The 288,358-nt window shown below is 41.6% G+C and overlaps 3 protein-coding genes across 6 annotated transcripts in view; 2 read left to right on the top strand and 1 right to left on the bottom strand.

Moving 5' to 3' along the window:
- The window catches only part of LOC119652117 (fibrillin-2-like), a 15,750-nt gene extending 684 nt beyond the window's left edge, over positions 1-15,066 (top strand). The window contains exons 2-8 of the mRNA XM_038056058.1: positions 1-66; positions 125-316; positions 388-533; positions 693-821; positions 13,239-13,488; positions 13,682-14,215; positions 14,329-15,066. The exon at positions 1-66 is cut by the window's left edge and continues 459 nt beyond it. Coding sequence (XP_037911986.1) covers positions 1-66; positions 125-316; positions 388-533; positions 693-821; positions 13,239-13,488; positions 13,682-14,215; positions 14,329-14,644 — 1,633 coding nt within the window. The 3' untranslated portion in view covers positions 14,645-15,066. The remainder of the gene's footprint in view (positions 67-124; positions 317-387; positions 534-692; positions 822-13,238; positions 13,489-13,681; positions 14,216-14,328) is intronic.
- A 19,519-nt stretch (positions 15,067-34,585) lies between these two features.
- Positions 34,586-36,336, top strand: LOC119653052. The gene is made up of 4 exons (XM_038057525.1): positions 34,586-34,929; positions 35,109-35,891; positions 35,977-36,113; positions 36,179-36,336. Exons 1-4 carry the CDS (start codon positions 34,673-34,675, stop codon positions 36,238-36,240), a joined length of 1,239 nt encoding a protein of 412 aa, XP_037913453.1. The 5' UTR covers positions 34,586-34,672; the 3' UTR covers positions 36,241-36,336.
- A 12,034-nt stretch (positions 36,337-48,370) lies between these two features.
- LOC119651235 (leucine-rich repeat-containing G-protein coupled receptor 5) lies at positions 48,371-281,182 on the bottom strand. 4 transcript variants are annotated; one of them, XM_038054710.1, is made up of 16 exons: positions 280,475-281,182; positions 209,500-210,700; positions 138,066-138,137; positions 100,709-100,852; positions 100,355-100,498; positions 90,371-90,442; positions 90,202-90,273; positions 89,507-89,575; positions 62,355-62,498; positions 62,128-62,268; positions 61,860-61,925; positions 61,637-61,780; positions 61,500-61,571; positions 51,413-51,711; positions 49,731-51,353; positions 48,371-49,360 (listed from the first exon to the last, which is right to left on the bottom strand). In XM_038054710.1, the coding sequence occupies exons 2-16, from the start codon at positions 209,937-209,939 to the stop codon at positions 49,083-49,085; spliced, it is 3,780 nt and encodes a 1,259-aa protein (XP_037910638.1). In that variant the 5' UTR covers positions 209,940-210,700; positions 280,475-281,182; the 3' UTR covers positions 48,371-49,082. The 4 variants fall into 4 exon arrangements, with proteins under 4 accessions (XP_037910638.1, XP_037910639.1, XP_037910640.1 ...); XM_038054711.1 differs by having other exon boundaries at positions 48,371-49,342; XM_038054712.1 differs by having other exon boundaries at positions 48,371-49,339.
- Between the last annotated feature and the right edge of the window lie 7,176 nt (positions 281,183-288,358).

The following is a 288,358-nucleotide window of genomic DNA, read 5'->3' as shown; positions in this document are numbered from 1 at the left end:
TGGTATTTGTGCTTGTAATCCAGGTTATCGCCTCCAAGATGATGTTTGTCAAGCGAACTGTACCAGGTCTCTTTGAATACAAAAAAGTGTTTCAACTCAAATATTCAGATTTTCGTGTTTTTAGTTGTGAAAACGGTAAATGCGTTATCAACGAGGTTTGCAGCTGCGACCCGGGTTACACCTGGGACCTGAAAAGAAACAAATGCATTCCAGTATGTACTCGTTGCTTGAATGGATTTTGCATTGCACCTGGTGTCTGCAAATGTCATGAAGGATACGAAAGGATTGGTGAGTCATGCCAGCCGATTTGTGACGGGTAAGTGTCAGACATAATACCAATGTTTTCAACACAGAAATAATTTTGTAAATTCATCAAATGGTTTCTAGTGGATGTACAAACGGATACTGCGTGGCACCAAATACTTGCAACTGCAAAGGAGGATACGGAAGGAATATCTTTGGAAAATGTAAAAGGCTTAGATGCCACATAGCTGATGATACGAAAAGTATCTGTGGAATTAAGCACTTAGGATAAGATATGTTACTAGTAGAACGAATAGCAAGTTTCAGTTGAACGAAAAATTTTCAAGGTACTAACTGTTTTTTATGAGATGAATCCTTCAATAATGTAACTATGATTCAAAAGTAAAATGTTTTAAAAAATTGGGAATTGCTTCTGTTTTGCTTTTAAGGTTTTGTTGAAACAAACAAGAATTTCGGTGGAAATCCGATTATTATTAACAAAATTTCGAGTCCAATAATTACCCCCAAAGAGACAAAATGTCAGTACCACATCGAATTGAAGATCGGATATATTCAAGGTATAAACACTGTGAGCTATATATAAGTGTAGCAAAACAAAAAACCAATAAAATTGTTCATACCTGAAGCGCCAAGTGTGTACATGTATATTTTAATTGCAACAAGAATATGATCAAAATAGGTTAGAAAGTTTCAAAGAGTAGTAGGTAAATATCCTTTCAATTTAACACAACTCTATTATCTTCTTTACAGACGAATTGGGAGAATTTTTAAAATAATTGGTTGCTTAGTCTGAGTCTTACTCTCGCCTTTCTCTTAAGAACTGATAATGTAAATTTTTCGGTAGGACAAAATAAAACAAGTCGGAATACCGGAAGCTCGCGCTTCGGGTATAAAGGTTTTGTGTTCATCTTATGTGAGAAACTTCAACGCACATTTTTCTGTCCGTATATAGCTACAAATCCAACATAATCCTTCATATTTTTCCAAACTACGAGACATACGTACACATTACAGCCATAGATATCACGCTCACCCTAAACAAACAAACTGCCTATTACCGAATACTGTACACATATATGCACGTATATAAATTGATCGTACCCATATTTCCAATTTACTTCTTATATCTATTTGAATTAGGCACTACCCGCAAAGTTCATTAGCACGCATATATTATATACCTACATACACACATGTCTGGCTGACAAATAACTAAAAAACTAAAAGAAAATAATTCTCTGCGACCCAATTCATAAGAACTCATTTCGTTGTGGTATTGACGAATTGATATGTGATGATGACGTCATGCAGGTTGTAGAGTGCACGAAATTCACAAAAAATTGTAAAGTTTCACCCCCAATAACTTTGTTAATAATAGTTGGATTTTCTTCAAACTTGACCAAACTGTGCATTATATTCTTCGTTATACTCATGCCAAATTTTGTATTTCTGGGATGAACATAAGGGGGGGTGCCGGGTAAATTTCTAAAATGTGGAAATATACTATTATTAACTTTATTTGTTCAGATATCGGAACCGGATATATTTTGAGGCCTAGATCTCGTAGAAATGCACCACTGTGATTTTTTCCAGATTTTTCGGTTGGATAGGTTCTGAGAACGAGACCTGTTACACTTTTTGTGGGTCATATTTTCAACCCTTACTCCCCTATGTTTCATCTAATATCAAATATTGAACCAGATTCGGAAAGTACTAATTGAGACCTTTCATTTGATACCCTACTTGGCTACATTCTGTGAAAAAAAAATTTGCACCCTCCATTCACATGTACGGAGAGCCCCCCCTTAAACTTAACGCAAGATGGCGCCACTTACTGCATGTAAAGGGATCACCAGATTACATACTCTCACCAATTTTCGTGACAATCGGTCTAGCCGTTTCCGAATAAATCGGGTGTGACAGACAGACAGACAGACAGACAGACAGACAGACAGACAGACAGACAGACGGACAGACGGACAGACAGACACCGTCACCATTCTAATAAGGTTTTGTTTCACACAAAACCTTAACACCATTCTAATAAGGTTTTGTTTCACACAAAACCTTAAAAAGGGTGATCCAAACGTGATGATAATCTGTTATTTTCACACATGAATTTTTTCTTGCTTTGCCTCCAAATCATATACATAAAGAGAGTACGAAACACGACCCCAAGGAGCTACATTCATTTGAGACAAACGAAATAAGAACAGTTGTCAAAACCTCTGCTTAGTAGTTAGAGCGCTAGGCTGTCATAGCCGAAGGGGGCGGATCAAATCTTACAGGTGGCACAGGGATTTGTATTGTGGCTGGATATTGCATACTAGTCGACTTAGCTGTCAGTAAATACCTAACTCAAATCAGTGAAATAACCATGGACTAACGCCATGCTAACCACATCGCCACCCATAAAGTACAGTAGCCCTGTAGTGTACCGTTACGGTGTTAAATGAAGTTCTCTAACATGCTTCAAGGTTCTGATTGAATAGGATTTTCGCGCCAACGATTATTATCATCAACCCAGTCTGAATAAAAAATCACAACTACCAAAAACACATATATATATATATATATATATATATATATATATATATATATATATATATATATATATACCCTGGCGTACCAGGTTTATCCTCACCTGAGTTGCAAACGCAGAGCTGCATGCGACCAGGCGCGTGTCATGGGTTGCGGATAATGACATGACCCACCGGGTCAGCTACGAATATCGCAAGTTAATCTTGTAAATAAGTAGCCGCGGACAAGCAGAACGTTTCCCTTTGTGTTCGTCCTCCCTTACCGATTCTTCCCGTTCAGGGGGAGTAAACCTCCTTGACAAATCCGTAATCCGGGGTGAAGGGATCGCCGCGCCTATCGGATGAATTGCAGTGACGTTACACTGTATTTCAGCGGCTCCCCTCCAAATACCTTCCCTACCTTTGGAGGTAACCATGGGGCATTGCAACATTGGGGCTCTGTTGCAGGGCTGACTGGTTCCCCATTACTCGTGGGAATAAAATTGGGGACTTTGGTTTAAATTCTTTAAATGGGACCCCAGGGACACGAAGACAGTACCCAACACGGTTAAGGGTCGTTCACCAACATCAGAGCGGCTCTTCGCCCTTGGATGTTTTGGCGGTTATGCCGTCAACCACCAGGGACGGGAGACCTAGGCGTCGTATGGTTTGGACGAACCAGCTTAACGAATTTATCGTCCGCGCCTATTACCGTGTCACGGATTTGGAACGGAATCCATCAGGGTACAGACATCGACTACATGACGCGTTCATAACCCGATTTCCGGAGCTAAGTCATGTTCCGGAACAGAACGTCGTCAACCAGTACCGAGTGATCGTGAATAACAACCGAGTTGCCTTACCAACTAGGCAACAAATCTTCCAAGAGGTTTCACTTGAGCTCGGGCTGGAGTCATCAAATTACCGAACTAGTCAAAGGAGTAACACAAGTACTCCACCTGTAAGGCACTCCATGAATCCAGTAGTCAGGAGAAGCTTAGTAACTGGGGATGTCGACCCAATTTATAATGAGGCTTTGACCGCATTCCAGGTCGCATTCACAGAGTATGCTGAGATTCTCCCAGACGCTAGGCCAAGGATCCCAAAACTGAAGTTTACTTCGGCAACTACTAACATCATTGCTGCCGTTGACAGAATTTTGGCTGATCGTTTGGCTAGCGAGATTACTGCTACAGAGGTTCACAGCCTGATCTACGTTGCAGCTGCCACGGTTATTCGTCTCCATAACCAACATCTTAGAGCGAATAACAGAGGTATGCGCAGAAGGACTTTGCCGTTCTGGGTGTTTCGACTCAACAAAAGAGTCGAAAAGTTGAGAAAGGAGATTGGTCGTGTGACGCAAGCACTCCTTGGAAATCCATCACCAAGAGTGCACAGATGCGTTGCGAACATCATTGGAAACTACCATCTGTCCAATGATACGACAATCGAAGAAATCCTCGAGGTGCTGAAGCAGAAACTTGCGGTATGCTCCAATCGCATCCGTAGGTATCAGAAAAGCTTTCAGCGAAGGACAGACAACACCTTGTTCTTCCAGAACCAACGAGGATTCTACAAAAATCTCATCAACTCAGGTAGGGAAAGTAACCTCAATCTGGATCAGGCAGAAGACTTCTGGAGAAGTGTTTGGAGCGAATCCAGTCGTTGCAATTTAGAAGCAGCGTGGCTCCCACACCTTATGCGTTCATGCGAGGCCCTCCCCGAAATGACCATGCCTGACGTAACTGAAGTCGACGTTAAAACAGTCCTTGACAAGGCAGGTAACTGGAAGGCGCCAGGAGTTGACAAGATTCACAACTTCTGGCTGAAGCGGTTCAAGAGCACTCACAGGATATTGGCAAATCAATTTAATCAGATGATTGCCGATCCTGATTTAGTTCCACCGTTTTTCACCAAGGGGATAACTTTCCTCATCCCCAAGGAACAGGGTGTCTCTTGCCCTTCAAAATGTCGACCAATTACTTGTCTTCCTACCATCTACAAGGTCTTCACTTCAGTTCTGTGCGCGAACATCTCAAAACATCTTGATGTTCATAAATTGATAGCTGAGGAGCAAAAAGGATGCGCAAAAGGCTCCCGAGGCTGCAAAGAACAGCTTATAATCGATACGGTAGCTGTAAAGCAGGCTGTCCACCAAAAACGAAACATCTCGACAGCCTACATCGATTATAAATCAGCCTTTGACTCCATATCACATTCGTGGTTACTACAAGTGTTACGCTTGTATAAAATCAACCCGAATGTTGTTCTTCTACTGAGAACAGTAATGAAGAATTGGAGCACGAAGCTATCGGTATCTTCGCAAACATCAGGAGAGATACCAATCAGGCGTGGCATTTTCCAAGGCGACTCTCTAAGCCCACTGTGGTTTTGTTTGGCTTTGAATCCGCTATCCCATCTTTTGCATGAAAGCAAATACGGGTTCCAAGTCAAGCATGGCATATTGTCGAAATATACATTGAGCCATTTAATGTACATTGACGACATCAAATTGTATGCCAAAGACGAGAACCAACTTCGCTCCTTGCTGGACATCACCATCCAGTTCAGCAGGGATATCGGCATGCAGTTGGGTTTGGAGAAATGTCGCATAAAAACAATTGTTCGGGGAAAACACACCGACAATGAAGGATACAGCCAAAATAACATCCGAATTGAGGGCATGGATTCGGACGACGTCTACAAATACCTCGGCATATTGCAAGCAACAACACCTGCTGTAGCAATAATTAAATCTAAGTTGCTGGGGGAATTTGAGCGGCGTCTGGATCTTGTCCTTAAAACTGAGCTGTACGGGAAAAATAAAATCATGGCAATCAACACCTTTGCCATTCCCGTCCTTCTATACACTTTCGGTGTGATACAGTGGAGTAATACTGATTTAGAATCTGTCAATAGACGGGTAAGGGTAGTTCTTGCAAACAACAACATGCACAATAGAGCTGCCGAAAAATTGAGGATCACTATCCCACGTCATCAGGGAGGAAGGGGGGTACTTGATTTAAAAACGTTGCACTACAATCAAGTGCATTCTCTTCGTGAGTTTTTCTATGAGAAACAATCCTCTAGCCAAATACATCAGGCTACCGTCATTGCAGATAATAAATTATCTCCTTTGAACTTGAGAAGCAGAGAATGGGATCCCATGTCGAATGTTACTTCAGTCCAACAGAAGATCGACATGTGGAAAGAGAAACCCATTCACGGAGGTCATATAAAAAATTTGTTGTTGTCAGGCATTGACATTGAAGCCTCCAACAAATGGTTGACAAATGGTGTACTTTTCTATGAGACCGAAGCATTCCTAACTTCAATTCAGGATGCTTCGCTCCCAACAAAAAATTATAAACGGTACATTCTTCACGACTCCTCAATCACCAACTCCAGTTGTAGGTTATGCAACTGTGAAGAGGAGACCATCCAGCACATAACATCTGCGTGCAGGATGTTGAGCGGTACCGAGTACACCAATCGTCATAACTCCGTCTGCAAGATTCTCCATCAAAACCTTGCGTTGAAGTATAACTTAGTGGCAACCTACCATCCTTACTATAAGTATACTCCGTAGAGAATCTTGGAAAATGATCGGGTCAAACTACTGTGGGACCACACTATTGCCACCGACCACAGTGTTAATCATAACAGACCCGATCTAGTTCTGCTTCTGAAGGAAGAACGAGCGTGCTTTATAATCGATGTAGCCGTACCGTTGGACCGGAACACTGTTGAAAAACAGCACGAAAAAATCCGGAACTACGGCCCCTTGGCAGATGATATTAAGCAGACTTGGAGACTACAAAAGATCCAAGTAGTCCCAGTAATAATTTCAGCGACGGGATTAGTCCCGCAGAACTTACATAAAGCGCTGAAAACGCTCGATCTTAGGGCTGGACTATACATGGAGATGCAAAAAGCAGTTATCCTTGCAACCTGTGCTATAGTCCGAAGAGTCCTGTCCGGTAACAATCTGACCTAATGGATTTCAGTCTTGATCCGCACTGTCTTCAATATAAGATCCATGTCTCTGTAGTGTAGGACCTCCGCGTCATTGGCTGAAGTGTTTGCGACAATCGGGATGTAGCAATACATTTTCGCATGGTTGCACACACTTTGCGTTAAAACGCATCATCGCTGTGATGCGGGCCTTTGGATGTTGCCTTCAGCCCATCCTTAGGTTGGTCGCCCCTCGGTCCGGTTGGGCGGGAAGAGGGTCCGTGGGCTTTTTGAACTATATATATATATAGCGGGAGACATTGTGGAACCCTTCTCCTCCATATTCCACAGTTGTACGCTGGATCAAGAAGTTTAAGTGGGGCGAAACTTCTACGAAAAATCAACATAGCGAACGACACCCATCCACGCCCCTCTCTACATAGAACGTGAATGTAATCGAAAAGTGGCAATTAGGTATATAGCTGAGGTATAGGGACCTCATAAGGAAGCGTACAAAGAATCCTTGTGAACAAATTATACATGAGAAAAACTTTGCACGTTAGGTTACCTTACCAGCAAAAACATTTCGAAGGAGAATGTCGAAAAGTTTCAAGCGAGTCAGAAAAATTTTTTGTCACCTTTCATTACCATGGATAAAACCTGGATTCACCATTTTGGTCCTGAAACGAAAACTAGTGTATAACGGGCCTCAGCATCGACTCCGAAAAAATTCAAAGCATTCAAATCGGCATACACTTTCTGGGACGGTCAAGAAATAATTATGATAAATTTGTGGACCATTGCGGGCTCTTACTACGCATAACAAATAAAAAGAATACAAGAAGCGATTAAGGAAAAAGGGCCGGCAAACTTCGAGCTGGAATGGCGTTTTACCAAGATAACGCTCCCGCATATGGATAATCTCCATGGATACAACTCTCGCTATATAGAATCCTATAAAGTAAGGAAAGTACGGTCAACATATATTTTCACATATTTCTTTCAATTAAATAACATTGAGCTAATCATGAAATATCATATTACCTAGACGAATAATTCGGCGTCTTTTACACGAATGTAGACCTCCCGTTGAACATTCTCCGTGTATCCACTTTTATATCTCAGCCTAACCATGTGTACTGATAAATCATATATTAAGAGAAAGGTGCCATAACCCATTATATTTCACATACATTTTATTATAATATTATAGAAGATACCCAGAATAACTACGTTGCAGATGTTGCATACGGCATGCGGCAAAATAACTCCAACGAAGTTGAATGCATCCTGTTTTTCAGCACTAGTATAGTTTCCATCTTCATCAACGGCGCAACAACCGGTATCTGGTCTAGGCCTGCCTTAATAAGAAAAAAGCTGTCTGACGTCCTGACCTACGCCATCGCTCCATCTTGGGCAGGTTCTGCCTCATCTTCTGTTTCTACGATAGATATTGCCCTTATATACTTTCCGGGTGGGATCGTGCTCATCCATACGGATTAAGTGACCCGCCTACCATAACCTATTGGGCCGGATTTTATCCACAACCTGACGGTCATGGTATCGCTCATAGATTTCGTCCTTATGTAGGCTATGGAATCGTCCATCCTCATATAGGGGACCAAAAATTCTTCGGAGGATTCTTCTCTCGAACGCGGCCAAGAGTTCGCAATTATTCTTGCTAAGAACCCAAGTCTTCGAGGAATACATGAGGACTGGCAAGATCATAGTCTTGTACAGTAAGAGCTTTGACCCTATGGTGAGATGTTTCGAGCGTAACAGTTTTTGTAAGCTGAAATAGGCTCTGTTGGCTGACAACAACCGTGCGCGGATTTCATCATCGTAGCTGCTATCGGTTGTGATTTTCGACCCTAGATAGTAGTAGAAAGAAGTAGTAGAAAGTTGGAGTCTCCTATCTTTATTCTTCCTGTTTGAACAGTGCGGTTTGATGTCGTTAGATGATTGGTTTTCGGTGCTGACGTTGCCACCATATATTTTATCTTGCCTTCATTGATGTGCAGCGCAAGATCTCACGCCGCCTGCTCGATCTGGATGAAGGCAGTTTGTACGTCTCGGGTGGTTCTTCCCATGATGTCGATATCGTCAGCATAGGCCAGTAGTTGGGTGGACTTAAAGAGGATCGTACCCCTTGCATCTACCTCAGCATCACGGATCACTTTCTCGAGGGCCAGGTTAAAGAGGACGCATGATATGACGTCCCCTTGTCGTAGATCGTTGTTGATGTCGAATGGTCTCGAAAGTGATCCAGCTATTTTTATCTGGCCTCGCACACTGGTCTGGATCAGCCTAGTCAGTCTTATCAATTTCGTCGGGATACCGAAGCGTACTCGGTTTTACCGTGGCTATGCTATCATAGGAGGCTTTAAAGTCGATGAATAGATGGTGCAACTGATGTCCATATTCCAACAGTTTTTCCATCGCCTGCCGCACAGAGGAAATCTGATCTGTTGCTGATTTGCCTGGAGTGAAGCCTCTTTGGTATAGGCCAATGATACTCTGGGCGTATGGGGCTATCCGGCTTAGAAAGATAGCGGAGAATATCTTATAGATGGTACTCAGCAACGTGATACCTCTATAATTGCTGCACTGTGTGATATCTCCCTTTGTATGTATCAAACAGATAATGCCTCGTTGCCAATCGTCAGGCATTCATTCGCTGTCCCACACCTTGAGCATCAGTTGATGAACCACTTCATGTATCTGGTCGCCTCCATATTTAACCAATTCGGCTGTAATTCCATCGGCTCCTGGCGACTTATGACATTTTAGCCGATGAATTGGCCGAACTGTTTCTCCTATGCTTGGTGGTGGCAGAGTTTATCCGTCGTCTTCAGTAGGCGGGACCTCCAACTCGCCGATATTCTGGTTGTTCAGTAGCTCATCAAAGTACTCAACCCATCGCTCCAATATGTCCATTCTGTCGGAAATCGGATATCTCTCTTTGTCTCGGCAGGATGAAAATCGAGGTGTATAAGGCTTCATACTGCTGACTTGTTCTTAAAACTTCCGCGCCTCGTGTGGTTTCTCCCTGTACGTTTCAAGTTCACAGACTTGTTGGTTCTGCCAGGCATCCTTTTTTCGTCTGTGGAGTCGCTTCTCCGCTCGACGGAGTTCGTGATAAGTCTCCGCGCGTGCCCGCGTTCTTTGAGAATGCAACATTACTCGGTATGCGCCATTCTTCCGTTCCACTGCTAGCTTAATTCATCGTCAAACCAGCCGTTCTGACTCCTTTTGCGACTGGGGCCAAGTATGTTTGTGCCGTATCAAGGATAACGTTCTTCAGGTGATTGTGAAGATCATTTGTTGATGCTTCATCTCCAAGTCCTCTGTTGACTGCGGTTATTGAGGCATCCATTTCCCTCTTATAGGTGTCGCGGAGGGCTGTGTTGTGGATGGCTTCAGTGTTAACTCTCACCTGATTGTCAGAAGGGACTCCGGGTGGTGTTGTTGTTCGAGCTCGGAGCACCATGCCAAGAAGATGACGATCCGAGTCTATATTGGCATTCATCAAGGCTGAGAGTTGGCGCGTTCGATCAACACGTGGTCGTTCGTGTGACACTGCTAATTGAATAATCCGCAGTCCGTTATCATTTGTATTTTCATGTAAGCTATGGGAGCCACCGTATCCTTCCCTACTTGGCTGTTAAAATCCCCAAGTACGATTTTAATATCATATCTTGGACAAGCTTCGAGAGTTCGTTATATTGCCTCGTAGAAGTTATCCTTCTCCGACCATGCAGTCTCCTCTGTAGGGGCGTCAACGTTAATGAGGCTTATATTTCTAAACTTGCCTCGCGAGCGCAGAGTGCATAGCCGTTCACTTATGTTTTCAAAGCCGGTAACAGCAGGTTTCATTTTTTGGCTGACTAAGAGACCTACTCCGAGCACATGGTTTACTGGATGCCCACTGTAATATATGGTGCAGCGACTCTTCTCCTGGAAGAAGGTCGCTGTCCAATGCATTTCCTGTAACGCTATTACATCTGCCCTCTATTGGGACAGGGTATCAGCAGCCTACAGTAGAGAAAGCGCACGTTCCATAAGAAAATGCGCAAATCGTTATTCCTTTGTCGTTTCCGGGTTCATCGTTGTGTCATCCGTCCAGTCCGAGGCTTCTGTTGTGGCTTCGTAACAAGTTGTTTTCCGTGTAGGGTTGTCAGCCCTACTCAACCCCCAACCTGAAGGACCAGTTGGTACAATTTGTCCTGTTTTTAGGCGCGGGAGACTCGCCTTCACCCTTCTCCGTCTGCAGCTTTTCGTTCAGATAGAGCTCTCAGCGGTCACCACGTGGAGGTGGAGATAAAATTTGGTAAGAGAGCTGTTGGTGTTGGTTCAGCAGGAATTTCCAGGTTTTATGCTCCATCGTGTGTACCAATCCACGTTTCGCCCTGGGACCTATGCTACGTTTTGACCTTTGACAACAAATTTAAATTCTATTTGAACAACAACAATGACTGACTGGTTAATTCCATTGTGTTCTTGTGTAGACAACTTGCGAATGGTGGCCGATAACTTCTTTTTGCGGAATTCTTAAAATGCCTGCTTTGCTAATAATCCTGGAATCTTGAGGCATTCTGAGACGGCTGATAGGGGTTGCGGTTGTTGTACCAAACAATGGTTTCATGATGCTGATACTGAATAGTGCATTAACTGTTGAGATTAGGATCAAAGAGGCTATTGTAGAAGCGGTAGTTGTAAACGAGCGCCTGCAATTGGTTTTTTTGTTCTGCCAGAAAAATACCGCATGCGCTTGCGCTGAATTCAGTTAATTTCGTGGTCAGCAATTCTTGAGTTCAGTTTACTAAAAAAACTCGCCTATAACGGATGTTAGTTACAAAAGGATAAGGATTATGTGTTAAGCAAATTACTTATTGACTTTTGCAAAAATTATTAAGTTAAGTTATTAAGTTTGTAAAACTGGAGGACATGAATTCACTGCACTGACTTTCTCCGACTGTTTCTACACTGATTTCGAAAAAGAATTTTCGCTGTCAAAAATTGGTTTTCAATTTCAATCAACACGATTCCCAATTTCGTAGGTTTGATACGCAAGTTACTCCCTCTGGCATACTGGTATATGGAACAGCACCTGGAAAGTGACCACCAGTATAACTCAACGACTCGAATTGAACAGTGCAGATCTGCCTTAAACATTCCTTCCTTTCCTTTCTGTTCAATTATCAAAAGGCATTTCCGGTCATTATCTTTTTCCGAGAAATGGTGCAGAGATAGAAATGTTCTCTTTCAAATCATAGTTTATGAAAAGTAGTGAACAATAAAAGTAGGCCACGACAGTGCTTGTTCAATGGTGTTTTAGGAAGAGGTCGGCGGGTAAATTAAATCAGCTTGATGGACTTTTGAAAATTACAAAGAAAGTGCTGAGAATGCAACGTTATATAAAAAACCTCAGGATCAATTTTATGTGCTGAATTCTGTCCCAAAAATTTTGTGTGATGAACTAGAAACAGAAAATAAAGAGAAATTTATGAAAAAGTTAATTCATTATGACATTTCAAAAAACGAAACGAATTCAAAAATTCAACAAAAATATAGCCCGCCGTATAGTTAATCGTAACGGCTACTCTTTTTATTTGCTGAGATTTTAAAATCAAAGTGCAATTTTTCGTAAAATACTTTATCACCTTTAGCAAGTTCTGTCAAAAGGTTTTTCTTCAATTGGATTTCCCGCCATACAATAAACAATGCCTTGTTGTGATTGGCTCTTGTGTCCACCTCATTAAACGGAAACGTCACGTAACGTACAAGTCACAACCTTGGAAGGTTTTATGTCTTCCGATGCCAATCGAAATATGATGTAGGAGTCGCCATATGCTAAACTCTTAAAGCCGGCTTGCATTAAGTACAATTCGTTAAGTGACATCTCATTATGCACATCGTAAATGCTGCTTAATTCTCGGTCATTCTAACTATAGTGACTCATGTGTCCTCTTTCTGAACTGGGGTTTATAATTTCTAACAACTTAATACTTCAATGTCAAAGTAACTTTCTTTGTGTTCGACCGATAAGGTCAACATTTCTTAGAAATATATTATCAACTCTTCTGGAGTGAAATGTTCTGCAGTATTTTCATTTTATGGTAATAATCACACTAAAGTCAAGAAAAACTAATTGCTTAACTTTGTGCTATTTATTTTAATTTTTCATGAGGAAGCTTACTCATGGTGGCATAACTTACCACCGTTATCTTTGAAAATAGGCATACTTCTTAGAAGTAAGAGGAAGTTGATACCAGAGTTGCAGATAAAAATTGCTAAATTCGACGAAAATGGTTTGTTTGCTTGCCTAGATATGGCGCCCACATTCCGAATTCATCATCTAACAAATCGACTTCCACTTCCACATGAGATTTATCGCAATTATCACATTGGGGACTTGTGGCAGCAACAAAAACAAGTTCAAGTTCGACGCTTAAATCTTCAGTTTCCACAATATATTCGGCCGGGTCGGAGGTAGTTGCTAACTAGTCGCCAGCATGAGAGTGTTAATAACGTTAGTCGTCGCTGCTGTGTTCATGCCCGGAATTCTCACTCAATTGGGAGTGAAAACTCGTTATCCTGCTTCTGGGAACCTGGTCACAAATGTTACTCACGGTACGTCAGGAATATCCGGGGAGGCTGGACACTACGCCTACACCAGCAACGGAACGCTTTTGTTTATCAACAGAACATTAAGCTCCATTCCTTCTGGATTTTGTGTGAAAGAAGTTCCGTGAGTAGAAATATATTTATCTAGTGCTTATTACAGCTAAGTTGTCTAATCTGAGAATTAATCAAGCGCAAACCTTGGTGAATTTGCTATTCTATAACAAGGAAAGCAAAAAAATGACAAACACGTTTTGCTGAAAATTAACTGCGAAGTATAATTGAGACTTTGTTGTAGCGAAAACAATTCTATCTTACAGCACTGCATCACTGGTGAAGGATGCGTCTGTAGTTCCAGCCGGTAACGGATCAAATCCATCCCTGAGTCGTATTAAGGTATGTTGCGAAGGCTATGAACGGAATCCCCACAATTTCGCCAAATGTGACCCCGTGTGCAAGAATGAATGCGTCAATGGCTTGTGCGTAGCTCCCAACGTTTGCCGGTGCTTCCCGGACCATGTGCTGAACTTGGGCGGTTTCTGCATTCCGACTTGCCCCATTGGATGCGGTAATGGAGAATGTCAACCAGATCGCAGTTGTAAGTGTAAACCAGGCTACGTTCTGGAGCCAATGAGGAAGTTCTGTGTGCCAAAATGTGAACCTGGATGCCAGTTTGGAAACTGTACGGAGCCGAACACTTGTCAATGCATCAATGGATACGAACGAGCTGCAGATGGTTCCTGCAAACCAAAATGTGATAATTGTGAAAATGGAAAGTGCACGGCTCCCGGAGTTTGCACTTGCTTGCCCGGTTACACCAGACAAGCTGATAGGTGTTTGCCGGTCTGCGAAAGGTAAATAAATAATCTTTGCATTACTAACTGCAGTCCATTTTGGGCAATCATTGCAGTGCGCAGATACTTTAATAATTATAATTTGATATTTCTAAACGCAAATTAATTTCTAGGGGCTGCAAGAGTGGTCTTTGCATTGCACCAAATGTTTGCTCTTGTGAGCGTGGCTACACACTAGACAAGACGGGAACATCATGCACCCCGCACTGTAATCAACCTTGTTTGAATGGAGTCTGCAATGGACCAAATTCATGCAAATGTAATCCAGGATATGTACAGGATGAGTTCAATCCGTCACTGTGCAAACCACATTGTGCAGGCGGATGTCCGAATGGGGTTTGCTCAGGACCCAATTTCTGCATTTGTAACGCCGGCTTTGTCAAAGATCGTGGCATTAAAGGACGACAAGTTTGCGTGCCAAGCCATTAAGAAGAATATGAGTTTAAGAAGCTAACTTTTTATAAAAAATATTTTTCAACGACACATATAGTACAGAAAGTGATTAATTGTGAGTTAAATTTGTGAGATGTAAGTTGATGTCTGTCTAGAAATAAAAGGCCCCGTTCCTGTTTGAGTAAATTTCATACCTTAATTATCGCCCAAGGAATACAACTTTTCGCCAGATATGCCTTTATACTAAAATTATTTATTATATTTACGTTGTTCGCGCCCATAATCATGACCAGGGGTTCCCAACATATCATCAATATTTGTGTTTTGCTTGAGTTGATAACCCCTTAGTTTGGGCTAATTCAATTTACATATCAAGGGATATGTAATTTGAATTCAGGTAATTAATAACAATTTCAAAGCAAAACTGTTAATGATAAAAATAAACGAATTTCACGGGATTGCAGTAGTTTACTCTCACATTATCTGAGCAAAATTGGAAAATTCATCCTTCACGAGCATGAGCCAGAAACAAATCTTAGAAATGCTGCCTTAGTCAGTAGAACTCACCTAACTTAGTAGCTGGATTGGTTTTTGTAATGCACATCCAACATCAATTGTAATTGTTCGTTTTCATTGCTACTCCTTCAGATACAATGATGGTAGAGTAATTACTGTTAATGGGCAAGGATGAGTCTGAAATCACTATGGTTCCATTACTCGCGGCCACATAATTCTCGGCATCACCTCTTATTGATTCATCTTCGTCATACTCGGTTTCCTTCAACATTTGCCTCGAGCTGTCTCCATCCAGTGACAACGTCTTTTAACTTCTTACACCGAATTTCATCGTTGGCCTCGACTTTGTCTTCCCTTTTTTTCTCGGTTTTCTGACTGGCCTCTGCGTCAATTTTCGGCTTGGGTACTCTATTGGATATTGTAAAATCGTTTATACGTTATAGATGACCAACACAATAGAGTTTTTGTACTCATATCATGGACAAGACTTTCTGCTCATCGAAAATTTCATACAAATGCTTGTTGTACCTGATGCACCACTCCCCATGTGCCTGAATTTAGATCCATGCTTCATTGCCATAACTTAGCAATGTTTAACGTTAGAATAGTAAAAACCGAGTAATAAGCCATATTTTCCAGCTCTATACTTGCTTTACTTCGTCAATTTCATTTGGGTCTTTTAATGGCTTGCCCACTAGGCAATCTGTTTGTCCGTCTGTATGTTTTTTTATAGAGGAGGAAAGCATCAAAAATCAAAGTTTGAGACTTTAACCCTCCCTACTCACTACGCCCCACGGAACTATCTAGAGACATTGCATCGTGGGGCGGTTAAAGCCCTACCGACTTACTCCTACTGCCCGAATTGCTCCTGAATAAAGGTTATGATGCCACCAACTGCATTTCACACTTCTTAGGATTCGGACATTTGCACAATGATCCTCTCCACTTGTAAAGGTCTTGCCAAGCTATTTGCTTTCATTTGCAAATCTCAGACACACGAAGAGTATGGGCTTCGTATAAGTATATGTTTGGACATTCAGGCTTCGACTTGATCCATGATGTCCCACACAAAACCGTCCTTCAGTTTGCGAATGAGCACCAGCCTCAGTTTTCTGTTCTGCCAACTCTCATCCAGGTGATACCAACCAATTCTTGATCTGCCTAACCGATGTCGCACATGCCCAGACAATATCCTCCAGATGTTTCTCTACTACAACAATTGGGATGCCGTCTGCATAGCCGCTTGTTGCGAGAGTTTGATGCGTACTACATGGTCACACATCATGTTGCAGAATAATGAGCCCAGCCCGATTTTTGAGGTACTACGCCGGTTATCAAATATTCAACTGGGCCTACGTCGGTGACATAGAGGAGCTTTCCATCTACGAAATAATCCCTGATGATTAGCTGAATATATACATTCATCTGGCTAAAGGGTCTTACTATGTGCTGCCATTACGCTGAGTTGAAGGTGATGATGGCACAGTATTTGTTAGTACCGCGCTGCTACTTTATACCTGCAATGGCTTCCTGTGCCAGATGGACCACTGCGTTGATAGCATCTACCGTTGATCGATCAGCGCGACAATCGTATTGTAGTATATGCCTCCTGCTTCCGCTGCAATTGGGACCTTCATGTTGCACATAATGCGCTCCAACAACTTCCCATAATGTCCACCAAACAAAAATGGTGGTGGCTCACCAGAGTGGTATTTGGTAGCAGCACCAGCATTTGTCTTTTCCTCTGAGTCAGGAAGATGTCCTCTTCCAAGCAGACATTAAATGAACCCCCCCGGTCTTGCTTTTATTACTGCCTTCAAAGCCACGTTTGTTATTCCGTCCAGTCCAGGTGTTTTTTTAAGCTTCTATCTTTTCGCAGGCAATGATAAGCTCATCCTCTGTTATAATCGGAATATCGACCGCAATAGTGCATTTGTTTTGTTGTGGAAATGGAATCGTAACCATTACCGCTCTATAGGCTCCTCCCCAGGGGTTGATGTCCGCCTATTTCGCGGAGTTCTTAAAAGGAGTTCCGTTTGCTTCCACGGGTCGCCTTTCGCAATAGTTTTCTACCTCGCCTCTCCTTGGGTAATTTGCTGCTCACTATTTATGCGCTGGTAATTTCTTCCTGCTTGCATGCATACGGCACGCAATCCTCCAATTTTGCCATTCTACCACGGTTTCGGTAATCTGTGAACGTTATTTCTGCTCCTTGGCATAAAGATATCACAGTCGCAACCTGTTTTTTGCAATTTGCTCATATTTTCTCTCACTGTAGCTTTAAATATTTCAGCGAACATTTTCCCGCATTTTTCAACTCCACTATTTCGTCCGGCATGAATTTATGTTTCTCGTATGCCCCATTTTCCCGCTCTCCATTAAGGGGGCTTTACACGCAACGATAACTCGTAACAATTCATTGAACGATTTATCGCTCCAACAAATCGAAAGAGTAGAGCACTGTTTACACGCTACGCTAAATTGTAACGATTTCTTGTCAAGAGAAAGGTGAAGAATCGTTACGATTCCCAGAAATTGATGCCGGCCGGCATCAACCATCCACTCCAACTCCAATCCCAATAAATCGCTACAATCTCCCGTTTACACACAACGATAAATTGTAACAATGTGATCGTTACGATAAATTGCTACAATGTATCGTTGCGTGTAAAGCCCCCTTTACACTAAACAGTATAGCTCGATGGTCGCTATGAGTGTAGTGTTCATTAACGCACTGCTGCAACATCTTCCACTTTACGAAAGGCATAGCTAGTTCCGATATTAACAAGAATAATGTCCAGCGTAGAAAAAAAAAGTTAATTTTAGCTATTATGAACCAATTACCACACTTGAGATTCACCTAAATAGAGCTCATTTGCTCTATGCTTTTTGTACACTCCTAGACAGCGGACATTTTCCGCCTGACTCTACTCCATTACATTTAAAACACATAATAATAATAACAATCGTTGGCGCAACAATCCATATTGGATAGAACACTTAATTCAAGACCGTAACGGTATATTACAGGATAGCATGTAGGAGGCAATGTGACTGCGATTAATATCCTGATTTGACTCAGGTACTCATTCACAGCTGAGTCGACTGGTATCCAACGTTAAATCACGATACAAATCCCACTGCCACCAGTGAGATTTGAACCGCGACCTTCGGTATGACAGCCTTACACAACAGAAGGTATTATCTCTCAAATCCACCACACAACCCAACCAATTTGCCCGCTTTCAGCAAGTTGTTTACCCAAACAGCTGGCAAGCTGATGATTGCCATTTGCGTGCCACTATATGTTTTCCGCAGGTTATTTATTGCGTCTGGAAATTGAATTGGAATTGCTACATCTGTTCTCTCCATATGTCCTCCCCGTCGTGATCTCGTGGGTCAATTGTCTCACCCTAACCTTCTCACCTCAGGATCTACCAACAAAATTCTGGTAGTTGAACGGCCTTTCGTCCTCCGTCTTCAGAAGCTTCAGGTGCATTTCTCCCTTCTGCGTTCTTCTGATCCATGTGTCATTGTCTCCCAGGCCACTAAGTGTCGGATCTCCTTACGGCCTGCTGCAGAATCTCACCGTAAAAGAGATCATCTCTGCTTTCGATAAAAATTACGTCCGTGGGAGGCACTGCTTCACCCTTCCTGGGTCCTGTATAGCCTGGGCCACTCTCAGTACCTGGTCGTCTCACAGACCTGGGTGGAGAGCGTAGCATTTTTCCACTTCGCTTAAAGGGATCCAGGTTCGTTATGTCCCGCTTATCACTTCCTGCAGTATCTGCTCTGTAGGACCTCTGTGGTATTTCTTTTCTTTCACCGGCTTGTGTTCATGGCTTCCGCTACCCCTGCATAGGAGGTACTATTCATCCAGCCGTCGTTTCTCCCCTTTGAACTGCCCACCTGCCAAACAGTATACAGCCGCCGAAAATTCCGTAGGCTTTCACTGATAAATCCCCTGCACACCTCCTGAACCGCGAAAGTCGCGGTTCAACCGTCTGGGGATTGCGACAAAGTGGCGTAGTGGATTGTCAAACTTGCAGGAAATGGTAATTTCAACCGGGTGGCCGTATAGTCCATGTGGAAAGGAATTCGGGCGTCTAACTGACACTTGCAGGTGGGAATTCCGCTGCAAGGTGAAACAGACGGTTACTATACCAGCTTGTGTTAGTAACTGGGTATGTGCCGCAGTTAGTGTCAACTGGTCTTCACATACCAACGACTTTTTGTTTTCTGGTTTTCCCATAGCCATTATTTCCACGGTTGGGCGTTTTTCCCCACCTACGCGACCTATGCATAAACAAGCCCATGCACGCACACCTGCGCTGCGTACAATATCCTTCGATATTCTGTGAATCTTGTGGTCACCAATCTTTAGTTTTGGCATAACAGTTTGTGACCATTTTTGTGGAGAGGATGAGTGATGGATGCACTTTACCATACAGCTTTCCCCACCTTTCACAGGCTCCGACAGTGTGTTTTCCATGATCGGCGCTTTCTTTGATTTAAAACTTTTGATGGCAACATCCGCCTCTTCTATGGACTGGAGTATTTGCAAAGATGTAGTGTTCACGTCCCGAAAACTTATCCGATGTTGCTCAGAGCAGGGAAGTAGGGCGCCCATCTTATCTAATTAATCCCGCGGGTAAAGCTTCCATCCTTGTATGTACAGAGGTTAGTTTTTACCTGAAAACCGTAACGTGTTCTTACTACTTTAAATATTCCTCCGACATTTTTTTGCTATATTGTCTCATCAATATGTTTTTCTTCGTATATACAAGCAATCTGCTGGCTTTCTGTATTTGTCTTTTTTCTCTTTAGGAGGTCAAGGCGCAGCCCTAACGTTTTTGGATCAGCATGTAGCCTATTTGGTTAAAAGTCTGGGCATCCTGTGAATGCGAATATGAAGTCGATGTTCGATGTTCCGTGATTTCTCGTTAACGAGAATTACGCGACCATAACATAGAAGCTGCCTCTCTTTCGCAATTTTTCCACTGTGGGGGCAACCCCGTACCTATGCGGATATCCACAATTCGGATGTGATCAAGGCGTATCACGCAGTAGTCTAACGAAACATCTCCGCCTCCATTACCGCAAGGCGCCTTTCATTGTTCTTTATAGTCGGCCAACACTCAGAACCATAGAGGCAACTGGGCGGACACGTTAAAGGCGTTAAATTTTAAATTTGAGAAGTTCGTATCGACGTACCAACATTCATCATAAACAACGCCAGTTGTCCTCTCGTTAGGGAAATCCTTGCTAAAGTGTGTAGAGCAAACGGAGATTGTGACGAAAAACAAAAAAAAAAACAAGTCGGGAGACCGGAAACTGGACGCTTCAGGTACGAAAGGTTCTGTATGTTTCTTAGTACGTACCACGTAATATATCCCTATATTATGTGAGAGTAACCACCTTCGTGTGATTTTGACATTCATAGTCTTCAATTTTCAAAGAAGCAACAATTTTGACGTATTATTACTTTGTTAGTGATAGTGCGATTTCCACCAAGCTTGGTGAGATCATGCTCTACATTATAGCCTACATCACTGTAAAATTCCATGGTGCTAGGATGGACTGAAGGGGGTTTTCAGCCAATTACAAAAAAAAAATAGTAATATTCTATTATTAACTTTATTTGAACAGATATCGGTTTGGAAGGAATTTCGGAGCCCAGGCACCATATAGTGGCAGCCTCCTGATTTTTTCCAGATTTTTCGGTTTGGTAGTTTCTGAGAATGGCCCCCTTAAAGAAATGGTCACTTTCAACCGCCCCCCCCCCCACTCCCCACCTTTCCAACAACTGAGACCGGGTTTGAAAAGCACTAACCGAGACCTTGAATTTGATACCCCACGTGACTATATTTGATGAAAAAAAATGTTACACCCCTTTTTTGCATGTATGGGGACCCCCCCTTAAATTCGGCGTAACAGGATGTAACTCACTGCATGCGTGAGCGTTCACAGTTCTCCTTTTGTACCAAATTTGGCATCAGGGGCTATAACCATCTCCGAGAAAAATGCATGTGACGGGCAGACAGACAGACAGTAAACCGATTTGAATAAGGTGTTTTGTTTACACAAAACCTTAAAAAACGCTAATGGTTCCATTTACCTTGCAAAAAGCAAATCGCATTTACGTAATTGAACCGGAAAACACTTCGCAGGTGTTGAGCTGACAAGAGTTTCGCCTTCATCCCTTTCAATTTTCATTTAGCAACCGGATACGGGATTCCATCATCTTTGACGTAAGATAGCTGGGATCTTTCTTATATCGAAGTAGCTTGTGTATGTAGACTATAATCGGAGGAGGATCTGATGATAATTCGAATATCGGTTCCCTTTCCATTTCATTACGATTTAGGTTTTTAGGAACCTGAAGCTATGTTTCTGGAACAGAAGTGGTGTCAGTTGGTTTTGACTGCGAATCGGTTCTTGGAACATGATTTGCGTTGTCGTCATCAATTGAGTTATGCAGTCCTGTAAACCTATGATATTATCTATCTGGTGCTAATCCGTTGGTGCGTGCTTGATGAACAGTTCGATTTCACACTGCACCATGCTGAGAATAAATTTTCAGCTTTATATCCAGATAAACATCGCATTGTTTGGTTATATGGCTGAATCCATCATTGCTGCACCTCTTAGTGTTATTGTGATTTTTTTTTGCCAGGCAACGACTGGGCTTAAAGACCTTCGCGAGCAACCCTTCTAATACAGTTGGCAATTTACGATAGCTTCTTGTATATCCATTCTCAATTGATGCATTGTACCTTTTTGTTTACGAAAGATAGCAGAACGTTCGCCGAATGTGCCTTTATGGACATGTTTATGCGCCGGCCGGGTTGGTGGGAGCAAACGTCCAGGCGTGGATAAAAATTAACTATAGGAAAGATACCCTGATATGAAACCAAATATGAAGGACGAGGGAGTAAGCTTTTTTACAGTGCAGGACTTCGAAAACCTAATGCCGGCGGTTTTTGGTAGTGGGCAAGAAAACTCCCGGCTGAAGATATTGAGCGACCGCAGTGCCTCAGTAGTGGGAAACTTGGCTACTTTAGCATCTGATACTACAAGAGGCAATAGTGGATCGGAAATAAGGTCCATTCCGAATCGTTTTCAAAAGAGCTCGAAACTTGGAAAGTCACCACCGAAGGCAGTCGAGATTCGTCGTGGAACACAAAAAGAAATACGAATCGTCGTCAGATCGACATGAATGCTGCTGTTGTTAACGAGTAGAAGAGTAGAAAGCAACAAACTGGAGCAGCGTTTTTTTTACTGGCATTTGTCTTATATAAGGGCAGTAGCGGAGACACGCAAGTGACTTCTCCTCAACATAAAGTAGATAAGAACCCGGATTACAGGAATTTGGAATTTGCAGTTTGTGAATCCGAGGAATGAACAAAGCTGGGCAGCAAAACGTGGCAAAAGGAGGCAAAAAAAAACGATTCGTCACGAAATAATTATAATTTTCATGAAAGGAGATATGTTTTACGCCGATGTCTTTCGGAAAGTCAAAGCTGATCCGGAATTAACTAAACTGGGCAGTAGTGTGAGTCGGATCAAGCGTATGCAGGATGGGGATCTGATATTGAAGCAAAGCAAATCTAGCGAAAAGACAGTGGATAGATTTTGCGGTCAGGTGGAAAAGGTGCTACGTGAGCAAGCGGAAGTGAAAGTTCGAAGGTTAAAGATAATAATCAAGTACAGAGCCATTGATGAGGTGGCATCACGGGAGGATGTCTGCGTTGCACTCAGGGAACAAATCCAACCTTAACGGAATAGAAGGGAGTGCGTGGAGAATATCCACGATGACTGTCGTACAAAGTGAAAGAAGAAGTGGACAACTGGTACGTTGTAGGTGATGGCAGGTGACCGCATGTAAGAGGGAGCTGAATCGTAGGACTAAATTAGGTTGATACAAATCAACCTCAGCCACTGCGAAGCAGCTCAAGACCTGCTCTACCAAACCATTAGAGAGTCAAATGTGGAGGTGGTGCAGGATACGTTCTCACCGATCGTCGATCTCACTTACTTGGCCACACCCATAGTGACCACCGGGTCATCTTTGTCGACATAAGAAATGGAGGAGGCGGCAGTTAAATTCATAACAGAAGTATAAAGCGCGCTTAGTTAGCTGATTTACGGGAGTTTTTGAGGAATAGATAAGCCTAGCGGCTTTTGAACGGGATCACGACCTGAAACAAACGACACTTGAAACGGTGAGTCAACTATGTCAGCGGGTAACGTGATGGCTTTTTCGCCACAATAAAAAACCAAACTAGTGGTGGCACCAATTTTATTGCTGAGATGATCGTACTTGCAAGCGAGGAGGCTTTGCCAAAAGACAAGCCAGAGCATCGACAGATTGTGGGCACGACGATCTTCGAAGTAGCCCTAATGAGGCCATACGGGAAAGTATTGGAAATTGTGGCAAGCTGCTGTGGCTTGAAATAAATACAAAAATCCGTGAGGATGATTCCAGGGAAAAAATTACCCCAAGTGATGTGCACGCGACTCTTGATCAAAATAATTGCAACCCTTTTCCCACTATAGCAAAAAGGTGGACATCAACCAAAGGTTCAACAGGATGTCTTCTCGATATGCAGGTTAATCCGGGAGGAACTACGAGCGATTTGTGGATGAATTAGGGAGAACAAGGCCCGGGTTTGGACGGGATTCCAAATAGCCCTGCTAAAATCAGGCCTACATGGTTCGTAAGCACATTTAAACCGTGCATGTTGGAAGGAGTATTTCTCGCCTAGCGGAAAATGTAGGGCTTCGTTCTGCTACCGAAGCACTAAAAACCACCTGATGTACCCTCTTCATAACGCCCTATCTGTCCTTTAGACCCTAATGGGAAAAATGTTGAAGACGATGATATTTAACGGGCTGTTTCCAACCCTCGAGCTACCGCGTGGTCTATCGAAGCGCCAGCGTGGGTAGCAACGGTTGTGGATCTAACTCAGGAGACGCAGTGGTGTCGCTGGATGTTAGGAATGCCGTGAACTTCAGAAAAGCCACTAGGACGCAGCTGTGGAGGAAAAGGTCACTGGACACATACACTTATCCCGTGTACTGAGAGATGGGTCGAACGAAAACGGGCGAATTGAATTACCTGCTAGCACAGTTCCTTACGGCCCACGGTGGAAGGAAGTATGTGCATCCCTTCCGATTGAATATACCCGAGGACGCAGAGTAAAAAGAGAGGGAGGTTAAACAGCGCCTTCGACATAGTTGTTGGACCCCATGACTTACTCTGCGATACAGGCCGCTGATATATTACATATGTTTTTTGCAGGTACATGCGTTAAATTATCTAATCTCTATAGAAGGGTCAAAAATCGTACGAACGTATTCATATGTTTACAAATCGCGCATAGTTCGGAAGTAACCTCTCAATTAACGACAATAAACAACCGAATTGGGAATGTGATGTTCATCTCTAAATAGTTTATATTCTACACCGAACACGAGTTGGCGACTTCTGTTTACACAACAATGACATCACAATCTGGTTTTGCATCCACTTATATCATTTTCACCTTGATTGACTGAAACACAGCCGGAGACTTGTTGATGGATAGCTTTATTGAATGAGAAAATGCTGTCACCGGTAATTCGCGGAATAGTAACGTACAATTAGTCAGCATCAGGTGCGAAGAAGTTTTGGTGGTAATAAAGGTGGCTCCCATGAGATTTTAGGTAAAACTGGTACGCGAACCCCTTGAAGAGTTGTTCTAATTTGCATTTATGAAATGTTCGTTAATATTGTGCCACATGGCATGAAGTGCTTAGATGTTGACATTGCCATGTTATTTCGGTTGGAGCCATTGTTTATTGAGTAGGCTTTCTCTGAATTATGGGTTTCTATGAATTCTGCAAAGAACTAAATGATATCGAGAGGGTTGCACTTGCTTACATAAATTTCTAATTAATCTGATTATTTTTTGCTTCATAAGTACATTATGTACAAGCATTGAAAATTGTTTCCGCGCTGACCGAATTGGAATACACAAAGTTTCATGATATTAAGTAGTTTCCAAAGAAGCTTAGCAGACCCTAGTGACGGAGCGTGGGCGCGTATGATTGGAGAGAATAAAATTCATATAGGGAACCATATAAGAATGGTAGATATGAATGTCGCAACTGGTGAGAGGTGTAGTGCACTAGCGCTACAATGAATAATAAAAGGGCATGTTCTAATTAGAACTGATCGTAAATAAAATAAATAATAAATAAATAATGTTGCGCTGAATAAAGCAAGTTATTGAAAGCGCAAACTAAGGGCATGAGACCGCGTTAAGTGTAATCAGATAATTGTGAAACTGAAGTAATGAAAATTTGGAGCAATAATTAATGATTTCTCACCAGAAGAACAGATCTAATAATATTAATCTGTACTTACACCGTAACTATGATAATTAGTGTGTCCCAAGTGAAATAAAAGTTGATAGCCAAAGCTAACTGGTAATTAGTTGCTAAATTTGCTGAATTGATAACTAGATTACTAAGGTAGCAGTGACATGAATTAAATTGACTAAAAATGGGCTACTTTCTCTGGTCGCCTGGTAATTACCAGTATTCACCTCTTCTTCGTGTTCAGGCCTGGGTTAAATTTTTTAAATATCTTCTATATAAGCAAATATTATTTCCATTCAAATTTTCTATTGTACAATACAAATCACAGTTTTAGGCAATGCGAATCAAAGTTCATGGTAACAGAGCCATAGTGCAGGTAATACAGTCAATAGACACGGGAGATAGTTTCAACTTTCGCTGCTTCATGAGGGCCGATGCATATAACTGAAGAGAGTTATAACCACCTTATTGACAAGAAAAACAAGTAAATTTAGGAATATATTTATTTGAAACCCAAACCCAAACAAGACGGGAAACCGGAAGCTGGACGCTTCAGGTATGAAAGGTTTTGTGTATTTCTTTGATAAAGACATTTGAGTGTGCATTTGACCCATTAGTACGTGACACGTAATATATGCATATATTATGTGAGAATATCAACATTCAGTATTGAATTTGCAAAGAAGCGGCAAATTTGACCTATTATAACTTTGTTATTAACAATGAGATTTATACCAAACTTGGTGGGATCATGCTCTATATTATACCCTACATTGTTACAACTTAAGGGGGGTTGCAACTAATTACCAAAAATTATTGGTAATATAGTATGATTAACTTTATTTGAACAGATATCGGTATGGATGGTATTTCGGAGCTTAGCCACCATATAGTGGCAGCCTCTTCAGTTTTTCAGATTTTTCCGTTGTGTAGTTCCTGAGAATGTATCCGTTAAAGAAATGAACACGTTCGACCTCCCGCAATTCCCACCTTCCCAATAAATGTCAATACTAAGATCGGCTTCGGAAAATACTAATCGATACCTTAAATTTGATACCCCATACATTTGAAGTAAACAAATTTAATCACGTGTTCAACACCACGTCCGGTATTTGGCCCAACATTTCTGTGTTACAAATTTAATGGTAGCACTTATTTCGTAGTGGGGACGTAATATATGTTGCTGAAAATAATTTTTCAGAATGAACTAGTGATGTAAAGTGTGATGCTACCAGTAGATACATCATACCGTTTTGAGATCTTCGTCCCTGAACGGCCATCTTGCACGCTTTGCTTAATCAATAATTGGCAAGGTTTACGCAACCGGATATGTGCTCGATAACGACAGTAAACTACTTAATATAATTTAGATGATGAAATTAAAGTGGTGAGCACTCTTTCTTTCTATGGAAGACGACGGTTAGCGGCTTGTTATCCGTACAGATAATGGACTTCATTGGCTCAATCATATGACGATGACGGTGACGATGTTTTATCGTTAGGTCTGTAGCCAGTAGCTCCGGGTCGTACACTCCATATTTACGTACCACCGGACCTAGCTAGAAAGCGAATGGCTTCCAGCTGCAGTTAGTCCATTGTTATAGGACTGCTTTAACCGTGAAGTTGGGTGCACCGCAAAAGATATCCAAAGGTGCGTCTAGCTTCGAATGGCAAGCAGCGTAGTCTGCTCCACCGCATTTTTAGAAACTTCGAAAGCTGCGGTATATTCGTAGGTAGGTAGGTAGGTAGGTTGGTGAATTTCCTTTGATTTGGAGCTGAAGATTCTCGTTGACTGGTGCTTGCATTTGGGTTCCTCGCGTCGCGGATAGAGCTGGACTGAATTACTTTTGGCTATTAAGAGACGCGTTCCTTCCTTTGAGAGCAAGTATCTTTAGAAATTGGCTTTTTTGTTGACCAAATGTGAATTTGGATGCACTATCACACCATATTGTTTCAGCCTTCGAAACAGAGTTCTTAAGAGGCTGGCCTGTTTTTTAAATGACAATGAAACGGCTAATGTCACCGAGGCAGATTTGCATAGCAAAAGCCTAAACCCTTAAATCCCAGTCGATGAATCGACGGGATGTTTGCATTACATTCCATAAACCAAATGTTATAGACTCGGAAGGACCGAATGGTTTCGTGATGGTACTTTTCTGTACGATTTTTCCAGCTTCAATTCAATTCAATTCTGCCAGATTCGCACCAAAATATATATTTAATATAATGTTCGACTACTTCCGACAGCAGAAGTTATTTTATGATGTATGATATAATAGCAGGAATTCCGCGAGAGGGAATTGGTGCTCCTTAAAAAGTGGCGGAAACAGGACATTTGAAATTTACATCGGAGCGCATGATGTTAATTCTCAGCCATCGTTGAAATACTTGGAAATAACATTCAACTCAAAGCTAAGCTTTAAACCCCACTTAAGGTTTTTTTTTGTAGCCGGGTCGGTGAATGCGTTTACGCACAGAGTGTTGGACTCCCGCAACAGTACTCTGTCAGACTTCCAACTAAATACCTCCCTGTTATCAGAGAACTAGCCTGGAACCGTTTGACACATTACTTCCCCTTCACTATCGGGAGGGGAAGGAAGGAAGGCCTCCATAATAGCATCTACTGTGGATCTTCCTGCTCTCAACCCGAACACCCTTGGAGATAAGTCCCCGGCAGCGCGGATCGCTGCAGTGAGTCTACTCCTGATGAGCTTCTCGAGCACGTTTCCGGCAGTGTCAAGCATACACAGCAGTCGGTATGCAGACGGGAGGTCCGGGTCTCCTTTACCCTTACTGATCAGCGCGAGACTGGCCATTCTCCAGAGACAAGGAAAAATGCCCTCCATCAAGCAAGCGTTGAACGTTTTTCATAGTGAGAACGGCTTCTTCGAGCTCTCTCCTTGTGAAAGGGGCAATCCTCGACGCTTTCCGCGCTATTGACATCAACCCGTACAGAATGTCTGGAGAACAATGCCCGTACAATGCGGCCCATCTGGTCGGTATTTAGTATGTAGGGCCTCCGTAGACCCCTGATTTTCCGGATGACAAGCTAATAGCCAAGTCCTCACGTATCCTCATTCACCTCGTTGATAAGGTTCTGCCAGCCGCAAGCTTTGCTTTTATTTGTAATACTGCGGAGTTTCCTTTTTCCTGATTTATACTGTGCTCTATGGTAGATGCCTCCTCGTTGGCGTGCAAAAGATGTGCAAAACGGCGGAGCTTATGACACTCCCTCGGTAGGCCGGCAATTTCTGTCGTCCACTAGTACATAGAATGCTTGTCGCGGCTAGAGCCCCTCCGAGGCATGGAAGCCTCACACGTCGCCGTTAACGGGTTCATCGCTAAATTTACGACGGTGTCAGCTGCGACACTACCACCAGGGAGCGTCCTCCAGCGCAGCTCTACCTGCTCCAAGAGCTTCGACGAACTTCTTGATGTTCACCCTCGCGACATTCCACGGGTAAGGAGAGCATCGTTGGTGCTCGCCGGCAAGTAATGTCGCCACTTCGAACGCGATGTACCGGTGATCACTTGCGAGAAGTCTTCTAGGACTTGGCACCCGTCCACCAATGACGCCAGATATTCCGAGGCAAAGGTGATGTCAGGAATGCTTCCTTCACAGTCTGGGCGCCGAAACGTTGGCGTGGATCCCGTGTTTAAAACTACGAGTCCGGTTCTCGCCGCAATTTCCAGAATCCGTTTCTCTCTGGAGTTTGACTGAGGCATACCCCATTCAAGGGCCCTGACGAAATCATCGTCTACCAGGATTCGTCCTTTAGATTGCTCAAGTTGTACAAACTCATCTTGGCTGGTTTCTGTTTGTTACTTCCACATAAAAAGCCAGAAAATACCAATCAAGTCTAAACACCACAGCACCACGCGTCAACATTCGAAATAAATTTCGAATGCTGCGAATCCTGCCGCGCCACAGTCCTCGAAACGACGTCCACCAGAGCATCAAGCCGGTGCCGAAAGTCCGACATGGTCTCGTTCGGCGTTAGGTAAACGCTAAAAAACGTTATTCCTAAACACCGGATCCAGACAAACCCGTTCCCTCCGCCTTCGGCAAGAACACAAAGTCGGACGTCGTCCCGATCCCAGATGGTAGCCCAATAAGTCGAGATGCCATGAAGCCGGGTCCCTGTTTCGGTTTTGCTCGCTAATTAGGACTAGATTATCATTTACTTCAGCAGCGAACTGTGCTAGCAACTGGTGAGCGGTTGCACTCCAGTGCATGTTAATTTGTAAAATGTCGATCATGTTATTCGCACCCTAGCCCTATCCAATTCCGCCCTGAATATTGGACACCGTCCCAATCCCTGCAGAGAACGCAACTTACGCTTTCATTGCAGGTTTTCGCTTTATGACTTACTTGGCCGCATCTCCGGCATGCTGTTCTCCTGTCCGGTCCCTGGCAAGTTGCAGACGTGTGTCCATAGTCCAGACACCTGTAGCACTTGGTGGGGACTATACGCATTCATACCCTGCATACTATCCATCCAATTTTGATTCTCTCGCTGCTAAGGAGTTTCCTCGCATATTGCTTGGAGACTTCTTCCACCACGACGAATTTTTGGCCTCGAGCATTTACAGAAGTAATATCTGTCCGGGCATTGGTTGCCTCTCCTCCTCCACTTCGACCTTTACCGGATTTCTAGAGAGCACATAGGCTCTAGGCTGGAAACAAGGGCCTTCTCCCCCAATAATCCCTAAACCGCTTCTCAGAACGTTCTCTTGTTAGTCATCTTAAAGCTTACTGGGCAGAAACCAGCGACTATCAGCTCAATACTGGCAAGGATGTTTCCAAATATAGGCGGCACTTAACACAGCCGAGGATTACTTTTATCGCGAATCGTCAGCTCTGTCCTTTTATACGCGACAGCAGTGTGGCCGTCGGCGATAAAAATCGTAGAAAATTGCAGACAGCTTCAAGCTACCGAACAACATCTTACGAAACAGCATGCGTGATTGCGGGGACGATATTCTAACCAATGAGGCAGACCGCTTGTATGAGAATCAGGAAACGAACCTAAACAAGTAAAATGAGCGAATGAGGCCATTGGAAGCATGGAAAACAGGATAGGCATAGGCGGAGAATACCCAGTTGACACATAGGCTTATCCCAAACATAAGTATCTGGACTATGCGGAACCACGGTAAGATCAGTTACGATCTGACCCTGTTCTTAACCGGACACTGTGGGCACAGGAAGTACCTCTATAGGTTTGGCCTCGATGAATCGCCCGACGTATAAAGGTGCACCGAAGATGCAGGGTACGTTTTCTTCACCTACCAAAATTTAAAAGCTCAAGGAGCAACAAAGCTACAAAGGTACATAGTGAAAACAAACGCAGCATGGGATGCGGTAGTTGTAATAGTGAAACGGATCCACCGGCACTTAAAGGAAGCAGAAATGCGGTGGAGGCATAGATGAGAAGTTGCCGCAATTAGCCCGTCATAAAGCTTAAATAAGTGTCTTAGATTCCAAATGCGTATCCATGATGGATTTCCATCACCAGGACGGATCGTCGCAAGCCATAATGGCGGCTTTCAGCGTCCGGTGCCAACGTTCTAGCATCCCATTGGATTGCGGGTGGTATGCCGTAGTACGCTGGTATTTGAAACCCAGGAGTTTGTCTAACTCATAGAAAAGGGTGGTCAGTGACGACCACTGCAGGGACGCCAAAGCGAGGCATCCACTCTCGACAGAGGGCTTCGGCACAAGATTGCGCCATAATGTCCTTCAAAGGTATTGCCTCAGGCCACCGCGTAAACCTGTCGATAATTGTAAGGCAATACTTGTAACCGGGCCAGTCTCGCAAAGGTCCTACTATGTCGAGGTACCGCTTGGAAGTGTGGGGGAATGAGCTCACTTCTTTCCTTACATGCCTGGTGACTTTACACTTCTGGCATGTGATGCACTCTTTGGCCCAGGAGTTGACATTCTTGTTCATGGAGGGCCAGAAGTATTTCTCCGTGACTAGTCGATTTATCGTCCTGATGCCTGGATGCGCTAAGTCGTGAACCGCGTGGAACACTTCCTTGCGAAAGGTGGCCAGAATTTATGGCCGGGGCCCCTTTTCCGGAGCTTTGTAACATAGAAAGAAGTTCGAGCTGAAGATGGGCAACTCCCGAAATTTGTATTTGGGGTTGGATTTGAGGCTCTGAAGTACTGCGTCATCCTCCTGCGCCTTCGCAATAGCCGAGAAGTCGAGTACCGCTGGGATGTTAACCTCGGAGACACGTGACAAAGCGTCAGCAACTACGTTGTCCTTGCCGGACACGTGATAGACGTCTGACGTAAACTGCCTTGTAAAGCTCAGATGTCGAAGCCGACGGGGGACGCTTTGTCGGGCTTTTGTTTCAAAGCATACGTGAGAGTCTTATGGTCCGTGAACACTGTGAACAGCCTGCCTTCTAGGAAGAAGCGGAAGTATTTGGTGCTCAAGTACGCGACGAGCAACTCTCGATCGTAAGTGCTGTAGTTCCGTTGAGCGGGGTTTAACTGTCTGGAAAAGAAGCTCAACAGCTGCCAGACTTGGTTCACCATTTGGTGAAGAGCAGCACCTACTGCGATGTCAGAAGCATCAACAATAACGGCTAGAGGTGTATCTTGTAGAGGAAATGCTAAGAATGTAGCATCATCCAATTGTTGTCGTGATTTATCGAACGCGCGGAAAGCCTCTTCAGATCACACAATCTCTCGTGTGTCTTTTGTTTTGGGGCCAGACAAGTACGCGTTCAAAACGGACTGGCATTGAGCGGCCTTGGGCAGGAAACGGCGGTGAAAGTTTAGCATGCCCAAGAACCTCCGCAAATCCTTTAAAGTTTTCGGACGCGGGAAGCTTGAGATCGCTTGCACCTTCTCTGAGTTAGGCTGTATTCCTTCAGGGAAAATGAAGTGGCCGAGGAATCTCACCTGTGTCTGGAGGAACTTGCATTTTTCAACGTTTAGGACTAAATCGGCCTCAAGCAGACGTTGAAAAAGGCTCTCGAGATCGGCTAAGTGCTCAGACTCTGTGGAAGAAGCGACCAAAACATCATCCAAATATACGAAACAGAAGTCGAGGTTTCACAGGACCGAGTGGATGCACCTTTGAAAGGTTTGCGTCGCATTGCACATTCCGAAAGTCATCCGTGCCGTCTTTGAAATTTCTTCTGGAGTTACAGGGATTTGGTGATATGCCTCGGTTAAATCCAAGGTCGAAAAAATGCGGCAGTTTGCGAGATGATGCGGAAAGTCGTGGATAAGAGGAATGGGATATCGGGTCTGGAACAGTCTGCGCATTTAGCCTTCTGTAATCTCCACATGGGCTGTTTGGCTTAGGGACCATATGGAGTGGGGAAGACCAACAGCTGTCTGAAGGTCTGCAGATACCCTGTTGCATAAGTTGTTCAAATTCTTTCCGTGCAATAGCCAGCTTCTGGGGTGTTAGGGGACGCACCTTCGACAAGATAGGATAACCTGTAGTGTTAATGTGGTGCTGCACATTGTGTTTCACTGGTTTAGGGAGATTACATTCGGTAGTAATCTGGTTGAACTTTTGGAAAATGTGCCTGAACATGAGAGTCGGTAATGTCTTCTAAAAGTACGGAAAGATTGTTACTTGAGTGAGATGCCATTTGGCCCGAAAAATTAAGGTTGGTCGTCGGATCTATAAGAGACTTGCTTTGCAAGTCTACCAGCAACCCATAGTGACGCAAGAAGTCTGCGCCTAGTATGGGGAAGCTGACATCCGGCAGGATGAATCGCCACGAAAACGTCCCACGTAAGCCAAGGCTCACGTTCACTTGCCTATACTCGTATGTGTTAATTCGGGAGGAATTTGCTGCCACCAGTTTCAATGGTTGCGGAAAAAGCCGATGATGCCGGGGTACGGGAAGAACCGAAACCTCTGCACCAGTATAATAAATTTCGAATGTTGTTAACCCCGCTGCCCCACAAGTAAATAGTAATAAACGTACTTTGCGAACAATATCCAACGAAGCGTCCTGCGTGATAGCAAGGATAATCCCAATAGATATTCTGATCAGGGAAGGACACCGCCTTTATGATCGGGTGTAGACATGTCGTCGGAGAACCAACTGCCCGAAGGAAGGAAGGAAGCTATTGCTGACTGAGAGGAGAGTGGGAGCGCATTAGGTTCCACAGTATCATATGGGTTGTTTCGATATGGGTCGAGCTATCCCACGTTGGAGTAGGTTTCGATCTAGCATAGTTTTTACGCGTATATGGAGTTTGTCGAGCACACTACTACCGCATTGGGCATAATGAGAGAGTCCCGAATATTGCAGAGAGTATAGAAAATGTTCGGTTCGCATACCATCCACTGTTCATAGGACCGAATTGGAAGCCCCGATAACAGCCATTAGTAAGAAGCTAAGGCAGAGGGATGTCAGACGGAAGAAGGAACGAGAAAAATAAATATGAATGTGAGCACGAACACCAGATCAATTGAGATTCACCATATGGTAGCCTCGCGGGGAGAGTGAAGGGAGAAGAAGGTGGTTTTAGTGGCTAAATTTCCACATAACCGCCTGGGAGGAGCTAGGGATAGTTATTAAACGTCTCCACATCCCAGATAAAAGAAATATTCTACACAAAACCCATTTGGGATGCAATACCGAAATCACAGCAAGTCGAAGATACATAATTAAATTTAAAATGTCTCCCCCATGCATTGGACTAACAGAGCCATGATGCGAAAAACTTTCGTAGAAAAACAGTCACTAATGCAAGTAAGTAGTGAAAAGCTTATGCAAAGATTAGGTGCAGGAAATATCTTTCATGTGCTCCAAATGACTTAACCGGTACATAGAAAATGCAATGATGAGAACTGCTTTCCAGAATATTCAACTGAAAGCAAATTGCACACAGAAATTATTCAGATACGTACGCAAACGATAAGGCTTGAAATTTTCTTAGCAATGATATGAACCCGTACGAAAGTATACATGGGAACCAACCTTGGCCCGGTTGCTTTTGCGCACTTTGATCAAAAACGTTTGCTTCCAGCGTGCTTTGCGTCGTTTCTTATCATCCTTGCAAAGCGTAAACTTTCCGCCCGTTCAACTACTTCATATCATCTACCGCCGGATATGCAGAAACCTATTCTTCCCACAAACAGTGTTAGGTTTCATAGTGGTCAGTTCGCTATTGTGCTCTGCCATTGATAAGGGAAAATGAGGCTGCTCCCTATTTTTGCGGCTTGGACAATTGGCTATTTCGGCCTCGTCTATTGTTCTGGAATTTGTAGTGAAGTTGTGGAGGTTAAGGGCGTCAAAACGAAACAGCGAATCCGTAAATTTTGTTGTCCGGGGTATGAAAGAATTAAAAACACATGTCGTCCTACATGTGAACCGTATTGTATTAATTCAAAGTGCATAGCCCCGAATAAATGCAAATGCAACCGAGGGTACGAACCGGTCAATAGTTTCAGGTAATATGAAGTTCAGTGAAAAATAACTCTTCTCTCTTGCGATATGTGTACAGCCTATCCTAGTAGTCCTTAGATATTTTTAAGTGCAATAAAAAAATTCGGGTTTGTCAATCACTTCTTAAATTACTTAGGTAATTTCTGAAATTACAGATTACTTGGAAAATAAAATCACATTACAGGTGTAATCCGACATGTTACAACTGCACTTATGGGTTCTGCTTAGCCCCGGGAATGTGCGAGTGTTACCGAGGCTACGAATGGAACACTACAAGGAGAGAGTGTGTTCCAAGCTGTGATCCACCTTGCGTGAATGGATATTGTTCTGATCGAAATTTCTGCGTTTGCTATGACGGTTATCATATTTCAAAGGATAATCTTTTCATATGTGTAAAAAATGGTCCACACAGCACCACTACCACTTCCACCACAGCTGAAGCCTCAACCCCCGTAATTTTGGACAGCACAAGTTGGGTTGGAAGAATGAAAGTAAAATCTTCCTCATCGTATGAAGCTAGCAGCTCATCAGAAGATACTCAGGACATTTTGGAGACTTCATCGGACAAAGTTGAAGAAAGTTCCGCTGAAACATCAGCTGAAGATATCTTAGCTCTAAGATTTCAAACAACAACACGAATACCCGAGACTTCCGGCTTTGGTAGCAAAGATAGTAATGTTCTACATTTGACTTCATTTGGAATCGATTATGTATCAACTGGAAGGGATGTGGCCACTGAAGCACCTAAGTTCGAATTAACCACGGTAGAGGATGATACGCCACGGACTTCTGCAAATACGGAAACGTCTCCTCTGCCTATCCTAGTCTGGAAAAAGGATCAAGAAGGTCCCATCGCTGGAGATGACTCATATTTCACAAAACTGCACGATGAAAGATTGGACACTACGCGAAAACCACCACCTATACATGCTCATACTACTGAATTCTACGATAAAGATGTTCTAAGGTATATTGAAAAGTTTCAATTTGAGATATACGCTTGCATGTCCAGATGTACGCAACTATACTTTCTTGTTATCGTTTTTTTCTAGATCATATATAGCTCCAGGAACAGGATTCTACTTATTATACGTTCTTTTGTCAGTTTTTGTAGTAATCGCGATTCTATTCTTGGTCTATTTACTCTCTGAAAGGTATCACGGAAAAGAGTATAACATTGCACGCCTAGGTAAGATGTTGGTCTTTTCTGAAAGATATGCAGAAATATTTTCGCGACGAATCCTTTACTTTTAGAGAAACGGAAAGGTGTGGTGAAATATTCAGCTGAGCAAAGTGATGTGATCACAGCGTGGTGAAGACTGCAAAATGAATTTGTGATTATCCTCCTCCAAGTGCTGGAGTTTTCATTGAATTATGTACCATTGGAAATAAATAACAATAATTGTAGTAAAGATTCATTTATTTTCGCACGATGGGAGATGCACATATGTATAGCCGAAAAATTGAATGCAGTGCATTCGATAAAGAACCAACCGGAAATCAGGACCATGGCGCAGTAGGTATAATAGGTTTTGTGAATTTTTTATGTAATATTCTTACATACTACACAATTCGCGGTGTTCCTACAATCACTGAGTACATTCGAATGTCATCTATTAAAGCTTTTTCACTATTAGGTGCCCAACTAAGTTCCTGTACTTTTGGTCGTGTGAGCATGTCGGATTTTCTGCCAAATAATCGTCATTTACAGGAAATCATCTTCATTTTTCTTTCAAGTAAGGTGGCTTGATAACAATGCACTGAACTCCGAGTTCCCCGAAGGGCATTTCATTTGCGAAAAGGGCCGCGCGTGTAAGTCCACTGGCGGTCTAGATTTATTTGCCATTCAAAATTATCTTTTTGCTTTGCGATATGATTGTGTTGCCCTTCGTGTCTCTGCGCCTAACTTTTATTGTGTTTTGTATCTACGTTCTTTGTACTAGCCTATCATGACAACTTGTCCTTATTGCCAGATCGCCCCTTTCCTCCTTCCCTCCCTTTCTCATACTCAATTAGCCTTGTCGTCCTAACCTTCATATTGCTCTTCCACTGTCCTTCTTTATGAGTACTTTTTTCCGCCCTGAATTTTCACATCTGCAAAAACTTCTTGGTCCGCACTCTAGATCTCCTCTTTTCCAATCTCCCCGAGCCGTCGCCCATCCCCGTATGTTAAAATTGACATTCACAATCCACCGCTTGAGTTTGATAAGGAGCCGCTCCGCTCAGACGACAAAACTGCGCGTAATTTTGTCAAGTTCAACTACAGGAAAGCCAACTTTGACGGTCTCAACTCAACCCTAGCGTCAATCGACTGGTATTATATATTATCAACCTCTACGTGCGATCAATCTCTTAGCACCTTTTATAATATCCTTGCCCCTTCTTCTCCTATTTGTCTTCGTTCCTACCCAATTTGGTTGACATCGGAGGTCCTTACTAAAATCCACTGCTTTGCGGAAGAAATTTCGGACTTAACAGAATGACGCCGAGAAACTTTTTGAGCGTCGAAGCGTCTTGCCATTTCTCTCCTCACGCCTTCCTCATTGCAAATCTTGACACTAATGCCGCACCTGGTCCCGACAGGCTTCCAAACCCCTTCCTTGTTAACTGTGATCTTTCACTAGCTGTGAGATACCGTCCCATCTCTCTCCTCTCGTCTTGCTTCAAAATCCTTGAGAGATACGTTTACGACTGGCTGACTGCATATTTCTGTCAGCTTATAGTGAAAGAACAGCATGGTTTGGCAAGACACCGATTTATTGCTTCAACCCTTTTGGTCTTTACCAAATGCCTTAATTCACAACAGGAAGTACACGCTATTTACATCGATTTCAATGTCTTCGATACCGTTGACCACAATGTTCTCCTCTCCAAACTCTCTCTACTCAGATCCCTCACCTCCGCTCATCTCTTGGCTTCCCTTCTACCGCTCAAACCGTCCCTGGTGTTCGAGAATATTTCATACTTGGCCTCTTCCCAGTCGAACCTTGACTCTTTGATCCGTTATTGCTTGGTTAACAAGCTGGCTCTGAATGTCAGTAAATGTCACTGGATGTGTTATTCCTTTCAACCCTCCCCAGCATCTTTCTCTACTGTCTTGGCTGACAAATCCTTTCACTAATGATCTCCATTCAAGACCTGAGTGTAATCATCGATGACAAATTTCGTTTCAGTTCCCACTTCATTGACATGGTTAATCAATCTTTCAGAATGTGTGGTTTTATCCTACGTTCTTTCTCCGACTTTACCCCAATTCATCCTCCCTTTCCACTTTTCAATTTTTTTGTCAGAAACATTCTTGAATAATGCTGTGTAGTTTGGTCCCCCTTCCGCAAACCTGGTTGTCGCGCTCTTGAAGTTGTAGAACGTAAATTCACCCCGAAACGAAGCTTGTCCGGGGGGACTATCCGTCACGGCTCCGCACCCTCGGTCTCCCTTTCCTGCAGCAAAAGCGTATCTTCCAAGGGCATTTTTGAAGTGTGCGCGCATGAGCATATTTATGCGCAGGTCGGACAGGCGAGAGGAAAACTCCCATCCATGGACAGAACAGAAAAGCAGTAACTGCTTTCCTGGCACATAAACACACCCAGTTACTGACACGAACTGGAATAGTAACCATCAGTATTGCCTTGGAAGTGGACTTCCGATCCGTACATGTCACTGGGACGCCCATGTTCCTCCCTACATGGGTGATACGGCGACCTAGGTAGGGTTGTGACTGGTCGGTTGAAGTGAACGTTTCCGGCGGGTTTCGGAATCCAACACGCCAGTTTTTTGCAATCCCGAGAAAGGTGAACCGCGGTTTAGTGGAGGTAGCACACTCTAAACGACGGAAGACACCTGAGCTAGCCCAGCTGGCTCAGAAGGTGTGCAGGGGGAATTTTCATTGAAAGCCAACGGGACTTTCCGCGGCTATATACTATTTGATAGATGGGTAGCTCAAAAGGGAAGAGCTGGCGATTGCCATGAATCTGGGGCGAATACCCAAACAAAAATATGGATGAATGAAACGGAATACCATTAATATTGAAAGACAAAGAGGCTATTGACGCCATTCTTGTTGATTATGGGACCATCGGAACAAATATTGTAACAAGTGATAAGGAGGAGGTAACGAACTTGGATTCCTTTAAGCGAAGTGGTAAATTGCTACGCACGCCACCCAGGTCCACGAAGAAAGGTGTACGACCAGATATTGACAGTCTCTACCGGGAATTGATGCAATGCCAGCAAAAGTACTCAGGATGGAAAATTGCCTAAAGGAGAGCCTGAACACGCTCTACAAATCCGTCGGCCCGAAGAATAATGTTCTCCACTATATTAAGGTGGTTGTTCGAAACCTTAAAGTGTTAGGCGAGTCGGATTTGACGGACCAATGCACAGTACCAAAATGATGAAAGGATGTCCAAAATGGAAAGTTATAAAAGGCGTAAACAGAAGAAGGAATGGAGGATACTGGCGAAAAGCTTACAACACCAAAGAAAAGCCAAGGGTCCAAAAAGCCAGTAAAGGAGGGAGAGCAATGTTTGGGCTTCAAATCGGCTTCACACTAGATGGGAGCAAGTGTTTGGGCAACTGTGAAGCCAAGGAATCGATAAAATGAAGGAAGCTCCGTCGTGATGCAACTGTTATCGAAAGCAGAGGTGACCTCTCGTACGTTGAGGTTCTGCAGAAGATCAACGGAGATCCAACGCTAAGCAGCCTGGGAGACAATATAACAAGGATCAGAAGAACGCAGAAGGGAGGACTGCTCCTGGAGCTTCGGAAAAAACATGAAGAAAGGGTTACTGGAGGCTGGCAAAGTGAAGCCCGAATGGGTTGTCTGTAGGATTCGGAAGAAAATATCTTCTGCTATGTGTTTTAAATGTCTGGAGTACGGTTACATAGCCAGATTTTGTACAATCACGTACGATGTGGCGAAAAAGGACACCTAACGCGAAACTGTGAAAAAGCCCCTGACTGCATATTGTGTAAATATGCAGGTTTTGAAGAAAAGGCGATGCCGCAGGAAGCGGAAAATGCCCCCTGTGTAGGAGGGAACCAAAAGCAAAGAGCAAATGAGGTTTATTCAGACTCAACCTTTGTAAGGCCGCAGACGAACTTTTGAGCGGGGTAGTCCAAGAGCTCGTTTTGGACGTGGTGATTATTAGCGAACCATACAGAGGAAAAGATAACGCGGTGTGGCCACCAACAAAAGTGGAAAGTGCGCAGTTTGGACGACAGGACGATACTCCTTCGAAGAAGTAACTGTAATGCCTGTTCATGGATTCGTGGGAGCTAAAATTAACGGTGTTCATGTTAATAATTGCTACGCTCCGCCAAGCGTAACAAGCGTGTAGTATGAGCGAATATTACATAAAGTGACATTAGATGCAAGTGTGTCATTCCCCATTATCATTGCGGGAGACTTCAAATGGGGAAGCAAAGTTTCTAATAAGAAGGGGTTGATATTCCTGGAAGCTTTCGGAAGTACCTATACAGGTACATACCTATAGGTACATAACCTGGCGAATTTATAAACACTATACGTATAGCGCCTACCAAGTGAAACTGTTTAGTGTAATGAAGAGCAGGAAAATGGGGCACCCGAGAGACATAAAATCATACTGGACGAAGCAGTGGAGTTTAAAGATGTTTGACGCGGAAATATTCAATGGCAAATTATCAGAAACCTGGTCGAAGCCTGTGATCCCTCTATGCAAAGACGCAGAAATAACGTTCACAGATTACAGAAATGTTGGTGGAATGACGTCATCAGGCCCCTGCGTGTCGTATGCCTAAAGCATGAAGAAATTACCAGCGCACGAACGATTAGCAGGAAATTGCACAGAGAAAGGCGAGTTAGAAAACTAGTCGGAGATAGCTGCAAAAGGCGATCCGTGAAAGTAAACGGAACTCCTTTAAAGAACTCGGCGAGGAGGCTGACATCAACCCGTGGACGTGGCTAACTTGAAAAGAAGCAGGGCCGCACACATCAACTGCGCAGTTTTATTGCGAAGAATAGTGATCACCCTGTTTTCACAGCAAAGCAAGTGCACTATGGCGATCGAAAGGGAAGCCAAAAGGATATTCCGATTATAACAGAGAATGAGCTTACCATTATCTGCGCGAAGATAGGGCTGAAAAAATACCCGGAATAGACGGAATACCAAATTCGGCTTCGAATGCGGTGATAAAAGCGAGGAGTGGTTCATTTCCACTTTTAATACCTGTTTGGAAGAGGGCATTTTTCCGACTCAGTGGAAAAGGCAAATGCTGCTGATGCGACCAAAGAGTGGCAAACCACCTGGAGAGCCATCATCATATCGTCCCATTTGTTTTCTGGACACTATGGGAAAGTTACTGGAGCGCATTATTTGCAAACTGCTTTCAATTGTAGAGAAAGCAGGAGGCAAGTCCACACAAAAATAAGATTTTCGCGCTGACCGATCAACGGTGAATGCTAACAAACAATTCCAGAAGTTGACAAGGCGGAAAGTGCGGTCGTACTATCACCCTCGATGTGATAAATGCTTTTCAACTGAGTGCAATGACAGCATATAGTAAGATCCTTAAGCCAGTTGAATGTGCCGTGGATAGAAAGTTCCTCTATAATAGCGACGTAGGTCCACTTAATTACTTCGTAACCAAAGGAATGTCTTAACGATTGGTGCTGGGTTTACTACTTTGGAACGTGATGTATGACCATGTGTTGCGCATCACTCTCCCGCGCCAAGCTACCCTTATCGACTATACAGACGACATCGCAATTTTGGTAGACGAACAGCAGAAGGACGTTGACTGAACACCTGAGACATCGGTTAGGCTGTTCAAGGATTGGTTGGTATCATATGGATTAGATTGACGAAACACAAAACTGAGGCTGTACTGGTCAGCAGACGCAAACTGAAATAAATAATACGATTTCGCGTGGGACAGAACGTGACAGAGTCCAAGCTCTTTAGCGAATACCCCGGCGTTATGTTGGATCATCGATTGAATTTCACAGAACACTTGAACCACGAGGGCGAGAAATCTGGGAAAGTTGCAGCTGCGTTAACTTGTATGATGCCCAATATTGGAGGAAAAAACAGCGAGGAAAGTGTTGCTAGTATGTGTATCCATTTTGCTGTATACAGCACTGGTTTGGATAAAAGTTCTTAAAATTCAGGCGTACAGAGAAAGTTTTGTTCAATATATCGCCTGAGCGTGGTGAGAGTCACTAGCACATCCCGAACAACATCAGACAAAGCAGCTTTTGTAGTCGTGGGAATAGTGCCCATTGATAATTTAGCTAAGGAGATGCGAAAATTTTAAAACTGGAAAGCACGCAGTAACCTTAATGCCACAGATCGACAATGGGAAGAGAAAACGCATTATCAGAGTGTGGCAGGAACGTTGAAATAATCCCCACAAGGGGAGCTGGACATACAGGCTGATTCTAAATATTCAGCTGCGCAGCCATGACAGGGTATGGTGAATACGGTAGGTATTAACATCGTTTTGGAGATAGGTGGACGCAGCACATATTCTTCCTATGTGCGAGATTTGTAAATGAGAGGGAACAGCTTGAATTTCTCTTGACGATACCCTTAGAAGTGCAGATCATCATTCTGCAGATGCTTGAATCCCAAGAAGCGTAGAATCTAGTTCGTGGCATTATAAGCTGTAACAAGGAGGAGCGTCAAGGGTTAGAGCGCTTACGAAAAAGCGGCAGAGAGGGACCAATTTTCCCCGGAGGAGTAAGTCGGTAGGGCTTTAACCTGCCCCACGATGTAATGACCCTAGATAGTTCCAGTGAGAAGAGTTAAAGTCTCACATTGTGGCTTTCGATGCTTACCACACCTTTAGAAAAAATTAATAGACAGGCTGTAAAGCCTTTTGTTTGACACAAAACCTTAAAAATGGCCCTACGAGTTGGGGCTTAGAAGTACACTCAAAGTATTTCACGCGCTATCGAAAACAAATAATGATTGGATGGAATGTACGCACACTCCTTGGCAATGGTATTGAGGATCCCCAGAATGATCGTTTTCTCCAACTCAAGAGAGAATTCCAACGACATAACGTTGATATTCTGGGTTCAAGCGAAGTAAGATCTATCTATCTATCTATCTATGGAATCCTTGCGACAATATACTTTTGTACACTAGTAAACCGAATGGTAGCAGACGCGAACCCAGTGTCAGGCAGTTACTAACGGCTACCGTAAGGCGTGATCTCTTGACCTGGGGGCCGGTTTCTGATAAGATTCAGACTACAAGATGCCGGTACAAGTTAAGGAGTATCACAATCGTAAACTCCTATATACCAACGGAGACTTGATGCTTTCTATGAACAATTAAACGCAGTTCAGGAGAGGCTTCCTCCTTCCTTCTGGGGAATTGTTATTGCGCTGAACAGGGAAGGGGAGATTCCGTAGAAAGCAATGATTTCAGAAGTGTATCACAAATCGCTAAGGAAGTTGGAGGTGGTCGTAAACATTTCGATGGTCCTGTGGCGGACGTTTACAGTCAACTTCTCATCTACGATAACGAGCAGCGGAAGAGGTGGAAGGAGCACTTCCTTATGGTTCTTAACCATATAACATCTACTGAAATTCCGCCTATTATGGATGAAATGGCTAATCACCGTAACGAGAAGCACTGTTCTTCCAAACAGAAGAGAAATCATCTCGGCCATTAATGCACCCCAACAGAGGGAAGTCGCTGGGCTGAATGATCTCATAGCAAAGATATTGAACGTTGCATCTGCGTTTTTTGCAGATCTGCTACTTCCGCTCGTAAGAAATCTTGGGACCTTCCCTATGGAGTGGAATGATCGTCTAGATGCCAAAGAAGGGCACTTGCCTTGAGTGCGATAATTGGAGGGGTATCGGCATGTTCCTTGCCGTCTAGAAGATAATAAGCCAAATAACCCTGGGATCCTCCTGCATTGACTGCTTGCACTTCCTACAAATCATTTTGGAGTAGTGTTCGAAGTTTAGATCTTTGCTTCACCTGCTCTTCAGCGATTTCGAGAAAGCTTTCGATGGCATGAGCAGGGAGTGTATTTGGTGTACGCTTCACAGGCGGATCATTTCGGAGTAACTAACTGCTATTATCATAGAAATACCTATATGATTTTGCAAAATCCTACGTGCTGCAGCGAAAATGTCAGAAGATTTTGAGGTTCAAAGCGGCGTCATTCAGGGTTGTTCCTTGGCACCGATATTATTTCTTCTGGTCATCGGTGACATTCTTCATGACCATACCGTCTTTCATTAAACACCTCGACTATGCTGATAACGCTGTCTACTATCTCACCGGATCATGAACCTTGCCCCGGTGGTTCAAGATTTGGAAAGAGTCAAGCAGATTTGGACAAAAAAAACAAGATTCTCAGTCTGGTGTGTCATCCTACTCTCCCTATCTCTATAAGTAGGCAAAGCATTGTTGGATGTTTAGGGCAACGAGAAACTTAATTCAAAGGAGATCCCTAAACTTCCTGAAATATGGGGAACTAGAGCTGGAGGCCACTTTAGCGCAGGAAAGGACTGTTAAACAGATGTCTGATCTAGAAGAATGACCCTTTGTTTTAACTGAAGCTTAAATTATTGAGCCGTATGAATTAATTAAAACCAAGCACAACATGCAGCAAGTAATTAGCAATAAGGTGAGAGCACGAGAGGAGGGGAAGAAATCGAAGGAAATCCCTAAAACGTCTCTTTCGCCGGTAAGCCAGCAAGCACAGGGGACACTAAATGGTATGTCAGTAAATGCGCCGAGAAAAAAAGGGTGCGAGAAAATACAAAAAGACATGCCGCCAAGGAGCCCAATTACAGTTTTCATGCTACAAATTCCTAAGACCATGACTGCTGTCAGGAGAGCAAAGAGGCAGAGTTCAGCCGGCTCAGATCTTCAGAGCCAGCCCGTAGCATTCACAGAACTCTCCCACCCTGCAGCTAGAGATGTCTCTGAGGTCCTCAAAGAATGGTTGACCGTAGCCTGGCTCTAGCTAGAGCTGGGAAATCGCAAAGGAAGTGCCTGAGGTTTTTGCCCTATTCTTCGTAGCTTCGGTAAATTGCAAATTGTAGGGCATATCAAGTCTGGTGGCATGGTCCTTTATAGGCCAGTGTCAGAAGCGGAGCCCCGCCGCTATCAGCCTAGACTGTTCAGCGCGTTTTTGCGCTGGCCCACCAGCCTGGAGGATATCGTCTTTGAGTTATGTTACGCCTGGGGTTTGGATAATGCCCCAGCCATCGACGGGCTTCTAGTAAGTCTAATACTTCCACTTGGAATACACTGGTGAATCCTGGCAGACGGTATGACTCGGATACATTGTTGGTATTCGAGAAAATTCCCACAGACCATCTTTGATCGTGGTGTGAACCACACCCTTACGTAACTTGTTAACACTCTACTCTGCTCTGGTTGAAAAATAGACAACGCTATACTAGTAGTTCTTTCGGAATGCCCAAATTTCTTGAGGAACTTCGTCTAGTACCTTGTCTGTCCAGCAATTGCATTCACATAGTTTGACAGCGCTGCACGCTACAACATATTTAATGTGAAGGGCTTGGGGGAGGAGGCGCAGAAGTACATGGAGAGCATCACCTGGGCAGGAGAGTAGACCCGTTTCAGCGGCAGCAGAGCACCCTCAGCCGTCCCTCTATTCATAGCTCTGGTCAAATGGCTACCTCCGAGATCCGATTGGATTCTTTTGATTGTTAGCAGGGATATTATCCAATGCGTAATATGCCCCTCCAATCCAATACTGGTCAAGGCTTTCTAGATAGCGTTGGTGCTTACGTTGCTGGATGCTACCTCTAAATCTGTAGTGACCGCTCCAGTGTGCCAATTACCATGTGAAGAGCGGTTCCTACCGATTTGCCTATGAGGAAGGCGTGCTGGGACTTAGAGAGGCGTTCTCTCCATAAACGTCCATAAGATGGTCCAAGACGCGCTCTAAGGTCAACACGAAGAAGGCGAGGCTGATTCGTCGAAAGTCCTTCGAGGACTCGTGTCCATCTCCAAGACTTTAGTATGCATACAGCTCTGGTAAATCTCGCCTAGCCACGGCACAACCCTTTCTTGCTGCCGGAAAGCTATTCAACGGTAATTCCCAATTTGATATTTTGCACGGCTTGGGTGGGTTCATATCCTCCAAACAGGGCCCTGACTTGCAATCCTCCTTGCTGGCAGGGAATTGCGTCGAATCCAACTGCTTCAGAGTTTCACCAACAGATTCAGTCCAGGAACTTTTCGACTTTTTAAGAACGGATGGTCTTTGATAGCATTTTACTGAGCCTCGAAGATTCGCTGGTGCTTGGTTCTGTTCTGACAATAGCCCGATCAGGACCGTCTCTTGGCAGTCTTGATCACCGAATTGTACTCCTTCAGGCAGCCCTTATATGGCTATCAATGTTTGTAGTGCAGCAGATGGTGAAAGTCTCCCTAGTCAGCTTCCTCAAGCTGGACAGATCTTCATTCCATCATGATGACAGGGTCTTCTTGCTATTAAACAGAGCCTGAGACTTCAAAGGCGGTTTAGAATGCCTTTTCCAGAGTCCCGACCTTTGGCTCTAGTTCGTCTGTTGTGTCAATTGTACCAATTTGCGCACCGGAGAGTTTGTTCTCGATAATTTGATCAAACTTCCTCCAGTCGATTCTCCTGGTATCTCTGAAAGGGTTGGAAACCTCCGCGGTGAGATCTAGACTGAAAAGTATCCAGAAAGATCTCTGGTCAGACACTCTCCAGTTCTCCATCCTAAGAATCCTGTTGTCGGTTAGTAAGGTGATATCAAGGACCGTCAATCGTCACAGTTCTCCGAGTTGGGAAAATGAAAGGTTAGTGTACTGGTCCTGCTACACACCGATAGATTTGTATTAATTTTTAAATCAAAGAATGACTTACCTTTTTCGTTGATTTCCGAGCTGCTTCAAACCGTACGCCTTGCATTGGCGTCGCAGCCTATCAACTGGTTGGCCTTTTCTACTACGATGGTGATCGTCAAATGTTGCAGTTCTTCTGGCAGAAATTATCCATCGTGAGCCATGCAAGGCGCGAAAATATACATCTCCTCCTCGCGAGGATACAAAGCACAAGTCTGTCTGGTCTGCACCTCCGGCGCTAGCAGAATTGCCATCGTGACTCGTCCACTGGCTGTCGCTGCTTACCTGTTTGCAGAGCTTGCTCAGCTTCCGAGCGCTTGCACACTCTGTTCCGCTTGTGTTTTTGTTCGACCTTGAGATCGAGTGCGTTTGAGAGCGATGGGTTTCACCTTCTCCTCGTCTGCTATGCGTTTCCCGCTATATGCTTCAACAATCGCATGGTATTCAATCAGGTCCTTTTCATCCCCCTCGTCGATAGTACCACCCTTCGCAATCTTGCTCAGAATATGCAGTCTTCTGGTGCAGGCTCTTGACAGGCAATGGACCTCCGCTTCTTAGCCAGTTTCCGGTGACCGACATTCTTGTCAGTCCTTTCTTTTAAGGGCCTTCTTCAACGACGGTTATTGGTTAGGAGTACTATGGCTGGTATTCGCTACATGCAGCTCGACCGGAGTAGATTCCAAGCAGGAAACTACTAGTCCGTCTGTCAGTTTGCTCTGGAAGATTCCTGGGGTTGGTTTCAGCACAGCGATGCTAGGGTTGCCACCGACGGCTACTGTTTCCTATCTGGATGCCAGTAGCTCGTCCTCCGATGATGCGGCTGGCATCACCACCTCTTCTTCTTCTGTTGTTGGCTTTTTATTTTTTCTTTATTTGAGTCCACGTCTTGGCTCCCCGAAATGAATTTCCACCCCGGCTAGCCCGGGTAAGGTATTTGAAACTGAAGGTTCACTGGAGTTCCCATCTTGTCTCTTTCTTTCGCCAAAGAACCCGTTCTTTCCGTTAGAATGCATATTGCCACATCTGGAGGTGCAGCAACATTCATGTCCTCATTCTCAAAGAACTTTGCCTTCTTTCGCCGTCGCCTGGGCGTGTTGTCAGATTAACGATGTTTAACGTACCGTTAGCTTCCCTTTCTTCCAATTTTCCTTGTAGAGAGAGAGGAGAACGTCAAAAGTTAATCTGTATTCCCGCTTTTTAATGACTGAAGTTTCTTTCTTCTGTCAAATTTCAGTTTCCCCAGTGAGTGTAGGAGCTACTGCATACAGTACGCCATACGCATTAAGGGCAGGCTTCCAATTGAATTGGGCGGACAATGAGTCGATGAGGCCACATAATCGTGGGTAGGTTAGAGTCTTCGACTTCTTACCACTTGCGGTATCCAAATTAGTGTAGTGGTGCTGCTTCAAGCTGTCCCATTACATCAAGGTGATGTCCAAGGGGAAAGTTTGGGCTTTTTCTTACAATTTTTTTTTACCATGATGACTTTGATGGGTCTCAGTCGGATAAATAGTGGTGTTGGTTCACAATTGCTCAAAACAATGAGCACCACCCTGATGGGAAGAATCTTTAACATTAAAACAACTGAAACGCGTTCACAAATGATCAAGTTTTATTTCTTTATGAACTATTATAAATACACACAACTTTTACATGAAATTGCGCTTCACGTCGCTTCACTTTATTATCGCACATTGTCCATAAATACAATCTTAAAAACTATATATCGAACATTTTGTAATACAATACATACTTCCTTTACAATATATATCACGATCAGTTATTAATACTATATGCGTTCGTTATAAATGGTTCCGCCTAAACGTTTCTTATTAAAATTTTGTAAAATCCTTTGTTCAACTTCGACAATAGAAAGGCTGTAAGCTGGTTTTAGTTCTCAAGTTGCCATTTGCGGAGGAAACGTAGAAAAATATACTACTGAGATTCGTCAGGGGGTTGATTTGTTCCATTAGAATGAGATGAGAGAGCAAAGAGTTTGGAAGGATCTGGATTCTTTGACAAATGGTATGAGGCAGAATTCTGAGAGGTTAGATTTCGTTGGTAGGCGTAGTTAAATGATGCATAGTTAAATTCGTTTGCAGACTACTTTCGTTGGATTTATTGTTTTAAATGAATAAATAAACTGAGAAAAAACAAAGACCGCCTGCCCTTAATAAAGGAGAGATCCAGATCCCTTGAGCATATACATATGTATGACACATTGCACTATAACAATAAATACGAGCTATACAAAATATTTAAATAAGTTAAAAACTTAGCTACAGTAGAAGAAAACTGCCAGCATTTCATGGTGGCTTCTTCTTATCCTTTGGACTAGATAATACTGCCTTAGCTCCGCCACTTTGAAGTACTGTGTAGAACTGTGACGAAGCGGAGTTTTCGTGAGAATCCTCTTCCATCGCGACACTACTATCGGCGGCCGATGGTATTGTAGGGAGAAACCGAACCCCCAGCCTTGGTGGTGACGAGTCCTCTTCTTCCTGTACGGCCTGTTGTCGGACTAGTCGAGGCTTAGAGCCAGACGAATTGGATTTACAGGTACCTACTGAATGTAATTTGGTTTCTAGAGAGGATCGAAGGCAAAGGGCACAAAAAAAGCAGAAGAAAGCGAAAGCGATTAGTAAGCCACGCCACCGAATGTTTGGGAAAAAAAGTTTAATATTTGTCCGTAAGGTGATGTTTACACGATGATAGTGGATGAATGATCTACTTAGCCTATTGTGGTGAAAATTGCCATTAAGGAAGAACTTCACTTTGCCAAATGCCAGAGACAAAGTTAAATCACTTCCCTATGGTAACCGATGATGATGATGACATGATGATTCATGAAAAACAACCAAACTTATTAACTGAATAGTAAAATAAAAAATCAACCTTAGAGCTTCCTTTGATGCAATTAATTACCAACACCAAGTTCAAATAATTACACTTACCTATGATAGATGGTAGCGGAGTTGTACTGCCTGCGCTAGATCGTGACAGTCTGAAAGTCGAAGTACTGGCCGTAGTGGCCGAGGCCGACGAATCGTTCCTTGAACTAGACAAATTGGAATCCTGGGAAGTCTTGCGTGTAATAAGCCAAGCGGAATGACGTCTCCTTGAATCCATCAACCGCATTGGTATGGCACAATTATGAGGTGGTGGGGGTCCATTACGCCACGAACTTGATCGCGAGGAGCAGAAATTTTCGCTTGAGATAGAACTTGCTCTTGAATTTTTCTTATTTCTGCGCAACTCCGCAAACTGATAAGTGTAAAGGTCGGTTCGCTGTGCTCGCCTCTTTTGTTTAGATTTATCTTTATTGCATAGCAATCTATTCCATGTCCTCGTCCATAAACTGTCCCTCTCTGGCTGAGGACGTGCTTGGCGCGGCATATCATGCTGAAGCATCTTAACACAACGGCATCCTGGGGGCGCGGGAATCAGAGGTGGTAGCTCTCTTCGAGGGCGTTCACAACGGCCAATAGTTCGCGAGACTCTGGATTCTTCAATTGCTTTGCAAATCATCACACAGTCTTTTTTGAATTGCTTCGTCATGATTGCATATAGAAACGGGTTACAGCAGGAGTTCAACGGGAGAACAAATACCGTGAAAATCTTTGCTTGCTCTAAGGATACAAGCTGGACGCCAAAAGTGGCTGTCAGCGCAAAGAATGCAATTGGCGACCAGCAGAGAAAGTCAGTGAAAACCAATAATGCCATACGTTTTGCAATTCGCGAATCATTCGTATTCCATGCTTGTGAGCCTCGTATCGCCCAGTACATTTTCAAGTAACAACCCATCAAAGTTAAAAAAGCGCAGCCGTTTATGAACATTAGAGCTACCACGTATATTAGGCTTCCAATGCCTGTCGTGGTTTCGAATGGCAAACAAACTGCAAATTTCCGATAGTCGGAAATACCGAAGAGAGGCAAAGTCGCCATAGTTATCGCGAAAATCCACCCGAAAAGCATTATATACGAAGCCTGCCGCAGAGATAGCCGCTTGTTGAGATGAATAGCATGAGTGATGGCATAGTTTCGCTCCAGGGTGATAACAGCCAAGGTGTATACAGACAGCTCGGAGGATAATACTGCTAGAAAGCCAGCCAATTGACACACCACGCTCATCTGCCACGGGATAGCATACATTCTAAATTCTCCCAAGGTGGAAGCATCCACTATGGCCAACAATCCTAGGTAGACGCCCATGAAAAAATCCGCTGCTGCCAGGTTGCATACTAGAAATCTGGGCACGTCCATTTTCGATCGTGAGAAAATTAAAACAAAAACGACTGTTCCGTTTCCGAGCATGGCCAGGAGAAATACAACCCAAACTCCACATCGTAATGTCCACCAGTCAAAAAGGTCTCGACACGGTAAGAACGGCCCTGGAAGTGGCAAACACTGGATTGAACCTGGCGTTACTTCAGATCCCAGCGGTTTTATTGTGTTCATGTTGTCTTCCTCGAAGTACTCCTCCACATATGCTGGTAAATTGCCAGGATAAATGAAATCTTGTCCGAAGGAGTCCCATAGCTCGTTGATTTGTGGCCCAAACTTCTTGCTGATGTTATCTGAAATAATAATATTGTTTTCAATTTTAGGGCGGGCTTTTTGAAAACAAGTGTCTTACGTAGTTGAGGCCAAATATCTGTCAGGCTGTTGTTCCATAAACTCATGTCAAACTCGGAATCCGACGGAAAAAGGACAGCTTCCTGGAACAGCTGTGGTGTTTTCGAGGTTTGACTCGCAGCAACTAACGGAAGGAATGGACAGCAATGATATGCATAAGATAGGACTAGAGTCTGAATTCTTGGAAACACTTCCGGCGAAGGAAACTCCCTCAGTTTTGGGTTATTAAATGTTTTCAGGTGAAGTAAGCGATTCAGTCCATTGGTTGGCAAGTTGGGAAAAATGTTATTTCCTAAATTTCTAAAAGTAAATAAAAAAAGTAGTTTTTGTTACATGAAATGAATATTTGAATATGATTATATAGGCATATAAGGTTCCAAACTTAGAAAGTGAGCAAGGCATTTTCAAGTAAAGAAGCATTTCGTGGTGTCATTTTTGTATTAGTGGCCACCTGAGTTGTTTGGTGATGAGTTTCATGACGTTTAAAAGCCAAGTTGTAGCATTGATAGCGTGTTTGTAGCAACGAAGAAATGACTGTCCACAAAAGACCCTGCGCCTTATTCGTCGTATTCGAGGGGAATATAGTTAAGAAGAGAGTTGAGGCTCATTGTAAGATAATGCACTATTTCACCGATAACCGCTCGTGGCTAATTCTTTGCCCAAAAGTGGCAATATAACCATCAGCCCCCGACGATAAGTATTCACTTCCATCAGCGCGGCGAGAATGGATTCGATTTTGAAGTAGGTATTATCCAGCATGCTAAATACCTGAAAGACATCCTGGACAGTGCACAAACTAACACTGGGGGTCTGCGCCGCGATTAGTGGGAATTATATTAAATGCATTGCTAGAACTGGGAAGTCAACCCAGATAATTGTTCTTAGGAAGAGATACTTATGAGAAGAACACTAAAGAAAGGGAACACAGAATGATAGAATTCCGATTTTCCAAAACAAAATAGAACTCTCAGACGAGGTTTAAAAACCACATCAACTAAAAACTGGAATTAGTGCAATCAAGTCGGGAAACCGGCACTTCAGGCATGAAAGGTTTTATGTATTTCCAATAAAAAAATATTTGAGTGGACATTTGTGCCAATTTTACCTAGTTCGTAATGTATTTGCATATATGATGTCAGACTGTTCACTTTAATGTGATAGGGTAACGACAACTTTGACCTATTATAACTATGGTAGCAACAGCGCCATTTCCACCAAACTTGATAGGACCATTATCTATACTATAGCCCATGTCGCTGGAGTTTCATCATTCTAGGATGATTCAATTACTAGAAAAATATAGTAATGGGCTACTATTAGTCCGGATAGCTCAGCGATTAAAAAGCGGAAGGACATGGTTCAACTCTTACTGGTGGCTCTGGGATTTGTACAGTGGCTGGATCTCGGATACCAGTCGACTCAACTAAGAATGGGTCAAATCAGGGTAATAATCGCGAACGAGCCCAATGCCGACCACATTGCCTCCTACAGGGTACCGTAATCCTGCAGTGTATCGTTACTTTAACACCCATCAAGGATTATTTTTGTTATAGTATTATTGACTTTATTTGAGAAGATATCGGTATAAAGTGTATTTCGGAGCCCAACCACCGTGGCAACTTTTCGATTTTTTTCAGATTTTTGACTTCTGTAGTTTTTCTGAATGGGCCCGCGAAAGAAATAATCACTCTACAGCCCCCACACTCCCCCTCCCTTACTATTGTCAATCCTAGTACCGGTCTTAGAAAGTACCAATTAGCGCCTTTCATTTGATACCCCACAAGACTGTATTCAGTAAAAATCCTCGTTATTGCATGTATGCCCCCCCCCTAAAATCCAAGATAGAACGAAGTTACTCAGTGTACGTAGTGGCGTTCACAGGTTCCCACCAAATTTAATACTGATAAGAATAACTGCTTCCGATGGACAGACAGACAGTAAACAGATTTTAGTAAGGCTTGGCTTTACACAGAGACTTATATAGACCTACCCTATATGGTGTTTCATCAGACTTCAGAAGTGAATCCATCAAAAGAGGACTGATGAAAAACAGATCGACTGATGTGTTAGTATAACCAAGACAACAACAAGTCGGGAAACCGGAAGCTCAGCGCTTCAGGTATGAAAGGTTTTGTGTATTTCCTTTATAAAGAGATTTGAGTGTGCATTTGTCTCATTAGCATGTAGCACGTAAAATATGCATATATTATGTGAAAATTTCCACTTTCAAGCAATATTTACATTCTAAGTCTTGAATTTGCAGATTAGCGACAGTTTTGACCTAGTATAACTTTGTCAGTAATAGTGTGATTTTCACCAAATTTGGCAGGATCATGCTCTATGCTATAGCCTACATTGCTGCTGTTGTGATTCTAGAGTGAACTTAAGGGGGTTTTCCTGTCAATTACTAAAAATTCTAGTGATGTACTATTATTAACTTTATTTCAACAGGTATCGGTATGGAGGGTATTTTGGAGCCTAGGCACCATATAGTGGCAGCCTCCTGACTTTTTTCAGATTTTTCGGTTGGGTAGTTTCTGAGAATGGGTTCGTTAAAAAAATGACCACTTTCAACCCCCCGCACTCCCCACCTTTTCAGCAAATGTCAAAACTAAGACCGGCTTCGAAAAGTACTAACCGAGGCCTTTAATTTGATACACCACATGACTATATTTGATGAAAAAAAAATGTACACCCCCCTTTTGCATGTATGGGGACCCCCCCTTAAATTCGACGTAAAAGGATGTAACTCACTATATGTGTGAGCGTTCACAGTTCCCACCTTTCTACCAAATTTGATGCCAATCGCTATAACCGTCTCCGAGAAAACGAACAGACAGACAGACAGACAGTAAACCGATTTTAATAAGGTTTTGTGTTTACACACAATGGCAACTGCATTCCACTCAACCAATCATCAGTTTAACCGGACTGACCAATTTTATTTAAAAAGTTATCAGTTATTCCCTTAAAAGTACTCTGGATGATCAGTTTGCCATAATTTTGTTATTCTGACCGACGCCAGACTGATCGTGTGAGGTCATACAGGGTGCGGCAGCATAACTTCCTGTTTTCAAAACTCAATAAAAACTATTGTATGCATCGGAAAATATTTATTTATTTTTTATAATGTAGGTACATGTCTAAAGTTTTTATTTACATTTTTTTGAAGATCAAATCTGTTAGGTGACGTCCCCCATTCTCCATACATTGCGCAAAACCGATTTCTGGCGTTTGTCATGACTCTTGTTAGCATAGCAGGTGTTATGTTGGCAATTTCTTCTTGGATGTTGGTCTTCAAATCTTGTAGGGTTCTTGGACGGTTCACATAAACACGGGATTTCAAAAAATCCCATAGAAAAAAATCACAAGGGAACAGATCGGGAGAGCGTGCCGGCCATTCCAAATCGCCTCTAATTGAGATAAGGCGCTCTGGAAAGTGTTCCCTCAAAACAGCCATCGATACTCTTGAAGTGTGTGCTGTTGCACCGTCTTGTTGGAACCAAGTGTCCCCAAATCCAAATTTTCTAGCCGTGGGAAAAAAATTCTGTAGCATGTTTACATACCGGTCCGAATTTACTGTCACTGTAACCTCATTTTCCACAAAAAATCAGGGACCAATAATTCCAACTGAGGAAATTGCACACCACACTGTGACTTTGGGTGAATGCAAAGGCTTTTGATGGAATTCTCGAGGGTTGGTGTCAGCCCAGTAGCGCATGTTTTGTTTGTTAACCGATCCACACAAATGAAAATGGGCTTCATCACTAAAAAAACAATAGCACCCTCGGGAACGACATCAAGAAGAAGCTCACACACGTTCATCCGAGAATTGAAGTCACGTTCTGAAAGTTCCTACACTATCGCCATCTTATAGGGATGAAAATGCAGATCATCACGAAGAATTCTTCTCACAGAACGATCGGATAGTCCAAGGGCAGATGCGTGTTTGCGCGCAGAACGCCGTGGCAATCGCAACATTGACGCTCTCACTGCTTCAATGTTCTCAGGTGATCTAACGGGCCGAGGGACTCCAGTTCTTCCTTTTGTCGCACTTGCAGTTTGTCTGAATGTAGTGACCCATGTAACAATTGATTTGCGGTCTGGGACGGGAGCCAACGGGGCTAAATTAAAGCGATTCCGAAATGCACGCTGTGTTGCAATAACCGAACATCCGCTTGAAAAGTAAACCTCAACGGCAAAGGCACGGTCGCCACTATTCCAACGCATGATGGCGACTGAACACGGAACAAAACTTTACAGTATCCCCTCTTGAACGAGACCACTAGCGCTCCGCTATGACATCAACTAACTGAGTGGCGCGCATTTTAAAAAAGGAAGTTATGCGGTAGAATGACCGGAAAGCAATGGATGCTTTTCCTATTTTTATATTTCAGCAACTGTTAAAGTTTCCAGTGACATTCAATTGTCAAAATATTCAGAAAGTTTAGCCGTTTCATGATAAATAAAATATGATCGAAATTCCAGACCAGTTGTGAAAACGCAACGTAAATTTCGTCGTGCGGCCAGCACTCATTATGGCTTCATTGTGCAGGGAACTATGTAACTTGATACTCCTCGATTATTTTCTTTGGGCATACGTCAAGTCCTTTCCCTACGATAACAAGCCAACTGCTTTTGACGAGCTCGAGGCTGTTGCTAAAAGATTTATAAAAGAAAAGGAATATATAATCGGCACCGGTAAGAAATAAGGGCAATTACATCCCTCGTTAATAACTTGGAAAGGAAAAGAAGAATAGGGGTCACACATTCTGCGGCTTCGTCAAAACTGATAAAAACGATGAAAAGGCTAAACATCGACATGGTGCTATCGAGTAGGATTCATCAACTCAAAAATACACTGGGATCCCCCAAGGACCGCAGATTAAAACATGAATTCAGTGGGATGTACAAAGTGTCATGTCCAGACTGTGACAAGTAATACATAGGACAAACTAAAAAATTGGTTACGGTACGCTGGTGCGAGCACGAGGGAGAAGCGGAAACGGCCAGGAGAAAGGAAAAGAAGAGCACAACGCTGAAATCAGTGATAGCACGGCACATGATTGAAGAGAGACATGGGACATGGGAAGTCATCAAGAAATGTGGGAATAGGAGGAAGTTGGAAGCGCAAGAGAGCTTGATGTTCCTTTTGTTTGGTTTCACACAAAAACTTAAAATGGTCGTCAGACGGCTGCAGGTTCGGTGGAAGTACGAACATAATAATCTTCACCAACAGGCGGAGTCTTATCAGCAGAAAATGGAAACACCATATCAAGGCGGTTTGTAAAGAGCTCGGCTTCTTGTTCTTTCTTAAACTTAGTCGAATTAACGAAAAGTTATTGATTTGGCGAACTCGAGAATAATTTTTCACCTTTGAAATACGATGAAAGGAAATTTATTGTCCATCAGGGTAAGGGTATTGAAAGACGAGCTATTCGGCGAAGTTCTGACATTTATTCTCGTTATTATATCCACTAACGAGCATGACAATTAGACCATATTTTTGATCCGCATAAACCTTAAGGTACATATTTTGAGAATGATGGTGTCCTAAGTCCGCATCAACTTATTGATGGACCGCACCAAATGGGGAGCAACTTACTCCCTCTTTCCTGGTCCACGGACCCCTCGCTTAGGGCTTGCACCCAAACTTCGCTGGTCGCTGAATCGCTTGGAAGGAAGTTTGGAAAACTAACCTTTGGTGTCATCAAGGTGCGGCTGTCATGACAGTTAGTTGACAGTTCACGTTAACCGTGCTTCTGGAGCAATTAGTTTTTCATTACAATCTATTCAATTGATCAAGGCGGGTTTGGAAGCTATGGTACATTTTCTTTAAGTGGCATGTCTCAATAAATTACAGAACACCGTCGCCGAATTCCGAATTCGTCAACAAACCGCGCAGGCACATTATTTCAATTATAAATTAAAAAAAAAATTAGAAGAGAGGCTTCGATAGTACCGTCACGTAAATCCCGCTAACGAGAATTCACTTGCCAAGATTGGTGTGAACTTCGAACTTGGATGGGAAATAACCAAAACGCTGGCCGAAACAACAGTGGCTTGATACGCTTGATGGTGATTTGAAAACGTCCAGGCCTTTGACAGAGCAAAGTGGCGCAATCGATTAAAACAAGTCAACCCCGCTTCTGAACGGGACAAAAACTGAAGAAAAAGATTGCAACCGCGAGTGACAGGTCGCGCTAGTTATCCGCTCACTCGCTCGTTTCAGTTGTTCCTTGGGGTTAATGAAATGCCAAGTGTGCCGTGTGATTTACGTAGACCATTTACAATTGTCGTAACAGAACCTTGAGCTTGTAAAATTTCGCGGAAAAACGAGTTCCATACGTACATATGCATATATGTCGTCACCTTATTGTGATTAGCTGTTGAAGTTACATTACTTTAAGGAACAACGTCGTTAAAACCTTCCAAGGTTGTCTTACACTACGGTCATTACGTGGCATTTCATTATGCGTATCGTAGCCTCTGTTGGAGATAGAATTACAAACTTCATTGACACGTACGATTTCAAGACAATGTCCTCATCAAGAGGAAGTCATCGATAGAGAAAATGATAGTTAATTCATCTTTCATTGCAAATCGTGCTATTATGTTTCATCAGGTCGCAATCTTTACAAGAACTTAAAAATGCGGAAAGTTTGGAGAAGTTTATTTTGTTCATGTATTTAGTACTCATAAATTTCCTCCACAAGTGAATTCTGACATAATAATATGGCAGAGTCTGAAACCCCCGTACACTACACCTTGGCTTATAAAAATATTAGAATGAAATAAATTAATTGCTTGGACATGAAGTAGAAACAAAAATAAAGCTATTAAAATTGTTCATGCTCTTATGGGACCAAAATGCAGCATTACCTCCAAAGAGGTGAATACTGCAACGTTGGGTAAGAAACCAAATCACGACATATACCCTCTTCTTTCTTATTGAATGAGCCGAACTCCAACACCACCATCTGCTAGGCAGCAGAACAGAAGGAGGTAAAGGAGCTGATAGGCCGAGAACTTTCCTGAGTATAGGTGTTCTTGACTGGGATGTTATGTTGGAACTGTCGATCATAAGATCAGTGAATAGGACGGACCGCCCACGGAATCTTAATCTAAAGCGTAGAAGATGTGCAATATTTTTTCAAATAAATTTTAAGCATTGTCAAGTGATACCAATTAGATTTCAAATTAATACGAAATTTAAACTTCCAGCATGCTTACCCATAGCATGCGAAGGGAAGTGCTCAGCGTCTGCATGGTAACTTCAAAAGACCTTCAAGCTATCCTCTTTAACGAGTTTATGATAGTGACATAACAACAGTTAAGCTAATCATAAAGACCTAATAGTGAGGTAAGTAGATTCATCGTTGCTCCACTTCTTTCCTCTACGAAGAGTATGATGTTCCGCAGTAGAAAATATCATAAGAGCAATCCAAAATGCCAAAAGTAAAGGAATGAAAATGATAGCACGATGGCATATTAAAGTCTATCATATTTGCTTGGGGTTTTGACAACAGCACGAGGGTATCTAAGCTATCAGAGTATCGAAATATCGAACCGCAGTTCCTCACCTTAGACAATGAACATATTTTCTTCAATGTAGTCAGGCAATAGACCATCGTCACATGGCAATTCTCGTCAGTGAATGTGAAGTTAATGATTAAAAAAACGCTTAAAAGGTACTCAGGTTGAAGCCGCCCTTGCCCGCGGTAACTTGAAACCCTTTTGGTCCCACATTCGCAATTTTCATAATCGCACTCAATCATAATCTCTCAATCTATCAGTTTTACTGACTCTACTGTCAACTTCCCATAACAATCCTGCGACCTTCTCTGCATTTACTTCTCTTCTGTGTTTTCTCCCTCGATCATTCCACCCTCTAGGCCTCTTCAAACTGCAGACTGCTCCGAATCTCTGGTCATTCCTCTCCTTACGCCTTTCTTGGTTGAATTCTTCATTGGTAATCTTAACCCCAATGTCGGACCTGTCCCCCGATGGGCTTCCTAACTTCTTCCTTCTTAACTGTAGAAAACGCATTTCCCTTCTCCTGTGTATAATCTACAACAAAAGTCTAGAAGAATGCTACTTTCCCTATCTCTGAAAAGAGGCCCTTATCATCCCTATCCTCAATAGCAGAGACCCTTGTCTTGCTATGAACTACCGCCTCATCTCTCTTCTCACCTCTTGCTCCAAAATCCTGGAACGAGTGGTTGATCGCGCACTTCGGTCACTTCATTGTCAGAGAGCAGCATGGTTCTGTGAAACATAGATCTACGGCTTCAAATCTTCTGATCTTTACGGTAGTAGATGCATGCTTTTTACACTGACTTCTTCAAACCTTTGATACCGTTGACTATAATATTCTCCTCTCTAAACTCTCATTACTCTATTTCCCTCGCTCAATTATCTCCTGGCTTTCTCCTATCTCTCATACCGTTCCTGCAAAGTCTCTTTTTTTCAAGATGAGTAATCTTGCTCCGTTTCTCCTTCTTTTGGTGTTTCCCAAGGCTCTATACTTGTTCCCCTATTCTTCTTGTTTTTAATCGATGACCTCGCCTCCATCCTGACTTGCCCGTGTTTGCTTTACGCAGACTACTTTAAATTATTTGCCTCTGTTTTGTCTCCGCTGGACTGTGCTCTCTTGCAGTCCAACCTTGATAATTTGGTCCGTTCGTGTTCGGTCAACAAGCTTACACTGAATGCCAGCAAATGTCACTGGATGTGTTATTCTCTTAAACCCTTCCCAACATCGTTTTCCTATTCGCTTACTGAACAATCCCTTTCAGTACTGACTCCCCTCCTGGGTGTAATATTCGACAACAAACTCTGTTTCAATTCCCACTACGTTGACGTCATCAATAGAACTACCAAAATGTTTGGTTTACCTCAATTCAGCCCTCCTTAACACTCTTCAAGTCCCTTGTCAGAAGCATCCTTGAATATTGCTGTGCAGTCTGGCCCCTCTTCCGCATCCGTGACTATCGCGCTTTTAAAGTTGTACAACGCAAATTCACCTGGACCCTGTTTCACAAAAAGAACCTTCCACGGGTTGACTATCCGTCACGACTCTACACCCTCAATCTCCCTTCCCTGCAGCAACGCCGAATTTTCTTTGATATGTGATCTGATGGACTGCTCTGCCGGCGCGGATATTACTTTCCGCACCGCTTCTCACAACGCATGTAGTGCGGACATTTTTGAAGTACCCTTCGCGGAGCTCGAGATTTACTTTCACTCCCCGATCACGATGCTATGCCGGTCCTACAACGCCCTACAGCTTGGGTTCTTTGACTCTTTCTTTAGTTTTAGGCGTAAGGTAATCCATTTACTTGCTTCTCCCTTTGAGGACAATAAGTAATAAGGATTTTTTTTTCTATATATTCTCTCCATTAAATAAATAAATAAATAAACTAGAAAAGCCTTCGAAAAGTTATCTACTTAGCACGCTAAAGAAGGATGAACCACCATAATAGAACTCGAATTCGTCAAAATGACCAAGACGACAAGGGCAAATTCTACTCAAGTTCTGAAGTCTCACTTAGCTGCCGGCTCATGTAATACAAGGCACTGACCTGTCTTGGAGAGAATTAGTACGAACAAGTTCTTCATCCTTATAAGGATTTTGACTGGATTCCGAAAGCAACAAACAGTTGCAGCGGACCGACAAAAAAAATTCCCAAGTCAAGCAAATGTGTATAATAATCCCTTACTGAAATGAAGTACGCCCAAGTGGTAGAGGTAAGAATTGATCTTTTTAGTGTATGCTACTCTTTTGAGCAAATGAAGTGATATGGGAGGATGGCTACACAATTTGTGGTAATAAAGCTTGCTAGGCGGCATACGCTTATTTCCTGAATTGCTTATTAGCAAAGCAAAACAGTTGCACTTAGGCGCTTGTTAATCTTGATTTTTGCCTTCGCCCACAACTTGTCTCTTTTTTTCGGCCAGGTCACGTGGAATATTATTTTAAGTTAAGATGCCAACTCTAAAATCAACGCCTTGCTGTTCTCCATTTCACTTTAAAATTACATTTTTTTCTGTAGAAAGAAGTATTTGTTTGTTGAAAATGTACTTACAAGTCCTCTAATTGAGTGAATACTGTAAAAGCATTATCATGGATGAAATTGATCCGGTTCCCCTCCAAATCCCTGAATGAAGAAAAGTTGTTTATTGCTTCACTTTACTTATAGCAGACCACATCGGTGTTACTTACAGTACTTGGAGTTTCGGAATTCCCACGAACGCGTCATATGGAATGGTTTCAATCAAATTATACGACACAAGCAAATCGTGAAGCTGCCCTAATCCTTGGAACGGCTTTCCATGTAGCGAGTCAATTCGATTGTTCGAAAGATCTCTAGACAATAGGGGAACACTATAACTCTTGTCCTTGTTTATTTGGCAAACATCCTGAAAAGCATAAAATAAATACTTACAACAACCTTAGCTCCCGGCATGCATGCAGATCCGGAATCCTTTTCAGTCGATTTGTTTTGAGCTCCCTGAAATGAGTAAAACGTAAGTAATTGTCTCCTAATAAATGCTACTACATATAACGCAGCTCCTTCTTCTATGTAAACTAGATATTTTGTATTTCGAAATAGCATTTCTGGACGCAATTGCAATTATTTGCATTACAGTTCCCTCTGATGATTTCGTAAGTGAAATTGAAAACAAACGTAAAATAAAATGCGTCGTACTTACAAACTTCTCAATCTCGATGAATGCCGGCATAAACTCTCCGGGACATCCTCAATGCCAGCTCGATCCAAACGGATTACTTCCAAGGACATGCAACCATCCAATGTCGGGAACTCCTTAAGATTTCTAACATCTGAGAGGGTTCTTGAATAGAATAATGAGCAACTGCTCGAATTCTTGTTCTTTCCCGGTATTTTAGGGAATTGAAAATTTGAATAAAATATACCTACAGTTTGCGAAGACGCGTCATGTTCATCAGAGCATCCTGTTTGATACCTCCTGCTGCCAGCGGATTACCACGTAGTTCCAAAGAGACTAGATTTCGCGGCAGATCGGAGTAAGAGATGGTTTTGATGCGGTTATTAGAGGCGGAGCTGAAAGTAGTGAAATATTTTTTTTAGTAAGGTGGAAATTAGCAATGAAGGAGTCTAATTGATTTACCGAATTCAAAAGTATTTACTGGAAGGCAGAAAACTTAATTGAATTTTTCGGGGACTCCATTGGGAGGTGGAAAACTAATTTAAGATTTCTCTAGTTTGCGGGACTACACTAATGAAATAAATGTGTTTTGAGACAAAAATGTCAAGTATCAAGTGAGAGTATCATATTCTGATACAAAGCCAATGAGATAGATACAGCATTTTCATTATAAATAAAAGGTATAACAATTCAAAAGTATTACACGTCCAATAGCTGACTTAATAATTTCATATAGTTCTGAACCTAATATTTCCTAATGTTATCCTCATTTTTTTTCCTCCAAAATTTTGTAATTATTTATCATTTTCCGGGCTTAAATAAACAATTCTATTGATATAAATGTGACGATCTTATCCATATGTCAACAACTGAAAATGGAGCGGGGAGGTATGCCTTTGACTTATCTATTTTCTACACTCTCCACTTGACTAAACTGACTGAGCAGCAATTTCTTAATGGCTGTCAGAAACTTGTTTTTGTAAGCCATGGTCGACTCTTTCCAGACTGCTCAAAATTGCGTGCGTTCGTTACGCAAATTGCTCGCTCCATCCTACCCGGGTGCCACAAGACGTGTGCTCCTGTTCCTGGCTGCGCTTTCTTCTGGGAAGAAAGACTTTAGTTGGGCCAGGGAGTCTCTTCACTGTGTTCAAATGTTTTTCTTGTCCTTGAGCAGACGCAACAATCTGGTGGCCCGACTTAATTTTGAGTACACGGTCAATGTGAAGTGTCGGTTCTTTCGGCATACCGGAACAATAAATTATTATCGGAATCGTTACAACTCCCAGTAGAAAATTCTTTGCCGATCCGCACGTATGGCTATAAGTATGTAGACATAAGTCTAGGATTTGACAAGCGTTTTCCTGGCGCTTCATTATATCCGATATCAGCACTTCCATCTTAGGCGCAGAATTCCTGCGCTTCTATGGGTTGCTAGTTGCTCTGCACAACAGATCTCACACCTTCTCTTAAGTCATCAGGAAGAATCTCAACCTACACGCCAAAAACTCTTTCCATTGCTTTTCAAGACTTACGGCCCACGTATTCGTGCACTTCTTCAAAAATACCAGAACATCACTACTGAGTGTGGCCTTTCTGAGTCCATTAAGAAATGATGTTCAGTACCATATAAACACCACGAATCCCGTATTTGGAAAGAGTTTGAGGAATTTTTGGAGCAGCTGTTAATCTTCGCCACTTCACAGAGTCCCTAAGCCCGATACCCCATTTCACTCATCAACGATCTTGTGCACGCTACTGCGAACTGTCGCATTTTCACTTTTGCTTCTTTAATTTGGATGATGTTCTGGTCGCGTCTTCCTCTGACTTCCAGCATTTAGAGCACACCGAGGGCATTTGTCAACATCTCCTTACGGCTGGTCTAGTACGTAAAGAGATGCAAATTCTTACAATCGCAGGTAGGATTCCTCGGCTATCTGATTACCTCTGAAGGCATCCAACCAGACCTAGTTAAAGTGCAAGAGACTTCGAGCTTCCTGATTTCGAAAATGTAATAGTTAGGAATCTGAGAAGGTTCTTGGGCATGTTAACTTCCACCGTCCTGTCCTGCCGAAAATCGCCCTTCATCAATTGATCCTTATCGCTTATTTGCCTGGGCCGAAGACGAAGACTCCCGCCTGACCTCACAGTCTCCAGAGACTATCCAGGCATTTGAGACAATCAAGCAACAGCTGTGGAAACTACACTTCTGGCATTTGCTCAGAAAGATGCGCCCCTAGCTGCATTCATCGATGTTTTAGACACTGACAAAGTTGCCGCCCTTCACTAAAAAGTGAACGAAATCTGGCTACCATTGAGCTCCTTTTCCAGGCAGCTGAAACCCGCTTAAAGGAACTGCAGTACTTACGTCCGCGAGATGTTAACCGCATAACTCTAAGTGCTTCTCGTATTCCCTTGAAAGCAGGCCGTTCACAGTATTCACGGACCATAAGCCACTTTTGCTTCGAAACAGAAGTCCGACAAAGTGTTCATTCGCCCAATTTGGTATTTGAGCTTTCGCAAGCAGGACGTTTCCGACATTCAACACGTGTCTGGAAAGGATAGCGTAGTTGCTGATGCTTTATCACGTGTTGTAGAGATCAAAGCGACTGGTAACCGCGGAGGCGCAGCAGAAACAGTAGCTCGTCTGAGTCTCAGGATCAATTCCAAATATACATTCAAGGAGTTTCCTACTTTCGGTACAACTTCCAGTATCTACTGCGACACCTCGGAGAATGAACCAAGGCCATATATTCAGGCCGACTTCTCTAAGGAAGTACATATTTCACGCCATTCGCGATTTAGCATACCCAGGCATCTGGATAACAAATCGGGTAAGCACCACAAAATATTTCTGGTCGTCCATGAACAAAAAAATGAATTCTTGGGTCAAACAGTGCATTGAATGGCAGAAATAAAAGCCTGCAAAACATGTGAGGAAAGAGGTAGGCGTGGTCTTTTTCCCCAATAAATGTTTCCACACAACCGCGTACCACCAGCAGTTTATTGTGTTACTTGAAAGATGGCATTGCGTGCGTTCGTCACGCAAGTTGCCCGCTCCGTCACAATGTCTTATAGCTAATATAGAACAAGGTGTCTTTTTAGCTGGCGAACTGGAAGGCTGGGATAACATTAGTGATAACAAAGTGATGGCCGGGCATGGTTATGGCAGTCTGCTCCAAAATTTCAACGGTAATTGAAAAGTTGAAAATGTACTAGGAAGGAGGGGATTTTGATTCTTTCTGAGAAAGTATCTGATCTGTATCCATCTAAAGGTCATAATGAGGCGTTAATCACAGAATAGGTTATAAGGGAGGGCAGGAACGTAACAATGGATAAAGAGCATTTTTACTAGGATAATAGTTGCAATTTGCCGAGCCCGGTGGACTTTATGTTTTTATGTGATGCCATTCTTTTGGGTTTGTCGAAGTTAATTTGTCGTATAGAGATTGTGAGTCCGGTTCACTTGAGAGGATGTGGAAAAAATCTATTGATATTGGTTGAATGCATATGTATGCCATGGTGAGGATTAAGATCAAATAATCGCTGGATTGGCTTCGGCTTCGAAACCTCCTGATCAAGCATGGAGTAAACTTTTAAGAAACGATAATGGAAGACCTTTGGCTTTTGGGGGGAGATATGTAGTATGGTAAAGTTTTATGACGATTGGCACTCATATCAAGTGGTGGAGAAATATTTTTAAGCTCCCTGTATATTTTCAATTAAGCTGAATGTTGTACATACAATGTTGGAGCTGGTTTATATGCAGGTAAAAAATCCTTTCTCAGATAGAAGTATCAAGAGGAGAACCTCAGCTTACTGGAGGGGGTACTGCTGAAAAATCTACTCTTAAATAATGTCTACCGGAAGATTTCTGGTAATGAATATCTTGGAGGCTATCGTTTGGAAAGGAGGTAAGATTTCGGAAATATGGAATACGTATTGACACTGATTAGTGCCATACTTTCTGAAGAACTTCTATTTTTGGGATCGACAGTATCATTCAAGGCTGATTCTATGCGAGTAGTTTATAGTTCAGTCTGTTTTTCGGCGTTTATAATTTCAGATGTCGTCAACGGCAACCGATGACGGATAGTATGAATTGATGTGAGAGATATAGTCAGCTAACAGTGGAACGGACAGCTTCTGTTGTTTATGTATGAATCCACAAAAGATGTATTTCTTGAATTTAAGTCATTTAATAATACAAAGAAAGCTATGTTCCCTCCCACCATGTACGTTTCCCCAAATCTCTAAGACCCATTTCTATTATGCACTTTTTAGAATTTTTTCTTTTTCGCAATCTAATCTTTTTATATATTATTATTGGGATCTTGAATTATGATACACAATTTTTAATTAACGAATTTGATGATCGTTTGTATCTGTTTTTCTTTGCAGTAAAAGTAAATTCCTTTAAAAGCATATGGACAACTAATGGGAAGCCACTTGTAGCAATCTAGGACTAAAAAATCAAAAGTTTTCTTATTCTGCATCGTCCAACCACTAATTTCACCTTAATAAACATTAAAATGACGGAGTTTTAAACAAAAACTTGAACACTCGGGTCTATTTTTCATTGAAAAGCCAGAATAACTGGAAATTATGAACGAAAATACATAATCGTGGTTCGGACCTGAACTACTGATGTATAAAATAATGTGTAAACATTGCAGTCCGACCTGTTCAACAGCATCTTAGTTTTGTTTGAAACAAAACCTTATTAAAATCTGTCCTTCTGTCTGTCTATCTGTCACACCCGATTTATTCGGAAACAGTTGACCGATTTTCACGGAAATTGGTAAGAGTGTGTGATTTGCTGTTCCCTTTGTATACAGCAAGCGGCATCATTTTGTGTTAAGTTTAGGGGGCGGTCCCCATACATGTGAATGGAGGTTGCAAATTTTTTTTTTTATAAAATGTAGCTACGTGGGGCACGAAATGAAAGGTCTCAATTAGTACTTTCCAGAACTGGTTCAATATTTGATATTGGGTGAAATATAGGGGATTGAGAGCTCAAAATATGACTCAGCAAAAGAGAAAAAGTGAAACAGGTCTCGTTCTCAGAACCTAACCAACCGAAAAATCTGAAAAAAAATCACAGTGGTGCATCTCTACGAAATCTAGGCCTCAAAGTGCATTCGGTTCCGATATCTGCATAAATAAAGTTAATAATAGTATATTTCCACATTTTAGAAATTTACCCGGCAACCCCCTTTATGTTCATCTCAGAAGTACAAAATTTGGCATGGAATGGAATAAGGGATAACATAATGCACAATTTGGCCAAGTTTGAAAAAAATCCAACTATTATTAACAAAGTTATAGGGATGAAACTTTGCGCAAGCTTCCGGTATTCCAACTTGGTTTTTATAATAACTGGTCTGGTATGTCTTCGAGAAAAATGGGTTTAAAGTTTGCATTTTGCAGATACGTCAATATTGCGCGTATTCTTCTATTTGCTATAACTCAGTAAATATTTAGAATTGCGGCCTAAAATTTCTGCAGTATATTCGCAAAAATTCTGCTTTATACTGATGAAAGGGGTAAACTGCTCCCGAAATATATACTTACACTTAAAACTAAAAAATGTAGTTTGGAGGAAGCTACCCCTTGTCCATCAATTTTAGACTAAACTGAAAATAGGAGACAAAAATCTAATATTCTGCTTTAATTTCTCGAAACCGTCACATAAGAGAACCCCTTAAATATTTCTAGTCTTAACACAGCAATTTTCTAATATTATGAAATGTTGTTTTACTTTCGCATAGGATTCTTCATGTTCCATATTATTAAATGCATATTCATCGTTTGTTCCTGGCTAGGGCTAATGGGAAGTTCAAGGTCAGGTTAAACTAAAGGAAGCTTAGTGATGCCTGGACCAGGCGAGGAAGGTGGACCGGTGAACAGTTGGACTAAGGGAGTGTATTTAGAGCTGTTTACTCATGCCGAACAATAAAGAACAATTTTAACTAAATTACGGGCGCAGCAAATGCGTGATTGACTTGCATGAAGCCCTATTAAGCGAAACTTAAATCGATGTCGCGAGTGTATGGAAAGTCTACTTGGCAGTCTGAAATTGGGACGGGGAGGCGATGTTCGTCAATGAAAAATTCTTTCACAAAGTTGTACATCCATGAGTGCAGCTGTGGAAATGGTTTGCATTCCGTGAGTACATTTAGCCTGATTGCAATTATAATAAAAACACTAGCGAAGAAGTAAAAGCAAGTCTTAATTATTTCAAATAGCCAGATGGCCGCTAAAGATATCGAATCGACACAAAAATTTGTTATGTGTGTTTAGCATATTTTACAAAAGTGAGCTTAGCCCAGGCATCGATTGCTGTTCCGTTGATGGTGATGATGGTACCCTTTACATCCCCCACAATTTGCTCTTTTCTATTTATTGAGATGATTTTCTAAACTTTTTCCTGGTCAGAATTAAATAGCACATATTTACCTTTCTGAAGATATTATCAATTTAACGTCTCTCCGTAGAACATATTCTTAGTATTTATGGTAGACAGACCTGTTAATAATTCCCAGCCACAAAAGCAGCAATATCTCTCTTATCGAGAACCTTCGTCCCAACTATTTCCTCTATCCTTGCTTGTAAGCCTTTAAAAGGTGTCAATGATTGGCCATCCACTACTTCGTAGATCATCTTATAATAAAAGAGCAACATGAATTTTCTGATCAACGGGCAGCAGTAACGAACCAACTGCTTAACATCCCTAACTTTGTATGTAGTTCGAGTCGCAAAATGAAGTACATACGAGGGTCAGCCAAATATTTGTTTTTTAATGGTTTCCTAAGTACGAAATAATTTCAGAATATGTTTTTCTACATAGTCTTCTTGAACTGAAAGACATTTTTCCCAGCGCTTTGGAAGTTGCCTGATTCCGTCGTCTTAGGAAATTGAAGGTTAAGTCGGTAACCAATTGCGAACGACTCATTGAGATTGAGATTTCAATGGACCTCTAAAAACTTTCTTCAAGCGTATAGGGGTGAACCCAGGGCCATCACAGCGACTATACGATTGAGAAAAGCATCTTCTTCTTCAGCAAACCGGTCCGATAACCTCTGGTAAATTCCTCCTTTTATCAGGAAAAAGTGGCTGTGGAACCTACCGTTATGAGATCTTTGAGAATCAACTATTATGATGGAATGTACATTCTCGTGGCTTAGTCCAACCGAAAAAGTAATATTGTCGACTGTGAGGCGCGTCAAGAACTATATACTAATCCGTTACACGACAGAAGTAGGAACCATCTGCCCACTTATTGCTCTAATATAGACTGAAGAGCAATAATATTGTTAGTGGGTGCGGAAGTGGACTCAGATGGAGTTCGTGGAAAAAAATTTAGATCTCTCCGAACCTTTAACAACGCTTCATAATTCCCGTTTTTTGACTAAACTCCGAATAATGTTCTGATTCTTCGATTTGGTACGAATCTCCCTACTTTTCAAAGTTCTGTTGAAAACAAGCATCATACTGGGAACTTTGGTGGAAATCCTACTATTATTAACAAAATTATAACTGTCAAAGTTGCCTCTTTCGTGCCAAATTACTGTTCTCTGAGAGATAAAATGGTAGTGCCAAACAAAATTGAATGTCGGGTGTTTTCAAAGTGTATACACTACGAGCTATATAACTTCTTTTTTTTCAAGTGCGATCGGCTCGTCGCGATCAGTTTCGCCATTTGGCTCTATCAAATGCTGAACTGGATGCAATCGCGAGGCTTTTAAATCCCCACCCTGCGCATCAAGCCACCATTGTTTCGGCCGGCCATTTGGTCGCTTACCATCGACTCCCATGTTCAGAGGTGTTTAAATCGGTCAGTTATATATACTTTGTGTCCAAATATTTTGCCACAAAAGAAAATCTTTCATACCTGAAACACCCAGCTACCGATTTCCGACTTGTTCTAATTTGTTGTCTTTCATTACTGTGACTAGTGGAGTCAGCACAAATTCATTCGCTCCTTTTGAACCTTCATTACGCGAACAATACTGAACCACTCCATTGTCTTAAACTGCCTCGTCGTCTCACCATTAATTAACATATTTTTTTGTTTTGTTTGCGGCGATTCTTATGTGATTTTTCAAGCGGCACATGTTTTTAATAGCAGTAACATAGTTGGAGTCATCTTCAGTAGTAAAATGGATATTCAATCCCCTCAATTTAGAAGTCAATATTGGTAACAATTAGGTTTTTTCGAAATTGTCTCTATGTTAATAGACTGAATCAAGCACATTGTGACTATTGTAACATGTGGATAAGCTTTAAATTAGGAGTTATAATATGTTTATGAACATTATATGCCCTGAGTTTCGCACTATCTTCAACTGACTACGATGTCTCGATATTCTGTCGACAAATAAACTAGCACACTTTATATTAAACAATCTCATATGTATCTTCCAATTATCCGATTGTTGTGTTCATTATCGAATCTCATACATATCTAGTTGATATTTGCTTCTAACCTGCACAATTTCCCTTTATTCTTTACAGGAAACATCCATGCAGTTAACAGAGGACCTTCGCATGTATCTCTAAAAACGGCCAATAAAGTGCAATTCCATTCAAGGATAGCGCAAATAACCAACGGAAGGGGAAGTAAGTGCGTCTCCGTACTTATCTGGTATCTAAATGTGTTCCGGATATACTGCAGTCCTTGCAAACTATTGTGAAAATACAGGTGAGAGCTGTATCAACCACTTTTTAAATATTTACCTAACATGTTTTTTCACAATAGGTTTTCTAAATACGGAACGATAGGAAGACATGTGTGAAAATGCTTGGCATCGGTCATAATAACTGGACAGGATATGCAACATGTGATAATAATGCTGGAATTATGGATGCATGCCGAAGGGAAACTATCCCTGGCTGAACACATGCCGCAGGAATAAAGCAGAAACCAAAGGACCACAATGATCTTTGTACATACGAGACACCATTAATGCGTTTATCGATTTTCTTCTTGTCCTACTACCTTCCACTTGGATTGCATCCAAGAGTATCTTATGCAACAGCGAGAAAAGGATAAACTGGTCTGCAGCAACCATAACACAACGTAATGTCACATAACTAAGAGGCAATGACTGTAGCTATATCCTGATTGAGCTGAAGCTTAAATGGATAACGGGGGAGGCAGTAACCAGGCTACAGTGCAATGCCAGCATAACGGAGACAAAGTTGAGCATGGATTTCGAATTTAGATGCCATTCCGGAACGTTTCATATAATGTTAAAAGTGGGATGATATCATTTGATTATAAATTGCATCGCAGCAACTTGTGTCATCTGTAATGCGGATGAACGGCAGATTACTAAAGTGGAATAATGATGCGGTGGTTTGATCTGATTGAATCGCGGAAGAGGGGGAAAATTGGCGAAGATGGAATATAAAATGCTGCATTGAGTAGGAATAATGCATATAAAATTAAGTTTGTTATCCGCATGAATATAACATTTATGTGTGCATGTGCGGTAATGAGTTAAGTTGGCAATATTTGCAATGATCCAGAGATGAAAACACTTTTAAAATATAATTATGTGTCTGGAACCAGGACGGTCATGACTCGCCGTAGAGAGAAAATTCTGGCTCGGAGTGAAAACTGTTAAGGTTCCTCTATTATTCTTTCTCCTCATTCGAATTTCGGCTCCAGGCGCGGGGGGAATTCCTCTCTCCATCCCGCTCTCGCAAAACCGACAAACGATCTATATATGAAACATATGTTATATCTATTTCCTTGTTCAAAATTCTTCGGCATATGCTCACAAAGTTTTGTACAGATACCAACAGCGTAGCTACTCACCACTGGAAATGAAGGGTTAATTACTGATTTTCTGTGAAGCCGGGCGCTGGGTAGTTTAAATTTCCTCTTAAAGAGATAAAGCGTCGAGGGAACCTTTCTCTGAAAAAGTTCACTACAATCCTTGCTATGTGAGCTGTGGCTCCAACTTGAAAGAAGATATCTCGCAGTTTAAACTCAATCAATTCCGGCAAGAACAAACCTGGTTATGGTTATGTAACGGACGGCTCGGTTGTCTTCTTCAAAAAAATAAGAGCCGAAGATCTAATTTCTCGAGAGGGCAAACCATACTGCAAACCCTATCGGATTGCAGAGGCTTCCGGTTGAGCTCCCTGTGATTTACTGCACTCCAATAGCCCATGAGGTGGAAATGTGTCTCGTCCGAAAAGAAAATGACGGCGTTCCGCAGAAGCGCACTAAAAATGTTTTCAGAAGTTGTCTGGCTGCATTAGCACGTGAAATCAATTCGTGGACGACTGCCAGGATATACGGATGCATATGAAGATGCTTTTTAACTATTCGACGAATGGAAAGTCTCGAAATGCCAAGAAGGTTTGACTATCCCCATATTGACTGCCGGGAAAACTGCTCAATGACGCCTGACGATATCAAAGAGGCTTCACTCCAGGCAAATCAGTAACAGATCAGATTTTCTCTCTGCGGTAAGCGATGGAAAAACTGTTGGAATATGCACCATCTATTCATCGACTTTAAAGCCGACTATGATAGTATAGCCAGGGTAAAACTGTACACGGCAATGAGAGAATTCGGTATCCCGACGAAATTCATAAGACTGACTAGGCTGACCCTGACCAATGTGCGAGGCCAGATAAAAGCAGCAGGATCACTCTCAAGACCATTCGACATCAACAACGGTCTACGTCAAGGGGATGCCCTATCATGCGTCCTCTTTAACCTGGCCCTCGAGAAAGTGATCCGTGATGCTGAGATAAATGCAAGAGGTACGATCCTCTTTAATTCTACCCAATTACTGGCCTTTGCTGACAATATCGACACCATGTAGAGAACGACCCGAGACGTACAAACTGCCTTCATCCAGATCGAGCAAGCGGCGCGAGATCTTGGGCTGCACATCAATGAAGGCAAGACAAAGTATATGGAGGCAACGGCAGCACCAAACACCAACCAACCAACAACATCAAACCGCACTGGTCAAACAGGAAGAATAAGGATGAGAATCACAACCGATAAAAGCTACGATGATGAAATCCACGCACGATTGTTGTCAGCCAACAGAGCCTATTTCAGCTTACAAAAACTGTTTCGCTCGAAACGTCACACCATATTGTCAAAGCTCTTACTGTACAAGACTATGATCTTGCCAGTCCTCATGTATTCCTCGGAGACTTGAGTTCTTAGCAAAAAGAATTGCGAACTCTTGGCCGCGTTCGAGAGAAGAATCCTCCGAAGAATTTTGGGCCCCTACATGAGGACGGACGATTCCGTAGCCTACATAACGACGAAATCTATGAGCGATACCATGACCGTCCGGTTGTGGATAAAATCCGGCTCAATAGGTTACGGTGGGCGGGTCACTTTATCCGTATGGATGAGGATGATCCCATCCGGAAAGTCTATAAGGGCAATATCTATGGTAGAAAAAGAAGACGAGGCAGACCCTGCCTAAGATGAAACGATGGCGTAGGTCAGGACGCCAGACAGCTTTTAGGGATATCGAATTGGTGGACCTCGGCGCAAAACCGGGATGTCTGAGGTTCCTTATTAAGGCAGGCCTAGACCGGATACCGGTTATTGCGCCGTTGGTGATAATGAGTGCATATTGAAAACCGCTCATTTGATGCACATTAGCATAACAATATAAATCATTAACATATACATATAAATGCATACATATGTCTGCCATGAGTAATTGATATTGATATATAAGTGATTAAAAGACTAAAAGAAATATTTTCTTGCAACCCCCCATTCGTAAGAGCTTGCCTTGTTGTGGTTTTGACGAATTGATGTGTTATGATGACGTCATACACGCTTTAGAATGCATGAAATTCACACAAAAAAAGGGTTCACCTTTTATAACTTATGGTAGGATTTCCTTCAAACTTCTCAAAGTAATGCCTTGTGTTATTCCTTATAGCACTGCCAAGTATGAACTTAAGGCGGGCTTCCAGCTAAATTTACAAAATATGCTAATATACTATTATTAACTTTATTTGTGCGGACTTCGGAACGAGAGGTATTTTGAGGCATAGATTTCGTTTAGATGCACCACTGTGATTTTTTTCAAATTTTTCGATTGGATAGTTTCCGAGAACCAAACCTGTTACATTTTTTAAGGGTAAAATTTTGAGCCCTCACTTCCCTACATTTCATCTGCTATCAAAAATATCACTAGTTTCGGAAAGTACTAATTGAGCCATTTCATTTGATACCCCATATGGCCACATTCTGTGTAGAAAAATGTTGCGCACTCCTTTCATATGTATGGGGATCCACTATATTTAAAGGGATTCACAGACCATACGTTCTCATCAAATTTCGTGACAATCGGTCCAGCCATTTCCGAATAAATCTGGTGTAACAGATAGACAGATATTGAATGGATTCTTATAAGGTTTTGTTTCACATAAAACCTTAAAAACATTGTAGACCGTCGGGTTTTAAGTCACTCTTTTTCAAATAGTAAACAATGCCCTCAGGCAAACCTGTAAAAAATCCTGTCATGTCTTCCTGCACAACGTATCAACATCCATCTGATAAATTACGTGAATCTCCTCAATCGAATTACAAATTCTTTCCTTCGTAAGGAAATGCTATAAAACATATGTAATTACAACTCTTCTATGTACTTACATATATATGAACGAATCTGTTCACTCCTGTTTACCCGAAGAATACCACATACATACGAATGTACATACTTACATACCTATGCTAACAAATCCCTTTTAGCAAGAAAAGTATTTATCTTGGATACAAAACTGAGCTTTTTTCCCAGAAGCTTAAACGGCTGGAGACATTATAAAGGCACTTGTGTGTACACAGATATGTATCTACAATTCAGGATTTTAAATATTGACTGAATTCCATTTGATTTGATTGGTTTGGGGAAAGTCAATTTCGGAAAGTATTGGATCCAGAGTGTCTAGATGGAATTTAATTTGTTAGTCTACAAAATAAATATTGGAGACTATTGTGGAAATCCTTTGATAGCTTTCCATAATTTATCTAATTAAATCCCGTAAAATTTCATTTTGATACCTATCCATCCCTAGATAAAGCACTGATGTTTTAATGCATGCACTTCACCCCCTCCACTGCTTCACAAAACATAAACTACTCTTCTTAATCCCGAATGATACCATTCCAGAACCAAACAGTAGGCGTCCTTTGTCAGTTTTTCTTTTGCTTTCTAGTAAACTTGTCAATTAGCATTTAATTACCTGCACATCTAGTACATACTATTTACATTCGAATTGAGTTCCCTTGATAGTTAATGAGAATCGTTCAATTTCGATTGATAAAATCCACCACATGCGTAGAGCAGAAAATCTGGAATTTTTTTATTTGTAATCGAATGATTGCATTAGAATTATGGAGTACAATTGAATATGAATAGTTCGAATTTATGTTTGGAGTGATTATCTTCCAATCAATCATATGAAATATGCCTCGAGCTTCATCTTTACAACTGTCTATCTGGCTACCATCAAAAATTTTCGGGTAATGACCTTTATAATGAGGAGAACCGGACAAACTACGTCCTCCAATTTCGTTGGTAAATGACTTTCCCCACTTTCATTCCTAGAATTTCACCCTTGTAAACCTATGATATTTCGTTGTCAGTGACCTGTAGTCTTAGTTTTCCTACATGTATAGAGGCTACACTGAAGCTATCGAAAGGTTCCCTATTATCTCTGAGTAAAGAGTGCATAGCTTACTAATAATATCGGCCGAAATTTAACTTATTATTCATTCGGCATTTTCTCGGACACCACCCTGACGTGCTGAGAAAGCCTGTAGTAGTTCACTATTAGCCTATGTATGTCCAAAATATGAATGTAGAACCTGAGGATAATTCCCGGCTCCTGGGAAGTAGTAACAAACTTTGAATCCACTCGTGAACAAGGTTCATGATCCTCTCGAAAAAGTCTGTGCAAAGCATGGTCGACAATTTAATAGAGAGCCTACATTTAGTCCATACGGAACAGTCAGCCAGGGAGGGTACGCCAGTCTCTATGATGGAAGAAACTGGAAATCCGACTTAGGTAGAAAGCCGAAGAGATACTTTTAGCAGTAGGAAACTTCCGTCATTACAAGTAAAATTGTGTGTGTCCTATCAGGAGAAAGGGAAACTAGAAGCTAGCCGCCACTAAATTAATACCGGTATACCGGGATCCACCGGATACCGTGAACTTGGGCAGAGTCCCAGTCGATACGAGAGGAAGGTACGGTGAAAGAAGGCGAAGCGTGCGGGGAATGAGGGCGCGGGTATGATTGCACTATCAGATGGGCAACGTACAAACCATTCGGGCATTTACACGGCTTCTGCAGGGGTTAGACTAGGTGATCAAATCAACGAGAAAAATCTCTGAAACTGGTCCTTCACATGGGAATAATAGAAGGAAGGCGAGGAGAATGAAAACATTCGTGGACGCGGCAACCTAGTTTCGGATCTCTGCCGCGGGAGTTTCCTCTAAATAGAGTAAATATACAAAGAAAAATTTATCATTCTGTCTGATTGCTTGTGGAGAAAAAGTCTGGGATGAAGTCAAAGTTTAATAAAAACAAAAAGGTTTTCGCGAGGGGCTCCATCAGTTAAAGTGGACTAATGAGGTTTCCACAAAGTGGCTTCTGCGAGGAATTCCAGCTATTTGTTCTAGTAGCTGAGCTTCACCACTGCATAGTAAACATTAAGTTGAAAAAGCAATAAATATAGAATGTTGGATACCCGGGCCAAGTGGAAATACACATGTTTGATGGACAGAACCCGGGTTTTGATCTCGGACGATGGAGGGTAAAGTCTATGAATGCCAAGAAGGAAAGATTTACAAATTTAGAGAGCTTAATATTTGAACTCTTCTTTTTCTTCAGCCTTTGTCCCGTTCACAAGCGAGGTCGGCTCGTCGTGATCGGTTTCGCCATTTGGCTCTATCGAATTCCTGATTTGGGTGCAATCTCGAGGCTTTTAAATCCCCATCCAGCGTATCAAGCCACCGTTGTTTAGGCCTGCCTTTTGGTAGTTTACCATAGATTTCGATGTTCAGACCAATCTTAGCAAGTGAATTCTCGTTAGCACGAATTGCGTGACCATACCATCGAAGGCCCCTCTCTCGTAACTTTACCATTAACGCAAGACGCCGTTCATTGTCTTTTATAGTTGGCCAACACTCAGAACCATAGAGAGCGACTGGACGGACAACAGCGGTAAATTTTCGATTTGAGACATTCGTTGATACGTCGATCACAAAGAACACCAGTTGTGAGACGCCACTTCATCCAGGTTGCGTTAATGCGTGAAGCAATTTCATAACGCAGCTCTCCATTGGCTGATAGCGTTGACCCGAGGTATTTAAGTCGCTCAGTTCTGGATAGATCACTGCCGCGGACAGTGATTGCGCCTGTTTCATGGGGACCGGTCGTAAAAAAATTCAGTTTTGTTTAGATTCAATCTGAGACCGTGTTGCATGAGGCGATCATTCCATTTTTGGACAGGAAAACATCATCTGCATAAAGCAGTGTGTAGTGTGTGACGGATCGTGGTAGAGCAATTGAACCCAGCGCACGAGTTCTTCTAGTACTAACTGTTGTCGTAAAGCATACCAGATGAGTTCGTGTGGCACACGGTCCAACGCTTTCTGTAGATCCAGAAATGCAATATAAAGAGGGCGATGCTTCTCACGATATTTCTGCATGAGTAACTGCGCAGCGTGTATTGCGTCAGTAATTCCGCAGTTTTTGAGATATCCGGCTTGATTCACGGTTATTTCAAAGATTTCGCGGGTACGGTTGTCAAGAATGCGTTCAAAAATTTTCATGTATGGGAAACTAACCGGACCGGACGGTAATTTGAACATTCTGCTGGACTACCTTTCTTTTTCATATTGGAACAGTGGTACTTTCTTGTCAGTCAGATGGTGTGTTTCCTATTTGAACTGAACTAAGAAATCTGTAGGTACTCAAGGGTAACTGCTTGATCCTCCACTTTTTCATGCAAAAATGGGTATTCAATCAATATGACTGAATTTCAATCTTTCCAAAATGCAAAGCCCTCATTCTTATTTGGATAGTTAAGAACGATAAAGAGTCAGAAAGGGATATCTTCTACGAGGCAATGGAATCCACCCGCAAAACCTACCCCATATATCCTAACGCTGAAGCAACTCTGAGGCACTACCCTCTTTAAGTTCATTTAACTACTGGCCTGAAAATAATAAAGATAATGAAATACAACTCTGAAATCGTTGAAAATGGCTTTTATCTAGGGTCGACATCGCAACGGTTAATAGCTATGATGACGAAATTCGCCCACGGTTATGAGCAGCCAAAGCTTTTCCGCTCGAAATGCCCCACCATGAACTCAAATTCGTCTTCGAAGGTATGGTTACGTGATTCGCGCTAACTAGAAGTCACCCGCAAGAATTACTCTGAATATCGAATTCGACGGTAAAGCAACGAAAATGTCGGCCGAAACAACGGTGGCCTTATACGCTGGATGATGATTTGAGAGCCTCGTGACTGCATCAAGGTCAGTCTATTGATAAAATGAAATGGCACAACCGATCGCAACGTGCCGACCCCGCTTGTTAAAGGGACAAAAATCAAAGAAAAGGAAGATGACACTGAGGTCTGAAGGAACAGGATTCGAACAAAAACTAGAAGTGGGTTTTCTTGGGACGATATTCAACCATGCTATCATAAACTTGGGACAGTCTTCCCATCATCAGAATTTAGCTTGGAATGGGAAGGTAGGTAGAAGTATTGAGAGCATTCTGACCAACCATAGCCCAATAGCTGGACATGAATATATTCAGAATAAGATGTTGCGTGTCCATTCTGAAACGAGCAAGCGGAATCCACACAATTCTTCATCTATGAATGCATCAGATATCTTATTTTCACTACTGATATAGACAAAGAGATGAAGAAAATAAAAAATAGATTCGTACTTTCTTCAAGGGACTTCTCATCACCGCAAGATCAATGCCCCCATCACTAAAGTGCTTGGAAACGTGACTGTGAATTTTCGAATTTATGGGGAGTCCCCCTTCAAACTTAACACAAAATTGCGCCACTCGCTGCATATAAAGGAGCACACATGCCACTTATTCTCACCAAATTCCGTGACAATCGGTTCAGCCGTTCCAGAGCAAATCGCGTGTGACATACTGACAGACAGACGAACAGACAGCCATTGAAAAATGAAACTGAAAATCATATCTCCAACCCAGATTTCCTGATAATGGTATACTTTCTATGCCAAAATTGTGTCTTTTGCATATTCTTGTATTCCTCCAAAATAGCTTCAACAAATAGATAGTTGATGCCGGCGACGGCAATTTGGTTGAGAACAAGATCAATAATGTTATGTTTATATCCTATAAACTGATTCTTTCGTATAAGCCCTGACTGAAGTTTCCCAACTACTCTGTTCTTCCTTCCCGTATGAATTGCATTTGTGTCACAAATAATTATGTTGATATTGCTACATGCATTGTATTCCAACAAGGCTTGTAGAGGAATAAAAATGTCGGTAGCCAACCTGCAGTCGTGTGGTTGTGTGTGCTGGGGGAGAAGCTACAGCTTCTGCACACTTAGGCCATTGTACTCGCCACCCCCACTAAACCGAATATTCCGGATTCGTTAGCATATCGCAGGATTTCCGTTAGTGGATGTGGTGCATCAAAGATCTTATGCCTGATGCGTGCATAGATGGGACATTCACATAGGAAATGCTCCATGGATTCCGCTTCCTTATTACAGGAGGAACACGTATCATCTTGAATGATTCCTATTATGAACATATGCCCAGCTAATGAATTATGGCCTGTCAGAATGCCCACAATACTCTTGCAAGTCCTCCTGCTTTTCGACAGAATAAACTTTGCGGTACGCATGTTCGGTTCTGGCAGGAAAAGTTTGGTGTGTCCAGCGGCATTTAGGTACTGCCACCTGTCATTGTGGCAAACTTCCTCCCAGTTTTTGAAGACAGCCTTACCCAATGTTACTGATTCTCCAATTGCTAGTTCCGGTCTCGGCAAAGGGAAGATTGATCCCTCTTTCGCTAAAGCGTCCGAGACTTCATTTCCCTCTACGCCACAATGAATATGTACCCAGAATAGTTCCACGGTATTGAATCTAGAAATAGAGTTCAAACGGTTTCTGTATTTCAGAACGGTTTTCGAGGTAATCACAGGAATGCCCTTCAACCGCTCGTCAATCACACAGTTTGCCGCCCTTAGGATCGCATAAACCTCGGCTTGAAAAACCGTTGCATATTGTCCCAAAGGAAAAGCCCACTTTTCGTTTTTAAGGTTTTGTTTTGCAAACATATTATTAAAATCGGTTCAATGTCTGTGTGTCTGTCTGTCACACGCACTTTTCTCAGAAACGGCTATTCCGATTGACACAAAATTTGGTGAGAAGGTGGAAACTGTGAACGCGCAGACATGGAGTTAGTGATATCCTTCTACATGTAAAAGGGGGGTGTACAATTTTTTTCACCGAATATAGTCATGTCTCGATTAGTACTTTTCGAAGCCGGTCTTAGTTTTGAGATTTGTCGGAAATGTGGGGAGTGGGAGGGGTGGAAAGTGATGATTTCTTTAACGGACTCATTCCCAGAAACTATCCAACGCAAAAATCTGAAAAAAATCATGAAGCTGCCTATATATGTTGCCCAGGTCTTAAAATACTCTCCATATTTAGATCGGTTCAAATTAAGTTAATAATAGTATATTACCATATTTTTGAGAAAATTGAGTAAAAGGCCCCTTAAGTGTATCCCAAAGTTATAAAAGTCAGAATAAATTATGAACCATATTATACCCAAGTTTGATCAAAATCATGTTATTAGTAAAAGTACAGTAGCTCAAAGTTGCTTTTATCGTGCAAATTTACAACACGAAGTACTAAATCTGACATGCTAAATGCATATACATAACGGGCTACGTACAAATGAGATAGTTCTACGATCAAATATACTCACAGAAGAAGCAAACAAAACCTTTCATACCTGAAGCCCAGCTTCCGGTTTCCTTACTTGTTATTCGATAGGTAGACTCAAGCTCCAAAACACTGTTCTGTTTTTGAGTCATCGGTGTAGAATATCCCACCACGCATTCCTCTGGGACTTCTCAGCTCTCTCTACGCTTCAGTTTAACTTCATATCTTCTATCAACAGATGTTTAGAGTAATCCCAGTAACTCTTCCAATGCTGTGTGCCCGCACATCCGTTGCTTCTCCATAGATCTAATCAAATAAGTCTATGAGCTGCTCTCATTGCATTGCTTTGAATAAATATATCCAGGGGCTACAAATTGAGTAATGCATTTAGAGCTGCGCCGGATGTCGTGGTCACAGCACCAGTAATACCCAGACAAAAAGTTTTTCGCTGTTCGGCTAGTTTACGGTGAAAACCTTTTTGTCTCACCATAACCCACCACACTACGGATGCCTAAACCACAGTTAGATACTAGACAGCTACCTCACTCCCCCTTGCCCCTCAAGGGGGGAAATCAGTGCGAGTACACACGATTTCAAATTGTTTTGCTCTTGAGCATGAGCGAGATGTACCGAAAACCCGATCAGCTGTGTTTGACATACCGCCCGGACTTGCCAATGGATTGGTGAGATTGGCAAGTTTTTGCTTATGTATAAGTGAATACGTGAAACAACTTTTTGCTATATGGGTGAGCACGCCATAGTACCAGAATAGCAAAAGCTCACCGATCTCTCTCTTACCAATACGATTTGACAAAGATTATGCCTTTTCCTTGTTTTGCGTCTTTGATGTGTACAGATAAGCTTCTCCAAGCACATTTGCAAGTGGGGTCATTTTTGTAAGGGTACTGCCTATAGTCGATCTACTGTGGCCTAAACGAACATCGGCCTAATGATAGAAACGTATATCCACATTAGCACATGAGGCCTGAGTCAGTTGCTGTCAAGCGTCCGAGCGGATCGGACGTGTTTCAAAAGTGATTCGAGTAAAACGATAGTGAAAGAAGTGATACCAAACAAATCAATTGTGTGTGGCGCAATGTCAAAGCGCCAAGTTGACGATAGGTCACTGTCGCCAGAGGGGATGGATCCTGAGCCCAAAAGGATCCACCCCTATGGGGACAACGAAGGCGAGGCCCCATCCAGCCCCGAAGGCAGTCGGGAATTTGCCCCCGAAGACAGTCGGCAATCTGCCCCCGAAGACAGCGAGTTAGTTATAGCTCTCGAATCAACCGATGACGATGAAGACGATGTCGTCGTGCTAAGGAGACAAGTCCAAGAACTCAAGACCTCCTTGAAGGAGATGACGAGTCGGTACGACCGGCTCAGTGCCCTCTTCAGTTCTTCATTGACACAATCTACAATAGCCCTCACCAACACAACACCACAGTATAACACACCAGGTACATCAGCCAATGAGAACCGAGAAGAACGGTCTCCGGAAGAAATTACAATTCCGAAACCCAGTTTGCTACATAAACCAGTTCCAACAACAACAGATACAACCTCACCGCAACTAATCGTACCACCAATGAAAGCCGCTCATCATCCTACTCAGCAGCTACAACAGCCATCCACCCACACCCCAACAACAACCACCACAACCACACCACAAGCCGCTCAATCAACTAAACCAAACAAACAAGAGGTAAGTCAGGAAAAATTTCCACCATTAATTATCCGCGCGGACCCCATAATCACAAAAAAGATTACGACCCAAATCCTGTCCATGATCCCTACGAACATAGCACTTAAAAAAACCTCATCTCCAGTACGAGACCAGCTCGTCCCGACGAAACACAAAACCCCTCCACCTCTTCTTTGTAACGTTCTCCCCCAAATTCCAACAATCAACCCTTACGAAAGCCAGGGCGATGTTCCACTGCATCGTCAAGTTTGAGGCAGTACAACTCCACGAAATAGCTCAATGCCGGAACTGTCAGCGCATTGGGCATGCTGCGTCAAACTGCAACCTGCCATACCGATGCGTTAAATGCAACACCCCCCACGGTCCACACCAGTGCCCTAAGAAACAGGATGAGAACCCATCCTGCATTAACTGCGGAGCCAACACACATCCGGCGAGTTATCGCAACTGCCCGATGTTCGTCCAAGCCCGCACCCGCCAGTCACAACAATCCCTCCCCACAAAACCAACCCCCAGCCCACCACCACTAAAGTGGTATTACTGAACGTTAATTCTGTCGTCAGCCGACAAAAACGCCACGAATTGACCAATTTTCTTTCCGCCCACAAACCCAACCTACTCCTTCTCAGCGAATCCAAACTCAACCCTAGGCATAAGCTGCACATCCCCAACTATACCACCTCCCGCTCCGATCGCATTGACCGCCAAGGCAGGGGCACAGCCATATTAGTAGCAAATCCAATAGACGCCCAACGGGTTTACATCCCATCCACCATCGCCTCATCCATTGAGTTAACCGTCGTCTCCGTAGCTACACCGTCCTCCATCATATTCATAGGCAGCCTTTACTGCCCCGACCAAACCCTTAATCCCGCCGACATCTCCAACCTAGCACAGCACCTCAAAACCCTACCAGTTAGTCAACACAAACGTTTCTCCCTCGTACTAGGGGGCGACCTAAACGCCAAACATAATACATGGTATAACAGCACCATAAACGCCAATGGCAATAGGTTAGCCAACTGGTACACGCAGCACTCCCAACCTCTACAGCTTACCCTCCTCCCCACCAATCAACCCACCTACCACCGGCGAAATACCCACTCCTTCATCGACCTCTTCCTGGTAAGTAACCACCTCCTCATCCACCCTAGCCACCCCACCTCCCCCCAAGACCTTCCCACCACTCCAGGCATGAGTGACCATGACGGAGTGGTTTTCCACTTCAACACCACGGATCGCCTACTCAAATCCCAGCCTAAATTCCTTCCCAACTACGCTGCCACCAACTGGCAACGACTCAACCACAACCTAGCCGACAAACTCTCGACTATCTGCCTCCCGTCCAATCCGTCTCCTTCCGAAATCGACTCCGCCGTGGAAAAGTTCACGGAGTTAACTCAACAAGCCTGCAATGAAACTATCCCCCTCAGACCCCTAAACTACCAGGGCCTAATCACCCTCCCACCCCATGTCCTCGACCTCATCAAGCAGAAAGCCACCCTAAGACGCCAACTCCACCGCCATAGATACGCTCCCCAGTTTAACTGCCTTAAATCACGTATTTACTCCCTGTCACACCTCATCCCATCCCACATTCAGACGCTATACGCTGACCACTACGCTGTGAAGCACGCAAATATCTCGCTCAATAGGCAAATGTGCAGCAAACTACGTGGTACTTGCCCTCGCCTCGCGAAACCGCGCGCAGCCAGCGTCCTCCCCCAAAGCCCACGCCGACCTGATTGCCAACAGCTTCCTGGCAGCCCATAGCACCACTCTACATCTGTCCGACCCACCCACGGAAACGGCGGTGCGCCAATACATCCACAACCTAACTACCACACCATCCATATACACCCATTTCCCAATCCCCCCACCCCAACAGACAGCACCCAACTGCCTACCAATACATGCCGTCACACCCCAGACAGTAGAATCCATCATCCTTTCCCGAAACAACAAAAAGTCATCTGGCCCTGACCATATCCCTATCATCATTCTAAAAAAATGTACAAAATCGCTATGCCCATTCCTCGCCCAAATCTTCAACCAATGCTTGCTATCTGCATACTTTCCCTCTCCATGGAAAGAATCCCATATCGTTCCAATCCTAAAAAAGGATCAGCCCTCAGCCTCCCCAAGCAGCTACCGCCCCATCTCCGTCCTCAACGTAACATCGAAAATTTTCGAGCACGTCATCCCACGATATCATGCTCCAACACATCACCGACCACGACATTATCCCCCCCTTCCAGTTTGCCAACAGGCGTGGCCACGGCACCTCACACGCCCTCCTAGTTCTCAAAACAGACATCCTAACCCAGATAAACAACAACATCCCCACCACCGCTTGCATCCTTGATATCCAAAAAGCCTTCGACACAGTCTGGCACGAAGGCCTCACCTACAAACTCTCCCACACTTTTAAATTCCATCCGCAATTATGCAAACTCATCATCAACTACCTGTCCGACCGTCAAGCCCGAGTACGTATCCACGATACCCTATCCGACCCATACAATCCACCAGCAGGCATCCCCCAAGGCTCAGTACTGTCAGCAACTCTATTTTTCCTTTATACCGCCGATATACCACTCCAACACCCCACCAACTCTCCACTAACGGTCAAAACCGTCCAATACGCTGACGACTTGATTCTTTACACCTCGTCCCGAAACATACAATCCGCCCAAAACCGCATCAGTACCACAATCCTAACGCTCAACAAATTCCTCCAATCCTGGAAACTCCTCCTCAACCCCAGCAAATGTGAAGCCATCGTCTTCCGCGGTAGAGCCACCTTTACCCGCAAGATGCGAGCCGACACCCGCAACCTCAAGATCAAAATCGGAACATCCACCATTCCCTCCGTCCAATCCACTAAATACCTGGGAATAGCCCTCAATACCCGCCTATCACCCGTGCCCCAGGTAAATTCCATCATCGCAAAAACCCTAACAGGACTAAAAACCTTATGGCCCATCCTTAAGAAAGATTCCGCTATCTCCCCCAAAGTCAAACTCTACTGCTACAAGCAGCTGATCCGTCCCCTAATCACATACGGATTCGTCGCATGGTGCGACGTCTCTTCATCCCAAATGGAACGTCTACGAGTACGTGAAAGGAGGTTCTTCCGACTATCCCTCTCCCAATCATATCTCCACCCCAACCAAGCCGTCTATGACGAGATAAAATGCTCGCGCATAGACCAGATCCTCCTCACCTCACTGACAAAATTCCTCACCAAATGCCAAACCCACGAAAATAGCCTCATCCAGTTCTACTCCCACATCCGCAACCATAACACGAACCCCCCATACCGTCACCATTCCCTCCCTGCAGACCTCCTAACCCTGTCCTCTCAGAACAGCAGCTATCACAACGGCAAACTGATATTATTTAACCGCCCATACGATCGACATCGGCCTGGCCTCGTCTACTCCACCGCCCAATAACAATGCCATCCCCTATATGTATCCTTCCTCCACCCATTCACGCAAAACAATAATCTCGCCGCATAAACTACAAAATAAGAGGGGTTTTTCCTGACTTTCCCCTCTATAGCATGTCTTAGGATAACTTAGTATTACCTTAATTTAAGTCCAGTAATATACGAAATGTTAGTCTCTAGGAAAAGTTTTATACTGTTAGAGATAAGTTTAGTATTAAGTTTAGCCATAAGCTATGCACAAACCAAATATGATCAATAAATTGAATGTGTTAACAAGCCGACCCCGCTTGTGAACGGGACAAAGGCTGAAGAAAAAGAAGAAAAAGAAGAAATTGAATGTGTTAACAAAAAAATGAGGCCTGAGTCCTCATGTCGAGGCAAAGGTCCGTCTGCACAGCCCATAAGCTGTGAGAGCTCGTTTCATCTTTACCTCTACATGTTTGTTCCAAAGAAGTTTTTTATGTCGACATTTCACTTCTTCGGTGAAGTGAAGTATAGTACCCGTCATCTCAGGGAGACAAAGTCCAGTTAGAAACCAACACCTAACTGCAGAGTTCTTTTAGAATTTGTGAGGCAAACCGCCTCCTATTTTTTATTTTCTATCGAAATACAACCAAAGTCCCTCTTCAGCGACAAGTTCTCTAAGTCAGTTCTTTATTTTTTCTGTATCTTTCATAATTCAACGCCAGATTGCTGACTGTGAAGGTGTGGAATCCGTTATTTTCCCTTGACTTAAGTTTTGAAGAACTTTCGATGCTTATGTTGACACGACCACTTTTGATACCAACTGAGGTGGCCACTTCGTAGAATTATACTTTCGTTTCGTCGGAGTATACTCTTCTGCTTCAGCCTAATCAGCACTGCTATTATCTTCTCCAGTACTATCATTTGTAAAGTATTGTTCTTGGTTTGCTAAATGGCCTGATTTCCTTGCTTAATATAAAAGATTATTTGTTTTTTACTTCTTCAATCGTGTAACCTACACATTTAACTTACTTCTTTTTCTTTACATAACCAATTTCCGCTCACTTTTGTAATACCAATAAGATTTTTGAGATTTTTTTTCAAACTGTTCGCTCTTTTGCCTCATATGGATTCTAAATGATTTGATTAGCTTGCGAACTTTCGCAGACATTTGTTGCCTTGGGAGAGTAGCAAAGTTTAATTTCTCCCAAAGCCTCAACAATTCTTGCGATATCTTACATATTCTCTTATCGCGCCGTTTAAGTTTATCATATAAACCTAAAAACTACCAACGATGTCTCTATTTAGAGGCATTTTGAACATAACTTCATCCATTTATTTTTTCATCTCTGGAATTATGGGACGAATGAAATACATTAATACAATTTGATATCAACGTCATTTCATCCTCACCAACGGCGCAACAACCGGAATCCGGTCTAGGCCTGCCTTAATAAGGAACTCCAGACATCATAGTTTTGGGCAGAGGACCACCAATTCGATATCCCTAAAAGCTGTCTAGCATCCTGACCTACGCCATCGCTCCATCTTAGGCAGGGTCTGCCTCGTCTTCTTTTTCTACCATAGATATTGCCGGGCGGGATCAACCTCATCCATACGGATTAAGTGACCCGCCCACCGTAACCTATTGAGCCGGTTTTTATCCACAACCGGGCGGTCATGGTATCGCTCATAGATTTCGTCATTGTGTAGACTACGGAATCGTCCATCCTCATGTAGGGGGCCAAAAATTCTTCGGAAGATTCTTGTCTCGAATGCGGCCAAGAGTTCGCAATTTTTCTTGCTAAGAATCCAAGTGTCCGGCAAGATCATTGTCTTGTATAGTAAGAGCTTGATCCTATGGTGAGACGTTTCGAGCGAAACAGTTTTTAATAATAATAATCGTTGGCGCAACAATCCATGTTGGATCAGGGCCTTGAAGTGTGTTAGAGCACTTCATTCAAGACCGTAACGGTACACTAGGAGGCAATGTGGTCAGCACTGCGCTCGCCCGAGATTATTACCCTGATGTGACTCAGGTACTCATTCACAGCTGAGTCGACTGGTATCCGACGTCAAATCACGATACAAATTCCACTGCCACCAGTGAGATTTGAACCGCGACCTTCCGTACGACAGCCTTGCGCTCTAACCACTCAGCTATCCGGACAGTTTTTGTAAGCTGAAATAGGCTCTGTTGGCTGACAACAGCCGTGCGCGGAATTCATCATCGTAGCTGTTACCGGTTGTGATTTTCGACCCTAGATAGGAGAAATTGTCAACGGTCTCAAAGTTGTATTTTCCCTTATTCTTCCCGTTTGACCAGTGCGATTTGATGTTTTGGTTGGTTGGTTTTCGGTGCTGACATTGCCACCATATATTTTGTCTTGCCTTCATTGATATGCAACCCAAGATCTCGCGCCGCCTGCTCGATCTGGATGAAGGCAGTTTGTACATCTTGGGTGGTTCTTCCCATGATGTCGATATTGTCAGCATAGGGCAGTAGTTGGGTGGACTTAAAGAGGATCGTGCCTCCTGCATTTACCTCAGCATCGTCATCAGCTCAGAACCACTTTCTCGAGGGACAGGTTAAAGAGGACGCATGATAGGGCATCCCCTTGTCGTAGACCGTTGTTGATGTCGAGTGGTCTTGAGAGTGATTCTGCTGCTTTAATCTCAATGTCATTTCCCATCCACAAATTCGACAAATAAAGCTGCTTCTTAGTACTCACAATCTACAAACATGTAGATGGTTGGCGTTCTTTGCTATTCTCATTGTGAAAAACCCTTGAAAATGAAATATTTTGCGGGAGAGTTTTTCTTGAAAACCAACAAAAATAACATCAGAAATTTAATAAATTGACAAAAGTTCATCAATTGCAAGCATAGGAAAATCAAAATTTTAACAAAGTATCAAAAAATCATAATCTCAATGTGTAGTTTGCTCACATATGATGTGAGAAAATCTTTGAAAGGACATCCACAGTTTGTGACCAAATTATGAAGACTTCAAAATACTGAATACATTAGACCCAATTAAATATGATAGCAACCAAGTAGTTTGTCTAGACAAGAGAACAAATTCCAGTTAAAGAGACTAAACTTCCATGATTTGTGTATGTCTGGTGGAGTTGGCCGTTCGCAAACTTGTCGTCACGAGGGAATTCAGACCAAATGACAATCAAACTGCAGTAAAACCCTCAGAAAATGTGTATCAGCTTGGAATGCGTACCAGATCGTACATAATACTTCATTAAAGTTTCCTTGGCACCGAATAGAAATATTCAGAACTAACTTAATCTGAAATACTTACAAGTCTTGTAGTTGATTCAGCGTATTTAATCCGGCTGGCAGCGACGTCAGCAAATTATCATCGAGCTCCCTAGAAAAATAATGAAATAAGAAAATGCAAATGAAAACTATCGAAAATTAAGAAGCGCCAAGACCGAGAGATAATTCCAATGGCAACAAATGAAAATATCAAGAATTTACTTATTTTCTTAGCAGCTACTTGTAGAAGCTGATAAGCGTATCTGCAGATAGTTGGTGAAGTGCGCTCTGTGAATTTGTTGTTGCTCATTCATGAACTAATAAACAAGGAGGGCACTTAGGGTGGATAGTTGGAAAACGGAATGGGAACAGTATCATTAGTGGGAGAACAGATTATTTTTTCTCTAATGCTCAATATTGTTTGCAGTTGCAACCACCCAATAACGATAACAACAGAGGAATTCACTCGGAAATTATTATTCTTCCTCTTAATTGAATTACAGACAATCATTCCAATTGCGATCTTCCTAGCCTATGAACCATTTCCGAAAGTCAAGGTTCTGTTAATCCTCGCAATCTTTACTGTTACGACTATTTTATTGCATCGTTTAAGCACCCCCAGGATAGTAAAGCGTTCTCGATATAATACTTAGCAACCGAGGGCGAAGGATGCCATTATATGAAAAATATCCGGTCATCAAATGCTATTGTAAAATGAGATTTTGCGAGCATACTTACAGGACTTTTAAATTTGTTAAATTGCTCAAGGATCCACTCCGCATCTCCACAACTTTATTGCGTTTTAATAATCTGCAAAATATGAGAGTGTTTAGTATCCGTGCTAGCGGGGGGTAGAGCAATTTGGACTTAGAGACAATCCAAAAAAATAGTTGCTGATGATTCTTACAATACAACCAAATTGTGCATATGGGGAAAATCACCTTCCGATATTGTTGAGAGGTAATTATTGCCAAGATTTCTGTAAGAATAAATGAAGACGTTAGTGGTTAACAGGTTCAAGTAGTGAAAGTTCATGCCTTGTAACGGTTATATCCGAAATAAACACTAAAAAAATAAGGGTAGTTAAAAGAAGTTAATGGCTAGCCTAAGTAGTTTAACTTGGCATGCAAATTGCAATGTTCAAATAAATTTCAAAATAAAATCAAAAGAGTTAAAATGACAAATTATAATCCTCGAGGGTTTAGGAGTCTTTTGATGATTTAATCCCAAATAGCGAAGTGACAAAAACTATATGTTAAATTGTAGTATGATAGGGACAACGAAAGATCGAGTTTCAAATTTTGAGTTGCAATTTAAAAAAAAAATAATATTTTGGAAGCTTCTCATTTTGGCAAAGGTGCGCTTATATGCCGTCACTGCCAATTCTTCACTAAGTGTTTCAACTATGAAATTCACATGGGAATGTACGCCGTAGATAGGTGTGCCTCCTTCAACTTCCAAAGGAATTATAGGGGGCAGAACATTGCCATTCTAACCGACAATCAGCCAGCAAATAAGGCACGCAAATTCTAGGTGAATTCTAAACTGGTATACGAATGGCTAAATTGAATGTGCTTCGCCCGCACAATGCGGTCTGGATACGGAAGGGTGCAGGAATGCATGTGGACACTATATGCAGATTCTGTGTGGAAAGTGATGAAACCTCCATACGTATTCTGGGACAATATTCAGCACCCGTGCAAAGTAGGTTAAGGCACCTGAGAGAATACCCAATACCAGACATCAGACCGAATTACCTTTAAAATTCCTGTTGGTTATGGGCTCATTCGACATTCTACATCTAATAGACACACCATAATCGGACGAAATGGGCGAATAAATGTCATCTATGTAACGGAGCATCCATCGGAAGTAAATACAGCGTCAGTGATAAAATTTGCAGTTGACAGACTGTGGACTTCTAACCTCGCTGAAGCATGAACGTTTCGTATCGTTGCTCCAGAAATATGTACGGGTTCCGTCAATAAATCTATTCCGCAGGAAATCCTCTAGATGCGCTATCTATTGGCGATGTCGAAAGCTTTTTTACAATCATCAAATTGCAAACAAAACCTTAAAAATGAGTGTATGATAATTTGAACTTAAAAATTCTTTGGGGTCCGCTACAACCTCAATATAGTTTCCAGGTGAAAACTTGTCCAAGCGGATAAATCCGTACTGTTGCCGTTTCCAAGTAGCCTGAATAAAGAACATAGATTGAGGTTTAGATAGACGTTGGTACTAGTAGCAATGAACATCATATGCAGAAGAAACAGGGATCGAGACTGTGATCCGTCGTGGATCTCTCCACCCTCGATCGTATCATTCGGATCCCGAGATTTACGGTACCAAGCGCGCGGTCGAACAGTTGTTTTTTTTTATTTTCATTTTTCAGGTTTCAGCTCGCGATTTGGTTTAACTTATTCAGCTTACGCGAATCCCTATATTTGTGCGGTTATTTTCAAGATCCAGTGCGGACCCACGCACTTGTATAAAGAATTCCCCCGCACCCTTAAAACTACCGAGCCTAGTACCACAGAAAGTTTAAGTTTTTGGGATAGCTCTCCCCTCTCGGTCGTCTCCGGCCACTCAGGATGATCAGGACGATCACTATTCCCCTTTAGTCCATCACAGGTTTTCACGAAGGCTTAGAGACTTTGGATGCTAGTGAGGATCACTTTCCATGTGTTACTCCTATATAGCAACGCAGAAAAGACACTAACAGAATATTCTCAACTTGATATTGGTGTTGGGATACCTGCATTTACAGATTTTAGACAGGGCAACGAAAGGGCTGTCTCGCTATACAGATTGATCGAAGTTCTACCCATCCATGTAAATAGAAACATTGCGATCGCCCATCAAATTGAGAACTTTGGCTTTGTTTGTGTTTGTTTCTTCAGTCCAATTCTACCTGCCTCTTTTTCCAAATCCAGAGCCACTTTTCCAATGTGTATGACCCGGTTAAAATGTTGAGAGAGCAAAGAAATTTCATCAGGGTAACCGAGGTCTTTGAGAGAAGATGCCGTAGTCCATTGAATTCCTCTATGTCCTCCGGCTAAGGCATCATCATATGACGATAATAGAATCTCCAGAATGCCAAAAGTACCCCGAATACACTCCTTGTTAACACTATCGAAAATTTTCCCGAAATCGATGAAGAGCAGGTGAAACGAAGATATAAACTCCGCGCGCTATTCCAAAACGATCCTTAGGGTATTGATGCAGGAGGATCCGGGGCGGAAACCAACCTGCTCTCTGTCGATCACGCTTTCAAAATGTTTTTTGAGTCGCGCCAGGAATATTTTAGCCACAATCTTTGCAAGAGCGGGGAGCGCGTAGATACAGGTGCCCTTTTCTGATCGTCAAGATTCCTTCTTCCACTCTATGGGAAGGGTCTTGGATGTCCAAGATTTCCATACGTGTGGAAATAGCACATCTGCAGTAACTGCAAGTGTATCAATAAATAAATCTGCGGGGAGGCCGTCAAGCAAAGCGACTTTACTCCGATTGGGTGAATTAAGGGCCAAAGTGATTTCTCTTCTACTTGGAGGAACAGAGTGTATTCGCTTTTTACGATGCCTATTCATCCAAAAGAGGAGGAAAATCACCGAATGTGATATTGTTAAGAACCGTGGTGAAGCGTTCTTTCAATCTTCTCAGTTGCTCGTCGCCGTGGATGAGAAGTCGACCGTTAACGCCCTTCACAGGACCATCGAAAAATTTATGACCACATGCAAGTTTTTTCGTGATGCGATATATATTTCTGAAATCACTGCGATCTGCGGCATCTTCTACTTTCCTGACCAGCACGATACCAAATTCTCTCTTATCACGGCGTACACTACGATGAACTTCTGGGCATTCCGCTCGGTATCGGAGTTCCAATTGGTCTGGCCCATCATCGCTCGCGACGGTCAATAGAACCTTCTTCAGTATATTTGCCGTCCGATTAGCAAGATAGCTCTCCCACTATTGAGCGACACCGGGATGATACTAGCGATCGGTGTCGAACTTTGGGGGGTCGCAGTTCTCCAACCCTGCGAGAAGTCGCGAACGAAACAAGCAAACGGCCATCAGATCGTGCCCCTTCCGAGGGCGATGTCACCGGCTCTCTTATTAAGCATATCGAGAAGACAACTCCTAAATCTACTGTTGATTGCAATGTGGTCGATTTGATTGCTCGTGCGGTCTCGTTCAGTTGTAACCCAATTTGCCACTAATGACGAGGCGAAGGAAGTTGCAGAAACCCACAAGCCTCCCACCATTATCATAGCGGTCGCGAAGGCCGTATTTCCCCATTACATTTCCGGGCAAAGTTTTGTCAGAGCCCATGTTGGCATTCAGATCCACTATCCCAATCACGAAGATACCTTGGAGAAGCCTCCCTTGAATTGGCTGTAACTGCTCGTAGAGAGTATCCTTGTTCAATATATCGCAAGGCTCAATTGGTGCATAATATTCTACAATTGTGATGCTCCTTAACCTAGAGCAGAATCTTGTAGTTTAAAGTATTTCAGAAACCGAATAGAGTAGGCCCGTCTCCAAAGTCCCACCATCTTACTTCGTTTACACCCAAAATGTTAGGATTATAAGATTGGAGATCTCGCTCAGGTTGGAGAAAGCGGGCATTCTGGGGATCTTCGGTATCGCATATCGAGGAGCGGGCGCACTTTCTAGAAATCAATTACTGTCCGTTTTCGACATCTAAAGGTCGTAGCAATGAGGACCGTCATTATCCGAGGCGGTCATTCGGAAGGGTGCTGTGTTCACGTTAAGAGAAAACCAGGCTCCATAATTCTTCAACGACGCGGCAGAAACTCCGAGAGCAAATGATGGGGTATTCTATCACACCCGCCGTTGTAGAACTGTCAAAATTGCGATCATGGAAATTTACGACTTGAATCTGAGTACCACAATTTTTACTGAAGAGCACTTGATACTCCAGACTAAACACATATAGGAGTGGTAAGGCAAAAAATGCAACAATATTTTGCAGCAAATGTTCAAATGAACTAACGCCCATAGAATATGGCAAATCATTAAGAAATTAGCCTTTGAGGGCAACCAGATACAAAAGTGTCTTCTGATGATATAATATATAATTATATTATAGTTTTTTTGAACACAGAAGTGATTCCGCCTTTTGGAAGAAGTCGGATAAAACGTTGTGGTACGATGCCAGTAAGTGATAAAGTGGAACATGGATTAGTACCCACGATGGAGCACAAAATCTGCTGAATCAACACCAACAGCTCTACTACCAAACTTTATCTCCACCTCCACATGGTGACCGATGGGAGCTCGTTCTTAATGGAGCGCTCAGCTAGGAAGTTCTCCTCATGCAACTTGCTGACCAGACTTGGCTCCGTTCGATTGTTTTCAACGATGGGTTATGCATTCGCTGAGCAGCGTTTTGATTCATCGAAAGATGTGAAACAAGTCGGAAAATCGGAAGCTGAAGGCTTCTGGTATGAAAGGTTTTATGTATATCTTATATACGAATATTTGAGTGAATATTTATCCCCAACTCGTAATATTTATGTATTTAGTTTGTCAGACTATTCACTTTAGTGTGATTCTGACGTTCAGTCCTTGATTGCAATAAGTTTGCATGGCATTTCCGAAATTCCAGTTACATAACATGCATTTGGCACCAGAGGTACCAACATATACTTTGGGGACGAAGGCTTTCGAACCTGGGCTGGGTTTACGTCCGGAAGATTTCACGGGGTGCGACTACTGTTTGACGACGTGTAGCTCCGTTCGCAACTCTGCTAGTTGACTTGATAACTGTGGGACTAGCAGCGTTAAACTGGTTTCCGTTGCTGAAGGCGAGGATGTTGTTACATCTGATGTTGAGTTTGCGATACTTGATGGAAGTGCGGCGTAGACCCTATCAGCTATATCGATTGCAGTTTGTAGAGTAAAGAGCATACCTCAAAAAGCTTGCTCCTACGATTTTAAACCAACTTTCAGGATACTGGGAATTGAAATCAGGAAAACTTGGCGCGCAGTATATTTGCGGGCGTGTTGCGTCTTCCCAACATTTTTGTTATCACTGTTTTTACATTTTCCTTGAGTCCAGCTATTTTTAAAAGTTTGATGTATTTATTTGAATACAACATCGATCCGGCTTCTCACTGTGGTGATCACAATGTGAGAACTGTGAGTAGAACGATCTTCTACCTAACAATCTAGGAATTAGATAATTTTTAGGGAGTAGATCACTTCGATAGGAAGATAGGTAAATAAATAAGTTCAGGCAGTCCCCGAATTTCGTACTCCAGGAAAAGATCCTTTTTCTTTTTTCCCAGTAATATTTTGCCTTCATATATGCGCGCATATCTTAATGGAATCTTTCTGCTTATTGTACATTTTGAATTGAGTATATAAATAAATAAGTGTTTGGAGGTGGTTGCTACCGCCACAATACGATTATTAACCTATTCAATAATAATAATAATCGTTGGCGCAACAATTCATATTGGATCAGGGCCTTGAAGTGTGTTAGAGCACCTCATTCAAGACCGTCACGGTATACTACAGTACACTGTAGGAGGCAATGTGGTCAGTATTGCGTTCGCCCGAGATTATTACCCTGATTTGACTCAGGTACTCATTCACAGCTGAGTCGACTCAGTTTCCGACATATAGTCGGAATTTCTGCTTAATTAACCTATTTGGTAAGGAGTATTTTTAGATCTGGATACCATATTAACATACAATCATGATTTTTTTTTTCAGAATTCCAGGTTGGGTAGTCTCTGCGAAAGGGTCATTGAAGTAAGAAGTAAGAATCGCCGCACTGTTCTAATACTGGCTGCGGTAAGTGCTAATCCTACCATTTGATACCCTACGTGACTATATTCATCATCATCATCATCAACGGCGCAACAACTGGTATCCGGTCTAGGCCTGCTTTAATAAGGAACTCCAGAAATCCCGGTTTTGCGCCGAGGTCCACCAATTCGATATCCCTAAAAGCTGTCTGGCGTCCTGACCTACGCGATCGTTCCATCTTAGGCAGGCTCTGCCTCGTCTTCTTTTTCTACTATAGATATTGCCCTTATAGACTTTCCGGGTGGGATCATCCTCATCCATACGGATTAAGTGACCCGCCCACCGTAACCTATTGAGCCGAATTTTATCCACAACCTGACGATCATGGTATCGCTCATAGATTTTGTCGTTATGTAGGCTATGGAATCGTCCATCCTCATGTAAGGAGCCAAAAATTCTTCGGAGGATTCTTTTCTCGTACGCGGCCAAGAGTTGACTATATTCAGTGGAATAAATCACATCCCCCTTTGGCATCTATGGGGACCCCTCCCTTACACTCAACGTAGAATTATATTATTCATTGCATGCGGGGGGATTCATAGTTTCTATCTTTTGACCAAATTGCATATCAATAGGAGTCACGGTTTATAAGAAAATGGGTGCGACAGACAAACGAAGGGACAAACAGACAGACAAACAGTAAACCGATTTTATTAAGGTTTTATTTTACACAAAACCTTAAATGTGACTCAATGAAAAGTGTGCGGCATATGGGTAAGTCGCCTGTAGACGAAATTCAAAAATACGCTAGATCAATACTTAAAATGATGGCAGGTGAATTCGGCATGTGGCTCATAGAGTGGGGTGTTCAGCCACAAATGAAATGCAGAACTGTTTCACGAAATCCTCGCATACAACATAAATACTTGTTGAAAACTTTTCTTCGGCTGTTGTTTCTATTATACGAGTCGAATATCGCAGCCATTTCGTAAATACCTAAAATAACTGCACATTTACTGTTCAAACACGGCCCCCGCCCCAAACCTAATCCTTACCGCTTAGAGACATTCTTCACCTATTTTCTCTCTCTGTGTCGCTTGTCTTCGAGGCTTATTTTCCACTGCTCAGACACTTGTCAAGCAGTGATCGACGGCATTTCTTCCCATTCAGGAAGTTTTACTGCTGAGACGAATGTCTGACAATTTATTTCTTTTGGGTGACGTTGTTTAAGTTAAAGTTGAAATATTTTGCGCTTTTAGTAGAAATTTATTGATAATTAATATACATCACCGATCTCGATTAGAGATAGAGCAATCTTGCTTGCGCATTTCTTTATGTAATGAACAGTCTTATCAGTGCATTCTCTTAATATGATGAGCACTGTTGCGATCAGTCCCTTTCTTTTTATAAACAACAGCCTTCACAACGAAAATCATCCCCGAAAAGATCACTACTTCTCAAAAGAATTCCAACATACCCCTCCCTCTTGCCCCAAAACAGAAAGACATGCAGAAGTCTGTGCAATCTGCTCTGCCATAATCAGCTGAATATATGTTCAGAATGGAAATATTAGAGGAAACCGCGCCTACAAACGACCACTAAGATGTCAGTGCTCAAAGACTGAGCTTTTCCCATACTTTACATACGTCTTTTAAATTCACAGATACCTAAAATAGAAAATTCCTGCTCTGGGTGACACATCAAATAAGGTATGGCAGAAAATGTATTTCAGACAGCAGGTAGTAGTGGCAGACAGAGTACAGCTTTTGTCCTAATTTGAGATCTCTCAGTGGAAGTCCTTTTTGTTTTTTTTTTTCATATTTTTGTGAAGTTCCAGATCCATTAGTTACTGCCATTTTTAAGGTTTTGTGTAAACACAAAACCTTATTAAAATCGGTTTACCGTCTGTCTGTCTGTCTGTCTGTCTGTCTGTCCGTCACACGCATTTTTCTCGGAGACGGTTATAGCGATTGACACTAAATTTGGTGGAAAGGTGGGAACTGTGAACGCTCACACATACAGTGAGTTACATCCTTTTACGTTGAATTTAAGGGGGGTCCCCATACATGCAAAAGGGGGGTGTGAAATTTTTTTTCATCAAATATAGTCATGTGGGGTATCAAATTAAAGGTCTCGATTAGTACTTTTCGAAGCCGGTCTTTGTTTTGACATTTCTTGGAAACGTGGGGAGTGCGGGGGGTTGAAAGTGATCATTTATTTAAGGGGGCCATTCTCAGAAACTACCAAACCGAAAAATCTGAAAAAAATCAGGAGGCTGCCAGTATATGGTGCCTTGGCTCCGAAATACCTTTCATAGCGATATCTGTTCAAAGAAAGTTAATAATAGTATATTACTATAATTTTTTGTAATTGGCTGGACACCCCCCTTAAATTCATCCTAGCGGCACGAAATTCTGCAGTGATGTAGGCTATAATGTAGAGCATAATCATACCAAGTTTGATGGAAATCGCACTATTACTAACAAATTTATAATACGTCGAAGTTGTTGCTTCTTTGAAAATTGAAGACTATCAATGTCAATATCACCCGAAAGTGGACATATGCATATATTACGTGTTACGTACTAAGAAATACACAAAACCTTTCGTACCTGAAGCGTCCAGCTTCCGGTTTCCCGACTTGTTTAGTTTTATGTTTGTCTGCAATTGCTTTTTCATTGCGATGAGGAGTAAGATCCTCCAACGTAACTTTTTGACGTCAAGCCTACGTTTCCTTTTATACCCTTTTAGTTCAACTTTAGGATTTCGTTGAAAACAGGTCTGTCTGTTTGCACATGCACTTTACCCAGAAATCGTTACACCTATTGATACGAAATTTGTGTGAGTAAATAAAATTAACTTCCTCAAACTAAATTGAAAAATTATCTCCTTCAAATTTGACGTCGCCGTCGGGTACGATTCCTATATATAACAAATATAATAGGACGATAGTTTGATATCATTTGAAGGTAATTAATTGGGATATAATCTAATAACAATTGAAAAAAGCGACACATGTCATACTTTAACTAAAGTAATTTCCGTCCAGGATTTGATTAATCTCAACATATAACTCCAACGTCTCCACGGGACGTGCTTTCATCATAAAGGCTCATTTGAAACTTATAAAACATTTCCCTCATCAGCTCTTGAATCTTTTCTCTAATGTCTGGAAAGTAAGGATAACGATTATGGACATGACATCAAGACCCGTAGGTGAGTGTCCTCCGAGTTTTGTTATATAACAAACAACTAGAAAGCCCGTTTAAGCCTCGGGCTGTTACCCTACAACATATGGCGACCTTCTAACCGTGTGGCTGACCATGTAAAGAAGTTAAACCTACCGGAAAATAAGACAAAGTTATGGGCACAATATTTAATGGGATGCTATAAGTTCACGGATTTAAGAAATAAGTTTCCATTAGCGGTTATGTACGGGTAAGTAAGTTCGTTTTATGTTTCTATGAAAAATCAATGAAATTCTGACCCTAGAAAAAGGCAAATGTCTACATGGGACCAAAACAGAATTATGATCACCTCTTGAAGGAAATAGAATTTCTTATTGGGCCTGATGCGGCTACAGGATATTTTCTTCGAAAAATCCAAGAACAGTATCTGCACCTTTGACCCAATCCATTCCAAAAAGGATTGGGAAAAAGCTATAATTGACTTGTGACCTAAAGATAGAAAGGACGGTCCATGAAAGTCCTGTGGACTCTATTTTATTGCCGGAGGCTTTCTATTATTAGAAACAGATACAATGCAAACAAAATAGATATTAGATACTAAGGGCCACGCCTATTATATGGACAGTTATGCTGTTAGAGGAAAGCAACATTAAATTTCCGAATTAGGGTTAACCACAATCATGAAATTGAATTTTGGTAAATAAAATTAAACAAATTGATTTGGATGCATAAACAAACCGTAAGCCAATCATTTTGGTAAAAATGTTTATCCTCGTTAATAGTTCCAAAAATAAACAAGAAATAATATAAAATTTTAGATTTGCCACTTGAGCACAGGCATAAAATGTGTAATTTATTAACAAACATTAAACAAAATGAATAAACATTTAAGTATACGATATAAATAATTGATAGCTCACAGTGCTTCTAGTGATTTAAGTCCATTTAAGGCTTCAGTTGGAACACGATCCAGCCGATTCCCTTCCAGTCGTAAACTACGAAGATGCTGCAGATATTTAAGGCATCCATCATCCATATGAGTTAAGGCATTACCATTTAATTGCCTTTAGTTTGTACATTTTTTTCGAAACGGCAGGGTTTCGCCATTATTTTCATTTAAATACATATTTCATTATTATTGTCGTAACAAATGTTGTTGTTTGTTGTGTCGTATGTAAGGAGCAATTTAGTATTTTCGTTTATTTCCAATGGCATCAGATATTCAAATATGGTGTGAATAATGGTATTGTAAATGGACCGAAATGGATACTTACAGAGATACAAGATTTGGTATCGATTTAAAAGATTCGCTGGGTACAACTGTAAGGCCACAATTTTGTAATGAAAGACGTTTCAGCTTTATTAATCCACGGAATGCATCCTTATCTATTTTTGCTATAATATTGTCTGATAATACTCTGGAAAAGATAAAAAAGAGAAGGTTAATTGGTGAGTTTCGCTGAAAGATGGCAAAATATGATGAATGTATGTTTCGAAATTTCAAATAGTTTGCATTATTCTATTCTCTCCGCAACATTTTATAACAGTAGTAGGATCCTTTCAAAAGCCATTGCAACAATTTTTTGATATATCCTTTGATAATGGGGAAGAGTGTAAGATAGGGTAGGCTACCCAACAGCTCATGGAAAATCATACCTAATGTGATGCAGTGACACCAAAAAATCGGCTGCTCTGTAATGTCGGCATCCATTGATAGTAACTGTGCTGTTATCAAGCCGTTGTGAAAACGATGCAGCAGGCATTGAACAACTTGCAGTACAGGTGACTAAAAATCTCTGAACATTCCAGTCGCATTAGACCCCGACAGCCATGAGAACATCAACTAGACGATCAGGTACCGCCAGCAAGATTTTCGATCGAGACCACTCATTTGATACCCAACACGACTAAATTCCATAAAAAAAAATTGTACATCCCCCTTTTGCATGTATGAGGACCCCCTAAACTCAACGTAGAAAGATGTAACTCATTGGTTTCAGTATTTGATAATCTTATTAGGATCAGCTCGTAATTGGTAATTAATGAATTGGCTAAATTGTTTTCAGCTGAAAGCGTTTTGAAGAAATTTTTCAGTAGTTTACAGAAAGAAAGAAAGGACACGTTGGGCTTACATAATTTACAATTGAGTGAAAAGCAACAAAAAAATGTTAATGAAAATCTGATATGGGGCTTCCATAAAAATCCCATATGGCCCCCATCAAAATAATACAGGTAGGTAATCGTAATAATAAGGTCAGGTAATCGCGCATCTTACACACCAAGTCCATTCGCCCATAGGAAAATGGTTTCAGCAGTTGGCAATGTAATGGAATGACTTGTAGGGTAGGGGGTGTGTCACCAGTTGGTAACGAGAGTATAGTAATAATAAATATAGTAGTGTTCCTGCAAAACTGTGGGTATCTACAATATACTTGAGAAGGGTTTTCAAGCAAATCTCTAAAATATAATTATACGCTATTATTAAGTTTATTTGACCATATATAGGGATGGGATATATTTTGAGGCCTAGATTTTGTATAGGTGCATCACTGAGATAGACACACAGATATTTCGGTTGGATAGGTTCTGAGAACGAGCCGTGTTTTACTTTTTGGGGCACATATTTTCGGTCCTTACCCCGCTGCGCTTCGCCCAATGTCAGAAATAAAACCATTTTCGAAAAGTACTAATTTCATTTGATACTCCACACGACCATACCCTCAAAGCCAAGACAAAATGATGCCACTCCGTGCAAATGTAGCGGTTCACCGACCACATATTCTCCCCAGATTTCGTGACGGATAGATATACATTGAATCGATTTTAGTAAGGTTTTGTTTCACACAAAACCTTAAAAACCATTGAATCTCGTCGTCCGTCCAAAAACGGGTTTTGTCAGTTTGAAACAGATTGCGGGACCATAATTTAAATTATGGAAGTCCAAGAAACGTGCTAATTTTGAAAGCAACACATATTGCAAAAACAATTCAATACGCGCACAACAACAATGTGGAATAGCCTCTCTAAAAATGGATAAATATTTTACGGACGGACGAAAGCACAATCGTCCTTTTTGGTCTGAAATGAAAAGGCATTATTTTGATTTTGTTTGTTTTTGAATTTAATGCTGAACTGCTATTATTCTTACCGCTCCTTCCTAGATCTTATATAATAAATGCTGGTTGATTTTTTAAGGTTTTGTGAGGAAGAAAACCTTAATAAAATCGATTCAATATCTCTCTATCCGTCTGTCAACGAAATTTACGGATAAAGCAATCATCAGGAAATTTTGACAAAATATGTGGTTTGTGAACCGCTACACGTGGCATCATTTTGTGTTGGCGAGCAAAATTTTTTTCACAGAATATCAAACCAAAGGACTCAGTTAGTACTTTTCGAAAATTATCCTCTTTCTTATATTAGGCAAAACACAGGGGTGTGTGGACTCAAAATATGGGGCCCGAAAAGTGAAACAGGTTCTCAGAACCTATCCAACCCAAGAATCTGAAAAATAATATAATAATAATCGTTGGCACAACAATCCATATTGGATCAGGGCCTTAAAGTGTGTTAGAGCACTTCATTCAAGACCGTAACGGTACACTAGGAGGCCATGTGGTCAGCATTGCGCTCGCCCGGGATTATTACCCTGATTTGACTCAGGTACTCATTCACAGCTGAGTCGACTGGTATCCGACGTCAAATCACGATGCAAATTCCACTGCCACCAGTGAGATTTGAACCGCGACCTTCCGTATGACAGCCTAGTGCTCTAACCACTGAGCTATCCGGACACATCTGAAAAAAATCACAGTAATGCATCGATACAAAATCTAGGCCTTAAAATACATCCTGCTGAAATGAAATTCTATAACTATATTTTATCGAAACCGAAAGGTTCTGAGAACAAAACCTGTTACACTTTTTGATGGTCATATTTGAAGCCCTCACTCCCCTATGTTTCATCCGATATCAAATATAGGTTTTGGAAAATACCAACTGAGCCCTTTCATTTGATACCCTACATGGCCACATATTGCGAAAAAAAGGGAAATACAGACCAAACACTCTCACTAATTTTCGTGATTATTTCAGCCCTGATGCATGTCAGAACATAGAGAAGGGCTAATGAAGACTCGGATCCTTACCTGGTTGGCATAGTGCCCGAATTACAACACCGCCTACAATCAGGTGAGTGTGAATACTGAAGCCATCTACAACAAAGCTCTCCGTAGCAACTACAAAGGGAAATTGATATGCCCCAATAACCGCAGTCAACAGATGTCCTGGAGATGAAGTATCAACAAATGATCTTCACAACCACCTGAAGGGCGTTATCATTGATACGGCTACATACATACTTGGCCCCAGAACAGTTGGATCGACGGTGAATGTCAGTTAGTTACGGAACGGAAGAATGCCGCATATCGAGTAGTGTTGCATTCTATAAGAACGCGGGCACGTGCAAAGACTTATCACGAACTCCGTTAAGAGGAGAAAGAACTTCACAGACGGAAAAAGGAAGCCTGGCAGAACCAGCATGTCTGTGAACACGACAAATACAGGGACCAATCGCACCAGACGCGGAAGTTTCACCAAGGAGTCAGCAGGATGATGCCATATACACCTCGATGCTCATCCTGCCGAAACAAAGAGAGAAATCTGATTTGGGCAAATTAGGGCAATGGGCTGAGTGCTTTGATGAACTGCTCATCAACAAGAATATCGGCGAGTTGGAGGTCCCGCCAACTGAAGACGACGGGCAAATGCACCAAGCATAGAGGAAACAGTCCGTGCAATCCACCGGCTTAAAAAGCATAACTCGCCAGGAGCCGATAGAATTACGGCCGAATTGGTTAAATATGGAGGCGACCAATTACCAGGTAGTTCATCAACTGATGCTCAAGGTATGGAATAGCGAATTAATTCCTAGCGACTTTCAAGGAGGCATAATCTGTTCCATACATAAAAAGGAGGATATCACGCAGTGCAGCAATTATAGAGGTATCACGTTGCTGAGTACCATCGATAAGATATTCTCTGCTATTCTACTAGGATGGGTAGCCCCATACGCCCAGAACATCATTGGCCCATACCAAGGGGAGGTTTCACTCCAAACAAATCAGCTACAGATCAGATTTTCACGGTCTGCAAACGATGGAAGAACCGTTGGAATATCAGTTGCACCATCTTTTCATTGATTTGCAGGCCGCCTATTACAGTATAGCCAGAGTAAAACTGTACACGGCCGTGAGAGAATTCGGTATCCCGACGAAATTGATAAGACTGGCCCATTGTTTTCGATTCCCTCGTCTAACGGAACATCCTGGATGGGTGTATGCACCACAGGATTTCCGTTAGTGGATGCGATGCTACTCGCTGCAGTTGGAGCACATCAGCAGCAAAAATCTGATGTCTGATCCGCCCATAGGCGGAGCAGTCACATAGAAAATGTTCCGTGAACTCCGCTTCTGCATTACAGGATAGACACGTACCATATTGGATAATTCCTATTCTGAACATATGTCCAGCTAGTGAATTACGGCCAGTCAGAATGCGCGCAGTACTTCTGCAAGTCATCCTGCTTTTCGATAGGATAAACTTTGCAGTATGTTTGTTCGGTTCTAACAGGAAAAGTTTCGTCTGTCTAGCAGCATTAAGGTGTCACCACCTGTCATTCTGGGAAGCTTCTTCCCAGTATCAGCCAATGCTACTGACACCGCAATTGCGGGTTTCGGCCGAGGCATGGGGAAAGTTGAAGCCTCTTTTGCTAAGACATCCAAGATTTTATTTCCCCTACACCATAATGACCAGATACCTAGAGTAAATCCAGCGTATTGAATCTAGAAACAGAGTTCAATAGGTTTCTGCATTCCTGAACGATTTTTGAAGTGATCAAAGCACAAATCAATGCCCTCAATGCTGCTTGACCATCGCTACAGATTGTGATGCGCCTGTCTTTCAACCGCTCGTGAGTCATCCAGCTTGACGCCCTTAGGATCGCATGCACTTCAGCCTGAAAGACCGTTGTGTATTGTCCCAAAGGAAACGTCCACTTCTCGTTTTTATTCGAGAGGTAGACTCCTGCTCCAGAACCATTTTCTGATTTCGAGTCATCGGTGTAGAAGACACACATTTTTCTGGTTCGTCCCAGTTCTCCCAAAGACTCTTCCAATGCTCGTTTCATCTTTATCTCTACATGCTTGTTCCAAAGAAGCTTCTTGTCTAGAATAACTCCTAGATATTTGACTTCTTGGGAGAGTTGAAGGGTTGTACCCTTCATCTCTGGAAGACAAAGACCATTCAGTTTCCTCCTTTTTGTAAATAATACCATTGTGGTTTTATTTGAAATTGCTGAAAGTCCATGCCTGAGACACTAAATCAATCAATGGCGTGTGTATTTCAACACACCATTCCGAGATTTCGACCAACATGCAGCACAACCACGTCATCCGCGTAAGCTTGAGCGTGTATTGGCAGATTTTGCAGTTCGCATAGTAGTGAGTAGATCAGCATATTCCATAGAAGTGGGGATAGCACACCTCTTTGAGGGCAGCCTTTCGTTGCTTCAGTTGTTAGGTAGCGACCAACACCCAGTTCAGCATACAGAAATCTCTGCGTTAGCAAAGCGTAGATCCACTTTATGAGAGTTTCGTCAACACCATGCTTTCTGGCGGTATCACAGAGCTTTTGGAAGAGCGCACAGTCAAAAGCCCCTTCAATGTCAACGAACACCAACATCGCGTACTCACCTTTCAGAGTTGTATCTTCTATGTTTAAAACCAAAGAATGAAGAGCAGACTCACAAGACTTTCCACGTTGGTAAGCACGTTGGTTTTCATTTAGTGGGTGCGACCTTAGCCCCTTCTCGCTAATGTGATTCTCAACCAGTCTCTCCAGACATTTCGGTGAAAATGATGTTAAGCTTTACATAAAGTTCTTTGCATTTGAATAGTCGTCTATACCAGGCTTTGGTATGAAGACTACCTTCACCTTCTGCCAAGAGAAAGGCACGTAGCTCAGAGCAAGACATCCTCGAAAAATATTTCAAAGAGTTTGTTCTAAGTGATCTACACCTTCCTTTAGCATCGCTGGGTAGATGAGATCCATGCCAGGTACTTTGAAGTGTTCAAATGATAATATAGCAGCTCCCGTTTTTTCATTGGTAACGACCGCTTTCGCAGTGCCCCAATTTGCCTTGCAACACCTTCGTGTTGGAGGGTTTGCAGATACCGCTAATTCACTTCTTTCCACTTTTGACACCTGTTCTCCTGAGTGGTGTACTTCAAAGAGAGTCTGTATAGACTCAACTCTGGAGTTCATGCAAGTGCTGTCCGGTTTTCTAGGAGAGTCGAACTTGGCCGACTCATCCTTATTAAGGACTCTGTACAGCCTGGAAGTCTCTCTTTCACCTTCCAATTCCTCACAGTATTTTCTAAAAGAATCTCGTTTCGAACGTTTTACGAGCCTCTTATATTCACGCTATGAGTTGCGGTGAGGGCAGCACATTAGTGAAGGCAAGACAAAACACATGGTGGAAACGTCTTCAACATCACAACCGATAACAACTACGACGATGTAATCCGCGGACGGTTATTGGCTGCCAACAAAGCCTATATCAGCTTACAAAATCTGATTCGCTGGAAACATCTCACCATAGGGTCAAAGCTCTTACTGTATAAGACTATGATCTTGCCAGTCCTCATGTATTCCTCGGAGTCTTGGGTTCTTAGCAAGAAGAGTTGCGAACTCTTGGCCGCGTTCGGGAGAAGAATCCTCCGAAGAATTTTTGGCCCCCTACATGAGGATGGACGATTCCGTAGCCTACATAACGACGAGACTTATAAGCGGTAGCACGACCGTCTGGTTGTGGATAAAATCCGGCTCAACAGGTTGTGGCGGGCGGGTCACTTAATCCGTATGGATGAGGATGATCCAGCCCGAAAAGTCTATAAGGGCAATATCTATGGTTGAAAAAGGGGAGAGAGAGGGGGGATATCGATTTGATGGACTTCGGCGCAAAACCGGGGCGTCTGGAGTTCCTTATTAAAGAAGGCCTAGATCGGTTGTTTAAAAAATAGGGTGCAGTTGAAATTTTATCTATGTGCACACAGAGCTGTTATGCACTCATCAATCCTTGCATGGATAAACACAAAACCTCTAATAACTGCAGAGTCTAACTTCCGGTTTCTCAACTCGTTGACAACGTCAGGCATCTCTTTGTGAACTTTTGGAACGCAAAAGTAGCAGCGGATATGTCACAAATTTATAATGGAAAATTGAAACAGATAACTAAAAGTAGACGAAGGTGATTCGTAAATTAATTACCCTGTAAACTTCACTTAGAAGTTGACCGCAATCATATGATCTATGTAAATATACATATCTATTCTCAGTGGCAGTTACTGATTGGTCGGGTATTAGCTGCAGGTACCACCACTAACCCTTTTATGTAAGTGAGTGTGATTCGAGCCAATTTACTTTTGCTTCTAATTGCAGTATCAAATGAGATATTTCATAATACAAACATAAAATAATTCAAAAGTATTCTTCAAGGAGAACTGAAGACAGTCAAGCAAAGCCCGACTGTGGCCATGAAATAAAATAAATTGAGTAAACAGTTAAATTAGCTAGGACGAAATACCTTTGAGGAAAAACAAGCAAAAGAAGATATTTAATTTTAGGTCAACTTATCTACTTACAAGAAAAATAAAGTCACCAATCCTTTACATCTTCCAAAATACGTTATTGTGGGAATCTTTAGGATTGAAAAATAAGATTACCGCGAATAGATATCTTCTGAAGGCAAAATTTGTTGTTTAGAATAAATAGAAAATTGCCGCTTTGAATATAACAGACTCAATGAGTATCAAACTCATCTTTATGGCGTGTTTGCATCGACCGGAACAAGTATGTTCAATGATGGTTTCGCCGTAAAATTTAAGTGGTGATAAAATATAAAGCCCACTTAAACTATGGTCAGTGATTTTTATATTCCATATATGTTAATTTTCTATATATCCTTTAATGAATTTCATTAAATTTAGGTATTGCAATCACAAACTAGATATACATATGTATATATAAAGTTCAAAGGGAAGGAACCAATTAATCATTCTATTAAAGTTGTTAATTCAAATCATAAAAAGCATTAACAATGTGCAGATATGATGCCATGCAACCCTTAGAAAATAACGTTGGGCATTTCAGAAGAAGTACGATCTTTCTTCCAAAGTAATTTCTAGGGCAATTAAGAATTCTGGCGGGTATTCATAGAAAAACCGGGAATTAATGGAGAGAAATTAAGAAAGCAACTTACTTTCGGAAAATAATCTTTATTAAAGATGCTCCTAACAAGTTCGGCGTAGGACTCTCGGTCCCAAATCCCATAACTTTATAAATGGGCAGAAAAAGGATAAAGTGGTAAAAGAAAGCAAGTCCGAGTTTATTTTGGATAAATTTAAAATATTATTGTTAATTGTAAACGTAGACTTGAGGGCTTATATTTTTAGAAGGTTAATACTGCCTTAAATTGTCCTGAAATTATCCTGACACCATAAGAGGTAATTTTCAACAATTGACCTCCTTTTTAGAAAACCCTTGTGGGAATTTTAGCGGTGCAATTTAAAGATACTTCGAAATTTGTCATTTGTAATTGAAAAAATCAGTAATAACAAATGACGTCGCTTTAAATTTTTCCCTTTTTGTCACAGAAATACCATATTCCAGCCATGCAGCCGCGGAAAGTGGGAACTCATATCTCAGCATACATATATATATGTATATATAAATATCGCAGGCAGTCGTATATTCAAGCAATTAATTATGCCCATTTAGACCCAACTATTTGCTATCTTTCCTCTCTGAAGAGTTGCATTTTCTTGCACTAGCTTTGGATGAAAGCAAAGCAAATAATATGAACGAAATCGTGGAATTCGCCCAACTAGGGCAAGTAGCCATTTCATGATTTAATGCTTCAGATTTTATGGCACTGGCCGGATGAAAAGTTAAAATTATTCCTGCAACACTTCAGGTATTATTTCTCTATATTTAATTTGTTATTAAAGAAATTAAAAGCCTGGATGAATGGGTGGAATTGCAAGTGGGAGTTGATAGAGGAGGAATTTCGAATGACAGCTTCCAGATGTTCTTAGAGAGCTCTAAGTTAAAAGTTGTCGAAGGCGCAAAACAGAAAGATTTTCTTTACTAATTGATGTGCCGCGATGTCTTCAATCTACGACGTTGCTGAAAAGTTGGTGGCCGAAAGTGCAATATGCTTATTTTCAATTGCGTCCGAATGCAGTTTGTGAGCCATTAGAGTGCCGTCTAATTGAAGCAAATTGGGAAAATATGCTAACGGACGGGGTGAAATATTTATGACATGCATGTCTTGAAAACTTCAAAGGCATGTTCTCTCCACAGTAATGGAAATATGCTCACTTTTACTTTGTAGATAACTTTTAGCATTTGCCAAATCTTAATAGTCCGCTCTTATTGCCAAAAACTGAAATTAGACTCCTTCAGGGTAGTTTCAGTTAGTACATTATATTGAGTAGTTTCAACTCCGCCATGCAATTAACATAATATGTTGGTCCAAAGGCCAGGTAAAGGAGGAGGGTTCTTCAAGGACGCGGTGCGACTTTCCCGTAACAGAATATGTAATCTTCAGTAAAACAAAAATAAAATGCTGAGATCAGGGAAAGAGATAAATAGAGTATAGTTGGAGTTATTCCACAATTTTAAATCCTACCTGATCTCTCTTCGTGACAGGTCCCGCGACAGGCCGACCAAGAAAATTCATACAATGTCGTTACTAACAAAATGATGGGATCGAGTCATATGCCTCGGAGAAATGCTAGGGTGGCCACCTCAGTCGACGCGGCAGGACGGGCTTCGGTCCTGTCGAGAAATGGGCAAGGTTTCCTAACACATGGACGGTGTTAGGAAATAAGCAAGTTAGTACGAACAAAACAAACAAAACAAATACATGTCTACACCGTAAATGTTGGTACCCCAACTGGAAAAACCGAGGAACTCGCAAGAGTCCTTCGGAAAAGGCGCATTGATATCTGCGCTCTGCAAGAAACCCGATGGTCTGGTGCCAAAAGCTGCGACAGTGAACGCGAACGCGGTAAAAATGGCTACAAACTTCTCTATTTTCGTAGCCCACACACTCAATATGGTGTTGGAATTGCCATCTCAGAGGGTTTCCGTGATACCATTAAAGAAGTCGAACGATTTGATGATCGGCTGCTGAAATTCAAGATTATATCAGCTGATCGCACTATTCACTTCTTCACCACAAGCAGGTCGACCTGATGCCGAGAAAGATGCCTTCTCGCAACTTCTGAATCAAAAGGCTTGTCACGTGCCTGCTGGCGACTATATTATCATTGGCGGCGACCTTAATGGTCATGTGGATGAAAAGGCAGACGGTAACAGGTGCCTTGGGGAAAGGGGTTCGGAGCGCACAATGAAGGTGGCGAGCGTATAATCGATTTTGTGGACACCCATGACCTTGTACTTATGAATACATGGTTCATTAAACGATTGTCTCATCTTCCTACATTTTATAGTGGGAACAGTAAAACGCAAATCGATTATATTCTCATAAGACGCCAACATTTTACCACTGTCACTGATTGCAAAGCCTTTCCCTATGAGAACATCGCACCTCAACATCGGCCATTTATTGCCATCCTATGAATTAAGCCACCGATAAAACAGCGTGAGAAGTGCACTGGCCTGTGGCACATTAAATTGTGGCGATTTCGTGAGTAGAAAGAAGAAATGATATCACTCACAAGATTACCAACCATTACGAATGTGGAAGAATTGTGAAAATAAATGAAATACACAAAGTCACAAAGCAGCCGCTGCAACCCTCGGGGTGACCAAGCCGGGTAAACGGTACATCAACCCAGATACTTGACTTTGGAATGACGGTGTTGAAATGAAGGTCCAGGAAAAGAAACGTCTCTACCATAAACTTCTCGACGATAAAACGCTGGCCAATTGGCAAATTTATAAGAATACCAACCGGCAAGAGAAAGAAAAGAAAGCGGTCGCTGTCACCCGAGCGGGCCATTAGAAAAATGTTTACGATAAACTGGACACTCAGGAAGTCGAGAGAGATCAACTTGCTAAAAGCCGTAACGAACGCACACAGGATATCGAACACTTCTATTGCGTTAAAGACAAGACCAACCGTCGAAACGCAACGGATAAATGGCGAGAATATCTCGAGCAGATTTCAACTGAAGAATTTGCTCATCCTCCACTTCCACAATCATTGCCGACATTTGAACCAGTTCCACCTGTCAGCGCAACTGAAGTCGAGGAGGCAATAAAACGAATGGAATCGGGGAAAGCCACAGGACCTGACGACATCGCATCTGAGCTCTGGAAAGTGAAGAGCAGGGACCCAACAATGTGGTTTAGTGAATTCTTTAATCGGGTATTCAGGAAAGAAGAACACCATCTGACTAGCAAGAAAGTACCACTGTTTGAATTTGGAAAAAGAAAGGTAGTCCAGCAGAATATTCAAATTACCGTCCGATCCGGTTACTTTCCCATACCATGAAGATTTTTGAACGCATTCTTGACAACCGTATTCACGAAATCGTTGAAATAACCGTGTATCAAGCCGGATTTCTCAAAAACCGTGGACGCTGCGGGGTTACTCATGGAGAACCAACCTGAATGCTTCTCCTGCCCTCTTTACATCGCATTTCTAGATGTACAGAAAGCGTTTGACCGTGTGCCACGCGAACTCATCTGATATGTTTTACGCAACACTTAGTGCCAAAAGAACTCGTGCGCTGGGTTGAATTGCTCTACCACCATCGGAAAAGTAAAGTTCGAAGTATGGCGCGTGTATCAAAACCGCTTCGTATCTCTGTTGGTGTTCATCAAGGAACCACTCCTCTTTCTTTTTGTTATGGACACCGTCACACGGGCCATCCAAGGTCCAGAGCTCTATACACTGCTTCATGCAGATGATGTTTTCCTAGCATCTAATAACAAAAATGATCTCGAGCAACTTGATAAAAAAATGGAATGATTGCCTTATACAACATGGTCTCCGATTGAATTTGAATAAAACTGAATTTATGTCAACCGCTCCCCATGAAACAGACACAACCACTATCAGCGACAGTGATCTGCCCAAAACTAAGCAATTTAAATACCTCGGGTCAATGCTACCGGCCAACGGAGAACTGCGTTATGAAATTACTTCACGCATTAACGCAACCTGGATAAAGTGGCGTTCCGCAACTGGTGTTCTTTGTGATTGGCGTATCAACGAACGTCTCAAATCGAAAATTTACCGCGATGTCGTCCTGTCATGTTCTGTGGTTCTGAGTGTTTACTGATTATTAAAGACAATGAACGGTATCTTGCGGTAATGGAGCCGAAGATGTTGCGTTGGACTAGTGGTGTGACACGTTTTGATCCCATCCGAAATGAGGATATCCGCGATCGTTATGGGGTTGCACCGATCGTGGAATTGCGAGAGAGGCGCCTTCGATGGTATGGTCACGCAATTCGTGCTAACAAGAATTCACTTGCCAAGATTGGTTTGAGCATCGAAGTCGATGATAAACAACCAAAAGGCAGGCCGAAACAACGGTGGCTTGATACGCTGAATGGGGATTTAAAAGCCTCGAGATTGCATCCAGATCAGGCATGCGATAGAGCCAAATGGCGAAACCGATCACGATGGGCCCACCCCGCTTATGAACGGGACAAAGGCTAAATATTTATGTGCCCGATCCTTGATCTGCGTTCAGTTCAAGGTGGTTCGCAGGATTTTCCACTAAGTGTAAGTAGACAAATAAAAAATCCATTCTGGCTTTTTGCAACGTGTCTAAAACGACCAGTATGGGGCGCACCTAGAAGCAGCTGAGAGGGACATTCCTAGAAATCTTTCGATTTCAAAAATGTCTGTATGTTGTTTACTTTTCCATCCAGGAGGAGTCCGCCAGAAATTCAAAGTGAACACCCTCCCCCATACGTGGAAAGGAGGGTGTAAAGTTTTCTTTTATCGAATAATCATACGCAAACAATATTTGTCGATGCGGGTATTAGTTCCGACATCACCTTGCAGTGGGGGAGTGCGGAAGTTAGAAACTGATCATTTACTTCACGGACACATTTTCTGAAACCACCAAACCTAAAAATCTGAAAATGAGGAAGTTGCTATTATATGGTCTAAGTCTCAAAATATCCATCATATTACTCAAATAAAGTTAATAATAGTATATTACTAGGTTTTTGGGAAATTGAGTGGAAACCCCTTGGAGTTCATTCTAAAAGCTTTGCAGTGACATCAGCTATAATGTGTCATGTGAGCTATCCCCAAGTTTAACGAGTAATGTAGATACTATCTACGTTCAAATGCAACAACTGTGCACTCAAATATTCTTCTAGCTTCCGATTTTCGACTTGTTTTATTGTAGCATGGTTTCGAGTTGCTTGTCTATTGTTTCGTTGCAAATTCCTCACGTAGATTTTTGTTGGCGTATCGATTAAAGCTATGCGTGATAATTTTCAACCACTGTGTTGAACATGTAGCAAGCAGCAAGTTTTTTTCGGCTTCTTGAGTGGACGCATAATTCAGTAGCTTAGACTTGCCTGATATTGAGATGTTTAAGTCATAATTAAAAATTCTTTTACTTAATATGTATATTCTGTTAAAGAAGGTCCTAAGACCGCTTGAGAGAGGATTGGGGACAAGCCAATATCCGGGATTATCAGAAATTATGTAGGGCTATCAGTAGTCGTTACTAATTTAATGCATCTTTATTTCACTGAGGTAACGAATCCCCGGTGAAATTCTCTATTTGTCATAAATGGTAGCTAAAAGGGATACAAATCTGCAGAACCTGTAGATTTCGAATTATTAATTGTTATGGAAATGTTATCCATTTCGCGGATGACGGACCTTCTGATTCACCAACGGAGAAGGAGGTTCCTAAAGCATTCCTAAAGTTGGCATTATGACCGTGATAAGTAATCTGAATTCTAATGTGGGTTACTGGCAATACCCTGTTCGCACATGTGATAGGGAAATATGGTCTGGACGTCTGTATCGATAACGGCGATAAGTAAGCTTCCACCGCAGCAGTCATTTCAAAAGATTACCATTTAATGCCTGCCTGGGTGTTATTTCCGCTATTTCTCGCAGAATTGGAGAACTGCAACCTCCAAGTTCAACATTGTCCGCTTAAATGATACTTTGAATTACCTCCCTGCGGATATTGATGAGCATTAGGTCCAAACATGCTTTTTCTCTGGCGCTACTCAAGTTGTCGCCCACATCCTGATAGGATGCTAGAAGATCAGGTTGACTGTTTAATTGTGGAAGCAGAACAATGAATGGAAGCGCCAACTTAGTGTGCGCCAAAACAAAAGAAAATTTGTTATTGCACTGGCCAGGAAAGCGGAAGATGCGCAGATCACAATGATTTCAGAACTGTATATATCATCACGAAAGAACTTGATTAGCTGAAGAGATGGAAGGAACATTTCACCACGGTTCTCAACGGTATCACATCCTGTGAAGTTCCTCCTCTTGTGGATGAAATGCTTAGTTGACATGACGGACTGCTCCTCTTAATAGAGGAGAGATCATCATAATCGTGGAACCTCGTGTATTGTCCACGCCCTTTGGATGATTTTGGAACAGTGCGCGGAGTTGAGATCTCGGCTTTACCTGAACACCATCGATTTCGAGAACACTTTCGGCAGCGTAAACAGTGAATATATTGGAAGTGGTTTACCTAGATCATATCGAAGAAACTAATAATTATTATCAGAGCGATATATGATTTTACAAAACGTCGCGCACTGCGCTGAAGTAAAATCACGGAGGAATTTAAGGTTCAAAGCAGAGTCGGACAGGATTTCATGTTGTTACCGATATTATATCATTTTGTTATTGCTGAGGTCCATCATACTGGCTTGTTCGGAGGACATGGACACCAGTGTGCTATGACATTTTCCCTCAAACACCTCGACTACCCTAATGACATCTGCTTGCTCACGTCAAGTCAAGTCAAATGGCTTTGGGTTTGGAAAGCCAAGCAGGGACGGAGTGAAGACAAGCACCAACAAAATCAAGGTTCTCTGTGCCGGCTGATCGCACTCTCCCTTTCTGCCTAATGGGCTTAATATCAAGAGCATTGATTGTTTGTGACATGCCATCGGCGTACTCTCACCTGATCGCTAGCTAGCTAGTAGATGGTTTGATCAGAAGGCAGAAGTGGCAGTATATAGGTCACACATAAAGAAAGGGGACTATTGCATTGCTGGTTACGCGACCATCTCAAGACGGTTAATGAATGAGTCTCCCCAGAAACACATGACGAAGAACAGTGAAGGAGTAAGCCGTCAAGGAAATTGCTAGGCGAACTGAAGCGCAGCTTCCAAATCTCAGCGATGCCGCTAAAGCGTAACTTTTGCGCATTAAAGAAGAAATGACAACGATACATATACATACATACTACGGTGAACTACTTACTGCCTTCTTTAGAAGATGACGGAATCTGACTTGTTACACAATCACAAGATGAATGAAGCGCATAATATTAGTGAAACGTTGCTTTTCGATCATGTGCGATATGGTAAGCGTTTGACTGCACAAAAAATCGTCAGGAGTTTATCCAGTTTTTCCGATGCCGATGATTCAAACGGCTCTTAGCCAGGCAGTTGATTTTTAAGCTTACCAAGCGTTTTTCTATAAATGAGAATATGTTCGCGGTAACATAGGTTTTCTACGATGTTGAGAGCGTTCGCACACAACAATCTTACAAATTGAATTTTCCAATGTTCTAGATTTTACACTTTTGACGTTTCTCTTTGGTTTGATTTGCAGCTGCTATAATTTAAAAGAAATCGAAAAATACGTTTTTTCGGCATATAAATTACCCTATCCACTTGTTGGTTCACCTCGAATTCCAAAAAAAAAAACACAACAGACACAATATTCCGAATAAAACGAGAAAGGTTTGACAAAAGCAAGTTACATGCAGGGCCCTCCACAAATGTGTAGCTCTCGTATTCCATAAATTTTCGATCGTCCATTGAATGCCGTCATCGGAGCTTTTCAGACCACGTCAACATGAAAAACCACAAAAACAACCGCAAAACTTTAGCGGCAGTTCAAGAAGGATTGTATTTTCATAAATGAAGTCTGGAACAGTGAGCGACTAAATGTGAAAATAATAAAGGATATGCACTCTGTCAACCTCCGTTTCTAACTTATGGAGCCGGTTTAACCCGGTATAAGATAACGCATTTATTCCAGGCAGAGAAGCCTTCCCATTGGAACAAACTAATGGTAAAGCGGGGGTGATTGAAACGCTGGTTAGGCTTGATCGACTCAATCATCGCTTCTGACGGTGCCAAGGTACTCAAGCGCCGTTGATATTAAGTAAACTGACAGACTGGCTGGCCAAGAATGTGATTCCACAATGGTAGTTAAGCTATCCACTATAAAGTTTGTTCTAAAGCGTGAAATCATGGATACCCCAACATTCGACCAAGCTAAGAGAAACATCAATCAAATAGGAATACCGGAAGCTGGCGCTTCGGGTATCTTATGTGAGAAACTTCCTACGCACATTTTTCCATTAGTATATGACTAAAAACTCAAAATATTATTCCATAATTCTTTCAAACTACAAGATATACGTACATATTCCAGACGCATTTTATTTCTCAGAGAATGGTAATTTGGCGCCAAGAAGATTATTTTGACCTACCATAACTCTACTAATGATAGTAGGATTTCCACCAAACTCCATATCAAAACGGACCAAAGAGACGTGGGAGTAAGTTGCTCTCCATTTCGTCCGGTCCAACAACAAATGGTTTGGACTTAGGATGCCTCAATTATCCTAAACAATTATATTAAGGCGAAATTTCGTGGATTTAGTATGAGCTTAAGGAAGATTCGCAGTAAATTTTCAATATAAGAATATAATATTATTAACTTTATTTGAGCTGATATCGTAACATGGATCAACATTTTTTTCGGGTGGATAATTTCTGAGAATGAGCCTTCAAGCAGTTGAAAACTTTCGGACCTTCGCGCTGTCGCATTTGCAGCCAATGTTAAAACTAATAGCTGGTTTAGAAAGTATTAATCAAAAACATTTCATTTGACACCCCAGATGGCTGTATTTAGTGGAAAAAATGTTGCATCCTTCGTTTAGGTGGTGGTGTGGGTCTCCACACTCCAGTTAAGTTCAATGGGTAAGAATGTAATTCATCGCATGCGTGGGGGTTCAACAATCCAAACTTTCAAATTTCGTACCAAAAGGTGGAACAGTTACTGTCAAAAGTGTGTTTTACAGACAAACAGACAGAGAGGAAGTGAACCGATTTTAATAAGATTTTGATTTCAACAAAACCTTAAGCAACTCGGGAAACCAGAAACTAGACGCTTCAAGTATAAAAGATTTTGTGTTTCCCTATGTGAGGAATGATGAGAACCTGACAATTCCATGTATCCATAATTAAAAATGCAATTGCTCTTTACATTTAAAAAGGCATTTACACAAATAGTTTGGTCTGCAATGCACTATATTGATAGCAGACAACCTCATACGCTTCACACAAGGAGCCCAATATTATTAACAAATGTGAAAAAGACAACCTACAACAGATACAGTGGATTCGTCATGAAATGAATTTTCATATTTCAGGCGAATGTCAATTATTCTTGTTAATTATGACGTCAGTATCTTATTTGTATGGCTTTAAAAGCAGTAAATTCGCGTGAAATTGCTAAGTTTAATCTGCTATAACTTTGGCGTTAATGGCCAGACTTCCCTAAAATTTGGCATGTGTATACGAAATATTGTCTTCTATGCTGCTATTTCATTCAAACACACTTTCCTGTTTTTCGGATTTTTGGGTTGAGTAGTTTCCGAAAAAGAGTCTTGTCTCACTTTAAGTGTGTACATTTTGACTCCTTACTCGCGCACTTTGCAATTCACATCAAAACTAATATCAGACTCGGAAAGCACTAATTGAGACCTTTCATTCGATACCCCATATATTGGAGTGAAAAAAATGTAGATCCCCCCTTTACATGTTTGGGAAGCCCCCCTTTAAACTGCACGTAAATGTATGTCACTCACTGGGGGGTGGGGTGGGATTTCATAGTTCCCATGCGTCCACAACATTTCGTTCGAATCGATTTAGCCGTTTTGGACAAAAGTGCGTGTGACAGACAGACAGACAGACAGTGAATCGATTTTAATAAGATTTTGTTTTACACAAAACCTTAAAAAGAAGAAATTAATTAGTTTAGGTACCTAGTCCCATCCTCAGGTTGCATCCACACTTAGGGCAAATTGGAAAATAGCAGATAAAGTTTGGAATTTTAATGAGCAAATTCTCTTTGACCCTGGGGCAATAAAGCTCAGTGAACGTTGTAACAATCCCTCAACCTAACGAAATAAGGTATCTTGGTGTTTATCTGGAGAGATGAGTTACGTGGAGCAGCAAATAAAGTTGAACAAAAAGTGTCTTATATTCCGTTGGGAAAAAGTAATGTCGTATTTTGTCAATAGATGGCGATACATAAACATATCTTGTGTTGTACTTATCGCATCGGGTCATACTATACGGCGATTCGAAGACGACAATCTGGGCTACAGGTGTCTGTTTGACAATTTTCTGATCGTACGTTTCAGTCTCAAGTTATAGCCCGTCAAAGATGGAGTCCACCAAGAAAGAAATTCGTCATATTTTACATTTTTACTACCTGAGAGGTAAAAATGCAGCGAAGAGGGCCAAACAAATTCGTGAAGTTTATGGGTCCGATACTGTAACGATTCGCACAGCACAGCGTTGGTTCGATCGATTTCGTTCTGGTCTAGTGGATGTCGAAAATACACCCAGTACTGGGGGTGGATGTCGTAGAAACCGATAAAATCGTCGAAATCATCCAAGTAGACCGGCATGTGAGCACTCGTTCGATTGGCCAGGAACTGGGTATAGACCATAAAACCGTTTGGAACCTTTTGCATAAGATTGGATTCCAAAAAAAGTTGGATGTTTGGGTGCCACACTAGTTGATGCAAAAAAATCTCTTGGACCGAATCAACGCCTGCGATGCACTGCTGAAACGGAACAAATTCGACCCATTTTTGAAGCGGATGGTGACTGGTGATGAAAAGTGGATCACGTACGAAAATTTCAAGCGAAAAAGATCGTGGTCGAAGCGCGGCGAACAGGCCCAAACCATCGCCAAGCCCGGATTGACGGCCAGGAAGGCGTCGCTGGGTGTTTGGTGGGATTGGAAGGGAGTCATCCACTATGAGCTGCTCAACTATGGCCAGACCCTCAATTCGATCCTCTGCTGTGAGCAACTCGACCGTATGAAGCAGGCGATTGACCAGAAGCAGCCAGGATTGGTCAATAGGAATGGTATTCTGTTCCACCAGGACAAGGCTCGGCCCCACATTTTTGATGACCCGCCAGAAGCTACGGGAGCTCGGATGGGATGTCCTATCACACCCACCGTGTAGCCTGGACCTGGCACCAAGTGATTACCATCTCTTCCGGTCCATGCAAAACGCTCTTGGTGCTACTAAGTTGGCCTCAAAAGAGGCTTGCGAAAACTGGCTATCTGAGTTTTTTGCAAATAAGGGAGGGATAATGAAGTTGCCTTCTAAATGGCAACAACTTTGCGCAACGGCGCATATTTGGCTTAAATCGAATAATTCTAAGTATGTTAAATAAAGCGTTAAAATTCGATTGCAAATACGACATTACTTTTTCCCCAACCCAATATATAAAGATTATACGCTAGGATTCTAATACAAAGACCTTGTCTTCAAAGCCGTCACAATAACAATCTTTACTTAGAGAATTCACCAAGCAAAGAATTGATCATAATATACTGTCAGAGTGCAGGTAATCATTCTTGTCTCACACACAAAAAAAAATATTCAATTTGCAATTTATCTCTGAAGAATAAAAGTATGATGATTCTGTGCACTGAAAAAATATGCCTAATATTTGAGAACACTTCACAAAATTCTCCAACGCATTTGCTCTCACCATAACTTAAAGTATCATTTATAACAATCACAACAAATTACAACAAATCGCCTACCTGTCATTTACAGTAACGCAGAGATATATACGCGAGAATCGTTTCGCTTTATTTGCACGATGTGCTCACGCTTGTTATCTTTCAAAGTACCATCAAAAGCACTTTCCTTAACTACCTGGGCAATAACACAAAACGAATTACACACTCGTATGTTATACTCTCGCCCATGACGAATTCCTGCTTTTCCTATAAATGCTGTTCGCAGTGGAAAGCACTCCTTTGAACAGATTGAGAACTCCGTCCGCTATGACATAAGTAATTTGTAAAGTGGATAAGGACAAGAAAGAATAACAATTTCACCACATGGGAAAAATTTACGATTTTCCCAGCGAACTTTTCGAAAGTGTCTCCTGAAATGGAGCACGGCAATGGCGCAAATTACAAGATACTTTATCATAAGCACGTGAATTCGCGAAAGAGGTGCTGAAGAATGGCAGGGGCGGATTACACTAAATATTATCACGGAAAATTTACTGGTTGAATACTCACGTAATTTTTACTTATTTAAACATTGTAAAGAGTTTATGGAAAACGTAAGTAATAAACTCTTTAAAATTGAATCGTAACCAGAGAGAAATGCCACCTTTGATCCTACGTTTAAGGCCTCGAGTATCTCATCTCTGAAGCCTTATCCTTCAAGTTTATAGAGCTAGCATATTGGCGCACATATCGTTTTCATCACGTTCATAAATAAACAGCATTTTTTGAGGAGTTCTTTCCAAATTCATACGAACTCAAACACCCAAGAAAGACGATCAAATTTTTCTGATACATAATCCAGAGTTATTTTAAAAATAACTACGAACGTGAAACACTACCTTTGCTGAATTTGTTCACAAAGACCGACGGCGATTTATCTGTCTCAAAACCAAAGAGTATTTATTTATTTTATTTATTTATTTAATTTAACGGACAACAAACAGAGTAAACTCCAATTACTTATTGTCCTCAGGAGGAGGCGAAAGCAATAATCTTATCCTATGCTTATAACTACTTAAAGTAGAGAAGTTAAAAGGACCAAGTTGTTGTGCGTTGTATTTTCCGCAACGCCTAGGAATCGGGGAATCAAAGTAGACTTGGAGCTCTGCGAAAAGCAAGTTGAAAAATGTCTGCGTTACGTGCGTTATAAGACGCAGGACGGTAGGTAATGTGGTTAGCAGCGGAGAAGTCCATCAGACCCAAAGAAAATTTAAAAAATGTGCATAGATCCAGATAGGATCTGCGCTGTTGTAGGAAGGGAAGCTTCAGAAAGCGGAGGCGGCAGGGGTAGTCCACACGAGGTAAGCTTTTCGTAAAGAAGAGGAAACGGGTGAATTTACGTTGCACATTTTCAAGGGCAAGACAATCACAGTTACGTGAGGGTGTCCAGATCATGGAGCAGTACTCAAGGGCATTCCTCATGCGCGAGGGAGGGGAGGTCAAAGGGTAGTATAGGTCCCAGGGCGAAAAGTGGATTGGTACCCACGATGGAGCATAAAACCTGGAAAATGCCTGCTGAACCAACACCAACAGCTCTACTACCAAACCCTATCTCCACCTCCACGTGGTGACCGCTGCGAGCTCTTTCTTAACGGAAAGGTACAGACGGAGAAGGATGAAGGTGAGTCTCCCGCGCCTAAAAACGGGACAAATTGTACCAACTGGTCCTTAAGGTTGGGGGCTGGGTAGGGCTGACAATGTTACACGGAAAGCAACTTGTTACGAAGCCACAACAGGAGCCTCGGACTGGACGGATTATCCAACGACGAACCCGGCAACGAAAACGGAATAACGATTTGCGTATTTTCTCATGGAACGTGCGCTCCCTGTACAGAGATGAAGCTGATGAGCAGCTAGCCGATACCCTGTCCCAATATAGGGCTGATGTTACAGCGTTGCAAGAGATGCGATGGACAGGGACCGGTTTCCTGGAGAAGAGCCGCCACACCATATATTATAGCGGCCATCCAGTAAACCATGTGCCCGGAGTAGGTTCTTAGTCAGCCAAAAAATTTAACCTGCTGTTATCGGCTTTGAAAATATAAACGAAAGGTTATGCACTCTGCGTTTGCGAGGCAAGTTTAGAAATATAAGCCTCATTAACGTTCACGCCCCTACAGAGGAGACTGTAGAGTCGGAGAAGGATACCTTCTACGAGACAGTAGAACGAACCCTCGAAGCTTGTCCCAGCTATGATATCAAAATCATACTTGGGGATTTTAACAGCCAAGTAGAGAAGTACGCGCAATGCTGACCACATTGCCTCCTAGTGTACCGTTACGGTCTTGAATGAAGTGCTCTAACACACTTCAAGGCCCTGATCCAACATGGATTGTTGCGCCAACGATTATTATTAGGGAAGTAGCGCGTATTCAGGCGATACGTTGGCTCCCATAGCTTACACGATAATACAAATGATAACGGACTGCGGATTATTCAATTAGCAGGGTCACACGAAATGGTTGTTTGAAGTACCTGGTTTGCGCGGAAAGCGGTTCACAAACATCCACGCCATCCACAACACAGCCCTCCGCGACACCTATAAGAGGGAAATGGATGCCGTAATAACCGCGGTCAACAGAGGACCTGGAGATGAAGCATCAACAAATGATCTTCACAATCACCTGAAGAACACTATCATTGATACGGCCACAAACTTACTTGGCCAAGAGAGAGAGAGAGGCCAAAAGAGTCGAAACGGCTGGTTTGACGATGAATGTAAGCTAGCAACGGAACGGAAGAATGCCGCATACCGAATAATGTTGCATTCTCAAAGAACGCGGGCACGCGCAGAGATTTATCACGAACTCCGTCGAGCGGAGAAGCAACTTCACAGACGGAAAAAGGAAGCCTGGGAGAACCAGCAAGTCTGTGAACTCGAAAAGTACAAGGAGCCACCGCACCAGGCGCGCAAGTTTTACCAACAAGTCAGCAGGATGAAGCCTTATACACCTGGATGCTCATCCTGCCGAGACAAAGAGGGAAATCTGATTTCCGAGAGAATGGACATATTGGAGCAATGGGTTGAGTAGTTTGATGAGCTACTGAACAACCAGAACATCGGCGAGTTGGAGGTCCCGCCAACTGAAAACCACGGACAAATACTGCCACCACCAAGTTTGGGAGAAACAGTCCGTGCAATTCATCGGCTAAAAAATCATAAGTCACCAGGAGGCAATGGAATTACAGCCGAATTGGTTATATATGGAGGCGACCAGTTACACCAAGTGGTTCATCAACTTGTGCTCAAGGTATGGGACAGCGAATCAATGCCTGACGATTGGCAACGAGGTGGTACCGGAATACTTGTGGGTCGCCATTATCGTTTCAGGCATATTAATAGGCCTGAATTTGAAACTTTTGAGTGTATCGAAGTCTCATGTATTTTTTTTTCACTGCCTAGAGGAGGGAATTTATACATTCTGTCAGTCTATGCAGTGGGAAACAATCGAGCCAAGTTCAAGGAGGAATTCCATTCTCTGTTTACGATACTCGAACTGAATAGGCTGCATAATTACTATATTATAGCTGGCGACTTGAATGCTAAGCATATGTCGTGGCTAAACGTCACAAACAATCCCAGAGGGGTATTCCTCAAATCTTGGATAGAGCAATACCAGATAGAGTATAAATGCGAATTATATGGGTCAGAGAGTCCAACCTGGCCCAGGGCAAATTCCTATCTGGAATTGTGCATTGCTGACGCGCGCTTGAACTTTAATTTTAGGAATCCTCAACGGAAACTACAGACTCTTCCTTACGATAGCGACCATAACGCTATTCTTATTGAAGTTCTGTTTGATGGACGAAGAGTTCGCCTTCTGCCGATGGACAGTGGCGTCCACAGGCTGAACTTTAAACAAACAAATTGGAAGAAATTCCAAGAGAGGTTTTTTCCGGGATATCGAGAGGAATGCCCACCTCTTGATGGGGAAAACGATAGTACAATTGCAACAGGTGACAGGAACCTGAGCAACGAGGAAATACTTCAGTATCTTCTCAAGCTGGAGAACTTGACGCTGGAAACAATTGAACAAGTCGTCCCTAAGATTAAACCTCGCAATAATATGGAAGGATATGAAACTGCAGCCATAAAACGGTTGAAAAAAGTGAAAAGCCTTCTGCTCCCTCGCGTCAACAAAATCTATCGGAGATATGGGGACTATCATCATCTCATATTGGTTGAGTTCAAATCACTTTTAAAGATCGCGCGGGATCTTATCCGTCAACATTACGTAAATGAAGTGAACTTCCAATGGCGGGAGAAGTTAAAGGGTATTTCACCAAGCGATCCAGATTCCATGTTTACTAAGATAAATACGTTATTCCGGAAGAAGTCACGAATAACTGTGCCGAGAATTAAAGTCGGTGGCAGCGAGATACAACACCTTATTGACTCAGGTATAGACACGAATAGTGTAACTGCTGATGCGCAAGGCAATTACATCGTAATGGATGATGCTCTGAAACTCGAACTTATACTGGAGCACTTTGAATCGGTGCATCGGCCCAGAACGGACTTAGAGCCAACGCGACTTTCGGAAATTTTAGAACGAGATGTCCACAATTTCAAATATACCCTGAACGGCACCACAGTTCTCCAATTTAGCTCTGCGTTGCAGGCTGATCTCATACCGAGTGATAATCTGCTTGATTACTTTGTCTCATGTGTAGAGTTAACTTCCATATTCAGAAGAGTAAACAATAAGAGATCATCCGGTATGGATGGCATTCCCAATGTGGTCCTCAGGCATTTACCAGACATTGCCATTCGTAATTATTGCATTTTGTTCAATAATTTATTGAACAATTCCTTCTTTCCAGGACAATGGAATAAAGCCCGAGTATTCCCGATTTTAAAGAGAGGGAAGGATTCATCCAGCCCTCAAAGCTACCGCCCAATCAGTTTGCTGCCTAACATCAGCAAGGTGTTTGAGGTTTTGGTATTGAAAGTCTTGAACGGGCATATAAAGAAGAAGGAATTATTGCCGAACGCGCAATTCGGATTCCGATCTGGACATTCGACAATACATGCAATAACGAAGGTAACGTCTGATATTTGCTGGCGGATTAACAATGGTGAGTGCGTAGGCGCTTGCCTTATAGACATGGAGAAAGCCTTTGATACCGTCTGGTTGGATGGATTGATTTTCAGGCTCCTGAAGAATGAGTTTCCCAGCCACCTCGTAGCGATGATGTGTAGTATGCTGTATGGCAAGTGCTTTGTCATTATGGACGGAAATCTCACTACTAGCAGAGAATTTCATGTTCTGAATGGATTACAGCAAGGGACAGTGAGTGCGCCTACACTTTTTGCGGTATTTGCCGGTGAATTGCTCAATTCTTTCGATTTTAATAAATCTCCTAAAAGGTCGTTGGTTGCCTTTGCTGACGATCTGATAGCCTTCACGGCGCACAAGAAGGTAACTGAGGTGCAATGATATTAAGTTCTTCACGAACAGTTGGCGGATGAAAATCGATGCCCAAAAGTGTGAAATGATTCTGTTTCGAAATTCCTTGGCGTATGCCAGTAGGAACTTGAAAGGGAATTGGAGAGATTTCCACATTGTCGCGAACGAGGATAGTTCAGAGCGCATTCCTCATAAGAAGTGCGTTAGATACCTGGGTGTGCGTCTTGACGAGCGTCTCCAATTTAACGAGCACGTTAAAGTCGCGCTAGAAAGCGCTCGCAAGGCATTCATGTCTCTTCGAAGACTCTTTTATGCTCCACATCTTAGCCGGAAGGTTAAGATTATTTGTTATCTTACTTTGGTTAGACCGGTGCTCACCTACGGGTGTGCTATCTGGTTTAATTTGGGTGCTAGCCAAATGGAGAAAATAAGGATCTTTGAAAGGAAATGTCTGCGTGCTTGCACGGGGCTTAATAGGACTGCTTCGTCAAACTATGAGCACTATATAACTAATGAAGTGATGTATGCAGCTGCTGCTGTGCCAAGAATCGACACAGTTATCGTCAGATTGATTCGGAGTCATATAGTACGATCTGCTTCGCATGGTGAGAACCCTTGGGTTTCGCAGCCGTTCTACCCAAATGATGGGTATTTCGAGAAAACTCTCACGACAGGCTTCATTCCTCCCGAAGCGTTCGTGTATCTTGACAGGAATGGGCTAATTCTTGATTCTGCCGGTGATCCGGTTATGTATCATATACATAGACGGGCCACGGACAAAAGGATAGAATACCCCCCGAATTTGACAGTGGGGGCTCCGGGATTCGACTGGAGATACTCCAGAGCGAGAGCAATTGAGATTAAGCGGGATGAAAAAGAGAAATTTTGGTACTGGTGGCTGCGGGATGCCGGTTAGCGGTGGCCGTGCTCAGTTCTGCCATTTGTTTCTTGGTGGGGCTTTATAAATATGTACATATTGAACGGGTGCTGATTTTGTCTCCAGTTGTAACTTATAAATACATACGTTATTATTCTTTGTTTTTCTGTATGGATGTTATTGTAAAAAAAAAGAAAAAATGTATAATATAAAATATATAATTATGATAGTTTTAAGAACAATAATTTAAGTTAAAAGTATCTTTTGAAGCGATCAAATATTTATTATTACTTTTATATTTCTTTATTTGCCACTAAGGCCAAGTGAATTCTGTCGGGTTTTTGACCATTTCCCGACAACTTATTGTAAAATTAGATTTTTATTTCTTACTGTTTCTCTTCTCTACCTGTACATTGTTATTCGAAAACTTTGAGAGCCCACAGTGGCCATTAGATTTAAGTTATTTTTTTGTTATTTTAAAAGATTGTTTTTTAATGTTTATTTTTCCAATCTATATACTATTGTTACCTATTTCTTAAAAATAAAAATGATTATAAAAACAAAAAACAAAAAAGATCACGTTGCTGAGTACCATCTCTAAAATATTCTCCTCTATCTTGCTAGGTCGGATAGCCCCATACATCCAGAACAGCATTGGCCCATATCAAAGAGGCTTCACTCCAGGTAAATCAGCAACACATCAGATTTTCTCTTCCTTTTCAAGTCCACCCAACTACTGGCCTATGCTGACGATATCGACATCAAGGGAAGAACAACCCGAGACGTACAAACTGCCTTCATGCAGACCGAGCAGGCGGCGATTGATGCGAGATCTTGGGCTGCACATCACTGAAGGCAAGACAAAGTATATGGTGGCAACGTCAGCACCAAAGACCAACCAACCAACAATATCAAACCGCACTGGTCAAACAGGAAGAATAAGGATGGGAGAATACAACTTTGAGACCGTTGATAATTTTTCCTATCTAGGGTCGAAAATCACAACCGATAAAAGCTACGATGATGAAATCCGCGCACGGTTGTTGTCAGCCAACAGAGCCTAATTGCGAGAGAGAGAGAGAAGAATGCTCCGAAGAATTTTTGGTCCCCTACATGAGGATGGACGATTCCGTAGTCTACACAATGACGAAATCTATGAGTGATACCATGACCCGGTTCGTCCGGTTGTGGATAAAATCCGGCTCAATAGGTTACGGTGGGCGGGTCAATTAATCCGTATGGATGAGGATGATCCAGCGACGAGGCAGACTCTGCCTAAGGTGGCGTAGGCCAGGACGCCAGACAGCTTTTGGGGATATCGAATTGGTGGACTTCGGCGCAAAACCGGGATGTCTGGAGTTCCTTATTAAGGCAGGCCTAGACCGGATACCGGTTGTTCCGCCGTTGATGATGATGATGATTCCTCACGAGGGAATTGAAGAGAGCTAAGGATGGTTAGAGGGAGTCAAATTCAGAGGAATTTAATCAGGATAAGGAATGTCCGTTAAGAGAGTAGGAGAAAGAAATAGGTGAGGATTTTAGGGAGTAGTACATAGAGTGACACTTTCTGATGTTTAGCGCTAAACCAATAGTCGAGCACCAACGGACAAGAGTGTCCAGATTGAAGGAAAACACAGTCCATAGGCGGTAAGGCGAAAAACAGCTTAAGGTCGTCTGCATAGAGCAATCAGGGACAAGTAAGGAGGGGAGGAAGGTCGTTAATAAAAAATAAAAATAACAAAAGACCCAGAGGAGGGGGAGGAGCAGGAAATACAGCCGCTAAAAGAGATGCGGCAGGATCGGTTAGAAAGGTTAGAGGCAAGCCATAAAACAAGTGGTATGGGAACGTTTAGAGACGAGAGTTTGGATAGAAATATCTTGTGATTTACAGTGTCGAAGGCTTTAGCGAAGTTAGTGTAAATAGTATGTACTTCTTGCGTGAATTTAGACATTTGGCGACAAAGTTGGTAAGTTGGAGGCTGGAGGCAGTAGAGCTACGCTTAACGAAGCCGTGTCGTGTTGCTCTTTCACTATGTGGTGGCCAAAGTGGGCGGACAACCAATCGTTGATATATCTTTCCAGGATTTTGGAACAGGAGGAGGGGAGGGAAATGGCACGGTAATTCTTGGCAGGCGTACGATCGCCACTTTTGTGTACCGGGATGATGAGAGCCTCTTTCTTAAAGCCGGGAAAATGATTCTCTTCGAGACTTTTGTTGAAAATAAGAGTTGGGGGAAGGGAGAGATACAAGTTTTGAGCAAAGAGAGGTTTGGAAGACCATCGTGGCCAGGTCCGACATTGGCATCAAGTTTGCCAATGAGGAACTTGACAAGGATAGGGGTAAGAAGGGGAATGTTAGGTGATGCGGGGCAGGCTACATACACTATCGGGAGGGATTGGGAGGAGGGAGGGGGAACATAGACTGAGGAAAAGCAGCGGCATAGTAAATTACAAGATAGTTGGGGGGAGCTAGCTGAGGAGTCAGAGAATTTAATGGACGGAGGGGATAACTGGATAGGACAGCGGGAGTTGCGAATATGGGACCAGAAAGGTTTCACGTTTCCGCGCTTTAGTGAGTCTTCTATATTGGTTAAAAATTCGTTCCTGGACTTAAGTATTAAGGAATTGGCCGAGGAACGTTGAGATTTGCAAAAAAACTAAGTTAGCATAGTTTCTAGAAGACAGGAACTTCTTTCTCGTAGTCTGTTTATAAAGTAGTTTTTTATGAACTTCAGTGGTGATCCAGACGGGATAAGAGCGTAAGCACTTAGGAGAGGAGGGAACGTAGCAAGGAAGAAAATCAGATAAAATGGTATAGGAGGTGTTGAGTCCTTGGCCACATGTAAACGGAGAGAGGAGAGGGACTCAGTTGATTGCCGCCAGGGCTGAGTTCAGAACTTCGAAGTTCGTCTTACGAAAGTTGATCTTGGTAGGCTTGCGAGCGACAGTATAGTGGAGTCGGGATATCTGAGCATCGAACTCGAGAGGAGGATGATGGGCGTCAGGGACAACGTAAGACGGGTCATGAAGAGATTGGGAAAGGCAACGCACAGGAAGGTTAGAGAGGACAAGGTCAAGAGTGCGATCTAAGTCGTTCCTAGAAAGTTTAAACTGCAGGGCGCGACAGGTGTACATGAAAGTGGACAGAGGAAAGGGAGGGTGGGTGGAGTTATTAGCGAGGGAAGGGGAGGAGTAACGGGCCAGGAGAGCATGGGAAGATTAATGTCGCCACAGAGGATGAAAGAAAGTGAGGGAAACAAAACGGACCTCTGAAAATCAGCTGAAGAAGTATTCGTACAGAGAAGGTGGGCTGAGGCAGAGAAAATTTACATACGTTTGGCAGAATGATTCACATGATGACAGAATCGGAGAGAGGACCTAACAGCTATAAGGGCACGTCCACCGGTTGTCTTGCCAAGCGCAGCGCAATCTCTGTCACAACGAAAGACAGAGTAACCTTCGAGGAGCTCGGAATCTAAAATCCTGTCATCCAACCAGGTTTCAGAAACGCAGATGATATGATGTTGAAATGCTAAGGCAGACAGTTTGAAATCCGACAGCTTGGTCCTTAGACCCCTTACATTTTGATAAAATAGTGTATATTTGTCGGAATCATTTAAGTTCGCGAGGCAGGTGGGCGGGCCGGACATTTTCACGAAGCTTAGTCCTTTGATAAGGCTTGACGAAGACCCGCTGTGGACAAAAGGAAGAGGGGTCGATAGCATCGAAGTCGTGGGGATAAGTCACTTTGAAAGAAGCTATCACTCAGGAGAGCCATCCTTCGTCAGTTTCACACATGAAAAAGGTGAGCAAGTTGAGTTAGCTTTGCTTCCGATATAAGCCAGAATTTCGTCGGATGGGTAGTATGGGTCCAGGGTGAAACGCGGATTGTTTTCCACGATGGAACATAAAACCTGAGAAACGCCTGCTGAACCAACACCAACAGTTCCACTACCGAACCCTATCTTCAGCTCCACGCGGTGATCCCTGGGAGCACTTTCTCAATAAAAAGCTGCAGATGGAGAAGGATGAAGGCGAGTCTCCCGCGCCTGAAAACCAGATAAATCGTATCAACTGGTCCTCCAGATTGAGGGTTGGGTAGGGCTGACAACCCTACATTGAAAGCAACTATTTTCGAAGCCACAAAAGGTGGGGCTGATAACACAACGACGAACCCGCATTTCTCATGGAACGTGCACTTCCTGTACAGAGGAGCTGCCGACCAGCTAGCCGATACCCTGTCCCAATATAGGGCTGATGTAACAGCGTTGTAGGATATGCGTTGGACAGGGACAGGGACCGGTTTCCTGGGAAAGAGCCTCTACACCATATATTATAGTGGTCATCCAGTAAATCATGTGGTCGGAGTAGGCTGTTTAGTTAGCCAAAAAATGAAACCTGCTGTTATCGGCTTTGAAAGCATAAGTGAACGGCTATGCACCCTGCGCTTGCGAGGTAAATTAAGAAATACTATATAAGCCTCATAAACGTTTAGGCCCCCACAGAGGAGACTGCAGAATCGGAAAAGGATAGCTTCTAATGGGCAATTGAGCGGACCCTTGAAACCTGTCCCAGATATGATATCAAAATCATACTTGGGGATTTTAATAACCAAGTAGGGACGGAGCCCGTATTCAGGCGATACGTTTTCTCCCATATCTTACAAAATGATACCGATGATAACGAACTGCGGATTACTCAGTTAGCAGTGCCACACGAGACGGTTGTTGGAAGTACCTGGAAAGTGGTCCACAAAGAAACGTGAGCTTCTCCAGACGGGACTACTTTCAACCTAATTGACCACGTGTTGATTGAACGCCGTTACTTCTCAGCCTTGATGAATATCAGAACACATGGGGGGCAATATGGATTCGGATCACTATTTCCTTGGCATAGTGTTCAGGGCTCGAATAACAGCATCATCTAGAATCCTCTCTGTAATCAGGTGAGAGTTAACAGTGAAACCATCCACAACAAGGCAGTCGGTAATATCGAAAAGGGGGATATGAATGTCCCATCATCAACGAATGATCTTCACAACCATCCGATACGGCCCCAGCCGTAAAGAAAGATCGGAACAGCTTGTTCGATGACGAATGCAAGCTAGCGATAGAACTGGAAAATAGCGCATATCGAATACAATTGCATCCTCAAAGAACGCGGGCATGCGCAGCGACTTGTCACGAACTCCGCCGAATATGAGAACCAACAGGTCTGTGAGCTCGAAAAGTAAATGGAGCAACGGTACCAGGCGTGGAAGTTTTACGAGAAAGTCAGCAGGATGAAACCCTATACACGTCAATGCTCAGCTTGCCGAGAGGATGAGGGAAATCTGATTTCGGAAAGAATGGGAATATTGGAGCGATGGGTTGAATATTTTGATGAACTGCTCAACAACCGTAATATCGACGAGCCGGAAGGCATGCCAACTGAAGACGATGAACAAATTCTACCACCACCAAGCATAGAAGAAACAATCCGTGAAATTCACCGGCTTAAGTCGTCAGGAAACGATGGAATTGCGGCCGAATTGGTTAAATATGGCTCATTAACTGATGCTTAAGGTGTGGGACAGCGCTTCAATGCCTGACCATTAGCAAGGAGGCATTATCTGTCCCAAACATAAAAACAGAGATATCAAATAATACAGCAGGATGCAACGGATCAGATTTTCTCTCTTCGGCAACCGATGGAAAAACTGTTGGGTTATGGACATAAGTTGCACCATCTTTTCACCTACGATAGCATCGCTGTTGATGATTTTTTCCTTCTCAATATATTCGATGAATATTATACCGCGCGCATCCAAAATATTGATGCCATAGCCTTGTCAACCGACTGGATCCTTTGGAGTGGATTCAATACGTGCAGTCCACTCAGATTACGATCGTTTTCTTTCCGGCTATCAAATTTGTACACGTGTCTTTTGAAAAATAGGGTTAGCTAAAAATCGAATGGATTTAATATTAGTATCTGTGTGTTAGCAAATTAAGATCTCTACCGCGAATCTGAGTTAAAAATGTCGATTTTTGGTATGAAAGTGTTGACTACACAACTACTACTACTATTGCATTGGTATCAAACGTTTCACGGCCGCGGTATAGACAGAATCAAACAGAAAGTTGATGCAGCATTATGATTGACACCTTGACACCAAATGGGAGGACAAGGGTGGTCATAAAAGGTTAACCGTGTCGGAATGACTGGTTCGACGATGAATATATGCTAACGACGGGACGGAAGAATACTGTATATCTGGCAATACAAGATACAAAGATCGCGGGCACACACAGAGACCTATCACGAACTCCATCGAATAGAGAAGTGACTTTATAGACAGAAAAAGGAAGCTTGGTAGAATCAACAGGTCTGTAAATTCAAAAAGCACAGGGGACAGCGAGTTTTGTCAACAAGTTAAGAAGATGAAGTCTTCCGAACTTACAGACATATCGGAGCGATGAGTAGTTTGATGAACTGGTCAACAATCGTAATATCGGCGAGTCGGTGGGCCCACTAACTAAAGACGACGGACAAATTCTACCACCCGCAAGCATGAAAGAAACATACCTATAAGTCTTCGGATTAAAATATCTATCCAGGGACAGTTGGAATTACAACCGAACTGGTTAAATATAGAGGCTACCAACTAAACTGGTCTCATGGTCAGGGGCAGCGAGTCAATGCCTGAGAACCGGCAGTGAGAGATAATCAGTCCCATACATAAAAACAACGATATCACGCAGTGCAACAATTATAGAGTAGCACGTGGCTGAGTACCATCTATAAGATATTCTCCGCTATGTTGCCAGGTCGGATAATCACACACTCCAATAACATCATCGGTCCATACCAAAGAGACTTCACTCCAAGCAGATCAGCAACATATCAGATTTTTTCTCCAGGGCAAGTGATGAAAAAACTCTTGGAATATGGCCATCCGTTGCATCATTTATGGTAGCATAGCCATGGTAGAGAATTCAGTACCCCGGTATCCGCCCCGGTTTTGTGTAAAACAAAACTTTATTAAAATCGGTTTACTGTATGTCTGCCACACGCATTTTTATCGGAAACGGTTATAACGATTCCCATGAAATTTATGAAAAGGTGGGAATATGCTATAACATGATCCTACCAAGTTTAGTGAATCACACTATTACTAACAAAGTTATAATAGGTCAAAGTTGTCCCTTCTTTGCAAATTCAAGATTTTGAATGTCAGTATCACGCGAAAGTGAATATTCTCACATAGTATTTACTGACCTAGGCTGACGACGAAACTGCCTTCATCAATTTCGAGCAGAGGGGGCGAGATCTTGGGCTGCACATTAATGAAGGCTAGACGAAATTACGGTGGCAACGTCAGCACCAAAGATGCAAGAAGCCGCGGCAGCTTCAAATGTTACTGGCAACTCAGAACAATATGGATAGGAGGCTACAACTATGTGGACCGTTGATAATTTCTCCTAACTAGGGTCGAAAGTTACAACCGACTACAGCTACGGAGATGAAATTCGTGCACGGTTGTTGGCAGCCGACAGAGCCTATTTCAATTCACACAAATTATTATTATATTCCGCTCGAAAAGTCCCACCATAGGATTGAAGTTCTTACGGTACAAGGCAGTGTTCTTGCAAGTTCTCATACATTCCTCGGAGACTTGGGTTCTAAAAAAGAAAAATTGTGAACTCTTAGTTGCGTTCGACAGCAGAATCCTTAGGAGATTGACACCTTACATGAAGTTGGACGATTCCATAGCCTATACAACGACGAAATATATGAGCGATATCATGCCTGTCTAGGTATGGATAAAATCAGAGCCAATAGGTTGCGGTGGGCGGAGAGACAATAGGGGTAATATAGTATCTATAACAAAAAAAAGGCAAGGCAGACCCTGTCTCATATGGAATGATGGCGTAGGTCAGGATGTTAGAAAATTTTTAGGGATAACGAATTGGTGGACCTCGGCGAAAAACCGGGATGTCTGTCGTCCCTTATTGTGGCGGGTTAAGGGCGGACGCCAGTTGTTGCGCCGTTGACGATGATTGTCGTCGAATTCTAAACTGAGGTTCTGACTGAAATTTAAATTCGGCTAAGAGCGACCACCATAGTCACGTTAAGGAGAATAGAAGGCATTAAGGTAGTTCTTTTTATAATAGTTTTAAGATAATTTAAATAATTTGTTGAACTACCGAATTGGATCGACGTTTTGTAAAGACCAACTCATTATCGAGTCGCTAATAGGACAACAGAGTAACTGGTGGAGTGACAACAGTCATAGAAGGGTAGCATATCACCCTGTGAGTACGACACCACATCCTTATGGGAAGACGCATTTTCCAAGGAGATTCATTGAGTGCCCTTTAGTTTTTTATGGTTTATTTTTATGATTACCGACTAATTCCGCGACGCAGAGCTTGGCAATCAAATATGACATACGTGCTAATTCTGTTGTGAAGCGAACCAACATGCTTCTTGACTTCGAAGGCATGGGTATGCTCCCTGGCATCAAAATCTTCCGAAAAGAAGAAAGAAACTCACAGAAGAAACTCTTTAGCATTTCCTAACAAAGGCATGGGATCCCGAAGAAAGTAATTCTGTTCACTATTCTTTTCGGAATTGCTACAAATCCCAAGATGTGCTAAGTGTCTTAGGCGATGCTTCTCAAATGCCTTCTCGAACTATTAGAATAGCTTAATTTGCAAGGAGCTGCATAAGGAAATTTTATTGCGAAGATTTAATGAGGCAAATAAATACCGTTATTCATCAGTGCTGGCGCCGAAACTCTTTGCTTATTAATCAGTTCAACATAAAATGCAGAACGACAAAATTGCTTGCTGATGCAGGTTAAATATTTCTACCTAATTGTGTTCCCCGCCATTTTTTCCACATGAAACGTTTTACTACAAAAGCGTTTGCCGCGCATCGGATACAACACTATCTCGGGAAGCAATATAACAGGATAACAAAAAAGGTCATATACAGTGTGAGCTAGAATGCAACAAGGCTCAGATTTAAACGCTCCTATAAGGGGGTCATCCCGTGTGTAGTCCGTTTTTTGCCTTTTTTTGAAAAATTATTTTGGAGGACTGGATGAAGATAAAACGTGATTTTTTCACCATATGTTTACTGATATCTCTAGTATATTTGATAAATTTTTCAGCTTGATATCGTAGCTAGTTTTCGGAATACGTGTCAATTTATGCACCCATCTCCAAAAAAGGGTGTTTTTCTGCTGCCACGCTGGAGGGCGCTGTGTTCATCTGAGGAAAAAAAACTAAACGGCATTTTAATGTTGACAATATTCCACGGTCCGCAAAGTAGGATAATTAGAAAATATTAGAAGATAAATTTTTGGTAAGCTTTTAAACTTAATTTTTAGGATTTTGGTGTTTTTTTACGGCTTTTTTTTTAAGAATAAAAAAAAACGAACCGTCCGATTGCAATTATCCTAGTTTGCGGACCGTAGAAATATGTACTAAAGTAGTCGTGAAAATTTCAAAGAATTTGGTTGGATAGATTTTGAGCTATGGTGGCAGCCGATTTTCAAGATGCAGTTTCGAGAAAAACGCATTTGAAAATTTAAATGTAATTATCAACAGTAAAATTTTAACTCACCATTAATCTGCTATACCGTTTCTTCAACAAAGTCTTGTAAGGCCGATTGTTGCTGTCTGGTTTCAATTCTGGCTCTTTTAGCGAGGTCAGTCGATCGTCGTTCGGACCGCCAAATTCGCGCTTCACTACGGCGGGCGACATAAACCTGACATATGTGACCAACTTGACATCCCATTGTTACTAGGATTTTGAGAATGCCATTGAATCCTTCATTGGAAATAATTACAGCCAGAAAAATGACTATTTCTACGACCTTGGCCCCAGAATGAAGGTGTTTAGGGGCGAAAGTCCAGATCAATGCCTTTAACGACTCATTGTTATTCTGGGTCTCTGCTCCTAAACATCTGTTCAAGAGATCATCTCGTGATAAATCTTCGTAGATTGGTTTGATGACTGTTTGAACTTCTTCAGCCAAAGGTGCCTTCTCGTGGTGGAAACTATTCAGTTCTCCTTTAGCTTCCGCTTTGCGCCTGCTGGACAATTTTGATGCTGAGGATTTTCGTCTGTAGAACATTTATGGAAGAAAGTTGCCCAATTTTTTTGCTTCATTCCTTCTATCGTGTTGACGAATAGCTAGCCCAAAAAATGTAGTGTGGTCGTTAATAACCTTATCAGTAAGTTTTCGAGCCCCTTTTCCACCAATGCCTTTGTGATTCTTCTTTGCATTTCTAAGCCGCGTTCCCATTCTTTTCTCGACATGTCCTACGCATTCCTTTTTTACTAGTACGTATATTTTATTATTTGCGAAAATTTGTAGAAATACCGGAGAAAACTCCAGCAAAATCCAATATACAATATACAAAACATGCCGTAATTGGAACACCCATGTTCATGCTTGCTAAAAGTTTCTTTGCTGATGTTGATGCGTAGTCCTTTTCTTCTCTGATAAGTATCGATTCCCATGAAATACTTGTTTTTTAGTGCGAGCATGACGTTGAACGTTGAAGCGATCTCCCTTCGTACGACCCATTTAAAAAAATCACTGAACACACAAACAGCACAATACTTACAAAAAAAAGTAAGTGAGTATAGCTTCAAAGCCTTTCAGTGCTCACTCTAGACTGGATTATCCTTTTTATTTCAAACAGCAAATAAGTTTAGACAATTGATTGGTTTTCCATCTTTTTATATTTATACCTGTGTACGAATTTATAAGGCTCAATTACAAAACTAACAGGTAAAAAAGATTCGATGCTCTTTCTCATCGAGTACTCTAGCCGCGGCTGCAAACTCCTTCCCTGTTTAACACTGTAATTTCTGAACGACTCGGAATATCGGAAAATCCCTTTGCCCACATATTCTCCACTATATATAGATACAATTCATGCAAAAATCGATTTCTCCAACCCGACACACGGGATGACCCCCTTAAAATTATAACCCGGGTCCCAAGTTACATACCGAGTGAAAGAGATTCGAAGCATGAGTATGTTTGTTTTTTACTCTATATAGTCCAGAGTATATAAACAATAATTTATGTAACTGGGCAATCATTCTTGACTTCCAAAAAAGCCACGCCTGAGCTCCATTTCATTTTAATTAAATTTTACATTTGCTACCAAAGCTCAAATTTCAGTAAAAGCGTATAAATTTACATTATTATAGATACTCACAGCTCCTCCAAATCCTGTAGTGTTTGAAATGATTTAGCTGCCAAATATGTAATGTTGTTGCTTCCTAAATCTCTGCTCGCACAAAACAAATGATCCAGTTGAGTTGGTGATGACAATGACGATAATATTTTGACGGTTGCAGGCAAATCCGAGAAAAGAAAAACGAGAAAGGCTTTCGTGAGTTAAATTGGAATCACAAAAATTAATCAAATGTTACGCGATCTGTCAGCTCCCAATGCGAAGAGAAACATTAGTCATCGTCAACGGCATCAGCGCAAAATGGTACCCTCTTCGTGTAGAAGTTGCAGGTTTGATGCGCACAAGAGGAATGAAATTAGGTGAAAACTGATTGTAAACGATTTAAGAGCATCAATTTCACTACTGAGACGACGAAAACAATAAGAAATATTTCAATATCGTGTTGAGCATTTTAACAGCAGCTGGAGGAAATGGATTCAATATTCTATCGCGTTTTCTAATTAGGGAATCTGACGCCGAGATTGATAATCGCATTTTGTTCCTGCGTTCTTTAGCATTAATAGCTATTCATTTATCTGAAAAAGCTCCTGAAAACTACCAATTTCACTACATTAATCAAGGAAGTATATTATTAGTTACTTTGCAACAATGCAATAGCCGTGCTGACGTAACGGGCGTTTAATAAACATCATATGGCAATACGAATAAATGAAGAAAATATTTGGAAGAAATTACATTCCATTCCATTAGTCCCGATAAAAAGGACACTTCTTGCACTAAAATTCAAATAACAGTTTTCCATTCATGTGCCTCAAGTAAAAGATTACCAGCTCACTTACAGCGTAATTGACTTTGTCGCCATCAAATGAACCCCAAACGACAATTTTATTACTCAAGAAAGTATCCTGTTGAGCACTTTGCTGGAGGACGGCTCCATTTCCTTATATATCATCCGATAATATCTTTGAATATGTCACTTGGATGGAACCCTCAATGAAATTTATTTCCTATTATAACGACATAAAATGCTTCTTTATCATGACATTGGCGAGGAACACCTCTTCGACTCCACAGGCGTAAGTTGTACCGTAATATCGACAGGTATAGTAACGTAAGAATTTTCGGCTTGGGGCTGGTATGATAGCGTAGCTAGAGGGAAAGGACAAGGAGGAGGTATGACGCAAATAGAGCAATCTCTTGGGCAAGTAAGGCTATTGATTTGCCTCCTTTCAAAATCAAAATGGAAATGTGGTATCACTCCGTAATTGGGTCATGGACTGAGTCTACTTTTGAGAAAGTTCATGAAATACAGCCAATTAGGGTAGAAAAATGCGTATAATGATGAACCCATCAAACTGTATCGAATATAGCTCGTTGGGTTTATTTTTATTTCTTAAGAACATTTTCCATAACTAGTCATGACCAAATCAATTTAAGGTAATTACGGCAATTTAGAGCAGGATTTATAAAAAATCATCTAGTTCCTGCAGTACTATCAATCGGCCATTAAGCAGTAATTTTTTGGCCAACTCAACTGGCAATTGGTAATATAAATATCTGATACTGTTGACGGTTAGTGATGCAGTGTGACGTATTTGTATACGAGATTCAGCAATTTAGAAAGAGTTGACAGAGCTAATAATAGTAAGATTTCCACCAAACCTTCTAGTGTAGTCTTCGATGTTTTGGTCGAGATCAGGCTGAATTAGTACCACAATACTATCAACTTTAACTTTATTTAAGCAGATATCGAAATTACGCATATTTTGAGGCCCAGGATTTCTCGGTTGTTAAGTTTTTGAGAATGAGCCCTGGAATTGAGCGACCATTTTCTTACCTTTTTACTTCTTCTGATCAAACTAAAATTTGCTTCAGAAAGTACTAATGAAGACATTTCATTACCTTTAAATTTACATTTGGTGTAAAAAGTTAAACCGTTCGTTCAATGTAGGACAATATCATTCACTCCATTGAGTGTAAAAGATTTACTGTTGCAATCTTTTTATCGAATTTTACGTCTCTGCGAAATGTGCGTAAGACAAACAAATAGACAGTCGGACATACAGACAGAAAGACAGTAAACCGACTTTAATAAGGTTCTCACAAAACGGAATCGATTTTTTCTTTTATATATATTTTGAAAGCAGAATATTTTGGGAGTAGACCGAAATTGAAAATATTTACTAAATTAAGCAAATACAAGGGCACACAATATAGACGTGCATACAAAACGAAAACTTTAAACCGTTTTTTCTTCATTCCAGCTGGCGGCCTCAATCTGAGAACGACCTTCCGTAGCAGGCGTAACAATCTGTTTTCTCCAAGCCCGACTCTCTTGTAAAGGACCAGTTCGCCGAATAATCATAGATTCTCGCCGTACACTGAATCATCAGGGATAGCAGCAAATTCTTTGTGGACGGGTGTACGGAGGCCAAACATAACGAATAACAAGATGTGCAACCCTGCTGTAATGTTCTTCAGAGGTATTGCAGTAGGCCACCGCGTAAATAGATCAATGATCGCACCTAGCGAAGGTCTTTCTTACGGAAAGTAGCCGGAATATAGGTCCCTTTCCGAATATTTCCTGGAAGATAGAGAAAAGTAAACCCAAGGTGAGGAAATCCTTCAACTCTTATTTGGAGTTCGACTGTTGACTCTGAAGAACTGTATCATCCTTCTGGGTCACAGTGATTGCCGAAAAATCGACTGGCTGATATACATTAATTGCCGAAATTGGCGAGGATGCGGTTTGTCAGGCCTCTACTTTAAGGCAAAAATTAGAGGCTTATGATTCGTAAACATAGTGAACGGCCTGCTTCCAAAGGAAAACGATCATAGGCGCTGTAATTCCTTTAAGTAGGATTCAACTGTTTTGAGAAGAAACCCAACGGTTCACCATCTGGTTCACCATCTGATGAAGAGCAGCGCCCACTGCAATGTCTGAGGCATCAACAAGCATGGTTCGGAGTGCATCTCATTCCAGAAATGCCAGAAGTGTAGCGTCTACAAGCTACTGCTTGGTGGTTTCAAAAGCTTGGACGGCCCCTGGAGACCTTACAACTTCTCTTAGGATCCTAGAACAAAACAGTAAGGCGTTAAGTAAAGCCTAACGCCTTAAATGGCTTTGGATAGGAATCGACGGTAGAAATGTACCATACCCAAGAACCTTCTCAGGTTTTTGATTGTCTCTGGCAGCGTAAACCTTGCGATCACTTGCACCTTGTTTTAGTCGGGTTGAATATCAGGGGCGATAGAATGACCTAGACATTTTACCTGCTGCTGGAAAAATCTGCTCTTTTCAACGTTAAGAATTTGGCCATTATCAAGGAGACCTTGGAAAATGCACTCGAGATATGGCAAATAGTAGACGAAACAGAAGTGTAAATTTCGTAGTACAGAGTGGAGGAGTCTCTGGAAGGTTTGCGCCTCATTACACAGGCCGAAAATCATCCGTGTGGAAAGTGGTGTCTTTGGAAAGTTTTCGGAAGTTCCAGGAGTTTGATGATAAACGAGATCCGAGGCGTGATCAAAGGGTAGTATAGGTCCCAGAGCGAAACGTGGGCTGGTACCCACGATGGAGTATACAACCTGAGAGCTCTTTTTTAACGAAAAGCTGCAGACGGAGAAGGATGAAGGTGAGTCTCCCGCGCCTAAAAACGGGACAAATTGCACCAACTGGTCTTCTAGGACTTTTAAGATTTGTCAAAGAAGAGAAAGAAAAAAAATAAAAACATTTAAGGAACTTTATTGATAGCAATTGTGTCTACCTTGCTCTAAGCTAAGTTTATTTGTCCCGAAATGGGGTTAAAATGTTAGTGAACCGAATCCATGATTTCCCTTAGAGCTGAGGGTGGAGGAAACTTCAGTTCTTATTTAGGGGCTTTTTATTAATCTCTTATTATTTATCTTTCTATGATTACATATATTTTGATTCCTTTATCATTTTACATTGTTATTTTAGAGTTTTTACAATCTCGGCAGAAGGGAGATTACCTAATACTAGCCGTACACAGACACCCAAGACGATTGGCTTTCAGACACTGTGCAGCGAGTTTGTGAGGCTAACGCTTCACCCTCTCAACCATCGCGCCATCATTTTTAAAGTTTTGTGTACAACAAAGCCTTATTACGATCGATTTTCTGTCTGCCTGCCACACTCATTTTTCTCGGAAATGGTTATAGCGATTGACACCAAATTTGGTGGAAAGGAAATCATTCTATGTTGAATTTAAGGGGAGTCCCCATACATGCATTTTTCACAGTAGCCGGTCTTAGTTTTGATATTTGTCCTAAAAGTGCGGAGTACGAGGGGTCGAAAGTAAGCATTTTTTTAACGGACCTTTTCTCAGAAACCACTCAACCGAGAAATATCACTATATGGTGCCTTGGTTGCGAAACACTTTCGATACTAATACCTGTTGTAATAAAGTTAATCTTCTTTTTCTTTAGCATTCTTCACAAGCGGGGTCGGCTTGTCGTGATCGGCCTCGTTACTTGGCCCTATTAAATGCTTAATCTGAATGCAATTGCGAGGCTTTTAAATCCCCATCCACCGTATCAAGCCACCGTTGTTTCAGCCGGCGTTTTAGCTGTTTACCGCGTTGCGTTTTAGCAAGTGAATTCTCGTTAGCGAGAATTACGTGACAATACCATCGAAGATGCCACATCGATTGCAGATATCCTCATTTCGGATGTGATCAAAACGAGATACGCCACTAGTTCAATGTAACATCTTCGCGTCCATCACCGCAAGACGCCGTTCATTGTCTCTTACAGTCGGCCAACACTGCACCATAGAGAGTGACAGGACGGAGGATATTGCGGTAAATTTGGGACGTTCGTTGATACGTCGATCACAAAGAACACCAGTTGTGGAACGCCACTTCATCCAGGTTGCATTAATGCGGGAAGCAATTTCAGAACGCAGTTCTCCATTAGCTAATAGCGTTGACCCGAAATATTTAAATCGCTGAGTTCTGGTCAGGTCACTGCCGCTGTCAGTGATTGTGCCTGTTTCATGGGGATCGGTCAACAAAAATTCAGTTTCACTCAGCTTCAATCTGAGACCGTGTTGCATGAAGCGACTATTCCATTTTTGAACAAGTTGCTCGAGATCATTTTTGCTATCAGATGCTAGGAAAACATCATCTACATAAAGCAGTGTATAGGGCGCTGGACGTTGGATGTCCCGTGTGACGGTGTCCATAACAAGAACAAGGAGGAGTGGTGAGAGGGTGCTTTCTTGATAACAAAAACAGAAACACGAAACGGTTTCGATACATCCGCCATACTTCGAACTTTGCTTTTCGGATCGTGGTAGAGCAATTGAGCCCTGCGCACGAGTGTGTGTCGTAGAGCATACCAGATGAGTTCGTGTTGCACACGATCAAACGCTTTCTCTAGATCCAGAAATCCAAGGTGAAGAGGGTTACTGTGTTTCTCCATGAGTAGCCGCGCAGCGTGTATTACCTCAGTAGTTCCACAGGTTTTGACAAATCCGGCTTAATTCACGGTTATTTCAACGATTTCGCGAATACAGTTGTCAAGAATGCGTTCAAAAATTTTAATGGTATGGGATAGTAACCAGGTTGGACGGTGATTTGAACATTCTGCTAGACCAATCGGATGGTGTTCTATCTTCTTGAATAATCCGATTAAAGAATTCACGAAGCCATATTGTTTTCTAACGCTCAGAAACGATGTCCTGTGGCTTTCCTCGATTTCATTCGTTTTATTGCATCCTCGACTTCAGTTCCGCTGACAGGTGGAACTGCTCCAATTGTCGACAATGATTATGGAAGTGGAGGATGAGAAAATTCATCAGTTGAAATCTGCTCGAAGTACTCTCTCCACCTATCCGCACGACTCTACGTTTGGTAAACAAGGTACCGTTTTTGTCATTAACGCAACAGAAGTATTTGTTATCGTGTGTGCGCTCGTTTCGGCTTTTAGCAAGTCGATACAAGTCTCTCTCACTATCCAGAGTATCCAGTTTATCGGAAAGATTTTTGTAATGGTCCGCTCAGGTCACAGCGATCGCCTTCTTTGCTTCCCGGTTGGCATTCTCATAAATTTGCCAATTGGCCAGCATTTTATCGTCGAGAAACTTGTGGTAGAGGAGTTTCTTTTCACGGACCTTTATTTAAACATCGTCATTCTAAAGCCAAGTACCGCTTACCTGGCTTGGTGACCCCGAGGGTAGCAGAAGTCGCTTTGTGGAGCGTGTCTTTCATTTAGTTCCACGATTCTTCCACATTCGTAATGGTTGGTAATCGAGTGATACCATTTCTTCTTTCTTCTGACAAAATCGCCACCATTTAATGCGCCGCGGGCCAGTGCATTTCTTACACTCTTTTATCGATGGCTTAATTCGCAAAACGGCAGTTAACGGCTCACCGGGGCCCGTCCTGCCGTGGATGCCCTAGCATTTTTCCGAGGCTTTTTACTCGATCCAATCATGTTCTTTCTAACGACATTCGATGCATTTTCTTGGCTGCCCCGTCGCGGAGCCTGCCACCAAAAGATATCAGGTAGGATTTAGCATAGTGGAATAACTCCAATTATACTTTATTTATCTCTTTCCCTGATCTCAGCATTTTATTTTTGTTTTACTGAGGAAAGTACAAAGTACGTTGCTTCAAACCTCCTTTACCTAGGCTTGCGATCAGCAAACTATGACGAAGTTTGTTCAAATAAAATTAGTAATAGTATATTATAATAATTTTTAGTAATTGGATGCAAAACCCCTTTAGTTCATCCTAGGATCACGAAATTTTGAGTAAAGACATGATTTCCATAGCTGATTCTGACCCAACATTCATCAAACGCATCACAACTGAAGATGAGACGTGGATTTATGAGTACGACACGTAGTCCACACATCAGGCGAGTGAATGGTGCGCTTCGGAAGAACCGAGACGGAAGAAACGTCGTTTCCGGTCAAAGAAGTAGGCGATACTCACGGTATTCATCGATTACCACGGTGTGGGGCATAGTTAGTTCTTACCATAAGGTCAGACTGTATAGAAGGAATGCTAGTTGGGTGTTTTGAAACATTTGCGTGAATCAGTCCGTCAAAAACGCAAGCATTTGTGGACGAACAACTCGTGGATCTTGCACCACGATAATGCATCGTCGCACAATGCCATCATTATCCTCGAGTTTTTGACTAAAAACAACACGAATACCACCCAGCAACCACCGAATTCACTTGATTTGGCCCTATGCGATTTCTTCCTCTTCGATTGAATCAAAAAACCACTGAGAGGAACGCCTTTTAGTAGCCGAAAGGAGATAATGGAAAGATCGAAGATGACCCTAGAGGAGATACCTAATATGGAGTTTCAAAAATGTTTCGGGGACTGGATCAGTGCGTTGCAGTCGATGGGGACTACTTTGAAGGGGACAATACCAATTTTCAACAATAAACAGGTATTGTTTATTTTTTTAATGATTTCCGGGAACTTTTTGATCAAGATACCACACAAAACATTTCATGCCTGAAGCATCCGGCTTCCGGTTCAGATCCGGTGTTAGTTCGTTAGTTCCTTTTAATACTTTATTTTATAATTTTAAAACATTATCTTGGAATAGAAAACATGAATTTCAGATAAGTTTCCGCTAGCTTGAAGCCTCCCTTTATCCCTCCTCATTTTTGATCTCACAAAACTTTCTTTAAAATGGCCATCCTCCAATACAACGGTCTAAGGATGCCAAAGCGAGGGAACCTTGAAAGTTGCACCTCACAATACTTCCGAATTCATTTATTCTCATGTGCCATAGGGGCATGCAAGCAAGTTTTGAAGGAACACTTCGATGGAGCTTCAATATTTGCGAGACCTTCACGGTCAATTTCGTTATCCTTTTAGGTTTTTAAGAAAGCTCTTCTCTCTTGGTCGTTTCCGATCACATAGGATGATCTTTAATCGTCGCCCATTCGATGATACCATTACAGACGGTTACGTGATATGATACTTTAAGATGATATTACTTCTATAATTTTATATATATACCGCCTACCCATCTCTAATGGCAATACTCTCAATTCATTGGCTGTTAAAGAACCATACGTCCAAGAGGCAATTTCCTCTAAATGGGAGTTTGCAGAAGGGCTGAGAAGTACTCCGGCAGCTACTCGACTTTCATTAAATGTAGTTAGATAGTAACCACTGGCATATTTTCAACTATACGACAGTGAAACTTATAGCTTCCCGATTGTCTTTAACTACGAGCATCTTATTTGGAAAGGCTCTCCTAGACTACATTAAGTTATCAGCCAATGAACCGGCGAGAGCCGTTAACAATTTGAATTTGAAACATCCTCCGATGTCAAAGGGTACAAATACTAGAGGACTATATTCAAATAAGTAATTTATCTTGCTCCCCTGTGCTTATCTCTCACCATTTTGTTAAAAGCAAATTTTCATTTATGGCCATCAAATAAATCCTTAGTGTCAATAATCGCCTAAATAACATGAGTATCTTTCAACTCCATAGGATATTTAAAATATCCTCTTTGCAGCCGTTAAGAGGCCATAAATCCATAATCCAATTCTCTATTCCCTTATAAAACCCAATAAAACAGAGAACTCAGCAGCCAGGCCTTCTCGGACTTTCCAGTTACATCTACGGGCCGACATCAATTCCGAGTGGCAGTTTGGCATTAGATATTAGATACTGTAGGCCTACTTCTCTCATCGTCCGACCCTGAAATGCTGAAATGAGAATCTCAAAAGGCATTCACTTCCAAATGAATTGTTTGTCTTTTTGCCAGTTGATTTATAGTGAATGGTTCCATTGAACTCCTTCGCACCACCGGCACTTTGAGCAACGTATCTGGAGTCAAGATCTGGCTCTGCACTCGTACTCTACGCGTATATGGCCTAATAATTTTGCCAGACTCCTAATGAAATGTCGGAATCTTTAGCAAAATGCGTTGTGAAACAATTGCAAAACAAAGTGTGGGATTTGATGGGCTCCTGGATGAAATACATCAAAATAATTATCTTTAGAATGATTCGACTTTCTGGACGCAAACACGCAACAGCCTTTCGGTTCACTCAGAGTGGAAGATGAACGCCCATTCATTGAAAGCATGAAATACTTCCAATAGTTTCCCAATAAATACATTCACTGTGGAAAGCAATTGCGTAGGTGGGTGCTTCCATATTCTCTAAAATTTGCACGTTGACCTGAATTCGGTGGCTATTCCGGTGTATCTAATGAAGAGTTCCACGTTGTTATGCAATAGAGCGTAGGCGCCGCTTTTGAACTTACAATCTGATATCTAGTGACATTCTCTCGAGTAAAACTGGGAAACAGGATATCGCACTAAAGTTGGTACATTTCCTGATATTGTGCTACGCATGCATCATTTATATGTGACCGTAAAAGTCAGATAAAAATTATTCGGGATTAGTTTAAAAGTTTATGAGAACTGAAACGCTTTACTAGGCATTAATTAAGTGTCCTCATTTCTCCTTTTTATTATATTCCTTTACTTCGGTGTAGTACTAGACTAGACACCAGAGTCATAAAATATTCTAAGAATATGGAATATTGAGTCTGAAAACCCTCATTAAACTTTAAAATTTGAGTAAGGTCAAACCTCAAACTTTAAAGTCCTTTCCTTAAGGTGCAAATAGCAATTAATCTAATAAACCAAATAAATTTGTAAACATGCCTTGCACAGAGTATCGCATTTTATCTTGTCCTAATTACGATTAAAATTTTAAGTCCTCATAAAAGCAGCTAAATACGAACTACAGCATCATAAAATCTTCGGATTACTACAAGTTAGCTCAAGCAGTGGATCCAGGTGAATATAATGAGATTGACCAAGAAGTTTGAGGCCTATTTTAATACTTTACAAAGTTAAGTCGAATATTCCAAAATTATATACTGTCATGTTTATAGCAACCGATCCTTTCTCCTTATTTTAAGGGTTTGATAGGATTTCCGACGACTGGAAAGAACAAAAAATTTGAATAATCTATAATACATGGTTTCGAATTGTCACACTTGGAACTAGAATATGTTTTTCAATAGCTCTCTGGCCTTTTTTCACAAAAATTGCATTGTAACTCTGTTAGAAAAGTCATTTGTTGTGTTAGTCATGTTTACACCTGTTCTGTTCCATTATAACCTTACTCCAAGATATTGTTGTGTGGTACCAGCGCTACCTGACTGAAGACAGAAGAAGCATTCAAGAAAACTTAGGAAGATTAGAAGCAGTAACCAGCATAACATACACGAAAGAGCAGCTTTAGGGGAGAACAAAATGGGAATGGCACCATGAAAATGTAGGCCAGGCCCCAAGAGGAAAAGTCACAAGTAGCTTAGGAACACAAAAGACTCGGCGAAAGTAACACTATCAATTCTACATAGAACGTATCCGTATCTGGACCAAGTACATACGAAAGACAAGAATTAGTGTCAAGCCTATCGTCGAGCAATCGAATCAGAGTTTGGAAGACATGTTGAAGACTAGGATTATTTGAAAACCTTGCCGTTGAGCAACTACACAAAAGTTAAAAGAACAAACTTACGTTCAGCATCCCACTAGGACTAATAACGGTGGGCTGTACGGCGGAAGGCGTCACAGAATACGTTCGAGTCCTTGCTTGTAAATTGTCAAATAAGTGCTCGGTACAATAGCCCAGGGACAGATATAGTGGCAGGCCACCTACCCAAAAGCTACTATATCTCATGACTGTAAAAAATGAGGATCTCCAACTCCATCTGAGGAGAGTATGCAGATGTACGGAGGAGAAAAGAGCAAATTTCCCACGACTGAGTGGATAACTAGACGCTGCAAGCAATTAAAATAGAATGTGTCATCAGGTGTAGATGCTGGATTCCAAGCCAGATTGGGAAAGGAAGCAATGAAGCAGCGGAGGAGGTTACAAGGACAGGAGCATAAGGACAGCTCAATGAACAAGAATCCTTTTATAGTTGGAAACTACCAGTAATCGGGTCATATTTGAAAACATATGCGAGGGGACAGTGAAACCTGAAACCCTACAAAAGTTTCTCTCACTTTTCTGGTCCATGGATTTCCTCTTTTGGACTCACAGCCAGTGTGCAAAAACATTCAGACGTGTACGCTTTTGTCCAGGGCACCGGCAGGTCATCAAATGTAGGCTTACCTTTACCCTCAGAGAAGGGCTCCCTCTATTCTTAACAAAAATTACATCAGTTTCGAAGGGATTAGGTCAGAACTCGTATACGATTATTAAGTTGAATATTTTCGAATCATTGAGGAAACAACATCCTTGAACCACTTTGGTCCCGCTGCTCCCACGGCAGAGGTCAGGCAACATCTGCTGAATTGCTTCTTTTTTGGACGAAACGGTAGTCGTTTGCATTTTTTTAACAATGGATGTTAGCCTACAAGGGGAGTCCATGGACTAGAAAGGTGGGAGAAAATGCTTCTTTAACTAGTCCGGTCCGCCATTAAGTGGATATCGGATTCAGGGCTCCCTTCATTTTTAATAAAAATCACATCAGAAGAGCCTAAAACCGTTTGACATATTACTGGGAGTCAGTCCTCCGGAGTTGGCATCTTAGGAGGCGTTCAGGCCAGGCAATACTTTTCGCCGACGGCAAGGAGGAAGAGGAAGGGCAATTGTTAGCTAAAGGGGCAGCTAGCTGCCATTCTGTCCTTCCGCCAGTCAAGATAGACCACCAGGAGACTGTTTACCACTCCTAAGAATTTCTTCGGCAATGATTTCTGGAACGAGTTCTACTCCAAATATTTTTCGGCATGAACAACTCTCACACGGTTGAAAATGTACGTAATGCAAAGTGTAAAAAGTTTCGTTCTCAGAATAAATATATGAATATATGGTTGCCACTCACCTATACTTCTCCCCACGATTACTTGAGGTATCTGCATTGCTTCTCAACTGTTCTGCGCCAAGTGGTCTTTATGACCACTTTATGTGCTGCGCTCATATAGTAGCACAGAAGGAACACTAGCACAGAAAAGCCTCAACTTGATCTTGGTCAGTTTGTTGAAGAGGTCAGGTAGAAGTCCCCCTCTTTGTTCCGCACTCTTTTATTTGGTCGTAGGTCGATGACCGTATAATTTGGTCACCTGTGGCACTTTTGGAACACCAAGTTTCGGAGTTTCCTTGAGACCTCTTTCTTTTCCTGCGACCTATTATAAAGGAACCAATAGATCTCTCGCACGCTGTGTTTGTTCTTGAACGTATGTCTGTCGCTTAGGCACCCCTCACAAACAGCCGTTCAAATGAAAATTGCTAATGTTATATATATAACTACACTTTGAAAATGTACTAGAAACCCCCCACTCCTACGTCTAGAAGTATAAAGCAGAAATAAAGGTAATAACGTAGGTCACAATATTAGAGAGTTTCGTGTAACTTCTACAATAATAAACAAATTTATAGTCGGTTGAAGCCATGATTTCATGCGAATCGATGCACGATGAGATTAAATATGTATTAAGGAAACTTTCAATTTTTCCAATTAAAAATAAAAAGTAAACTGTTTTACGAATATCATCGCTATTAAGCGATACCTAAATATACATTGTCTTAATTTCAAAAATTCGAAACTCAATTAAGTTACTTTCCCTACGATGAAATTAAAAAATCTTTCCAAGGAACATCATTAGCTGTCCAGCAGCGTAAAAGGTAAATTATCTGCAGAAGTTGAATTTGCGAGAAGGACGTTTAATCGAAAATTAAACATCTGAAAAACTTATTAAAATCACTGCCAATATGTCTTTCGCAGTTTACAACCAAACATTTTATTATGAAATTGATTGCAAACGTGGAAATCATGAACTGTATGCATGATTTCGAATTAATGGGGTGTCACCAGGGGTTAGTACGTCCTTTTCCGTTCTAGGTAACCATTTGGTGTACCGAATGGAAGATATCGATCTTTTACGACATTAATGCTACTTTGGAAATGGACTATCGTACCGAGGTGTGAAGTAGCTAAATAAACAGATCTTCAACTGTTAGCAAGGATACCGGAAGATTCGATGCACATTCTATGTTAATCAATATGGAAGGATATCCTACGTTTTTCAGATGGTCTACCAGGTTACCTTTCAGCGTCCTTATTTCATATGGCCTGAGGTAAGTAGCAAGCAATGGAATGTGAATCGACGGGCAAAATTAGACAATTAGCAATTACCTGGTTTTCCTTTATTTTCGATACACTTTTATGGTCTCAGGCTTGATCGGCCAAAACGATGATACAGAAATTCCAGACAGATAGACCTTACGCCAATATAAATGATTTGGATTTTTCATCCTTTGAGATATATTGCTGACGATTGATTCCAATATTGGCTTAGACTACGTGGGAGGGACATTATTGTTGAGTAAATCTTCAGCATCTTCTCCGAAGACCTTCTGTACAAAACAGAAAAGAAAAATATCATTCTGTTTCGCCTTAGCCATGCACCAAACTAATAAAAGACTCTTTGCTTGTATGTTTTTCCTACTACTAGCATACTTTAGTGCTTCATTATCCTTTTTTTATTTCCAAATTCCCATTCCAATTCGCATTACGCAATAACATTAATGTATTTGAAATAGTCAAAACCTATTTGAACATTGGGCAATTATAATACATATATTTACAAATATCACAAACGATCATTAATCTTATTTCAAGAAATTGCATCTAAAGCCACATACATGTCTACGTAATTGCAAATACATTTTACCTAGCGGATAGTCTAAGGCAAGTGCGATACATTTATCTATTGATGTATAACTGCGAAAATCCGAGCGAAAAAAGTTTAGGAAAAATGAATTAGGAGGGAACATCAGGAGTGAAGTTTTTCGAGTATTTGGGGGGTGGCTTTCGTGTTTTTGAGGAAGTTTTCTTGTCTCTTGGAGGATAACGATCGTCTTTTAGAAGCGGTTTTCTTGTGCCTTGAAGTTTTGCCGATACATTACTTCGTCCGCCAGTTCTCTCAAATGACAGAATGATACTTATATATCTGATGAAAAGGACGAAGCCGTGGAAGAAACAATGCCCAACAAGGAAACCAATGTTTACATATAGATTGAACTCAGGCACACAACCTCGCTTTCTTGATGATCTTTTCCAACAATAAATGTAGACTCATTCCCTTCTCTTCATTTCTATATTCAGTTATAACCGAGCGTCTAGTAACTCCCTCCTAAAATCATTATGATGTAAGTCCCAGGTTTCGTCCAAGTTTCCCGGCTCCACGCGCGGTCGTGCCGTTTTTGTTACTTTTCCTTGTTTAGATTTATATTCGTTGCGTTTTAACCTTCCCCGATAACATTAGCAAAGTAAATGTATCATGTGGCTTCTTTTATCGGGGGCGGTTCGAATGGCTCGAACGGAAATGGACGTTCCAAATCTTAAATCGCACAACCCCAAGCTGTCAAAGCTTATTCATTCGCAACATTTTCGGTGATACCCCAACATCAATGGAAAGTGATTTTCTTCAACATCCGACACCCGATTAAGAATATTTTTGGGACTGGAAAACTCCATGGATTATTTTCGGAAAAATGTGGAATACCTATCCCGGCGTTGCTCAGCATTTTCCTCCTCTGAGCGAATTTTATTACAAATCTTTCACGGCCCAAGCGCACATAAGATGCGGCAGCTATTTCCGGGTCCCAGGAATCAAGTCCTGAGGTTTTGTGTAAAACAAAACGTTTTTTAAATCGGTTCAATGTCTGTCTCCCTTTCTCTCTGTCTGTCCATTCTCAGAAACGGCTGTACTGATTGACACGAAATTTGGTAGGAAGGTGAGAACTGTGGACGCATCCTTCAACGTTAAGGGAGTCCCCATACATGCAAAAAAAGGAATGTCAAATTCACTGAATATATTCGTGTGGGGTCTCGATTAGTACTTTCTGAAGTCAGTCTTAGTTTTGGCATTTGTTGGGAAGGCGGCGAACGCGAACCCGTTTTCAGAAACTACCCAATAGAAAAAAAACCGGAAAAAATCATAATGCTGCCTCCGTAGGGTGTCCAGGCCTCAAAATACGTTAATTCCCTGGTACTTGCGCGTCATTGACCTGTATAAGGATTTGAAAATTAAAGTAGTAGAGTAAGAAATTGAACGCAAGGCGACTTCTCATTACTTGGGTATCGGTTTCGGAAAGCGTAATTCTGATCCGGAATGCGGAACGTGTCGATAATACAGTGTTGCGTACCAACAGAAACGTCCAATACAGGACAGGCAGGCTTTCTATGGGCATTGGTCAGGGAAGGGCTTCCCGGAGGAGGTATTGTAATCGTCATGGGTTATCTGAATGTTAAGGTGATATCCAATAATACCTTGTTCAAGCATGTGACGGGGGAAGCACAATCTCGGCGAGTTGCACTCGTTAATAGCGACTGGTTTGTGGATTTATGCAGCTTCCATCGCCTCGGTTTTGGTCGCACGTTGTTCGAGCATTGTATCTCCCACTAGGTAGTTGGGTTTCAACTGACCGGCAACGTATGAGAAATCAGATTGACCACATTGTGATTAGCAGTAGAATTAAGAGGTGTTTTGAATACACTTATGAAAGATTCTCCAGAGGGATCATCCCTAATGCTGGATTGCTTTCGGTTGCGTATTGTATTCGCAGCTTCTCACAACGTTCGAGATATTCGACCTCCAAGGACGACCGCTTACATGATCCAGCTGTGTCCGTTTTCTGTTGCTGGAAGCAAAATTTGAAAATTGACTTCTACTGATAGTCGAAAGCTCCAAATCTTGTCGATATTTGCCCGAATGAAGAGTTCTGTCATTGAACAGGCAAGTTGCCCGTAGACATACTGTTCAGAAGTGTGATGACTTAAACGGGATTCGTTGATGGAGTCAACCAAAATGGGAGGACTATCCTAAAATTCTAGAAAGTTAGTAAAATTGACACTGGCGGTGCGCTCACAAATACTGGAGTTTTACCGATGTGTTCCGCAGACGCGGGCTCGTTCACCTCTTGTTAGCTAGGTTCAAGAATGAAGAGGAAGAGGTGCCTTGAACATTTCAGTCACTGTTATTTTACAAAACTTCACGTGCCCCAACCGGAACCTGAAAAACAAACATCGAGATATCGCGCGTACCTAACGATAGTAAACGCGCAAGCTAAGCTGACAATATAAACAAACAAAAAAATCACGGTTCAACCGCACCTGGAACCGTAAAACACACTGCACAGTTAAAAGGGAAGTTCCAGGTCGGATTGCCTCCCTAATCGACGCTTCTATTGCCTCAGATGTCCATGGGGCGCGCCTTTGGAGTTTCCATCCTGCCCTGACATTCTCAGGCATTAAATTTAAGGATGCCCCGAAATTATTGTGAGTTTCGTTTGTTAAGGAGGAGAAAGGGAAGTCCGCAAATCAAAGATTTTGGATCGAATTTATAATTAACATATTATCATAAATATGAAGAACAACCTAAGTTGCTGAATTAAACGAAAATAAACTCGGTGATAAATATAACTAATATTGTCAGCTAGAAACATGGTACCTACATAAATTCCTCACGACTTTCCTTGATGTCCTGGGTTTCTCACACAGTCTGGTTGAAGCCATGCAGAAATACACCGTGCAGCATACGTGCTCGATGTTGCGAGGGGTTCTGGATGGATTCTCCCATTAACCTACCCCCGGCTACCGCCACCAGGACTTCTTTATCTTTTAAATAGGTAAGATCGTCCGAGTCAAAATTCTTGACACTTAGGGCTAGTATTAGATAAAATCCGGCATCTTTCAAGATTATGACAATTCGGATAAAAAGAGCAAAATATTGGACTAAATAGAATCCAATGAATTAGAATAATAGAAGAATTATAAATGAAAGAATAAGAAAATGACAAACAAAAGAAAATCTAGAAACTTGATGGGGGGAAGAATTTCCTGAAGACCTTTTAGCGAACACTTGTTGGCACTGATGAAGGGAACAAGTGGTTCCCGAAATATCGGTGTTTGCAAGAATAAATATCAACACCAACGAAAAAGAAACATCAAGTTTTTTATTATTTCAGAAAAAGAAAAGTTGTTCCTTATACAAAAAGAAAACAAAACAATTGGAAATACCAGAAGCTCGGCTTCAGCTATGGAAGGTTTTGTGTATTTCTTATAGATTTAAGTGTGCATGTAAATGTACATTTGCCCCATTTTCGCCTAACTCGTAATGTTTATGCGTTTAGTATGTCAGACTATTCACTTTGACCTATTGTAACTTTATTAGTAGTATCACGGTGTATATTATTGCATTTATTACTGCAAAATTTGATTCTTCTGTTATCAATTACTTAAAAATATAGTAATAATAGGTATAGTAATCTACTGTCACTAACTTTATTTGAACAGATATCGGTATGAAGAGTATTTTGAGACTTAAATACCCCATAGGGGAAGCTTTGTGACTTTTTTAAAGATTTTTCGGCTGAGTAATTTCTGAAATATTTGACCTCTGTGCCACAAGCCACTCACATTTGCTTTGAAGCAAAAGCCGACAAAGCGTACCCTCGCCAATTTCGATATTTGAGCTTTATCCCCCAGTTCATTCCCGACATTCAGAACGTATATAGAAAATATAACGTAATTGCCGACGCTTTGTCACATGTTGTAGAGGTCAAGATCCCCGCTACTGCCGATTTTCTGAGGCAGATCCTCAAGACCAACTCCAAATACACATTTAGGCAGTTTTCGATCTTTGACTCAACATCCAGTATACGTATACTGTGAGACAAGGGACCAAGGCCGATTTCCATAAGGAATTATTTTCGCCGTTCACGATCTACCGCACTCAGCCATTCAGACAACGAGTGAGTTTGGCCGTCCATGAACGAGGACAATAATTCTTGGACCAGAAAGTGCATCGGAGTAGGCGTGTTCCCTCGGTCCACTAAGCGTTTCCACACAATCCACGTCGATTGGCCCTTTGCACAGTTTCCGCTATTTCCTCACAATCATCGACAGGTTCACAGGATAGCCTCAGGTGATACCTTTGGAAAGCATTCCTGCATAATCTTGTGATGAGGTCCTCTGTCGAGGATCACCGACCAGAGAATGCAATTTAAGTCCTCTCTTCTCTCCGACTTGGACAAACTCCGCGGTTTCAGACGCCACTGGACAACCGTATACTATTGAACTCTGAACAGCCAACCGCGCAGAACTTGCTGCAAGTCCCGCGAAACTGGTATAGAGGACTTCTCTACTCGATATTAGGTCGGGACTCGACACCATTGTTTTTTGCATCGCAGATGAGCCACGAGTAACGCCAATAGATTGGAAGCCTGTAAAGGTTCAAGTTGCTGATAGGGGATAGTTACATTGTGTGGTATTAGTCGGAAACTGGTATTAAGGAATACCAAACTTTCCTCGCTACCTCTATAAATGCAAATTGAGAGATTTCCAATTCCTGGTAAATAATGCAAGGGTTGATGACGACAACTGATGATGTAAATAGGTGCGCAGGATATAATTTTCGCTTAAAATAAGTTAAATTTATTTATTTTTAATGATGTATTATTTGATTTCAGAGAAAAAAAAGTTGAAAAACGTTTTTCTGTATGTTTTCTTGAGCCAAAAACTAAAAATCGGAGGAACTATATATAAGCGCCTTGAAAGCCTATCAGCCAAGGAACACCTTCACAACTTACTTTTCACGAATATGGGGAATTTGAGTAGGACCCTATCCGAGTTAATTTCTTATTTAAGATTAGGCCAGCAGCGAATTAGATACTTCTGGACAAATTAATTAAAAGCGAGAGATAACAGCTAAGGTCTAAGAGGGCTGCTCCCCCAAAGACAATTGGCTTCTTTAGAGCTAAATGGCACTGGATAACACAGTTGAGAAGTGTAGACGTCATAGTTATTAATGAAAAGAGATTAACATAGGAGAGTTTTTTTACACAAAAGAACGAATTTAGGAAATCCATTCCCTTGCTTTTTTCGAGAAACTGATTAGCATCTATTCATTGTCATGTGTCGCATGTTTGCCTATTACGAAATTATTAAATTACATGACAACGTGACAAACATCAAATCAATTTTACGGTCATTGAATGCAAAAGCGCTGCTAATGTATCCTGAGCGTATAATTATGCAGTTTTATGTTGCCAAGTCATGTACGCATTTGTTCAATTTCCGAAAAATATCAGCAGGTCAGGAAGTCATGAGTCCAATTACATGTTTGCATACATAACATTTTCCGCGAAAACAGTGAAGGCTAGCCCATGACCTTCCAGTCGGTGGACAATGCTGGGTGGTAGATGAACTATTTATGCTTCCTCGGATATTATTATATTAACAATTTGAATGATGCCGTGTATGCTGACGAACAGTTTATTACGACCTACGCGAAGTGAATCCTAAAATCAGCCCAGGGGTTAACGCATTCTACAGGTGGCACTGAATACAAGAATGTGACAATGTGGGATTTTTCACAGCAGGGTTGTTTTCTGTAATCTTTTGTGATATTCCAGGTAATTGAACCCATGAATATTTAGCCCATGTTTCCGCTGAAAGAATCCTATTTTCGGTCGCCCAATCAAGAGATACCGAAAGTAAATTTTCTTTCTGTACCAAGCAGTAGAGTGTGAATTACGTATGCATTAGATTGCGTGCGTCACATGCGTGTCACCTTACCTCCACGACATTGTACCTAACAATTGTCGTTCGTTGACGCTTCGTGACTGAAGCAGTGAACTGAAATAAGTCCATAATATGAGCAGAATAGTAATCAATAGTTCCATTCTTCGCGAGTCATCCAATTTAATAGCCATTGATGCGAATGACGACCCGGCACAACAAATCATAGTTGAGCATTGTGCGAGAAATTACCATGCGAAAATTGTTCACCATCCATAATCACTGAATTCATAACATGCTTGGCTTCGGGAGGATGAGAGCGGTCACGTAATGGAAGTGTGTGCACTGAGTGTAAACAAGGTTACATAGAACTTTTGCACAAATAGATTGAGCCGGTCATATCAAAGAGCCATTGGGATTTTTGATTTATAGTTTAGCTATTAGTATTGGGAGTGGAGGATCTGATGCGCTATGACATTCAACAATCGGCAGTTTACGCGAGTTTAGAAAAAAGTATTATATATCCTGGAACAGTATGGATTTAAACAGGCTTCAGTGAAAGCATTTTACCGGAAATAATTTAAAGTGAGACCGAAAATGACGTTAAAGTCCCTGCAAGTATGTATGCTCCCTTGTAATCCACTAACATCAGTTGTAAACAAGAATTTGCTCTACTTTCCTTTGAATATACAGACAAACTTGGATGCTACCTCATGCAGACCAATAAATTATGGAGAGACGTCACATCGAACATACGTACATATATATGTGGTAAATGCAAGCGCTCAATAGGAGTCCATGGCCATGCATCTACTTACACGCATTCAAACAACATTTTCAATATAATGTCGACCGTGCGAACAAAACACCTCACATAATCCAGTCCAGTCCCATCCATTCATCTTCTATAGAATCGTCAGGACATCGAGAGCACATTGAGGTGACCGACGAAAATAACCTCTCTTCCCACAAGCGCTTGCTTCCTCCACATAGTTCCTCCCTCTGATACGTAGCATTTATGAGGGTGGATTTGCATACAAGGAGCACAGAGCTCAGCACCGTCACATAAATCTCATGTGAGCAGCATGGCGTCATATGGTGCCTTTTAGTTCGCAATCTAAGAGGTAAACATTGAAGCAGTCAGATGGACTGTTTACTAGGAAGCGGGAATATATTTCTTTCTATCTAAAGTCCCAGCTCAAACGAGCATTTATATGTGGGAGCATTCACAGCGAATAGAATGGATGCAGCATATTGAACAGGAAGAATGCGAGCTGGTTATTATCTATGTAGCTCGAGGGTTGGTCTAGTAGGTAGTTCGGAACATTGCTTCTGGATCAGACTGTGAGGAATATTTTAAACTGGTACAATGTAGAATTTGCATATAACGGAAACTATTCGCATTTTCTCTACATCTTCGGATTGAATTGCGTAGCAATACAAGCACCGCAATCGCTCCTGTGACTTAATTCTTCTCGTCCTTTTTAAATTGCTGATGTAACTTTGACATTCTTTTTATTTTAAATTATGGGGATGTTTCGAGGCTCAGAAAGTTCCTAGTTCATTACTGCTAAAAACTAGGAACTGTTTTGAGAAAGGTGATTTCAAATTTGGTTGAGTTTGCAAAAGTGACAACAAATGAATGCCCAAGAAGTATCCTGGAATTTGTCAGAAAAACATGTCCACTGAGACAGTAATGAATGTGAAATAGCTCTTTGTTCACCGTTCCAAGCGTCTTAAGTATATCGCCTTCCTTCAACTTCAGCGAAAGTTATAGCAATACTAACCAACTAACTAGGCAAAGTTGATGAATAGGAGACTAGTTTTTTGTTATATTGCACTGCGGTGTTCTGTTAAGCCAGCCGAGAATGAGTGCAGACCCCTTAAAGCAATTGTCTTTTGGGAGCTAATCCATGGAATAGCCAGCAATGAAGTTTTTATCCGTTCTTGAAAAGTGACTTATCGACTACCACTTCCGCCCTTTAATCAACGTGTCTATCGATACCTTTCGAGATTGTGTCCGGCCAAAAGGTACTGATAACACGGTGGAGGTAGCGCGGTGCCGTAGCGCCTTTCAATGACAGCGATGGTCAACTTCAATGTGGTGCTGACATATATGTAACAAGGACTACCTAAACTTTCTAATCCAAGACAAAACAGCGAAGGCGTATTTCGCACTTACGTTGGATAACATTAATTTCGGTGCCATCGTCGGCAGAAACTCAACTGCGAAAATAGACAAATTGATCGACTTTCGCGATATTCTGCCGATTAATGCAGATAAAGAAAGTGCGATGACTAGCCAAACTGAAACCCTTGGCTCCACTGACGTTTGTCTTCAGTTCGATTCTACTTGCCCTATTCTCCAAATCCAGAGCTATTTGGCCAAACTCGGTGAGATAGCAAACAGATTGAAGCTCTTTACGCCTTACACTGCAGCATAGAGAAGGAATATAATCGATGATAAGATGCAACCTTGTCGGACTCCGCCTTATGCGTACATATCTATATAATAAATTCCTCAGAGATTTTACTTCGACGTATCATGTGGCATTCAGCGTCGAAATATGGAGCTCTGATGACAGCTATTAGCTTTTCCGGAATGCCCATACATACTGTTTCCTCTGCCGAAAGTCTTCTGGAAATCGGTAAAGCCCAAGTTACGCCGAGATCCGTATTCCGCATATTGTTTCATTATGGTCCAAGCGGTATGGACGTAGTCAGTGCAGGAGAATATAAAGAAGGAAACAGCATGCTCCTTGTTGATTCAGAGTCCTTAATGGTTTCCTGAATGATTTTATCTATTACTACTCCGATGACAGCAAGCACTTGAATACTCTTCTGATTGTCGTATCAAAGTCGAGTCCCTTCTTTGGAATCTCAGCGATGATCCCCCTCTTTCACCCACTGGGAAACGTCTCCGATAACAGGGATCTACGAATGAGTGGAAGTAACAACACCGTAGAAATTCCAGGGGCAACGATAAACAATTACGCAGCGAGACCTTCAAGGTTTACACTTTTGAACGCATTGATATGAAATGATTTTACGCTTCAAAATGAAAAAAAGACAAATTTTACTTTCTTTTTAAATGCTTTTAATTCCACTATTCCACATTTGAAAAAAAATAAAGCTTTTTTTCCTTATAAAATAAGCCGAAAAAACAACAAACGCAACCGTAGAAATTTCACTTTTGTTTGGAAGAGTAGTCTGTATCCGAATGTTGCGACTATTTCATCCAGAATACGTAGAACTTCACCAGATTTATACAGTTGGGAACCCTGATTAAATGTTTCCTGCACCTCTGAAGCTATTCATTATCATGGAGGAGGAAGCGACCATCAAAGTTTCTAACAAAACACACACTACGATGTACTTCCCAAAATTTTCTGCGAACTTCAGTATACCCCTCGGTAAATCATAACCTAGTTCAATCTCTGTAGCATTTCCTCGAACTCCAGGTCCATATACGGCATATCTCCACAGAAAATCATTTCCGGAAAGCATTGTAGGAACCTAGGGGGGATATTTCCCCGATATTATTCAATGATTTTACAGTTCGATGCATTATTGTCTTACAGTTGTAATTACGTAAATGGAGGTACGAATTAGGTTGACGTTCATTTTTCTTGCTGGGCCAATATTTTCATTACACTCGGTTATGTTCATTTTCTTTGCCTTCTTTGGGTGGGAACAAATATGTTGGTCTTTCCTTTGTATCGTTTCATACGTGTTTAAATGTATGCTCTTCAACCTCGTCTCTCCTAAACCAATTTTTCGCACTGTGCTACATCACATTCCACGATGTAAATGGTATGACACATAATACAACAACAGCAGAAGTGGTAACATTGTCTTTTCGCTTGAACCTGAGTGCGATCCAATAAAAGTTATATTTAGTACCTTTTTATTATATTTTCATTGTCAAACGGCAATCAACGCCTGCAATAAAATTCAGACACAACACGCGCCGTGCTTGAGGCCCTTGTTTCGCATATCCAGAAGACGACTACTAAATCTACCACTGATCGCAATGTGGGCAATCTGATTGCTTGTCTGTTGAAAACCAACGGACCAACAAATTCGTGTGTCGCCAATGATGAGGTGATGGAAGTTTCAAGAAGCCGAAAGCCTATGTTCATTGCCGTTATGGTCCCAACCAGTGTTCCTTCATCACATGTCCGATTAAGGTATTATCAGAGCATTGGCGTTTTACACCACAGGAAGCGTCTTCTGGAGCACATTGAGTTACTCATAGAAAGGTTCTTCACTTCTGTATCAGAAATATCAGCTGGTGCATAGACCTGCGGTATTGAAATGCTCCTAATCTCCCATCTTTCAATAAAATTCGACGCCAGGTTCACTCTTGCTTCGACAGGCTTTCCAGAGTCCCACCATATTACGTCGTACAACCTGATAAGGTCAAGTCAGCATAGCTAAAATACGACAGGGCGCCAGCAAAGCAAAGGGTTGTAGCCGAGAAATCAGGTTGCCTCCGTGGCATGATAGCTGCGTTTGAAGCTTAATAACATTTGGACACTACAAGTTCGATAGCCCAGAAATCTCTGGCCCTTTGGTTGCCTTTTACGTTAAGTAGGGAATACTTCATCTTCTTGTTTTTCTTCAGCCTTCAGCCGAAGACGCCTCTCTCGCAACTTTTCCACGATCGGTGCAACCCCATAAAGATCGCGGATTTCCTCATTTCGATCAAAACGTGCCACCCCTAGGTAGGGAATACTTCATATGGACTCTAAATTCCCTAGCTCACAGGAAGCCACCAATAAATTTTGATCCTCGTGTGTATCAGCATGTTATGGTGAATAGTCATTTCATCTATAGAGAATCTTATTCTCAACTTCCTTACAGGACCATCGAAAAGCCTATGGCCGCCTACAAGTTCATTCGTGATGAAAAACTTTAGCAAAAGCATTGCTATTTGTTAAATGTAATATGGTAAAATTCCTTTTATAACGGCGTACATTACGTTGCGCTTCTGCAAGCTCCTTACTTTGCACTTCCATATTTCTGCAATCTGCATCTTGCGAACTTATTTTGGGCAATCTCTGATCGCCTACGAGCGGAAGCAGAAAATACACGCAGGCAAAGGAAAGGCATCAGGAGATCATATTTCTGCGTCCTTTTGAAGCAGACGTAAGCACGTCTCGCTGCTGGTTTCCGACTTGTTTTTTAGTTTTAAATAAATGGTACAACAAACGGAGTAGAGTAACACGAGTACAAACGATATTTACAATGCAACCGTAACCTTGTTTTCAAATGGGAGAAGGGATGAGGCCCCAGGACCAATCTGCACGCCATAATAATAGCGAAGCATTTTGGGCACAAGAGAGCAAAACACAAGAGATTCGTGTGGGAAACCTGGAAAAGACTAAGAGTGCAAACGTTATAATTCACGTCCAAGTAGCCTCCGAGAGCATTGAGCAGTCCATCCAGTTACAAAGCACGAACCGGATGCAAGCGCCCATCAAAGTTCGTCAGTGTTTTAGAGATACCATTCAAGGAAAACTAGCCGACCAGGAAAAGATGAATAGGAAAGCTTCAAGGTATTGGGTATTGGGACAAAAGAAATGGAAAGGAGGACCATGAGTATCTGTTAACTCGTGGGACGAACAAGGGCCGAAGTAAGACATTTTAGAAGCTCTGCTAAGATCATCAACATAATGGAGGTTGAAACGAAGCTTCCTAGCAAACGTCTTCCCTTGATCCTGGTAACACTCGATTGTTATTCAAGATTAACTTTCAAATTAATAAATGGGTTTCGGAGGGGAAGTTTTCAATGAATAACATACCATATAACATTTGCTCACATTCAATGCTAACATATTCCGAGATTTACATCATACACACACATCATCACAATCACAATGGCATCTTAAGGAATCATATCCTGAACTGCATGTAGGTCCTCATAGAAGGCATCTTTCTTCTCTATTTTAAAAAACTACATTTGCGAGTAGCATTGCAGAATTGTGATTCTAATTACCCCGCGATCTTGCAATCAACATCCTGTCAGAAACGGGCTCCAAGGTCAACAGAACGCCTTTTGTGGTGGCCTTCAGTCACTGTCCGACACAGGATTCGGGTCCACTACCGCTAAACTTTCCAAAATACAAGAGCATAGTCCCACACACACTTCATTTTGGCCCAGATACTTATATAGGAAGAATCCTTACTCAAGTTGGGGAGAAATTACGAAAAACGGAGTATTTTCGGGCCCCCGATATCTTTGTCGAGGAGATTGCAAACTTTTCGGAAACCAATCATAAACAGCTTTCGACAGCTCAAGGTCGTAGCTGTGGGGTCGATCACAATCTCGATTGAATCTCTGTTTGCGTTTTATTAGAAAGTTTAGAAATGTATAAGCCACGGATGTCTATCCCTTTTAGTTACGACAAGCAGGAAATATGTACTTTGAGTGTATTCTTAAACCCCAGCTGTGTGGATTGAGATCGTTTTATTAAAATAAAATTCAAAATATGGAAAGCGATCCATAAATTTAATGATATTGTATTCGAGAGAATTTTTGCACATTATAAAGGGACAAATAATAGTAGTAGGCTGACATTTGTAGAGAACGGACGTGTCTACAAATTGATATTATTAATAAAAATAATTTAAAATTGAAATTAAATTAACTTTTATCAAGAATATAAAAAGATATTTATATTACTTAATTAATAATATATAATTTAAAACTTAATTGAAACTAATTTACTTTTGAGTTATTATCTAAGTTACTTTTCCTTAAAAAGTTTTGAGAAAAAATTCGCGAGCCGCCGGCGGGTGGCGGACCAGACCGGCCCCCCACCATAAGGCTTAGGGGCACTCGGATCGGTCGTGGAGTCCGCAACGAGGAGGATCCAGACATGAAAATAGCCAAAGTGAGGATAGCCAATCTTGAAAGGAGAAATGGCGAGCTGGCGAAGACACTCGAAGATTTCAAAAAGCAAATGACAACATTGATAAAAAAAAATGAAAAGCTTACAGAGCAGCTAATGGCTGGGGAGGCGGGCCCGCCGTCTCCAAAGGTAGCCAGAAAAAAGGTTAAGCTATCTTCGACTACTTTTGCAATCATGGAGGAACCGGGCTGCCTTGAGGGTGAACAAGTTCTCGACAGCGAATCTGTCCGTATGGAGGACATAGAGAGCAGTAAAGCAGGCGATACGAGAGTCGGCGACAACGGTGGCGATGGAAATGTCCCAGAAGAGGATGCTAACCAGGCAAGTTGCAATAGTGAAGATGGAAAATTGGGTGAGTTTTTGGTCTATGTTTCCAAAAAATTAAAGAAAAAAAACAAAACTCAAGAAAAAATATTAAATAATGTTAAAAATAATGCAAGTACGAGTGAAAATTTAAAAAATGGTCCGACTGGGGATACAATTAGCACCCGAAATAAAGAAAAGGGGGAAAGGGTGCCCCCCATTAATGTTTACAAATTAGGTGGTAGAGATTTAGCCACTCTACTTAATAGGAGCGCGGGGCTCTCAAATTTTGTTATTAAAAAGACGGGGGCCGAGAGAGTCCAAGTCAAATGCAATAAAATTGCAAATTACAAAAAAGCACGGGAGGTGCTCGAGCGAGTGAAGGCTCCTCACTTCACCTACACTCCAAAAGAAGAGAAGGTGCAAACCTTCCTTCTGAAAGGCTTGGATGCGGAGGAAGAGCCCGATGAGGTGCTCAAAATGCTCCGGGAGACGGGAACTGAGGTTAAGTTCCTCTCAGTGTCACGGTTTAGTACGAGGAGGTCCGTTTTGGAAAAACAAATCCTGCCGCACTTCCTCGTGCAGATAAGCCCGGAGAGCCGGAGAAGCGATCTGATCGGCATCAGGTCGCTTAATTACCAGGCCATTCGTTTTGAGCGCCTGCTAAGGGGCGAAATAGTCCAGTGTCGAAGATGCCAGCGCTATGGTCACTCGGCAGTGAACTGTCAAATGACCTTACGATGTGTAAAGTGCGGGAAAGACCATACCGCAGCTGAATGTTCGCTGACTGAAGCAGATGGCAAGGAAAAAACTTTCTGTGTTAACTGCGGAAGCGGAGGGCATCCGGCTTCGTACCGTGGATGTCCTGCATACCGCAATGTTAAGGTCACAAGGCAGCAAGCACCGAGATCGGCCCAAAAAACGAAGGTGTCAGCGGCGTTGGATGGTACCGTCCCTTCGGCACCAATCGTCTCGGGGATCCCATTTGCAGAAGTAGTTCGACAAGGGGGAGCTAAGAAGCCCCAACAAGATGCAAGTGGCGGGATGAACACTATCCTCAATAAAATACTAACCATGTGTGAAAACATGCAGCATACGCTACACGTACACAATACAAAAATAAATAGCATACCAGAATATTTACACAAACAGCATGCCCGCTGCTAGGTCTGCAGTGACAGCGGTACCACTGGATGGTCTCCGGATCATCGCGATTAATGTGAATTCCATCGTAGGAATCCACCGAAGAGCGGAGCTCCTTGATTTCGCTGTCAGACAACAGCCTGACATAGTCTTGATTTCAGAAACCCACCTCAATCCGAGGCATTCGATAACATTCAAGGATTTTGAATTCGTGAGGAACGATATACGAAATTGTGATGGGGGAGGTGGTACCGGAATACTTGTGGGTCGCCATTATCGTTTCAGGCATATTAATAGGCCTGAATTTGAAACCTTTGAGTGTATCGAAGTCTCATGTATTCTTTTTTCACTGCCTAGAGGAGGGAATTTATACATTCTGTCAGTCTATGCAGTGGGAAACAACCGAGCCAAGTTCAGGGAGGAATTCCATTCTCTGTTTACGATACTCGAACTGAATAGGCTGCATAATTACTATATTATAGCTGGCGACTTGAATGCTAAGCATACGTCGTGGCTAAACGCCACAAACAATCCCAGAGGGGTATTCCTCAAATCTTGGATAGAGCAATACCAGATAGAGTATAAATGCGAATTATATGGGTCAGAGAGTCCAACCTGGCCCAGGGCAAATTCCTATCTGGATTTGTGCATTGCTGACGCGCGCTTGAACTTTAATTTTAGGAATCCTCAACGGAAACTACAGACTCTTCCTTACGATAGCGATCATAACGCTATTCTTATTGAAGTTCTGTTTGATGGACGAAGAGTTCGCCTTCTGCCGATGGACAGTGGCGTCCACAGGCTGAACTTTAAACAAACAAATTGGAAGAAACTCCAAGAGAGGTTTATTCGGGGATATCGAGAGGAATGCCCACCTCTTGATGGGGAAAACGATAGTACAATTGCACCAGGTGACAGGAACTTGAGCAACGAGGAAATACTTCAGTATCTTCTCAAGCTGGAGAACTTGACGCTGGAAACAATTGAACAAGTCGTCCCTAAAATTAAGCCTCGCAATAATATGGAAGGATATGAAACTGCAGCCATAAAACGGTTGAAAAAAGTGAAAAGCCTTCTGCTCACTCGCGTCAACAAAATCGATCGGAGATATGGGGACTATCATCATCCCATATTGGTTGAGTTCAAATCACTTCTAAAGATCGCGCGGGATCTTATCCGTCAACATTACGTAAATGAAGTGAACTCCCAGTGGCGGGAGAAGTTAAAGGGTATTTCACCAAGCGATCCAGATTCCATGTTTACTAAGATAAATACGTTATTCCGGAAGAAGTCACGAATAACTGTGCCGAGAATTAAAGCCGGTGGCAACGAGATACAACACCTTATTGACTCAGGTATAGACACGAATAGTGTAACTGCTGATGCGCAAGGCAATTACATCGTGATGGATGATGCTCTGAAGCTCGAACTTATAGGGGAGCACTTTGAATCGGTGCATCGGCCCAGAACGGACTTAGAGCCAACGCGACTTTCAGAAATTTTAGAACGAGATGTCCACAATTTCAAATATACCCTGAACGGCACCACAGTTCTCCAATTTAGCTCTGCGTTGCAGGCTGATCTCATACCGAGTGATAATCTGCTTGATTACTTTGTCTCATGTGTTGAGTTAACTTCCATATTCAGAAGAGTAAACAATAAGAGATCATCCGGTATGGATGGCATTCCCAACGTGGTCCTCAGGCATTTACCAGACATTGCCATTCGTAATTATTGCATTTTGTTCAATAATTTATTGAACAATTCCTTCTTTCCAGGACAATGGAAGAAAGCCCGAGTATTCCCGATTTTAAAGAGAGGGAAGGATTCATCCAGCCCTCAAAGCTACCGCTCAATCAGTTTGCTGCCTAACATCAGCAAGGTGTTTGAGGTTTTGGTATTGAAAGCCTTGAACGGGCATATCAAGAAGAAGGAATTATTGCCGAACGCGCAATTCGGATTTCGATCTGGACATTCGACAATACATGCAATAACGAAGGTAACGTCTGATATTTGCTGGCGGATTAACAATGGTGAGTGCGTAGGCGCTTGCCTTATAGACATGGAGAAAGCCTGTGATACCGTCTGGTTGGATGGACTGATTTTCAGGCTCCTGAAGAATGAGTTTCCCAGTCACCTCGTAGCGATGATGTGTAGTATGCTGTATTGCAAGTGCTTTGTTATTACGGACGGAAATCTCACTACTAACAGAGAATTTCATGTTCTGAATGGATTACAGCAAGGGACAGTGACTGCGCCTACACTTTTTGCGGTATTTGCCGGCGAATTGCTCAATTCTTTCGATTTTAATAAATCTCCTAAAAGGTCGTTGGTTGCCTTTGCTGACGATCTGATAGCCTACACGGCGCACAAGAAGGTAACTGAGGTGCAAGTTGAACTTCAGAAGATGTTCAATGATATTAAGTTCTTCACGAACAGTTGGCGGATGAAAATCAATGCGCAAAAGTGTGAAACGATTCTGTTTCGAAATTCCTTGGCGTATGCCAGTAGGAACTTGAAAAGGAATTGGAGAGATTTCCACAGATTTCCACAGATTTCCCGACACAGTTATCGTCAGATTGATTCGGAATCATATAGTGCGATCTGCTTCGCATGGTGAGAACCCTTGGGTTTCGCAGCCGTTCTACCCAAATGATGGGTATTTCGAGAAAACTCTCACGACAGGCTTCATTCCTCCCGAAGCGTTCGTGTATCTTGACAGGAATGGTCTAATTCTTGATTCTGCCGGTGATCCGGTTATGTATCATATACATAGGCGGGCCATGGACAAAAGGATAGAATACCCCCCGAATTTGACAGTGGGGGCTCCGGGATTCGACTGGAGATACTCCAGAGCGAGAGCAATTGACATTAAGCGGGATGAAAAACAGAAATCTTGGTACTGGTGGCTGCGGGATGCCGGTTAGCGGTGGCCGTGCTCAGTCCTGCCATTTGTTTCTTGGTGGGGCTTTGTAAATATGTATACATTGAACGGGTGCTGATTTTGTCTCCAGTTGTAACTTATAAATACATACGTTATTATTCTTTGTTTTTTTTGTATGGATGTTATTTTAAAAAAAAAAAGAAAAAATGTGTAATATAAAATCTATAATTATGATAGTTTTAAGAACAATAATTTAAGTTAAAAGTGTCTTTTGAAGCGATCAAATATTTATTATTACTTTTTATATTTCTTTATTTGCCACTAAGGCCAAGTGAATTCTGTCGGGTTTTTGACCATTTCCCGACAACTTATTGTAAAATTAGATTTTCATTTCTTACTGTTTCCCTTCTCTGTCTGTAAATCGTTATTCAAAAATTTTGAGAGCCCACAGTGGCCATTAGATTTAAGTTATTTTTGTTATTTTAAAAGATTGTTTTTTATTGTTCATTTTTCCAGTCTATATACTATTGTTACCTATTTCTTAAAAATAAAAATGATTTTAAAAAACAAAAACAAAGGGACAAATAATGAAGTAGAAACCCAAATCTCTTGCTGAGTTAGACAAAGCAATCTAAGAAGTACGGCATAATAAAATTGAGCCATCCCTTTTTCAGAATTCAGTCAATTCGATGCCCGATAGAGTTCAAGTATCCGTCAAAAATGAAGTAAGCCCCAAAAGATCAAAAAGTTATATTAGGAATCACCATTTACTATACAATAAGAAATACTTGCATGGAAAATATCGCTGTGATATATGTGGATACTATAAAATGCATGAAAAATGTAAACAAAAACATTTTTCCGAAAATTCATGTTCACTTTTACATATTTTTAACAGTAATTACGCATTTTCTTTAATTTCCATACAAAAGCATCGAAAGCAGCGAAATATCAGATATAATTTTTTTCAGATTTGAACATTCTTATGTCCTCCACTGTATATCATATATGGTTGTCACTCACCACCTGGTGTGGCGTGGCACCCAGTCACACTGACGACTTCTAAAACAATGGCTCTGCCTCTCGAATAAAAACGAGAAATGAGCTTTTCCTTTCGGACAGTATACATGGTCTTTCAGGCGTGTGTTTGCGATCCTAAGGGCTGCAACCTGAATGGTTGACGAGCGGTTGAAGAGCAGGGGCATCGCAATCTGTAGCGGTAGACAAGCTGCATTGAGGTCGTTGAGCAATCCTTTTGATCACTTCAAAAATCGTTCAGGAATGCAGAAATCGATTGAGCTCTGTTTCTAGATTAAATAATGTTAATATTAAAGGAAGAAGACTCATAGCCATAAGAAGACCTCCTTTCACCTTCACTTTTTTGACTTTTTCAAAAGAAATATGATAAAACTGGTCGCGCTTCGAGCAATTTCTCTAAAAACAATATTATTTAAAATTAAGAGTAAGAAAAAAAATTGTTCAGTTAGAGTTAAAATTAGTTACATCCTTCTCTTAACGTTACACATTCGAAATTGAAATAAATAAAACAAATTTCAAGGTCAAATTTAGTAAATTTTAACTGGCCAGGACCAAAGTGCTAACCCCCTACGCCCAGAGGTCGAGCTGATGAAACGAAATGATAATTTTATGCGGAAATTATATAATTAAACAACAGCTTTTGTGGGGAGTTTACCTTCAGATGAGTTAATTAAAGGGAAATAAATGTAATTTATGCCGTGGTAAATTGCCTGAATGTCCGGAGAGGAGATTTAATTGTAGCTCGTTATGGTATTCCGTATCGCCTGCCTCCCATTAAGAAGAGTATGGGCTAATTACTAGGGTAAGCCTGAAAATGAGATTTATAATAGTTTCCATATGCTTTAAAGACGATTTGCTTGGGAGAAGTAGGGAGAAAGCCACTGTACTATGTAATGCAATTTGGTGGAATGGGTCTTCCACCAGTTGAAAGATTTCCTTTAAATGATAGCCTACTAGTCAACTTTGAATAAAGTCTTCCTCGAATGTCAAATCAGTGTTGCGAGGTCGCCGAATTTAAGATTATATTGCACCATCGTGTAATACATGTCCTAATATAAATGGAGGCACAATTTTCAATATTAAGCCATGACCAAAAACATATTTTCTCTTTTTCGGTGAACATTAGAAACAAAAGAGTTACATATTTAATTAACTGCTGAGAGTTAGAAGAAAATATATATATTAGCTACAGCATGCATGTACTTCGAGTAGAGTGGCGTATAGAGCGCTATAACAATAGGGAGCAATGGTCAGGTAAGTAGACGGCATTACAAATAGAGGTTAAAAGGAGGAGGAGGAGGTTTCATCCAGGTAGGCTCTAGGGTTACAAAAAAGGAAGAGGAAAAATGACAAGAAGAAAGAGCACGCCGCGAAAATAGAAAAAGTCAAGTCCGATTATACAAATGGTAGAACAACATAAGAAAAGGCGAAGAAGGGCTAGACCACTAGGTTGTTTTTAAATCGCTTTTTGGTGAAGTCATGGCGAGAGGAATCTTGACTGTGTTGCGAAAAGAGAGAATTGCAAGAGGTCATTAAGGGAAAATGAAGATGGCTTCATCGCCGCAAACTCAGGAGGTTGAAAGCTGACCTAGTGCTAATCAGTGGACAGTACCGGAAGAAGGATCCACCCTCATGTCACCTCGTTTTATCAGGTACAGTGGGTTCGAGATGGAAACAGATTTCGGGTTGGGACTCCAACTTAGGATATGGGTTTTTCGTGAATGCGGTTTGATGTTCTGGAAGATACCGTCTTGGATACGGTAGATAGCATCCTGATCAGGGCTGCAGTGGGAAACGGATTCTGTAAGTAGTAGCGAGAACGAAACACACCGTTTTGAGAACTGGATTTCCGCCGTTCCGATGCCTAGGTTGCGAAGAAAACATTCCGACGAAACTAAGAGTAGCAGTTCTGGAAGAAGTCTTTCTAGCGACCATCAACATATTGCTTCTGAAAGGAGACAGGTCATTAATCATTCGATAAATTAGAATGTATATCATAATGTTTTCATTCATTCGAGAGCAGTATGTACTATTGACACCTTCTGTTTATTGTAAAGTGTTATTTCCGAGTTATCACAATCTCGGCAGATGCCGGATTTTACCTAATACTAGCACTAAGTGCCAAGCATTTAGGCTCGGACGATCCTACCTACTTAAAAACTAAAGGGGCACTGGTGGTGGTGGCCGGTGGTAGGTCAGTGGGAGAATCCGTCGAGTACTCCCCGCAACATCGAGCACGTATGCAGAATGGTGTACTTCTGCATGGTTTGAACCAGACTGTGCGAAAGTCCCCGGACATCAAGGGAAGCCGTCAGGGATTTAGGTACAATACCTGTAGCTGACAATATTATGGGAACTACAACCAAATTTCGACGCCAAATTTCTTTAATTTCCCGAGCCAATGGCTCATAGTTCACCTTCTTCTCCACGTATTTCCGTTCAATGTTGCTATTATGGGGGATAGCAACATCAATAATATACGCGGAGCGACCCGTCTTTTCAACTAACAGTACGTCAGGCTTGTTGTGCTGTGTATTATTATTATTATAAGGAAGGTGTTCATCATTCTCTGTTAAGTTTTGCTTTGGGGGTGTCAGCTCGTTTTTCCAGGGCGAAATAGTAATACACAGATAGGTAGCTATTGGGTCAGATCGAGATCTACCCTGAAACTGATTTTCAATTCTGATATCTTCTAGGCTATGAAGCATGACGATGAACAAGATTTATCAGTAGATTTTGGTAACTTTTCATATTCTCCTAACCTCCTCCTAATTTCAAGATTTTTGCGTAATCAAGCATTAAACAGGCCTTGATTGGTTTCGTTATATGGCTGTTGACATATTACCTTTTTCTTGTATCCTCTGTAAGAATTAAGGCCTATGGCCTTCTGTACTGTGGCTATAGCAACTCAGAACTATGCGCACCATCCTTAATATATCGCAAGTTAGCACCTCACTATTATGCGGGGATTGACGCGTAACTCGCTAACACGCTATCCTGGAGTAGTGAGTTCCATTGCTTGGCATAATTCAAAATACATTGGTCCCCTTTTTTCAATGTGTGACCTATCCATTGTTATTATCGCCCTCTCATCTAGACATCCACGATTATTTGGCCTTTTTCTCCTTTTTTTCAGCCTTTGTCCTGTTCACAAACGGGGTCGGCTCGTCGTGATCGATCTCGCCATTTAGCTCTTTTGAATGACCGATCTGGGTGCAATCTCGAGGTTTTTAAATTCCCATCTAGCGTATCAAGCCACCGCCGATGTTCAGACTAATCTTGGTAAGCGAATTCTCGTTAGCACGAATTAAATGGCCATACCATCCAAGACGCCTCTCTCGCAAATTTTCCACGATTAGTGCAACCTCATAACGAGCGCGGATATCCTCATTTAGGATGTGATCAAAACATGTCACGCCACTCGTCCTACGCAACATATTCGTCTCCATTACCGCAACACGCCGTCCATTGTCTTTTATAGTCGGCCAATACTCAGAACCATAAAGAGCGACAGGACGACATTGCGGTAAATTTTCGATTTGAGACGTTCATTAATTGTGTTGTGGAACGCCACTTCATCCAGGTTGTGTTAATGCGTGAATCAATTTCAGAATGCAGTTCTCCATTAACTGATAGTGTTGACCCGAGATATTTAAATCGCTCAGTTCTGGGCAGATCACTGCTGCTGACAGTGATTGTGCCTGTTTCATGGGGATCGGTCATCAAAAATTCAGTTTTATTTAGATTCAATCTGAGACCGTGTTGCTTGAGGCGATCGTTCGATTTTTGGACAAGTTGCTCGAGATCATTTTTGCTATTAGATGCTAGGAAAACATCATCTGCATAAATGATAATGCTATTATCATTTCCATAAAGCAGTGTGTAGGGCGCTGGACGTTGGATATCTCGTGCCACGGTGCCCGTAACAAAAACAAAGAGGAGTGGTGAGAGGGCGCTTCCTCGATGAACACCAACAGAGACACGAAGCGGTTTTGATACACCCGCCATACTTCGAATTTTACTTTTCGGATCGTGGTAGAGCAATCGACAGCAATCGATGGCCGATGCTGAGGTGCTATGGTCTCATAGGGAACGGCTTTGCAATCAGTGACAGTGGTAAAATGTCGGCGTCTTATGAGAATATAGTCGATTTGCGTTTTACTGTTAACAATATATCGGCAAACCTCTCCATTTGTTATTCTCTCATTCCATAGTACCCCCATGACACGATGCATACATGACTTAATGAAAGCTGACGATCACTTGCCATGTACGGCTTCCACATAGCAGCACAGAGATACCATTGGTGGAGGGGCAACCTTAATTTGATGAAAACTTTGAAATAGTTTCCAGATTTTGAACACAACAGCGAGACCTAATACTATTAAGCTTAGGGTGGAATCACGTGAGGTGTCTACCCATCAATGCAAATAGAAAGAGTGCAATGACAATTCAGGCCCAAAACGTTGGTTTTGTTAGTGTTTATCTTCAGTCCAGCTTAAGGTAAGGTGGCGTAGTCTACCGAACAATTTCACGTGCTTGTGCCATACCAGCATTAAAAAATTACTATAGCGAGAAGAAAGAAAATTCGTCACAAGACCCTGGCGATCTTCGCATCAAACCTCAAATTTCTTTGAAAGTTTCCCTCGATGCAACAAGTGACATATAAAGCCGTCATATATCGTTCTGAAAAGTTTCGCGAAAACGGGCAGTTTATATCCGCATGTGCCGGTTTCCCATATCATGCGCGTAAAGTAAAATTCCACCAGATAGAATACGATTCAGTATCTTGGTTAAGGTCTGTTGATGGCGGCCCAGGGCTCTTCGATATGATCGGGTGGGTTGTTCAGAGTTTGTGTCTTCTGCGCAGTAAGAAAGTCTATTTACAGCTTGACGTCAGTTGGACGCGAAGACGGTCTGCATTGAATAAAGTTCACTACTTCGTTAAAAGCAGACGCAATAGCGGCATGTAAGCGTGGATAACGGATGGATGATGAGCTCTTTGGAGACCAATTTCAGCACATTTCTTAACACACACATTCAGATGACAACTCTTGAATCTATTACAGATCGCGATATGGTTGACCTGATCATATTTTCGCAACCGGTCAGCAGCAACTGACCCTCTAGTAAGTTTTGCGCTCGAATAATGCGCCACCTGACGAGACAACCAAAATTCCAGAAATCTATGAAGCATTTACGATCATTAGTACGGTAGCCAAGACCATACCTCCTTATGACATTGCCGAGCAAAATGTTGTCAGAGCCCACTTTGGAAATCAGCAGCAAACAAATTTGATCTTTCTCCCTAGAGTCTCACCATTTCACATTTTAACACACAGAATGTCCAACTTATATATATCATGGGAATTTTCACACAAATTAGAGGAAGTAGAGAGATGATAAATATCGATTTCAGTATATTCTAAGTTCAGGAAACTAATTTTTCCGTCTGTCTGTTTGGAGTTCCTTTTCCCTTATGACCCGTTATTAGTGACTCATATGCTTTTTTTAGAAAAGACACAACTAAGCATATATTTGTGATAATCCAATTGATTCAGGAATTGACGCACTTAGCCTAGCCATTTTTGTAGTGAATTTGGCAGCCAGTCTTATATGTGGCAAGAAAAAGAAAAAAATCCTTTGTTGGCTACAATTATCTGTTCCAGGAATCAACCCCGTGATGTTATTTACATAGCATGCTGACCCCAATCCCAGGTAAATGACTAGTGTTTGCCGCAACGTACTTTGTACTACCCTCAGTAAAACAAAGTTCAAATGCTGAGCTTAGGGGAAGAGATAAATAAAGTACCGTTGAAGTTATTCCACTACGCTAAATCCTACCTGATCTCTTTTGGTGACGGGTTCCAAGAGCAAATGTATACAATGTCGTTAAAAAGAAAATTATGTTCAAATAAAGGTTCGTGAGAAGGAACGCTTCGAACAAAAGGGTCTCAAAAATAAAACATTGGGAAAAGAAAGCAATCGCTGTCACCCGAGCGGTCCATTAACATATGAAGATCTCAACGATAAACTAGGCACTCCAGATAAAGAGAGAAATCTGTATCAACTTGTCGACACCATCACAAACAGGATATCGAACCGTTCCCCTACTTTGCTTACCGATCGACAAGCCCGGACAAGAAAATGAAGAATTTGTTCATCCTCCACTACCACAAGCATTGCTGACAGTTGGAACAATTCGACCTGTTAGTGCAGCTGAAGTCGAGCAAGCAATAAAATAAATGAAATTAGGGAAAGGAACAGGATGAAACCGGATCTGAGTTCTGGAAACCGAAGAGCTGAAAACTAACACTGTGGCTCAGCGATTTTCCCAATCGGGTTATTGGGGAAGGTACAATACCATCTGAGTAGCAAGGAAGTACCACAATTCCAATATGGAGGTAAAGGTAATTCAGCAGAATGTTCAAATTACCGTCCGATCCAGTTCCTTGAACACATTCTTGGCAACCATATTCGCAGAAATCGTTCAAATCGTGAATCAGGGTAGCGTTTGTCAAGAACTGCGGAACTACTGACACAATACACACTGCGCAATAACTCATGGAGCAACATTGTGAGAAATATCGCCTTGTATACACTGCAGTTCTGGATCTGGAGAAAACGTTTGACAGTGTGCCACATGAACTCATCTCGCATGCTCTACGACAAAACCTGGTACCAAGGGTACTCGCGCTCTGACTTTAATTGCTCTACCACGATCCCAGGGGCTTCGTCTGTCGTCCAATGTGCCGGCAATCGATGTTCATTATTTATGCGCCCTCTCTCCATTTCTCTTCGTTTCTGTTATGAACACTGCCACAAGGGATATCTAACGTCCAGCGCCCTATACACTACTTTATGCGGATGATCTTTTGCTGGTGTCTCATAGCAAAAATTAATTTGAGCAACTTTTTAAAAAATGGAATGATCGCCTAAGTGACACGGTCTCAAATTAAATTTGACTGACAGGCAATGAAAGGCGTCTTGCGGCAATCGAGATGAGGACGTTGCGTTGGACTAGTGGCGTGACACCCCTTGATCTCAACCGAAATGAGAATATTCGCAATCGATATGGAGCTGCAATGATCATGGGAAAAATTGGGAGAGAGGCGTCTTTGTTTGTATGGTCGTGTGATGAGTGCTAACGAGAATTCAGTTGCCAAGATTGGTCTGAACATCGAAGTCGATGGTAAGCGACCAAAAAGCTGGCGAAACAACGGTGGCTTGATATGCTGGATGGTGAGTTGAAGGCCTCGCGACTGCGTCCACATCATGCCTGATAAAATAAAATGGCGCAACCGATCACGACGATCCGACGCGGCTTGTGAATAGGATAAAGGGTAGAGAAAAGGAAGATCTATTTCAAGAATTAGTTGCTCCTTTTCTCGTTGCTCCCTTCTGAACAAAAAGGACAAAACGTCGGAGAAACGAAAAAAATAATTTCGGAAATACGCAATTTTTTTAATAAACATAATTGCAGCCAACAAAAGAAACGCCTTCTTTTCTTAGCACATCTCGGGGAGCACAGATACTGGCGGTTTCCACATAGACCATCTCCACTTGCAACTTTTAATTTAATTATGTTGTCTTCCCTACTGTTGCGTTGAAAATTCAGATTTGGCAATGCAAATTTTAGTGGCTATGTTGAGTCCAAAAAGGTGATTAGTAATATCGAACTTACCTGTTGGATGGTTCACCTTATCAGAAGCTTTTTAAATCAAAACAGTAATGTTTTATTTGCTTATGGGATGCATCTTCCATGCATGCTCCTTACCTTGTCCACCAAACAACATTTTTCCTAAATCTCTACAGTGTGGGATACACATGCTACTAACATCAGTACATTTTCAGCGAACTCTACGAAAAGGTATTGAGACGATACTGCCGTTCCAGTCTGCGATTAAAAATTTTAAATTCATTCCATGGGCTACCTATTTGAGACCACGAACGAAATTCAACTAAAAACTACGGCAATTATATAATAAGTGAATTAATTGCTCATAAGAAATTTCATCTGACAATTATGGTATCATTCGGCGTTCATTGCCGTTTGAATAAGTTTGGGTGGCAACTTGTTGATGACTGTTTAGACCGGCGTCAGTTGAATAATAATTAACGCTTTGAGGTGAGGAGGAGGAGGGCATTTTAACAATAAACTTAGACATATTTAAAAGGAAATATTTTAAATCCGGTTCGGAAGAGGTAGATTACCGAAAAAAAGTGAAATAATTATTTGTTCACTATTGCAATTTCTTACGTGAAAACACGTAATAATTGAAGCGATTTAAATATCTGGAGGGGCAGATTACTGCCATTGAAAGAACTGAGCGATTTAAATATCTTGAGTCAATGCTACCAGCCAACGGAGAATTGCGTAATGAAATTGTTTCAAGCATTAACGCCACCTGGATGAAGTGGCATTCCCCAACTGGTATTCTTTGTGATCGACGTATGAACGCACGTCCCAAATCTAAAATTTACTGTAATGTCGTCCGTCTGTCGCTCTCTATAGTTCTGAATGTTGGCCGACTATAAAGGACAATGAACGGTGTCTTGCGGTAATGGGGACGAAGATGTTGCATTGCACTGATGGCGTGACAAGTTTTGATCACGTCTGAAATGAGAATATCCGCGATCGATATGGGTTTGCACCGATCGTGGAAAAACTGCGAGAGAGGCGTTTTCGATGGTGTGGTCACGTAATTCACGCTAACGAAAATTCAACAACCAGTATTGGTCAGAACATCGAAGTCAATCGTAAGCAACCAAAAAGCCGGCCAAAACAATGGTCGCATGATACACAGGATGGGGATTTGAAGGTCTCGCGATTACATCCTGATCAGGCATTTGATAAAATAAAATGGCCAAACCGATCACGACGAGCCGACCCCGCTTGCGAACTGAAGGCTGAAGGAAAAGAAGAAAGAAGAAAAAGAAGAAGATGTGAGGAGCGACGAGCCTGACAGTTCCGTGTCACATAGTTAAAAATTCTATTGGCCTCTATTTTTTAGAAAGTAATTTAAGTAAATCATTTGATGGAAAGCACTGTATTGAAATAGTCAACCTCATACGCTTCACCCTGCGAGTTTAATATTATTAGCAAATGCCAACAATTTAACCAATATCAAATATAAACAAGTCGGGAAACCGAAAGCTAAACGCTTCAGGTACGAAAGGTTTTGTGTATTTCTTAGTACGTAGCACGTAATATATCCATATATTATGTGAGAGTATCCACTTTCGGGTGATATTGACATTCATAGTCTTCAATTTTCAAAGAAGCAACAAATTTGAGGTATTATAACTTTGTTAGTAATAGTGCGATTTCCACCGAACTTGGTAAGATCATGCTCTATATTATAGCCTATATCACTGCAAAATTTCGTGATTCAAAGATGAACTTAAGGGGGGTTTCTAGCCAATTACAAAAAATTGTAGTAATATACTATTATTGACTTTATTTAGACAGATATCGGCATGGAAGGTATTTCGGAGCCCAGGCCCATATAGTGGCAGCCTCCTGATTTTTTTCAGATTTTTCGGTTTGAAAGTTTCTGAGAATGGCCCCCTTAAAGAAGTGATCACTTTCAACCCCCCGCGCTCCCCACCCTTCCAACGGATGTCAAAACTAAGATCGGCTTTGAAAAGTACTAATCAAGACCTTTAATTTGATACCCCACATGACTATATTTGATGAAAAAAAAATTTACACCCCCCTTTTGCATGTATGGGGACCCCCCCTTAAATTCGACGTAAAAGGATGTAATTCACTGTATGCGTGAGCGTTCACCGTTTCCACCTTTCTACCAAATTTGGTGTCAATCGCTATAGCCGTCTCCGAGAAAAATGCGTGTGACGGACAGACAGACAGACAGACAGTAAACCGATTTTAATAAGGTTTTGTGTTTACACAAAACTTTAAAAAGGGCTAGGGAGAATTAAGTTCTTCTTGAATGGAATTTTAATATTTCACTCAAATGTCAATTATTCTCGTTAATTATGACGTCAGCATCTTATTTGTATGGCTTAGAATGCTGTTAATTACCACGAAATTGATAAGTTTGAACTGCTATAACTTTCCCACTAATAGTTGGATTTTCATGAAACCTGGCATGTGTATGCACAAGGCTGTCCTCTATGTCGTTGTACACTTAGGATGAAGCTAAGGAGAGTTATTTAGTCCATTTCTAAAAGTTGATAATATACTATTAGTACATTTTTTGAGCAGATACCGGAATGGGACATCTCTCGAAGATTAGATTTCACATAAGTGTTTTACACAAAATTTTAAAAACGGCTGCAGATAAGTAGATTCTTCATAAATGCGACTTTAATATTTCACGCGAATGTCAATTATTCCGGGTAATTATGACGTCAGCATCTGATTTGCATGGCTTTGGAAGCAGTAAACTCGCGCGAAATTGCTTGAACTGCTATAACTTTGGCGTGAATTGGCCGATTTCCACGAAATTTAGCACGTATATACGAAATATTGCCCTCTATGCTGGTACAAAATTCGGAAGTCCTAAGATGAATTTAAGGGGGGTTTTTCAGTAAATTTCTAAAAAGTAGTAATATACTATTAGTGAGTTTATTTGAGCAGATATCGAAATGGGACATATTTTGAGGCCTAGATTTGATCTAGGCGCACCACCCTGATTTTTTTTTCGGATTTTCGGGTTGGGTAGTTTCCGAAAATGAGTCCTGTCTCACTTCAAGTGCGTGCATTTTGACTACTTGCTCACGCACTTTGCAATTTATGCCAAAACTAATGTCAGTTTCGGAAAGTACAAAGAGAGACCTTTCATTTGATACCATACACAACTATATCCGGTGAAAAACAATTTTGAGTCCCCCCTTTGCATGTATGGGGAGCCCCCCTTTAAACTACACCTAAATTTATGCCACTCGCTGTATCCGTGGGATTTCATAGCTCCCATCTGTCCACCAAATTTCGTTCGGATCGGTTCAGCCGTTTTGGAGAAAAATGCGTGTGACAGACAGACATTGAATCGATTTTAATAAGGTTTTGTTTTACACAAAATCTTAATAAAACATATCTGCTAATAATTATTATTTAGTTTAATATTCTTTCGCTTTGATAGATGCCTGGAGCCTATTCGGCATTGAGTTAACCAGCGGTTGTGGAAAATCAGGAGTAATTTGCCACTCTGCAAGCATGGTTTTCTTGAGGTCTTCCTTATTCGAAATCAGATACTTCGTTATGTTGTTGCCAAAGATTGCTCATAAATTCTCCATGACGTTTATATCAGGATACTGTGCCGGTGGTGACATTAGGTGCAGCAGTTCCAAATCAACCAAATTTGCATATTTCCGGATTTGTATTATACTTCGGCTCATCATCGTGGTAGAAGCGGAAATCTTCCTGTACCCCCAGTTTCGGCCCTTTGTAGTTTTTTTAGCATATCCAGGTAATGCATTTACTTCATTGTTTCCCTAATAACAGCCAGGCTACCAACTGCGGGTGCGAACATTCATGCCCAAAACATAACATGACCATTCCCATGCTTCGCAGTTGTTTTGAGATTCTCTTTGTTCAACTTGATATTGGTTTTGTGGGAAATCTAATAGATTCCATCTTTTTCTTTTTCTTCAGCCTTTGTCCCGTTCACAAGCGGGGTCGGCTCTTCGTGATCGGCTTCGCCATTTGGCTCTATCGAATGCCTGATCTGGGTGCAATCTCGAGGCTTTCAAATCCCCATCCGAAAATGTTAAACTTTGACTCGTCGGCAAAAATTACGGTATTTTAAGATACAGAATCATTATTTATGTGCTCCCTGACAAAGGCAAATCCGCTTTTCGTGTTCATTTTTGAAATACAAGGCTTCTTTCGAGCTACTCGGTTGTTCAAATCAGAGCAAATAACTTCGCGCTTACTTCGACTTTTTGGATAATTCAACGCTCGTCTGGTTCTCTAACAATTTTATTTGGTGACTTTCTGCCCTAATTTTTCAATAAATTTTTGCACTTAATTATATGCTGGACTGTAGAGGCACTTAATTGGACACTTTTAGCAATTTTAGGGACACTGTCCTTTTCTAAAGCGATGAATTAATAGCTGACGCTGCTGCACCCTGTTGTACGGCGATCCATTTTAGAAAAACTTAACAATACCAACAGGACGAAAAACTCGTAAAACCCAAATTACCTGTTCGAAAATCGTTTATCGAATAGGCACCTAAGCGTCTGCATTTAAGTTTATCGATAGATGTAAATTTAAAAACAGTAACTGTATCAAATAAGCTGGGCGCCACTGCATATACGTTAATGAAGGAAAACAGAAACAATGTCGTTCGGCTATAAAAAGTAGGCTTTATTTATTTCAACAAAAAGCTATTTTATTGCATCTCTATGTTCGGAGTTATTCCAGAAATTTTTCGTAATTTCCAGGAATACGTTGCAAGAAAGTAAATACACAGGAACGGAATTTGATCATCATTTTCCTAGAACTTTGTTTTATTTTCCATATTTTTCCAAGGGTTTGATGATCCAAATGGTCACTAGAGTAGCCTAAATTGATTAGTTCTTTTTTTGGCGGCAGATGTCCTTATGCCTTGTAAAAACAGTGAGACACTAATTAGCAATGGGAAAATGCGAAATTCTACTTAAATTACACGGGAAGAGAGAGAGTGATTCAAAGATGGAACAAGTTGGAATACCAGAAGCTCGATGTTTTGTATAAATGTTTTGTGTTCCTTTTGTATGAGAAATTTCCTATGCGCGTATTTCAAGTCGTACAACCATTTAAAAACTTGGACAGTAACTGCAGTAGCCTTTGAAGTCAAATATCTCGGAAGTTAGTTTATATTTTTAGATAACCTATTGGAGAAAAAACAATACATTTTTATGAGCGTTCTACCGTTATTATTAATTGATCTTATTTTAAACAGGAAAATACCGATAAAACAAACAAATGAGCGTTTTGCGCGGTAAAAAAAATCTTGGACACTTCAAATTTAATACAAAGGGAACAACCTGATGATGACAATTGAATAAATTAATTTGTGGGCTGACCCTTAGGTTTTAAAATTGCAACAGGTCTTCTTTTCTTTGATCCAAGTTTTTCTGTAATTTCCGCAGGAATATAGCTCCAGGTATCCTTTATCTGATTTTTAACTCCTTTTTACCCTTCACCTCTCTTTTACGTAGGTAGCTCCTGCTCGCCGCGTGCCCACAAGAATTTACCAGATTTAAATTCGGGTTCCGAGGTGACTAAGCAAGAGTCCTTTTGACACTTCGACGACTCCCTAACGACTCTAGATTTTTGTTTTGGATCATTTTAATGGTCTAACAGTATATCAGCCGGTAAGCCCAATATAACAACCGCAGTTGATATGTACTGGCTTGGTATGTCAAATTAACCTACTTTAGTGACGTTTTCTTGGATTATATGCAGTAATCCTGGTATGTTAGACACCATAGCACCCCATATCATGATGCTGCCACCATCGTGCTTAGCTGTTGGTTCAATATTACAAACTTGTAAGGCAATGACCACCCTTCTCCGCACCAATTGCAGGCTATCGGAACCAAAAAAGTTGAATTTAAAGTTGTCATACAAAATAACAGGTTTCTAAACTTCTTCTGTCTTATTAACGACTTCTTAAATATATTCAATATTTCTTTTTGAATGCGATGGCTTCTCCTTTGGAATATAGGCCTTTAATCCCTCTCTGTGAAGAAATTTGCGAACGGTTATAAGACCTCTTACTATACCTTTGTGCCAAAATTCTTTGCAATAGATACTCTGGTTGCCCGGAAGCTGTTATTTATGTTTCGCAAAATCTCTCGTTTTGTTTACCGACTAGATTTTAATGTTTTCACCGCCACTTATTTTATAAAGTTTGTTTTTTTTTTGTTTTTGAGCTATTTTCTGAATGCTTTGCGTAGAAGGGTTATTGTTTGTGTTTAACTCATCTTTCGAGATATATGTAATAATAATCCATATTTGATCAGGACCTTGAAGTGTCTTAGAGCATTTCATTCAAGACCGTGACGGTACACTACAGGATCACAGCACCCTATAGGAGGTAATGTGAACAGCATTGCGCTCGCCCGAGATTATTACCCTGATTTGACTCAGGTGGTCATTCGCAGCTGAGTCGACTGGTATCCGACGTCAAATCACGATACAAATCCCACTGCCACCAGTGAGATTGTTCAAACATTGTTCAGGTCATATATTGTTAAATGCAGGCTGTTAGGTTGTCTTGGCAGAGGTGACGGAGGTGCATTGGGCATGAACTGGGTAGTTCAAGGCCAGGGATAGCTGAACCGGTACCGGTGAACCGATAAACGGCCCGAACGGCGGCGGACTGGCAGAGTCAGTTTGCAGCAGAGGGAGTAATCAACTGGAGTAAGATCGGATTGAAGTAGAGGGTGTCTTTGTAAGAAACGTGTATCTCCAATTTACTCAACAAAAAAGATACCACGGGCTGATTGTTCGCCAGATTGCAATGTATGTGAGCTCCGTCGGCTGCGAGGAAATTTTATTGTAGAAAGGCCTCCTATGCCGAAAGCACCGCAATTTCAGTAAACGGGAAACTTAGCGAAAAATCGGATAAAAAGTGCGCGCAACAAGTACTAGAAGTTATCAAGCGCCTTTCTCACAGTTACGACACCAAACGATCATTGAAGAGAGTAGAGTGAAATTCGTGCAATGCGAAATATACGGCGAATTTGAACTGATGGATACCGAGGACTCGATTTCAAAGAGTGATTGTGCAGGCTACCTCTGTGCCTTGGACGAGTCTCCATCTCAAATCATTTCCGATCAGACGCAAAAAGGTCAGTGAAAAATGTTTCTCTGTTAAGCATGCTCAACCGACAGTACGCTGAAGAAAGCTGCAGCTTCTGTTATCGGATTTGGAAGATGTTTCGTTCCTTTGTGAAGGTAAATTCGTTTACTTAACTTGTCTCCGTCCATCCCCCTTGTGTGAATCGGATTGTGCCTATTAGAGCAACTATCGCGAATTTGCGCCAAACTAGTTGATTCCAAATTTTTTGCTCGACGATTTCTCACAAATTTATCGAGTGCAATCAGCGGAAAGTGGCTGACTGTTTGGATAGTGATTTGTATGCAAATGAGTTAGAAAAAAATTTACTTCAAAGCTTGAGCTCTATTCGATTACGCCCAATACAAAGCGGAATTACTTATTACTCTTTACATACGGAAGGAAAACGCGATCCATCGTTCTGATAGCAATGTTGGCAAGAATTTTTTTTTAAATTCTCAATTTCAATCGGAAGATCAAGATATTTCTTACGTTAACAAAATTTTCATTTGCAGGAATGTACCCGGTAATCACACAGAGCTCGTGACTTATTTTTTGGTAAATTCGTTTTTTTTATTTTATAATGAATAATTAATATATTTATTTACATGAATTTATTTATTTATATAAATATATCTGAATTTTATTATTCTTTCTAATTTTATTTTGTTTATTATTTATTATATTTTAAACTCGGCAGATGCCGGATTTTAGCTATTACTAGCACTAAGTGCCAAGCATTTAGGCTCGGACGATCCAACCTACTTAAAAACTAAAGGGACGTTAGTGGTAGTGGTCGGTAGTAGGTCAATCGGAGAATGCGTTGAGCACTCCCCACAACATCGTTTGAACCAGACTGTGCGAAAGTCGCAAGACAGAGATTTATGTACAATACCTGCAGCTGACAATATTATGGGAACTACAACCACCCGCTCGAGACGTCAAATTTCTTTGATTTCTCGAGCCAGTGGCTCATATTTCGACTTCTTCTTCACGTATTTCCGTTCGATGTTGCTGTTATGGGGGATAGCAACATCAATAATATAGGCGGAGTGACCCGTCTTGTCAACTAACAGTACGTCAGGCTTATTATGTGGAGTATGGCGATCAGTCCGAAATTGCCGGTCCCAAAACATGCTGTAAGAAGAACTATCAAGTACTGCTTCCGGCTCATATCGGTAAACCGGACATGTTCCCGTGATCAGCCCTTGCTTGAATGCAAGGTTTTGGTGGATAACCTTACATACAGCATTATGCCTGGTGATGTATTGCACCGTTACCATAACAGTACAGCCAGAAATGAGACGAGAGAACCACACATTCTGCACTGGTCGTTCTCCACCCGTTCTTTCATGATGAGCTTTTTATAAGCTCGGGCGCCCACCACGCCGTCCTGAATGGCACACATGAACCCCTCCATTTCAGCGAAGAGCTCCCCAAGCACACAGCCATCTATTCGACAAATGGCTGCCAAAGACAATTCGCGCGTTTGCCGTACATGGCCTTCGAGTTCTATTCATTGATTCGCTCTTGGTCCGACTTCATCCTACTCAGAGGACTGAAAGATCGATCCTTCAAGTTAAGTGGAGTCTGTCCATAGTCTGCCTTACAGAGAGCTGCATGCAAGGGACTCGCCTGCTCTTTGCTGTAAAAATAAGCGCGCCGACTCGCCGTGGAAAATGCCTCTCCGTATATGTATAGGCTATGAGATATTGGCACCCTCAGGTATACGCACTGATAAGGTGATATGTCACCCTTCCATGATTGTTGCTAAAACCTTTATTAGTTTCGGATCAATGTGATACAGATAGTACATTGATTGGTCAGGAATGCGGAAAGGTGTCCAAAGCCTTGGCATAATCAATATAGCAACTAAAAAGGTTTCTTTGGCCTCTAGTTGCTTGTCCTACAACTACCGAGTGGATGATGAGTTACTCTTTGCAACTTCTTGACCCAACTCGCAGCCCTTCTGCTTCTCGGACAGAATATTGTTGGTCTCGAGGTGCGCATCGATTTTTACCTTTCCACTAATAATAGACGATATGAATTTGTAGAGGGTTGGTAAGCAAATAATCGGTCTTGTGCCTGCGGGGTCCTGCACCGTGTCCTTCTTAGGGATAAGGTAGATAATCCCTGCAGTGAGAAAAGATGGAAATTCCTCCGGCCGACTGATGACCTGATTTATGCTGTGTGCCAACCAACACGCCGGTAAATTTTTTATACCAGAAATGCTGCATCCAATTCAGACCTGGGCCGCTCCAGTTCTTCGAGCTGTTTATGGCTCATCGAACTTCCTCTTCGGTAACACCCGCAAAATTCATACCAGGCGTACTGGCACGGCGGGTGCCTTCGGCGATGATCCACTGAGCATGCTGGGCGGATAACCCCTAAACTCCACCCCAGCATTCTTTCGCTTCCGTTACCGAAAACTGCACTGTCTGGACGCTTTTTTGGGGTTCGTTGAGAGATCTGAAAAACTTCCGCTGGTTCCTCGTGTATGTCACATTCTGGACAGGTTCGCCATACCGTCGTAACCGACTGCAAATGACAGAAAGTTTCTGTTTTAGAATGTCCAGAATTTCAACTGCGGGTGTCTCACTGGGGATGGCATAGTTTCTGTAAACCCTCTGCAGTTTATTTCTAACACGTCTGCAGCCATTGCATATGCTGATCTGAATCAGTCTAGCAATGTCTTACTTTAGTGAGTCCCGCCGATGTTCCAGACGAATTTTCCATGGTGGATCTCGTTGTTCACTCAAAGCAATAACACGAAAGCGAATCTTCTGACCGTGCAATCTGGTAGCCGTAACTGCACCACAATAAACAAGTGATTGTAGTTGCAGCAGCGACATATCAGCACACAGCCGAGATGCAATCTTATCATTGATCTGAGATAGAATCCCGGAGTTGCTGGAGATGCATAGAGCCTGGGAATAGTTGGTCTATGCAAAGGATCCATATCCAAGAATTCTATACACGCTCTTTGGAATTCGTCCCGAACCTCAGCGGAGACCTCAGCTTCCGCGAGTACTGAAACTGTTGCCCGCAGTACGGCGTGGTGTTGTTGATGCCACTACCTTTACCCCCCATCGAACTCTCGGTCATCAGTTTCCCCGATGACCTAGAGTCAAACATGCTCCCTGATGGTGGTCGGGATTGTATCGCTGTGAGTAATAAAACGATCCTGGTCTGCAACTCGCTGCACAGTCACGTGCGCGAATTGCGGGAAACGATCGACGAATCTCTGGTGCAACAAGAGGCGGTAAGATGCTGCACCCGCCCCTGCCGTTATTTCGTAGTAGGAGCGGGTGATGAAAATTTTCATTTTTTCAGTTCACTTCATCCGCTGCCCACGTGAACCTGATGAAATGATCGCCACAGATTCTGACGAAATAGGTGCCGCAGGCGGTGCTATGCTCCTGGTCGTTGTGGCGCCTAGACGTTGAATCGCCCCACGGTTTCGACGCCGTGCTGTGCATTACGAGAGCCCGACCCAGTCAGACAACTCCCGCCGGTTATCCGCACCGGACCTCAAATTTTTCCTTCTTCTCATTAGATGGATTTGTATTTTATACCTAACTGCCAGGTGTGGGGATAGCTTCCTCAGTGAGTAATCTGCAGGACTGCAAAGTTCCTGCACTTTCCTCATCTACCCCCTGAGACGTTGCGGTGGCGTACAGCCATTCAGACGCAAGCTATCCATCCCTCCTTTCGCAACCGGGCTTGGGACCGGAAACGGCGGTGATTTTATTATTTTTTAGTTATTTTAGTATTGTTTTTAGTTCTTTCTTTGGGAATTGTTTCGGTTTGAATATACCTCGTATAATGAATTACAAGTAACTGTGTTTGATTTGAGAATTCCTTTCTTCTCTCCTCATCATTATCCCTCGATGTGGGCAAACTTCACATTTTAGATGGTCTTGTGTACCAGTATGTCTATATTGATGTGAAGAAGTCACTGACTGCGGTTATGATACTCGCAGCATCAGGGGGAAATAGCAGCTCAAGCGAATGGTGCTGAATAAAATTGCCAGTCAGGATATTTTATACTCCTAACTCCTTTAAATTTCTAGCTCGTTTTGTATTGGACGAAAATCAATTTCTCATTCGTTTTGAGAATGAAGGGGGTCCTAAGTCCGCATCAACTTAATGCAGGACCGGACCAATTGAGGAGCAACTTACTCCTTTTCTGGTCCAATTTCTCATATTATAGAGATGAATTAACTGAGTAAAATTACAACTTTTAATGAAAATGAGATCGGGATTCAATGATTTCAAATGGAACAAACCCTTTGGAATTTCCTTTCCCTTTCTGCAAAATCATCCCATAAAACTCCAGCAGCTTTTACCGAACTTCTAAGTCCACTAACTCTGAGAGATTTTGTTCGCAAATATTGAAGAAGTAGGGTAACTCGAGACAGCTGTAGTTTCATTTTCACTTCATTCAAGGATATGCATGTGACAAGCCTACCAGGATTCAGTCCCGTCACAACGACATCGAAAAGCTCACGCTCAACCAACTCAGTTGTCTTGTTTCAGCTCCTCTCTCGCCCAAATATAACAATCAAAATAATCGTGGAACTATACGTTCATATACTGCGGATTCACTTAAAACCGCCGTGATACTAACCGCCTTATCAATCATCATAAAACGATTATTCAAATATTTTGACATGTTGTGAAATGTGAAATACCGTTATTGCGCGGATGACATCTGCTTGCTTTCTCACCAAACGGCAAACCTTGGCCACATACGTAGATAACAGATAAACACCAACAATACCATGATTGTCATTTTGATGGAGCACTACACTCTCTGCACTGATAAACTGAACATTGTTAGGTGTCAATTGATGCATAGAGTCGTCTTGGGCTCTTTCCTTTTACCTAGGAGTAGAATCCATTGGTGCAATAAAATTAGTAGCCGTCAACTGCTGCCCAAACTATCAATATTTTATTAATTTTCATTTGTAAGGTATTAACAGAGTAGCCTTGCATGGTAAAATTTCAAAAGAAAAATGCAACCCCTGCCACGTTTCAATATAGCATAGCATAGGTTTGACGTATGTAATAAGTAGTTTATCAACCATTACAAAGGAACGGACGCTTCCATCACTGATCGTAGAATCGCGTCCGAAACTAGATGATGCAAATATTGTTAAAGCCAAGCAAGCAATGCAATTCAAACACTTTTTCAAAATTGAAAGTTATAACTCGTAAACATGACTGCGGTTGAAGAAAGGCAAATACAGCTTTAGAACTTGCAAATGTGCTCCCACTTTACTGGCCAATTAAGCTGAGCGACAAGAGTTAAACAACATTTTCCATTTTCCATATCTAACTTTCCCAGTGCATCAACAACCAACAAGTGTGGTGAGCCGACAATGCATTTTAATAAAATTACTCGACGAAAAGAGTTTTGCAATCTAATTAGATGTCACTCGTATGAAACTCAACTGTCTACGAAACATCACTGCACGAGAAACACTCCCAACTTTGGCGTACAAGAAATTTCCATTCGCCACGTAATATAGTCGGGAAACAATTTAATCAAGTGCGTCTTCTCTTCAGTTGCCGTTTTGCAGGATATGGAAACGATCCAAAGGAGCCACAACATTCTGGGCGACACTACTCCAATCGATTAAACCGAAATTCAAGCGCCCCTTGTACGTCGACACCATACCTACGAATTTTGGGAGCTCCTATTAAGTTGGCTATGCGTTTAGAAGAAGTTGAAATGGAGAATGCTGTGGAGAATTCTCGTCTTGTGCATCAGTTTCAGAAGCAAGATGCATCCGTGAACGACAGCAAACAGAAGAAACAACTTTGAATTTGTAATTCTCATTCAAAGTTGGATAATAACACACGCAATTATATGTCTAGGATAAGTGGACATAATTTCTTTGGGGAACAAATTTCGACGGCAGCCTATATGAACTTCAAAATATGTACGCATATGCATGTATGTATATAATATGGAGAGTAGAGCCTCTGATTACTATAAAAAGATGATTATAAGATTAATAACACTAGTTAGCGCAACAATCCAACTGGACCTGGGGCTTAAAGCGTCTTAGAGCACTTTAACACATTTAAGATCTGCTACAGGACTGCTGTACACTGTAGGAGGCAATTTGATCAGCTCGCTCGTGATTTATTGCCCTGGTTTGACCTAGATACTGATTCAAAACTGAGTCGACTGGTATCCGACATTCAATCACGACACAAATGCCTTTGCCACCAGTTAGATTCGAACCACCCCGACAGTCCAGATCTGAAACCATTTTTATATTCTCAATAATGTAACGAATAAACTGCGAAGACAGACGTATGGAATATTTCAGAAAAGGGCGAATTTAAAGTTAGATCCACCCGCACCTACATAGGAGCAACTCCACCGAAGTATTCTCCTAAACACTCATCATTGCCTCTTTCCTAGCCAGTTCGGGCAGGTGGGTTGAGTATACGATACTTCCCTCCCTCATACCTATGGCATTAAACTAAATTTACGTGCGCCGAAATCCGATCGCGTGGACCGCAAACGACAAATGAGAATACAAATAAACAGATTGATCACGTGCACGAAGCCGAGCATCGGGTTAACCAGAATGCCTTGATCAATCGAAAAAAAACTAGTTTGACATCACTTTTAGACTCCAGTTATTCTTGAAGTGCGATATATGAGGTTATTTTCTCCAGATTTTTTGATTGGTTTGGTTCTGAGGAGAATGGACCAATGAAAGAAATGACCACTATCGCGCACTACCCCTTTGTGTATTAAAAGTCAGAACTGAGGACATCATTGAAAAGTACTAATCGAGACCATTCATTTGATACTCCGCATGACTATATTCGGTAGAAAAATCTGCACTCAGTGTTGCATGTATAGAGACTCCGCCTCCCTTAAATTCTACATAGAACGGTGTAACTCACTGTATGTGTGAGCGTTCACAATTCCCAACTTCTCACCACTTCTGAGGAAAATGCGTGTGAGAGACAGGCAGGCGAACGGACACACAGTAAACCTATTTTAATAAGATAATAATAAGATTGTTAAAAGCCTAAGAATGAATTCATATTTCTTTCTTTTCATGAATATTTACAATATTTAGAGGAAGCATCATTTTGCGACCGTAATCGTTCAGCATCGGACTACAATCCAGCTGCACCAAACTTTTCATATTATTGTCACAAGTATAGTATGCAGAATGCCCGTTGCAGAGAGTCTGCTCCGGAACCTCTTCGCAAATGAACATAAATTCGACCCTTCGCTCTATCTTATATTTTCCTTTTAACGTAGAAGACCTAAGTAACAGAATATTCCTCCTTGCAGAGCTTCTTTTCCGACACTCGGACTTTGTTTCAACCCATCTCCCATTTTCAAAATTACAATTTTCCTCGATTAGTATTAATAATAATAATCGTTGGCGCAACAATCCATATTGGATCAGTGCCTTGGGTTAGGGTACTTCATTCAAGACCGTAACGGTACACTAGGAGGCAATGTGGTCAGCATTGCGCTCGCCCGAGATTATTACCCTAATTTGACTCAGGTACTCATTCAAAGCTGAGTCGACTGGTATCCGACGCCAAATCACGATACAAATTCCACTGCTACCAGTGAGATTTGAACCGCGACCTTCCGTATGACAGCCTTGTGCTCTAACCACGCAGCTATCCGGACACCGATTAGTATTCCCGAACCTTATTCAGTATCTCCTTCATTGGAGGCTCGAGAACAAAAACAAAACCTCTCAACTAAATAAAACTCTTTATTTTTCAGCACAATGTTCAAAAATTCTCCCCCGTTCATTGAAGATGTTTATGTCTATTCCTTTTAGTAACGATAATTCTCGTATAGCGGAACAATCTAAAAGTGGAAAGGTGGTTCCATCTTCTCCGCTGCCTTAATGTATTTCTTTTGCAGAATAATGTCATTGACAGAAATGCAAATAATGGAATAGTGGGAATACTGTACCGAATTGTTTCCGTAACTCAACAATCTTTCACCATTAAAGATGATTACGCTTGAAAGAAGTATCTGCAATTATATTCATAAATCTTTTTCACAGTTCAGTACATCACAACTAATTCAACTGACCAAGCAACCTTCACCTAACCAGACATCCCCAAACTCGGTCCCAGCAAGGAAAATATAGACAACTCTGACTAGAAGAACTAGAGTTTATTGACTCGACGGGGAGAATGAAAAGTAATGGTTCAGTCCTCAATCCTCTGTTGAACAAGAAGTTAACGATAAAAGTATCTAGGCTTACATATTAACTACGTATGTCAGCGGGCATGGAAGGCATTGTCGAAAGATGAAAAAAAGAGAAAAACTTTATATAAATTAAAGAGATAGATTATATTATCTAATACTTTTATCATGAACACTAGCTGACCCGGCAGACTTCGAACTGCCTCAATCGATAAATAAAAGAACCAAACTTTTGTATAAAATAATTTTAAAACAAACAAAACGAATCCGTATTAAATAAAAAAGCATGAAATTTTATTATTACTTTCGACACTTCATGTTGCTTAATTACAAAATAGAGCTTTCCTGAGATACTGGCTATTTGTAAGGATTAAATTTGATATTGACAGGCTCACACTGCTATGATACAGTTTGTTAATCAATTTAAAGCTTTCTCATAAACTATATTTTTTGTTTTGTTTTGTGGTGCGTAAATAAACAAAGAAGACGGTTGTCCGACACGCGAATACGCGACGTATAATTGTCCATGCGCGAAACAGGGAAACTCCAAGTTGATTCCGCAAACTTCTAACGACTGTCCTTGCGATTTATTTATGGTCATCGCAAAGGCCAGGCGTAGTGGAAATTGTAAGCGTTTAAAATCGAATGGTAAATCCGTTGGAATCATTGGTATCCGCGGTATCAAGACATCCTCTCCTTTGTATTTTCCTTTTATGATTTTTGCCTCAATGACGTTATTCATCAGCTTTTCCACAACCAGTCTTGTTCCATTGCACAGTCGAGGTTGATTAATGTTACGCAGCACCATGACAACTGACCCTAATTTTAACTGCAAATCGTGAGGTGGTAATCCAGACAATTCCAGTGAATTTAAAAACTCCGTGGGATAGTTTACAACATCATCCTGGTTCATAACGGTGTCGACTGAATTGAAGGAAACCAACTGTCCTGGAAGAAAATTCTGAATGGTCGCATTGAGATCCTCGACATCTTTATTTTTCGCCGCCAATATTGCTCGTTCACCCAGCCAATTATGGTTATTTAACTTTTGTGCTATATCTGGGAAAATACGCTGAATAAGCTCTTCTTTTGAGTCTGTGATGTGACAGAAATCTGTGGGTAACGTGATGAATCCGGTCGAGGTGTCCACTGCAACTTTATTATTTCCAATGTCTAACAACTGCTTTGCAAACACATTCGCAGTATCATCTTGTTCCAAAAATACTCGCATGTTAGTTGTTAATTGGAGTATCTTTACATACTGCCACAAATTCGATTGTTTTAGGCATGCATTTAGTTCATCAGCAACAGTTGATCGGGGAACACCTGGAAGAGTCTGACGAAAATCACCTGACAACAGAATCATGGCCCCACCGAAAATAGTTGGCTTGTCACAAAGATCTTTCAACGTTCTGTCCAGTGCCTCCAGTGACCTCTTATGGGCCATTGTGCATTCATCCCAAACAATCAATTTGCATACCTGTAGGCTCTTGTTTTAGAAAAAAACGTTTATATGGGAAAAAGAAAAGTGCTGTTTTCAGGGATTTACCGGCAATTATTCGAATTTTTCTCACCTTTTAAACCTTCCTTAGACCTCCACGAACATTTCAAAACCAAGATAACATAAATCCGTTCAGCCGTTCTCGAGTCTTAGCGAGACAAACGAACAGCAATTGATTTTTATATATAAGATAAGAAAATGCAGGTACAGCGATGAATAATGATGAGGCAGTCAAGCCCAGGGGCTTCACTCATTGCATTGATGTCCGAGATGGTTTCTCTTCTGCTTGGAGGAGCAGTCCGTATCTACGCTGGACAAGAAGAGCCTCTACATCACATAGTATAGTGGTAAACCAATAAACCAAATACTTGCAGTAGTCAGCCAAATGAAAAATAAGCGCGTTTCCGCGGCGAATTTCGAAATATAGGTCTCGTCAAAATTCACGCGCAATAGTTACGGGGGTAGAAGATCCGCCTCGTAATCTCGTTGCTCTGGGTTTAAATCGCAGTTGTCATGGATATTTGTGTTCGTCTTGTGTTTGTCTCGTTGCTATGAGCTCCGATGGAACTGGTTAAATATGGAGAGGACCAACTACACCAAGCGGTTCATCAACTGTTGCTCAAGGTGTGGGACAGCGCATATATAAAAACAGAAATATCTGGCAGTGCACATTGCTGAGTAAAATTTATAAGATATTCCGCATTATAACCCCATACGCTCAGAACCTCATCGGTCCATACTGGCTCGATGTTAATTATTTCCAGACATTTGCCTGGCATTAGAAATTTTAACTAATTTTCTTTTTACCCAAGTAATCTGGTCCCAAAAAGTTAACTAATTGCTACAAGGTTACGTAGAGCAGTGGTTGAAGAGACAGTCTATGCACAGCTATCACATTGTGAACACCACAACGAGATGCAGGTCACTTGACGCATTTAAATAAACGTTTTAAACTTATATAAAAGGCTTTTCATCTAATTTCAGCTATCACCTCACCAGCTAATTGACAAAATGATGACCCCGAGTTCAAAAGAAAAATTGCCAGAATGCCGAGAACAAGCAACAAGCCTGCAGATGCGAGTATAACTCCCACCGAGGTAAACTGCGCTCCAAAATTTCTTGACTTCAATTCCGAGAAGTCCGAAATTTGGTCCAAATAGTGGAGGCAAGTTTTGTGATGTGTAACAAATAGACCCAGAACAGCAATATTTTCAACTCATTGCAGTGCTACCACCACGGCATATCAACGAAGTCCGCGACATAATTTTAGAGTCGGTGACGGATAACTCTTATAGCCGCTTATGTGAATAATTGATAAAGCGGCAGAGTGTCAATCAGGAAGGAAAAAAGGGCAGAGTATGGAGCGGACATCGATGGGTGACGAGAGACCCTCCCAGTTCCTCCGCTGTCTCCAATATTTCGGCGGTACCGTCATTCCAGTAACGCTAATGCGTAGTCTATGGGTAAGACGCTTACCAACTGCTCTTCAACCGATTATGGCAACAACCAGCGCGTTTATTAATAACATCGATCAGCACGAATTTTCTCACGCGATGGGCAACGACATCGTAACAATACACGCTCCCGAGAGAGATATCTCGAAAGCCAAACTCTCGTTCAACAACCTGCAGTAGCAAACTCAAAGAAATCTAACAGACGAGTTAGATGATTGTTACCAGGCACGACTTCAGTAATTTCCTACACCAGGGCTGAATTATTGTAATTTCCTTGCATTTAATCACTGGCAGGGGAGTGCTTTGGCGGTGTTAATTACTTCCAGACACTTCCCTGTCATTAGAGCTTTTGATTGCCTTTCTTTTCTACCGGAATGATCTACTCCCAAAAAGTTAACTATTATAATTGCTCTAAGGTTACGGTTGCAGAGACAGTCAATGTACAGCTCTCACATTGTGAAAACCACAATGAAAGGTCACATGTCGCACTTAAATACACGTCTTAAACTTATATGAAAGGCTTCTGCTATCAACCTCACCTGGTAATTCCCAAAATACCAAAGGGATTTCACTCCAGGCAAATCAGCAACAGTGATCTGGGAGGCAAACGATGGAAAAACTGTTGGAATATGGCAGCATTTTGCATGCACCATTTTTTCATCGACTAGAATGCCGCCTACGATAGCTAGGGTAAAACTGTACATGGCCATGAGAGATTTCGGTATCCCAACAAAATTGATAAGACTGACTGGTTGACGCTGACCATTGTATGAAACCAAATAAAAGCATATGAATTACTCTCGAAACCATTCAAGATCAACAACGGTCTAAACAAGGAAATGCCCTGTCATGCATCCACTGTAACCTAGCCCGGGAAAAGGTGTTCCGCGATGTTGCTGTAAATTCTGGCAACCTGAGATGTACAATCTGCCTTCACCCAGATCGAGCAGGCGGCGATATATATGGCGGCAACGTCAGCACCGAAAACCAACCAACCAACAACATCAAACCGCACTGGTCAAATAAGAATAATATTTCTGGTCACCTACGATTCCGTAGCCTACAAACGATGAAATTTATCGCCTCGTGGATAAAGTTCGGCTCAACAGGGTCCGGTGGGCGGGTTAGCTAATCCGTATGGGTGAGGGCGATCCAACCCGGAGAAGCTTTAATATCTATGGTAAAACAAGTCAGGAAACCGGAAGCTGGACGCTGCGGGTATGAAAGGCCTTGTGTATTTCTTTTATAAAGACATTTGAGTGTGAATTTGCCTCATTAGTATGCAACACGTAATATATGCATATATTTTGTGAGAATATCCACTTTCAGGTGATATTGACATTCAAAATCTTGAATTTCCAAAGAAATGATAACTTTGACCTATCATAACTGCGATTCCCACCAAACTTGGTAGGATCAAGCTCTATATCATAGCCTGCTTCGCTGCAATTTCGTGGTGCTAGGATGAACTTAAAGGGAGTTATGCAACCAATTACTGAAAATTATAGTAATATACTACTATTAACTTTATTTGAAAGGATATCGGTATTTCGAAGCCTAGGCACCATATAGTAACAGCCTTTCAATTTTTTTCAGATTTTTCGGTTTGACAGTTTCTGAGAATGGCCCTGTTAAATAAATGATCACTTTCGTCCCCTTGAACTCCCCGTCATTCAAACAAATGTCAAAACTAAGACCAGCTTCGGAAAGTACCCCACATGATTTGGTAAAGAAAAATGTACACCCCCCTTTTAAATTTGTAAATGTACACCCTCCTCTTAAATTTGACATAAAAGGATGTATTAACTCACTGTATGCGTGAGAGTTCACAGTTCCCTCCTTTCCACTAAATTTGGGGTCAATCGCTGCGACAAACAGACAGATAGACAGTAAACCGATTTTAATAAGATTTTGTTTTACACAAGACCTTAAAAAGGAGACGGGGCAAACGCTGCCTCAGATGGAGCGATGGCGTAGACCAGAACGCCAAACAGGCACAAAACCAGAATGTCGAAAGTTCCTTACTAAGGCGGGCCTAGACCGGATATCGGTTGTTGCGCCGTTGATGATGGCGATGATTATTTGTTTAGTTTGCCTTATTTTTACTTTTTATCCTTCACACGAAACTAGTGCAATATAAGAAAAATGTCTAGCACTTGAAATGAAGCTTCCATTACAGCTCCTATAGGCGTAAGCGACAACGGCCGCACTTGAGTCAGATTCAACTTCAAATAAATTTTACTAAGACTACAAGATTCTTTCGAAAGCCTGGTATCATTCCATTTTAAAGTCGCACAAATAACCATGAAAAACTGATCAATATAATGAAAATTCAATTTGCAAGGGAATTGAAATCATTTTGAAAATGCGCAGATAAAACCATTTAATGGAAACAAATCTAGGGTAGCTTTTCCACACCATCGAAAATACTTCACTTTCCACCCAGTAAAAAAATGCAAAGGCAAAGTGAAAACGTACCATACAAACTAGTCCGCCAAATGTCCCATAAACCGGTTAGCCCATTCGAAAAATTCTCCGTAATTCAGTTCTTTCTCGACAATGGAGGAATCTATTTACATTTCTTAGTTTTTTTCTTCGCTGTGTCTTTGTCCTTGATCGCATCGCATCCTTGTCGTCACAGTCAACGACATCCCTTCTCTGATGCTAGCAAAAACACAAACAGATGAAAAAATCTAGCATAAGTAATAGATTTTGAAAGTCATTCACTCCTCAGGGCGATCCGTTACTCATTCGCCCGAATCTATCGCATCATTTGCAAGAAGTCTATTCACCCACTTAAAATTCTCCGGAAAAATTCTGCCACATAGAAGAGTCCTTGGTGAAATAGATTTTCTTGGAAGCAAATGGCCGCTGGGACTCGGGTACGATTTTTCTATCCCTTGCAAACATCAAGTTTAAATGAACTGTGTTTAAAAACATTTAGCTTTGCGAAAATTATTTCTCAGCAAAGCATTTCGCAGGGAATAGCCCATTTGTTCCTTGAAAATTAGGATCTCAGTGACAACTGCAAAAGTTCAACTACATTAGACCGTCCAGACGTGCTTTCTCCATTATGAGTAAAGTTTTGGAACTCGCAGCTTTGTTCTGAACAAACATTTATACCCAAGTCTGGACTAAGTTAAATTGCGCCCATTAGATTTCCTTTGTATCCGAATCGAGCTCTAACCCACTACACCCCGGATTTCCGCAGCATCTTGTAGGTCTACAACCTCCAAATGCAGACAAACTTCAGCGCCTATCTCGACCGCAGATGATTTATTTAGAAGTAGCTTTTTTTCAATCTGTAATTTTCTCATCCTTTTGAGTTCTCCCTGACATTTATTATGATTTCTGCCTAATCGGTTGTTTGATGTCCGTTGTAGGCATAAATTCAAACAAAATTAAGGCTATCATTGCCGGCATTGACGCAGCATTCTCGAACGTCATCAAGGAAAGTGTTGCGTATTTAAAGGATGAATCGCCCATTATCCAGATTTTCGTGCTACGCCGAAATGTAGTTGCTCATCAATCATCCCTTTCTTCGTTTCATCGATAGAGGGTTAATGTATGGAAATGACATGGGGATGTTTGAGACACTTGATATTTATCGGAGCGAAAATATGAAAAGGAGGCTTCCGAGTGAAATCTCCCGAAGAAGATTGCGTCAAGGATCAAGCCGAGTGAATAAGCGTCTGATATGATAGTAATTCCCAAGGTTCAAGAATCGAATGAGGCTGATGTTCTTTGCCGGAACGATTAAGACACGGATGGAATGGTTATGCGATAGGCTCACGGTTCGCAATGAAGTTTTAATGAACCGATATCTGTGGGAGTCTTTGCGTTGACTAATTATCTGTCTAATATTAAGAGCAACAAGGGATGAGATTGATTTGATTCTGGTAATTAATCTTATGACTATCCTTTTTGAATGTTTACAAAGATTAATTAATTGAAGAACTTTTCATATTTGTTTGGCGTTGATGCAAATTCTTTTCTGAAGTGAAATTGAGTTGAATTCCTCTAGTCTTCTAACTGCTGGTAAAAAGTACATGTATCTTTATCAAGAAAAGGAAATACAGCAAACTTCAAGGAACCAAAACCAAAAGGGTCCAAAAATCTTCAAAACATAATGACCATCAGAAAATTACTGCGTAGATGCTGGGTGGGATGACTGGTTGGCATATTGACTCCACCTAGTGAAATCGGGAAAACAACAAAAGATTAACCTCAAACAACCATTACATTGGTATTGCACATGTCAGTATCGAAGAAAGCTTTATAATTTCTTTCGGGCAAAGCAGTCGGAAACGGATAGGCGAATGTTTAATCACTGGTCTTCTAAGCTGCCGACTAAGGTATTTAACTATGCGAGTGTAGCTAGATATATTGACCTGAAAGGGGATCTGACCACTCTTGCTAAGTTTACTTAACCGTTTCAATTTATAATACTACATATAATCGAATGACTCAAACATATTCCGGAACATATATAGTCGCATTTTGAGGTGTATGACCTTAGTAGAACAAAAATCACCGCTGCGCACGATGGCTGCCGACTTCTACCTGTTTTCTTTCTGCGATAACGTTGCTCAAGGCTTTCCGAGAAAAGTACTCTACCACCCTCCTTTCACGACTGTTCTATGACTTGCGACAGCTCGAACTGACACAAGTTAACAAATAGTGTGGATAGTGCTCGACGCATTAGAAAGAGTGAATTCGGAATAAGTCCAAAATTTGGCCCATAACTGGTGCTTCCTTTATTTCGAGCAGATAATATAATGGCTTGTATTTGAGGACAGATTTGCAGAAGGAATGTCTTTGGAGTTTTTAAAATTTCTTCGGTAATATAAACCCTAAAACATGGACAATCTCCTCTACCCTCTCCAATTTCCCACATTTTTCATGTGTTGCCACACATAACTACAATTGAGGAGCTGTCTCGATTGTCTAGAAGTCGGACCTTTTCTTCTCACATTGCAAGGAAACTCCAAACAGCAGATTCCTCAGCTGACTCAAAACGGCAGAACCAAAAACGAAAGAAACAACATCAAATGAGAACAATAAAAATAGACAAATATAACCTTATAACCTTGGAAGCGTTGGGGGTAGAGCAGTAAACAGCAGGATAGACTGATGTGGAATACAGCTTTCTATGAGCCAACCTATCTCTCTCCGGGGTTAATATGTGGCTCTCCGGGAGCCAATTGGACAGTTTGCATTTGGGGTTAACTGACTAGTGAGTAAAGCTGACCTTACCGTGCTACGGGGGCTATGTCCGGGCGGACTACCTAACTCCCATATTCGTAGGAAGTATATGAGTATTACAGTAAAAAAAATTCAATCAAAAAATTTTACTGTAAAAAGTAAAACAAAAAAAAAAACAATAAGCATTTGGGACCCTGCACCCTACACAAAGTCTTTCTCCGCCTCTCCAAATAATTTCCGTAACACTGAGAGCAGTAAGACCTGAAACCAAAACAGACCCAAGCCTTCAGCATTGGAACCAAGAAAGCGGGTAGTAGTGGAAATCAGCCCGCAAGAGGGGAATGCCCTCAAGAAACCTGAAGCCGAACCCAAGAGGAGGAAATCCTGGGAAAATCAGGAGTGAAGGAAGGAGTCAGGATATCCGCTGTTAGCTATGATAATGCAAGAAAGGGGATTCGAGTGGCCATACTGCCGAAGATATTTCCGAAGCAAATTCTCACTCGTGAGGAACAGGAAATAATTAAGGACCTAATTGTCATGGAGAAGTGTGAGGCATGGGATAAGAAGTTCGCCTTCCCCGGTCTACGTTCTCGACCAGGTCTTAGACTGCGCGATGGAGGGCACGGCGGGCTGCTATAGGACTATAGTCCCAAGATTGCCAAGATGGAAAGGAACGGAACTGTAGACATGTGCATGTGGTGACATTCCAGAGTCATACATGGTGACGGTCTAGTCCCAAAAGCTGCAGTAATTGAGACAGGAAGCTTCTGTACCTCCTTATCACTCAAAATATGAATCTCAACACACGATTATGGAGTTTTTAAAAACAAGGAGGAGGCCAAAGGAAAACTCCTCACGATCGGCGTAGATGGTTAATCCTTGGAGGCATTAAACATCGTAACTGCCTCATCACTGACACATTTGGTAGCGCACTTGTGCACGTGCACAGGGGAAACCAAGGAAGGATAATACCTAAGGAATGCGGAGAACTTAGAGGATGAAAGGATAGAAATGAACAGGGAAGTGCGCTTACTGTGCACAGAAGAAGAAGAACGACCCAAACTTCAACCTTCTCGGGCTCAGGTAGGATACCGAAACACAAGGAAGTGCAATATCGGAGGAGGAGTATGATGCTCCGACATTAGAGAAAAGCTCCAAGCACCAATGAAGCCAACCGCCAGCAATAAAATAGCCCAAGCAAACCTCCACCATGCAAAAACTGCATCTGCAGTAATTGCACAGGCAAGTTCCAAGGGTAACATTGGAATAGTATTGGCTTAAAAACCCGCGGCGTCCCGGATTCGCAGTCTGCAAAGAAGAACCAACTAGGTAAGTTGGAATCCCTCTTATGAAAAATCAAGAGCTTGCATCATTCTCAAATGAAAAATAAAATATATGTCTTTCAGAATTTCTGATGACCTCGTGCCTGCCCGAGTTTTACTGGAAGCCGGGCAGTCGTAGCATCAGGATATCTCCTGCGATATAACACCCGGCTACTACCAGAATTACGTTAGACTGGAGAAGTTCTCGGTTGCGATGCAAACGCCGACTACGACACCTGGAAAAGCAGAGGCAACAATTGAAGAGGCTAATACCTTCATGAATTCATCCTTAGTAATAAGTCAGAAATACACAACGTGGCGAACACGGCAACATTCTTGATCAGCACCAGGCAAAAAGTCCTAGACATAGCTCTAGGGAGCTCTCTATATCGGCTCAAAGAATAATCAGATTCGACATTCAGTTTTGAGCAATTGGAAGTAGACAAGAAAATAAAGAATCACAGGAAAGCAAACTGGGACTCCTCCATAAGACACTTGTGGAACAACATCCACAAACAAGCGGTGACATCAGGTGCAAAACAGAACTAGAAAAGTGGTGGGGGAACTCTTAACATAATCGCCATTGACGCATATAAGACCAGCTTTCTGGCCAAGATAGTGAAGCCTTCCAGGGATGTACTCTGGTAGAACAGGAACCAGGACGAGAACGGAGGCGCGAGAACACTTCAATTGGGCGAACCAAGCCGAGGACTGGCAAAGATACAAAATTGTGTTGACATCGTATCGCAACGCCATCAGAGAAGTAAATCGAAATAGCTTGAAGGAATTCTGTGAAGGAATAAAACAGACCACAGTAGCTTCCTGGTTATACAAAGCTATAGACAAAGACAAGGTAACATCCTTCGTCTGTTTGAAGAAAGAAGATGGGACATTTACCGAGAATTAGAAGGGCAGGTTACGTCTCTTTTTAAGAACTCATTTCCCAGCGGAAGGCAACAGGATTCTGCCTCACCACACAACAGCTGACGGAAGGGGGAAATAGTGATACCTACAGTAAGATCGGCAGTGGCAACTAAAATAACCCCGAGTAGCTCCGATTCTCCCAGCACTCTAGAGAGGCATAGAAATCATCACCCCTAAGATCGGCAGTGGCCACTAAAATAACCCCGAGTAGCTCCGATTCTCCCAGCACTCTAGAGAGGCATAGAAATCATCACCCCTAAGAGTGGAAAGGGGCCACGTAACCTTCAGATATAAACTAAAAGCATGGATCCGAGTAAGAGTAATCTTTATTCCGAAAGGATGCTTTTCACCCTAAATCTTTCAGACCAAACTGGCTGACATCGTTCATACTTAACAAGGTGGAGAAGGTCATGGAAAACTATATCAGAAGTAACATTCTATTGCACGATCCCCTACATATCGGGTTTTTGCATATAAAATGGCCGATTTGGCAATCAAGTGAAACTAGTTGCGATTTTGCTGTATCAAACCACCACCAGTTGGCGCTGTTGGTGTCATAATGAATGATACATAGATAATGAAGTATAGATAGTTTTGACCATCGTTGTGATAACACTGAATAAAACGGAAAAAAGGATGGAAAAGAGCCAAGAACGTATACTTGTTCTGTATGAGTTCAAATTCGGTCATAAAGCAGCGGACGCGACCAAGAACATTAACAGCGCATTTGGAGCTAATACGGTAAGCGAACGAACGACACGCGGTCGTTCGAAAAATTCCGGCGACGCAAACGGCGTAAAGCCACGTGGACATCCAGGACCATCGATTGATAACGACGAGCTGCATTTGCTAGTCGACAGTCTGTGAGAGACATTGCACAGAAACTGGGCGTACACTATTCGACAGTTTTCCGGCACTTGCAACAACTTGGAAAGGTGAAAAAGCGCGACAAATGGGTTTCGCAAGCCCTTACGGAGCAAAACATGGCGCTTCGAATGGAAATTTGCAGTTCTTTACTCTCCCGCAACAGAAGCGATCCCTTTTTGCACAGAATAGTGACATATGATGAAAAGTGTATATTTTATGACAATCGTCGCCGATCCGCAAAATGGCTAGATGCCACCGAAACATGTGCCGAAACCGAGCCTCCATCCGGAGAAGGTAATGGTGACTGTTTGGTGGTCTACAGCTGGAGTTATCCACTAATCTTTCTTGACACCTGGAGAAATGATAAATGCACAGAAATACTGTGCCAAACTCCTCACCGGAAATGCACCAGAAATTGAGTATTCAACGACCATGATTAGTCAACAGAGATGATGTGATACTCCTTCACCGGACCTTTTGCCAACCGACTATCACTTTTTTAAGCATTTGGATCATTTTTTGGCGGAATAACAGTTGAGGAATGAAGAGGTCATCAAAATTGCCTTCGTCGAGTTTATCAACCCCTGAGAATTGGACTTTTACGAGACTGGCATACATGCTCTTATACCTCGCTGGGAGAAGTGCTCTGAATCGACTGGCACCTATTTTGATTAATTAAATAAAGTTTTGTACACTTTACAGTCGTTTCAAATTTTAGTACCAAATCGGCCATTTCATGTGCAACAACCTAATACTTACCGAAGAGGACGGTTCACCGAAACTGTCCTGTATTAGCTGGCGGATGTAATGTAAGTTATTGCTAGATATTATAGAAACAGAAGAAGCCCGAAGACGCACACAGTACGCCTTTGGGCATCAAACAAGGTCTTAATGACACCACACGATAGAAGATGTCCTGATCCGCAAGGGAGTGGGAAACACCCTCGCCTTCTGGACGGGCAGTGTGGGAAATAGTAGGCAAATCGAAGTACTGCCAGTGCAATTTTTTTGCCATGAATTCTACCCAAGGTTCTCCACAGGGTGGGGTACTTCCACCGCTTATTTGGAGTATGGTAGCTGATGAACTCCTAGGACAGGTAGCAAACACTGGAATACAGGCTACGCTGATGGCATTGATTTAGTCTGTGGGGACAAATATCAGAATACCTTAAGTGACAGAATCCAAACCGGATTGCGAATCATTAATAACTGGTACAGGAAGGCCATTTACCAGGAAATGCAGGGTTGATCTCCTGGGAGCCAGTAGATTACATGGCATAGAGGTGAAACGAGCAACAAAGATCAAATATTTGGGAATCACACTAGACCAAAAAACTACTCTGGAAGACACTTATTGAAAACGTGTGTCGAAAAGCCATAAGGGCTCTGATGACTTGCAGGTCCATTGCAGGGAAAAAATTGGAATGCACCTCGAAAGTACTGACAGAATGGAACTCGACAGAACAGCCAGGCAGTTACACAAACTTCAAAGATTGCTTGCATGGGTGTCAGTGGGGTAATGAGAACATGCTCAACCGTATCCCCAGAGGTCCTTGTGGGATTTACTCTGCTCCATCAGCACGAGGGCAATGTTGAGAATGTCCGGGAGTTCCAGCGACGCCTTAATCGAAGGAAGGAAGGCACCTGGGTCATTCGTCCAAGATAAACTTACTTATATACAAGCATATTCCAGGTGGAAATATACGATATGGATAGATGTGCCTCACTCAACCTAGAAAGGAATTGTAGGGGGAGAAGCAAGCAGCTATTAAGGCACTCAGGTCCAACCAGGTGAATTCCAAACTGCTATGGGAATGCCTATCTTTTCAGTAGTGGAACAGTCCAAGGCGCTCAAGAGGGAATACGAACTCAAGCGCTCCAACGGTTGTTCAACCTCGACAAAAAGGGCTTCCGGATCATACTCAATGGTCACTGCAGAATAAACTATCGCTTGGGGAAACTAGGAATATCTACGGACACTCTCTGTAAATTCTATGAGGAGCCTGCAAACATTTTCTGGGGCAGTGTCGGTCCAGTAAAGGGACACAATAGTTCTTTTAGGACGTAGTTCGACGTCCTTCGACAATATTATTATTGGAATCGTTGGGTGAAAACAACCGAACCTATTTCAGCGCCTACTGGAAAAGTTTCACCACATCGTCAAAGTTCTCACTTACAACCGAGATGCTTGACTTTGAAATGACGATGTTTAAATGAAGGTACTTGAAAAGGAACGCCTCTACCACCAGTTTCTCGATGATAAATCGCTGGCCAATTCGCAAATTGACAAGAATACCAACCTGGAAGCAAGGAAACCAATCGCTATTACCCGAGCAGTCCATTAACATACACCGAGAGAGATCTGTACGGACATGTTAAAAGCCGACAACAACGCACACAGCATATCGAACACTTCTGTTGCGTCAATAACAAGAACGATACTTTTTTTACTGATCGACGAGGCGCGACGGAGAGATGGTGAGAATATTTCGAGCAGATTTCAACGGAAGAATTTGTTCATCTTCCACTTATACAAGCGTTGCCGACATTTGGAATAATTGCACCTGTCAGCGCCATTGAATTTTAGTCGAGGAAACAATAAAACGAATGAAATCAGAGAAAGCAACAGTCAGGTCTTGTTGCTTGACATCACATCTGAGGTCTGGTAAACGAAGAGCTAGGATAAAACAACGTGGCTCAGTGAATTCCAATGGAGTTATTCGGGAAGGTAGAACACCATTTGGCTGGCAAGAAAGTACCATAATTTCAATATGGAAAACAAGTCTGGAAACCGGAAGTCGGACGCTTCAGGTGCGAAAGGTTTTGTGTATTTCTTAGTACGTAGCACGTAATATACGCATATATTATGTGAGAGTATCCACTTTCGGGTGATATTGACATTCATAGTCTTCAATTTTCAAAGAAGCAACAACTTTGACGTACTATAACTTTGTTAGTTATAGTGCGATTTCCACCAAACCTGGTAAGAACATGCCCTACATTATAGCCTATATCACTCCTAGGATGAATTTAAGGGGGGTTTTGCAGCGAATTACTAAAAATTATATCATTATACTATTATTAATTATATTTAAACAGATATCCGTATGGAAGGTATTTCGGAGCACGGGCGCCATATAGTGGTAGCCTCTTGATTTTTAAGATTTTTCGGTTGAGTAGTTTCTGAGAATGGCCCCCTTAAAGAAATGATCACTTTCAACCTCCGCACTCCCCACCTTTCCAGCAAATGTCAAAACTAACACCGAATTTGAAAAGTACTGACCGAGACCTTTAATTTGATACCCCGCATGATTATATTTGGTGAAAAAAAAATTTATCTCCCCCCCCTTAAATTCGACGTAACAGGATGTAACTCACTGTATGCGTGAGCGGTCACAGTTCCCATCTTTCTACCAAATTTGATGCCAATGGCTATAACCGTCTCCGAGAAAAATGCGTGTGACGGACGAACAGACAGACAGTAAGGTAGTCCAACAGAATGCTCACATTACCATCTGATCCGGTTCCTGTCCCATACCATGACGATTTTTGAACGCATTCTTGACAATCTTATTAGCAAAATTGCCATGAGGGAAACGCCACCTGACCTCCCCCACTCCTCTTTGCCTTTGTTATTGACACTGTCGCACGGGATATCGAACGCCCAGCACCCTATATACTGCTTTATGCAGACGATGTTTTCCTAGCATCTAGTAGGAAAAGTGATTTTAGCAAATGGTTTTAAAGGAATGCGTCAGCTTCGAATGCATATGCTTGCCGCACAAGGCTACTGTGTGATATGTGTTGATTCGCGCGGATGTATATTGAGAAGTTTCATCGCAACTAATTAACTCGTTAGTTAAAGGGAACAAACCGTATCAACTTCAAATCTATCCCAACGAACGTCACTCATTAAGAAATTTGGATGCTAGCCGACATTATGAAACGAAAGTTCTTTAATTTTTACAAAATAATTTATGAGTTTAATATATTTATTTTAGACCAGAATAGTAACGAACAAGTTAAATTCAAATAATATCAAAATCAATAACTCAATATTCGGAAGAAAACATAATAAAGCTAATTTTTATTATAAATTTAAGAGGAAAACGCTTAAACTTTATTCAGTCACGAGCGATGTGACGTTACGTGTGTCTCGCGCCGCGGTTGGATACAGAAGAGACCGAGTTATTTCCATGCGGTCCTTACTGTCCCAACCAACGGCATTTTTTTACCGCTGGTTCTCCACTCCCCTGGTGCGTTCAGAAAACGAGTGAGTGGAGAGTTTCGGAGTTCAGCGCCATCTACCCGTCCGCATCCGCAACATCCGAAATAAATTTCGAATGCTGCAGATCCTGCCGCGCCACATGATCTCGAGCAATTTGTTCAAAAATGAAATGATCGCCTTTCTTTCGACCGATCTCAATGAAGCAGGCACTATAACTGTCAGTGGCAGTAAACTGTCCAGAAGTGAGCGATTTAAATATCTCGGGTCATGCTATCAGCCAATTGCGTCATGAAATTGCTTCACGCATTAGCGGAACCTGGATGAAATAAAATTCCGCAACTGGTGTTCTTTATGATCGACGCATCAAATCTAAAATTTACCGCAATGTCGTCCGGCCTGCCACCCTCTATGGTTGGAGTGTTGGTCAACTATGAAAAACAATGAATGGCATCTTGCAGTAATGGAGATGAAGATGTTGCGTTCGACTAGTGGCGTGACACACCTTGATCACATCCGAAATGAGGATAACCACGATTGATATGAGGCTGCATCCATCGTGGAAAAATTCCCAAAGAGGCATCTTCGATTTGCGCTAACAAGAATTAACTCACTAAGGTCGGCGACCAAGAGACCGGCCGAAAGAATGATGGTTTGATACATTGGATGAGGATTTGAAAGCTTCGCCGCAAGAGAAAAATTCCCCGAAGAATTCTTTGGATGATTCCGTAGTCTATATAACGATGCAATTTATGAACAATACTGCCACCGTCTGGTTATGGATGAAACCCGGTTGAATAAGTCGCGGTGGAAGAGTCATTTGATTTGTATAAGGGAGGATGATCCGAAGTAAATTTGGCAAACTCTGCCTCAGATGCAACGGTGGCGTAGACCAAAACGCAGCCACCGATTTTGAAGCTGTCGAATTGACTTCGGACTTCGGCGCAAAACCATGTCTGGAGTTCCTTACTAAGGAAGGCCTAAACGGGACACCGATTGTTGCGCCGTTGATGATGATTAAGCATAGCCTTGAAGGTAGAAATGGTGTTTCGCATGGGACCTGTTTTGCTAAAGTAAAAAGTTTCAAAATACTTACAAATGTATAACTTCTTCAGGGATATCGAGTGGTATATCAAGAAATCCCAGTCCGCGGCACACCAACTTGACTTGAGTAGAGTCTCCACTGCATTGACATCCTCGTCTCAGCCATGGTTCGCAAATTTTTCGCAAAGTTCGTCCTTCGCGAACGTTATAATCTCGTAGCGTTTTCTCGTACAATTCCTGAGCTTCGCGTTCTGAATCCGATGAAGGTAGCACTACCGTTTCTCGTATAATTCCATCACTTGTTATCGAGCTTTCATCGGCGGTGACAGCCACCGGGGTTGTGGCAGCCTCGCCTACCGAAACTTTAAGCCACGCACACATAGCAATTAGCACAATCGTAACAGATACACAAACACGAAAACCACCAATCAATGACAACAACCAGCGACGAATAAGATAATTTCCCGTGGCTCTAATTGCGCCCAGAGCCATGCCGTCGTTATATCAGAAGAAAACTGCTGACCCTTTTTCCTTGCCAATTTCGCCGCTCGAATTGGATTCAAAATACTCTAAAAACTTTGAAAATGTCGAAAGTCGCAAGGATAATTGTTCCGAAATTGGCTGGAAACCAGTGGCATTTTTTCGATCCGTGTCTCGTCACTCATAGTCACCGCGTTGACCCGTGCAATTTGCTAGTAAATTAAATTGACTAACGATTTAAAGAACTAATGACTGGCGACCGAATAATCGATGCTAAATTAATCTTATGGGAGTATATTACCGACTCCATTGGTTTGTCTTTTTGTTCGGTTGCTGTGGCCTCAAAAGTCTCGTGAGATTTTTCTTACTGACTACGTAGTCTACGGTCTAGTCGGTTCAAGTAGCCCCCAATGACTTGTTGTTGTTGCTGTTGCCGATGTTGTTTTTGTCTTTTCGGGGGTCATATCTGCAACAAAACTCACTAAACGTAACAAGTGGCGATTGTGTGTAGCTGCACTCGCTTTGATTTATCTATTTATTCGCAGCTTCATGTCGTTTTCGCACCGAGAAAACCAGTCACTGGATTGGGCACTGAATCCACATTCGATACATGCACTTGAAACCGAGCGCACTTTAGGAAAGGAATTTACAATTGCACGTTCGAAGTTGAGTTATTATTAATTCAATTAGAGATTTACACTGGAATTTCTACGCACGGATAGGCTGACGCTGAACTGCACGCCGATGCTCTTCACAGTAAGCGACACTGGCATCTGAAATGGAGAAAAATGAGAGAAGTTGATCAAATCATTCATTTAATATTAGAAAGGCTATTGTGCATCTGACCTAGGAGAAACTTTTAAGTGATGCGTTTTTTAGCGACGCCCCCATTGTTAGTTGTATTCGCACGACTAAATTTATTATACAAGGGATAGTGCACTTCCTCCATTTAATCACTCAGTTTGATGAAAAAGCGATCACAGTACTATTCTACTCGGTGATTGATTCAATAAGAAAAACCTAGCTGCAGAAAATTAGGGCGGACTTTGTATAAATAGAATATAAGTTAGAGATCAATGCCTTATGTCCTTTTGAAAACTCCAGTCCCCCGTACATTATATACCACACTTAACGTGTTTTTCCTCAATTGCGTTGGGATTATTCTCGTATTTGATAGCTTAAATGTAAAATAAGGAAAATGGCAAATTTTCTTAATTCTAAAAGAGGCGACGTGAAAGTAAAAATAACGCAACAATGAAGGCAGCACCGCCTAGTTGAAAAACTCATGAACATGGAGGCGCGATTGAAACAGGGCTGGATCATCCTCATCCATACAGATTAAGGATCCGCCCACCGCAACTTGTTGAGCCGGATTTTATCCACAGCCAGACGGTTGTGGTATCGCTCATAGATTTCATGGTTATGTAGGCTACGAAATCGACCATCCTTTTGTAGGGAGCCAAAATTCTTCGGAGAATTCTTCTCTCGAACGCGGCCAAGAGTTCGCAGTTTTTTTGCTAAGAACCCAGTTCTCCGAGGAATACATAAGGACTAGCATGATCATTGTCTTATACAGCTGAAGGCTCTGTTAGCAGCGTCCCCTATCTTCATTGTTTTCGTTTGACCAGTGCGATTCGATGTTAGTTCTTTCGGTTTTGACACTGACGTTGCTGCAATGTACTTCGTCTTGCTTCATTAATGTGGAAGAAGGTAGACAGTACACCTCGGTATGCTCCCCCCATGATGTCAATATCGTCAGCGTAGGCCAGTAGTTGAGTGGACTTATTCCAGCAGTTTTTTCATCGCTTGCCGCACAGAGAAAATCTGATCTGTTGCTGATTTGTTTGGAGTGAAGCCTCTTTGGTATGGGCCAATGGTGTTCTGACCGTATGAGGCTATCTGGCTTAGCAAGATAGAGGACAATATCTTATAGATGGTACTCAGCAACGCGATATCTCTATAATTGCTGCACTGCGTAATATCTCCCTTTTTATGTATGAAGCAGATAATCCAGCGTTGCTAGTCGCCTGGCATTGATTCGCTGTCCCACACCTTGAGCATGAGTTGATGAACCACTTGATGTAATTGGTCGCCTTCATATTTAACCAATTCGGCTGTAATTCTATCGGCTCCTGGCGACTCTTCTATACTTGGTGTTGGCAGTATTTTTCCGTCGTTTTCAATTGGTGGGACCTCCAACTCGCTGATATTTTGGTTGTTGAGCAGTTCATCAAAATACTCAACCCATCGCTCCAATATTCCCATAAATTCGGAACTCAGATTTCCCTCTTTATCTCGCTAGGATGAGCATCCGCGCCTGGTTCGGTTGCTCCCTGTACTTTTCTAGTTGACAGACTTGTTGGTTCTCCCAGGCTTCCTTTTTCCGCCTGTGAAGTCGCTTCTCCGCTCGCAGGACTTCGTGATAAGTCTTCGCGCGTGACCGCGTTCATTCAGAATGCAACATTACTCGCTATGCGGCGTTATTCCGTTCCGTTGCTAGATTAAATTCATCGTCAAACCAGCCATTCCGATTTTTCTTGCGGCTGGGGCCAATTATCTTTGTGGCCGTATTTATGATAACGTTCTTCAGGTGATTGTGAGGATCATTTGTTGATCCTTCATCTCTAGGACATGTGTTAGCTGCAGTTATTGCGGGATCCATTTCCCCTTTATAGGTGTTACGGAGGTCTGTGCTGTGAATGGCTTCAGCATTCACTCCCACCTGATTGTGAAAGGGATGGTAGGTGGTGTTGTAATTCGAGCTCGGAGCATTATGTCAACGAGATAGTGATCTGAGTCTATATTGGCCGCCCAATATCTTCTTATATTCATGAAGGCTGAGAGGTGACGGCGTCCGCAGTCCGTTATCATTGCAATCTCCAAGTATGATTTTGATGTCATATTTGGGACACGCTTCAAATTTCCGTTCCATGAGAAAATGCGCAAATCGTTAGTCCGTTTTCGTTGCCTGGTTCGTCCTGTTCGAGGCTCCTTCCGTAGCTTCGTAACTTTGGTTTTCCGTGTAGGGTTATCAGCCCTATGCAACCCTTAACCTGGAGGGCCAGTTGGTACATTTTATCCCGTTTTTAGGCTCGGGAGACTCGCCTTTTTCCTCCTCCGTCTGCAGTTTTTCATTAGGAAGGAACTCCCAGCGATCACCACGTGGAGGTAGAGATAGGGTTTGGCTATACAGCTCTTGGTGTTGGTTCGGCTGGCGTTTCGCAGGTTTTATGATCCATCGTGGGTGACAATCCACGTTGCGCCCTGGGACCTATACTACACTTTGACCTTTGAAACTTGATAGAGACTGAGAATGATTGCACATCTTCGGCCGCGATGGAAGCTACGCGAAAATAATTCCGGATATAAAGGTTGGTGTCTGTGCCGTGTATGTGATGCAGTGCATTGGTGTGCGCCCACGTGGTTGCCAACACTTGGCTGTGAGCACCTAGTGACATCTGTCATAGCAGTAGACATGGTACAACTGTTTCTGGCTTCCCACATCCCAGCGATATCTACAGGCTATTTCGCAACGACAACCAAAGCCAAATCATCGTAGCCTCTTCCAAAACGGCGAGGACAAGGATTTCATTGTACATCACGTTATATAGGAGATGTTCCAAAATTGAGCCTTACGGTACTTCCGCCACGATGGTTTACTGTTCAGGTTCCTCACGCGAATCGTACTAAAGTGATCTTCCCAGGAGATAACTTTCGAGTAGCTTAAGTAGCGATTGTTAATTGGGATTAGGTAGTAAAACTAGTTACTGCCTCTTCCACCGAGCAAGAAAAATTCCATTGAAAATGCATTTATCAAATCTGACCTTGACATCGAGCTTGAAAGCTCCATTGGAAACGACATATAAGCTAGGAGCTTTATTATCATGGGTTTTCCGGCAAATATGAGACAGCTTTTCGTCAGTCGCCAAGTATGATGAGCAAGTCTGATGTTCGTCTTGCGCTCTCCTATATATGGGGGAAAGGCGCCGCAACTTCTCAATTTGTTCATTCTACCAGTATTTTCAGCGCTACCTGTTTTCAACCCAGCATTATGCTGCCCCAATAGCATCTCTACGAACATATCAACTTCAAACGTTAACGGTAACCAACCCTGGTTTCCAGTTTCATCTACAGGACCACACCGACACATTACCCATTACCCCCCATCAGTATGGGGGAGTGTCTATGTTGTGAGTTATGAAACCTCCATACCTATTCTGCGACAATATCCAGCACTTATCCAAAGTAGGTTGAGGCACCTAGGAATGCGCTAGAAGTAGGAAACATCTTACCATTTCTGTCGGTTATAGGCTTGTCCGGATAGCTGAGTGGTTAAAGCGCAAGGCTGTCGTACGGAAGGTCGCGGTTCAAAATCTCGCTGGCGGCAGTGGGATTTGTATCGTGATTTGACGTCGAATAGCAGTCGACTCAGCTGTGAATGAGTACCTGAGTCAAATCAGGGTAATAATCTCGGGCGAGCGTAATGGTAACCACATTGTCTCCTACAGTGTTCTGTAGTGTACCATTACGGTCTTGAATGAAATGCTCTAACACACTTCAAGGCCCTGATCAAATATGGATTGTTGTGCCAACGATTATTATTATTATAGGCTTGATCGTCATACTAAAATTCCTTTAGGACACTGCAACTTCTCTTAATACTCTCCATTATAACTATCATATCAACTAGTGGAAAGGTAGAGGATCATGCAGAGGGTATACTGGCTGGCTGTGGAGCTTCGGTAATGAAACCAAGTACTGCTTATTTTACCGTGTGTACTTTCACTATACACGATAGAAAATTCCTATCTTCTACTTTCCTACCATGAGAAAACCTTCTTACTTGCCATTGGATGACATGGAACTTGTCACTCCTCTATGAAGTAGTACAGTTCATTGATTTACTGGCTATGAAAAAAACTCTACCCTTGCACTGCCCCTGTTCTCACTGAATGCATCAGCGATGATCCAGGAATCATCCAGAGATTCCTTTCCGACTCCTGCAGGGACTCTAAGTTTATGAAAGCCGTGGCTGTTATAGAAGAGATTTCATGTGAGTGAAACTTATCTTGGAATCGAGACTTCTTGTAGCACTAAATGCCACAGGGCAAAATATTCCACTACTTTTCTTACTTCCAATAGACCCTGGTACTGAGTTTTTGAAATACTTTATCGTAATCTAGTTATCTCTTGCTTTATATTCGAAGAAAATTTGAAATTTGGAGGGGATCCGCCGGGAAAAAACACATCTCTAAATGCATACGCGTCCGCCAAGAATTACCTTATCCGCAAAGGATGTGTTAGTTATTACTTCCACTGATCTTCCTAGGCAAACTAATGTTTGTTTTATTGTAAGGCAAAGGTTAAATTTACCGTCTAGAGAAAAATGCTGACGTTCACATTAAAAATATTTATTACAAACGTCCAATATATACATATATATATCATCATCATCAACGGCGCAACAACCGGTATCCGGTCTAGGCCTGCCTTAATAAGGAAATCCAGACATCCCGGTTTTGCGCCGAGGTCCACCAATTCGATATCCCTAAAAGCTGTCTGGCGTCCTGACCCACGTCATCGCTCCATCTTAAGCAGGGTCTGCCTCGTCTTCTTTTCCTACCATAGATATTGCCCTTATAGACTTTCCGGGTGGGATCATCTTCATCCATAAGGATTAAGTGACCCGCCCACCGTAACCTATTGAGCCGGATTTTATCCACAACCGGACGGTCATGGTATCGCTCATAGATTTCGTCATTGTGTAGGCTACGGAATCGTCCATCCTCATGTAGGGGGCCAAAAATTATTCGGAGGATTCTTCTCTCGAACGTGGCCAAGAGTTCGCAATTTTTCTTGCTAAGAACCCAAATCTCCGAGGAATACATGAAGACTGGCAAGATCATAGTCTTGTACAGTAAGAGCTTTGACCCTATGGTGAGGCGTTTCGAGCGGAACAGTCTTTGTAAGCTGAAATAGGCTCTGTTGGCTGACAACAACCGTGCGCGGATTTCATCATCGTAGTTGTTATCGGTTGTGACTTTCGACCCTAGATAGGAGAAATTGTCAACGGTCTCAAAGTTGTATTCTCCTATCCTTATTCTTGTTCGTGTTTGTGTTTGACCAGGGCGGTTTGCTGTTGTTGGTTGATTCGTCTTCGGTGCTGACGTTGCCACCATATATTTTGTCTTGCCTTCATGGATGGCAAAAAGTGTTTCACCTAATATACTGTACAGTGTGTCAATTATCACGGACGTTGAAGGTAAAGGAAATCGGTAGCGGCCTACCGATTTCTTAAAGTCGCCAAGCTGTTTATCAACCTAGACACTGGAATTCAGATTGACGGTTCATTAGAAATTGCTTCCATGACAGTTTCCACAAAATTTAAAAGAACGCCAGGACTGAAAACTGAAGCGAAATTAGCAGTTGATGTTTCCGAGCATTATAGACAACTTCTAATATATTTGCTTGCTCATGGAGAAAGATCTTAAGAAACGTTGCCCTCTTTTATATTGCTTCATCTGGTATGCGGAATTCACCGGCTGTATCTACTAAATTAAGCCATTCTAATGAAAAACGGGGTTCGAATTGTGGTCGAAACATCATGAAGAGTTGTGATTCTCGTCATGGACCCCCTTTCCATGGTACCCCCAAAACTCAGCATTTTCATAGGGTAAGCCTAACTCAACGTAATATTATATGTTACAGGGTTGCGAGTTAGTGTTTCGCACCGTCAGATCCCTTTGCGAAGGAAACAGAAGAACCAGGCACACATTGTCAGTTAATATTATGATTCAGCGCAGGTACTGAAGCTACTCGTTTTTCCGCATTACTTAAATTATAACATAAGAGCTAACCCAGCATTACACGGCAGTCAATTAAGGTACTCATAGAACACTAATTCAGGACTACAACACACCTTAATCCCTATGTAGTGCAATAAACCTTTCACGTGAATGAAAAGCTAATCACACAAGCGTTTCGTTTGCAAAAGGAATGTATAGCTGTTGTGTTCAGGGTCTAATTCATTATGTGTCGTCAGTTATAATAGAGTAGTTTTTATAAAGTATGGAAAAGGACTCTAAAAATCGAATTACAAATACAGAGAATGCATAGTTTGACATAGCCCAAAATGGAAATACCGCTCTTTATCAATTCCATTCCACTACCATTTTTGTTTCTCATCAACACAAGAGGGACACCCCCCACAAGCTTGGACGGCAACACCTTTCAACATATAGCTGCAAAGGCCCGACGATCCAGAAACTTCTGGAAAGCAATCACCTACGATACGCCAAATCTCAAAGAAAACACAAGAAACGAACAGCTCTTGAAGTATACTATCAAGAAGAGAGAAAGTTAAGAGACTATTGGAACTCTAGCCGACACACCAAAACCATGTTGGGAGCCGGTATAGACTACCTTCTCTTCATTTTAGGTTTTAGGGTAGCTCTCCCCTTTTGGTCGCCTTTTGACCATCGCCAAATTGCAGCGTTTCTAGTGATTAGATTAGTTGAGATGATTAGATAGATTTTCCTACCCACGTCAGCACTTAAAGGAAATAGTGGTTCCCAAAATATGGGTATATGAATTTTAACATTCATATAAGAAATATTAGTGAAAAAAGAAAAACTAATCATTTCAATTTTCTGGCTTCTACCGAGTCCTGAACAAACTACGGGTCTACGAATGGTAGACCCGTGTAGCAAGAAACGTTTTTCCCCGCCAAACGACAGCTATAGCACGAACGGTAACCTATTGAATTTGAAGGGCCAATGCAATCTATTGCTGGAAGAAAATGGGGCTGAAGCATTCAAACGAAAGTAAGCAACCATCAGATAATGGTAACTTTCCAAACTTGACCGACATTACAGCGGTGTGTGCTCGAACAATGCGCCGTAAATGATAAGTCAATGGAAATTAGGGAAATCTGCAAATCTATCACCGATGCTTTTGTTGTTATTGTTCTATTATAGTTCGAAAAGATGCTACCAGAGTCCAACTTGGCATTCTAAGCACACATCATGATGCTATTGCCACTTTTCTTCTAAACTGCATTGGTACGTCGAAAAGTACAATTATAATGCTTTTTAATCTGGACCAACACTTCTCACATGTTGTGATTATGCGAGGCCAGAGAAACGACAAGCACGGAATATTTGGAATGAATTCGTAAACTCCGACTCTTTTACTACCCGTCCTTTGAGACAGTCCTTGACCAAAAACACACCCCCTTCAAATCCGATCTCTTAGTCAGGTGGAAGTTATGTTGCTAACAATGCGAATAACGTTTATGGTCCCTGATACCCTCGATTATACGTGATTTTGGTTTTGTCGATTCCACTAGAATGGTAGACCAATTGTCGAAAATGTTGTCAAAGTTATGAGAACCATCGAGTCCAACCCTTTTGTGCGTTTCGATTGCGGTAGAGCTAAACGATGCAACAAAATTATTTGGAGCCATCTGAGTAAGGTTGAATTCATAAAGAAGTTGGTTGTGTGAACCGAATTCCCATTTACGAACCCCCGCTGAATCGCATTAAAATTGACCAATTTCTAAAATACATGGTAGTTGGTAATGAAATGTGGATCTTTTATCACAAGGACAAGCGGCAACGATCGTGGTCAAAACACCGCGACCAAGCCAGGAATGACGATCAGTTACGCTGTGTGGTTGGCGGAATGGGCAGGGAATCATCTACTATAAGCTACCTCACTATGCCGAAACTCGAGCCTATGCTGTTAAAGACATGCCGTCTAAGCAAATCAGTCGCCAAAAGCGGTCAGCATTAGCCAATAGAAGAGGAATTGAGCGCCATAAGGATAACACTACCACACACACATCGATAATTACTAGTCAGAAACCCGAGGAACTTGGATCCACCTTAGAATCTGGACTTGAATGCAAGTGATTACCTGTCCCCGCCCATAGCAGCCGATTGGTAAAAAATTCTCTTCAGGAGAGACTTATGAAAATCGGCTGTTTAGAAAAGTGTGACTACTTCCTCGCAAAATTTTTCCGCCACTGAAGTCGAGGAAAGCGATTGAAATCAACAGGATCTGACGACATCGAAGAACTAAAACCCGACACAGTAGCTCAGTAAATTATTCAATCGGGTTACTGAAGAAGGTAGAATACTATCTAACTGTCAAGAAACATCACAGTTTCAATATGGAAAAAGAAGGGTACTCCAGCAGAATGTTGAAATTGCCGTCCGATCCGGTTCCTGTCTCATATCACAAAAGTTTTTGAACGCACTCTTGAAAAACGTATTCGAAAAATCGTTCAAATAACCATGAATCAAGAGGGGCTTGCGAAGAATCGCGTATCTACTGATTCAGTACACACTGTGCGGTTATTCATCGAGAAACACCGTACGAAGCATCGCCTTTATCTGGTATGGTCTACCACAACAATTAGTGCTAGAAGAGCTTGTGTGCTGGGTTATGATAAATTGCTCTACCGCAAACCGAAAAGTAAAGTTCAAAGTCTGGCAGTTGTATTGCAACCGCTTCTTGCCTCTGTCGGTGTTTATCAAGGGAGCACCACCTGTCCTCTCACCACTCTTCTTTGTTCTTGTTATGGACACTGTCACACGGGACATAAAACGCCCTTCACCCTGTACACTGCTTTATGCAGATTTCCTAGCGTCCAATAGCAACAACGATCTTAAGCAACTTGTCCACAAATGGAATGAGCGCCCCATACACGGTTTCAATTTGAATCTGAATAACCCCTGACCGATCACCATGAAACAGGTACAATCACTGTTAATGGCAGTGATCTGCCCAGAGCTGAGTTAATATCTCGGGTCAATGCTATCAGTCAATGGGGAATTACGTTATGAAATTACTTCACGCATTGGCGCAACCTGAATGAAGTGGCATTTCACAACTGCTGTCCTTTGCAATCGACGTATCAACGCACGTCTGAATCTAAAATTGGCCGTGTCGCCCACTATGGTTTTGAGTGTTGGCCGACTATAGAACACAATAAACGGTCTCTTGCGGAAATAAAGACGAAAATGTTGTGTTGGACTATTCGAAATGAGGACATCCGCGATCGTTATAGGGTTGCACCGATGATGGAAAAATTTGGAGAAAGGACTCTTGGCTGGCATGGTCACGTAATTCGCTCTAATGAGAATTCACTTGCCAAGCTGGGTCTGAAGATCGAAGCCCATAGTACGTGACCAAGAGGCCGACCAAAACAACGGTGATGGATGCGAGCTTCGCAACCGCATCCAAATCCGCCTTTTGATAGAATAAAATGAAGCAACCGATCATGACGAATCGACGAAAGAAAAAGAACAAGAATGCAAAACAGAAGCTATCGAAATTGTTCTTCTTACAGTTGATTTGGCTCCTTCCCTTTAGAGTTAAAGAACTGCCACCATGCTCAACTACCAGTGGATAGGTTTCTCGAGTACGTAAGAAAAGCCTGTCATGCCTTAAAACTTGATTGGAAAGATTAATCTTGGTTTTATAACAACAAATTATCTTCAAATGGTAAAATAATGGGAAAGGCGGAATTTTCCAACTATCTCCGCAGCGGGTGAAGAGTTTATAGGAGGAAGGTTTTAGATAATATCATGAATAATTTTGAATTTTCAATCCAAACCCCGGAACATGAGGGGATCGGAAGAGTATGCGTGAGGAAGGAAAAGACCTTCCTCTATAGCCCGCTGCACGGTCTATCGGTGAAATGTTATTTCGAGGACACCAGGTGCTGCCTTCAAGATTTTCATAGGCCCGGTACTGAATATACGGACAGATAGGTGATAAATGAGGGGAGTTTCTTAGCGATTCTGTCTTTTTTTTGTGCGTTTTGATTTATTTGAATTACTCTCTGCCTTTTTATTATCCTTTGCACAAATAACTTGTTAATTTTCCAAATTTCTGCAAAGTTGGGGCCGTTTTGCGATTGAAACAAATTATTTTGATAACTGAAATATTTTTTGTACGCATTACCACAAGAATAGATGCTAGCCGCAAGATACAAATCACATATAATCTTTATGCATAAGATACAAATTTAAATAGATTTCAAGTACTTCTTTGGTCTGTAATATTCCCCGTATTGTACCATACTGTATATATCTCACGGTAAAGAAGTAAACAAGTCGGAAACCGGAAGCTAGACGCTTAAGGTATGAAAGGTTTTGTGTATTTCTTTTATAAAGAGATTTGAGTGTGCATTTGTCCCATTAGTATGTAGCACGTAAAATATGCATATATTATGTGAAAATATCCACTTTCAAGTGATATTGACATTCTTAGTCTTGAATTTGCAGAAAGCGTCAATTTTGACCTAGTATAACTTTGTTTATAATAGCGCGATTTTCACCAAATTTAGCAGGATCATGGTCTACCTTACATTGCTGCACAATTTTGTGATTCTAGGGTGAACTTAAGGGGGGTTTTCCTGTCAATTACTAAAAATTATAGTAATATACTATTATTAACTTGATTTGAACAGGTATCGATATGGAGGGTATTTCGGAGCCTAGGCACTATATAGTGGCAGCCCCCTGATTTTTTTCAGATTTTTCGGTTAAGTAGTTTCTGAGAATGGAGTCGTTAAAAAAATGATTACTTTGAACCCCCCGCACTCCCCATCTTTCCATCAAATGCCAAAACTAAGACCGGCTTCGTAGTTAAGTACTAACCGAGATCTTTAATTTGATACCCCACATGACTATATTTGATGAAAAAAAAAATTACACCCCCCTTTTGCATGTATAGAAACCCCCCCTTAAATTTGACGTAAAGGGATGTAACTCGCTATATGCGTGAGCGTTACACAATTCCCACCTTTCTACCAAATTTGGTGCCAATCGCTACAATGGTCTCCGAGAAAAATGCGTGTGACGGACAGACAGACAGACAGACAGTAAATCGATTTTAATAAGGTTTTGTGTTTACACATATAGAGTCTCCACACGAAGGTCTTAGCTTTAAAAAGTAAGCTCAATGCTATTGCACGGTGCATAGATTTGTGCTACGATTTGCGAGCGTAGGTTTTGATTTACCTGAGAATAGTTTAGATTAACTTGCATTCAACAGTGTCCAATGCACTTTCATGTACCAGACACTTGTCACAACCTAAACCACGCTACTTCTTTACATCGATATGTCATCTTATGTGTGTTTAAATGAAGTAAGGGACACTTCTGAAGGAAAACTAAAGAAACCCAAAATTGGTGCACTCTAAATCGACTGATGATGTGTCCAGGTGATTCTCTCACAAACGGAAATCAAACACCAGCCGCTCGAATATCCAAATTCTATCAAAATAAAGCCAAAGGCTGCTTTGATCTTCTGCAGCAATCTAAACAAACATCTATTCTTTTTCAAAGCAGATGCAATGCCCAAAAGAAAGAATAATATGTGTGTATAAACAGAGAGTACAAAGCTTAGACGAAACAATTTCTATTTTTACACTATCCAAGCATTTCACCCCATTTACCTCCCAAGAGTATCAACATTCCTAGGATGAAGACCATTCCGCACGCAACTCCATATTTTGTTTACTAATTGTTTTCAAACGACCTCATTCAACCTTTTCGCGTCTCGATCCCCAATTAACCCATCAGAAGCCACGTCACGTAAGCAAATTCTGGAGTACACACTAGAAGCATGTACTCAATTTAAATATCTTGAAAGTGCTTAAATTCAGCCTGGCAATGTCCCATTACTTTATAACGGCGTATTAAATTTCTTAGTACCGTGGTGGATAAGCATATATGCATACATTGGCCAACCCAACAGGGTACAATGTCCTTGCACGGCCTAATCCTCTTTTATGACCCAAAAATTCTCCTAAATCATCATCATCCTCTCGATTATTCCAAGCTTACAGCATTATAAACGAGTGTAGTACTATTGCCCGTCCTCCGCTCTTCGACGTCATCTTGGGCGACCTTGTTTTCAAGCCATCCATGGCGGCATCTTCATCTATATATCACACGCTAAAAATGAAATTTGCCAGGACGAACTACAGAAATTTTCCACTATTCAATGTAAAAAAAAGTTCATATTTTTTCCTTATTGGGTTGATGTACATTTATTTATATACACAGATAAATATTAGGGCGGCTAGCGAAGGAAGTGTCAATGGTCCATGCGGGTAGTAAGGAGGACAGCTTGAAATATGATGAACGATGTTTGCCTCCAGCACGTCCTTATTGCGTTATGTAAATTTAATAGGCGCAATCGACCTGTTATACGAAGATGTATTACTTGATCTTCGTTGTCACTTTTTTAATAACATTTAACTATGGTAGGCGGTCTGACGTAATATGTTTCAGGATTCCAGTTTTTTTTCCTTGAATATTGGCCTAATATCTTTACAAAAACATCACCACCATATCTGACGTGCCGAATCTTTGTAGAGACCAATTAAATAACCTGAAGCTCCTCTAAATTATGGTAAATGTCAAATGGGGTTCTAAAATTTCCTATTTAAAATGCATTGAAACGCGGATTAACTTCATTCTACGCGATTCGTATAAAGGTCTGGAGGTTAAACCATTAGATTATGATTTACGGAACACGAAAACAGCATAAACTTCATTTAATTTTCAGTTATATTAGCAGTCGCCCCAGTTAATCTTCCAGCATCGACAGGAGTACCATTTCCCTAATAGCCTAATCCCTTGGTGCTCCATCTCATTATTCCTTATTACAGCCACTATCTCCGAAAGAAAAACTTTCATCTACTCCTTCGAGCAAGATACACACATGATGAAGTTATCTTGTAGCATTAAAGGAATGAAAATCACGCCTTGGAACCATTAAGGATTGGGTTAACCTGAAACCGAAATCCAGTTCCGTTATTCAGTTCCTCCCCTGTGTGCGTGTTGTAATAATGTCCTCGTCTTGTGGTCGACTTTGGGTCTTTATTCTTCTGGGATGTACAGCAGTATTAATGATTAATGAAATTGAGGTTTTTGGTAGATGATTTATGGAAGTGATTTGTACGAGGTGATCTTATTTTTTCCCCAGAATGAAAAATCTACTGTTTATTCACCACGCTGTGAAGAAGGATGTGATGTAGGTGATGTCTTCCCTTTGATTGAGGGTGTGGAAAAGGTGAATAGAGTTCGGGAATCTGCGACGTGTAGATTTGATTCCAGGCAATTTGACATGGTTAAAAGTTGTTTTCTGCACGCCTATTTATCTTTTTTATTTTCAAGAATATGTGAATATGTGTGTGAATATATCTAAAGTATTAGGTTGATTCGATATGTGCCTCTAAGCGAAACTCAATCAATCAAGATAGATGCCAAAAAATGGAATCAATTGAAAAGGTTTAGAGTTAGGTTACTGTGTAGCATCAAGACATTTCGAATCCAAACAGTATGATAACCACCCTCACATTTTACCACAACCCCAAGTCAGGGTAAAAGCAATTTGAAATAAATGGTCTAAGAAATTGGAAACGCTAGTACACGCCATGTCTTTAAATTTATCTTATTTTTATCTATTAACTAATGGTTGTGCCCAGGTGGCTCAGTGATTAGAGCGTCATGATTTCACAGGTGACAGAGGAGATTTGTATTATGCCTGAATATCGGATACCAGTCGACTCAGCTGTGAATGAGTTCCTGCATCAAATCAGGGTAATCATCACGAGTGAGTGCAATCTTGACCACACCTTACAGTTTTCAATGAAGTGCTCTAACACACTTCAAGACTCTGTTCCAGTTGGACTGTCACGCCAACGATTATTATTATTATTAACTAATGATCAGGAACAAAATCGAACCATACAACCCCTAATGTCTCTTGGACATTCATTCATTTACGACAACAAAAATAAGTGTAACACGTACGGAAGGTCACGTTTCGAAACCCACTGATGACAGTGAGATTTGTATCACGTATCACGTCGGATCCCAGTGGACCTAGCTGTAAATGCGTACCTGAGTCAAATCAGGGAAATAATCTCGGCCAAACACACCTTGCATTCTACAGTGAACTGTAGTGTACCGTTACTGTCTTGAATAAAGTGCTCTAACACACTTGAAGGCCCTGACCCAATATGGATTGTTGCGTCAATGATTATTATTATTAAAAATAACCAGCTACCAGCGAAAACAATAACAATCGTCTGTATGTTATTAATTTGTAGATGTACCACGCGACTATATTTTGTGAAAACAAAATTTTACATCCCCATTTTACCCTTAAACTCAACATTGAAAGATAAACTCACTGCATGCATGACATAGTTTTAATCTTTCCTCCAAGTTCGTGTCAATAGGTATAACTGTTTCAACTTTACCGCGTTATTTATTTAGCATACTGGTCCCAAGCCCAGGTAAAAGAGAAGGGTGTGAGGCAATGTATTTTGTACTATCCTTAATAAAACAAAAATAAAATGCTGAGATCAGAGGAAGACACAAATAAAAGAAGAGTTGTAGTTATTCCACTATGCTAAGTCCTACCTGATTCCTCTTGATGACAAGTCTCGAGAGAGGCCGAACAGGAAAATGCATCAAACGTCGAAAAATTGATAGGGCGCCGCACGCGGCTGGACGTCCCGGGTCTGTCGTGAAATGGGCAAGCAAATCAAAACGTCTCTGCACGCTAAAAATTAGCACCCTCACTGGGAGGACCGATGAACTCGCAAGAGTTCCTCGGAAAAGGAACATTGATATCTGCGCTCTACAAGAAACCCGATAGTCAGGCGCCGAAAGCTAATATATAGAACGCGAACGCGGTAAAAATGGTTACAAACTTCTCTATTTTGGTAACCCACACACTCAATAGTATTGGCATTGCCATCTCAGAAGGTTTCCGTGATGCGCTCAAAGAACTCGGACAGCGAAAAGTAAAGTTCGAAGTATGGCGGGTGCAGCAAAACCGATTGGTGTAACTGCTGGTATTCAGTAAGCAATCGCCCTCTCACCACTCCTCTTCGTTCTTATTATGGACAATGTCACAAGCGACATCCAAGGCCAACGCGCTATACACTGCTTTAAGCAGATGATGTTTCCTTAGCATCTCATAGCAAAAATGATCTCGAGCAACTTGTCCGAAAATGCAATGATCGCCTCATACAACACAGTCTCTGAATAGAACTGAATTCTTAATGTCCGATGTTTGATGTTTTGTCTTCTGGACCGCTCAGACGATGTGTGATTCGTCACCTCGGGAATGATGCTGATTGACATCTTGACGGACAAGATGACAAACATACCTAATGTCAAATCCAACCCTTCTTCGTCACAAACGAAGGAAGCTGAAAGGGTGATATCTATAAATAGATACTGACAGCGATAGGGCCGGCCGGAAAAAAGTTCTTGGACAGCTAGCCATAAGGGAGTGACTAGAGAGAAAGCTTAGGAAGATCTTATTCGCTGGATATGAAGGATACCATTATTTCTTGCACAGGCGCTAATTAAATACTTCATCTAATCGTGCAAACTCCAATGAGTACTCGGAGGGCCCAATGCATGTATTTTTCCAATGCCCGAGCTTGGTTGAAGAGTCTAGAGGAAACTCTCTAGGTGAAATACTATCATATTTCGTGTGGAGAATGTTAACATGACAGGAGGGTGGTAGGATGCGATCGGACTGATACAGGGTAAAATACGGAGGGCGAAAGAAGGTAAAACGTGCGGTTACAAACTTGACTCGATTTTTTTAAGGTTTTGTGTAAAACAAAACCTTGTTAAAATCGATTCACTGTCTGTCTGTCTGTCACACGCACTTTTCTCCAAAACGACTAAACCGATCCGAACGAAATTTGGTGGACAGTTGGGAACTATGAAATCCCAGGCATATAGTAAGTGGAAGGGGGGTTTCAAAAATTTTTTTCACCAGATATAGTCGTTTAGTGCGCGAGAGACGAGTCAAAATGTACGCACTTAAAGTGAGACAGGACTCATTTTCGGAAACTACCCAACTTAAAAATTCGAGAAAAATCAGGGTGGTGCGCTTAGATTAAATTTAAGCCTCAAAATATGTTCAATTCCCATATCTGCTCAAATAAACTTACTAACAGTATATTACTAACTTTTAGAAATTTACTGAAAAATCCCCCTTTAATTTATCCTAGGACTTCCAAATTGTGTATCAGCAAAGAGGACAATATTTCGCATACACTTGGCAAATTTCATGGAAATCTGGCGTTAGATAGTTATAGCAGTTCAAACTTAGCAATTCCGCGCGAACTTACTGCTTCCAAAACCATGCAAATAAGATGCTGACCTCATAATTAACGGGAATAATTGACATTCATGTGAAATATTAGAGTCGCATTTATGAAGAATCTACTTCGCGCCAGCTCTTTTTAGGGTTTTGTGTAAAACAATTATGTGAAATCTAAAAATCGAGAGATGTCCCATTCCGATATCTGCTCAAAAAAACTTACTAATAGTGTATTACCTGTTTTTAGAAATTGACTGAAAAACTCCCCTTAAGTCATCCTAGGACCGACCTTGCATCGACATAGAAGACACACACATGCAAAGTTTCATGAAAATCCAACTATTAGTGTCAAAGTTATAGCAGTTCAAATTTATCAATTTCATGCGAATTAACAACATCCTGTGCCACACAAATAAGATGCTGACGTTAATATTAACGAGAATAATTGACATTCGAATGAAATATTAAAAATCCATTCATAAAGAATCTACTTCTCCCCAGCCCTCAGAGTGTGAAGCGTATGAGGTTGACTATTATCAATACAGGGCTTTCCATCAAATTATTTATTTAAATCGCTTTCTAACAACTAGAGGGCAATGGAATGGAACTAAGTGACACGGAGCTGTCTTTTTCTTCAGCCTTTGTCCCGTTCACAAGCGGGGTCGGCTCGTCGCGATCGGTTTCGCCATTTTATTTGATCAAACGCCTGATCAGGATGTAATCGCGAGGCTTTTAAATCCCCATCCAGCGTAACAAGCCACCGTTGTTGCGGTCGCTTACCGTTGACTTCGATGTCCAAACCAATATTGGCAAGTGAATGCTCATTAGCGCGAATTATGTGACCATACCATTGAAAATGCCTTCCTCGCTATTTTTCCACAATCGGTGCAACCCCATATCGAGTACGGATATCCTTATTTCGGACGTGATCAAAACGTATCACACTACTACTTCAACGTAGCATCTTCGTCTCCATCACCGCAAGACACCATTCATTGTCTTTTATAGTTGGCCAACACTCAGCACCATAGAGAGTGACAGGACGGCCGATATTACGATAAATTTTAGAACACCAGTTATGGAATGCCACTTCATCCAGGTCGCATTAATGTGTGAAGCAATTTCCAAACGCAAGTCTCCATTAGCTGATAACATTGACCCGAGATATTTAATTCGCTCAGTTCTGGGCAGGTTATTGAAGCTGACAGCACTGAGCAATTTAAATATCTGGAGTCAATGCTGTCAGCCAATGGAAAACACGCTGCAATAGTACGAGCATAAATCGCATCTAATACCGTTGGAGGGTCATGATAGAGGACTATTTTGCTGAAGCAGTTGTGCCAAAGGTGCTCGATCGAATTTGACTCTGGCAGCTGCGGTGGCCAGTGAAGTAATTCAGAGGACTAAATTTGTATCCATGTTTGCCTTATTCTAGCAGAATGCTTCGGATCATTATTGCGCTGGAATATAATGTCTGAAACACTTCTTCCTCATTTCCGAAGACTCCCATCCAACAGATTATTTAAAATAGTAAGGTAGTCATCCTTCCCCGCATCCTCCGACACATGCCGACCCCCCCTGGAGTCATGCAACCACACACCATCACATTAGATCCGCCGAAATTACCCGTTTCCTTACTCACATGTAGCCTCATTTATTCCCTTGCACCGCGTCATGTTCACTCATGTCCGTTTGATCTCCATTAATTTGTTTTTATTTCGTCAGCAACCACTTTTTCGCTAAGCTATGTATTAGTTTCCGATGATGTTCAGTCAACATTGGTTTTCTCATCTTTCTCATCTTCCTTAAAAATGTTGCTCCAGTTTCTACACAATTATATCTCTTTTGAAGACTGGTGTATTATAACGACATTTTTCTCTCCCCAATCCTAACCTAATCGTCGGCACAATTTTCCGCTACATAACGCCAGATAATTTGAGTGGCGATCATGGTAACTGATATACATAACTGCACAGAAATTTAACAGTGAATGTTTCAATGTTTTCTTGATTCCCGCAATTAAATCGGAATTTATGGGTTTTCTCGTAAATGAGAATATAGCACAACAACAAGAACAACAAATCTTGTTGAGTAAAACAGGGTTGAGAAATATCTGAAGGTCTGTGTGTGTGTGTTTGAGGCAGGGGAGAGCCAAAGCCTCTGAGCACTCAGACCTTAGTGGTCCATTGTACTCAATTCAAACGAAATATCCCGGATTCATTTATGTATCGCAGGATTTCCGTTAGTGGATGCGATGCTATCCGCCGTAGTTGGAGCACATAAGCACCAAAAATCTGATATCTGATGCGTCCATAACCGGGGCATTCACATAGAAAATGTTCCGTAGATTGCACTTCCTCATTACAGGATGGACACATATCTTGGATAATTCCTATTCTGAACATATGTCCAGCTAGTGAATTATGGTCAGTCAGAATGCCCACAATACTTCTGCAAGTCTTCTTGCTTTTCGACAGGATAAACTTTCCAGTATGTTTGTTTGGTTCTGACAGGAAGAGTTTGGTCGGTCTAGCAGCATTAAGGCTTCACCGCCTGTCGTTATGGGAAGCTTGTTCCCAGTTTTTAATAGCAGCATCAGCCAATGCTACCAACATCCCAATTGCTGATGCTGGTCCGGGCATGGGGAAAGTTGAAACTTCTTTTGCTAACGCATCCGAGATTTAATTTCCCTCTACTCCACAATGACCAGTTACCCAGAGTAAATTCACCATATTGTATCTGGAAACAGAATTCAATCGGTTTCTACATTCCTGAACAATTTTTGAGGTGATCAAAGCATAACTCAATGCCCTCAATGCTGCTTGACTACCGCTATAGATTGCGATGCGCCTGCCCTTTAACCGCTCGTCAATCATCCAGGCTGCAGCCTTTAGGATCTCATACACTTCAGCCTGAAAGACCATTGTGTATTGTCCCAAAGGAAAATCCCACTTCTCGTTTTTATTCGAAAGGTAGACACCGGCTCCAGAACCATCTTCTGTCTTTGAGCCATCAATATATCCCGCCACGCATTCTTCTGTTTCATCCCAGTTTCTCTCCATTTCAAGATAACTTCATATCTTCTACCAAACAGTTGTATAGGGATTTAAGAATTGGAAGCCATCGCGAAAACTAGATTCAGTTCTCCCAATGCTTTGTGCCCCCACGTCCATTGTTTTCCCATAGATCTAATCGAATTAGTCTATGAGCCGCTCTCATTGCAGTGCTCTAAATAAACAAATCCAAGCGCTGCTAATTGAGTAATGCATTCAGAGCTGCGTCGGATGTGGTACTCATGGCACCGGTAATACCCAAACACACAGTTCTTTGCAGTGTGGCTAGTTTACAGTGAAAACTCTTCTGCTTCACCTTAACCCACCACACTAAGCATGCATAAGTAAACATCCGCCTAATGATAGCATCATATATCCACATTGCTACCTGAGACCTAAGTCCCCATATCAAGGCAAAGGTCCGCCTACACAGCTCATAAGCTGTGAGAGCTCGTTTCATCTTTACCTCTACATGTTTGTTCCAAAGAAGCTTCTTGTCTAGAATAACTCCCGGATATTTTACTTCTTCGGAGAGTTGAAGGGTGGTACCCCTCATCTCTGGAAGGCAAAGCCCATTCAGTTTCCTCCTTTTTGTAAATAATACCATCCTGGCTTTATTTGGATTTACTAAAAGTCCATATCTGAGACACCAACTGTCAATCAAAACAACGGCGCGTTGTGTATTTCTACACATCATTCCGAGATGTCGACTACAGCCACGTTATCCGCATAAGCTTGAACGTGTATTGGAGTTCCGATAGTAGTGAGTTGATCAGCATACTCCAAAGAAGTGGCGATAGCATACCTCCTTGAGGGCAAATTTTCGTCGCTTCGGTTGTTAGGTAGCGATCAACATCCACCTCAGCACACAACAATCTCTGCCTTAGCATAGCGTAGATCCACTTTGTTAGAGTTTCGTCAACACCATGATCTCTGGCGGCATCACAGAGCTTTTGGAAGGGCGCCCAGTCAAAAGCTCCAATGTCCACCACCCCCATTGCGTATTCACCCTTCAGAGTTGCATCCTCTATCTTTGAAACCAAAGAATAAAGAGCAGACGCACAGGACTTTCCACGTTGGTAAGCATGTTGGTTTTCACTTAAGGGGTGCGACTTTAGAGCCTTCCCGCAAATGTGACGCTCTCTCCAGACATTTCAGCGAAAATTATGTTAGGCTGATTTGTCAGAAGTTGTTTGGATTTGAATATGAATGCATCTTTCCCAGGCTTTGATATGAAAACTACCTTCACCTTCTGCCAAGAGCAAGACATCCTCGAAAAATATTTCTTAGAGGTTTCTCTAAGTGCTCTATACCTCTTTTAGCATTGCTGGGTAGACGCCATCCATACCAGGTGCTTTGAAGTGTTCAAATGATAGTATAGCAGCTCTCGCTTTTTCATTGGTAACAACCACTCTCACAGTGTCCCAATTCCTCTTTCAACACCTTCGTCTTGACGGGTTTGCAGAAACCGCCAATTCTCTTCTTCCCATTTCTGAAACCTGTTCTCCCGGGTGGTGTACTTGCAAGAGAGTCTGTATAGACTCAACTCTGGAGTTTGTGAAAGTACCATACGGTTTTCTAGCGGAGTCCATCTTGGCCGACTCATCTTTATTAAAGACTCTGCACAACCTAGAAGTCTCTCTTTCACCTTCCAGTTCCTCACAGTACGCTCTAAAAGAGTGTCTAACTATCTGAAGGTAGTTTTGAATTAAAAAGGTAAGGAGGCATTGCAAAATATACACGAAGTTTTGACTAATTAATATTGCATATTTGATGTGGTCCGGATAGCTCAGTGGTTAGAGCACTAGGCTGTCATACGGAAGGTCGCGGTTCAAATCTCACTGGTGGCAGTGGAATTTGCATCGTGATTTGACGTCGGATACCAGTCGACTCAGCTGTGAATGAGTACCTGAGTCAAATCAGGGTAATAATCTCGGGCGAGCGCAATGCTGACCACATTGCCTCCTAGTGTACCGTTACGGTCTTGAATGAAGTGCTCTAACACACTTCAAGGCCCTGATCCAATATGGATTGTTGTGCCAACGATTATTATTATTATTATATTTGAAACTCACATAAGTGATCGAATGTACGGTTCTAGTTTTGACAAGAATTCGTCACTATTTTAGTAAACGCGACCTATGGTAATAGCCTAAGTTAGATAACAATAAGATCAGTTCCGAAAAGTACTAATCGAGCACTTTGACTTGATACCCCACATGACTACATTTGATGAAAAACCCCCCAAACTCAACACAAAATTGCGCCACTGGTTATACGTAAAGTTTCTGAGTATCATTGAATCTATTTTAGTAAGGTTTTGTTTCACACAAAAAACCCTAAAAAGGAAACCTAACTTAAATAACCTAACCCTGTCCCGTGATGGTAGTCGAGGCAGAGAAAGGCGGTACCGGGGTGGTTTTAGTGGGTAAAAATCCCACCCATTTCTTAACAAAACAAGTCAGGTAACCGGAAGTTCGATGCTTCAGATATGAAAGGCTTTGTGTATTCCTTATATAAAAATATTTGAGTGGAGTGTTTCATTTGGACTTAACACGTAACGTATATGGATATAGTCTGGCAGTCACCTTAGTGTGATATTAACATGGAAAGTCTTAGAACTTACCCAATACTGAAGTGGTAACTTTGACATACGATAACTTTGTAAATGATAGCGCGATTTCCACCAAACTGGATAGTATTATACTTTATATCACAGCGTATATTACTGCTATGATTCTGGGTCGAAGTTAAGAAGGGGGTTTACAGTCAATTACTAAAAATTAAGGTAATACATTATTTCTAACTTTATTTGAACGAATATCGATATGGAGGGTATTTCAATCCCTAGGCACCATATAGAGACAGCCCCGTGATATATTTCGGTTCTAGGTCCGTGAAAGAATGACCAATTTCCAGCAGCATTCATTCTCTACCTTGTGGTCATACTCACAGTAACGAATGAGAAATCGTCGAAAGTTTACAGTGGGGCAGAGGGCAACGAAATAAAATCAATGATATCCGCATTAGAAGTATCTCACCTGCGTGCTGTGCAGATGTAGAATATTGTCATTCTGAATAAGTCTTTCTTCCTTTCGTTCCGTTTAGAAAAGTTCTCACTGCGTACATCATCACTATTACGACATAGAATAGGTGTGCACACCTTTTATTTTCACTACGTAGAGAAAATTATCATAAAATCCGAGGGAGCCAAAACTAGAGAGACTTTTTTGCAATCTTGGCATTTGGACTACTTTCAAGCGATTGAAAACCCTGGCATAGATGATTATTCCGAAATGGATTATTGAAAAGAACAACACAATCCTGAGTAATTAGAACGCGACCTTTGTTATCTCAAAAGTGCATCTGGCTTACGTTCGTATTTTGCCGAATTTTCGTAACATTAACACACATTTCGCACTTTCACCAGTGAGTCAACCACTCTCAAGAAATGTCTGTCTGGCTGCCAGAGTACTTATAATAAATTAATCCCTTTCTTGTTTGCCGTCGAATATCTCCCAAAATTAAACTAATTAACAAAATTTAATCTCTTGACATACATTAGACGGTGCTCGTAGCTGCTGAATTTACGCAATTCCATTCTATCAACAAAGATTTTGGGCGCGAATACAGTCTGTGCGTCTGATGTACATTGCTTTTGTTTTTCTGGTATGTTAATTGTTTTATTATGCAGATTCTGCGGCAAAGATTGCCCGCTGCGTACATCAAGAATCCACTTATGATAATTACATTAATATTTTCTCCATTCCGCTAACACAAAATGACAGGTTTACTACGTGCTGCACAAAAGCGTTCTTTTGACCCAAATACCTTCCCGCCAAACGAGATTTTACTCCTCTTTGGTATCATAGTTTTTTTTTCATGAATTAATTGTAAGATGGAAGTCAAGAACAATCAGATCTGGCAGGGAATGATGGTGATTGTGATAATGATGGAGATGGTTGTATGGATGACGAAACTCTCTTGAATTGTTTTAATGAAATAGGGTGACATGCACCGAAGTAATTGAAGATATGATAAATTAACATTGGAGATAATGCCAAGATTTAGGATGGGATTGTTTGAGTATTTTGAACCGATGGCAAATTGGATACTTTTATGAAGGGGCCAAGCTACTTCAACATAATAAATATAATTTAATATGTTTATAATAAAACACAAAACTTTGTATTTAATGAAAGTAACGGCGGACAAGCTAAAAGAGACAGACAGCCTCAACAGTTATAACCAACAAGTACTTAGAAAACTACAGTCCCCAATTCATTGCATCTTGAGTAAGATCATTATCTCAGAGAGCACGATGTGCTATATGATGGGGTGCTCTCGGAGGCTATGCTATCATTTTATTTTCCACGATGTCCGTGAGGCGATAACAAAATCTAACCCATCACAGTGAAACTAAAGCCAATGATCTCCCAAAGGAAGAAACATTTCGAAAATATTCACAATAGTCTTAATCTAATGAGACATATATAAAAGTAAAGTGAACCGATCTTTTCAAGATGAGCAGAAATTTTTGTAAAGAAATCTTCAAACATCATTCTTCCTTTTTGAAATGAAGTTTTCCGCTCAGAATAGATAACTTGATATGGCCCTATGTTGAGCATGATTATCCATGAAAAGCGATGAGAGATCTTTTGACCCCTTTATGAACGAAACTTACAGTGATATCAATTTCGCTGATAGTTATATCATCTTCTCGGATGCCCAACGGGCCACAAAAAAAAAACATTTCAACTTCAATCTCTCTTTTGGATGCTAGTTCTTCTTTTCTGGCTTTCATTCACAACGGTCTTAGTGACGCGTCTCTTGAATAGCATTATCGGCCGAATCCTTCCATCTGTTTCAGAACTTCTCAGGTGGTCAAAGCTCTAATTACATTTATTGTTTCAGAAATCATCTAGGAACCCAGAATTCATCCATAAGTCCTCAGTAGGTAACCCATGATTTTTTTTCTTTGGGCAGAGCGAGTGAATGCATTTGCGCACTGAGTGTTGAATTCCCGAAACGGTAAACTAGACTAAACACCACCGCGTCTTCAGAAAACTGACTTCGAACCGTTTCACAAATTACTTTGGATTACCTCTCCCTCAGTTAGTGAGGCCACAAATTGGGAAATTCCTTTCACAAACCAGAGGGGAGCAGAGTAAAGAAACTGTTGGTTCAGAGAACTAATTGTTACCCCCACCCATTAACCTCTATCTGCTTCCCAAGAAGAGCTCGAATGTAATGTAGAGTATCTGCCAACCCTTCTCAGCATCTCTCTGACAATTTCCCCCCAGCGTCTGCATGTAGTTGCTGACAAATTTCACCCGACATAAAAGAAGGGTGTGATTGGCGTCATCGACCACTTGCAGAAAATACAGTCTGGGGATCGTGCCTTTCCAATTTTGTGTACGTAAGATTGAAAACCTTCATACCCCATAGAAACTGGAGTTCAACCATGGACCTAAGTTGTCGATGAGTCGCGCGATCCATCTGCCTCTTAACTCATTTTAGCAAGAGAGTTACCACTCACACACGGCAACGTACCGTTCTTCAACAACCATCTCCCTTGAGTCCCTTTCCTCACGCTTGTAGGTGGTTTTATGTTCCTTAACAGCAAAGGCAATGGAGATTACTTCCGCAATCACCATTACAGTCGGCTCTGAGACATTACGGCAGACAGATACCACCCGCAAAATTCCCAGCCTCTATACTTGCACAAGGCATTTACAATACGTGAACTTGCTAGAAACAGAATTGCTAGCGGTAACAATTCTAACGTTTGTCATTAATCGATTTATAGTAAAGGAAACACTCTAGCTGTTGGTTTAATTTTCTCGAAACACGCACATCTCCTCGCGTCAATTCAAGATATTTAACTTTCTTTTTAGTCAAGACGACGGAAGCGAAAAGCTGATGCCACGAGCAATCATCCGTATGTTTACTCATAGCGTCAATATACCAAGTCAGGCGAGACTCTTCTGGCATATCGGTTCTTAGCAGACTATGGTAGGAAGCGTGTTAGAGATTTGGTCCAATGCTAGACCCTCGTGCTACCCCCGACGTGATCTCCGTCTTTCTCTGCACTATCAGCATTTCAAAGAGCAGAAAACGGTCTAACAGATAATCGCTTAATTTTTGTCTAGTATAACTAGCATATCTGCCCCTTTTACGGAGTTGGAAGCAAATGCTCACCTTCAGAGCGGCGAAACGTTTGCGTGGATTCGATGTTTAAAATAACGACCTCCGTTCTCGCCAACATTTCCAGGAGTCGTTTCCTTCTGAAGACTGGATAAATTATGCCCCCTACAAGTGCACTACCAATAAAATCATCCCTAACCAGGATCTAGTACAAAACATGCGTCGAAAAATGGCATGATCTCATTTGCTGGTATATAGACGCTGAAAAACGGGCCCGAACCCAAACGGTAACGTTTAATCTTCCTGAAAGCTGAACACTGACATTATGTGCAACGTTCTCACCAAACACGTCAAGAAAACGCAATTCTCCTTTTCGTCTTTGCCATGTGTGCTATTTGCACGCATCTGTGGGATGCTGCCCTTCAGCCAGATTCCCTGCAGGTTTAAAACGCATGCTCATATTCAATATACTTATAACACTCAGTTGAGGCTACTCGTATTCGAAGCCTATATGTGATCCAACTAATTCTGATTTTATCCACCTGTTGAACATTTTTGGCATCGAGAACTCGTAGACATAATACCTATGCGGACATTGGTTACTTCTAGGCATTCTGGTATCTTGTAGGACGGTCGAGATCTCGGATTTCCAGAGAGCACTTAGCCTTTAGATTAGGAAATAGATTCTTCTCCCCCAGTAGTTCCTTGACCGTCTCACAAAACGTCGTCTTCGCATGGAAAGCACTGCCTTCGGGCTTGATACGATCTATGTCCAAAGCCTGTTTTTGACGACGGCGAAACAGGAGCCCTGTATGGCTTCCGTCCAATGTGTTTAACCAACTTTCAAGAGACTCTAAACAGAAGCTATAATACTGTCCTATATTTGTCTACGTAGAACGACAGTAATCAGCCTTCCAATACACTTTTATGCATATTTAGGGAGAAATTTACCACTGCATTATATTTTATAGTGATTGTATGAAATTACGGAACAAATGTAAAGCCATTTAAGAATCCTCAGAGGATTTTACTTTACCAAAAGCCAAAAATCTATTGAATTTCACTTTATTTGTATATCAAAAGACAAAATTTAAAAGCTAACCTTGGAAGGTATTAATGAACACAGGGCAAGACAGATCGACACACTAGTTTTGCCCTAGGTCCTCGATACGGGAGTGCAAGCACCCAGATGAGCTCACCTCTAAAGCAGAAATCTTCACTGCCTTAGCGGAGCAGTTGAAGCTGAACGACTTGCAGAAGGCATTCATTTTAAACCGTATGGAGCCATTGTATGGCGTATGGAGGCACACTGACGGTCACCATTTGGATACCAGCAGAGCAGCGCGCAAAGTGCTAGATGCGTGATCCGTAACAAATCTCCCTGAAGAGATGATTCAAAGGCCTCTTGTGAGGACATCTAGCGAAAGCATACAGACGTGCGGTTGATCGGTCTGACTGAAACTGATCACATTTCTGGGAAATGTAACAAGGATCTCAAATGCATGTTATGCGAAGAAAAGAAGGGCCTGGAGAGCGGCATCTCCCCTGAGTTCAAAAGACGCTAAATGCAGTGACAAAATGAGGTTGATCGAACCACGCACGAACCGAAGGTACAAGTGACCATAATGAGCGAGCCCTATAGAAACTCCAACAATAGCTTGTGATAAGCAATACACACAAACCAAGCCATACAGGAATGTATGAGGCAGCCCACAAGTGGATCCGTATGGTCGAAAATAGACGGTATATAAGTCTACAGTTGCTATGCTTTTCCAACCCTGACGTTGGCTGAATTCGAAGCGAATCCGGTTCGATTGTGGATCTGACGGAAGGACTAACACTTTACGAACTCATGAAGTGTCCTTAAGCCTAAGTGAGCACTACATACCTACACAGTCATAAATGCATGGTTGGACCAGGATATTATACCAGGCACACCGTCGAAGAGAGCCCTCTATATCACAGAGTGAATCGCAACGGCAAGCGACTGAACGATACGAACACGTTAAACTTTCCCCAGTAGAAGGCCCAACTGTTGGTGGAATGGCGAATTCTTTGATCTTCGGTCGGCGTGTCATCGAGCCAAACGAGCGGATCAGAGACCAATTGGTAAAATTGACCATGTTTACAGGGGAGCTCGAAGAATCTTTAAGCAAGCTAGACAGCGAAGGAAGGGGGACTACTTCAAACAACTCTGTGCAGAGGCGAATATGGACCCATAGGGTTGTAATATGTGATATTCAAGGGCCACGCAACTCCTATTGCACCAGCGGTTACAGTCTGCAGACACCTTTAGATGTGGTTGTAATACCTGCAATAACGACGTACTGGAGATTCGCGGTAGGTTGGGACACAACAAAGTTTGTTGTTAAACCTGGTAAGCCTCCTGGTGAAACATGTTCCTGCAGACTTATATATCGGTTGGACACTATGGGCAAAATGTTAGAGCGACAAATCTACAACAGATTGCTTACGGCTGTAGAGGGTCTAGGAGGCTTAACAGAACGACAATTCGGCTTCCATGCGGCCAAATAAACCGTCGACCCCATCAAGCTGGTCACTGGCTTAGCTGAGTATGCGATGCGCGAAAAGAGATGACTATAGTGTAGTCAAATGATGTACAAAATAAGTTCAACTCAACCAGTTGGAACCGTATTAGAAGGTCTTTGACGAAAATTAGTGTACCCAGTTACTTAATTGCGCTCTGGTACGACACAGATAATGGACCCAGAGAATACATTGTCTCCGTGGGTGTTCCACAGAGCTCCATTCTGGGACCGCTGTGGTGTAACATCATGTATAATGATGGCCTGAACATCCCAGTTGCTAGCGAGGCCACAATAGTGGGTTACGCCGACGAGAGCGATGATTGTTGTCGGAAAACATCTGGCGGATGTGGAATTGTATTCATCATTGCTATAAAGAATTGGTTGAGAGATGCAGGTCTTGCATTCGCGGAGGATAAAACAGAAGCGATACTTATCACGAAGCCGCGTAAGGGAACCTCTGCTCATATCAAAATCGGGAAGCAAATCATCAACACGTTTACACTAAGGCGTCCAATGTTTAGCATGACGCTGGCATATAGCTAGAGTGGTGAGCTCTACACTCTACAGGGCCAATTTGGGCAACTGCATTGCATACTACATGCAATGTTCAAAAGATGAGCGTGGTTTATAAAAAGACTGTGCTGTATTTTAGAACGATCTCACACGAAGCGGCCTAGGCGATAGCCGATCGACTTTTTAGACTATAAGATAACCCGTATCTATGATGCGCCCGAATTTTCCGAGGAAAGGGAGGAATCGAGGCGATCGATTCTCAGCATGAAGGTGTGGATGCAGAGAACGCATGGTGACCAGCTCACCTAACTGTCCCTGCTATGACGGTATTCCGAAGCATCCGGAGCATGTTTTCTTCCATTGTTTTAGATTGGCAGAGACAATCTAGAGGAGACATTGGGAGGACCAGTAACACCGAGAAGTATAATTTGAAAAATGCTTGTGTGCCAGGAGAATGAATTGAAATGCAGGTAACTACGCGCCCGGAGAGGAGGGCAGGAGTAAGGGAGTGGTTTTCGTGGTTAAAAATCCAACACGCTGGCATCTATGTATTTTGGAACATTTCCACCTCCAGAAAGAAAGGATAGACAGCCAATAAATCGATTTTAATAAGGTTTTGTTTTACACATTTCCATTGCGACTTATGACGTGCATTTCAATCTTCTATTTTAAAAAACCGGACAAGTGGGTTGCCTAGAGGAGCGAATATATGCTATGGTATTTTATTGTAGAATATATAAGTACAATATGACAAAGAATTTAATTCCTATGACGTGAAACCGATAATAGAATCCTTTCTTTTCCTATCTAGCTAACCCTTTGTGTTTGCAGGACTTTTACAACCGCCGGTCAATACGAAATTCTTTGAAGCAACTACCAGAAGGCAACTTCCGGAAACGGGAATAAATTGTTTTCAAAGGAGTGAAAATAAATCAGAAAAATGTTCAAGCAATTTTCCATTGAACCAAAAAGAAGAATGATATAAATATGTAGTAAAGCAATTCTTGCAAGGAGTCAGTGGATATCGTAGAAAAATGAATATGATATTGAAGCAGTTCAGAACTGATTGAGAAGGACAAGTTGCTTTGTGGAAATCATAGAAGGATTCCTCTGTTAAATTCATCGTATAAAAATATACCGAGAACAACTAAGATAAATTGTGACACAATAAGAATATGGAAATTGTTACAGATCGGGACGACCTTCAGCAATGTGTGGAGAAGTAAATATAACATATGAAAAATGGTGAAATCCTGGCTATAAGCAAAAGTAGACAGAAATTGACTTTAGAAAGTTACAATATGGGGAACAATATTATTTATTTATAAATCAGCCTGGATGAAAGTGACAATAATGCTGCAAGTATCAGTACATATAAATTTCATAGAGAGCTCTACGGAATCCAAAATGTCGAAGAAACGTTAACGCTATCCCTCAGTAAAACGGCTGAAACTAGTAAATTTTACAAAGCTTATACTGAACGATAGAGTAAAATGATACAATTTAAAATTAGAATCGCACCCTTCTTTAACGTGTATGGGGACCCCCTCCCCTTAATTTAAACGTGCAGGAGTGTAATGTGATGCATGTGTGTCAATGCCAACCTTTCTACCAAACTTCGTGTCAATAGAAATAGCCGTTTCTGACAGAAAGACGGAGAGACAGGCAGACAGACAGAGAGCGAACTAATTTTAACAAAATTTTGTTTTCGGAAAACCCTTAAAAAATATTGCTTCAAGCGACTCTGTGATGAAGGAGATTCTGAACCATGGGGAAGTGCGTAAAGTTCGATTATGTCGGCAGGATAAAAGATCACCACCTATTATTTGCCCTAGTTTGCTGTGGGAGAGCCTTTCGACATTGTTTTCCCAACACCTCGAAACTACCATCGCAATGATATCACTGGGTGCGGAAAATATCCCTCCCACGAAGTTCTGAACGCAGGAAAAGGAGTCCGGGATAATACAGAGCGCGGTAATTTATTAAATCCACAACAAGACGCTGAAACTGCCAATTAGAATGGCAGCAAGCATCTTTGCACTTATGTTCATGACTTCCTAAAAGAATGGTTTTCCGGCAGAATGGAAATTACAAAAACATGTATTGATCCTGAGCTAGGTAGGCCGATAAGTGTGTCAACATCCTGTCTGTTCTCTGAAGTCAATAGACAAAGTTTTCGAGCGGATAATATACAACCGATTATATGTATCCACCATTTTGGCTTCCGAAAGGGTCGGTGAGCCGTTGATGCTACTAAAATTCTGTCAGATGGAATTGTGTCATCATAGTAGCACAAATGCCAAACGATATATTAAGAATAATCTTCGGCTACTTCTGACAAAGAAAGTTGCTTTACAATTTGGATGAAGGTTCAAAGGCATACAGTATAAAGGAGGATGTTCCGCAGATGTTTGCTCTCGGTTCTCTACTATAGAGCATAATGTACGAAGGCGTTCTACCGCTCCCAGTGCAGCTATACTCGTTGTCGTCAGACAGGTGATGTCAGAGAAGGCTATGCGTGCCAGACTATCTGAATGATAAATTCTTGACTTGAAGACTTCTGGGTGAAAGGTGAAGAATGAAAAACAGAATTGGTACTTTTTACAAAGCGGTGGAAACAGGAAACTGTTCAGATTTGAATTGAGGGACTCTCAACCCTCACACCTAGTAGTAACTTTCAACTAGAAGCTGAGCTGTAAAATTTAAAGCTTAAGCTGATAAGCTGCATAGTGATATCGGATGCGACGTGGAATGCGGTAGTCACAGCTGCGAAACAGATGAACCCGCAGCTAAACCGGAAGCATAGAATGCATTATTATTAATTAATACCGCGCAAAACATACTGATTCATCTAGGGTAAACAATAGGACTCCATAATAGTCGGGCTAGAGTCAACTTTTATAGAAAAACCATCGACTGCGAAAACTGGAAACCTTGGTTTTACTAACAAAATGATATGACATCGGTCAGGAATTGCTAGCTAAAAACACGTGCTATGGGAATTATGTCTCATCAACCTTGGAGAAAGGTAACTCTATAACGTGATTGTGATTCATCAGATTGCCAATCCTCCTATTGCCGTACCAATCTGAAAGGAAACCCAAACAACTTGGCTTTAGCATATGGATCTCGATTCTAAAGTTCATTTTTTATGGGCAAAAGTTTGGATTCAGATGTTTAGACTCGAACTTTTGTCTACAATCAATGAGAGGCCATGGAGCTTCCTACTTTAGTTTGGAATATATAAGATAAGAGATTTAGTGCCGTGCAGTACAGTGAAATATTTTTGATCCTAAAACTAAGGAAAAAGGCTACTGCTTCTCCTTCCGGTAAGCATAATATTGAAGCCCTGTGAGTTGGGGCTTAAGAATACACTCGAAAAGTTTTCCCTGCTTGTCCTAAGAGGCGACTAAAAAGATTAAAAATTTATGGATGAGCAACATGCAAAACTTTCTTGTTACCGAAAATTCAACAACGCCTAAGAACGCTCACTTAAGGGGGTCATCCCGTGTGAAGGCCGTTTTTTTTGCCTTTTTTTGAAAAATTATTTTGAAGGACTGGATAAAGATAGAAACATGATTTTTTCACCATATGTTTATTTATATCTCTAGTATATGTGATAAATTTTTCAGCTTGATACTGTAGCTAGTTTTTGGAATACGTGTCAATTTATGTACCCATCTCCAAAAAAAGGTGTTTTTCTGCTGCCACGCTGGAGGGCGCTGTGTTCATCTGGGGAAAAAAACTAAACGGCATTTTAATGTGGACAATATTCCACGGTCCGCAAACTAGGATAATTAGAAAATATTAAAAGGTAAATTTTTGGTGGGCTTTTAAAGTTGATTTTTTGAATTTTGGTGTTTTTTTACGGCTTTTTTTATGAATAAAAAAAAAACTACCCGTCCGATTGCAATTATCCTAGTTTGCGGACCGTAGAAATATGTATTAAAGAAGTCGTAAAAATTTCAAAGAATTTGGTTGGATAGATTTTGAGCTATGGTGGCAGCCGATTTTCGAGATGCAGTTTCGAGAAAAACGCATTTGAAAATTTAAATGTGATTATCAACAGTAAAATTTTAACTCACTATTAATCTGCTATACCTGGTCCATAGAGAGCACCCTCCGTTTCTTCAAAAAAGTCTTATAAGGCCGATTGTTGCTCTCTGGTTTCAATTCTGGCTCTTTTAGCGAGGTCAGTCGATCGTCGTTCGGACCGCCAAATTCGCGCTTCATTACAGTGGTCGACAAAAACCTGACATATGTGTCCAACTTGATATCCCATTGTCACTAGGATTTTGAGAATGCCATTGAATCCTTCACTGAAAATAATTACAGCCAGAAAAGTGGCCATTTCTACGACCTTGGCCTCAGAATGAAGGTGTTTAGGAGCGAAAGTCCAGATTAATGCATTTAACGACTCATTGTTATTCTGGGTCTCTGCTCCTAAACAGCTGTTCAACAGATCATCTCGTGACAAATCTTCGTAGATTGATTTGATGACTGTTTGAACTTCTTCAGTCCAAGATGCCTTATCCAGTCCTCCTTTAGCTTCCGCTTTGCGCCATTTGCACCAACTGTCCTCGCTTGCTGAACAATTTTGATGCTAAGGATTTTCATCTGTAGAACATTTATGAAAGAAAGCTGCCCCAATTTCTTCCTTCATTCCTTCTATCGAATTTGCGTGTCGACGAATAGCTTGCCCAAAAAATGTAGTGAGGTCGTTAATAACCTTATCAGTAAGTTTTCCAGCCCCTTTTTTACCAATGGCTTTGTGATTCTTCTTTGCATTTCTAAGCCGCGTTCCCATTCTCTTCTCGACGTGTCTTACGCACTCTTTTTAAATACTACTACATATATTTTATTATTTGCAGAAATGTGCAGAATTACCGGAGAAAACTCCAGCAAAATCCAATATACAATATATAAAACTTGTCGCAATTGGAACATCCATGTTCATGCTTGCTAAAAGTTTCTTTGCTGATGTTGATGCGAAGTCCTTTTTCTTCTCTGATAAGTGTCGATTCCCATGAAATACTCGTTTTTTAGTGCGAGCATGACGTTGAACGTTAAAGCGATCTCCCTTCGTACGATCCATTTAAAAAAATCACTGAACACACAAACAGCACAATACTTACAACAAAATATAACTGAGTATAGCTTGAAAGCCTTTCAGTGCTCACTCTAGACTGGATTATCCTTTTTATTCCGAACAGCAAATAATTTTAGACAATTGATTGGTTTTCCATCTTTTTATATTTATACCTGTGTTCAAATTTATAAGGTTCAGGTAAAAAACTAACAGGTAAAAAAAGATTCGATACACTTTCTCATCGAGTGCTCTAGCCGCGGCTGCAAACTCCTTACCTGTTTAACACTGTAATTTCTGAAGGACCCGGAATATCGGAAAATCCCTTTGCCCACATATTCTCCACTCTATATAGATACAATTCATGCAAAAAAAAAAAAATCGATTTCTCCAACCCGACACACGGGATGACCCCCTTAAGCAGGAATTCCATCGATATAAGCTGGCCATTCCGGGCCTAAGCGAAGTAAGATTATGGGACTCTGAAGAGTACTCCTTTCAATCTTGCCGTGAATGACAATGTGCTTTTGTTCTCTAGAAAGCCTAGTGGGAGCAGATGCGAATCCGGTGTCGGGTTGCTTCTGATGGCTACCGCAACGGAGACTTCCTATATAGACAAGAAATATGCTTTCTACGAGTAGTTAGACGCAGTTCTAGAAAAGCTTCCTAGAAGTGACTTTTGGATAGTGATGGGTGATATGAGTTTCATGGTGAGTTTTGCTTGGACCTGTGACGAAGAAGTACGGCCTTGGCGACCCTAACCATGATGGTGGAAGAATTGTGGATTTCTGCAGCTTCAATCGCCTCGTCATCAGTGGCACATTGTTCGAACACAGAGCCTACTATATGGGTCCCAACTGACCGACACCATACAATCACTCAGATGATGCTTGCTTACGTTTGCTTGTGTCCGCCAGTACTCGCGGGATCGGAAAGCTGCGGCCTCCCAAGTTAACCATCAACCACCTGTATGATATTGCTGTCACTCGACAGTGATAGAATTATCGGACGACAAATGCACTAACCCGTATGAGAATATCAATGAGCATTAGGTCGCCATCAAAGACGATCTTTTCTCGGGTGCTACCATGTCCTAAAAGGGCGTCATAAAATCTGGCTGACTTCGGAATCGTGGAAGCGTATCGATGGACGGACGGGATTGAAGGCTCTATTGAACGCTGAGGGCAATGCCAAGCGTGACGCGTTTGAGTTCCGATACCATGCGAAATCCCGGGAAGTTCAATATAGTGTACGCCGTAACAGAATTTGTTAATGTCCTACAATGATTTCAGAATCATATAACTCATCACGAGAGATAGTCGTAAATCTTTCAATAGTCATGTGAGAGATATTAACGGTCTATCCCTCATCCCCAAGCTCGAGTAGCTGAAGAGGTGGAAGCAACCCTTTGCCGCGGTTCTTAAAAATATTATATCCGGTGAAGTTCCGCTTTTTTTGGATGAAATTGCAAATTACACTGTTCCTTCAAAAGAAAGGATTTCGAAAATAAACGGATTGAAGCCACTGGACTTGCCATGGAACGCATCAAAGAATATGTCGGAAGCTTGATCAAAAGAGAGCAGGCTGATTTTTTGTTCCGGGTAATTTTGAAATAGTGCACGGAGTCTAGATATTTACTTCACTTGCTCCTCATCGATTTCGAAGGTAAAATCTCAAAGGAATTTTAGCAACAAGGCAGAGTTAGTCAGGGTTGCATCTGGTCACCAAATTATTTCGTCTTTGTAGCGGTGACGTTTTTCATGCTGTCTTATACGGAGGGCATGTAGTGGAGTTTAATGGGCAGTGTGGGCAGAGCATCGAAGGCGTCAATTAATTTGTTTATAAAAGAAGCGTGGTTTCTGACGACGGTGTCACCGAATCGGATGTCGTCCGACCCATTAGCAGGGCTGCATCCGAATTCGCTCTACACCAAGATCAATTTGAGGCTGTTGCTGGCTAATGTGTTTTCTTTGTGGCTATACGAGAATAGCACAGAGAAAGTTATCACCGCCGTCAACCCTTGTGTGCTTCGTATCATCAGACTAATACTATCCCAAACGAAGAATTTGGTTACCACACAGGCCAGCCATCCATACCCGATGTGATCGAAACGCGGAAGTGGTTGGTAGGGGATAGATTACACATTAAAGTGCAGCAACAGTTGCATTACTGGATGGCCCCAAAAGCAGTAGGCGTGGTACAATAGAGGAGATGTGCAGGCGCCACGTTAAGTCCTGGGGGTAGTTGAGGCGCGAACCGTCTTCTCGTTTACAATCAACATCGAAATTAGCACGTGCTTCAAAAAGTACTAATTAGAACCTATAAAAAAAATGCATATATCGGGACCCCTCAAACCAAAGGTTTAATGATGACACTCAGGACATACATGAGTCTCACAGTTGCAAATTTAGTGTCCACAGACACAACCGTTTCTAAATAAATATGTGTCCGGATAGCTGAGTGGTTAGACCACAAGGCTATCGTCCGGAAGGTCGCGGTCCGAATCTCACTGGTGGCAGTGGAATTTGTATCGTGATTTGACGTCGGATACCAGTCGACTCAGCTGTGAATGAGAACCTGAGTCAAATCAGGATATTAATCTCGGGCGAGCGCAATGCTGACCACATTGCCTCCTACAGTGTACTGTAGTGTACCGTTACGGTCTTGAATGAAGTGCTCTAACACACTTCAAGGGCCTGATCCAATATGGATTGTTGCGCCAACGATTATTATTATTATTAAATAAATGGCGTATGCCATACAGGCAGACAATAGCATATCAACTACAGTAAGGTTTTCACCTACAAAAAAAAACAAAAATAACTTTCTGCTATACGACTCCAGCCATAATTTAAGTTTCAGGATTAGAGTTCTTATTGAACACTTTCCTAAAGGAGACTCTGTAGCTAGTAGGTGTAAATAGCCATTTGATGTTTGTGGACTATGTAGACAATTGTTCACACAGTCGAAGAAAAAGGATTCGATGAAATTGGATTTCATCTTATCACTGCAGATATTAATTATAGGAATGATATTAAGAGAATGAGAAAAACGTTCTATTCTTTCGTTTCAATGACGTCGGCTAATGCTACATAGGTACGTGCCACAATCCCTGCACTTCAAACTTCCAACAATGCATATGCAAAACAGTTTCCAAGTTCATTCCCATTTAAAGCCATGATCATTAGTAAATGTGATGATTTTCCAATGGAAACGGAAAAGCTTCTATAATTTATGTTTTGTCGGCCTAGGCTTGTTTACTAGTTGTTTACAATTGTGTATTGGATAATTGATGATCACTGCATTTTGCGGCATATAATTTATTTTAAATTACATTTTAATTCACAGCCAACACTTCTCTTTATGGGCGGAAAATGAATTTCATCACTTCGTTAGTGAGGAAATGACAATTTGACAATATTGTATGCAATGCGTTTGCTTCTAGTTTGTATACATTTCAATGAAGAGATTTTCACGTCTACCGGGACTGATAAAAGGATCATAAAATCACCAATCTAAATTTTTTGACGGAAAAACCTTAGCTGCTTTTAACCTCCAAAACTTAAGAATTTCTTAGAATTGGCTATTACGATTCTTACGGTTTTATAGCATGCTTTGTAATGAATAAACTTTAATATAACAATAATCGTAATGTCGCAACAATTCATATTGGATCAGGGCGTTGAAGTGTATTAGAGCACTGCATTCAAGACCGTAATGGTACACTACAGGATTACAGTACCCCATATCAAATGTGGTCAGCATTGCGCTCGCCCGAGATTATTACCATGATTTAACTCAAGTACTCATTCACAGCTGAATCGACTGGTATCCGATGTCAAATCACGATACAAATTCCACTGCCGCCAGCGAGCTTTGAACCGCGACCTTCCGTATGACAGCCTTGTGGTCTAACCACTTAGCTATCCAGACACACAATAAATAATAATTATCTGGGACCAAAACCTGGCTTCCGACATGATTTCTGCGCAGAGCAAACAAATTAATCGACGCGGCTAAACAACCGAACTGGATTCAACAAATGTTATCCGGCTCGTCCTTATTAGGTTCCAATTCCGCGATTTGAGCTTGCTCAGCGCTAACTATCCGCGAATTGGGGTTTCGGCCACCTCAGCTACTAATTTGATATTGCCCATGGTTGATATGACTTGATGAGATTAATTTTTTGAAAACGGAGAGCAAGGTTTCTCATCGACTTTGATGTTCAGACCAATCTTGGCAAGTAGATAAATTTTTCCACGATCAGTGTCACCCCATATCTATCGCGGATATCCTCATTTCAGATGACGTCTAGGCGAGTTACGCCACTAGTCTAACGCAACATCTCCATTATCGCGAGACGACGTTGGTTGTCTTTTATAGTCGACCAACACATAAAACGGCGACAACGCGAATAACAGAGCCGTAAATTTTTATATCCGGGTTATGCTAATGCGTGAAACAACTCCATAACGCAGTTCCTCATTGGCTGATAGCATCGAACCGAGATATCGATACCGCATCAATTCGGAGGTGACTACTTCCCCCTGGTAGTGATGGTCTCTGCTTCATTAAGATCCGTCGTCGAAAATGCTGTTTTTTTCAGACTGAATTTGAGACCATGTTGCGTGGGACGATCATTCAATTTTAGAACAAGTTGCTCGAAATCATTTTTGCTATGAGACGCTAGGAAAACATCATCTACATAACCAGAACAAAGAGGATTGGTGAGATGATGAACTCCGACATAGAAAAGAAACGATTTTGATATACTTAAAACACTTCGAACGTTTAACAGAGCGCTTAAGTCCCTCTGGTGCTGGGGATTGCAGCAAAACGTATCAGCTGAGTTTGTGTGGCACCTGGGCAAAGGCCATCTTTAGATCTAACAATACAACGTAAAGAAGGTGATGCTTCTCACGATGTTAGTCGGTATGTAATTCCGCAGTTCTTTACAAGCCCAGCCTGGTTCACGATGATTTGAAAGATGTTTCGAATACGATTGTCAAGAATCTGACTAAACATTTTTATGGTATGAGACAATAGGCAGATCGGACGGTAATTTGAAAATTTTGCTGCCTTTCTTTTCTAATGTTGGAACGGTCGTGCTTTTTTATTAATGAGATTATGTTCCACCCACATAGCTAAGAACTCGTTGAGCACTGTGCTGCAGCTTTGCGCTTTCCAGAGTTCAGATACAACCTACTCAGGTCCAGTTGTTTTACCCGATTTCATTCGTCTGAATGCTTACTAGATTTCGGTGGCATTGACACTTACGTCTCTATCCCACGGTCTTCTCAAGACACGGATTGATTTTGTGACCACAATCAGAGCCCCACTGAAACAAGCACAACGGTACCAGTCTATACTGAATGCGCAGCTCAGTTTATTCATACTGATGGATGGAAGACCTACCTAAATCTCTATCGAACTTTGGAGTACAGCACTCGTGTTGGACCATAACACCACGCTTAAAGCTCGAAGGTCTCTTGTTTGCTTGAACGTAAGCAAACCCCATAAAGCTCCCACAAGGGGGGAAATCGCAAACAGCCGAACTGAATTCACATGCTCCAGGATTTTTCCTGGAACATGTGAATTCAAGGGCCATTCTGGTTCCAATGGAACCAGTATACCATTGGTAAGGTTTCGTGACCAAAGCCAATTCACATAAAACCTCGTGCAGACTCGGGTCTGATCACCCTAATTAGGCTATGAAGCATTCCTCTACTACATCACGGCCAACAAACCAAAGTGACTACAGCGATTCCCGGTGCTATCACGAAGAGGTTCTCGGCAGCCACCTGGTTTTGATTTGGCTGACAGGATTGCTGCTCTGTCTTCCTCGCCGCCACCTTGAACACCCGGTGGCGCTGACAAGTAGAATTGATCTAAATATTACCACTGCTTGTGCAAGCGGAGAATGAACAAATTTTTTCATTGTGACCAGTTCGAAGTATTCCCGCCGTCTGTCCGTCGCGGCTCCTCGGTCGGTAAATAAAGTACCGTTCCAGTCATTAACGTAATAGAAATATTCGATATCTTGTGGTGATGGTGGGCATGATGCAATCGAACGCGGATACTGAGAGAAATCTCGGTAAGTTCAGGGTAGTCTGCACCGTGAAAAGAAAGAATTTGCTATTGCTCTGGCCTGAGCATCGGAAAATGTCGCAGAACGCAATAATTTCAGAAGTATATACCAAATTATAAAAGAGCAAATCTTTCGATGAAAGGAAGAAAGGACGTCAACGGTCGACTCTCATTCACGATGATGAGCAACTGAAGAGGTGGAAAGAACACTTCACAGCGGTTCTTGACCATATTACATCCGGTGAGGTTCCTCCTCTTGAATGAAATGGCTAGTCACCATAACATGTGGATACGGACTGTTGCTCCAAGCAGAAGAGAAATCATTTCGGCTATCGATGCATTCAAACGGAGTAAAGCCACTGGTCTCCCGCTGAGTTATTTGTCGCTACACGGGCAGCTACTGCAGATCGGCTGGGGAAATCTTGGGAATCCAAGACCTTTCCCAAGGAGTGGAAGAAGGAGATAGTCGATAAGATCTCGAAGAAGGGGGCCCGTTTTGAGAGCGAAAATTGCGACACGTGCTGCCTGCCGTCGCAAAGTTAAATGGCAGCCATATATATATATATATGTGCGTTGGTGTCTGCTTTCGACAAGTCGATACAGATCTCTATCGTCATCTCGAGTGTTTAGGTTGTCATATAGATCTTTACCTCTATCGATTAGATATTGACGACTGTTTCCTCTGCTTTTCAAGTGCCATACCAGAGTTTTATCGATGACGTTGATAAATGATAGCGTCTTATGAGGATGTAGTCGATTTGTGTTTTACTGTTCCCAATATCAAATGGAGGGAAATCTGACAACCATAATATAGGTCAGGTAACGTCTAAGTACTGAGTGCCCTCATAAGAACAATAGGTAAAAGGAATTTAAAAATAAAACAATAACGGCGTGAAATATCAAATTGGTATTAGGTTTCTATTGAAGATACATTCATATTATTATTGTATGGAATAGCACTTCATTTAAGGTCGTCTCCACTTCCCGCACCGGCCGTCAAGCGGTCGATGCTAGTTTTGATGACTATTGCGACCAAGTTATCAAAACTAGCATCGACCGCTTGACGGACGGTGCTTCACAAATATTGAGTCAAACATGGGCCTCGTGCGAGAAAATGATTTTCTGAGAAAAATCCAAATTTGAGGTAAACATTTTTAGTGCCTAATTAGCGAACTCACAACGTTGGTTATAGTAGTCCGGCTACAATCCTTGTCAGTATACTCTTATAAGGGCATAGGCCCGAATCTATTCGCAAAGTAAGTCAGGTTGTTCTGGGGACGCCCAATTCAGTTCCTCGGTATGGAGTTAGGAATTCTGGGTCGCTACCGCAAGGGTGTCTTCTTTATTATGATAAAGTAACAAAAATTATGGAATATTCTGATTGCTGATGTCATTGGTAACTTCGATAACTACTGAAACATAATAACCGAAAAAACTATAATTTTGACCTGGTCACCCTATGAAAGTTCGTGAGTGGCCGCAAAACTAAAGCTCGGAAACATAATAATATATTATTATTGATTTTATTCCAGGAGACATCAGTATAAAAGATATTTTACGGTCTAGCTGTCATTAAGGACACCGACATGATATTCCTGAAAATGGTCTTTTGAGTTAAGTGATTTCTTTCCAACCCTCCCAACTCCACCATTTTACGACCGATCCCAAAACTAAAATTTGCTTCGAAAAGTAGTCATTACAACCTTTCAGGCCTTGAAGGCGCAACTTGCTTATATTTGATGGAAAACATTGTACACCTCCCTTTGCATGGTGGGCATATGTACCTCAACGTAACGACGTAATTCGCCGCATATGTGTAGGTTCACAGTTCCACCGTTTTCAGCAAAGTTCGCGTCAGTAGCTGTCACCGTTTCTGGGAAAAGTGCGTGTGACTCCGATTTTAAAGTTTTGTTTTCCAGAAAAGCTTAAAATCTAATGAAACCAAAGGGCAAACAATTTGTACTGGCTACTAAACAAGCGTTCCATGCGTAAAATAGAGTTCATAGTCCTTTGCACAAGGAAGTCACAAGACCTTTCCGGACAAAAGGCTTGCGGTTACAGGGATCAACAAGAGCATTCAAAATTGGACTGCTTGAAAGAGAGCAACCCAAAATTTCGTGTACAATATCTGATACGCTCCTGTTCACCAAATTCCATAGGCTACGGGGGGGGGGGGGGGGGATTTATAGATACCCAAAATCTTGGGTGAGACTGCAGCCCATACAAAATTTACAACTAACCACAATAGTGTGACTAAAGCCTTCTTCTAAAAGAGACCACTAACATCAGTAGTTCATGAGAAAATAAAATCATGAGCTTCCATCACCTACATACATATCTATGTCGATCTAGCCATAGATTTATGATTTGATAACTTAGCTCCACTTTCAACTAAAAAATCCGTCGGTAAAATAACACAGATAAAAAACAAGTCGGGAAACCGGAAGCTAGACGCTTCAGGTATAAAAGGTTCTGTGTTTCCCAATATGAGGAGCATAAAATAGTTCTCCATTGGCTTAAAGCATTAACCCGAGATATTTAAATCGCTCAGTTCTGGGGAGATTACCGCTATTGTTCGAACTCAGCGATTTAAATATCTCGAGGGCCACATTACTGCCATTGCCAGAACTCAGCGATTTAAATATCTCGAGTCAATGCTATCAGCCAATGGAAAACTGCGTAATGAAATTGTTTCACGCATGAACGCAACCTGGATGAAGTGGCATTCCCCAACTGATGTTCTTTGTGATCGACGTATCAGCGCAAGTCCCAAATCTAAAATTTATTACAATATCGTCCCTCTGCCGCTCTAAGTATTGGCCGACTATAAAAGACAATGAACGGCGTCTTGCGGTAATGGGGACGAGATGTTGCATTGCACTCGTGGCGTGACACGTTTTGATCACGTCTGGAATGAGAATATCCGCGATCGATATGGGTGTGCACCGATCGTGGAAAAACTGCGAGAGAGGCATTTTCAATGTTGTGGTCACATACTTCAAGCTAACGAGAATTCACTAACCAGTATTGGTCAGAACATCAAATCAATGGTAAGCAACCAAAACGCCGGCCCAAACAATGGTGGCTTGATACACTGGATGGGGATTTAAAGGTCTCGCGATTACATCCTGATCAGGCATTTGATGAAATAAAATGACGAAACCGATCACGACGAGCCGACCCCGTTTGTGAACGGAACAAACGCTGAAGGGAAAAAGACAGATGTGAGAAACGACGAGCGCACGACAGTTCCGTGTCACATAGCTAAAAATTCCATTGCCCTCAATTTTCCAGAAAGCGATTTAAATAAATCATTTGATGGAAAGCTCTGTATTGATAATATTCAACATCATACGCTTTACACTCTGAGTTTAATATTATTAGCAAATTTAACAAACATCAAACATAAAAAGGGCTAGGGAAAATTAGATTCTTCTTGAATGGAATTTTAATATTTCACTGTAATGTCAATTATTCTCGTTAATTATGACGTCAGCATCTTATTTGTATGGCTTAGGATGCTGTTAATTAGCATGAAATTGATAAGTTTGAACTTCTATAACTTTGACACTAGTGGTTGGATTTTCATGGAACTTGGCATGTGCATTCACGAGACTGTCCTCTATGCAATTTAGTACACCTAGGATGAACTTAAAAATTTTGAATCCCCCCTTTGCATGTATGGGGAGCCCCCTTTAAACTTCACCTAAATTTATCCTACTCGCTGTATCCGTCCACCAAATTTTGTTCGGATCGGTTTAGCCGTTTTAGAGAAAAATGCATGTGACAAATAGACATTGAATCGATTTTAATAATGTTTTGTTTTACACAAAACCTTAAAAAAAATATCATTGACGTTTTCACATATGGCGTCCTATATGATGAATAGGGGGTAATTTGGAGATAGACCATAGTCCGTCTATAGCTATCACTTTTAAACAAACTGTAATTTAGAATCAACAATTGATAAATTGGAAACAAAGATCGATATCGTTTACTCGTATTGAAAGGACATTGAAACGGAAGCTCCAAAGTTTCACACGATACTTTCTCTGAGTGACATTACCTGTTAGCGCGTTGACCTCAAACCCAATGTATGTATCATACATTACCATCACCTCTCCTGAAAGCCCCCCAAACCATTCTTGACAAAGAACTACGGGCGAATTCGTGACTTGCCGCCAGTTCTCACAATCTACCCAACCGGATGGCAAATTATCTCATCGCGGAAGGAATTCATTGCAAATGGTGCGATCAATTTGAAATTTGCTCAGGGGCAAATACCAAAATGAGGAGCATTAGTAACGCAAATAACATAGCCACGATTGTTTACGGTCGAGGGTCCGTTTCAGCTCTACCAGACAACAATTGCTGGGCGGCATTCATGGGATTAAATGAAATTAACAAAACTAACACAATCTAACACAGAATCTGCGGCTCCACAATGTTGTAATACAAAGAATTGTTTGTGGACCGTAGTTGACGGTGAAGATGATTGTAATCTCGGCTAAATTTGCCGCAGGGGTGAATGTAACCGAGTTTTAAGAGATCCATTGCTAGTGGTACTTTATCTTGTCCAATTTGGCAATATGTAAATATGTATAGCGAATGTGGTCCAGCCGCGTTGTTTTCGGGGCGAGCTTTGAAAGTAGACATTTCTGCCACAGAGAAAGACTTGTGTCCGCGCGTTACTGTCAAAAATAATTGTAATGTGGACAGTTTCAATGAAAACTCGTTTTGAAGTTGTCTTGGTTCCAGCAGCATATTTAGATGTTTAAGCATAAATTCACGCTGGTCGTGAAATGGTTGAAGGGTCAAACATATCTGGTATCTTGCCGGATAAGTCCTTTCTTGCCTGTATTACAATCGACATTATGTTTAATGCATAATCGGTTTTGAGGGCAAAAGAGTGAAAGTTTTAGCTGGATCTTGTATTACGAACGAGTCCGCTCTCTCATGTGTGCACTCACATGCGTACATTACCCAACTTTGTTTATCTGATATCGCATATCAGAAGGTCGCCTCAACGAAAAGGTGTACTTGATCATTAACATAATTCGAACATTCCACGACCAATGGACATTTCATTTTTCCAACGTTGAAGTCACAATTCATATCTGCTCGCAGCACTCATGATTGAATACATTGCAATTGACACGAGGATTGTTCAACCTGCCACGCCGAACAGACGTAAAAACACGCCGTTCACATGTCAGAATCTCTGACATCTTTCGCACCTGATCTCGTACCGGATGATGGATGATCTTGTAAAGAATTTCCATACTAAATTTTTTACATGTTTTCCTCGCGGGATTGGTCGGAAAATAATGAAAAAGAACTTTTAATTTTAAGGAAATTTCAAGATTTATTTGTTTCACGAATTGTGATTTATACATATTTGCGTTGGGAACATGACTCTTGTAGCGCGACCACCTACCCCAATTTAGATCGAGTCTTTTGTTTACACTCGCCCACCTCCCGCTTCCTCGAAAGTGAAATTAACGACCTGGTGCCGCCACGTCTTGTGGCAGCGTAGTACGAGTAGGTCGCTGGTGATTTTTTCGGATTTCGTGTATTTATTTTATAAATAATCTGGACATTGCCAAAACTCAGTCATTTAGCTCTAGCATGATAATAAAGAAATCAACGAAAAGTAACTGTTTATTGCTGCAAGCCTTGTAATAAGAATTTATTGGATCACGAAATGGTAATTCTTACCCCAATATTAATTGATCGTTGTTTTGGAACGATGAATGTGTATCTGACTTTATTTTTCATTGAACCCGTGCAAATAGTTAAATATCACCTTAACATAATCTGTCCCGTCCAATTTTTTCCAATTGTCTTCCGGGATTTTCCAAAGCTCTATAAAGTTTTTTGTTCTTTTCGAAGAGAAAATTTCTGCTTAAGGACTAAGTAGAATATGATCACATGCTGGACTCCTCAGATATGATATATTTTGTGGTTCCCTCAAACTTTTAAGAAAACTTTTTAGACATAGAACGTGGCTGTATCGTGACCCAGATATGCCGCCGTTCAGAACCCTTCGTTATATTATTTTACTTTGCTTTACTTTGCAGTGAAATATTTAGTGTCCTTTTAGGGAAAAACAAATTTAAAAAAAGTGACTTTGACCTATCGCCCCTTTGTGAATAGTAGATTTACTCCAATCTTTCGAATTTCACGAGTTGGACCTAAATTAGATCAGGGAGGACCTCTTAGCTGGCAAAATAAAATCAAAATGTACTATTATTCTGAAACCTGGACCCGAAATGATCAAATAACATTGCCATGGTCTTTTCCCAGATTTCTCATCACAGAATTTAGAATAGTTTCTGATCACGACTCCCCCTCGGACATCACCTTGTCGTGGTGGGGGAGCCTGCAGTAGTTTACTACTACACCAAGAGTGTCCATAAACATGAATATGTAAGCTGAGGATTTTACCCCTTTAAATGGCAGAAGAAGTCACATACTTCGGAATCCACCTGCGAACATGAGCAATCAGGGCGTGGATTTCGGAGGACTCAACAAACCCATAGAAATCATGCTTCCCGATGCAATAGAAAGCTTGCAGCCAGTACCTATAGAGAAGCCAACCAGAAAAGAAAGTACGCAACTCTCAACTTGAGTACTCTAGCCCAAAGACACCCGTAAGCGAAACAGGAAAGCTTTGAAGAAGGGAACTTCAGTCAGTAAGGAGGGGAGACTATAGGCTGCTTCCTGCCTGTCAGAACCCTCTCCTCCAGCCTTACCAGGAAACGTGGAAGCAAGGGAAGCGGGTAACTTGGATGCTACTGGGTTAACGTCGGCAAGTGAAAATGAAGCCAAGCGGCTCGGACACCGTGAATCTGAGATGGCTCCAAGCCGGCGGCTGAGGAAGTCACTGCGAAAAAAGGTGAAGCTCCTTGGGACATGGCCGTACGTGCGGTAACATCGACCGAAATCTTACGCAAGGGATAGGAAGTTGGGGACAAACTAGTAACCCCGATGAGATGGACGCACCAGACTCTTGTCAGCAATAATGCGCGCGAAAAGAAAAAGGCCAACACATCTGAGCTGGGGAATGCATCACGGCCAACATCCGCGTGTCACGTGGGGATTGGGACCGATGTGCGGGGAGGTGATCACATCAGCAAAAAAGATCTCAACGAAACTGATCCCTTCCATAGGAATATGGACATGAACGCGGAAGGGAGAAAGACGTATGCGCAGGCTGTAGTCTGATTTCTAACCGCTGCCGTGGGAGCTTCCTCCATGGATGGCAAACTGACAGATGGACTATCCTCCGGGAATGCCTGTAGAAAAAATGCTGGAGCCTGGAACAAAGCCAAGATTTAACAATCAAGGTTTTCGCGATAGGCTCCTCCATTTGGAATGCGTTGATAAGGCTGCTTCAAAGTAGCTCCAGCAGGTAATCCCGGATTTGAGTTTTGGTGGTCGGACCAAATTCACTACTGTGAACTATGAACTGGGCAGGACGGAATAGCCCTCGAAAGAAGGTAGAGAGCATCATCCGCATGTTCGGTGAACACATCCCGAGCATATGGTATGGTCACGTAATGGTATGAACATCGAAGATGGTAAACGACCAAAGGGTCGGCTGAAACAACGGTGGTTTGATACGCTGGATGGAGATTTAAAAGCTTCTCGATTGCATCCAGATCATGCATTTGATAGAGCCAAATGGCGAAACTGATCACGACGAGCTGACCCCGCCTGTGCATGGGACAAAGGCTAACGAAAGAAGACTTAGGACGTTGGAGTGTAAAGTTCATGAAAGCCACGAAAGACTAATCTACAAACGTGGCGGGTTTCAGCTAGATATTCGATCGTGTTCCACTTTTTCCTCGATAGATTGAAATTGAATCATATCAGGAAATTTTAGAGCATTATCTTCATTTTGAGAGTGGTCTTCGACTTACACAGAATAGAGCAAGTTTCTTTCCCGCAATGGAACCACATGCGGAGGACAGTGCATATAGTGACGGAACCCCCGAATGGGGCCTCGCACTGATGAAGGGAGGGAGGGAGAGTAAATTCTACCTGGTAGAAACTTCTCCTACACCATTTACGGAACAGGCGGAAGAAAAGGAAGGCAGAACAGAACTGACTTAATACTAGTTTGTGTGAACGGATCGGTCACCGCAAAACAGTGAAGGTATTAAGTAGAAAACAGATAAATACTCTGCATAATGGGGTGAGACATTTTATGGGTGAGAACATAGGAACTGCTGTATGACCAATTGCGGCTATGTTCAGAGAAATCAAGCACGAGGGGATCGTGACTCTGGCAGTATGGTGTGACGGAAACCCGATCACATGCCGCCCATGGCATACGCTTCTGTTTTCCGTTATATACTAGACTAAATTTATTTCGAAAAACATAAAGATTGGCTAAATTACATTGTACTGTAGTGTACCGTTACGGTCTTGAATGAAGTCCTCTAACACACTTCAAGGTCCTGATACAATATAGATTGTTGCGACAATGATTATTATTATTATGTTAACGCTATAAGCTCCTATCTGCTGACAGCGAAGCTGACAAAGCTTCAGGACTCCACCTACATTTTTTCTGGACAAAAACCGTTGGTCCGATTTAATACAATCTGTGATATTGGGTCAGTTAAGGGAACCAGGATATGATGACCGAGAGCTTTTGTCCTGATGTCAAGACGATTAGAGGCAACCATGCTGAGATAGATGTGTTACCAGGATTTATGTCATCTTACAATACCAGTTTAATAGCCTGACGAAAAACATTATCAATGCCTCCGTTTATTTAACCTATGATTCGTTGTGTCCTCCAACGACACAAGAACTAACGGACCTTATAGCGAATTTAGAATCAAGCGGTCCCGAACTATTAATAGGTTACGATGCTAGTGCTCAGCATATTTGTTGGAGCAGTAACAAATGCAATCCCAGAGGAGAGAAGCTATTTGATTCCATTACTTCAGTTGGCCTCATGATTGCGAACATAGGGTGGAGCCCTACGTTTCTGGGACCGAGAAGAAATGAAGTAATTGACCCAACAATCTGTACTTCAAAGGTATTGATTACTGGCGGGTGCCAGACGAAGTTTCACTGTCAAATCACCAATAGCTAAAATTCCATCTGACTGTTGCCGGCGAACAATTTGTAACACAAACACGGATCCCTAGGAAAATGGATTGGACAAAGTTAAATGAACTTCTTGGCAATAAAATGCAGCTCCCTTTCATTATAGAAGATGAATTGGAAACTGTGAATAGCATACTTTTAAAGTGCTATGAAAAGGCTTGCCCTATTTCCCGAGGCCAAGGCGGTAAACCGGTTCCTTGGTGTCACCGCGAACTTCAAAAACTCAAAATCCAAAACACTCAAAATCCAAAAACAAAAAACCAGGGGACTCTTGAACCATGCTTTTACAAGCAATGAGGATGAAGACTGGATAAACTCCCGGAACTCACATTGTGAATATAAGAGGCTCGTTAACGGGGTCATCCCATGTAAGGGCCGTTTTTTTCGCTTTTGTTAGAAATTTTTTGAGAAGAACTGGAGAAAGATACAAATACGAATTTACCATAGATTCATTGATATCTTGGGCGTGCATAATATTTTTTTCAGCCCGATTGCATAGTTCGTTATTGAAATACAGAGCAACTTATACACCCATCTCCAAAAAAAGGTGTTTTTCTGCTGCCACGCTTAAGGACGCTGCGATCATTTTAAAGAAAAAAAGTAAACGGCATTTTAATGTACAGACTTAACTACAGTTCGCAAACTAGGATTATTGAAAAATATTAAAAACTAAATTTTTGGTGCCGTGTTAAACTTTTTTTTGTAAATTTTGGTGTTTTTTTCAAGGCAAAAAAAAACTGCTGAAATATTAATCGCAATTGTCCTAGTTTGCGGATCGTAGAAATATGTTCTGAAAAAGTCGTAAAAATTTCAAAGAATTTCGGTGGATAGATTTTGGGCTATGGTGGCAGCAGATTTTCAACATGGAGTTTCGATAAAAACACTTTTAAAAACTAGAATGCGATTTTTAACCATAGAATCTTAACTGACCATTAATCTGCGATACCTAGTCCATAAACCTTAGGTTTCTTAAAGAAACACATGTAAAACCTTGGCTTCAATTCTTATGGTTTTAGCGAAGTCATTCGAACGTCATTGGGACCGATAAATACGCCTTTTATTACCGCAATAAACATAAATCTGGCATATGACTTATCACGTGTTTAACGAACGACTCCGAATATCAGAAAATCACTTTGCCCATATATTGTACACTATATCTAGATACAACTGATGCCAAAAAAATAGATTCCTCGGATCCAACACACGGGATGACCCCCTTAAGTGATCGAAACAAGACAAAAGGAGGAAACTGAATGGTCTTAAACACAACATGGGTTCGAATGATATTATATATTATAAGCTTTGGTCTAAAGTATGGGTGGATGACCGATCGATATAATTCGCATCCATGTTATGTTTTGCGAATTATAAAAAGGAGCGTATTACATCTTCGGGCCGCTTCGCTTACGCTGCTCCCAGGGCAGAGGAATGTAACGCAAGTCGTCTTCGTCCTCTTTTAATTTTTAAACCTTGGGTGGAATGCCATTTGGTCCGCTCCGATATTAAGTGGATGCGGACTTAGGACTCCTCAATCCCTCAACAAAAGATCATGACGTATTACGCCACCGGTCCAACGCAACATCTTTGTCTCCGTTACCGAGGGACACCGTTCATTGTCCTTTATAGTCGGCCAAACGCTCAGAAGCATAGAAGGCGATAGAGCGGATGACACAACAGTAAATTTTGAGTTTGAGACATCCGTTCATAAGTCGATCACAAAGAATACCCGATGTGGAACGTCTGTAACACTTTTTTTCATCGAATAAAGTCATGTTGGGTATCAAATGAAAACAGAAAAATCTGCTCAAATTAAGTTAAATATGAAGTAATATAGATTATAGTATGGAGCATGTTATCTCCAAGTTTGATCAAAATCATACTATTACTAACAAAGTTACAGCAGCTCAAAGTTGTTTTACCATGTAAATTTACTGCAACCCAAAGTACTATATATCAATATCAGACTAGACTGAGTAGTAGTAAGTGTGTATGCTAAATGCATATACATTACTGGCTACATACAAATGGGCTAGTTCTGCACTCAAATATACTAACACAAGAAAGAAACAATACTTTTCGTACCTGAAGCGCCGGGCTTCTGATTTCTCCACTTGTTTAAGGTTTTGTGTGAATATGGCCATGTGGGATATCAAATGAAAGGGATCAATTAGAACTTTTCGAAACTGCTCCCGTATTTGACATCGGGTGAAAGGTAGGAGAGAGAGGGCTCAAAATATGACCCTCAAAAAGTGTGACGGCTCTCGTTCTCAAAACCTATCCAACCGAAAAATCTGAAAAAATGACAGTGGTGTATCTAAACGAAGTCTAGGCCTCGAAATACACCCCGTTTCAAAATCTGTACAAATAAAGTTAATAATAGTATATTAGCCTATTTTAAAAATTTCACCGTAAACCCCCATTTGGTTCGTGCTAGAAGAGCAGGCAGTGGTGTAAGTGATAATATATGGCATAACTTTTGGAAGTTTGAAGGAAATCCAATCGTTATTAACGAAGTTATAGAAGGTGGAATTTTTACATTTTTACATGTGAACTTCGTGAATTCTAAAACGTGTATGACGTTATCATAAGATATCAGTTCGTCAATACAAAAACAGAGTGAGTTCATATGAATGGGGGGGTCGCAGGAAAACACTTCGTTTTAGTTTTTTAATCATTTACATTTCAATATCAATTACTCGACACAGATATATGTATGTATTAATATGTATATGCTAATGAAACTTTTGGGGTAGTGCCTAATAGATAGATATATTTGCAGATTAAACCAGCGGTATTCAATATGCGCACTGTATATGCACATACATAGGTATGCTTTTTGCACGAAGTACATAAACCGGAAACATGTGTACGATCAATTTATATACGTGCATGTGCAAGTACAGTATTCGTTAATAGGTAATGTTTGGGGTCAGTATAATATCTAGGTCTGTAATATGCATGCATACCTTATGGGTTGAAAAAAAAAATATGAAACAATATTTTGGGTTTCTAGCCATATACGAATGGAAAAATGTACGTAGAAAGTTTCTCACATAAGATGAACACAAAACCTTTATACCCGAAGTACCAGCTTCCGGTATTCCGACTTGTTTTTATCCATTTATGTTACATTACCAGGTGTACTCCTAATTAATTTCCGTTTTTTTGTGAATAAAACACATAATTCTAAGGGACCCGTAATAGTTATTTTATTCGAAATATTCTCCATCGCTTTCTACACATTTCTCCCACCTTTCTGGTAATTTATGAATACCTCACCAGTAGAATTGACTATCTTTGGAGTTGAACCATTCAGTGACCCATTTCCGCAAATTTTCGGAGGAGTCGAAGTGCTTCTCAGAAAGTGCCTGGCCCAATGAGGCAAAAAGGTGGTAATTCCAAGGGGCCAAGTCTGGTGAGTAAGCCGAAGCACCTCCCACTTGAGTTTTTCCAGCGTGTCGCGAACGACTTTCGACTTATGCGATGGTGCATTGTCGTGGAGCAAAATCACCTTCTTCTGTCTTTCTCGATATTCTGGTCGGTTCTCCGCAATCGCTCGGCTTAAATCTTGCATTTTGTTGTTTGTAGCGAACGGCGTTCACAGTTTCACTAGGTTTCAGCAGTTCAAAGTAGATCACACCGGTCTGGTCCCACCACACACACAGCATGACCTACCGACCGTAACGATTTGGTCGTGCCGTCGATGTCGATACTTCACCTGGACTCACATGCGATTTGTTACGTTTAGGGTTCTCCAAGACTGTTCGTCGCCCGTAACAATTCCATGGAGAAAAGACTTTATTTTGTACCGTTGAAACAGTATTTCACACGTCACTTTTCGGTTCTCCATTTGTCTTTCGGTCAGTTCATGCGGCACCCACTTTCCACACTTCTGAATTTTTCCCATGGCTCGCAGACGTTTCGAAATTGCTTGCTGTTGAACTCCCAACGTATCTGCAAGTTGTCATTGCGTTTCCGTGCTGTCTTCACCCAATAATGTTTGCAATTCGGCGTCATCAAACGATTTTCGCTTGCTGGAGCATGCGGGGTCATTCAGGTAGAAATCTCCATTTTGAAATGTCGTAACCACGTTTCACATGTTCGAAGTGTTAATGCACGATCGCCATAAACTTCCAAAAGTGCATAGTAACTCTCGGATACTTTTTTTTTTGATTGAACATGAAAAACAATGCATGGCGCATATGCTCGAAATGCGGTACGTACGCCGATATATTTGGCGCGCAATAAAAACTTGCTGAAGGATCTTTTTGGGGAAACATCAACGCAGTTTAGACACTCGACAGCAACTAAATAAAATGACTGGTATGTGTGACCAACAGCGACAGAAAACATAGAACGCCATCTATCGAAAAAATGGTAAATTAATTAGGAGTACGCCTGGTATATTGTCGCATGTCTAGACAAGCAGAGCCGATTGCTTTCTGTGTGTAGGAGTTATAGCTCCCTAAAAGCAAAAATTTCAGTTCAACTTCTAATTTCCCGAATTGTTTATTTCAAGTTCTGCGTTATGCATTACCGCAAAAATTTTGAGAGAAAGACTGAAGTGTCCAAACGATACGGACCCCTCCAGATTCCTGAGCCAGGCTTGCAAACCTTCACGGTCAATTCCGCCGTTTTCTTTAAGTTACAGGAATAAGTCTTCAATCCCTTCTATTGATCCAACTATTGCTCAATCCGTTTTGAATAATTTGGCGTAATATACAATAGTATATGGTATCTATGAATCTGAGAATTACCGAAAATTCCAATAAGCAACCCAAACGAATCGTTCATAAGCTTGATCAAAGTAGAGACACAAATGAATCCACTGGTATTTAATTGATGCAATGTCAGGAAAACAAATCGAAAAATACATAGTTTGCCACCTAAGCTCAGCTAAAATAACAAAGCTTAAGGCTCTGGTAGAAGTTGAACTGAATTCATAGACAGAAGTGTCTAAAATTCCCAGTAAGCATTTATCGAATGCAGGAATGACAAAATAATTGCGTTACGGAGCCAATGAATCAAACTTACTGTCAAGCAAACATAAATGTACCGCCCTTTGTAACCTTGTTATATCCAGAAGAGTAATGGCTGTACATATGTAGCAAATTAGTTCGACTGCAGATTCATTACAAATAGAGAAACCAATCACATATGGGAATGTGCGTGATAAATGGTTTTATCTACCTTCCGGAAGTTGGGAGCGGGTACGGCAGTTTCATAGGAAGTGATCACCCTCACTCAATATAATACATTCGGCGTTGCATTTTATAGGTGCAATGTACTTTCTAATGCACTCTTGATCATATAAATATGCAATTTCGATGGCATGGCCTTCAGCGTACATGAAGATATTTGCTGATATAGTGAGCTAGGGCTCACTAACTAACTTTTTGAAATACCATAATTTGTTTTCGTTAAAACAGGGAACTAAAGCGATACTTAATCCAGTAATTCAATATTGATACTGCCATAATTGTGTCGCTAATGGACTGAAAACAAAGATACTAAATTGCAGACCAGATGGGAAAGTCTATTTTAGTGCATCCGTTATCAGAAAATAAGCATGTGGCGTGTTCACAAATAGAAACAGACGTTAATGCGAATACGAAATTTAAACAATTACCAAAGGAGATTAGAATCAGAACCGAATAATTAAATTCGACCATTAGTGGCTTAACTGTAGTTTGAATATTTCTAAGCAGAAATTAAATAAGTTGGAATCCGCAAGCTGGTAGCTCCACGTAATGAGCAGTTTGCGAAATGCAAGTGGCGGAATTTATTAGAACCTTTTGCACAATTGGTTATGATACTGATCGAGAAAAATATTGTAAATAAACTAGATCAATTGAGGATAAATTATCTCCCCCTTTGTTTGATCCATGACCCTTTTGGGTGAGGCATACAATTTAAAGACAGTGCTACCTCAGCTGTGCCCTGCAAATAACGTAACGGATGTCAACTATATTAGAGGAAAACCACGAAACTCATTTCAGATCCAAACGATTTTGGACTTGCGACCCACTCAATCCAAACCAAAATTAGCTTAGCTTAGCTAGATAAGATGGGGATCAAATAGGCTGCTGGATATATCCTCTATGAATTTCCCTCCCCAGATTGCGGGGTTCCAGTTTGTCAAAAGTTTCACGCCACACGCGCGGTCGAGTTGTCATTTCTACCATTTTTCAATGAACGATCAACGAAACACAAAAAAACGACCCACATTCCTGAAGTAGCTGAAAAGGAACAAGAAAGCACATCACAACGGGTATTTTGAACAACTTGGAAAGGTAGTGAAGTTCGAATGTGCAGGTCCACCGGTACCTAACCTGATAGCTCATCACCACATTTTCACGTTGTTATATAGCTCTGACATCATGGTTCACAATAGTCAACTTGAACGCTCATGAACCAATTCAAACTTATTGAGGTTATTAAAAAGTAGCTTTTTCGATTTCTGCATGAAAAACTAACAAGGAGTCGTCTTGCAGTGCTCGCGTTAATACTTCCTGGTTGTTGAAATCTCGGCAGATGTGATTCCATCTGTTATATGTCGCCAAAAATTTCACAATTTTTGGATCAATGCGGTGCAGACATAGAACATCGATTGGCCAGGTTTGCGAGATATTTAGAAAAGACTTCTCGTAATCGATGTTGCAGCCGTTATTTTTGGGAATAAGGCCGATAATTCGGCCAGTTAACAAGGGTAAAAGTTCCTCTGACCGACTAACGGTCTGGTTTATGCTATGTGCCAACCCATCGTGTATACGCTGATTTAACTCACGCCGACGATCAAAACGAATTTTTAATTTGGATCTCTTCGGGCACATAAACGAATGGCACGACAGCGAATCTTCTGGTAGTGTAGCAGGACAGCTGCAAATACACCACAATATACAAGTGACTGTAATTCTATTTAGCACACAGTTCAAACGCAATCTCATCATTGATTTGAAATTGAAGCTGTGCTGCCTGGTGTTGCTGAGCTGAGCTTTACTTCAATTGACCCTTGGCCACTAGTTTTCGCGATGATTTCAAGTCAAACATTGAATTATGTCACTGTCAGTAATAAAGCGGCATTAGTCTGACGAAGCTTTGGTGTAACAGGTGTAGTAAGAACTGATGATGAAAAAGTCCATTTCATCCACTGAGTACGAGAACCTATTAAAATGGTCGCCGTGAATTGTGACGAAATAACTACAGCAGGCGGGGTTGTTCTCCTAATTGTCAGCCTTTGCGTAAACCAAAACCTTATCAGAATCTATTCAATATCTCTCTGTCTGTCACGACCGATTTATTCTGAAACGACTGAACCTATTGTCACAAAGTGTGGTAAGACTGTGTGATCTGTAAATCCCTTAACGTAAAGTATAGCAACCGACACATTTTCTTGTTGAATTGAGTTTAAGGGGTGCTCCCCATAGATGCGAAAGGGCAGTATACAATTTTGTTCACAAAATATGGTATATCAAATGAAAGGACTTGATTAGTACTTTTCGAATGTGGTATTATTTCTGCTATTGGGTGAACAATTGGGGAGTAAAGGCTTATAATGTATGCCCCGAAAATTGTAACGAAAGGTTTTGGCCCGTGTAGAGGCATACCAGCTTTCTCCTTGGCCAGTTTGCCCACTGTTTCATTGCCTTCTAATCCAACATGGCCTGGAACCCAGAGTATTCATACCTTATTGTGAGAGTCGAGCGGATTCAGTCTCTCAAAGCATTCTCATACCAGTTCAAAGTTTATCTGATTGAACCCAGTTGATCTACACCTGGCTGTCAGTCAAAACAGCAATGTTCTGCCTCCTATAATTTCTTTGGAAATTGAAGGAGGCACATCTGTGTATGTTTTACATTTCCGCCTAAAATATACTAGTGTGCTTACTGAATGCTTCAAAGTACATTTTCCTTGGACCAATGACCCCCGCGCCCGCTCACATCAGCGTAATCAGTTGCTAGTTTAAACCGTATGTCACAGCCAAGCTCTCCCAGTTTAACCTGTTACTGTAACGTGTTTCACTTTTCTTTCTTATCAAAGTGAAACTGATACTTCCGGTCATCCTGAAGCTCGCTCTCCTGTATCTGTACGTGCAGATGGAGAGGAGTTAATCTCAGAAGGACCTTTAGGGATGCCGCTGGACATGTCCTCATTGCGCCGCTGATACACACGCAAACCAGTCTTTAGAGTTTGTGTAAATTCCTGGCTGCTGTGCTGAGTTCTTTCTGTCCAGATTACCGCCCCATAGGTAGCCATTAGCCTTAATTTTGCAGTGCATATTCAAAGTAGCATCTTCTTGCGCGAACCACATTTTTTCCTTGCTATGGACTTGTACGTCATCAGAGCCCTCGTAACCTTTCGAAATCCGTCTTCTAGAATAATTTTTGGTCTAGTGTAATTCCCCAATTTCATCCTGCACGGGCAATAGGCGACAAACGGTAGAGGAGTGAGAACAGGGGACAGACAACAAGCTTAGTCTAGTTTGGATTCTACCATAAAGGGAATCCTCATATTTACCCATTCAAATTAAAGCAACAGCGCCAGCATATTCCAGTATTTGCTAGCTCGTCCAGGAGTTCATCCACTACCATACTCCACATAAGCGGTGCCAGTGCCCCGTCCGGTAGACGTCCTTTAAGGGGGCCATCCCGTGTGCCGGATCCGCCGGATCGATTTTTTTTGGCGTCAATTGTATCTATCTGTATAGTGTAGAATATATGGACAAAGTGATTTTTTGATATTCGGAGTCGTTCGGAAATTATACTGTTAAACACGTGATAAGTCACATGCCAGATTTATGTCGATCGCCGTAATAAAGCTCGTATTTATCGGTCCGAATGACTTTAAAATCACTTCGATAAAAGGACAAGATTTGAATTCAAGACTGTACATGTGTTTCTTCAAGAAACCTAAGGTTTATTGACTAGGTGTAGCAGATTAATGGCCAGTTAAGATTTTATGGCTAAAAATTGCATTCTACCTGTTAAATGCGTTTTTCTCGAAACTGCATATTTAAAATCGGCTGCCACCATAGCCCAAAATCTATCCAACCAAATTCTTTGAAATTTTCAGAACATGTTTCTACGGTCCGCAAACTAGGATAATTGCGATTCATTCAGTAGTTTAATTCACAAAAGAAAAGTTTAACATGGCACCAACAATTTAGCTTCTAATATTTTTTAATAATCCTAGTTTGCGGACTGTAGTTAAGTCTATATGTTAAAATGCAGTTTACTTTTTTTTTAAGATGATCGCAGTGCCCTCTAGTGCGGCAGAAGAAAAACACCTTCTTTGGAGATGAGTGTGTAAATTGCTCAGTATTTCAATAATGAACTATGCGATCGGGTTGGAAAAATTACTATGCACGCTTAGGATATTAATAAATCTATGGTGAAAAATTCGTATTTGTATCTTTATCCAGTTCTTCACAAAAAATTTCAAAAAAAAAGCCAAAGAAATAGCCTTCACACGGGATGCCCCCCCTTTTGTTTGGCGTTTCGTTAGTTTCTATTGATTCCCATATAGCTGATATAGAGCAGTTTCGGTTGACCATCCCGCTGTAAGCGTGTTGATGCTGATGTAGGGAATTGTGCTTTAGAACGTTCTAATATATAAGGGAAGATTCCACCTCCTCCGGGTGATTTCAGTGGTTTAAAGGTTATCCTAGCTTCCGAGCATACCTCTTTTCCTAGTTTCCAGTTCTCCTTTCTTACCTTTTGTTCGTTGATAAGCAGATGTACTCAGTTCTCTTCATTTTCGATGAATATCCCACCTTCCTTCTTCCGACAGACAGAAGATATTGCCCTGTCTTTGGCTACAGCTTTGTAGGCTCGAAACGGATTTCGGTTCTATGATCGCGTTGCTATACGCAGTCAGTGCCTTTTTAGTAGCTCAGCATGTCTCCGGTTTGTTTTACCCGGTTGAACATTTTTCGCACCTATGCTCTCATTCTGGCTAGGTTCCTGTTCCACCAGGGTACATCCCTTGATGAATTAAGTGTGTTAAACGGACAGCTGGTCATATAGGCGTCAATAATGACTTGGCTTCTAGTTCCAGTTCGCTCCTGATATCACCGCCTCTTTGTAGGTCCTTTCCTTTCACAACTAGGCTTGGCAACGGCTACGGCAACTAATAACAATTTACTAATAATAAACATGACGCGCAAATTCCATTTTTGATCAAGAGGTTTACGTGTGTTAAAGCACTCCATTCAGCAGGCCGAATGACACTCTATGGTGAGCATTGCGTTTGCTCAAGATTATTACACCTTCATTCGCAACTGTAGCACGGCATCCAGTCAGGAAACAAATTCCTCTCCCACCAGTAGGATTTGAAGCACGACTTTTCATAGCGCCAGCTTAGTGCTCTAACCCATCCGGGCACACTAATTTCGAAAGAGTTACTAGTTCACGTGTAAAAGAAAATTTGAATTGTCTGAAAATCAGTCGAATAATTTCGAAAACATTGATTTTGCTGATTTTGAAACTTACTCGTAAATTCGTTCAAGAAATATTCTAAATTAGCTTTTATTATTCGCGTACCACTAACAGACACTTTACTTTAGCTTCAAATGCTGTTAAAATTAGGACAAATTGTAGATAATTCATTTTTATGAGACTAATAATTAGCAGTCGGCTGAGAGATAGTCGCATGTTTTTCATTGTGTATTTACATACTTAACATCTGTTTGAGTTTTCTATTACTTTACAACGTGGGATTGCTCTAAAATCAGGAGGACAGACTGTAACTGATTCACTAAAGGCCACGGAATTTGAAACTAAGGCACGAATGAATATCTGAACTGGAAACATTGCTAAGAAAAAACATCATAAATTGTCGGTTCCTTATCAGAACTTTTACTTTCGGGGATTCATTCTATTGGACTGCGCTGTTAAAATGAGAAATCTTGGGAAATTTTATAATCATATTCTACTATGAGTTACCTTCATAAACAAGGACTAGAATAACTCCAAGCATAATGTTAAGTATTTCTGTCTCAGCTCGGGGTCTTTGAAATTTCAAATGGCACACTAGCTCGATTTTCCTACTTCCACTATACATAGATAATGTTGCACACATACTTCATAACTGATTCTGATTCATCAGAAACCTTAATTAACAGAGGATTTAGGTAGGTACGACTACTCATGTGTCTTTATCTTTCTCATAGAACATAACCTTTTAAGTTTTTGTGTAAAACAAAACCTTATTGAAATCGATTCACTGTTTGCCTGTCACAAACAATTTTCTCGGAAACTGTTATCGCCATTGACACCAAATTTAATGGAAAGGTGGGAACTGTGAACGCTCATGCATACAGTGAATTACATCATTCTACTTTGAATTTAAGGGGGTCCCCATACATGCGAAGGAGTCATGTGGGGTATAAAATGAAAGGTTTCGATTCGGACTTTCCGTCTTAGTTTTGACATTTGTTGGAAAGGTGGAGAGTGCAGGAAGTTAAAAGTGGACTCATTCTCAGAAACTAGCCGGCCGAAAAATCTGACAAAAATCAGGAGACTGCCACTATATTATGCCTAGGTTCCAAAATACCCTCCATACTGATGTGTGTTCAAATGAAGTTAATAATAGTATATTACTGTAATTTTCAGTAATTGACTGTGAAACCCCCTCAGTTTATCCTAGAATCACGAAATATAGGCTATAACATACAACATAATCCCACCAAGTTTCGTGAAAATCGTGCTATTACTAACAAAGTTATAATAGGTCAAAATTTTCGTTTCTGTGCAAATTCAAAACTTTGAACATCAGTATCAGGGAAAAATGGATATTCTCACATATATTGCATATGCATATATTACGTGATAGGCATTAATGGGGCAAATGTCCATTCAAATGTTTTTATAAAAGAAAGACACAAAACCTTAATATTACGCATTTGTTATGGGGTCCCGAATATCGTGTTTTGAATCCTATGTAAATCGGGAGAGGTCACGAGGACCGTGGTCACACTAAGTTGCATTGTTTTAAATGCGAAATTTAGGAACGTATTTTTCCGAATTTTTACATTATTTATTTCATCTAATTTTACGTCTGTATTCCAACATCCTCAGCCGCAACAAAATGTTGAAAGAATAACAGCTTCTATAATTATCGTGCAAATTTAAAATTAAAATTTAAAAGATGCGCAAGGAAAATGTGATCGGAACCGCTATTACGAAATACATTCAATTGCCCGAAAACATGGACAGATACAGAGCACTGCATTGATATATGGAAAACAAATCGAAAGAGTGAAAACTGGATGTAACAAGTTGTAATGCCAGGTCAGCAAGAAGCAAACAGTCATTGACCATTAAATTAGGCATCCAATATATTCAACGAGCAACCGTTGAAGGAAGTACTTCCTCACTGCGGGAGGCGCAAACGATCGTAGTAACAGAATGGTGGAAAAATGCGCACGTTATGTTACGCTTTCATATCACACACCCACAATGTATCTGAAAAACGATTGTCCAAAGTTTCTTCGACAATTACTAACTCTGATTTGGCTCAAAACCCCATTACCAAAATACCAAAAGTTCAGAGTGAAGCAAACCTACCCTACTTTCAGGCAAACCCCGACATAGCCGCGAAAAGGATTATACTAAATAAAACCTCAAGCTTAGACGTCATCCCGAAAAAAATTCTATTAGTGACCGTCAGTAACATAATCAAGGTTTGAAACAAATTAAGCACTCCAAAATGGCGGGTGCGTATTGTTATACTTTTCCTCCTGGAGAGGCTGTTGTACTAAGATTCAAGCATTGAACAACAAATTGCAGTGTTCCACACAAATCGTTCCTAGTTTTCCCTTGTGAATAACAATATATAATGTAAACTGACGTTACACCTTCGTAAAGGGGTGGTAGACATTGAGTCACATATGAGATTGTGACAAACAAGACTATACAGCAATTAAGATGCCGAGTATTAAACTGGGATATTTTGGATCACTAATCGAAGAAAGGAATCCTTGGTCCGTATTGGTCGGCATTCCCAGCTATGGTCAGAATCGGTAAATCCCATATATCTCTTCTGCAATTAACGGGGACTATACCTACTTGTATTCTAAAGTGGGACAAGAGATGGGAGCTCTAATACACCACCACCTCCACGTGGTGATCGCTGACAGCTCTTTTTTAATGAAAAACTGTAGACGGAGAAGGATGAAAGAACCTCCCGCGCCTAACGACGGGATAAATAGTACCAATTAGTCATCCAGGTTGGGGTTAGGTAGGGCGAACCCTACACGAAAGTAGTCTCGGACTGGATTGACAACACATCAACGAAAACGGAATACATTTTCTCGTGGAACCAACACAAACCTTTTGGTGAAGCTTTGTCATACAGGCCTATAAGCCTTTTAGATAATACTGGTAAACAATTCGAATGAATAATCCATAACAGATTACTTCCAATTGCTGAAAAGGAACGCGAACTCACAGAAAATTAGTTCAATTTTCGAAAGGGGGGATCCACGGCTGATGTTGTTAACCTGGTAGCTAACACAGCTAAAGCCGCACTTGATGAGGATGAATACTGTGCAGTGATCAGACTCGATATGAAGAATGCCTTCAATTCCGCGAGATGGAGCAAAACTTAGGCGGGCCAAAGTGCCCAGTGCATACCGTTCTCGACTCCTTAATCGAAAGGTTTTTGTGCTGCGAATCAGATGACGAAATGAATTCATGTCGAACGACATGTGGAGTCCCAAAAGAGTCTGTCCTAGGCCCACTATTGTGGATAATTATGTATAATGCAGTACTGATGTTAGACCTCCCTACTGTGATGGTTATTGCACGCCTCATCAGAAAGTTGAGCTTTGGGCGAATGAAGCAGTTTGTGACATTAAGTCCTAGTTGGAGAATGCTGGTTTATTGCTCGCAGAACATAAGACGGACCAAACGGAGAAAGTGCACGTCCTTGAAAGTCAAAGTTGGGACACAAGCAATGTACTTCAAGCTTACGCTCAAGTACTCAGCCGTAAAGATTGACCAGGGGCTGAATTTCAAATCACATATGGAATGTGCAGCAACGAAAACATATAACACCGGTTTGCGAGAATGCTCAGAAATAAGACCAAGACTAAACCGTCGACTCCTTATTGCGAAGGTGGTCAAATCCTACTAAAAGCAGCCCTAGTGTGGGCATGTGACTGAAAATACAACAAACAAGTCGGGAAACTATGATAGAAGCTGGACGCTTCAGGTATGAAAGGTTTTGTGTATTTCTTTTATAAAGAGATTTGAATGTGCATTTGTCCATTAGTATGTAGCACCTAATATAAGCATATATTATGTGGAAATATCCAGTCTCAAGTGATAATGACATTCAAAGTCTTGAATTTGCAAAGAAGCGACAGCTTTGACCTAGTATAACTTTGTTAGTACTGGTGCGATTTTCACCAAATTTGGTAGAATTATGCTCTATGCTATAGCCTATATTGTTGCTCGTGATTCTTCTGTGAACTTAAGGGGGGTTTTCCTGCCAATTACTAAAAATAGTAGTAATGTACTATTATTAACTTTATTTGAACAGGTATCGGTATGGAAGATATTTCGTAGCCTAGGTACCATATAGTGGCAGCCTCTTGATTTCTTTCGGATTTGTTGGTTGAGTAGTTTCTGAGAATGGGTCCGTTAAAGAAATGATCACTTTCACCCCCCGCACTCCCCACCTTTCCAACAAATGTCAAAACTAAGACAGGCTTTGAAAAGTACTAACCGAGACCTTTAATTTCATACCCCACATGACTATATTTGATGAAAAAAAGGTACACTCTCCTTTTGCATGTATGGCGACCCCTCTTAAATTCAACGTAAAAGGATGTAACTCGCTATATGCGTGAGTGTTCGCAGTTTCCACCTTTCTACTAAGTTTGGTGTCAATCGCTATAACCGTCTCCGAAAAAAATGCGTGTAACGGACAGGCAGACAGACAAACAGACAAATAGGCAGACAGACAGACAGTAAACAGATTTTAATAAGGTTTTGTGGTTACACAGTCGGCGGTAGCTCGCACAAACCACAACTATTGAATGAATGGCACGAGAAGTTGCACGATTCAGAAAAAAGGCGCTGGACCTACAGAATCATATAGAATATTCGGAAATGGATCGAGTAACCACACGGCGAAGTAAATTTGGACCTAACACAGCCTTTAAGGAGACACGGAGGTTATCGAGCATATCTCTATCGATTTGCGAATGAGGATTCGCCATATTGTCCAAAGTGCCCGAATATTACACAGGACACAGAACACATTTTATTTCACTGTGTGTTCGCAGCTCCGAGGGCTACAATATAAGCTGCAACCAGGGAATACTTAAAAGCAAAAAGCATTATGCATTATATACTCGTATTGAATTCAAAGACAATATGGACGGAAGTCGAAAAGGTAGAAAAGCAGCCTTCCATAAAAAGCTTAGGAAAAAATTTTGATCCAGCCCTGCGAAGTAATACCATATGGGACTCCAGTGGGGAGAAGAGAGTCCCGCATAACCGTTCGGCAGTAACCAGTGGTAGCTATTGAAGCTTTCCACACTCCAACGACAAAAAAAACAGACAGGCAAACAGACATTGAATCGACTTTAATAAGGTGAATCCTGAAGATCATTACGATAAACTGGACACTCGGGATGGTGAGAGAGATCTGTATTGACTTATCAAAACCCATGTACCAACGTCCATTTGTCCAAAAAGGGAATGATCGTGTCATGCAATACAGTCTCAAATTGAATCTAAATAAAACTGAATTTTTAACGATCAAAAACCCCTAAAAAGAAGGCACAATTACTGTCAGTGGTAGCCATCTACGCAGAACTGAATAATTTAAATATGTCGAATGAAGGCTATTAGCCAATGTCGAACTGTGTGTCGAATTGCTTCATCAACAAAGTGAATGAATATCTCAAGTGGAAAATTTTCCGCAGTATCGACAGCCCTGTGGCCGTCTCTTATTCTGAGTGCTGGTCGAATATAAAAAACAATGAACGGCGCCTCGCAATAATGGAAACGAAGATATATTCCGTTGGACTAGTAGTGTAAAACGCCGTGAACACAAGCAAAAGGAAAACATCCGCGATCGATATGGGGTTACACTGATCGTGAAACAGACGGCTAAAGAAGAAGGAATCCCACAGGGTAAGCGAAGGAATCCCACAGGGTAAGCAAAGGACAGGACGTGGTTTTGTTGAATAATAGTCATCAACAAGCACCTGTATTTAGAGCTTTTAATTAAAGTTTTGTAACTACAAATGCAAAATCTCAACCCTTTCCGTTTACTTTGCTTAGACTTTTATTTTTTGCAAATATGCATATTTCGGCGACTACTTGTCGCTTTCCTCAGTGCTTGGGTACCCAACATTTTTAGTAAACGGAAACAGTTTAGATTTTTTTTATTTATAAAATATTATTCTTATTTAACTTCAACTACTGGTAGGCTTTAAACGTTTAGAACTGCTCGCCCATAATTCATAAAACTACAAAGAAAACTGACTTGTTGTTCGGAGTCTGGCCATCCATTCATCTTGACGAGAATATCTTGAAAGTGGATAACTTTACCATTGGAATAGTCCCTTTAGCATAGAATTCATTCTGGGGAAGTACATTTATTGTGAAATCTCTTCTGGGGTGAAAGCCTATACGCGTTCAAATCAGGGAGAGAACAATTATATAACTACCTATAGAGACCATCCATAAAATAATCGCAGGAAGAATACGCATTGGATAAATTTCCTGTTTCTGTAAGAGTAGATTTGGTTGATAGGATTCTTTGTCCTTTGTCTTTGTCTCATGGACGATCATTTCGCAGGGGGTTGCACAAGCGCTACTGATCAGGTTAATTTGTGTACAATAATAAGTCAACAAGGATATGACTAACCTCAAATTCATGCCGTAAGACGGGTAATAGAACCCGGAAGAAGTACCCAAAAAAATCTTTGACTGCAATGGAGTGACAAGGTGGATTCTAATCGATCTCAATTGTGATGAGGTGATTCACGATGTGTTCCTTCAAGCCACTCATCGGCAAGTGAACAGTGTAATTCGTAGGATCGCCGTACGTTTAGAGTAATCAAGGAATCGATGAAGCAGCACCCAACTACATTTGATTGAGCCAAAGTAGAAGTTGTGCCTGCATATACCCGATGTCCCGTTGACGATGGTAGTGGTAGGTACAGAGTTATAGCGTTTTCCGGGGATAGTGTCAAAAAGCTCGACCTGCCCTACAAAATTAAAATTGTTCTACTCAACCAATAATTTAATACCAGATTTAGCACCATTTTCGCAAACTAGATTATTTCTTTTATAAATGTATATTTTTTTAATTGCAAAATCACTGTCATTTCGAAAACTCTGGTATGAAAGGTTTTGTTGACTTTTATGTAAGAATATTTGGGTGCACGATGGTTCCAATTATATATAGCTCGTGGTGTTTATAGGTTGAATACATCCGATAATCAATTTGATGTTGTACTGACATTTTACGTCTTAGGGAATGGTAGTTTGGCACAAAACAGGCAAATTCGAACTACTATAACTTTGTTAATAATATTAGGATATCTCCCAAACCTTCCTATTAAAACGATGCTTCCTATTAAAGCCTATTTAACTGCGTTTTGCCGATCTAGGATGAACTCAAGGGGGTTTGCAATTGCTATGCTATTATTAACTTCATTTGAGCAGATACTCTAACGGAGAGTATTTTGAGGCCAAGATACCATGCTCATGGTCCCTGAAGTGATTGTCGCCTCCGGACCCCACACTCCTCTCCTTTCCAGCTAACGTCAGAACTAATACCTGCTTCGAAAAGTACTAACCGTGGCCTTTCATTTGATACCGAACATGTGTAGGTATATGTGACCTTTAAGTACAATCCAATTTACCGCATGTGCAAGGCTTCACAGCTCCCACCTTCTCACCAAATTTCGTGTCAATCGGTGCTGTCAATTCTGAAAAAAAGTGCGTGTGACAGACAGACAGTGAACCAATTTTAATAAGGTTTCTTTTTCAACAAAACCTTGAAAATGGGCTTAAATATGGAAAATTAACAAATATTATGCAATAATGAGGAGAAAGCGTAATTATATTATTTAGTAAATTGTGATATAGAGTCATTCATATGCTTTTTGGCGTATAAATTTCCCACTGTTCGCAGCTAAAACTACTATATCTTAGTCACTTTGCTCCAAGACCGGCTGTAGGGTTCCGGTGGAGGTTAAGGAGCATCACAATTATACCGTGCTATGTACCAACGGCGACTTCCGATATAGTGAAGCCGCTTTTTTCAAGCAATTACACGCAATTCAGGAGAGTTTTCCGAAAGGTGAAGTTGTGATCGTATTGGGTGAGCTGAATGCAAAGTTGGGGGCTCTGGCAACTTACTCGGAAATGTGACAGGGAACACGGTGTTAGCGACCGTAACGATAATGGTGGCAGGTTTGTAGATCTCTACAACTTTCTCGGTCTCGTCCTTGCTACCACATTGTTTGTCACAGAGCTTGCCACAAGGTCAGTTGGGTTTTAGCTGGCCGACATCGTAGGGGAAATCAAATTGGCTACTATGAAATCATCAGAAGATTTAGAAATTATCTTCTTGATCAGCATAACAAGAGAAGCGCTGACAATGACTTTGGAAATGATCACCGTTGCTTAGGTTCGATTGCGTGTTGCATGCGCTACTTCTGTCGCATTTGGAGAGCTACGCCGCCCCTAGTTCAACACCAACCGTTTATATGACCCAGCTGTCGTTCCACAGTGGCAAAGTTATCTCGCTGATTGGACGGCGATCACCGTGAGTAACCCACCTGAGCATGTTGCTGAGTATTCGGCCACGGTAAAAATGCCTCTCCTTGAGCGCTACGCAGATTGTCGGCCACGTCCCAAAGGGGTGTCACAAGATCTGATGAAGCATGGAATCATGGAAGTCGATAGAATAAGGTAAAAGATTGAAAGCTATGATGATTGTTGTAAGTGACGGCGACGTGCCGCGCTCGAACTCCAATACCATGCGCGGGATGCCGCACAAACCAATTATTTCAAAATCTTTCGAAGTTCTTATGAAAAATGATAACGGTTGACTCCTCATCCACGAAGATGAGCAACTGAAGGGGCGCAACCTACACTTCAACACGATTCTCAGCCCTATCACTTTTGGTAAGGTTCCTCCTCAGCCATCAGTAAAGATACCGGCTATTCCTTCAAGCAGAAGGGAAATTATTTCGGCCATCTGTCAATCTAGAAATGCAGTTATCTAGGCACCACGATCAAGTTAAAACTTGTTGTTCAAAAGATCGAAGCCTTCGTCAACACCTGTCTACGTCGTATCATCAGAGTATACTGGCCTGATACTATTTCAAACGAAGAACTTGGTAGGCGCACAAGCCTGTATGTAATGTGATCGGAAGGCGGAAGGTGCAATGGATAGGTCACACATTACAGAGGGACGACAATTGCATTGCTAGGTATGCCACAGGGTGATACCCAAGATGGCCGCTGAATGGATCACCCCAAGAGGTCTTCGCGCAAAATAATAGTGGAGTGCAGGCATCTCTTGGAGTCCTACGGGGAGTAGAAGCGTTTTTCAGCGAACCGCCAGCGATGGCATGTACGTGTTTTTGACGTGCTATACCCCGCAAAGGGGTATAGCTTATAAGCGCAAATTAGCAGAACAGCACAAAGTCAAACGAAGACATCGATTAGGAACTGGGATTCAAACCTAAGCTGCATGAAAGGCTGGCGGCGTTCAACTATCACTGATAATTATTACGTTGGGAATCCCAAAGGATTGTGTCTGTCTGCGACCATCCACCGCTTTTGTGTAATTACATCATAGAGTATGTCTGCTCAGAGATAAATCTAGAAACCATATGATCAGCAAGATTTAGAGATATCGACAGGATTTCTCATTTTGTTCCTGAATGCGGTCTTTGCACGTTGATTTTTAGTTGAGAAACACTAGTTGCATTTCCACCCCGATAAAGTGGCAATAAGTAAGCCCTATGTCTTCAGAGGTTCATTCCTTGGAAAAAGTATAGAAAGGACATGTTGCTGGATAGCAGGCGAGACATCCCCTCCTTAAAGCTACGGACGCTAGACTATTTACAAAGCCACGGAGAAAGTAAAATAGGAAACGCGTACTACGTATCCCCAATCACAGATTTCCTAGATGGAAGTGACATGCATGACAATCGCTGCGTAGAATGACAAGCCAAGCAGAATAGTCCTGATATTTCGAAGATTCTGCTTCGCTAAAACAACTACTCCCAAGCGGGAATCTCATCAAAATTGTTTGGTGATCACGAATGTGGACGTTACCAATTCTTTTGTGGAAGCATTTACCCTTTAATAAAAATAGCGAGCTGGTGTTAATCACTAACTTACAAAAAATAAGAATAAGCCGCCAAACCAGATACACCACCGACAAAGCGGTTACAGGTTCAAGATGCGGATCAGAAAATAAATGAAATGTTGCACAAAGGAAAGCGAGACGCGAGCGGGTTTGGTAGGAAGAACTGCCTTCCCTTTGTAGGAAGCACGTCTGCTCGGCGGACAACTAATTATTCAATTTTCCGTTAAAAACCTTCGACGGACCGGCTCCAAATCGGACGACAGCCAATTCCCAAACCAAAATCCCCCAAGGGGCCCCCAAGTTGCAACTACACCGGCCGTTACGTGGCCCAGGTGCATCGTGCGCTCACTTCACCTTCAAATCTCGGCACACCTGAGCTGGATCCGTGGGCCTAACTTCGCCGATCCAATTGGAATTGAGACTTTATCTTTAAATTTTCCATAGAATCGCATGCATCGCGGTACTTACTTTGAGCGCTCCGCAGCAGCGACGATACCGCAAAATGCACTTTCCCGATGCAGCTGGGCTGGAGACAGACTCCAGCGGCGGCAGCAGCTATGACGGACGACGGGTTACCGCGACTATTTGCCAGTGTCAACAGCGAACTAAACGGCGCTAATTGCACGCAACTGATCCGAAAATTGCACCTGGGAAAGGTAAACGATAGCCGACTCCGGATCACATCCAACACTTGATATAATTTCTCGGTTCGGATTTCGCAATATCTTGGCCGTAATTTGCGTGAGAACTTGTTTCCAGAGAATCTGCGAACTGGCACTATCCAAAGACACCGAATTTACCAAAAAACGCACTCCTGGAGCGGAAAAATCCGAGATTGAGGAATTTCACTTTCACTTTCGCTGTGAGAACTGGCGCCCAATGCCGAGGATGCGCCAAGCCGGGGGTCGCCGCTTTCACAAGCGCCAAACATTTACTGTTGCACTTGTCCGCCTCGCACTTATCGCCCACGCGATGTTTCACACGAGCACCTGCTGCTGCTACTGTAACAACGCGCAAGAAGTAACCAACACCTGATCAGGTGGGAATGCACTTTCAACTCAGTTGAATTCAACCGCTTTCAACTCAGTACAGAACTTGCCTAGCACTAGCTCCACTCGGAGACTTTCTCGTCACGACCGTTCCGGTTTGCGACGCGACTTCAACTGTTGTGTCGGCCGAGCCGGTGCGGCCACTGAAGTCTTCGAGGAATTTGGGGCCGCTCGCTCGCCGGAGCTTTTCAGCGTGGAGTCTGTGAGCCCTCGCAAGGGGAAATCCAATTTTCTCGTTTTCAACGCCGGCCGGGCATTTTCTTGCCGCGAATCGACTTTTCGCCGGTTTCTGGGGAGCTTGACGTGCAATTGGGGCGAACCGTACCTTGAGATGCGTTGCGCCGCGACAAAACACTTGTTGCTGATTATGTTGCCCGAAATGAAATGTGTCTGAGCAAGAATTCAAATGTTGCTCAACTAAAGATTAAGGAAAATTTCTAGACATTGAATTCTTCTGGAAAATAGTTTGGAAATTTATAGAGAAATGTCAGAATTTTTCGTGAAACGGAACTTACATTGGTGAGAACTAATTTTAATAATACAAAATTTATTTTATGGATGTATTTCTCCTTTTCAAGCGCCGGAATTGTTTCTCATCCACGGGATTTCCCGCTAAGTACAAAAATGTTTCACACGGGATGACCCCCTTAAGATCTCATCTTTTGTGACTGGAAATCTCAAGTCGCGATGAATAATAGAATTTCTGGCATCCCAAGTTGTTGAAGTGATAGTTCATTTTCGACAATATCTGTTTGTAATATTGCTGAACTCCAAGCTGGATTCCATAGCTCTGAATTGGTATTACGATGCCATTGAGTTTCGGAGGAGCGGAACAGGACAGCCAGAACAGAATTTTGAACCGCCAGCTAGTTTTTGACCTGAACATGTATACTTTGTATTTGCTAGAATTCAATCTTCTAGCTAAAGCTTTTGAGCACTCAGGCCCATCTAAGGAATATCCCGGATTCGTTATAGTAGCGCAGGATTTCCGTTAGTGGATGTGATGTTACCCGTTGCAACTGATGCGACCATAGACAGGGCATTCACATAGAACTGTTTCGTGGATTCCGCTTCCTCATTACAGTAGGAACTCGAATCATCTTGATTAATTCCTATTCTGAACATATGTCCAGCTAGTGAATTATAGCCTGTAGGAATGCTCACCTCTGCCACCTGTTATTGTGGGAACCTTGTTCTCAGTTGTTGATAAAAGGATTAGTCAATGCTACTGATACTCCAATTGTTGCTTACGGTCTTGATTTCGCTTCCGTCTACGCCAGGTGACGGGTGAAGAACAAAGTGCAGAGGGTTTACCGGAAAAATGCCATGAACACACTAAAGCAGAAACTTTCTGTCGTATGCAGTCAGCTATGACAGTATGGCCAAAAATTAATCCAGACGTGTACAAAATGCAACATACGCAAGGGAATCAGCGGAGCTCTTTCAGATCACTCAACGAATCCCAACAGAGTGTCCAGGCAGTACATGTTTCGGAAATGGAAGCAAATGGATATTGAGGTGGCCCCAAGGAAGGACACGGTTCAGGACTCCGCAAATACTATGATAGACCGATTATTTGTTTATCAATCCTCTAAAAGTTCGTAACATCCATTATTAGTGGAAGGGTCCATGGGCGCCTCGAGACCAATAACAGAAACAAAAGAGCGGTCGAGCGGACCAGGAGCAACTCATTACCAACTGGGTAACTGTAGAGCAAGCAGTTAGATGCCAAAGAAATCATGTTAGTTGCTACATCGATGATGTCAAGGATTTTGACTGCGTTCCGCACACCTGGCTAGTCGATGTCCAACATCTGCCCTGCATTGGTCCGAAACTAAAAAAGTTGTTGACTACAGTAATGGAAGGTTGCCATACCATCTTATCAGCGCATTCGTTTAACGGCACCAATACTTCAGAGCTTACATAACGACGAAATTTATGAGCGATATCATGACCGTCAGGTTGTGGATAAAATCCGGCTCAATAGGTTACGGTGAGCGGGTCATTTAATCCGTATGGATGAGGATGATCCAGCCCGGAAAGTCCATAAGGGCAATATCTATGGTAGAAAAAGAAGACGAGGCAGACCCTGCCTAAGATGGAGCGATGGCGTAGGTCAGGACGCCAGACAGCTTTTAGGGATATCGAATTGGTGGACCTCGACGCAAAACCGTGATATCTGGAGTTCCTTATTAAGACAGGCCTAGAGCGGGTACCGGTTGATAGACCAGTAGCGTACTCTAAACTACAATTTTATTTTATTGTGCATATATATATTTCGGGAGCAACTTACTCCCTTCATCAGTACAAAGCTACTACTACTAAATAAAAATATATTTAGACACAATAAAATAAAATTGTAGTTTGGAGTAAGCTACTGGTCTATCAATTTTAGAGTTAACTACAAATAGAAGACAACATCTAACCTCTTCGGATACCGGTTGTTGCGCCGTTGATGATGATGATGAATACTTCAGAGCCCATTTCTATACCGAGCGACATCTTCCAAGGGGATTCCATGGCTACTGAATGATGCTAAAGGGCACAGCTCCGCAATAAATTAAGGCTGACGCACTTTATATACTTAGATGACATCAAGTTTTATGCTGGTACTGATAACCACCTTAGAAATCTGTTGTGAATAATAGATATGCTTAACCTTAATATTCGCATGGAATTTTGATTAGACAAGGCATCACCAGCCGCATGGCGGACACAGCATTGGTGATCTCCATATCGAAGCAATTACCTAGGGCGACTTCCACAAATACCTAGGAATTCTGGAGGAACTTATGCTCGAATTTGTAATCTGAAGTTGCTTTTCGAATTCTTGCGACGTGTGAAGTTGGTGCTAAAATCCCATGTCTCAGGGAAGAATACAACAAAAAAACCTTGCGTATGTATTTGGGCGTGGGCGAAACCCGATTTAGAAAACGTCCAGCGACGTATACATCCAAACACTGAATATATTAGCAAATCCATCCATGGAGTCGATGAATTTGCCTTGTGACATCGGAGGCAGGAATGTGGTTGATATTGCGACACAACATCATCGCCAAGTCGCAACGCGTTTATTTTTATAGTAAAGAGCAGGCGAGGCCCTTGCATTGCGCCAGCATTTTGGTGCCTCCACCTAACTTGAAGGATTGATCCTTCAATTCTCTGAGTGGAGTTACATCAGACCAGAACTGAATCGAAGAATGCCAGTTGAAATCAAAGCACAGCAAATAGCTATTTGTTGTCATGCATTTGTCGAACAGATGGCTGTGTGTTGGGGAGCATTTTGCTGAGATGGAGGAATTTATGTGTGTCATTCAGGACAGCGTGGTTGCTACCCGAGCTCATTTCTGGCTGGGCTGTTATGGAACCGCTGCACGGAGAGGCGTCATGCAATATGTAAGGCGATTTTACCGATATGAGCCGGAACCACTACTATATATTTCTGCTTACAACATGTCTTGGGACAGGCAAGTTCTAACTGATCGCCATACACCACATTTGACAAGACGAGCGCTCCATACATATCAGTGATGTTGCTATCCCTCATAAGAACATAAGTGGAGAAGAAGGTGAATTATGAGCCACTGGCTCGGGAAATCAAAGAAATTTGACATCTCGAGAAAGTGGTTGTAGTTCCCACAATATTTTTAGCTACAGGAATTGTAACTAAAACTCTCACGGCTGTCCTGAAACTCTCACACAGTCTGGTGCAGACCATGCAGAAATACATCATTCTGCATACGTGCTCGATGTTACGGGGAGTTCTCGACGGATTTTCTCACCGGCCACCACCACCAGAGCCCCCTGTATCTCTTAACTAGGTAGGATCGCCCTAGTCTAAAAGCTTGACACTTAGGTAAAATCCGGCCGAGATTATAATGACTTTGAAAGCAAAATTATAATAATCATGGGCGCATCAATTCAATTCAATTCAAAAGTGCGTTAGAGCACTTTCTCCAAGCCCATAACGATGCACTACAGACATGCAGTACATTGCAGAAGGCAATGTGGTCAGAATTGCGATCGCCCGTAATTATTACCCTGATTTGACTCAGGTAATAATGATTGGGAGTATAGAATTACGCTCGGGATTAGAGCGTGGAACCTTCATGAAGCCTATCGTCATCATAATGCCGCAGGCACTGACTATAATTGCAGTTGAGCGTTGTAAGCATATTTCATCGTCGTAGCTATTATTGGTTGTGATTTTCGACCCTAGATTATCCTAAATTATCAAAGGTCTCAAAATAAGTCGATCAGCATACCCCACAAAAATGGTGACAAGACACATCCTTGGGGGCAGCCTTTCGTTGCTTCTGCTATTAGGTAGCGATCGACACCCATTCCAGCAAACAGCAGTCTTTGCGTTAGCATAGCATAGACCCACTTAATTAAAACATCATCAACACCATGGCGACTTCACAAACATTTTTAAAAGACGCACAGTCAAAGGCTTCTTCAATATCCACGCCATCACGTGCTAAACCTTCAGAGTTACATCCTCTATCTTTGAAACCAAAGAATGAAGAGCAGGCTCGCATAACTTTCAACTCTGGTGAGCATGTTGGCTTTCATTAAGTGGGTGCGATCTAAGCACCCTCCCACGAATGTGACGCTCAATTCGCCTCTCCAAACTTTTCAGCAAAAATGAAGTCAAGCTGATCTGTCTGAAGTTCTTGGGATTAGAATAGGCATCCTTCTCGGGCTTTTGTATGAAGACTACCTTAACATTCTGCCAAGAGTTAAGCACATAGCCCAAAGAAGACATGCTAGAAAAATGTTTCTTAGCAATCGCTCTAAATACTCCATACTTTCCTTTAGCATTGCTGGATAGATGCTACCCATGCCAGATGCTTTGAAGGTTTCAAAGGACAGTATGGCAGCTCACACCTTTTCATAGGTAACAATCGCTTTCGCAGTGTTCTAGTTCACCTTGCAACTCTTGCGTACTGATTTGGTTGCAAGAACCGTCAACTTTCCCCTTAACACTTCTCTGTACTGATTCCAATCTGGAGCTCGTAAAAGTACGATCCGGTATGTCCAAGTCCAACTCCGCCGACTCATCACTTTTAAGGACTCTGCACAGCCTTAAAGTCTCTTGTTCACCCTCCAGTTCTAGTTTCGAACAATTAACGAGCCTCCTATATTCACACTATGAGTTTCGGAAATTTATCCAGTTTTCATTCTTATTACTCGTAAAAATACGGTTGGTTGGTTTTGGGTTTCTGGTTGGTGGTTTCACCAAGGAACTGCTTTACGGCTTTCGTTTCGGGAAATAGGAAAAGCCCTTTCGTAGCACTCTGAAGGTGTACTATTTAGTGTTTCCAATTTATCTTCAAGCGCCGAAGGAGTCCTTAGTCACCTAGGAAGCTGCACTCTATTACCAAGAAGTTCATTCAACGTTGCCCAATCCGTTTTCCTAGGATTCTGTCTTTGTATTATAGGTATCGGTAATCTAAGAGGGGGTCTTCGTCAATCACCCACCAGTCTGTAATCAAATCTAGTACCTTTGAAGTACAGATTGTTGGGCCAATTATCATAGTTCATTCACGGTTCCACGAATGTAGGGACGCACCCTACGTTTGCAGTCATGAGACCAGCTAACGTAAAGAAATCAAATAGCTGCTCACCTCTAGGATTGCACTTGCTACTGTTCCAACAAATATGTTGAGAGTTCCCAGCACAGCCCATTAAGACTTCGAGACCATTTGATTTTGCATACGCTACCAGATCGCGTCGGTGGTGGATATTTAGACACTTCTTTATTTTGTTTAACTGGTTTCACACCTTTTATTGATTTTATAAGCATGGTATTAAAACATTACATGAATCCGGACAACCATCGAATTATTTTATGAGAACTAATTAGAATAAATTGAAGACTATTCTTTGTCAACTCTCTTCTTTCTCCTCGCTTTTAAGTTGAATAAACATGTATCGCGATCTAATTTTAAGGTAAAATAAATTGTTCTATTTTATCCGAATTCCTTTAATTGTAACGAACTAAGGGATACCGTACAATACACACTATTCAAAAGATTTCTTTTCATTTTTTTACGTCATGCCTTCAAGTCATGGCACTCTGCTCTCCACTCCTCTGGCGAGGTCTAAACTGAGAGGAGAGCGCCAGTGGCGTCATCTGTCCGCTCGCACTCGCAACATTCGAAATAAATTTCGAATGCCGCGAATCCTGCCGCACCACAGATATAAAAGGGTAAATAAATGGAGGCAACTATAATGTTTTTCCTCTCGCCATTATTCTGGTATTTTATGATGACCGTAACTAAGTCCTGGGAACAGAACTGTCTTAGCATGGTTGCCTCTAACCGTCTTGGCATCTGGATACAAGCTCTCGGTCTTTTGGATTTTTCATCGTAAAAAATCCTAGCCCCCTTTACTGATCCTATGCCACAGATTGTATTAGATTGAACCCATGGCTTTTGCACCAGAAAAATGTAGGGGCGGTCCTGCAGTTTTGTCAGCCTCCCTGCCAGGAGGAGGCTTTGGCGTGTTGCAGGTTAATTTTATCAATCTTTATATTTTTCGACATAAACTTAGTCTATTGTGTAATGGAAAACTGTTAGAAGGGTATGTCGCGGTTCGTATGGGACGGGGTTTCACCTGCACTGAACCCCAAAGTCTCGATCCCCTCGTGTTTGATTCTTCTGCGAATAGCCGCAGTTAGAAGTATAGCAGTTCCCATGTCCTCATACATGAAAGGTCTCATCTCATCACGCAGAGCATTCGTCTGTTTTCCACTTAATATTTTCACTGGTTTGCGGTGTCCGGGTTAGCATAGATTCGATCACTCAAACTGGCATCAAGAAGGTTCCGTTCACGTGCATTGTAGAAAAACACACCGAGCAATTTGCTCTATATTGTGTGAGTCGAAGACTATTATTGTTCATCTCTCTCAAAATGGAGATGATGCTTTACAGGTTCCTGATATGATTGAAATTCAATCTATTTAGAAAAAAATGGAGCATCACTCCCAAGCACATTCAGACTCTTTTAGTCCAGTGCGAATACCAAGCTGAAATCCTCCAAGTTTGTTGATTTCTCCTTGCTGGCATTCATAAACTTTACTCTACAGTGTCCGAAGTCCATGCTCGGGTTCTGTTCACCCAACATGCGGATGATGTCCACTGCCTTCGAGGGTCCTTCGAGGACCCGGCAACCTACATCCGACATGTTCTGTCCCGCGCAGCTTAGTGTTCACAATAGTGAACTTGCCGCCGGAACTCAAAGCCGGAATTACATGCTGCAGTTACTTTAAAGCAGCCTCATCAGTGAAACCCAAATG

Source organism: Hermetia illucens, chromosome 3 (assembly GCF_905115235.1).
Source record: "Hermetia illucens chromosome 3, iHerIll2.2.curated.20191125, whole genome shotgun sequence".
NCBI lineage: Eukaryota > Metazoa > Arthropoda > Insecta > Diptera > Stratiomyidae > Hermetia > Hermetia illucens.
Note: the sequence above shows the minus strand (reverse complement) of the source record. Positions and strands in the feature narration are given on the sequence as shown.

Bases quoted from the DNA above. Each gene is read 5' to 3' on its own strand.
- LOC119653052 (XM_038057525.1), top strand. From the start codon at position 34,673: ATGAGGCTGCTCCCTATTTTTGCGGCTTGGACAATTGGCTATTTCGGC. The intron at 34,930-35,108 runs GTAATATGAAGT...ATCACATTACAG, and splicing joins GAACCGGTCAATAGTTTCAG to GTGTAATCCGACATGTTACA. The intron at 35,892-35,976 runs GTATATTGAAAA...GTTTTTTTCTAG, and splicing joins TACGATAAAGATGTTCTAAG to ATCATATATAGCTCCAGGAA.
- LOC119651235 (XM_038054710.1), bottom strand. From the start codon at position 209,939: ATGGCTCTGGGCGCAATTAGAGCCACGGGAAATTATCTTATTCGTCGC. The intron at 100,853-138,065 runs GTGAGTATCTAT...TATCTTTTCCAG, and splicing joins CTACAGGATTTGGAGGAGCT to AGTATTATCAGACAATATTA. The intron at 62,269-62,354 runs GTAGGTATATTT...ATTCTATTCAAG, and splicing joins ATGACGCGTCTTCGCAAACT to AACCCTCTCAGATGTTAGAA.